General features: G+C 40.7%; 1 protein-coding gene across 3 annotated transcripts; it reads right to left on the bottom strand.

Annotated features, from left to right (window-relative positions):
• Positions 1 to 83,850: 83,850 nt before the first annotated feature.
• Positions 83,851 to 230,856, bottom strand: SKAP2 (src kinase associated phosphoprotein 2). 3 transcript variants are annotated; one of them, XM_084620992.1, is made up of 13 exons: positions 230,611 to 230,856; positions 211,258 to 211,363; positions 208,734 to 208,759; positions 198,251 to 198,358; positions 133,731 to 133,808; positions 132,403 to 132,486; positions 120,923 to 121,047; positions 119,947 to 120,010; positions 119,284 to 119,391; positions 102,872 to 102,946; positions 94,405 to 94,517; positions 84,805 to 84,906; positions 83,851 to 84,409 (listed from the first exon to the last, which is right to left on the bottom strand). In XM_084620992.1, the coding sequence occupies exons 1-12, from the start codon at positions 230,657 to 230,659 to the stop codon at positions 84,814 to 84,816; spliced, it is 1,029 nt and encodes a 342-aa protein (XP_084477118.1). In that variant the 5' UTR covers positions 230,660 to 230,856; the 3' UTR covers positions 83,851 to 84,409; positions 84,805 to 84,813. The 3 variants fall into 3 exon arrangements, with proteins under 3 accessions (XP_084477118.1, XP_084477119.1, XP_084477120.1); XM_084620993.1 differs by lacking the exon at positions 230,611 to 230,856 and adding an exon at positions 199,996 to 200,122 and having other exon boundaries at positions 83,853 to 84,409; positions 211,258 to 211,282; XM_084620994.1 differs by lacking the exons at positions 208,734 to 208,759; positions 211,258 to 211,363; positions 230,611 to 230,856 and adding an exon at positions 199,378 to 199,398 and having other exon boundaries at positions 83,854 to 84,409.
• Between the last annotated feature and the right edge of the window lie 57,502 nt (positions 230,857 to 288,358).

Genomic DNA, 288,358 nt, shown 5'->3' with positions numbered 1-288,358 from the left:
TCTAAAGTGAGAAAGGCCCACTCTATAAATATTATTATAACTATTACAGTACATAGGACGTGTGTGTGTGTGTGTGTGTGTACTATATCACATGTATCTCCCTTGCATATGGTATACGTTACATTTTACATTTGTTGTTATGAACATTCATTAAAAACACAATGCAATTTAAAATATATTTTGCATTATCTCCAAAGGAGGTGCAAAGTTCTCATGTCTCCAGAATTTCAGCACATTTAAATCACAGGATAAGTTTCTGTTCCTAAGCAAAATTCATGGATATTCTGTATGTTCAGAACAAAATGGCAAGATTTCCATCCTGACTTTCATTTCCCATGATGACCGAACTTCAAGGTTAAAAACAAACAGTGAAAGTACCTGGAGTAGATAAAGATACTTTCTGGCTTCTGCCCTTCCCTAATATCACCACACCCTTTAGAAAACAAGTCCCAGTAGGAGTGGCCACACAAACATTTATTAGAAGCAGCAGCAATGTGTTCTGTTGAAGTATTTGACTGTAATTTAAGTAGCTGGTGAACCATGGTATCAGTGGGTTTATAGAAGCCCTTGGCATCTTGCTATGAGCAGCATTGCTTCCCCGCTCCCCCCCATGGTTCAGATGTGGGAATCCAATAAGAAAATAAGACAGTTCGTTCGTGTTGCTGTGTGTCATAAACTGACACTAGCAAATATCATGTGACATGTCCTAAGTGACATAATGTGATGTGATGCATCAGAACTACATCATGTTCAAAACCCAACAAAAATGATTATCTGCAGGAGTTTGAATTAACTGTGGATAGATAGAATCTGTGAGTCATTTGCTAGTGCTGTGACTTTATTAGAAATGGTGCTGCTCCCATCCAAACTACTCAGCCCTGGGTGTGATTTAAAGGTGAATAGAATGTATGTGGTGCCTAGGGTTTCTGGGTTTAGGTTAAAACTAATAAAACCTAATAAAATGAAGCAAAAAATTGAGGATAGATTAAATATATACATTCAATACACTTCCCATTAACATTTTTTGCAGTGTTAAAAATTGTTTGTGGATGGAGCCTATAAAATATCTCTCTCATCCCCTGGGATTTTATTCTCAAAACCAGGGCGGTTCAGAGGAAAACCATATTTAACACCTTAAATTCAATTGCTCTAGACGTTGCTGGTTACAGTTCACTATTATATTACCAATCTTCATTGCATTATTTTGTGTAGATATCTCTTGTAAGTGTCCTTAAATTCCAGGAGCCCATCTGTTGCCTGTTCATAGAAAGTAGTTTATTTTGGGGGCAGGAAGAACTGACTAATTTTGGTTCCCATGCACCATATAAGAAATCTTACCAATGTGTAGATTTTGTGAAAATAAAATCATTCTCCTAGGCTTGTCTTCACTAAGAAATGTAATTGTGTTTAAACAGGGCTCTTAGGGGACATAACGCTGACCACAACTAACTGCTTAGTGTAGATAAGGGCAGAGTGTATTCTGCAACATGTCAGATGGTCATGGGAAAACAATGGTGCCGATAGCTTTATACAAGACTAGTTGATCCAAAGTTTAACAGGACTTGTCCTTGTCTACCCTGATGAGTAAGCATCGTATAAGCTAATTTTATTGTGAAATATAGAGTTTAAACCCGATTAAATCTCTTCGTTTAGATGAGGTCTTACAGGCCTTTTGGCTGAAGTAAGTCATAGAATTATTTTTAACTTAATTCCAGAATTTTCAATCTTTTTAGGTTTTATAAGATGTTTAAATATTGCTGAAAGACAGGCTCTGGAGGGCTGTGTAGGGACTCAAGTGGACCTCACAAGCAATGCAGTAATAGTCCCCATTCCTTCTGCCTCCACATTTGTTTTCCTCCCTCCTATTCACCTTATCATGTGGTTTTTCTTTGTCCATTGTTTCCAGACCTATGTTCTCAACCCAATGTGGTTTCAAGCTAGATATTGCAGCCATCGTCTGTGTACATTTTCCAAAGCATCCGTTGGGATGTGCACACTTTGCCAAACACTCATTGAACAAGGCACACTTTGCGAAGAAGGCATCAAGCTGAAATGTGTATATAAGGCATGCGTTGGTTTGATGTATGCATTATATACATTTCAAAAGATATACTTGTATATAACACCCATGTTATTTGAAGTGTATATCTGTGCTTTTGCATTACTGTGATAGCAACGCCTTTAAATATCTCCATAATTCCTTCATGAATCCTAAATCCCCAAAGTTATGAAAGGCATTTCTACTCATTAGGAACTTTAGGACTCTTACCAAAGAAATGGTTTAAGTTTCTCAAAGACTAATTTTTGGCAATCTAGTATGATGAGCCAAAAGGCATTAAGAAAATCTCTGAAGAGTAAATGACAAGTATTTTTAAACACCACCTTCCCCCACCCCCATTTCTGAGATTGCTTGTGTGACTTGCCCTTGAAATTTCCAGAAAAAAATGTTACCTTGGGATACAAAATTTCAGGTGGATTGGTTAGGTCTTCAGTGAACTCAGTAGTGGGGGGTGGGGGAGTTGAGAATTTCACTTGTGGGGCCAGGGTTTCAAGAAAGTTGAGCTCAGATCCCATTGAAAACCAAAATAAGGGTAAGATTTTTAAAGGTGCTCAGCACCCATCAGGTCCCTTTGTGACCCTTATAGCTGGATTTCCTTTTGATGCCTAATGGGAGCTGAGCTCTTCTGAACATATGGTCCCTTTGGGATGCTGAGCAGTTCTGCAAAACTGGTCCATCCAGGCAACCTTAACTCTAGTGAGACTAACACCCCTCCACACTGAATATAAGAAGAATGAACCCTGTTGCATTTAAATCTTGACTGGGCAGGTACAGTGCAAGGGATAAGACCTAACTATGGAAGAAGATATTATTCTAGAGATTCAATTTGCTAAAAACAAATGATGTGGCATTTAACGTGGAGACGTCTCTCTAAAGCAGCTGAACACCTCTAATCAGGTTCTCACTTTTATGTTTAAATGCAACAAAGGCTGCGGCACTGCATTTACAATGACAGTGGATGATTTCATCCCTTTGAAATGTCCTTAAAAGATTAGAATTCATAGATTATTTATTAACTCGTAGTGAATGTATTTCCAGGAATGGAAACAACATATTACATCAATGTCTAGTTTCCCAGTTTAACTATTTGAATTAACAGGAAAATGTACGCTGTAGACAATAAAGAGTTTAGCCCACATACCACTGTGTAAGGCTTTTTCTTTCGTGTTTCCTTTTTAGTACAAAGCCTTTCTTCCTTTTAAGCCCCATGTTAATAACGATGATCATAACACCGGAATCTGCTTGTGATAGGTTGTAAATAATAGTTATAGCTCAAATCAGGCTTTTGGCAAAGCCATCTAATGCAGGCAGTACAGCAGTTTAATTGAGTTGTTTTGATAGTGAACAACTCATTCAAAGGTTGGCAGAGATATTTGTGACAGAGTGGCACTGACTGTTTAACTCAAACACTCTTGCTGCTTAGATAACAAAATATGTTGTGTAAGTCTACGATGACAGCAATTGCAGCGCATCCCAGATTGTTTTCCTTAGGTGTGGGCTTTAATAGCAAATCTATCCTCCACTAAATCCTTCAGCTAACTCTTGGATAGTAAAACAGCATGCCTTAGAAGTGGTAAAAAAGAGGAGAAAAGTATAAACATTATGTTCCAGGCCTCCAAATCCGGGATCAGTGCAGATTAATTATAAAACTGGTATCTACAATTAAGTGGATCTAGTTCTCCAACAAAGGCTGGTGGAGGTCAAGTAAATTGGAACCCAGGCCTGTCTGCTTTTAGAAGAATGTTAGAACCTTCCAATAAAGTATGGAATGAGAAAGAGGTAAACAGCAGCCTGGAATGTCTGTGACTCGATATACAGTGCTAGGGAGTGATTGAACCAAGCTAGAGCCTTCTATGGAAAAAGGGGGAGATCAATGTCAGGAGGGAGTTGTAGATAAAGCAGATCCTACTGTACATTGCCAATGTGTTGTCCCAGTGGAAAATCCAAAACCCGAAACAAATATAATTTAAACACTATAAGTGTATAATATAACCTCTAAGGAAATTGTATTTGAATTCTGATTCAAGATATCATCCAGAAGTCTGGCAGGGAATAATTCACAGATGAGATGGGAAATGAAGCTTGAGAACGAGTCCCTTTTAAAAACTGCAAAAATGAATCTTTTCTTAGTGCTATCACATAAGATTTTCAGATAGCTAGATTAAATCAAGTTTAATTACTGAAAATTCAAAACAAATACCCTATATGTGTTCACAAGTTCAGTGTGAAGTTTTATTATATGAAAAGAGAGAGAGCAATCCCAAACTGTCTAACTTGGAAGTCATCAGAGGGCTATTCATCTCAGTTTGCTCCAGATCCTCAAAGGTATTTAGGCACCTAACTCTTGTTGAATCACTTGGAGATACTTTTGAGGATCTTATCTTTAGGTGCTTTTTTTGAATCCCACATTTCTTATAGTACCATAAGGCTGACAGGAACAAACATAAAATGATGAGATTAGGGATGGCTAAATTGGTTTAAGAACCGCCTGAAACCTCTCAACAAGCCAAACCTGAGCCTCTTTCATGCTCTGCATTTTTTTTTAACTTATTAAAAAAATCAAATTCCTTCTAAAAATCCTCTGCACTTTCAAGGTTCAGCCATGACCAGTGCTTAATTTGTGCCAAGGCTTACGCTTGGCAGTTTTTAGCCCCAGCACCTCTGGGCTTGCTGCATCAGTTATGAATGGAAAAAAATTGCTTGACTCCCGGCACCTAATTGCTTGAGCCCTGGCACCATTTTCACTACAAATTAAGCACCGGCCATGACCGAAAACACCAAACTATCTTGAGAATAACTGTTCAGTGGGGGTGTTGCTTGCATAGCTGCAGCTTTGGGTCTGATATATGAGAACTTGAGCTTGTATTTCCTGTCTGAAACAAGGAAATACAGGATATAGCTCCAAAAATCTGGTCATCCAAGATTTCCTGCTTGATCTTTCCAGAGCAAGGAAATATGCATGTGTTTGGGTCATACTTTGGAAAAGCAGCCAAACTTTTGGATACTTATCTGAACCAAACGGCTAAACAGCTTCCCAGGTTTATCCATTGCTCACTGTTATAATGAGGCTAATTACAATTATAAAAACGGTTAATTACCACTGGAGAGGCAAGCGTGGGTCCTGGTCCCACTTGCTTTAAACATGCGTCGTCCCATTGGGCCCAATCCTGAGAACCTTTTGTTCAGTCCTTCTTTCGGCATACTTACACTATCTCCAGGGTTTGCCTCATTGAATATAATGGGACCGGTTTGAGAGTAAGAGCTGCAGAACTAAAGCTACTGGGAATGTTATAAAAGAAACCCTTATCCGTTAGTGGTGTGCACTGATCAGCAGTGGGTCAGTCTAACCTGTAGAAAAATCCAGCCACGTGTGTTAATTCCCCATTGCAAAGAAATGAGAGTTAAAGCTCAAGCTGAACCATTCTTACTAGTACTGCTACTGAAACAATCACAGATTAAATAGGATGAACTGATCGGCCATACTTGTAAAGATATCCCTAGAGATAAATGTACAATGTTGTTATGGAGGCTATAGTGGTGTCTGCAGTGTAACTAAGGCTGACAGACTGCTTGCATGTGGGTGGCTGTCTTCTTTCCAGCTGTGACCAGCTGAATTATATCACCTGTCCCACTTGATATATTAGGATATGCCCAAGCTCAAGATGCATGTTGCTGCAATAGGGAAATTAATGTCCACCACTAGAGGCAATTAATAATGATTAGGAGCAAAACAGCAGGGTTAAATCTGTGCATTTAACAAAGTGTTCATACAGCTTTTTTATACTATACTTCAGCCTGGGAGTTGTCTAAAATTTCTGCTCCTTTTTGGGGGCTAGGACAATCGCATCTTAATTAATGTGTAAACTTACCTGAAATGTCAAAGTTGTTTCACAGAGACATGTTTATTCATTACTTACCTCTTGCTTCAGCGCTGGTACAGTAAAGCATCAAATGCACCTTGCACAGTATTCTGCAGAGGAATGTTAACATTCATTCTGTGGCCACTTTCATTCACAGCAGCAGAAACTTTGTGTACGCATTTTTGAAGTCATTGTATCTTCTATTTCTCTACTCTTCAACTAATGTACTAAAAAGTGGCAGCAAAATGGCACATGGAAAATTTGCAATGCTTACTGTAGTGTAAGCTCTTTAATTCTTGAATAAAATGGTCACTGATGGGTTATTAATTTCTCTTGTGCAACCCAAATGTAGGTGCAGAGCTGAATATTGGAAGCTTAATAAGAACAGGATGCTCTTGAATATATGAAACCTAAAAAAAAGAATAAAAAAGTTACATAGTAGGCAGTACTGTGAGACTATGTAAACATACATATGGTATTACCAGCCCCAAGAAATCTTGAGTCAGGCCCTCAAAATCACGAGACTGTTTTAAAAATCATGGGATTTTAAAGAGTGTATATATATTGAGATCTTTTTCCATAGATTATAAGCACCATGGTCCCCTTTGGCATCATTTAGTTTTATCTCCTACACAGGCCACAGGACGTCCCTGAATTAATTCCTGTTTGAACTAGAGCATGTCTTTTAGAAAACCATCCAATCTCGATTTAAAAATTGCCAGTGATGGAGAACCATCATAACTTGTGGTAAGTTGTCCCAGTGGTTAATTACCCTCATTCTGGAAAATTTACCATATTTCCAGTCTGAATTTGTCTAGCTTCAACTTCCAGCCATGGGATCTTGTTATACACCTTTGTCTGCTTAGAAGAGCCCTTTATTATAAAATTTCTGTTCCTCATATAGGTGATCGTCACCTCTTAGCCTTCTCTTTGATAGGTTAAATAGATTGAATTCCTTGAGTCTTTCACTATGTTTTCCAATCCTTTGTTTATCTTGGGGCTCTTCTATGAACCCTCTCCAATTTATCAATATTCTTTTTGAATTATGGACACCAGAATGCGACACAATATTCCAGCAGAGGGCTCATGAGTGCAAATACAGAGGTAATATAACCTCTCTACTTCTACTCAAGATTTCCCTGTTTATACATTCAAGGATTACATCAGGTCTTTGACCACAGCATCATACTGGGAGGTCATATTCAGTTGTTGGGGTCACGGTGGATAACCAAGTCCTTTTCAGTCACTGCTTTCCAGGATAGAGAGACCCATCCTGTAACCGTGACATACGTTCTTGGTTCCTAGATGTATGACTTTACATTTGGCTCTATGCAAATGCATATTGTTTGCTGGTGCCCAGTTTACCAAGAGATCCGGATCATTCGGTATCAGTGACCTGTCCCCTTCATTATTTACCATCCTTCAAATCTTCGTGTCTTCTGCAAACTTAATGTTTATCAGTAACGATTTTATGTTTTCTTCCAAGGTCACTGATAAAAATAGTAAATAGCACAGGTCCAAGAACTGATCCATGGGGAACTCTATTAAAAACATACACACTTGATGATGATTCCCCATTTAAAATTACATTTTGAGTCCTATCAGTTAGCCAGTTTTAATCCATTGAGTGTATACCATGTAGATTTTGAATAGTTCAGGTTTCTTAATCAAAATGTTATTTGGTACCAAGTCAAATGCCTTACAAAAGTTTTAAATATTTTACATCCACATTACTACCTTATCAAGCAAGCTCATAATCTTATCAAAAAAGATATCCAGTTAATTTGACAAGATCCTTTTTCCATAAACCCTTGTCGATTTGTACGAATTATATTACCCTCAGGCTGACAGCCCTATAATTACCTGGTTTGTCCATTTACCCTTCTTAAATATTGGCATAACATTAGCTTTCTTCCAGTCCTTTGGAACTTCCGCGCTGTTCCCAGATTTATTAAAAATCAACATAAATTGTCCAGATAGCTCCTCAGCCAGCTCTTTTTTATTTTCTTTCTGGTTTTGAACCTTTAGGGCACACTTGGTTCATGTTTTTCCACTTTTCTCTGCAACCATGTGGGTTACAAACTTGCTTTTTCAAAAAATGAAAGCTGAGATTCTCAGAAAATCCCCTGACTTCAGCAGCAGGAGCTTTCCAAATATTGTGAGACTCATGATAAAATAGTGAGACTTTGTAGCACTGTACATAACAGTGGATGAAGGACCTCATTTACCTCAGGCCCCAGCCATAAGCAACATCTTCCCTTTACTCTCTCATCATCTCAGCCACCACTGTGAATTTGGCTGTGGACTCCTGCAAAATGGAAATACCGCAACCATGGGTTTCATGGGTTTCACACAAACCTCTAATTTGTGGGAGCTCATAGCTGATTCTGTGTGTAAGCAGTGTCAGGATGAGCTCCACCCTGACATCTGGTGGTGAGGTGTGGCAAGTTGTGGAAAAGAACTTCAGGGGGCGATCTCATTTGCATAGGCACACCCACCAAGCCTAGAATGAGACCATAGCTGCCCAAATGGTCACTTTGGCTGTTGTGGGATCCCCAGTGTCTCTGTTATTGGGGCAGGAAGAATAAATTGTTATTACCCTGATTATGGGAACTGTGCTTTGAACTGTACGTGGCCTTTTGTTATGATGGAGGGATTCACCATCAACTAAATAGCACTCGCTAGGCAAGGGTCATGGGTTCCAAAACTGTGTGAATGGAGAGAGGCTGGGGACAAGTATTAATACTTGGTGGTATGGGCCCCTTGGTGAGGGCCTTACATGCTAATTGCACTTCCTCCTCTCTCCACTGTGGAATATCAGAGCTAATTTTGATTTCATTAGAAGTCTAGTTATAGGCTGCTGAGCTCACTTTGGGCTGACAGTGCACCAGCACTGGGGCTCCCCTATTAAAAGCTGAATTCACCTAAGAGCTGAAATCACTGAGTGTTGTGTTAAGTAGTGGGGGAGCCTGAAGATCTATTGTGGAGCAGTTTGCGGGACGGCTGGTGAAGCAGTTTGACGCGGCGCAGTGTGTGGATGGCAGGAGCTGCTTGTGGGCCGTGGAGCTGAGTGAAGGAGTTCGTGGGGCGGCTGGCGGGGCGGGGCGGAGCGGAGCGCAGCTGAGCGAAGGAGTTTGTGGGGCGGCTGGCGGAGTGGAGCGCCGCTATGGAGCTATGGGGCGGTCAGCTTCAGATCACATAAGGTGCCTCTTACCCCCGTCCCATTTCCACCCAGGTTAGGAGGTAAAGCTCCGGAGATAAACTTTCGAACTCTGGGGCTGCCCTGACCAGGGACAGAGACTTTTGGGTCATTGGACTTTTGGGACTTTGGGTGATTTGGGGTTGCTGGACTCAAGAACCAAAGGGAAAAGGGCATGCCCCAATTTGCCTGGGGTGGGTTTTTTTTTTGCTCATGGGTTGTGTTATGAATCCTGTTGGTGGTGTTTCCCCAACATAATGCCACATTGTTTCTCTCTGTTATTAAAAGACTTTTGCTACACTCAGACTATGTGCTTGCGAGAGGGGAAGTATTGCCTCTTGGAGGCGCCCAGCGGGGGTGGTATATATTTGTCCCAGGTCACTGGGTGGGGGCTCGAGCCAGTTTGCATTGTGTTATTGGAATGGAACCCCTAGATATTGAACCCGGCCCTTGTTGCTGCCAACTCTGACGGGCAGAAGGGTTACATGTGTAAATCTGGTGTGCAAGTGCACCTCAAAATAAAAGCATTAAGGACTCAGTAATAGCATTCGTCACAATCCAAGCCCTCTGCATACATCAAATCTACATTGCTCATCTCATTTGCTGCGTATGAATGAAAATATAGAAACACTTATTTATGGTAGGAAAATAATCACAAATGCACTCAGCTAGAAGTGTAGTAAAAGTCTTTAACAAGACTTAGCAATGTGCGTAAGCTACATATTTTCTGCTGCAGTCTAATGAGAAACAGTTGGACCTCCTCACCACAGGTGAGAAATTAGACGTTATGAGGGCTTTTGAATACTTTGGTAAATTTCACAGTGGATCAGCACAAAGTTATTTAACTTGGGTGTTGTTTTGTAATATTGGCTGTGCTTTATTTGCTGTATCTAATTGTATTCCTTCAGCCTTTATAGTGATAGAGCTGAGAAGAGGAGCAAATTCGGTTTTACTGAAAATGACCGAATATTTAAAAAGCAAAGAGAAGCGATCCGATTAGTTGGAATGTTTGCTGGTGGGAAGATGAGCAGGAACAAAACATCAACAGGCAATAAGGAATTGAACTCAGGACTGCTGCCTCGCAGGCTGGGACACCTACCCCATCAGGCTGGCCCTACAGAAACATTTAATGCTAGATATAGACTCTCTTCCATACAAGATGGCTGTAATGATCGTTCTGAAGGGGCTCCTGTTTGTGAGGCGGGAGTGGTATTGAGAGGATATGTGGGGCTATAAATATAGTTTCAACATAAAGAGGAAAGCCTCTAAAAGAATAAAATAGGGCACAAAGGCACTTCCTTGCATGTGAAATGGTGTGCCTTGAGAAAGGGTCTCTAGATTTGAATTGAGGTTGACTGAACCAAGAAGATATGTGCTGTAGTGGCTCCTGTAATTGCTCCAGTTATATTAATGTCAATAAAAGGAGCAAGCTATTGTAATTAGAAGTGTATAAAGGGAAATAAATTATAGGAAAGTAACCAATGACCAGAGTGAGGAGTTTTCAAAATGGATAGATATAAAAAATTGAGTAGAAAAAAACATATATTCTTGGACCATAAGGAATGAAATTCTGAATTGTTTCAGATATACCATCTAAATATCTGCAAGTCCAGGCTTCCATGCTGACATCCAGGACACAACAACCAGAAAGAAGCTATATAAATCTTAACATTATTCCATGATAACAATAATAATGAACAAAACTTTTGCTCAGTGCCCGTTGATCTCACAGAAGACCTGGCTTTTGTGACAGCTTTCACCATGAATTCATGTGCTGCCTGACTTTTAACAAGAATTGCATTGTTCATTTTCTGAATTAGTCTTCAGGGTACAAATGAAACCAGAAGAAGCTAGTTTTTCTAGCCTAAATTTAATTTTCTTTGCTATTATTATTTTGACTTATTTGTCTTTTAGCAGTTATTTATTCAACCTAATCAGTTTCAATAATTTTTTCTCCAACATTCAACCTTGGGTGGCAGGGCAAAAGCTATTATTTTAGATGTTACTTTATAGGATGACAATAACAATCCTATTGGGAATAATTGCTTTATCTGTTGCTGATTTTTAGATATGAACTCTACTGTGCTAGGCTGGACTGGGGAAGGAGCAGACATCTGTTCTGTTGGACCTCAGGCTGGATTTGCTTGATCTTCAGCACCACCAGGCCTTGATCTAAGCACAAGGAGTTCTGCTTGCATTTTGAGAATGAAAACAACATAGTATTTTTTTTTCCGTTGATTTATACAAGTTGTACAAATCTGAAGAATGCTGGAGTTCCTTAACGAAACCCACCAAAGTTTACTTTTGCTAAAAGAGTACCATTATTTTCAACAATTATGTTCTGTTTCTCTATGGGAGCTGTGGATCCATATTAACATTGTGAAAATACCTGGCTGTGTCACTGGACCAATAAATAGATGGAAAGACAGTGCCTCCATTTGAGTGATTTAAAAAAATGTTGCCAGGTGTTTATTTGAAAAGCCCATGAAACAGACTGAAAGCAATTCCAGTTTTTGAAACTGGAAATTGGAATTCATCATTGCTGGGCACTAAATGACCAGATGCTTTTCGGAGGTTCTTAAATCAGTTTCATCTCCAAGTTGACAGAGATATTAGACAACTGTTGGAAAATCTGTCCCTTCTTTCAGAGCTGCAAACAAGAAAGCTTTCCATTTAACTACAAAGAGTCAACAAAGCTCTTTAATGTACTAATCAGCGTAGAAATTAGTAGTGGCAGAGTACAAGAAAGAACTTTTTCACTTAGGTTTGGAATGAAGTTTAGCTGGCTTTTGCAACCTGTGATTTACACACATTGGGGTTTGCATTAGTAGTTATTATCTCATCGGTAATACAGACAATTGGAGGATTGATGGCATGGACCCCTTTTCTGAGCAGCTGCTCAAGGTGCTGGAACATGCCCTAACAAACAGTAGTTTGTGTAGAGGGGTGCAGTAATTGGTCTTCACTCCTCATATGAATGGAAAGGGAAACTACAATTTTCTGGAGGCTGGGAGGTCTTAGTTTGGTTACAAAACATGGTTCAGGTCTAGTCTGTACTACAAATTGGATGAATGTGTGTAACTGGGTTATGGTACAGGAGTGTTGTAGCCAGGTGATATGTAATGGAAACAAGACCTTAGTTGCTGAATGACAATTCTGCAAGCTTGCCTGACTGGTGCTGAAACCTCTGCCTGCTCTGACTATGTAGCACGCACATGTTCTACTCTCTTTTCATTGCCTACTCTCACTATTCCTGTTTCTTCAGAGATGTACTGTGGCCAGGGGACTATGGATTATGCAGTTAAGTTTTTTCTTTGTTACACAAAGGTTCTCAGACTTTTTCAGGGTGCAAATCACATCTTAATAGAGATTGTCTTATGGACCTCTCCCCTCTCATTTGCAATCGGGCAACATCACCATGGCAACTGCTTACATGGAAGAGCAATATTAGGGAAGTATGTATGCACTTTTGCTCTCTACTGTGATACATGTTTTAGCCTTTTCCCCAAGAGTTAAATCACTCTCTCCTTTTTGTGAGATCTCTCCCTCCTACCTGTTTTTGTTTTTTTCTCAAACCCCCTCTCCCCCCCACTTACCCAGCCCTTGCTGCCTTGCCACCTGGTCCTCCTCTCCCCTCCATAGGCTTCCTGCCTGTTTGATTCCTTGCTCCCTGGACATGCTACATGATTCCTTTCTCCATCTGATGTTCCTCTCCTTCTGGCAGTGCTGGTCCCACTCCTGGCTCCCTCTCCTGTTGGTGGCTCTTGCTCACAAGCTGTGCTGACAAGTTCCAGTCCCACTGGTGGCTCTGCTCTTAGTAAAAGCAGCTCTTATTCTCCCTCCTCTACCTACAATACATCAGTAGGCCCAAGTGGAGATGGCTGGGTTGTCTTCCCTTGTTTGTTCCCAGCTGCTTTACAGCTATCCAGACTCTTCTTTATGATGAAGTGACTGAAAACAGGAGGAAGCGCTGACCATGTGAGCTGTCAGGCCACCAGCAAGTGTTCTGCAGACCAGCAGTGATCATCAGTAGACTGTTTTAATATCTGCAGGGGTTTTCAATACCTGGCAGAATATTCATTGTTGTGAAAACTAGTAATTTTAAGTATGTGCTTGGTTATCATGATGCATTGATGAAATATATTTTATAGGACTCCAAAGTCTCATTTGTAGATACATCATTGAGCAAATACTGTTAGTCATCACACTAGTATCAAAGAGAGAGAGGGCTTCCTCCATCTCTTAGTACATTAGCTGACAATAACACGTATTTGTTACATTGCATTTGATGTTGAAAGTACAGTATTTAAATACTGCTCAATAGCTAGGTACAGAGAAGGTGCATTCTCTGACCATGTATTGTTTTTAACATGCCCCAATATTTAGAATAGGCAGATCTCTTAATTTCATAGTAAATGATCACTAACATAAATATATGTACATGTGGTACAACAGGTGACTGGGGATCAGGACTACTGGATTCTGTTCCCATCTCTGACGTTCAGCAATGCTATGAAACTGGGCAAATCACCTCCGACCCTCTCTCTGCTTCTGTTCACTGATTTGTAAAGTAGATCCAACACTTACTTCACAACGGTTCATCAGACTTAGCCCTGGTCTACACTGGAGGTGGGGATTGAGCTAAGTTACGCAACTTCAGCTACGTGAATAACGTAGTTGAAGTCGATGTACTTAGATCGACTTACCGTGATGTCTTCACTGTGGTGAGTCAACTGCTGCCGCTCCCCTGTCAACACCGCCTGCACCTCTCATGGCGCTGGAGAACAGGAGACGACGGAAGAGCGCTCTGGGATCGATTTATTGCGTCTTGACTAGATGCGATAAATCGATCCCAGCTGGATAGATCACTGCCCGCCGATCCGGTGGGTAGTGTAGACATACCCTTAGTCTCTCTTAGAGCTCCTTGGGTGAGAGGCTACATATTAATACAAATTATTATTGCAGCTAACAGACTTTAATTTATACAGTTTTGTTGACAATTGGTTTTGTGAATTCAGCTTTTGAGCAGACATGATATGTACTGTTATGATACATGACAAGGGGCTATCCAGCCTTAGAATGAGTAATCAAAAGCAGGAGGTACAAAAGATGTAAATACTTTCTGCTTGTGCATTGAATAAGTGCACTAGCGCTCTGACCTATGTCTAAATGCTTTGCAATTGTTAGGTCTTTAAGCTTTTAACTCGATTCCCCACTAGCTTTAAATACTTGGGGTAAAACCTTATAATGGGTTGGGTCATCATTTTAGCTTTTGTAACAGAATGTGAATTCAAACACATGGTTATGCTAAAATCTTTCCTACTTGCGTACCTCTTACATCGATTACAGAGGGAATGTGTTGTAGACAATAAAATCTGGGGAAAAGAACATCATCCCGTTTCAGCTATGCCATTAAGCATAGAAAGGATGACGCTGGCCATTGCTTTGTAAAGGAAAAACAAGAAGTTTGCTGTTCCTTATTTCCCATGGTAAACAGATTGCTTATTTTAATTTTGAAAATAAAGAGATGGAGGCTATCTGGGTCTGTAAATAAGAGTGTGCATCTCAATTTTCTGCAAATGCTTAAGTGGTTTACATCTGTTTCCTCCCAGTTGTAGTTCTCAAACATGAATTTCCATTTTAAAAAGAGTCGTAAAATCACTACTGTTTCTCTGTGGATCTATTAGAAATAAAATAGCCTACAGAGGTTTGCACAGCCATGGAAAATGTACAGTGATAATAGGCTGTCCTGCTGTTACATGGCTTATGCAAACTTTACATTTATCACTGCAGAACCATCTATCCGCAGGGTTGGAGCACAACAAACAACTGAATAAAAAAGACCAAAAGAAGGAAGATGATACAGAAAGCTGTATATACACATCATTAATCAGACATGATGAATTCTCGAACTTGAAAATGCGTTTACTCAGAGCCAACCGGGGGGGAAAAAATGCTGATCACAATCTGAAATGTAAAACTTTACATAAAATTAATCTCCTGCAAACTGGCTTTGCACTCTAAAAAGAGAGAACTTATTTTCATATTTGTCAATTCACTTTCATTGTTTCCCACTTCCACAAAATAAAGACTTGACTTTATGCACTAAACGTTTAGGCTGGCAGATATTGGAATTGCTCTAATGTTAGGGGAGATCACAGTAACAAAAATGTGAAACGATTTCTTTGCCAAACCCTGCCGATAGAAGCTCTAGGTTGCCCTAACTTGTGCCTGGATGCCTGTGGTCCGTATGAGCTCCTGTGGCAACTCGGAATAGTTGGAGCGCAGTGTAGGATGCTGGCCATACCTCCTTTTTCTCCAGCCACTCACCCTACATGCCCTCTATCCCAGGGAGCTTAATGGAGATAGCATAGAGCCATTAAACCAGCTCTATACCATGGTACGACTCCTCAAACAACCATCACTTTTGTATTGGGGCAGACTACCTTTCTGTGACCACTGACAATGAAACTGTGATCCCTTTGGTTTCTTGGATTGCGTCTTAAAATTTCTAAGAACTCACCTTTTGTCTATAAACAGCTACCATTTTGTTCTCAGATTTGCTGTGGCTTGTACAAAAGAAAGCCATGTACAGTTAACTCATGGAAGTTTTACTTTGGCTCTTTTTTGTTTCCCCACTCCCCTCAGTCTAAGGCTTGATCTCCCCTTAAAACTTAGCTCGATATAGATATGCCGATACATGTGAAAAACCCCACAGCCCTGTTTGACATAGCTAGGCCAATAAAATCCCCAGTGTAGACACAGCTGTGCCACCAGAAGAGCGCTTCTGTCGACACAGCAGTTGTCGTTGTGGGAGGTGGTGTTCAAACTGCGCCTGTTGCCATAAGCTGTGTCTACACTAAGGGGCTATGCCAACAGAGCTCTGCCAGCACACTCTCTGTAGTGTAGTCATCATTGACTGACATTTATATTGGGCTGACTGAAAGCATAATAGTGACTCTTCATGTATGGCAATATATGCAGTAGTGTCAGCCTGAACTGCTTGGCTAGGAGTGTAAGTGGACTCACTTACTGCAGAGGTGACAGCAAGTGGAGGAAAGAGGGGAAACACATGGGGATCCCTTGAGGAGTCTGGAGGAGCAGTGGGGAGAATACGATACATTATGGTTAAAATGGCAGGAAACCATATTAACTGCTAAATTCACAGCATGAAAAACACAAAATCCAAGCAGACAACATTAAAACTGAGTGAAAAGGTGAACGAAGAAAAATGTTTCATCAACACAAGTGCAATGCACGTGAGCTCTGAGTGACCAGTGACTACATTACTTTGGAATCAAAAGCCAGTTGACCAAGGTTTCATTATTCAGGCCTATGTTCTAGCTTCTTTTCCCTGTACACAAGTCTTACTTTCCCCTTCCACAGGTTTTGTGTGTGTCAGGATAGCAGCGTGAACTGCCTGATGCTCAGTTGTAAAATGAAAAATGGGCCAAATTCATGGTGTCATTCCAATTCAATGGAGTTAGACCATGGATGAATTTGGCCTTATAAGAGCATCTCAGTATGTTGGTGGCTTTCGGCTGAATGTCTGTGTAAGCACAAATTTTGGCTCTGGGCACAGGGACTCTCAGTTTATACCATGGTAGCTGAAATACACACATCTTGATGCTAGAACACGTTTGTCAGCACTAGTGAATCAGCCTCACTCAGTGCATTGTATGGAAGTTCTAGAAGACTGGAAGAAAGGGTATAACTCCACCCATTCAAATGATATACCTGATAATTTTGCTTTGATTAAGGTGGCCTAAAAGTTTGTTTCTTCAAACAGCGCTGCTATTGGTACCACCACATAATGTGGTGGATTATGGCTTATTCATGGACATAATTGAGTTGTAGAATGATTTTAAGGATGGATATCTTGTGGGCTACCTAGGCTGGAAGTATGTCCCAAACTGCAAAGCAGCACATCTCCCCTTTTCAACAATACAAAATCTTCTATTTCTGACCCTGCTGAGAAACACATTAGTGGACTTCAAATTTGTCACTGTTCCAGGACTGACTGACTGCAACTCCAACGAGTGTAATGTTTTTGGTGGTGGGGAAAGAAAAATACGTTTATGTGGCTGGGTGCTTTTAAAACAGATGATTCCTGAAGCTGTTCTGAGTTACACTGTAAAGCTTATAGCTTAAATAACAGAAGGAAAGTCTAATTGTTAAACTGTTACTTGAAGCTTGTGCTTTACAGGATACTTCCCACATTTGCAGGAACCTACAGGACTCCCCTTCCAGGAGTAGCATTCCCTGCTAGGAGACTAATCTTCTACTTAGAGGCCCTGTAATCATGGAACCTGTAGAAAAGTGGGATTTTGGTTATTGGTTCTTTCATTTTATGGGGCAGATGTTGTGAAGTCTGCAGAAAACTGTCTCCATGGGTATAATTTTTGAGCTATTGGGACTCCTCAGCTGAGTAAGGTGGTCCGGTGTGGGCTCTATGTGGACCTTGTAGATAGATATTTGTTGGTATCCTGAAGAATTTTAAAGCACCAATACTTGAAGCTCCTATTGGAATCCTGATTCGGAATGACCCTAGTGTGCATGATTTGGAGGATACTTTTGCCTTGGTGCAGGATTTTACAATGAAAACTGGTGTTGAGAGAGTTGGTCATGTCTGTAAATTCACTGGGGAAGCATGTCAAGTGCCTTTTGGATCCTTCAGGATGAAAGATTCTGTACATGTAAGAGCGTTATGCTGTCAAGGGCCCTGAAGGAACAGAACATTCAGCTGGGAGCAATGCTCTCTTTCACAGCAACCGAACCTGGAAGCAAATATGTAAGGGGCTGAGACAAACGAAAATATCTTTGGACTTTTGAGCAGCATAAGGCCGAGAAGACAGAGCAAACTGGGCACAAGGTGGGGCAATCTCTCCAGGGGAGGAGTCAGCACATTGCAGAAGACCACAGCAGAGGTTGAAGAGTTGCTCAAGTGGAGGAAAGTCCATTTCAGTGAGCTCCTCGCCTGCTTCCCACTCCAGCTCCCTATGCTGAACTTTTTGTAGCTGACTTGAGCACCTAAGGCTGGAGTAAAGCCTCTGTGGGAAGACCAATTCCTGGACCCAGATGGCTTTTAAAAAAAACAAAACAATACCAAATCATCCGTTGCTTGGGATGGTGTTCCCACCCCCTGATCATTGCAGAGGGCACCTGCATGCTTCCTGCTTTACAGAGGTGCCATGGAATCTAGCAGACCCTGCCCCCAATCCCTAGCATGAGGGGCTCCCTCACTCTGAATGCCAATTTGTGGGTAATAGTAGGGGAAACACCAGCCTGATGGGACTTTCTCTTTTCCCTGCCTAAGCTCAGCAACAGTGCTCTCGCTCGGATATAAATTGCCAACCAAAAACCCAACACGGATTATTCTCTAGCTGATTGCAGTCAGTCCAATAAAGAATCCTTAATAAGTGTTGCCAAGGCTCGTGATTTTATTGCAAGTCTCATAATATTTGGTGGCTTTCTTAAAGGCCAAAATGCTGGAATCAGCTTATTATTTGAGAATCTCAGCATAGATTTTTAAAAAAGGTTTCTAGCTTCACGGTTGCAGAGAAGAACTTGAAAACATGAACCCTACAAGCTCCAACACCAGGATGCAAGAAAAAGAACCTATCATTTATTATTTTTTAAAACCATGTGGTTTTTAAGGCAATCCCATGATTTCTGAGGCCTGAACTGAGGTTTTACTACACTTAGGTGGGTGGATGGGTAGGTGGTAGAGAACAGGGGTTCAGGATCAGTCAATTTGCCCTAAAAGGGGCTGGATTTGATGTTACAGTATAGCACAATCTCCATAATTATTTTAAATGACAAACAATATTTTACTGCCATTCACCCCAGTTAAAAAAGGTGTTGAGCTCCTGCAGGTCCCATTGATTTCCATGTAAGCTTCTCAGGGTGAGGACCTGAACCTGTCATTGTACCACCCTGGTGCACTGTAAATAATATTTGTACTCTACTCAATAAAATGTAGCTAAGAAAAACTAAGGAGGAAAATGTTATGTGCTTGAAAATAGCAAGAATGATCTGTCTGGCTCATACTCTTCACAAGGGCTACAGGCAATATCAAAAGGACACAGTATGTGAATTAAAGTAAGCTAGGATACTATCATTCCCCCCCCTCCCCGAGTATTTCCACTTTCTTCTCTGCCATCCAGTTACTATTGAAAGGAACAAGTTTAAAAAACAATTAGTGGGACATGTGGTGTCATTCTTGGCTGAAACTACCTATCCTCATCTGCCTGAAAATACTTAGCAGTCTTTCATGAAAAATGTTTTTGAACTAATGAGCTATATTTGCATTCCCCTTAGAATGGATTCTGAATTTTTCATCTACGCTGCACCATGAAAAATGGATATGTTTTTCACACAGGTAATTTGAACATAAACCTCTGCATCAATGGAAAGACAATCTTTGCAGAAACTTTTTAACTTAGCACATTCCATTTGTTTTCACTGGGGAAGGTCAGACTTACGTGAGGGATGTAAATTTCATGCACAAACCTAGATGTTGATGAGATTTGTTTTTGTAGATAATCTGCAGCAGAGAAATTTTTCATAATGTCACTGAAAAATAAATTAAAATGTTCATCTTCATATGGCTGGTTCCATTGCATTAAAATAAATGTTGCAAGCTCATTTAATTAGTATAGTTAGGAATGTCTCTTCCCTGCTTCACTGACTCCCAAAATCACAAGTTAATTTGTCAAAATCAGACCATTGTTTTTCCTTCATTCTTCATTACTGAAAAGACAGCCCCATTTAAATAAATGTTTATGCTACAGAGAGCAGAGCAGTGAACAACCCCAAATATTTTTATAAACCAATGTTGGAAAAGTTTAGAGTGCAGAGAGCTACGATGCTTTTGTGTGTGTGTGTGTGTGCTTATTGGATATTTGACTAGCTGGAAAGGTACAGAATTGAGCAGACTGCTGTAACTGATGATGTAGTATGCACCATCTCTCATGCTGGCGGCTACATGCACTTGGAAGCAGTTTTTTCCCTATGTTTTCAAAGACAAATGATGACAAAAGATACAATCGCTATAAATTACCCTAATCAAATCTTTCTCTTCAAGAACTCTTGGTTAATCAATTAGTCAGTGTTTGCAATTCTTATGAATGTACCTCCCGATCCAGCGGTAGTGTTGCCTACCCACACTAGCAAATATTTACATGCATTCAGTTTTTTTTTAAACCCAGCAAATAGGCTAACAACAGAAGCCCCTATATGGATTCCATTATGTGGGCAAAACTGTAATACACAATAAAAGCATTAGTTATACAGTGTTGATGAGGGAGCTGTTTATGCTCCAGAGAGCAGAGCCGTGAACAACCCCAAATATTTTTATAAGCCTGTGTGTGTGTGTACTGTGTGGCTGTGAACTGAGCTGTTAATGATAAAGCCTAAAGAGAATTTTGTTTTCTTGATTGTCTCAGGTATCATTTATACAAAGGTCTTGTTGGAAGGCATCTATCCGTAATGAATGGAAGAGATTATCAGATAATCATCAGAGCCCTACACTAATGTGATGTTACACTGCAGCTCGGCAGAGATCCTTTCTGTGGAGAAAGCTGCAGAGTTGTTCTGTAGCTTCCTCTGCAAGCTATAAACCTATGGACTTCAACCAGCAAAGCCTTCGTGTGTGAGCACAATGTCCCTTCTAATTCAGAGAAGATGAAACAAAGAAGTTAAAGACGCCTGTAATTTTCCTTCTTTTGAGTTTTCTTACCATTCACCTGTCTTCCCACTTATTTCTTTGTGTGGCTGGTCTTGGGAGTGGCAAACTGGGGGCAGTAACAGGTTCTATTCATTAGATTCCTTGGCACAGCTATACTTTTCTCAATCTATGACCAGTGTGAATCTGATGATTATGTGGTGAGGAATCAGTCCTGCTTCCCTTTTTGTCACAAAACGTTTGAGACCAGCCTTGCTTCATTAATAAATTAGCTAATTACCAGGAGACTTTAATTGCAGTGACACTTCATGAATTCACAATAAAAGCATGTTGGACATAAGGCGTGGCAGCTTGACGTTCAGAAATGGGGCAGTCTTGTGAACGGTGGAAAATTGACATGTGTAGCTGTTAGAAAGTCCCTCCAAGAACATCAGACTAAGCATCGAAGGCCGAGGACCAAAGAGGTTAAGGCAGATGAGGACCCTAGGCACCACCAAAGGGACCCATCTGATCCTGCTTCCTGATGTGGCCATGTCCCCTAAAGTGGCAGCGAGGCTCCTGCGTCACTTTGTGATTCTAGCTGTAAGTATGTGACAACAGATGGATACAGTGAGAGATGGGGAGTATGCCGAGTCAGCATAGTAGACTCTGGTCTCTGCAGTCCAGCACTGCAACCATTCTCAAGCTGTTTTGTAGGCATCATGACAAAGGAGAGTTTTGAGGAGGGATATGAAGGTGGAGAATGAGGTGGCTTTGCAGTTGTCTCTAGGGAGCTTCTCCCAAGCACCAGGGGTAGCTTAAATGAAAACATGAAGGTACTGGTTTGAAAGTGTACCAAGTGGGCAATGGAAGGCATCATGGGCCAATTGATGGCGCGATAGCAAAAGAGAAATGGTAGTTGGGTGGGGACTGACTATGCGGGGCCTTGAAAGTGAAGACAAACCACATATGTTTCATGCACTAGAGAAGGGGGAGGAATGCAAAGAGTGGGGTGACAGGGTTGAACTGAAGGGCAAGGAAAATTTTCTTTGTGACATCATACTGAAGGGAACAAGTCTGCATTTGTCAAGGCCAGAGAGGAGGATGTTGTAGTGATGGAGACACCAGCTGATGCGAGCCTGGAGGAGAGTTTTAGCTGTGTGAATGGGTAATAGGTCATATCACAGAGATGTTATGCAGAAAGCATTGGCAAGATTTAGACACAGTCGAGGACACCCTGGTTATGGCCTGCGTGATGGGCCCTACCTCTCTGTTTGCATTAGTAATGACAAGAAATATCCATGACAGTGGGCATATGTCATACGCTGCCAGCCTTCCGGCAGCCTGTGGGTTCTGTAGTTCCTGACGAGCTGTCACCTATGGGTAGCTTGGGCAGCAGGGATCTATTAGCCTGAAGCTGTTGCTCCTATTCAGGAGAGCTGGGAGCTCTCTTCCTCTAATCACCACGCCCTATCTTTGAGCAGGCTAGGGTTCTCTGTGGAAGGAAGGAGACTTCAGCACCCTCTGTCCCACCTCATTTCAAGCATAGAGCCTGTGTGAGGCTTTTCCTGCCAGGCCAGCACCGGGCTCTGAGTCAGCAACCGTGCCTGCCACCCAAGCAGAGGACTCTGTAGGGGACCCACCTGCCACCCCGGTGAAGAGCTTAGTCTGGGTAGGAAGGGACAGGACCATTCACTTGGGCAGAGTGGTGTCAGTGGGAGCCCCTATCTCACCGAAACTTCTGGCTCAGGGTCTGAGGTAGATCAGAGAGCAGCACCAATGGCCAGGGAGGAAGAACTCTCTTCCCTCATGATGCCTGGGGAGAAGCAATAGAAGCTTCCTCCCGCTTCCTCCCAGGTCTTTCAAAGAGGAGGAGCAGTGATACCTGTTAGGGAGGCGGAAGATTGAGCAAGAGAGCCAAAGAGGACACCAACAGCAGTTGGGATCCCCTGCTACCCTTGGCTGCTCCAGGAGGAGAGAGGCAATAGTTTTCTCCTCAGGTGTCCAGGTGCAAGGGAAAGGGGCCTGAACACTGCACTAGCAGCAATAGTGGAGGTCCCACCCCCCAACCCCTGGCTGCCCAAATCGGAATATAGCGGTGGTGAGAGGGGATTCCCTATATTTTTTTTCTCATTAGCATCCATTATGTTTCCTGTGCCAATTTTGTGTGGTTATATTTGCACACATGAACTTTAGAGAGAGAGAGTTTGTAAAAGGAAAACACTAAGGTTTTATTTTCCTTTCACTTACATTCTATGGGGAAATTTTTTTGAAAAGTAACCACTAGATTTGGACCCTCAAGGCCTGATTCACCTCAGAGCAGTCCAAGTCAAGTGTAACTACTATAGTCAACTCTACTCCATAGTTAGACTTGTGGGAAAGTAGACTAAATGAGAGGGGACTCTGCGCTATGGTCTTGCACATGCAAACTGAGGAGTCATACAGTGTAGTCAACTCTCACACTTGTAATTGTTTTTCTTAAAGCCACAGCTGTTGAAATCAAGAGATTGCATGAGAATCTCAACTTTCATTAAAAATAAGTAAACAAAAGCTTGAAAACATGAAGTGAGTGCACCCTAAAGGGTCAAAGATCAAAAGAGAAATTAAACACACCCCCAATTTTATTATTTTTTAAAATCTCATATTTTTAAGCCAATCCCAGGATTTTTTCAATGTTTGAGTTAGCAACACTATAGCCATCCAACCACTCAGTCTGCACACACAAATGGAGGGGTTGTGCATGCAGAATTGTACCTCTAGAGGCCAGCAAAGTCTCCTTTAAATTCTGCCCCCTTAAACGTTAGTGCCAATTAAATAAGAGCTCTATGTGATGTGCTTTCTCCTTAAATGAAGCAAGGCTAGAGCTCTGCTGGCCAAAATCTCCTAGGTAGCTCAGACCATGTTAAAGACAAACACATGGTGTTTGCTCCAAAGAGAGTGTGGGGAGCATGCTCAGATAAGAAAGTTAATTCTTTTTTCAAGAAAACTTTCAGCTATAGTAGAGAAAGAAACTGGGTTTGGACAAAATACAGACCTCCGTTCTGCCTCGAAATGGCCTGAGAGACAAGGTGGATGGGGTAATATCTTTTATTGGACCAACTTCTGTTGGTGAGAGGGACAAGTTTTTGAGCTGACACCGCGCTCTTCCTCAGGTCAAAACGGCCCAACAGATATTCACTGAGTCTACACGTAAAGCTCTAAACAGACCTTTTGGAGTTTCAGAAAAGTTGCATTAACCTTTATTTTCTTTAAATTTACCCCAAAACTTAGATGTGGGTTTGTAAACAGAACCTGTTCAGCATCAGTGCCAATGGACTTTGTGTACGTGACATATAGGGAGGGGCTGAACCTGACTTTGTTTGCACTGTTCTTAAAAACAGATTTGTACAATTAAAAAAAAAAAAAGGGTAGAAGAGAACACACAGTATGATCCTGATAGTATGGGAAACCATCTTTTCTTTTAAGATAGGGTGACCAGATGTCCCGTTTTTAAAGGGACAGTCCCGTTTTTTGGGACTTTTTCTTATATAGGCACCCATTACCCCCCACCCCTGTCCCATTTTTTCACAGTTGCTATCTGGTCACCATATTTTAGGAGCCTATCCATGGCTCTAGCTCTTTTCTCACATGTATAGTACACAGAATCAAACGACCAATATACTGAAGAAGTGATTCAAGAACAGTTTATCCTTTCATCAATATTATCCTCAAAATCTTGCTTCCCCACTGCCTCCAGGGTCATGCAGGGCCTCAAATCCACGCTACCCAGTTTGGTTCCACGGCCCACAGACAGGGTCAGGATGCAGGAAGGCCGTGCAAGGAGTTAGCATCCTTTGCATATGCCTCCATGCTAGTGTGTGCAGGTGGTAGATCTGTGACTGTGCTGATCCGTCAGCCTACCACTCCCAAGTTACTATGGGGAAGGTGTGGCCACAAAGCAGCTTCACAGCCAGGATTGCCGCAGACCCTCTCCCTTGTGTTCAGCCCATTTACTTGAGATTGGCAAAGGGATTAGGATTTGCTCCAAGATGCTGGAGAATCAGCAAGATTGTGGGCTATCTGGCAAGGAAAACTTGTGGCCAAGCTTTTCAAAGCTGGGTGCCTACATTTTCAGCTCCTACATTCCCATTTAGGCACCTACATAAGTATTCTGATTTTCCAATATGCTGAGCTGCCAGCAGCTCCCACCGAAAGCCTGCATGTTCTGTCATTTAGTTAATGCTAAAGCTACCGTTTAGCCCTGCCTGAGGCTCCCGTGCCACAAAAAGTGACCTTAGGGAACCAAAGCCTGGTCTACGCTAGAAAATTAGGTTGGCTTACCTAGGTTGTTCAGGGGTGTGAAAATCCACACCCCTAAGCAGCAGAGTTAAGCAGACCTAAGTCCCCATGTAGACAGGACTAGGTCAATGGGAGAATTCTTCCATTGACCTAGCTACTGCTTCTCCGTGAGGTGGATTACCTATGCTGATGGGAGAGCTCTGCCTGCTAGCATAGGTAGCGTCTTCACACAGCCGCAGCGTTTTAAGTGTAGACAAGCCCACAGCTGCAGTGCTTCCGCAGTATTGTTATAAGTGCAGACATCACCATAGAGAAAGGAAAAAAACCTGCAAACCCTGTTAAAAGGGAAGAGGGTTTGAAGGGAAAGCCACGGGCATCGACTTGTCATTGTGCTGTGGGGTGCTCGACCTCTGGCTCTGCCCCAGGTCCTGCCCCCACTCTACCCCTTCCCTTAATGCCAAATCCTGTCCCTGCCTCTTCCCACCCCCACTCCACCTCCGCCCCTGCTCTTCCTGCCCTGTTCCGCCCCCGAGTGTGCCGCGTCCTTGCTCCCCCACCCAGCCTCCTGCACACCGCAAAACAGCTGAGAGGCGTGGGGAGGGAGCGGGAGATGCTGCTTGGCGGGGCCCATTGGCGGCAGGAGGCACTGGGAGAAGGGGGAAGTGCTGATAAGGGGACTGCCGGTGGATGCTCAGCATGTGTCTTCATGTTTGTTTTCTGTGTAATTTGTATGTGCTTTCTCTCCCTTACTGTTTCACCTCTGAACCTGGGATTTTTCTATTAAATAAACTTTTTGTTTATTTTTACCCCAAGCAGGTCTCTGTTGTGCGACCTGTGTGGAGCCAAAGGGAACTGATAATTGGGGGCAGGTTTCACTCCCTTGGAGGTGATGAACCAGAGGGGGAAAGTCTGAGCGTCTGGTAGTTAAGAACTTGGGTTCGCCACAGCTGGGGGGAATTGGGACCAGAAAGGGTTGTTGAGGTTCAGACCTTTTATGCTTGTGGGCTGGCTACTGAATCATAGCAGCCAGGCACCCAAAGTTACAGGGGTGGTGACAGGTGGTGACAGGACCCTTTCCTGGTCTGGGTGATCCCCAAAACATCACAGTTATGAATTTGAATCTTACTATGAATGATGGCAACTCCTCCCCCAAATACCTTTTTGTTTAATTTTCTTTAGGTGAAAGCAAATATTCTTTCCCCCAAGATTCCTTTCAATTTACTACTAATCTCTTTCTTTTCCTTTGTGCAAATGAGTTCTTGCTACTGAACTCTGGCTCAGTGCTAAGTTAGAAAGACAAGACTCTACATAAGCACCTAAGGAAATTGCTTTACCAAGAAAACCTGATAAGCTGCCAGTAATAAATACATTAATGGTGTGACAGTAAAAAGTACTGAAGAGTTTAAAATAAATTCCAAGTTATTTAAACTTAATTTATGACCAGGAAAATAAACCCTCTTATAATATTAATTTTTTTTTCTGGGCCATAAAATGTCTTACACTACTGGTTTTGGATGTAAGGTCACTGGAAACAACATATCAGAAGTGTCAGCAACACAAATCAAGTGAAATTCCCCTCAAAATAAAAATGTCAGGAGTAAAATAATAGGCAATAGTTATTTCATGGCATGAAAGACTTGCAATATATCAAGAGTTCACCTTTTTCCATCTTTCTGACATATCACTGGGAACACTAAATATACCTCCATTGAACAGATTTTAAATAGTAACAATGATAATGGTGGGAAAAATTACAATAACATAATTATTTGGGTGCAGATAAACATTTCAGAATGTTTCCTAATTTGTATCAAATGACAAAGCAATAGCCCTGAGGACACTACGCAGAATAGCACATCAGCATTTGTAATGGGTGCTGTTTAGGATCGTTTTTATGTGCTGCTAGGAAACGGAAAAAGAGTTGGAAGAGGAAAGACGATAACCGCAGTTCCTTCCCTGGGATTCTCCTTGGGCGGCACTTACTATGGCCTGTGTTGGTGGGGCACAGTCTAGGCCAGAAGATTTTAACAGAGAAGTGGCAAATGCCACTATGAAGACAGTGGGCTAAGTAAATTTCTGACGTAATTCCTTTGAAGTCTATGGAGTTATACCTGGACAGACATGCCCTGGTCTGTTTCATTTGTCTCCTCTCCTTATTGCAAAGGTCTATTTCATCACACCATTTATGATTGTTTTCAAACAGCTACCAGAAAACAGGTCACTAATTTGGCATATATAAGATAATGCTTTATTATAACTATGCAGGCTAAACGTTGGGATGATATACACACTCTGAATTGTACTACACTTTGTGTCGGAGGAATGCAATGACAAATACTCCGTGATAAGCATGTGCTCTCAGTCCATATCGTAGTAGAACTCCACCAAAATGCAGGAGCCATTGTGCCTGCATTTTGTCTGGTAAGTGCAAGAATCTGTCAGTGTTTGGACCTGTGTGTGTGTGTGTAGGGCACTGTACCTGCTGTACCTAGTGCTAAAGGGAGTTGAGACCCCTAAGGTGAAGATTCTGATGGCAGAGGAAGGAGACAAAGAAAAGCTCTATCCTTACAAGGTAGTGATTAAAATCAAGGGGATCCAGGGATGGGATGAACAACTAGGGAGAACCCAGAGACACTCTCAAGAGCCTCAGCCCTGCCATTCAAGAGCAAATTCATAGCCCTGGAAGGAAAGGCCCTACAGATGTCTGTCTAATAGGGGGTCTGGGGAAAGAAACTGCCACTGGACAGCCGCCTTTTCTTTTAAAATGCAGACAAGATTCAGAGATTTCAACCAATGCCCCCTCCTAAAGAGGCTTATCTTTAAAGACCCTTCACTGAGGAGTTAACACAAAGAACAATCCCTCTCCAAAGGCAAGTATAGTAGCCATAGCTACAAGAAATTTCTTTTGGGTTTGCTTTTGGTTTTTCTTTGAGGGGGAGGAATGGTAGTGGTAGCTCTGAAATTTATGGAACTCATGTGTGATGTTACACCCCATATTCTTTATGGAAATATGCTTCTGATATGGATATGGCCTAACTGAGATATATTTTATGCAAGATGGGTCTTGTTAAGGTATCATTGGAAAGGTTAGGATTTACTGAATGTGATTATCCAGTTTTTATGCATATATCCTGTCTGTATCTAAAATTAGGAATATTGACTATGTAATAATTACAATTGTGTGTGTACCCACTGGACAACAGACCATCAGCCTTGAGGGGCCATTAGGAAGAAACAATAAGACTTTGAAGATACTCATCTCTCTCTTTCCTGAGAGGCATCCTGGGACATAGCTGTGACACAACTTGGTCAGATGGTCCTGTCACCTGGTACTAACTACCATTTTGGACTTCATGTGATTAAACTAAAAGGAGGGGAAGGTCAAGACTGGGAAACAAAAGATTCCCACCTTATACAAATCTTATTTAAGGCTGGGGAGTAAGGCAAACAAGACTCTCCTCTATTGCCTTCCTGCCCGAGAAGAAAGGCTGCTTAAAGTACCTGAGAAGACAAAGGGCTTGGCTATGCTTGCAAGTTAGAGCGCATTAAAGCAGCCTCAGGCACGACCTATCCACCCTGGCAAGGTACTTAGAGCGCCTGGACTCTGCAGCTGGAGCAGTCCTGGTAATCCACCTCCACGAGAAGCATAATGCTTCTTGCACCTCGGCTGAAATACCCCGGTGTCAGTTGAATGAGGTGTTGCATTACTGTGCTCTGATCGGCCTCCGGAAATGTCCCATAATCCCCTTAAGTCAAGTGGCCATTCTTGTCATCGTTGTTTTGGAATCAGCTGTAGGAATGCGGATATGCCCTTTCAAAGCTCCATTTCTGACAGCCAGCTGCTTATCTGCTCCGGGACAAAGCAAGCCATTACTGTGGAATGCTGCTGTTTTGAGTGTTTGTGAGAGAGAGGCAGGGAGAAGGGGTGTCTAATGCTGTCTGAACTTACAAGACAGCATGCTGACATGATCTCAGCCCCCCCAAAACCCCACTCTCTCTCCCCTCACATACACACAACACACTCCCTGTCACACTCCCCCTTCCCCCCCCATTTGAAAAGCACATCGCAGCCACTTGCATGCTGGGATAGCTACCACAATGCACTGCTCTCTGTGGTGTTGCAAGAGCTGCTAATGTGGCCATGCCAGTGCTCTTGAATCTGACAGTGAGGGCACACTGCAGTGCTTTCCCTACTGTGCTCTCCATGGGCTGGTTTAACTCACAGCACTCTCCCTCAGCTCAGTTCCTTTGGGCTTGGCTACACTTGCAGATGGAAAGGCAAGGAGTGAGTCCAGACCGAGACAGAGAAGTCTAGTCTGCAAAGAGAAATGCCTGGAACTTTGAGCTACAGAAACTCTGCAACTTGCCTAAAACAATGTTTAGGATGAGAAATTACTTCTTGAAACCAGTCTCTTTAAGATCTTAAGCTTAGTATGCGTGTTTTGTTTTATTTGCTTAGCAATCTGCCTTGTTCTGTTGGCTATCCCTTAAAATCTGCCTTTTATAGTTAATAAACTTTTGTTGATTATTAAACCCAGTTTGTGCAATTTATAACTTGCGGTGGGGGGGCAAGAAGTTGTGTCATATCTTCCTTCACATTGAGGGAGGGGGCGAATTTATGAGCTTATGTTGTATAGATTTCTCTACAGCACAAGACAATATTATTTTGGGTGTACGTCCCAGACGGGAGCTGCACTTGAGTGCTGGGTGATTTCCTAGCTGAGTCTTTTCATATAGAGCTGTTTGCAGACTGTGTGTGATTCTACAGCTGGTGCGCCCCTACGTGTGTGTGTGTGTGTGTGTGTGTGTGTGTGTGTGTGTGTGCGCGTGCTGCCAGAGGCTGAAGAGTCTAATTCAGCAAAACAGGGAGAGGGAGCCAGGCTAATGGAGCAGGCAGGCTCAGTGAAATCCCAGTACAGCAGGTGGCATTCCAGAAGGGGGCGGGTGTCCATCCCATTATATCATGTATAAGGAACTTAGTAATAAGTGAAGCGTCACTCTACTTTGCAATATAAGGGAAGACTTGATTTTCTTCAGGGAATGAGATACTCCGGATAGAAGGAACTTTTGAAAGTTGAAATTGCTGCCAGGACCTGGAGCTTGTAGAGCTCACAAGTTCTTTCTCCTGCAAAGCTTTGCAGGCACCCTCTTGGTAATTCCACTTGGAACGCAACTCTACTTAAAGGAAAGTCAAGCTGGGCAAAAAATAATTGCACTAGAAAGTTTCACCATTTTATTTTCTGGCAGGCAAAAGGAGCTCCCAAGTGATTCCAACCGTCATATGTTCGGCTGGCAGGGTTAATAGATTACCAGATCACATGCTGTCCAAGGCACTTTATTCCAGCTGAAGAATATGACTTGTGGGTTTTCCATATTCCAAGTATCTGGCCTGGGAGGAAAGAGGGAAGTCAGCATGCATAGATCAGAATTCTTTTTTCTCACTTTCTCCTCCTCTGCAGTGGGAGCCTCCACAACTATGTTCTATTCTATTCTGTTTCTTGTATCATGCCCACCACTGTGGTATCTGATTGCCTCCATGGTATCAAAGCTGATAATCTATTTTTCCTGATGGCTAAGACTCAAGCAAAACACCACAGCAATGTGGATCCTGAGATGTATTTCCTTTCAGGATATTTTAAACATTTCCTTTTCCTTTCCTATTGACATAAGGCTACTCAGAAATTTCCTCTGAAACAGTAAAAGGATTTAGATTTCATCTTTGTGACTCATCCTAATTTAGATTGTTGGGGCTTATCTTAAGCTCCCCAAAGTCCACCTTAAAATGAGATATTCTTGATCCATTTTTTTGTCATATATGCCAACCAAGGATTAAGATAGTGACTTTGATGAATTGTCTGCATCATCCTTTTCATTCCCTATTGCACTGTAAAAATATAGTCCTACATACCAAGAAAAGGTGAAATAGTATGTCTGATGAATGTGACTTTATTCTTCTATATGCTCAGAACTCTCAGCTGTTCCTTGTCATGATGGACTTCCACATTTTAGATTCATAATTTATTTCTCTCCTGTACTAAACAGCTATGATCTCCTCAGAAAATGTTGAATCATGAAACTGAGGTTATAGACAATGATACTTTGGCTAAATAATTGATCTCGTGTAATTTTCAGCTTCTTACACTCACACTTTAAGGAAGATATCTCTCCTTTGGGGGCTTTTCTCACACTGTGTCTTCCAGCTGGGTATTGGTAGGTGTAGAGGTATCCTTTTGTTTGTTTCTCTGTAATCTACAAATATGTCTAAACTCAGCAAGAATCTCTAAACCAGTTTATTGTTCTTAGATTTATCATCATTCTGACTGATCGACAAACAAACACCTTCCTCGTCACTTAAGTTGTGAGCTTAAGTTTTACAACCTATTTCTGGCATAGAACATAAATACTTTATTTTCCTGCTGTATGGTATTATTTAGGAACATTATTGGTAGACATAATTTAGGCTTTCCCACAAAGGTATGTTAACTTTGACCTGCAACCCCAATCCTGAGTGTATTGTGTTCTTTGCATAATACACACCCAATGTTTTCTGCAGTAGGAAGTAAGCCAAGGCCACTAAACTTACTTCATTTGATCATTCTTCCAGCAATCTGATCAGAATGATTTATGGTCATTCTGGTCAAGGCTGGATTTAATTCAGGGTCACACAAAGAAAGATAAAAGGTCACTTTGCTGGCCAACCCCCTATTTATCTAAGGATTTTTGTTATTAAAGGAATTAATCTGATAATGTTCCCATATCCAGTGCAGTAAATTATTTATACATTTGATTCAAATTGCGTCATATTAAGATTAAGCCTTAAATTGTCAACATGAGGCTCAGGGATTTAGTCCTATGATGATTCTCATCAAGATCAAAACCTAAATCCATGGGCATTGCTTTGAAAGTAGCCAGCTACATGTGTTCTGAAATTTTGTGCTTGCTTTTATATATTGCCAGACCTATTCACACACAATGTTACATTTTCTCTTTAAGCACAAAATCCAAAATAAATCTAGTTTTGAGGAAAATCTTCTCCACTCCTGTGAAATGTTTATTGAAGTGTCTGTTTTCAGAAATGATTCGACCTTTGTAGTTCATTTTGAGGTTCTGAGTGACAGATATTTGCGACGGAATATAATGATACACCATTTTATTCATTCTCCTGAAGTTTGAGTGGAGCTTTCTCTGCCTTGAGGCACTGAATTTCACTCTGAAGTAATTTCTAATATTGCTTTATCCTATTACTTGTAAATTCAATATAATTAGAGGCATATTCAGTTATTACCAATTTGAACTCTTGCCCAGCTTTTTTTCAGGCTATTGCTTTTTCAAAACACTTTATTAAAAACGTGTTTTACTGTCACATGTTTTAAAGGAAAATAATATCTTGCAACTAATCATTTATTAAGATAATGCAAACACACAAGGAAGAAAAACCAGCAATGGAATATCACTGGGAACAGATGGAAAGGTGGAAATAAACCTTGGCTTAGTTGCACTTGGATAGTTTGATTTTAAATTTGAACCCTATATTAGCCACATTTTCATCCCTGGCGTGATAAATACGTTAGATTGTCAAACAATTATTTCTTTTGCTTTTGAGTATACAAATGCAATATTACCTAGAATCCCTTACAGTTTAAAATATTGTATTCTGAATTCTGATGTGCTTTTGTTCTCATATGAGTCTATTTAATAAAATCTGAGCAACAAGTAAAAACTATTTCACCATAATTTCTGATTTTTATCTTGTTCTTTCTTTCTGCTTCCTCCTAGGTTGGCTACTAGCTCATGTCATGGAGAGTGAGAAATTCCATGTTTAGTGTCAGACAATGGGCCTGGGTATACATTTAGGACTGCAGATATCCTCAATACATAGTGAAACTCCCTGTAATGTCAATGGTTTGTTTGCACAGAGAACAAGGATAGAATATGACCTACATGTAATAAATTAACTTTGGTGATGATGATTTTTATTCAGTGCCTTTTTGTTGCATTCAACATCATTCAGTGGGGAATATATGCTCCTATATATATGATCACTGTTATCTTTACCCTTTGTTTCACTTCCTTTCCTATCCTCCTTTTGTTTTCTCTCCCTCTTCCTTGTCATTGCATCTACCCTCTCTTTTGTCCACTGCATTTCCTTCCCTCTACTGTGGGCTTCACTCCTACCTTCTGCTAAAATGATCAGCAATGCAATAGTTAGTGTTGATATGTGAAGTATCATCACAGGGATTTAGAATTAATATCCCAAGGAAATTAATAGGTGTGATGGGGATTACACCTCTCAGGGCCTTTTTTTTGGGGGGGGGGCTGTCTGCAGACTCAGGAAGACAACATTGCATTGATTACCCTCAGGTCATGCTTGGTGGGTTAATTTCAAAACCATGAAGGCTAGAAATTTCCTGTTCTGTTTTGAAATGAAAGCTGAGATTCCATAGAAGCCGAATAGGTCATGCAAGCCACATAAATGCATCAAATAGGCTGGATCTAGCCTGTGGAATGAGCACTTAATATCCTTGTCCTAGGATGAGAAAGGTAAAATTCAGGAATAAGGGATCGAAACACAAAGCACTAGCTGTCACGGGGAATGGCTAATGGGATATATACGATCTAGTCCTCTAAAAGGGCTGGATCCTGCTTTCTGTGTGTGCACTAATTTCACCCAGTAACCAACAGTGGGAGTTCTGGGTGTGCAAGGAATACAGGATCAGGCCATGATTGTGACCCATGCTGGTAATTTATAGTTTCTGGCTAGTGGTAACCCATGAAGAATTCATGCTTCTATAGCATCAGTAGGGCTTATGAGTGGGGTTTTCAAATGCCCCTAAGTAACTTTTTGGAGCACAAATCTGATTTTCAGTTGGACTTTTACTCCTGAGTCACTTAGGGGCTTTTAAGAATCCTACCCTTTATCCTTTGCAGGCTGCAATTACTAGAGGTAAGACAAGCTATACTTGAGCTGGTCTATGGCATTCCATATTCTTGAGGTCCTTCTGCACAAGCATAATGTGGAAGCACAGTCAGCCAAATGCAGCATATTTTTATTTGATACCCCACATTAATTGGGATACTGATCCCAGTGAAGTACTTAGTGGGCATGGGCCGCCTCACAGTTGCCAGGAAATGGAACCATCGTTTGCACGGCTAGTGAAGCAACCAAGGACTGAATGGGCTTGTTGGCTGACCTCTCTAGTCTCCCAGAATGGTCCCACTAGGTTAGAATTGAGCTACTGAGTGGGAAGCTGACCTGCTGTGTCTCCCCGGTGTATGGAGGACCACAGTCTCCAGGGTTATCAATCTGGCACCTCGTACAAGTATTCAATTCTCATGTAGCAGAATAAAAAGGTTGACAGCACAGGGCCCCATGCATTTGTGGCCTTTTTGGAAACCACAACATATAGCTAAATCAATTACAAATTAACCAGGTCTGGCAGTAGACACATTCACACCTTGTGAAGGGAAAGTTTCCTTGTCTTGTAATTCTGTTGTTTCGTCACCAGACCAGTGCGCCAGTTTGAATCAGAGCAGACGTCTGTAACTCAGCATTTCAACTCACAACTCAAGTGAAGCAACAACCTCCGTTTTCTTTGAACTTCTGGATTTTTTTGACCTTCATAACTTGTACCATGAATTTTTCAATTAACCAGCTTGTAATTAAATTAACTGATTAAATAAAGAAGTGTTAATTGATAAAGTGCCATTATAAATTTATACCTTACAGGGATTTTAATGATATATAGGTTATTCACAAATACAATCTGGACATGGGCTCCCTCCTCCTATATAACTTCAAACCTTACCTTCCTAAGTGCTACCTTCTCTTATTGCTGCCCAAAGGGTCCATCCTAAGAAAAGGCAGTGTGGCCCAGTGGACAGGAGTCCGGACATGTGGGTTCTATTCTTGGCCCTGCAGCAGGCCTGCTGGGCGATATCAAGCAGGTCATATCACCTTTTTGTGCCTCATTTTCCCAGCCTCTAAAATGGGGATATGTTACTTACCTCCTTTGCAAAGTGCTTTGAGAGCTGCAGATGGAACGCACTATGGAAGATGTAGGCATTATTAGCTCACCCATCCTTGACTCTTGGACTTCCTGGTCTCCCACTCTCCTTGTTTACCCCAAGGACTCCCGCTCTTCTTTCTGAATCCCTCAGCTTCTGCCCTCACACCAGTTCTCCTCTCACTGCCCTTGTCTTCATGGCTACCCCTCATAGGCCCCATCTCCTTCCTTGGTTTTTGCTCTTTTATGGTTCAGTGTCTGAGACATTTGCCATACCGTAGGAACAACGACCTGAGATAAGGCCTAAGGGAATGCAAGGAACAAGAAATAGAAGTGCAGGACGCAGCCTTGCCGTTTTTCTGGCTCAATGAAGAATGAACCGCAAACAGGTAATACATTGGTAATATGAATATTGGGCCCAATACAGAGTCTGGTTTTAAGACTGTGCAAAGAGCAGGTGGCCTTGTAGGCATCACATACCAAGCTTAGCCATGATCGCAATCTCAAAAGAACCTTGAGTGGCTTTTCTCCATATTCAGAGTCTACCTGGGTTTAGAATTCACCAGGAAACCCCACATTTCCCTATTTAAAGCAGAGCTTAAAAATACTTCCATGGAGGGCTTTGCCCCACCCAGCTGTTCAATTAGTTATCTGGAGCCTCAGAATCACTAAACTCTTCTGTTGGCCTAATGAAGTGGTACAGTACCAGGCCCTAAAAACAATAACTGGTGTGAGGCTCTCTCATAAGCACCCTCTTCAGGACATCCTTCCATTACATCATTCCTACCTCACCTCCATCCAGGCCAGCACCGTCATGGCTTGGGAGGTCAGGTAATACAATTCATTGTTTTACTTCTGTAATAGGTTTAAAACATGTTTTGGGTAACACTTAAAACATAATATTGTCATTGTCTTCAGCATGGGACAAGTGCCAGGGAGTCCAAAAAGTCCACCATGACCTTCACTATTGCTAATGATCTTATGTGGAAGGTGCTCAGATATTAGAGTAATGGGTGGCAGTATAAAACCCCAGGATGGCTGGAGAGTGAGCGAGCGAGAGAGCCTGCCACTCACAAACCTTTCCCAAAAGACAGTTTGCTGTCATCAGTGTAAAAATATGTAGAAAGGGAGGGATGCTATAATCCATGTGTGGATTGTAAATGGCAATCTTTACAAATTGCTCTGAAAACGTCCTCATGGTTAAAAGAATAGCGCCAACTTTATTCTCTCTTTTGCGTCTGGGAATGTATATCTCCTTTCTTCTGCAATCTGTGGGATCTCAGACTCTGCAGTGTCAGGCCTGCAGCTTCCTTTTTCAAACTGCACTGTGTGCCTTTAGATATTCAAGGAGTTGGTAAGTCATTTAGGATTCAAAATTCCTAATTAAACACTTTGAGCACTGAAATATTGAAGAGATGAATTACAAGGGTTGTGTCATCAACTTCATGCTGCCCTGCACAGGACAGGCTACTGTGTGCACCCACTCTCTTAACTACCCGTGGCTCCGCAAGGAAAAGGCTCAATTACTTTAAGCGTCATCAGCCTACAAAGAAGCCCATTTTTATCTTGCCACGTGAAAATGAGACTTTGCCCCGCTATGTCCAGGTCTCTATTGAATTTTATTCAAAGAATTAAAGAACATTAAATAAGAAACATACAAATCACTATCGATTCTCTTGGACACGTTACTACAAGCCATAACCCTCCCTTTCCTTTATCCATAAAAGAATGTACATTTGCGTTCTTTCCATACTGATTAAAGGACCGACTGATTCTGAGTGCAGATTCTACCCTCAGCATTGCAGGTGCACAGTGCTACAGTTTCTTGTAAAAACCACTACAGCCAATGTTGCACAACAAGGCAAGCACAACAGCTGAATGTAAAAATACATGCACGTGTGGGGTGGGGCCAGGAAGGCTCATGGGATACAAAAAGGGATATGGAGCCTTCTGCCGCTTGAATATGGGTCAGATCTGTGTGATTTAAATGTTAGTACAGTAGGGAGGCTGTTTGGTGGCTTATATAAGTTGATGGTCTCCATCCCATGTATGTTCTCCATATCAGACATACACACACCCAAATCTATCACTAGTGTGCACCTTTGTTGGCATTCTCTGCAGCAAAACTAAGGATTACATAGGCCTGGGGAATTGTGGTGATGGTCAGGGTTTGCCTCATGTGGGTCACACAAAAGCTATCTGTCAAAGTCCATTTGCAGGGATTGGCAACAAGTCAATCCCTGCAGTTTCTCTTGGAAGTCTGGGCTCTACAAAAGCATAACCCGCCAGAACCCACTCCAATCCTTTCCCCTAGTCAACCTCACACTTTGCTCATGGTCCTGCCCAAACATCTGCCTTTCTCCTCCCCCAAGAAGGCCTACCCAGTTATGATCTGACTGTGGAACACCCTAGAGGAGGTAGTAGATTGGGTCCATAGTGGACAGGGCACTGGACTGGGGCTCAGGAGACCTGGGTTTAGTTCCTGGCTCTGTCATTGTTTTGCTGGGTGACTTTTAGAAAGTCAGGTCCTTCCCTTTGCCTCAGTTTCCTCATCTGTAAGATGGGCATCATACTAACCTCCTTTGTAAAATGCTTTGAGATCTTTGGATGAAAAAGCACTATATAAAAGCTATGCGTTATTATTATTACTGTTACTGGGTTCACCAAGGAATGAATCATAGAATCATAGAATATCAGGATTGGAAGGGACCTCAGGAGGTCATCTAGTCCAATCCCCCGCTCAAAGCAGGACCAATCTCCAATAAGGAGGAGGCGTGCCTGCACTCTGGCCATCTTCAGTTGCTGGATAATGTCCTTGGTTCAACTGCCACAGGCTAGCGCCCCAAGAGCAGGGAATGTATCCGGGCCAGGGACTTGTGTGTTGTGGGCAGGAACGTATAGGGAGGAGTGCCTGGACTGATTCTCTCTACCATCAGCCGGTGCAGGGTTGCTTGGGACCTTTGCCAGCTGGCACAGTCTACAACAGCCCTTAGGTTGTTCTAACCTGCACTGGGGCTGGGCAGAGAATCGGGGAGCTGGTTGTCTCTCCAACCCAACACCTGCTTTTTGTAAAGTTGATGGAGAAGAGAATTTGACTGTGACTTTTCTCAGTGCTCAGCTCTTCCTTTCACTCTCACTACAGCCCTCCAATTCCTCACAGACTGAGCGCAGTGGTATATAATTATTAGGGTTATTCTGCATCCCAAGCCCTCAGTGAGCCAGTGGTGTGCTCAGGGTACAGTGTTTTGGAGGCTTCAGCAGCTAGGCCTTATAGGTGGGTCCAATAACCATGCAGACACATGACTATGACAAAGGTTTCTAGGGCTGGCAGGGAAACGGAAAGGTTGCAGATACCCTAGGTACAGAAGCTTAAACAGTTACAGTTCAAAAGTGAGCAACAGCAGTTCTTATGTGGGCCCTTGGGGCAGACCATTTGGGAGACAGGGTTCTTCAGGCTTAGTACCTGGGGTGCCATCTCCTTCAAGTCTCTATTCCAGCAAATAAGTATTTGTGGGTTTCCAAGCCAGGCTCAGTTCATGCCTTTCATTGGGGCTGCCCAGCCACTGCTGGTCCCCAAAAACCCACACAGACCTGCTCCCAGCTGTGATGGTGGGCAGTCCCAGCCTGTTTCACCTGTGGCTCTGTCCACAGGTCCTAGGGTGACAGCTGATCTGCAGCTTTGAAAGCATCGGTGGTGCCTAAATGATGGATAGGCACCTCAGTACCTTTGAGGAGCTGAGCCTGAGTGCCTTAAAAAGTTACATCAATCCTAATGAGTGATCTACTGAGTAGACCTGTGTTTTTTCCTTCTCTCCCTCTGTCAAGTAGCAATGGATTTAGCTGTGTAGACATTGGTTCAACATGAATGAGACAAGTGCATCAACTCAGTTCAAACAAGCCACCAAACCACCATCAGATAATGACTTTCAGTCACCATTAACTTGAGTCACATAGAGCCCCATGACCTGGAGGTGCAAGATTCTGTGTTATTTGCAGTCTCTTAAGATGTCCAGTGCTGCTGAAAAACCTCTTCCAATCTACAAAACCAAAACTCTCTTGATTTTGCTAGGAGCACTTCAGGCCACTTTCTTGCAGCAAACCTTTCTTTCAAATGTTTGACCTGATGTGCTGTGTGAAGGTACATACTCACTGCACACATACTAAATTTAGACTCTCTTCAGTACCTAAATTAAACCAGAGGAAAAGTGCTTAACAATGGCCTGTACTTAAATTGACATATCCCTTTTCAAATACATCTACTACAAAATCCTTTTGTGTTATTCTAAGTAGGACAGCTTCTTTCCTTTGTGTCATTTAAGTGTAGCACAAAGAGTTAGGAGCTACCCATTTTAAACACACACACAAGGAGAGATAAGAGCAACCCGGTCTTAAACAACGAAACTGCTTAACACTGCAAAAAAGAAATAAAGAACAGATGGAAAGTGCTGGGAGTTAAGCAACCTTTCCTTGTTTCTCCTCAGACTGGAAGGATTTAGATCATCTTCTATACTGCCAGTCTCCAACAGTCACTTAAACGTGTGGCTGGAACATGGCTATGCCATCTTATTGCTCAATAGATCTGCTCCCTTTATGTGCTCCCCCTTTATGTGCTCCTTTTGTCACCAGGGGACAAACCACATGGATCTTGTGATCTTACTACTTCACATGGTTCCGTGATCTGCTTTCTTAAAAAGCTCTTTCAGGCCCTCTGGTCAAAATAATGGTATCTAAAGGCAGTACTGCTTAGAAAGCTGTATTCTCTTCTCTCTTTTGATTCCTAGGGACAGACATTCATATGAAAATAGGAATTTAAGTTTTCCAAAATTAGCTTCTTTTATTGCTCATTCTCCACCTGAAGTCATAGCCCTGTGTTTGTATAAGTGGAGTGGGTGAGAAGTCTGCCAATCTGTCTGTTGGTGAGAAGCTGTTGGGGTTTAGTAACCAAGGGCGTGTTTTCTATACAATAACCATCTATGGTGAAATCCTGATTCCAGTAAAGTTAATGGCAAAAACTCAATAGGGCCAGGATTTCACTCCTATAATTGTATGGAGTGGATGCGTGTATTACACACATGAAACAATATTAAAACATCAGGGCATTTGCAAAGTCAAACACTTGCATTTCCTGAATGTCAGAAATGAAGCTTGCAGTTTCCAAGACAGCACTGATTTGAGGCAGGGCTCCTACAGAGCTAGTATAGTCATATGGATATTACAACTCAAACCCCTCTGCCCGCTAAGACAAGATGGCAAACGGTCTGATATCTGGCAACATGGATCTCTGCTTTTGTGTGTAGCACTTGCCCATGGTTCACAGAAAGCTGGTTGGTCATGTGGTGAAGGTGTTTCCAGCTGCTAATTCACATTAAAATAAACTGAAAATGCATCAAATATTTTCTTGATATGACTTTTCCATGTAAGCAATGGCTGCAGTTGGCACAGGGATGCTGATCACGAGGGGGGCACAGCTGCCAATGAAATAATCTCTCTAGTGAGTTTTGGTTCATAGTATGAAATGGCAGAAAATGGAAATTGATTTTTAAACACTTCCCCCCTCTCCTCCCCATCCTCCACCACCCCCGACTCCCACCTGCACTGATCTAAAATGGGTTTTATGCACCAGGATTGTTGATAGCTCACAAACCACCCTGGCTAAATACAAATGTGCTATCCATTGCTGGGAGGACAGGATTCACCACTCTGCAGTGGTTCGATTCATGGCTTGCTAGCCTTTTGGGTCCATCTGTGGGAGGTGGGGCTGCTGGGTGGCCCAAGGGTGGTGAAGTGAAGTATGAGCACTTAATGCTACCTCACAAGGCCTTCATTTGTTGATTTAGAATGCTGTAATTTTGGGAGGGAGGAAAGAACCATTTGTGTGGCAGGTTTTTGTGTTTAGTTCCTTGTGCTTAGGAGGCAGCTCTTTGAAAGCTGTGCGAAGGTTTGGACTGCTGGCAGCAATGTGGACAGAGACAGATCAGCAGGCCAAATTCAGGTGAGAGAGCTCAAGGCTTTAAAAATAATTAGCCCAATTTTTAAATGAATCTCGTTCTTGTGGAAGGTTGAGAGCCAAAGAGATTGAACTGGTCTCAACAGAATAAATACAGTGTTAGTGGCAGGTTGGCAGTGTGACCTTGCTGACACAGTGCCCCACCATTGTGCCTTGAGAGTGGTTGGGAGAAATCACCTCTGTCGGGGAGTGCTAGTTATTCTCTGTAAGCTCTTTGAATCAGACTCTCTTTTTGTCCTGTGTCTGTATAGCTCCTAGCACAATGGGGGTCTGGGTCTTAGGTACTACTGTAGTAAACATAACTGTAATAGCTTTGTGTAGGCCTTGGTTTCAGCTGCCATTGTCATCCAGGGGGCCCTCTCTCCTTTAGTAATTGGACTGAGATTACTAACCTCTTTCACATTACAACAGCGATTCTCAAACTATGGGTCAGGACCCCAAAGTGGGTCGCTACCTCAGGCCAGTGTTAGACTTGCTGGAGCCTCGGGCTGAAGCCCAAGCAGTCTCATTTGGTCGCCATTGATCAGACCACATTCACAGCAGTGATCAGGTGGTGAAATTCTTTGCAGCCCTTTATCAGTCCTCTAAGCTATCCAGTTCCATCTCCCAGCCGTACTTTAATGCTGATGTTTTAAACCAGCAGCCTCTCCTGCTATAAGGAAAAGTTACCTGGAAATGGCTGCCCAACAGCCATTCTTCCAAACCGAGTCTTACAACGATTTCATGTCTGCATCTCCCAGTTGTAGCCAGTCATTTTAGTTTATAGGCTACAAAAACTTTCTAAAACATTATGCCCCAGAGAGGACTTATTCACTGAAGTCTCCATCTGGGGAAAAATATTTTGTGTGGTTCTGCACCTGCAGGTTACTACTTGTACGTATGTCAGATGCATGATGAATTGCCCTGTCAGCCAGTGCTTTTCCCTTTCAAAAAGATAAAAAGTATGAGCCTGAATAAAAGTTACTTGTTTTGAGTTGTCAGCACGTGTGGATATGCAACTTGCTTATATGGGGCCTGATCACAGGGAGAGTCCTTCTGGCTTCGATAAGGCGACTCACTAAGTGGCTGCAGGATCGTTACCACAGGTAAGATCCTGGTCTTTTGTGTCACACCTGAGTAAAAGAGCTCAGTGTGAGGATCAATGAAAAGCTTGCAAGGGGAGAGCAGGTCAGAATCCTTTCCACCTCCAAACCCTGGAGGCAGATGCAAGCCAGCTGGCTACAGCCCACTGTTATAGCCTATGATATATAGGATCAGTCATGGGCCATAGCACATGAGGCTTGTAGCTAATGGATCCACACAGATAGCGAACTAATAGACCAGAGTGTACCCTGGTGGAATGACTCGGCAGAAATAAAATATCCAGATGCGGTCAGCAAGGGTTATTCTTTAAGGGCTAGTACTTCTAACCAGAAATCAAAACAAATTTAGGAAACACGGGTAATAGAAAACTCCTCTAGTCTGGGGTTCGGCCCAATCCTATGACTCAACACGTGGAGCTTTGACTTCTCATCAGCGTTCTCCCCACTGCCCCCCAGTCCTGAACATCTGTGAAAGGGGGGAAGCTGAGGTTAACCCTTTGTTTGTCGGGAACAAGCTAGCATTCCTTCTCTCTGTCACACAGCCTTCCTCTGGCTTGCCTGTAAATGCCTCTCTCCACAGACAGTGGGGAGAGAACTGCTGTGGAGATCAGTGGGATGCTGCTGAGCAGCATCTCTGCTTCCCACGTGCTCACTTCTGCAGTATACATACAGGAGGTTATGCTGCATTTTGGGCCTGACGGGTACAGGAAGATTTGGTCCGTACAGAAATACTTGTAGGTCATCCTGATCATAATATGATCTGCTTGTCCCCCTGTAAACCACCATTCCCAACATTTATTTATTTATAGCCTATGGCACCCTAGAAAGAACCGTGTGGAACTTGAAGAAAACCTACACCACTTATACTTTATTTTTCAACTGTACCGCCTAATGGATGCTCTGTCAAGTTATACATTTCTTGCTGTGACAAATTATTCTTCTTCTCATGACAGGGCCTCCAGCTGAGTCTGCTGTGCTCAATTAGGAGAAAAATGCATATTTTAATCCGCCTCATGGCACAGTAACATTTCACTCTGTGGCCTTGGCAAAGCAGCCATTTAACTGTTTCTGTATAGGTTTCATTTGCAGTGCATTGTTTTAATGTCAGCAACCTTTCCCTTTATTCTAGCTCTGCTGGCAGTGCTCCCCTAGGCATCAGAACACGGACAATTAAAGCCCCCTCTGTCATGCTGGGAACCAATGATTTCCTTCCCTTGATACAGTTCATCACCACATGCCAGCTGCTCTTACCATCATAACAACCTTCCTTTCTCCAAGAGAGTGTAGTCTCCTGGTAGGCTGCAATGACCGTAACTCCATTTGTTGGCTGGCAAGGGGTGTTCACACAGCACGGGGTTTTTTTACCTTCCTTCTTACTATGATGTATTAGGGCTCTGTCAACCTAAATAATGAAAATCCCATGGTCACTGCTAACCCTGAATCGCCTGTTATGCACAGCAATGAGTTGATATCAGAGCAGTGGCTGGGCATCCATGTTATTTGGAAAATCCTACAACTTTTCAATTACCTCTCAGAACTTCCAGCAGATATCTCGTAAATATGTAATAGTATTTGAAAACTACGCACACTTGCTGTGGCAGTAATTGAGAGCCAATAAACGTGGAGCCCCCAGAATGCCATTTTTACAGAGCAGAACTGTACTTGTAGTTGTCATAGTATTCAATGAAATCAAGCAGTTAAAGTTCATTAACAAAAGATGGTGAGAAAACTATTGTTAATATCAAAATATGAAAAGTTAAGTGCAAAATGAGTGCTCATAAAAATTCCACTTATTTTATCTAAACAATCAAACAGATGAATAAAAAAGCCCAGAGGATTCTGCACTGTCAACAATTTATTCTTTGGCTTCTGACTGCTTGAAGTCTATTCTTGAAACACTGAGTGTCTGAGCAGCCTTTAAAACCAGCAATCCTGTTTTTCAGCTTTTTATAAAGACTCTGTACATACACTGTTTTGTTTATATGTACAAGCAAACCTTGATTATTGAAAAGCTTTATTTACCCAAAACAAGTTCATGTCCTCTGACACATTCACTGGACTAAAACTCCCATTAAGTCTTTGAACCCAAGTTCATCTGAATTGATTCAATATTCCCCGTTCAATGTGGCTAATAAGGGTTTGACTGCCTTTCCTTTCCTTTTCTGTGAAGTGTGTTCTCTGGTATTATTTACGCTATTTAAAGATATATCTCGCCTTTTAATCAGCACAAGCAAAAGAAAGATAAACCTGGTTAAACAAGTCGTGCAAAACTCTTTAAGTGGCAGAGAAATTGTATGTAAGCCTGTGGAGTATCTTTATGGCTATGAAACTTTATAAAAAGCAATTCATTGGTGCCTGGGAAAGGTGCCAGCAACTGGATTGGGGGAGTTCTCCATCAAACAGTTCAGCAGGGCAGTAGCAGTAACAGTACCAGCCCTTTCAATATGCCTGACCTGGAGTGGCTACTGAGTCCTTGGTTCTCTGCTGAGATTGGCCAAGATTTTCAAAAGTGACTAGGGATTTAGGGCCCACAACTTGAGACACCTTAAGAGGGCCTGATTTTTGGAGGATGGAGGCTCAACGCACATTTTAGATGAAACATGCTGGGCACTCAACATCACCCATTACATTTGAAAATGTAGGCCATTGTCACCAAATGTGGTGGTGGGTTTTTTACGTACTAGGAAATTGTTAGACCAGCAACTCATTTCTGACCGGGCAATGATCGGCTGCTAAATTGTAACCTCAGCCAGGTCAGGTCGGCAGCAACAAGATACCTTCAATATCTAGGGGTTCCTCTTAACACTACAACACAGAACCAGCTCGAGCCCCAACCCAGTAATCTGGGAAAACCCCTGGGCGCCTCTAAGAGGCAATACTTCCCCACTCACAAGCACTGAGTCTGTGTATAAGAGAACTTTCATTAGAAGGGAAAGGAAAACCAAGCATTAATTTGAGAAAACATCATTCAGTCTGCCGCCATTGTGCACTCTGGCACTGCTGCTGCTTCTCTGCGCCACCTGCCACTCTCTGTGATGCCACGCTCTGAGGTTCCACCATTTAACCCAGCTCTTGGTGATTTCAGCAAGTAGTGGGGAACCTCACTGCTAGTGCAGTCTCCTTCACTGCCACACTGTCCCACATCCGGTCTGAGGCTCAGCAGCTAGACCTGGTTATCAGTGACTCCAGCTCTAGCGATCACTTAACAAAACAAAGACTCTCCATTGAGTCTAATCAGCTCTGTCTTTAAACAGTGGAGATAAGGAGGATTGAACGGTGTCTAGAACTCTTAGACAGAGCCCACACCACCAGGAAGGAACACCTGTCTCCATCTTCTCTGGCTTTTCGTAGAATTTGGCATTCCCTATCCTTGCTTAGAGAGTGCTGTTCAGCTGAGGGTGACGCCCCTCAATCAGGCTGTGCTAAGCACAGTTAGACTCAGAGACAGGAAGGCCAGAAGGGACGGTGGTGATAACCTAGTCTGATCTCCTGCACATTACAGGCCACAGAATGGCCTCACCCACTTCTGTACTAGACCCATAACCTCTGGCTGAATTACTGAAGACCTCAAATTATGTTTTAAAATTCTGCTGCCCTTCACTCAGAAAATAAGGATAACAACATTTTATAACCCCTGCATTCAATATTTTATTAAGATGATGTTTAAAAATAAAGGTGAACCGTACAGAGTTTAACGTACAGATTACCAAGGGGTGCAAAATTCAGTTTAAGATCGGATGGCATAAGGAATACATAATCTGCAATATCCCCGACTCGGGGTAAAGGTTAACGGGTCAAAGTACAGACATTGAGGTATGAGGGTATGTTGTTCATATAATGGCTATGTTCAGGTGTGGAGTATAATGAGTGGATATGATGATGAGGATGGATTGATGCTCTTTTGGTAAGATTTACTGTTCAGTGAGCTTATGGTTCCAGTTCATGTGGTCCAACAGAAAAAGTCTCTTGGTCCCTTTCTTGTAGTCGATGCATGATGTCGCTCCAGCTCACGCCTCCTGGTACTGTCGGTGACCGGTGATGTGTTCAGTGTAGATGTCCCTGGATCATCGGATGGTGTCTGAGACCATGAGGTGCCACATGAGCCGTGTGTAGCATTGACCGAACCCGCAGGTCCGCAGCACACACTCATTGCAGGGGTCCCAGGCACGCAGAGCTCCGACGGTCAGGGCATCCATCTGCACCTCATAGCCCTTCACTCTCCGGGTGTCGGCCAGGGGAGCGTACTTTTCCAGCTTACGAGCTTGGGCTTCACGAAAGGCCAGGGTCCTGTTCTCAAAGGAGACCGTGACGTCAACGAGGATGATCTTTTTCTGGACCTCATCGGTGATGAAGACGTCAGGTCGCAGCTGGCTGTCGTTACCAGGGATGGTTCACGGCGACCTCCCCCAGGCGCTGTGTGATGGCTTTCACCAGGTGGTTCTGGATGGCATTGTGGTGCAGCTGCCAGGCTCTGGAGTGGGGCTTGCAGCTGCACAGGATGTGGGGCAGGATCTCGTTGGAGTAGCCGTACTTCCTGCAATGCTTGTCTTGGTTCCTGTGGCAGATGGCTTCATTGAGTGGGACGCAATTGAGCCAGGCATGGTGGATTAAGCGCCAGTCGGCAAAATGGGTGAAGCTGCCCCCAGTGAGGAAGTGCTGGCTGGCGTCCCCCTTGCTGGTCAACTCAAAGGCTTTATTCTTGTCCGGTTTTCAGGGTTTCCACGTACAGTGAGTGGACGGTGGCCTTCAGGGTCCTCTCCAGCATGCCCCTGACTGTCGAGGTGATGATGCTGTTGTCGTTGGACCTGATCTGCAGCGCCAGGACTGCAGCGGCAGCCGATGCGCTTTCCCAGGCAACGCATGGTGTTGTGAGTGCTGGACCACAGTGAAGCGATGTCACCCCTCCCCAACCAAATTCGCCATCCAGGGAGCTGCTCAGGAAGGTGGCGATGTCTTGGTTGGAGAGGGCTCTGCTGATCCGCGTCTTTATCACATCACACAGAGCGTTGGCAGTGATGTTCCTTACCATGACGTCGGGACATGTCAGCAGGCAGAAGGCGTGGGTGATCACCGCGATGTCACACAGGTCGCCCATGCGGGGGACGACGGCACCGTCATGCCTATGGGTGATGTAGACCAGCTCGTTGCTGGCTCTCTGGGGAAGGAACAGCCACTTCTTCACCAACTGCTGGATGTTCTTGTCTGCCTTGTTGAGGGGCACCTTCGCCACAGCGGATCCCCTTAGGACAAACAAGATGCGGGGGATCAGGAAGGTGTTGAGTGCATTTATCTTCTGGCACAGTGCCAGCAGGGAGGCGTCAATCTTGGCGGCATCCTGAAAAATCTCCTGGATGGTGTCCTTGGGTGTCTGCCAGAAAACCACCGGCGTGCCGAGGTGCTGGTACGCTTGCCTTTCTGCCAGAGGGATGATGGGCTCGCCCTGAATCTGGAATCCCGTCACCTGCACCAAGTCCCTTTTTTTTCCATCAATGTGGAGAGTTGCTCGCTTCTTTGCATTGAAGCTGAGCCCTATCCAGTTGGCAGCTCGACTGGTGGTGTCTAGCATACCTTGGAGGCTCTCTGGGTCATCCGCGGTCAGGACCAGGTCATCCATGTAAGCCAGGATGCTCACCCTTTCACCGTGGAGGTTGAAGCCATCTGTGCTGTTGGAGATAGCTCGCAGCAATGGTTCCATGGCGAGGTTAAAGATGATGGGTCTGAGGGGACAGCCCTGCTTTACTCTGCTCTGGATCAGGATCTCGGCGGTCTCCCTTTCGACCGAGTGGATGGTGGTGCCGCATCCATCTTACAGCTCTTGGATCACACAAAGGAAGTTCTCTGGCATCCTGAACTCCTGAAGCGTAGCAAAGATGTGGTGGTGGGGCATGGACCCAAAGGCATTAGTTAGGTTGAGCCATGCTACCGCACACTGCCTCCATGCCCTTCTGGTCATTTGGATGGTGGTTTAGAGGATGAAGTTGTGTTTGTAGCAGCTCTCCCAGGACATGAAGCCTTTCTGGATAGAGCTAATGGCTCCCTCACTCACTGACCCCTTCGTGATCCTCGACGCCAGGCAGGTGGCATACAGCTTGTACATTGTGGAATAGAAGGAGATGGGCCTCCAGTTGCTAGGGTCATCCCGCTTGCCCTTCTTGTACACCAGCACTGTCATGGCCTTCTTTTAGGAGCTGGGAGTCCAGCAGAACTGGTTGAAGAGCGTGGTGAGGACCAGGCAGCCGGGGGTCTCACTTTTTCAGGAGGCTGTAGGGGATGCCGTCTTTCCTAGGAGCTGTATGTTTTGTTTTTGAGAGTCTGGCTATCACTTCCTTGGGCATAAAGTCAGTCTCCAGGATACCTGCGTCGTCGACACGGGGTAGGGGGTGGAGGCACTCTGGGCGCTGTGCGTCGTTCCGGACTATGCAGTTGAATACGTCATTGAAGTAGCTGTAGAGATGTTCAGACAGGATTGTGCAGTACAACGAGGGCCTGTCTAGGATTTCCCTCATGGCCTTGGAGGGCTTTGCCCTGTACAGTTTTTGGATCCTGGAAGCCGCTGCTGGATCATAGCGCCGGCGGGCGTTTCTACTTCTGGCTCCCCTGGTGATGACGTTGTGATTCAGAGCAAGCGTTCTGTGGGCAGGCGGGGCATTCTCCTGGTTCAAACTCCTCCTGGAAGCGATTTCCGCAGACAGTTCTCAGGTGAGCCTGTCTACGAGGAGGTTGAAGTCATCAAAGGAAGCTGCCACTTGTAGCTCCTCGGTCCAGGCGGTCTGCCACAGCGTGGCAGCCCTCACCATCAGCCGCTGGTCCTCAGGGTCCTCGACCTTGTCCGGTGCAGGCTTTGAGCCTGTTGTATGGTCAGCCTGCTGTCTCTCTCATGGGTCAGGATTCCCTTTGGTTGGGTGCTGGGACAGAATCTCTGGCGGGATGGTGGCGTTGCTGGTGGTCGGAGAGATGCAGTCCGGCTCGATCCTTCTACGAGTGGCTGCTGCCTGGGCGGTTACTGCTGGAGCATGAGATCTCCCGTAGGCAGTGTCCTGCAGGATGGACTTGGGGGCCATGCTGGCCTGTCTGGTGATGAAGGCCTGGTGCTTTGGTGTGGTGGCGGGGCTGGTTCCTCCAGTGACTGCTGGAGTTTGATGGGTGGTCTGGGGCATGACACTGGCTCCTCCGGTGGCTGGAGTTGGCAGGGCAGTCTGAGGCGTGGCACTGACTCCTCCGGCGCCTGGAGCTGGCAGGGTGGTCTGAGGGGCAGCACTGGCCCTTCCGGCGACAGGATCTCAATCAGCTATGCGCGGTGGGGCACTGATCCTTCTGGAGACCGGGACATGCTGGACAGGTGGCGAGGCAGCACTGAGTTGTCTCTGCATGGAGACCTTCTTGGCGATATGTGAGGGTGAGATGGGCCTCCTGCTGGCGAGGACCTGGGTGATGTTCCCCGAGACAGCAAGTACCTTCTCAATCACAGCATCCCATTCTGCTGGCTTGGTGAAGGGGCAGGTTTCTTGACGGCAGCTTGCGAGGTTGGCTTTCTTCGTTGAGGCTCAGGAGCAGCTGGCCGGCATGCAGCAGGAAGTGATTTGTAACCCAACACCAGTCAAAACTGATCATGTGGGCAATGCACCTCTGTCTGCTGGATACCTAGGCACAGAAGGTGTGTTTATGCAAATACAGCCTGATCCTGAAGTATTTCTCCTCCACATAGCTCATCACTAGGTGTCCGGGGAAAGCTTCTTCAGACCCTGCTTACAGAACTTATAACTCTTGTTTACTAGTGACCTGGGTTGGAGCTAACCTAGAAGTGAAAAGCTCCATATCCCATCAGCAAGTTAAAATTTTTCCAAAAAAAAGGTTTGTTTATTTATGCCACTTATTTAGACATAACTAAAGGGTGCATTTGAGCAGCCAGCTCTTCTTGCTATTTTAATGTAATTTGCCAAGACTTCTTTTTTTTTTTCCATTCATTCATATAAGATAGATCAGCACCCTTAGAAAGAGGCCATTGTGATATACTTGTCACACAAAGAGGAATACAAATGTAGACCTCAACTTTTTTGTGGGGGGTTGGTTTTTTTTTTTTTTGGCTTACCAGTATTATGATGCTTATTTCTGATTAATCAACCAGGTTAACATAACTCAGTTGTAGTTAGGCCTTTTTAATAATGTACATCACATGTTAAAAGATATGTTCAGAGGAGAGGTGTTTCGTGAGACCCTCATGATGGTGCAGACCACCTATCTTCCCATATGCAATCAACACGCACCACTTCACCTCTCTTTCAGGCTTAAATAACATCCCTGTGGCAACTTTAGTTGAAGCAGCACTACCAGGAAGCTAAGTCAGGGCATCTGCAGAATCACAGGGTGTCCACCTGGATCTTGCGGATCCACAGAATTTGTGAGCCAGACCCTAATTTCTTCCCCATGGAAGTTGAATTTACAGGAAGTTCTGCATGGGGAAACCTTATGACATTGCCTGCACCTGATGTGGGCCTGGACCTGGATCTCCATGGAGGGATATAATCTGGTCCCACGCTATTCCAGATATGCTAGGAAAAATCCTATTATTTATTTGTTTAGTAAAACTTGGTGACTGTTCCAGGAGAGATCCAGATGATCATGAAACTCAGACCCAAATCTTGGTCTGGCATGTGACACTTTGTTATATTATTTATTACATTATATTTATTTATTAGCCTATATCCAAAAATGCTGTGGGAACTGAATGAGCGCAGTGTTCATTCATCTATAAGGTGGGTAGAAAGTTGGCTAGATTGTCAGGCTCAACGGGTAGTGAGCAATGGCTTCATGTCTAGTTGGCAGCCGGTGTCAAGTGGAGTGCCCCAGGGGTCGGTCCTGGGGCCGGTTTTGTTCAATATCTTCATAAATGATCTGGAGGATGGTGTGGATTGCACTCTCAGCAAATTTGCGGATGATACTAAACTGGGAGGAGTGGTAGATACGCTGGAGGGCAGGGATAGGATACAGAGGGACCTAGACAAATTGGAGGATTGGGCCAAAAGAAATCTGATGAGGTTCAATAAGGATAAGTGCAGGGTCCTGCACTTAGGACGGAAGAACCCCATGCACAGCTACAGACTAGGGACCGAATGGCTAGGCAGCAGTTCTGCGGAAAAGGACCTAGGGGTGACAGTGGACGAGAAGCTGGATATGAGCCAGCAGTGTGCCCTTGTTGCCAAGAAGGCCAATGGCATTTTGGGATGTATAAGTAGGGGCATAGCGAGCAGATCGAGGGACGTGATTGTCCCCCTCTATTCGACATTGGTGAGGCCTCATCTGGAGTACTGTGTCCAGTTTTGGGCCCCACACTACAAGAAGGATGTGGATAAATTGGAGAGAGTCCAGTGGAGGGCAACAAAAATGATTAGGGGACTGGAACACATGAGTTATGAGGAGAGGCTGAGGGAGCTGGGATTGTTTAGTCTGCAGAAGAGAAGAATGAGGGGGGATTTGATAGCTGCTTTCAACTACCTGAGAGGTAGTTCCAGGGAGGATGGTTCTAGACTATTCTCAGTGGTAGAAGAGGACAGGACAAGGAGTAATGGTCTCAAGTTGCAGTGGGGGAGGTTTAGGTTGGATATTAGGAAAAACTTTTTCACTAGGAGGGTGGTGAAACAGTGGAATGCATTGCCTAGGGAGGTGGTGGAATCTCCTTCCTTAGAAGTTTTTAAGGTCAGGCTTGACAAAGCCCTGGCTGGGATGATTTAATTGGGTATGGGTCCTGCTGTTGAGCAGGGGGTTGAACTAGATGACCTCCTGAGGTCCCTTCCAACCCTGATATTCTGTGATTCTATGATTCTATGATTTAGAGGCTGAATATGAAAATTGGCCGCCTTCTGGACTTCATTTTCCTAATGACACAACCACAGTAATACCTAGCTCTTATATTCCACTTTACAAAAGAGGAGAAACCCCATGGTCAGCCAGCAAACCAATGGTATCCTGAGTCCCAATCTAGGGTCTTGGCCACTAGCCACACTGCCCCCCGCACTGTTTATACAGCATGCTACCATTGTAGATTTCTACACTGGCTCTGCTCAGTTATGTTGGAAAACATCACCGCAGGAAATGTGTGCTGGCTAATTATTAATGTGCTCTTCTCCCTGTCCAAAGCCCAGTGCCTAGGGCCCTCTCCTTGGATTCGGTTCAGGTTCAAGACCCTGCTCTGCATCAGGCGGGGGCGGGGGGCGTAATCTCTGACCACTGTGCTAAAAGTTATAAGGGCAGCAGCTTCCCCGCCTCCTCAGTTCTTCTTGTAAAAGGGCTGACCTGGTTTATGTGCTTAACTCCAGGAAAGGGTGTGTGGCAGTAAATCCTGAGTGAAGGGAGATGCCTAATTCCCTCTGGGAGGTGGGGCTTACGACCCACCCTTCTCCTCAGAATTTCCTACTGGCTAGTTTAAGCAGCTACTCCACTCAGCATGTTGATTTCTGTAAAGCCCATTCCTAGGCCCCGAACATTGTATAGGGAGCCTGGACCCTTTCCTCAGGATTGTGAATTCTCCTAGACAGCAGGCATCCAGAAGTTAGGGGTTGCAGCACCTAAGTCCCCCTTCGGAATCTCACCCCTAGTGTCATCAAGGAAGGATGGCAAAGCATGTAGTGAAATTTTTAAACATGTTCTTGACTCCGAGGAATGTCTAGATAAGCAGAGTGACAGTGAATACATAGATTTTGTATTTTAACAGGCAGGGACAGCAGGAAGTTGCTACAGACACACTTTCTGTGTAAATCTGTCTGTTGGTTTTAGAGTCTGAGTCATCTGTATCTTAGTATGCAATGCATTCCACCCACGTAATGAGATTTCTTTGCATTTCCACTGCATTAGATTTTTTTCTACACATCAAATATTTAATAAGAAGCAGCATCCAGCCGTACTCTCCTGCCCCCCTACAAAATTATGCATTTCTGCAGAAGACACCAACATTTTACTTTTCAAAGTCTATTTTTGAAGGTTAAGTAGAAAAGTTCTATGTGTATTTCCAAGCAGCTTGGCCTGGTCCTTTTCAGGTCCACTGTGATTAAGAAAAAGAAAGACAGATAGCAAAGACAATGTAAACTGAAGCTGGGAAAATAAGCCCATCTCATTAGTCACCATGTCAGTTACAGTATCTAAGGAACAATTTCATAGCAAGAGCATATTTATTTGATGCTGCACAAGCTACCTGGGCTCACTGTTACTGGTGGCATTTGCTCTTAATGTTCAAAGTACCTCTTTAACAAAATGGCACTCCATAAAAATTTAGTGTGTTCCTACTGTAATTAAAAATCCCTAGTCATTTTTGCATTTATGATATAAACTATAAGAGCTGTAAAATCCTGCAATTAATTTGCGCCAACATTTCATACTTGAGAAATTCTCATTACAAATTTCATTACTGATTCACTTATCTGTGATTTGTCCTATATAACCTAAAGAATATTAACAAATTTAGAGTCACTTTTGCTCTATTAAAAGCTAAATATCAAAGTCTTTCACCTCACAAGCCAATCATGATAACTTCCAAAATCTCCTCCAAAACGGTGAATACTATATTCACTTTGCACAAAAAGGGATCATCTGTGTGGAATAGATATTGCAAATGTAATGCGAAGCCATTTGGAAGCTAGGTGATGAATCCTGAGCTAATTCACCGTGGCCTTCTCACTTAAAAATCACTACAGGGGTTGAATGTCTCACAAAACAGCTGTGGGCGCTACATATGCCCATCTGCGGGCAGAATTTGGGCCTAAGACTATTTGAAAAATAAGGAGGTAATGTGTCAGTCTAAGTGCACTAGGCTGCAATTTTGTTTTTGCTCACTTCAGCTTTATTCCCTACTTCCAGTAGGCCCATCTTGTAGTATGTTGTACTTTCCCAATGTTTTTCTGGGCTATGGACCCTTTGGAGATGCTTGTTTCTGTGCCTCATTACACTGGCACAAATGCTATATTTTCCTCCAAACAAACTGCCCTATTACTAGTGCTTAAAGCAGAATGAAACAAGAGGAACAGCTCTCACTGCATCAGTCAATAGTGGAAGGGAGCTGCCTATCCAAGCCATGGAGAGAAGCGGGGAGCTATCCTTATTCTTTTAGCAGAGGAGGCAGAGTTCTGCTCCTCTCCACTATCCCTTTCTTTAGCCTTTGGCTATTACTCACTATTACAGTGTGACCATACAGATACTGCGAACTGCTGTTGAAATCGTCCCCCATGCCTTCATCTCCTCATGGTTTCACTTGCAAGTCCTTTTCTAGGATCTCCTCAAGGGCCAGCCCTCCAGGCTCCAGCCCATGTCAAGTATGCTAGAATGCAGCCACAAACTCTCTCGCAAGCACAAAACAATGCAACCGCATCGCCACGAAAGACCTCCAGCCACCCCCTGTTCATTTCAGAATCGCCCCAGTTTTAAAATCCACCATCATAGACTTATTAGAATCTACTTCACAGACCTGCTTCCATCTCTATTTCCTTTCCTGAACTGCCCCTTGTTTAGCACCGTACTAAGTGCTTGCGGGATCACGCTCCAAACTGTACTGGTGCTAAAGAGCAGCCACAGCCTTCCAGGTGATGGGGAGGTTGTATTGCAAATTTGTATGAATCAGAGGCACAGCAATTGGTGCAATGGCCAAGTTATTCAGAGAAGGAAGGAGCTGAAAACCAGGTTTGTCAAAAAAATAATATGCTTCTGCTATAAAGGACAAATCTCAGAGGTGCCAAAATTCCTCTATACATTGCTGCTGTGGGTAGGTGGTAGCACCATTGAGAGCTGAGCCTGTCCAAGGGACTGTATTCTGCCTTATGCAAATAGAGTTTGTGGGGAGAACAAGGTGTATTCTGGATCTACTAAGCCAAAACCTGTCTCTGTCCACTCCTCTGCTTCCAGCAGTGGCTGCAGTCTGCCCTGCCTGGGTGGGCATCCTAAGACGGACTTTCACGATAAGGTAAGGAATTTGGCCTCTTTCAGACCATGACCTGAGTATAACTGTTGCAGCCAATGAGTCTGCAGAGAGCCTTACACAATGGCTGTGAGGCATAAACAGCCCCACTCATTTCAGTAGGGACCAATGCAGCTGCTAATAGTACTGCAAGTATCAGCATATCACAGCTCATCAAAACATATATGAAAGGAGAAGAAATATATTATGGAGATCTGAAATCTGGGTAGGCTTTTAATCCCATAAGGCAGGGCATAACGGGTTTCATTTTACTGACTCAGCTGTCAGAAGTTTATAAAACACAGAATAAGTCCTGCTGCAAGGCCCACTGGAAATAGTGGAAAGACTTTAGTGGACTTTAGATCAAGCACATCTTGAGTGGTGTTATGAAGAACAAGGCTCACAGCCAGTGGCTTTCACGGTCTGTGATGGAACAATCACGTTGGAATGCATAATATGGGAATAATGTCAGTCATTGAGTTTCAACAGAACTATATTCACAATAAACAGTGATTCATACATACATGTGCTTCCCCATCCTCCACAACATACAACACTATATCAGCATTTTACTGGCATTTATAACCACATTCATTTTATTCTAATTTGTAATTAACTTTTACAAAATTAAATTGGGAGATAGAAAATTACTATTCTAACATAAGTAATCTTGCTGCTGGAAATGGCAGCTTTAACACAATCAACAATACAATTCATAAATGAAAGAAATGTTGTCATACTTATTACTTTTGTGTGCTCCATCTTTTATAGAATATTACAGTGTAAATTGAAATTTTATAGGATTTAATAAACCTCAGAAAGAGATTATAGTCAAGTAACCACATAACTATAACAAATTGTACTCCTATCTTATTACAAAGCTCTCAGTCTACACAGAGTTCTCTTTCATTAGCCAAACCTTGGCTTTTGACAAAACAGATCGTATTCAAGTACCTTGTGAAAAGTACATCCCCAGCACTGCAACGCTTCACAAACATAGTGCTTAATTCTGGAGGATAGTGCTGTAAAGTGGCATATAGGTTTTGCTTGTCTTCATCGATGAATTAACTTTGCAAACAAGTTATCCAGCAGAATTTCCTACAGCTGCATAATAAAACAGCAGCAACAGGAAAAAACACACAGATGTGGACATGTGTGAGGTTTTGTATCAAACTGACAGAGACTAAAAGGGAATATTAGAGAGGCAAGGTGGGTGAGGTAATATCTTTTATTGGATCAACTTCTGTTGGGGAGAGAGACAGGCTTTCGAGCCACACAGAGCTCTGTCTCGCTCCTCAACAGAAGTGGTCCAATCAAAGGTATTACCTCACCCATCTTGTCTCTCTAATATCTTGGGACTGACCCGGCTACAGCTACGCTGCATCCTAAAATGGAATAATAGACAGAAAAATACAAGCAAGAGAAAGGTTTATTGGCCCTCCAAATCTTTGGCTAGTTTTCAGGGATACTAGATTTAAACTTTCTTTGTTTTCAATGCTCTAGAGTCAATATTTGTAGCCACCTGCCATTTTTCAAAAGGTTTCTGGCTCACCTAAGTATTCATTAGGGGTGTAGAAGAAAGCATAGGTGATGCAGTTGGCTTCTGGTGTGATCCCCCCCGCTCAGAAAACACATAGAGAACATCTGTTTATACTGGATGCCTGGCACCTCAATTGCATTGTGATTGGTTACCAAGATACAGCATTGCCATCTCTTCTGTCAAGTGTTAGATTTCTTTAGCAGATTGGTGCAACTGCTTGAACTTCTTACAACATATCACATACCCCTTTTTTGCAGAATTGAAGGGCTTGCTGATTGTCTGACATCAATGCTTATCTACATTCACTGAAGGAAAGTATTGGATAGATCAGGTATCTGATCATTATATGTCTCATAAGCATGTTTTAAAACAAACATAATGAACTGGTTCTGATAAAATAATTGAATGTAACATTTTCAGTTGTTTTTCATTTTCTGTACAGAAAATGAAAACAGTGGATGTAAGTATGGTAACTTGGAGAGGTTAAGGAATTACGATTGGCTCTTCCCCTTTGCTTCTGAATTCTGAAATTGATCATCCACCTGATATTCTTGTGCTTTTTACTGGCCTTTGGAGTACAGAAGTTTACCCCCAAATTCAGATCTGAAATGCATTCTCTTCGCTTTCAGTCACTTTAGAAATTTTATTTATGGAATATCTTAGGGATAGAATGAACCCTTCATTGGTAATATGTCAACTCTATATTTTTAATAATAGAATTAGACTGTAACGTTCTGGGGTGCAATCCAGACCAGTGAAGAGTTATCACCTGTTACCCTATAACTCCGAGTGCCTCACAATGTCTTGCTACTGTAGATCGCTGCCTGGGACACCCACAGTCAGCAGCTAGCATGCATTCTGTGTCTATGTGTTGTGCAGCCCCAGTCCAATACTTTGGAGCCCAGAACTTGCAGGCAATACCACAGAGTTGCATGGATCTCCACCAGTCTTGGTTAACACTTGGTAAGGTGACTCCACACTCACCTGAGCCCTGAATTTTCCCCCAAAACGTGTGTTCTGAAATCTCCAGCCCTATCCTGGAACAGTCAGAGGAATGTTAGTGTTCCTTGCTCCTTGAAAGAGTCAGTAGTCAACAGTTTGTTACTTTAACTGGAGGTACCAAATAGTTCAGTTTAAATACTGCACCTGACTGGGTTAGGTTACAAATAAAACAAGTTTATTTAACTATAAAGCAATAAATTTTAAGTGACTACAAGTATAAGGATTAGTGTCAACATTATTACAAGAGAAATACCCCTTTCTTGTAGATAAAACACTTTTTAATAACTAAAATGTAACCAGCTAGACTTGTTTTAAGATAAAATCCTCACCACATGTTTCCATCAAGATGGCTGACCAAACTTCTGGGTCAGGATCTATCCCCCAAAATCACATTTATCTTCTCAGGTGAAAGATAGATAACTTGGGATTTCTTGGCCCCTCTCTTGTAGTCCAATGAATCTTTGAAATGGATTCTTCTGAAGGATACTCCCAGATAAGTCTATTTCCAGCTCTGAGGTAGTCCTCTTAAGCAATTTTCTTGCTGCTCCCTCCCCGCTGGAGTTGTCTGCCGAAATGCAAATATTTTAGTTCAATACCTGCCTCCTCTGGTGCAACTGACATATGAATGTCAATCTCCTCCCCCGCCCTGATAGTGTGAGGTTTGTCTCCACCCCTTTGTTAGCTTGATGGGTCTGGAAGACCATGAGAATATATTTATGTATCATGTAAAAAAAGTAGTAACTTTTTACTTTTGGAAGTAACTCCCCAGGTGGGGAAACCATATTCTTTTCCTAGGCTGGGGTCCACAAACACATCTTAAGAATTATAATATCAGTTAATGTCCATAACTTTGCATCAATTGCTTGCACCTACATTACACAATGAAATTAATATCCAGTAAGTCATGAGCTTTTCATTGACACCTTGCATGACACTTCTCAGATACATTTCATAACATTAAAGAATTGGGATACTCTTGAAATGGTTCAGCCAGCTGCAATTCATTACCAGATGTCTGGGTGCCCCTTGCCCTCTGCCGTTGCAGAAGTATAGACCTGGAAATAGGCAGAGTCTGCTAAATGAAGCGATAATTGCGGTTACCGCTACTGAAAGCACAAAGCCGCCTCTGCATTCTTTACATATGGCCTGGATTTATTTCCAGTCAGTAGAACTGGTTTGTTGTTGTCCTATAACTGATTAAATTTAATTAAAAATGGCATACACAAAAAATGTGTACAAAATCAAGTTGATATTTTCCCTTTATGGTAAATAAACAGTGCAAATAAGTTTAGCCTAAAAGAAAATTCATAGTTTAGCTATTCCTCAAGGCATGTATATTCCATCAGCACATGTGCCATGGTGCTGGGTGCTGTACAAACCCATAGGGCTAGGTGTTCAGTTGGTGTAAATTAGCATAGCTGCACTGACTTCAGGGGACCAACACTTATATACACCAACTTAAATTCTGGCTCCTAGGCTTCAATTAAGGAAAGCATCTCTACTCAAGAAAGCATTTAAGCACATGCATTAATGCTTTGCTGAGACAGGGCCATAATGTTTATCAGCACCTACCAGAATTGGGCTGTTATCCTGATTGGGGCTTCCGGATGCTATTATAATCTACATATTTAATAATAATCAACTGAAGGACATACGTGTAACTAGATTTTAGAACTTGTAAGAGACATACCTGACTATGAAATAGAAAAGACCTTTGCAAAGGTATTACAATGCCTTTCCGTCACTCTGCCTGAGCCTAATAGCATATAGGAGATGGCACTTCACAAAAAGTATAGAATTAAAAAGAAAGTCCATTTTCTTTGGACAGAGATAATCCAAACCAAAAATCTTCCCCCAATTTTCATAGGGTCTCACTGTGCAAGCATTACTCATGTTGAGTAATGCTTACTCACATGAGTCGCCTCACTGAAGCCAGTGTGACTACACAAAGGAGTAAGTGCTCCTCCACCTGAGCAAGGATTGTGGAATGAGGTGCACAGGGACAGAGTCAACGTGACCCTAGAGTATATTAGGGTTTTGAGTGAGGGATAACCTGAAATTTTTTGTTGAGTCTATGTACTTGAGAACAAGGTGATGTTTCTTTTCTTTGACAATGTTATTGATGATATTTCCACTGCAGGTTCTAACAGATCACCCCACGTTAAGAAAAGCAATTGAGTACCAAAGCGCTTCTAACCCTGAAGAAGGAAAGTATCTCTTGCTCTTCAGAATTATCAGGTACTCAAATGATAAAACTGTCAAAAGTGTTACTTAACATTGTTGTCTGTATCATAACCTGTTTCTTGGTAACGCCGGGTCTGAGTTGCAGTAATAGAATTAATTATACTTCATTTTTCTGTCTTTAACAGTATTGACCAAATTTAAGAACAAATGAGAAGCGCTTATCAAGCTTGAAGAAAATAATCCATCAGTGGCACAATTTAAATTCTCTGCAGTTCTCTTATTAATCAAAGTAACACTTACTATCCTATCTCCACTTCCCATTAACAGTCATTAAGCACTGTTGCTGATTGAAGCAATTTCTTTCGGGATCTCAACCTCATTTTTAAGAGAATCGTCTACAGTGGAAAACAATATCATACAGGAGCAGTGACTTCAAGAGCGGAAGAAGGTTCTTCAATCATGTTCTGACCTTGACATTTTTCTACAGCAGAAGTTCGGAACATCTTGACTGTGTATTCTGTGAACTTCTGCTGTCTTTACTGGTGCCCTCGTATTAACACTGAAGGGAAACACTGTTTTAAAAGACAGCATTAGACAATAGGTTAAGTGTCTCAGACAATCATACCAAACTGCCTTGGTGATTATTATTTTATAGATCGTCCATACGCGGCAAAAATTTCATGAGATAGCTCATTCCCCAGCCTTATGTCAATACTAGGAAAATTCAAAGCAGTGATAAATCTCTGAGGTCAAATGATAGAGAGAGGATTTTGGATATTCACTTTTTCCCTTTATAGACAGTGTCACAGATTGATATTTTTTGTCAGAATGAATGCAGCTTCTGTTTGTAAGTGTGTCCAGAGAGGAAGTATAATGTGTGGACCTAACATGAAGGGGCAGGAAATCATTGTGATATGAGCACTTGCAAAGGTAGTTTGAACTTTTGCATGTGTAGGGTTGAAGGTGCATTGTTTGACCACTGTGATGCCAACATATGGAATTGGCATCCAAGGTGGCAGACATAAGCATGCATGGTAACAATGACCATTTTTATTATGGTAATTACTGTGATTCTACACACTTTCAAAGTATTTGGTTTGTGGATGGGGCTTTTTACATCCCTTTCAGAGCACTGAGGCTCGCTGTTTGTACAAGTCTTCCCTCCTGAGGCCCTGAATCACGGTCACCCAATGAAGAAGCCTTCAACAGAGGACTGGACAGGACTCCTTTGGAGAAAACCAATTCTCTCTTCTTTAATCAGCAAGAAAGGGCAAAGATGAGTATGGGTTGAGGGACTCAGAAGTAGTTTGGGTTCTAGCTAGTGACAATCATGAACTCTAATATATGCTTAATAGATGTTTATATGAGAGAGACACTTCACTGCATCACAATGTCAGCCCAGCAAAATCCACGTGTCAAAGACGGGGCATAAATAATGATGGAAGGTTGGCTTTGCTGTTTCACATTCTTGTCTCATTCAAGGTCTGGTGTCCCCAACTCCAGAACTCTTTTGGACTGGCCACTTTCCCTATATGCCCACCTATCTTCTGACCTTTGTTTTCTGATGAAGACCTTCCAGAACATGGATTCTTCTTGCCTGCCGTAGTGATATAAATGTCATTTGCAAACATCACAAAGTAACCTACCCAAACCTGAAATGTTAAATATCTCAGAGCTGGATATTGCACAATGATTCATACTTTGTTCCAAAGCTCACCAGCCCTAATGTTGACTTCTGTTCTCCTCTTTCCAAAAGCAAGGTAGAATTGCTTGCACACCATGCCATGCCCCTTCCACTACAGGGCAGGAGAAATCATGAAGGAAATCCAGCTTGACTTATGGCAGTGCACCCAGCCAGCTTTACAAACAAATATTTTTATATTGAATGAAAACACAAACCAATCTTGGAATTTGATGGCCATGCTGTTTGCTGATTGTATTCTATAATGTAGACAGGAGATTGCAGTTTCAAGTTGGCAGAATTCAACTCAAAATGAATTTGATCCACTCAAAGAACAAAATACCACTTAGCTTCTTATATGGCTAAACATACAAATCCAGTCTCCACAAAATGAAATACTAAGCTAGATTTTGGATCAATGTAATACCTACTCCTGTTAAATCACTTAAAAAGGAAAACATCTACAAAGTGTCCCATTAGGCTGACAAATTTACAGTACTATGAATAGAAAAGCAGAACAAGGCATTGTGTTTAAGGAGTAGGAATGGATTTTAAGCCTGTAGCATTTCAGCTAGGTTAGACAGCCTATCACATCTCTTCCTGCTATTTATACAGTCGCTGCAGATGTGTACTAAGTGGCAAAATATGGCCATTATAGTACATTAGCAAAGAAGTTGTGGTGTGAATTATAGGAAATACTGTAGGACTGTATTAAAGCATTTGGGAGCATATTATGTTAATGCTTGGATTTGTACATATATAATTTGCATTAATGCTAATGATCATTATGAGAGAAATCCTGCCCCCTCTGTCTCATGCATTGGCACGTATGCCCTGAAAAACCAGAGCCATAGGCACTCTGCTGTGTGAAGTGGGCAGCCAGCTTGAAGGAGGCAGTCTAATGGAACTCTCCCCTGTGCGTTATTGAGCTCTGCTCATTGGTAGCTCCATGTGGCAACACAGAGGGAGCTTTCTGGGCTTTGGACTTGGCCAGTGGATTCATGAACTATGTAGATCCTCTCAATAACACCTCTAAGGCACTGGGTATGCTTCTAGTACTGCCCACACAGTAGCTGCTGTGTTATCAGGCTCTGGGGTGGGAGAGGATTGCAGTCTGCCAAACCACACTTAGGATCTTGACTCCAAGTCCATTCCTTGTGCTCTATGTGTGGGACAAAATTGTTGTCAAAGGGGCAGATCCTTAAGCTGGTCATTGTAAATTATTATTGTAAACTGTCAGTGTAAATAGCAAATTGTCATTGTCACTGAGTTCAAAGGTTTCTTGATGTAAATATGGCTGGACTCCATTTAAGAATGACCAAAATGTATGGGGAAGATACACAGGATTGTTCTATGCATAAAACTTTTGAAACCCTCTCTTTCCCCCAAGGAAGTTTTGTAATGGCTGTAACTACTGTAAACCAGACAAGCGGAAGATATAGAAAACAAAGTCACTAATTGCAATCTGGCTACTCAAGTAATCGATGCTATAGCACCCATAGTTTCCTGTCGTCTTTTAGGGTACTTGGATTGCAGCAGCTATGTATCCTAATAACTTAACTCATTGCATTAGATTGCCTGTTATTCAAAGATAATTATTGGGAATGATCTGTTCCTAGTCAAGCTGCTGGAGGGTGTTCGTTTAACTACAATGATATTTTACAAAAAGTAAGCACATTGAGAACCATGCCCATATAGCTATAGATATTTTCATCTTATTAAAATGGACAGATATATGACAGAACAAGGGGTGGGGAGGCCATTTTTATTCTTTGGCTTTCAATTTTTAATGTGAGCACTGCATGAGGATAAGCCGTTCTGCAGCATCTGACATAATAGAAAAAGCAAATACCTTTGCATAAAATCTCAAGTCATAGAACACTAAAGGTCACTTGCTTTACAACATTACAAACAGCTAATTTGTGCAATAAGAGACAAAAGAGACAACGGTAATTAAAACATACTAAAAAAATAAGAAGCTCGCGTGGCTTTCAATTACATTGGCACTAAGCAGCGACCGTATTATTTCTGCAAACTATTTTCACTTAGCACAGTTCAGATGGAATTATTGCCGTGACCTTTCAAAACTGTGAAAGAGTGAATCAATACCCTTTCAGGAGCAAGACTGCAGGAGCAGAACTGGCCAGGCTGTAACGGTGTGTATTTCTACATCAGAAGGCAGTTGAAACCTAATTATCGTCAATCACAGACAAGGTAGCCCCATGTACTGATGAGCACAGTGCAGGCTGTGTGTTACGCGCACGTGTGTGTATTTGTGCACATATCAGGCTAGTCTGATGCCAGTGGGGTAAGATTTAAAGGTGAGTTATAGGGATTGTCACTCACGTACAGTAACTAACACTGGTCTGTCAGAAACAGCAACCTGTAAATGATGTATGACTGGCTGGCAGACTGCCATCCTCCAACAGACCTTACAGCCAAGAATCACATTTGATTGTCGAGGTCATCTGAATGCTTACTTGGATACATGCCATATATTATTAAACAATAACAATCAGCCAATCAGCAATGTTTCTTCGGGCCCGAGGGCAACATAAGAAAACCCAGTTTTGGTGTGGAAGAAACAAACAAGTAATATAAATTTTAGCATGTAATTTTGTTCATTGCTTCTCTCTTTCAGCTCCCAGTGGAGTATTCCCTACAGTTCACCCTCAGCTGGTGTGAGCGCACGCAGCTCCAATTGATTTAGATGGAGCTTTGCTGATTTACACCAGCTGAGGATCTAGCCCAAGAGAGCTTAAGAATGGTATACACTTCATGGGGACAGGATTTGCATGGGAAACAAACCTTATTGGTTCAAGCCATTCCAACATCATTCCAGACCTCAAAAAGAGCTCTGTGTTAGCTCGAAAGCTTCTCTCTCTCACCAACAGAAGCTGGTCCAATAAACTATTGCCTCACCCACCTTGTCATTCCAACCTTATGATATATAAGATAGGGGGCTTGGGAAAGGTGCAGCACAAGAGTTGTCTAATAGTGGCAAAGTCTTAGAAACCAATTAGTATGGCAGAAAAATCAATTCCTTTTATTTAGGTTTCCAAATCAGTCCCATTGCTGGGTCGATTAAGAGACTTTTGAAATAATCAACAATCGCGTTACTAATGTTTTTGTCTAATTCATCTTTCCATATGTCAACAAACTGCTGAAACATTCAAGTGCTTAATTTTATTTAATATCCTAAGGATGGGAGCTCAATGGTTTATACTAATACACTTCAGCGCAAGAAACCAATGGTTATCAAATAATGTTAATAGTAATAACGTGGTTTCAGGTATTGCAGCTCTTTTAATATGCTATGCGGTGACTGTACAGATCATACAGTTTGCAAATGGCAAAATATGGTGGGTTTCAGTGGTGTTTTTAGGCTGATTGAAGCACTCACAAAACTAAAAGGTTTGGTATATTTGTTAACACAGCCATCAGGTCATCTTCTATTTAATAGCCTTAATCATCTCAGAAACATTACAAATATACTGAGAACCACAAATCCTCATTGCAGATGTTTGTCATATGATGTCTCCCAATAATGATGGTGGTTTTTTAAAAGATTCATTTTGAGGCAATGATTCTTTTCAGAGATGGGTGCCACCGTTTGAACTCTGCATTCTAAGGGCAGGTCTATAAAACCAGGGTGGTTCTCCAGCATAACAGATGGTCTTCCAATGCTTCAGCTAGAGAGACACATCTTCTGCCAGTCTTTCAAGGACTTCTAGTTCCATGATATCCCTGCCTTAGCAGTAAACCACAGTGCTTATCCTGGTCATACTGATGACAATTAATCCCATTCAACAGGGGATTCACAGTTGTTTCTCATCTAATTCCTTTTCAGTGGTCAGTCAATAGTAAAATATGACAGGAGTACGCCCTGTCATTATTTTATTATCTCCTGTTATATTCTCCCTCGGTATCCATAAAATGACCTTACAGCTACTGAAGGGAAGGGGCTCTGGAATTCATTGCAAGTTAGGAATTCCAAACATATCGCAGAGTATCTTAAAGCTATTACTTACAAGTGAGGTGGGAATAGTATGGTACTGCATGCATAGCTCACTTATGGGGTCAACAGAGTAAGTGACTCTCTCTTAAATGGGTCATGGCCTAATACAACTTTAACACTTATTCTGTACGGTAAGTTATTTGCTGTACCCCTGTTCACTGAATTTATATGACAACAATATCTACAATACAACCACCACTCAAGGCACCCATCAGTACTGTGCTTCACAATGTGCTGTATTTCTTACATCCCACAAGTGCTGTAAAGTGATTGTTGTTGTCCATTGTCTTGTTTCAAAGTCCCCTAAATAATAATAAACTGTAATACCGCAAACTCTTTTATTCTTCTCCTGGTAATATATTTCTTGGAGACTAACGTATGATGAAAAAATAAATTTCCTTTCTGGCAACTTAATTTGTAGATAACTGTGGTTGTTTTCAGATAGGATTTTCACATTATATTTGGAGTCTATGTGACTGTTTAACATCGTTAAGGGGATATTATATTGACTACTAAGGCTTAGTGAGGTAACTGGTTTCCATGTGGTTAGAGCAATCTATTTCTGTAACATTGTACACTAGTTTTTCCCCTAGCGTACTCCTTGTAATGCTGAGAAAGTGTCAGAAATAATGACTGTCTACCTATATCTGCAATAAAACGTAGAGCATGGATATTATAGTTGTAAGTATCAAAGATTTATTTCATGACTGCAGGTAATGATGAATCTTTTAGCACAACTAATGTCTGGAGGAAACCTCTCTTCTTCTCTGGGCTGTCACATGGAGACTATTTATAGGGCCCTTAGTGCTGGGGGGTTTTAGCATAAAGAGGCAATGTGTCTAAGGTGCCACTGGATGGAAATGTTAGCAAGGGCTTCCTCTCATTGAAGATCTTTTAGTAGATGGCATTAGATTCCCTCTTTGTGTGTTTACGTCCCCCAAAAGACAGGGGACAGATGTTTAACATCAGACCATTAATCCCTTAGCCTAGGTTCCTCTGACAGCGCAAACCCAACAGAACGAGCCCTTTGCCTTTGTTCAGTGTAAATGCCGCAATTTACTGCTGATTTACAGAACAGGGTCAGGCCATTAGAAACTTGGCAATCTTCAGTACAGCTGGAAAACAATATGCATGATAAGCTAAAATCCAATACCTTCTTGCACTAATTAAATGGGTTCCCACCAGGACCAAAACACAAATTACAAACACAGGGCCTTTCTGCATTCCTATGCATTTTTCCTGCAGATGTGACCATGCTTTATTTAGGCCCCTTTCTCCAGAACACACTCTAAAGATTTAGTATAAAGCTGCATTCTTATCATAACAGTTTCCATTTTCTATTTTTCGGTCATAGTGTTTTCGCATTGTCTGATTACTCCTCATCTGCTGGGCAAGGTTGGCAGGTGTACAAAAAAAAAATCAAAAGGATTCTCTGAAAGCTCTTCTTGATTTCATTATACAGATGGGCATTTAGATAGCAGATGTATTTCTTAAATTAAAGGCTCACAGATATTGTCATTATAGAAAACAAAAGAACTCATTTTAAGGCCAGGCCAATTAACCTTATTGCAGGGCAGTGCTATAAATATCTGACACAAACTGTCATCTAGTGATGTCAGGAATATCAGAAACTATTTAAATAAATTTGTTTGAATGCATGAAAGTGTATCCAATGACAGCGCTGGTAAATGGTATTTCAGGCAAAAAAAAAAAAAGGCAGCCATCTCCCACTTACGAAATTTGTCTGAAAAAACTGCAATTCGTGCATGTGAATGATAAACACCATAATTCATCACACAAAATAATAGTCTCTCTCTCTATTTATAACACAGAATTAAAATCTAAATCGAGCGTGTGTGTTCAGGTTGGACTCTGGAGATTTCCCACCAACATTTTGCTGAATTGTGAATAATATTTAGCTCTAATATGGTGTGCTTCCAGACTTATTCACGGAGACGCAACAGCAAGATACTGAACAGCTGGAGGGTTAAGTAAAAAACAAAAATAACTCCAGGCTTTAACTCAGATCCAAATGGTCTGAATAATAATCATAAAAAATACCTGGTAACTATAAATCTCATCAAGCAATGTAAAAGAACATTCTAAATCTATTAATATTTCCAGAGACATTATCTGTCTGCCACCCCACTGCTTTGTGACTTGTTGTATCAGCTATATTATTTGCCTTAAAGCACCATCTAAGTGTTTTTCTTCCCCTGTGAGGACAATCTTCCACAACCTTCACAAGATACAGCCCACTGCTCCCCTGCAGGAGGACTAGAGCATCATTAACAACCAAAGACACTTCAGCACAAGTTGAGGCTCCAGTGTCTCCAAACCCGTCCTGTCTCACATCAAAATTCATCTCCTGTCACTGTTCTAGGAGCAGAAAGGCTTCTCATTACAGCATCATTCCCCTCTTGCAAGAAACACTGATTGCTGCACTGGTGGCTTAGGAAGGCAAAGATGTAATTTAGCAAAATAATGTACCATGCTGATTAATTTAATGTAGCCCATGACTAATTATGGTAATTCATTACATCTACAATTAGGCTAAGTAATTTATTGCACTGCAGTCTCATAAAGCAGAGGATTTATATCGAGTTTTGAATGTCACCCAAAGGACATTTCTGTACCTTGTCTTTACTGAAGCGGAATAAGGCTGCCAGCTGAGATGAGCCCAAAAAAAAAAAAAAAGCGCCCCCCCCATACACACTTCCTCTGCCATACTTGATGTTTGTATTGCAGAGAGAATGCAGGCGTGATGAGGGGTTTTCTGGTAATATCCTCCTCTGCCAACTGCCTTGTAATTATCTGGCACTGAGTTTCCATTTTTTAACCACATACCAATTTCATCCAGTGTAACCCCTGGACACCTGATACGCTGAAAGTAAAGCCTGCTGGGCTGAAACTGAATATTATTTGGTGGTTTTTGAAGATGATCAGAGAAAGACAGGCATTTATTGGCTCTGGATTTCGCTGCTTATTTTGCAGAGTGTATTGCAGTCTATTTCAACAAAGGCTTTTGCTTGCCTTGGATAGATGAGCCGGGAACATCTCCCTTCACTTCGGAAAGACTCACACACAGCATTATTATGAAATACAGCCTCACTTGTACCCTGCAGCAGGGTTTGCTCCAGCAACGTTGTACGTCGGAGACCAATTTGTTTAGCTGATCACGATCTCTTTGACGTGGCTGCAAATGTTACCTTTCTTTTTCAATCAAAAACACAGCAGGGTGTGCCATCTGTTTGGCACAGCCTTCGCTCTCTTCCCCAATGCCTTTTTGTGCCGATGATTTTACATGGCAATTTGCACAAATCTTTTCTACTGGGCTTTTGGTAAATAGAACTTTAAAAAATAATAATAATAACGTGCAATTCCGCTGAGTATCCGAAAGGTTAAAAAATGAGGTTGAAAATAGCCAACAGAAAAAAATATTAGAACAAAAGTGTGTGTGTGTATAATATATATGAAGATTATTTTTGGAGCAAATGGCTGCCTGTTGTTACACTGATTATTTAAAATAGACGTGTTTACCAAGACTGCTAAGGCAGTTTACACTGCTGTGTTTCACATCGTTTTCCTCCTTATATTTTACCTGGCAGGCCCAGCTAATCAGAAGATTAATTTAACCACTTTAAAGACCTTTTTAAAGCAGGTTAACAAAAAAATAGCCACAATATTAAATTGTCATTCTATCACAAAAGCTAGCAGTAAAGTGGTTAACTATTTTTTCCCCAGCTCAGATGCTGCTCCAAGCAATGAAGCCGCTCTCAAATAGGAACAGATGATCAGCACCACAAGCTGAAGCCACAGGGATGCTCATGGAGTTCTGAACGCTTTGTAGCATACAAATGAATTATCCTCATTCTTCTTCTCCCGGAGCATATAGGCCAGACCTCATTAGAATTCAATATCATTCTGCTTTTCTAATGTTAATGTACCCGTTATATAAGAAAAGCAAAGGGGGTGGGGAGGATGGAGGAAGTTTATGCCACAATTATGGTCAACATGATATCATAATTCTGAAAAAAGGACTTAATTTTTTTAAAGGAAATGATTGCAATTTTGTGTTTTATCTCTTGGGCCTAATGCAACTTTCCTCCCTCTAATAAGCTGGTTTTAATTGTGTGTCTACCCTAGAATTGCAGCGACTACAATAATGGGTTTTATAGCCTTTTTTTTTTTTAGATGCCATGACTAAAGATCAGATTGTGAAAGCTTTGAGTTCATTTTACTGTGAAAGGAAACACAGCACATTATGTTAATAAACAACTGTAGGAGTTTTTGACATCCAGGAATTACTCAGAGCATTAGGGCTTGTGCTCTTTTGTCTTACGAGCAGCAAGAAATGCAATGAAAACAAAACCCACCCAGACATAAAAATACAATTTATACCTTTTTATCAAGAAAAGAAGAAGTTGGTTAATGTTTGAAAAGGGAGCCATAATGCATATTTATTGACAATTTTATTGTAATAATTAGCTGTTTACACAGTCTGGACATTGTGGGTAAATCACTTCCAGCATGTTTATTTGCAGAGGAATGTTTTCTGGGCAGTGTAGCAAGTTCATTAAGAAGACAAACTATTAGGATTCAAAGAAATTACCAGGTCCCATTCTTTGCTCCCCTGTTTTGGATTTTTTTTTTTTTTTTTTTTTTTTTTAAGACTAGAGATAATGAAGTAAAATAGGAGAGTATTTTCTCTCATAAGTAAAACTGACGCGTTTCTAAGATGTGGCCAGAAAACCTGGTACTGAAGTAACATACAGCATTGTGGATGCCACTTTTAAATGCTTATTTGTAGCTCTTAATATGCATAGCTTTAATACTTGTGTTTTTTGCACTGAGGCTAAATAGCAACATATTAGATTAAGATAAAGTCAATTTTATTTGTTGTGCCTTTGATTTATCTCAGGAAGTAATTTGACTTTAAGACAGTATTTGTTCTTCAGAAAAGAAGCATTTCCTTTTGCTACTTTTGAAGTTACATACTTAAGCCTCAGAACAACATATAAAACACTGAATATTATTTAACAAAAAGAAAAGGAGTATTTGTGGCACCTCAGAGACTAACAAATTTATTTGAGCATAAGCTTTCATGAGCTACAGCTCACTTCATCGGATCTGATGAAGTGAGCTGTAGCTCACGAAAGCTTATGCTCAAATAAATTTGTTAGTCTCTAAGGTGCCACAAGTACTCCTTTTCTTTTTGCGAATACAGACTAACACGGCTGCTACTCTGAAACCTGTTATTATTTAACAGTTTACTGTAAACCTTAAGCATTTTTTAAACTGGATAAACTTGCACACTCAGTCTGGAGAAATAGAAAACATTTACCTAACACTTTCTCTCCTCTCCCCACCCTCCTTACCTCCCCCGATGTGTGCTTCTTATCTCAAAATTTTTTCTTCTCGTTCTGATCTGGGTTTCACGTGTCCTAACTGAGCATAAACACAACTGACAGATTTTCTGTTTGTACAAAATGCCACAGAAAAGAAGAACCTAAACAGAATGATCTTTCAGTAAAACAGACACAGTGAGAAAGGTCTATTATATCATGTGGGGGGCATACACTTCATTTAAAACTATTTGAAAATTAAGGCAGTAAATAGGCTATAATGATGCTCCTGTCTAAATATGCTTCTCCTACAATTAAGTAATCAATATACAGTATATAGTGCTATAAACCAAAGCATAAAGAGAAACATAAAAGGACCTGTGTGTCTAACCCTTCCTGATTTTCCTTTTGCTGCTGTTTAGATAAAAAAAAAAAAAAGTACTCAATTTTCACCCAGAAGCAGATGTGTTAAGTCACACACAGTACTGAATGCATTCCCCACTCCCCCACTACACACAAATAAAAACAAATAAGATATCATATATTGATAAAGAGATGTCAGCTTGTATGGAAAATATTGGGTTATGTCTTCTGCATGCTGCATAAGCCAACTTACAAACGTGAAATATTATGGATTTTGTTTCACAAGTCAATCACAGCTATATTTTTGGACTTGTAATTACTGTCAGTTTTGACAGTAAAGGTAATTTTTTTCTGACATGTGTGTTTCAATAAAACCAGGTAGCCACATCACAGAGAACATTCTTAGGCACCAGAATTAAATACTTTCTGAAAAGGACTACTTAAAGAGCATTAGCAGAATTAAATGTAATGCACTTAATGAAAAGACAATGGGGGGGAGGGGAGAAAAAAATAAATGTATCCCTAAATATGGCCCCGATCCAAAGCACATTGAAGACAATGGAAGCTTTTCCACAAAGTTCAGTGGACTTTGGATCAGGCCATGTGTGCTCCTGGAATGCTAGAAAGAACCTGAGGAGAAAACTAAAGGTCCTTGGTGGCTATTTTGTAAGGCACTTAGATACCACACTGATAAGTACAATCTAAATATGTAAGATGGATAAACGGGTGCAGCTTCAAACTGTAACTGTTCTGCTCAAAAGTAAATGATTAAAATACTCTTCATGGCAACTGAAATCAATGTAATGTTCTATACATTCAAACTTGCTTGAACATCTGTACAGTTAAACATGCTGTGAAATAAAGTGAGGCAAGTGGTACTATTTGAAGAATCATGATGGAACACTTACTAGAGAAAGTCACATTGGGCCAGTTTTATTGCAGATGTAATTCTGTTAGTGTCAAGGGAAAGGGCTACTAGAATAGGCTCCAGGCCTGGAGTCAGTTAGGTCCATTGAAGCTAAATGCGGTTAATAGTTTAACCTGTAAAATACTGGTATTTTGTAGCCTGCCGATCAAATGAATGCTTAGGAAGATCTGCATTTACACCTACTTCCATCTCTCACATCTCCAAATGGTAACAATTCAGCACTGACAGGTGTCACTCAATCACTAACATTAGCCTAATCCAGCAAAGCACTTACGTATGCATTTAAGTGTCATTCAAGTCAGTGGGACTAATCATGTGTTTAAAGTTATGCAGGTACTTTGCTGGATGGGGCCACTGTGAGTTAGGGAACCTTTCTGGCAGTAAAGCTACAAAAATCTTCAACCTATTTTAGAGGAAAGCACCAACTTTTTCTTAAATCTTTCTTATATACATAGCAAGCAGAGGAACTTAAAGCTGCTTACCCATCTTTACTTCATTCTTCCCTCACATAGTGCATGAGAGCTACATTTCTAGTCATGTCTCTGGGGCAGAGACTATTCACTACTCTGTGTTTATGCAGTGCCTAGCACAATGGGGCCAAGATTCTCAGTTGGCTTTGATGCAGTACTGAGGTAAACAGGATTAATAATAATAATGTGTCAGGAAACACACCAAAAGTATGTGCTCTTAGCATTTCCCACTAATACATTTCTTGCTACAAGTCTAAAGGGAGAGACACAGCAATAAAACGTCTGCCCTCAGATATTCCTAATGCTAGATGGAGCAAAATGATAACACTGACCACTGCAGAGCTCCCCCGCTACCACAGCTTATCTGATGGTGTCACGTCTCATTTGAAATTATGGAGTGAAGGAAGTCTGGGATAGAATGAAATGCTCAGATTAGTCCGATCGGAAAAGGAAAACACTTAGGTGTTAATGGTTACACAAAACGGTCCAAATTCCCTGCTAGTTTTGGCAGGGGTAACTCCATTGAAGTCAACAGCGTTCTAGTGGATTATGAAAGAAATGAATTTGGCCCAGAGAAAATAGAATAGAGACATGGAGACTGACACTGTACCATATACAGATATAATACAGTATTGTGTAAACACACTTATAACAAGATAAATCCACACTAACATATGTCTTTTCTATTGTCGAAAGGACAGTAGCATAGCCAGAGTGCTCATCTCCCATCAATGGCTTTCTATTATGCAGGCTATTGAAGACAATGATAATGCTTGCTATTACTTGGATTAGCTTTAATAGAAGGAGGGAAGGGATAAATAGAGAGACTGGACCACATGTTACTTTTAATGACAGCAGTGTAAATCTGGGGTAGCCTCATTGTTTTCAATGGAATTACTCCGTTTTTACTTTGGTGTAACCAATGAGAATTCAGCCCTGAGTCTATAGACATGCATGAACTGGGAATTAGAAATGAGTCGTATATCCAATATTTCCATCAGGAGAGGAAAGGTAGTTTACACTAGGAGACCTAGTCTGGGCAGTTGGAGATCAGGACAGTGAAGTCATTAACCTCCTGTCCTTTAAAAAAATTCCTGTACCCTTTAAGTACTAGGCATGGGTGTTTTTGGATTGTAGCAAGAAATATTGCCCAGATAAATCAGACTCCTCTACTCACTTTCCTTCCTCATGTTCTTAGGCACTATTAAAATCCATTCATTCCAAGCTACATTTTGAAAACATCGAAGGCCACATTGTAAACCCCTTACTCATATTTGTCACACCAGTAGACCCATTTAAACCAATAGGATTATATGTTTGTGTAACTGCTCGCTAATGTGAGTAAGGGGTTAACAATCTGGTCCCTAGTAAAGATTTAGTGAGGAACCTTTCACTGAGGTTAAAGTGACCTTGCTAACTCCCCATGTACTGTATAAACCCTTAGAACTCACTGTGTTTTGAAGCAGAATACAATATAAAAGAAAGACAGGGAAGGTGTGTGTCATTGTTGGTTTTCCTGGTGCTCTGCAGTGACTGTTTGCACTGCAAATTCCCACTGTGGTACCAGGCCAGCAGCTAATGGGAAGGTCTGTATGAACAGAGAGCATTTCAACAACCTGCAGAGACAGGCAGATGTAACTTCAGGAATATTACCACAATAATGGGCTTGGTAAACATCCTAGCTTCATTGATTATGCTTACTGTACTGTACATCTATCAGCTGTCATCATTTACCGACACTGAAATCATTGTCTGATTATCAAACTAATGAATAAGCAACTCTGGTTATCGAACTACATAAATATCCCACAGAGTCATTTGAGAGTTAAGTCCTCAATACGGTTGTTAGCTATTGTCCCTTGAGTCTCAGTGTCACATAACATCACGGTCCTGCTGGATTCCCTTTACTTTTGGATTCCACTTTGGTCAAAAATGCCTTCTTCCTTCTATGGCTCCATCCTTTCCTCTCTAATGACCCATGTACCATCATCCATGCTTTGTCAGTGTCAGGGTGGACTACTCGAACACAGAAACTACAGCATGAAGCAGCCTGCCTACTAAGTCAGCCAGATCAACAAGAAAACACTATTTCTTTCATAGTGATCAGTCACACTAAGGCTTCATGCTCTGTACCAGTTGTCTATGCAGATCAAGCTCTAATTCAAGAGCCTAGTTCTCATCCACAACAAATGCCTAAATGGGATGAAGCCTGGTCTCCTCAGTGAAAGCTTCCTCTATGACTCAGCTGTGTTCAGTGGAGAGGCTGCCGCTGACTGAGCCCAGGGTAATGCCTGCAGGGGTTGTCAGTAGCATATTCGCAGCAGAGGGCCAACTTGCTTCCAACAGAGCTCAGGTTCAGACCTTCAGGAACGTGTTTTCCTAACAGACCGACAGATAGGACCTGACTCCCCTTCCAAACATCTTGGGGAGAGGAAGGTAAGAGAGAGAGGTTTCCATAAAGAGTTGTAAAATTTATGCCCACGTATTGAGGTGAGGGGACATCTTTTAGAAATGTGGAGCTCAAAAGCTTGTCCCATTCACCCCCAGAAGTTGGTCCAATACAAATAATAACCTCACCCAGCTTGTCTCAGTGATAACAATAACTTCTTATAAAGTATAGCATCTTTATTGACTGATATTACTGTGGATGATGACTCTCACCCCATTGAATGTTAGTGCAGGATCTGATATGTAGAATGTATATTTTAAGTGATGGGACATGTGAAAAGAAGCCTCCTTGTCAGTCAAGAAAAGAGAATAGCCAGGTAAAAAGTGTGGTCAGCAACCTGACCAGGTAAACAGCTTGGTCAGCAGTCCAATCAGATAAATAACTGAGTTAGCAAACCAGAAAAAGTGTTTATACAATCTATAATGACATGGTGTTTAAGGCAAGCACCTGAATGGGGGTGTGAGCTTGCATTTAACCCTGTACTGTGCCCTGTTTCGGTAGACTGATCATTCACTGATGCAGCAAATAAACAATGTACTTCTTCATCTCAAGGGTCTATCTGTGAACCTGTGCATTCTGGGTAGCAGGGGAAAGAACTGGTCAACAATTAGCAAAACCCATGAGATAAAAAGCTCATTCACTGAACACTGCATATGAAGTGGAACTAGAAGTGATGAAGAAAAGATTGTTTCAAATGTGACACAAACTATCTGCCTCTTCATCTACAAGCAGGTCTTGTTTTCAGGCTCCCTGCATTGTTGTACTCGGGTCTCTCCACTCCTAGTTCCCAGAGGTAGATGCTAGATAGATCATAGGACAGGCAACAGGATACAAGGCCTTTTATATGGGAGTCACATGTCAATAATGACTCAGAGTTGTCATCAGATGGATATCAGCTATTCTAAAGTGAATGGGCTGTCTCAGTCCAGTAAGTGGGCAAATGTCCACATCACAAAAACCCACCATCCAAGTGCTAACCTCAGAGGCACAAAGGACTGAATGGACAGAGGCTAATCATCTACTTGCTCCCAGAGATGGTGATCTCCTCCTAGAACGGGTAGACAGACATTGGCTCTGTGTGGGTAGTATGTCTGTGGAGGGGTTGTGGATATTATGTAAACAAACATGTACAATCTCCATGTAGGCTCTCCTGGCACCTTAAAAACCAACACTAAAGTTATCTTTAAAATGTAAAAAAAAAAATAAAAGGGTTTTGGAACTTCTTAAAATGGGGTCCTAATATTTGCACAGGACGTGGTTGAAATGAAGCTGATGATACAAAATAGCTGGGAGGTGTTCTCAGTGGTAGCTTCTTAACATGAAGCACCAAAAAGGATACGCTCCTTAGAAAAGTAGGCCCCAAGCCACAGGGAAGTGAACAGCTATGCAGTGTAGTAAATTAAATGAAGGCTTGAGAAACTGGTGATGAAGAGAATAGAAGAATACCAAGGAATTGTTTCCTCTTCTACATAAAAGATACCTAGAATAGTGCGTGTGTGCGTGCATATATGCATGCACCTCCCTGCCTTTAAGAGATAAGGAGCAATTAAAACAAAGCAGCTTCTGGGTGGAGGGGCACTGTTTTAGTGAAATGCCCCACCCCACATCCCCACTCCGCTTGGTCATCTCTAAATCCAACAAGATGCCTAGAATTCTCTTGTAAAAGGGCCACAGAAAGGAAGAAGGCTCCCCTGCTTCCCTTATATCACACACTTCTATGTGTTGTGGACTTCCAGTGGATACAGTGTACTTAGATTTCCAGAAAGCCTTTGACAAGGTCCCTCACCAAAGGCTCTTACGTAAATTAAGTAGTCATGAGATAAGCGGGAAGATCCTGTCATGGACTGAGAACTGGTTAAAAGACAGGGAACAATGGGTAGGAATAAATGGTAAATTTTCAGAATGGAGAGGGGTAACTAGTGGTGTTCCCCAAGGGTCAGTCCTAGGATCAATCCCAATTCAACAATGATCTGGAGAAAAGGGTAAACAATGAGGTGGCAAAGTTTGCAGACAATACTAAACTTCTCAAGATAGTTAAGACCAAAGCAGACTGCGAAGAACTTCAAAAAGATCTTACAAAACTAAGTGACTGGCAGGGCTGGATCCAGGCACCAGCGTTCCAAGCAGGTGCTTGGGGCAGCAATCTGCAAGGGCGTTTCCGCGGTGGTGGCAATTCTGCAGCAGCCTCTCTCTTCAGCCGCCCGCAGCTTCTATCTTCAGCTGCTCGCCGCGGTGGCAATTTGCTGCGCTGCTTGGGGCGGCAAAAACAGTAGAGCCAGCCCTGGTGATTGGGCAACAAAATGGCAAATGAAATTTAAAGTGGATAAACGTAAAGTAATGCACATTGGAAAACATAACCCCAACTATACATACAATATGATGCGGGCTAATTTAGCCACAACTAATCAGGAAAGTGATCTTGGAGTCATTGTGGATAGTTCTCTGACAACGTCCATGCAGTGTGCAGCAGCAGTTAAAAAAGCAAACGGGATGTTAGGAATCATTAAAAAAGGGATAGAGAATAAGACGGAGAATATCTTATTGACCTTATATAAATCCATGGTGCGCCCACATCTTGAATACCACGTATAGATGTGGTCTCCTCATCTCAAAAAAGATATACTGGCATTAGAAAAGGTTCAGAGAAGGGCAACTAAAATGATTAGGGGTTTGGAACAGGTCCCATATGAGGAGAGTTTATAGAGGCTGGGACTTTTCAGCTTGGAAAAGAGGAGACTAAGGGGGGGATATGATAGAGGTATATAAAATCATGAGTGGTGTGGAGAAAGTGAATAAGGAAAAGTTATTTACTTGTTCCCATAATATAAGAACTAGGGGCCACCAAATGAAATTAATGGGTGGCAGGTTTAAAACAAATAAAAGGAAGTTCTTCTTCACTCAGCACACAGTCAACCTGTGGAACTCCTTGCCTGAGGAGGTTGTGAAGGCTAGGACTATAACAGGGTTTAAAAGAGAACTGGTAAATTCATGGAGGTTAAGTCCATTAATGGCTATTAGCCAGGATGGTGAAGGAATGGTGTCCCTACCCTCTGTTTGTCAGAGGGTGGAGATGGAGGGCAGGAGAGAGATCACTTGATCATTACCTGTTCTGTTCACTCTCTCTGGGACACCTGGCATTGGCCACTTTCGGCAGACAGGATACTGGGCTGGATGGACCTTTGGTCTGACTCAGTATGGCTGTTCTTATGTGGCAGCCATCTTTTCCCACCCATTTTGAATTAGGTCTCGGAATTGCAAGACTGCCAGTGAACAACTCAGTAACCTCTTCCTCACAGGCTGTCTGCTCTCTTCCTTTTTCAGTATGACCTTATCAGATCTCACTACAAAGCAGCATTAGGCCATGTCAATTCTTGGATGGGAGACTGCCAAAGAACACCTAGTTACTGCTGGAAGATTGGAAGACTGCTGGTGATTCTGTACAATAGTTTTTCTTCTATCCCAAAGAGTCCTAGAAATGGGTGGGTATTGCCCTGCTGGAGGTGCTGTCTTGCAATGAGAGTTGTAAAACTAAGATCCTATTATTTGTGGCTATTAAAATTCTCATGTCTTTCACAAGAGTGGGAGCATTTCTATGAGCTGTACTTGGCCATAGTGGTAATTTTATTCTGTCAACATAAATCCTCACCTCCACAGCAACTGAATATGGCATTCTTTTTCATCTTCTGAAAGATGACCTCTATATTATGCTGTAAAATTGTTCATTGCCTATCACATGCCACTCAGTGGTTGCTTTTCAGTGGTGAGGGAAGGAGCCTCATGTTACAGTCTGTAAAGCACTTCAGGACACTCTGGGAGCAAAGAACCAATACACGGATTAGTTAAAAGCAGAAAAAAGAAGAGATTAACTGTGAGTAGCATTTGAAACTATCTGGCTCTTCATCTACAAGTAGCTCGCTTTCAGACTCTGCCTTGTTGTACTTGGTTCTCTCCACTCTTAGCCACCAGAGACAGATGCTGCCTTCTTGATTATTAAATCTTCCTTTATTGTGAAACTTTCTCTTCCCAAAAGGCTGGGATCAGTGCTAACTTTTTAATAAAGGAAGATGATATCTCACATTTCAGAGTGAACCAGTGTTTTCCATCTGGTTTATAGTGTCTCTCTCAGTTGCTGAGGTTCTTCCTGTGCCTGCTGTTGGACCAGAGCCCTGGCATTTTCTGTGGACTCCCTTACAGCTGTTTGACTAGGAAGATGACCTCTGACTGCAGAAAGTGTCTAATCCACTAGATCCTGCTCAAATAATCTCTCTAAATAAAGTCGTTTTATAGTTTTAGTTAATCATTATGGGGCAGATAGTTCTGCATGTCAGGGCAAAAGAGTAGAAGAGGCGTAAAGTGCCTCTTCCCCCCTGCACAAAACCACTGGTTCCTGTGAGCAGGGGGAAGCAGCCCTCCTGCACCACACAGATGGGAAGAGAGCGGTCAGGGTCCTGACTCCACCCCTTTCCCCTGCTGCTATCACCATCACTACGCCTGGCAGCAGCCTGCTGCTGTTTACTCACAACCACAGAATTAGAGAGACTCCCACCTCACAAGCTTGATCCAGGGGAAGTGCAGCAAAGTGCTGCCCCTGGGTCTGGCCTGGATCACAAACTGATGAGCTAGCCCACAATCTGAAGTATTCAGAGTAGCAGCCGTGTTAGTCGGTATCTGCAAAAAGAACAGGAGGACTTGTGGCACCTTAGAGACTAACACATTTTTTTGAGCATAAGCTTTCATGAGCTAAAGCCCACTTCATCAGATGCATCCAGTGGAAAATACAGTAGGAAGATATCTGAAGTATGTTAGTGTGAGCAGCAAGGGATTCAGCCCAAGGAGGATGAGGATGGAGAAAATAGCTCTAAAATGGGTGCTGAAGATGTGGCAGAGCTTTCTTAGCTCCAAACCAACTTGCTGATGTATTTTGCTAAATGGGGAGGCACCTAAACACGTGCACATGTGGTTGCCTGAATGAATCAGGTCTTTGAGGAACATGGAGTTTACAAACCATGCCAAATGAATGTCTTAAAGATGTGTTCCAATTGACATTTCTATCCTGATAGCCCATAATACATATCATACATAATACAGTGTTACATACAAACATCTTTCTAGAAGACTTTCCTATATCATCATGCTCTGTCACAACTTTACATACTCTGAATGGTTCCTTAAACTTGACATAAGAAACTATTCCAACCTAAAAATGGGAAGAGGGTAAAATCTAACAACACTTTATTTTATAACCATTCTGTATATTCTAATCCATGCCTAATGGACTGTTACTCCTTTTCCCTTTTATAGCTGAAGTTCTTGCAGTGTTCCTACAACCAGCTGGAGGAAAAATGTCTGAGTGGCTTTTCCAGTTGTCTGTGTAGGTTAGTGGTGTTCAACGATCAGGCACTTGGATATCTTTTCTTGTGTATGAACTCCGATATAGCTCAGCTGCAGTACCTGGTTAACTTGGTAGAGATCAGGCTCCCGTCCCTCATTGGTTTCTTCTTCAGTCCCTTTGCTTGTGGAACAAAATTGAGTTTCTATCTCGTGGCTATGTAGGATCCTGTGTGTGTCTGATTATTTAGTCAAAGGAAAAGAAGAGCTCATAGAAACAACAGCACCTCCCAAAGACAAAAGCCTGTCTGGCAGCAAATTCAGCCCAGGACATTTTGAAAATGATATGGCTTTTTTTTTTTTTTTTTGACTTGGTGTTCTCAGGGCCTGATCCAAAAGCCACTGAATTCAATAGGAGTCTTTCCACTGACTTCAATGGGCTTTGGATCAGGTCATAAGGGAGTTAAACTTTATACCCCGCCTAATGGAAATACAACCTAGATGGAGCTACTATAATATGGATAAAAAGAAAAGGAGGACTTGTGGCACCTTAGAGACTAACAAATTTATTAGAGCATAAGCTTTCGTGAGCTACAGCTCACTTCACGAAAGCTGATGCTCTAATAAATTTGTTAGTCTTTAAGTGCCACAAGTCCTCCTTTTCTTTTTGCGGATACAGACTAACACGGCTGCTACTCTGAAACCTATAATATGGGTGTTATGTATAGGTTGCAGAACAAAACTGAACACGGATTATGTATTTGGCTTTGAACACAGAGGGTGGGATTTTCTTTCATTAAATGTTCAAGTTTGGCCTACCTCTGGTTCCCTTAAAGTCAACAGAAGTTTTATAATTGCCTTTAAGGCCAATACTGAGCACTTTTATAAATCTCATCCTTAAACTTTGATTGAAGTAGCTGACATCTCAGGAGCATACACTGCTGTATATGTACTTAGTGGTAAAGGAAGTAAATCCCACCCACATGCAGGTAAAATTTGTGAGCCTGAAGCAAGTAATGCACAGTGAAATAATTTTGTACATGAAGTCACACTAGAGGTGGTACAGTTATGTCTGGGTGCTACAGCTATAGAAGACATTTATATTACCCTTATTTCTCTGAATAAATTCAGATGACAGCCCCATTTCATTTCTTCATTCAGTTTGGAGGCCAGATGGCATTAGAATCATTTACTTCACCTTGTTGTGCTTAATTACTACAATCAACACACTATTTTCCAAATTAATCATAACAAAGTAATTTCATTAGTAACACAGCAGGCTGTTGAATTATTAGCATCATAACAGTTTGCAAACAATTAAACTTTATTTGAACCTTAAAAATTTGCAGAGTGGAACATTACTGTAAGATCTAATGGCAATATAGTACAAATTCAGCACAGAGCAAATCATCAAATAAAAATGCTTTATAAAATATGACTTACAATCACCTTTGGAAAAAAATTAGCTGTCTTACTGTTCACAGAACAGCAAATGAAATCCAAGTCAACAACAAAAACACAGCAATTAAGCATATTTTCTAACACCCAATTTTGTTTAAGTTATATTAATGGGAACTTTCTCATCCAAAAAAGGTTATGGTATTTGCAAAGATTTAAAGTAAACATTTTTTCTGTTTTACATTGTTGGTTTATTCCAAGAAATTTCAGGTCAGGGTTTTGGGTCAGAGTTATGGGTCTCTGTTTCAAAATATCCTAGTTTTTGAATATTTATGTAGCTTGTTTGCTAACCTCTCACATTGTACGAAGTGAGAAAAAACAAAGGATCTAGGAACTATGGACAAAAGATGCTTTATTTCTATTTGTGCCACCAGCATCAGGAAAAGCAGCTCAAAGAGCCTTTTATTCATCATTTGGCTAAGGACTCCCTCTCCTGGATTAACAGGAAAAGAGAAAGAAGCCCTCCAAATGGTTTAAGTTGCAAATTATGTGCCTGTGCATAAAACACACATTGGTGGGGGGAAGGGCTTCCAACCAGTTCAACATGCTATGAAAATCTGCTGCCATCTACTGACAAACCATTGCAAAATCTTCTCTTTTTCTATTACGATACCAAAATATAACAGTGGTGCCCACTAGTGCTGCTGTAGTTCAGGGTTTGTCAGCACAAGACCACTAATTTCAGGGGGTTTAACTCAGCTGTAAAAATCTGCTGTGGGTTTAATCTTGGCATATAAAACTATCTCTTTTTTTTAAAAAAAATCAAATTTAGTATAACGCAGATGATTTTCCTTTTGTTAATTCAATTTTACAGGTGACTGGTGTGTACACTGTGTATTTGACAAAAGAGAGTTGTTACAAAAAGAAAAGCAGTTGTGGTGAATTTCTGAATTGTATAATAGGAGGACTTTTCAGCATGTGGATTTATTGTGCAGTCATGTTAATGAGATAAAAGCTCTTGCAATATTGACAGTTCACATTGTATATACAATCCAGAAATACACTTGAGAAAATAAAGATCTAAATTTACAATCTATCATTTTAATGCTTCACAGATTATCTGGTTTGGATGACCATTTCGTAACAATATAGGTTTATAAAATAACCATAAAATCTTGCCCTATTTTACTCCTCCTAGTAGTCTTGTGTAACAAAAGGTAAACTAAAGTAACGTTAGTGGTCTAAAGCACACACAGACAAAAACTACCTTTTAACTCATCCTGTTTTCAGGGCGAGCCTGATGCATAAACAGCACAAACAGCTTACTGAGGACCTGCATAGGCTCAGCAACTCGCAGACTGGCTTTACCTGCCTTTTTGGCAGCTTGAGGTCTCACAAATCACAAGGCTAACCTTGGTTGTTTCCAACTCTGCTGGAGACTCTAGATAGTTGGTGATCTTCCATACTAGAATACCCAGCACTTAAGTAGTACAGGGGATTTTAAGTATTGATTCCGAATTGTCCTGCTTTGTGTGTGTAAATGAAATGTTTGCTTGGTGTGTGTGTTTAATGACTTCAGATTCTGGATTTGATACTGTCAAGACTGCCAATAACCTGCATTCACATAAGCTGTTTTATATACTTCAGCGGCACTACTTATGCAAGCAAGGATCATTTACGTAAGTAAGGTTTGCAGAATTGACCCAATGACATCATCCAACTTCAACAATATCACAACAGGTATATAGACTCTTTCACTGACAAAGAATCATCCACAGATGTTTTTTTTTTTAATACATGTATTGTCAACCCAGAATATAATCATTTTCAATTCTATATCTGTTTTAGTCTCATGACCACATTTCTCACGATGCAAGTCTGACAATAAAGATAATATGGTGTAAATCAATATAGTTCTACTGACTTTAATGGAGCTGATTTACATGAATTGAGGATCTGGTCTTATATATTATTTTGTGACTATAAATCTTATTCTATATAAAAAATACTAAAATTATATGAAGAAATAAACCATGCAGAAATGTAAAATGTTTCTTTAGAAGCATGTTAGTTTTAAAACTTGCATTATTGCACAGGAATTTACCTGTTTTTTATATGGAATTATACATTGTAATCCTATTAAAGTGAATTTATCAAAAGGCTAATGCTATTAAAATCCACATGAGGAGAATGATAATTTGATACTGTCAAGGTGTTGCTAAATATTTAAAATTTACATAGAAAAAAATCTGATACCATTTAAACAGAACATATCTATAACTACAAAGTGCACTTAATGTTTCAGCAAAACAGCAACAGGTACAGCTTTGCTGCTTGTGCATCAAATGTTAACTAACATCTTCTACTGAGTGTCACAGTACTTTAGGTATACAACAAAGGATTGAACAGAGCACTTTTCCCAAAAAGATTAATGATAAAGTAGTACAGAAATGGAGAAAAATTAAAAAATGTTTTATGTTTAATATATTTGGTGTGGTGGTCTGATTACACCTATCAAACAACAAGTTCACACAGTTGAATCTTCGCATTTTGGAAATCAGGTCTGAAAGGTGCAGCTGTACGTCACTCTTGATTGTAATTGCAGAATTCTCCTGATTAGGAAGAATGACATTTACAGTACACGGTTAGCCAAAAAGCCAACAAACCCCAAATATCTATCCTTTCCATATATTTCTAACTGTACACACACACACACACACACTATTAAGCAGCCAACCTAACTAAAAAGCTTGCAAACTTGATTCTATGAAAGGACAAAGAAAAGGAAGCTAGTTATGGAATACATCTTATTCCGAGCACAATAGTTATTTTTCATTTCATATACAAACCCAGCAGAGCTTCTTTAATTGAACTTTAATATAAAGATTGTGGCAAAATATATTTGTCAACAGAACTCCTGAAAAGGTTCCAGGAAAGAAATACTTATAAAACAGAGAACAAGGGAACATATAAACCATCACAGAAGATTGGATTAAAATGTACTTACCCAGGGCTCTCAAATATCATACATCTCCATTATGTAGGCTCTAGGCACCAAGCCAATGGTTCCCTTCATTTCTCCTACCCACCAGCCAAATCTATCGTAGTCCTAATTGAAAACAATATGCAATATTAACCTTTAGTCTGATATATATGCAATAGAGTTTGTATGAAACTCCTTATGGATGTTTCCTCTTATATACAGTTATAAGAGCTTGAAATGAAAATTCAAAACATTAGATCCTTTTGTTTGAGGCATTCAAAATGCATGGTTAGGCAAAGTAATACATTAAATTTTAAAAGGACCAGCATATTTATTAGTGTTCTGAAAAAATTACCAATGTTTCTCTGCAACAGGTAAAAACCACACTTGATCTCCTCTTTCTCCAATGCTCTTCACCCCAAAACCTATATAAAATCCTATTGTTTGTCACAAATATCCAACAGTGGAATACTGAAGTATGGAAATTGACTGGAATTCTTTCAGTACCACAAGACTGAACTTAAAGGAACTTGCAATCAAATTATTTCAAATAATGTTTTGCTCAAATATGAAAGGAAGGCCATCATACATCTGATGCATATTCTCTTTTTATGGACAAAGTATACCATTGCTTTAGCCTTGCAGAAAATCCTACCACAGTTCTCATATGTCTGATGGATGACTAATGTATTTTTGTTTGAAATTTGTTAAGGCTTATTGAGATAAATATGAAACAAAATGAATTATAATAGTTTAAAGAGAGAATATTTTCCAAAAAGCAATACCGAGTTAGAGTATTGTGGGATCCAAATTTGATTTTTTTCCTATGAGGTAAATATTTTAAGATCAATTTTAACACGAGTTCAATAAATTGTAACTGCTGAAATTGCGCACGCACACACACAGAATTACACATGAGGCATTATTAAGACAGAGACCCTGTTCAAAATGGATTGATTAGTAAGATAATTACGGTGGAACAAACATGGAAAATATAAAATACACAGAGATATATAATAAGCAACATTTGCTTCCTGCTATAGTGCTCTTTTGAAAAGAAAGGCTGTAGGATTTCTGAACTGATGGTTCTGTTGAGATACCATGAGCTACAATTTTGCCTGTAGCTAAAATGTTTTATGACATAGCAGCCAAGTGGAGGCCAGAAGTTTAAGGGTTAGCAGATTTTTATTAGAACTCAATTATATCAACTTGCGGCTAACATACACGGCCTATTCTGGAGTTCTCTAAAGGTCCTGTAAAGTGCTTGGGGCTCTCAACTCTAATTGTGGCTAACGGAATAGGGCCCCAAACATGACCAATCACCCCACTCCTCCTACCCCTTAATTATCCCCTTTATTTATTTGGGTTGTGTGTGCAGGTAGATCCTATTCCCAGATTAAACAGATTCCCTTCTCCTCTCCTCCAAGATAAATAAAATACTGGTCATTTGAAAGTCCTATCCTCTGATACACAGAGTATTAAAATGAATAAGAGGTTAAAATAATCCAAGACAGACATGACATTTGTTTAAACTGGAGAACACATGACTGGGAGAAATTAGGGAAGGAATTCCATCTCCTTTTCCATTCTGCGGTAAGGGATTGTGGGGAGCTACCTGGTCTATAAAAGCCTAGGGCAATCTGAATGAGGCTGCCAGTCAGAGAATTATCCCCTGCGGCATTTTACGGAGAATTGGAGGAATTGTTATGAAGCACACATTACAGTCAAAACCCTTAAAGGTTAAGCAAGTGTTCTCACATCAATGGCACAAATGTTCCAGCTCAGCTTGTTTGTTTAATACATTTTATATTTTTCTGCATATATATGTGTGTGTGTGTGTGTATATATATATACACACACACACACACACATATATATATATATCACACTATGCTGCTTAAGTATACAAACTATCTCTAGACTGAAAAGTGGTAATTGCTCAAGATGCCAGCACTCACCTATGCTAAAGGATTTTCACCCATAAATCTTTCTAATGAAAAAGCAACAACATACTTTAAGCCGTTCCGTGTAACTCATGAAGTGAGCCCAAGAAAGATTGATTAAGCAAGTTTTACTAGACATCACCAAAAACAAACAATACATGAGATCAGGGAAGAGGCTTAGTTAAGTGGTCATTAAACCACTTATAACAAATGGCACAGAAAAAGGTTGTGGCTAAATTATTGCTTGAAAATGTTTCACTTAAAGACACTGTGTGAACTTTGATACCACATGAACTTTTAAAAAGCTATTCAGGTGGCTCAATTTAAATTACAAACATGTTGCTTTTTGAAAACTTTCCATTTCTTGCTATTTAGTAATATGCCATTTAATGCTCTTGTGTGAAGCTAAGTGATAAGATGAAATGGATGGTGATGTAACAGTCTAGTAAGCTAATTTATGGATTCATTGCAGCCATTAGACCATATAGACAAGACTGCAACACAGAAGCTTTTACTTTATCATTACTATTCTTTGCATGAGCCTCTAGAGCAACATGAATCCCAATTAAACCATCTGCAGTCCATAGAAGTTGGAATAAAAATATAATAAAGTTTCCTGGTTACCAAGAATATAATAATTTCAGCTCAGGTTTCAGATCATCACTACGTAGAAGTCTGTCTTTTAAACTGGTTAATGAATGTACGTCTCTCTCTAAATACTGCCAAAGCTCACTTTCCTGCACACCCATGTACAAAATCTAATTTGAGATATTGTTTCTCCTATTGTTATCAATGATAAATTACTTACAGTGACAAAATAATGCAATTGATTCAGTGTTGTCTTGAGATCCCATATGTCTGTTATTGCTGTATAAGACAGGCATGGAATAAAATAAAGACTAAAATCCACATTTGTGGGAAACAGAGAATAGTTTAAAAATGCAGAGGAAACTGAATCCGGTTAGAATAGATAATATGTACTCTTAAAAGTTAAGAACCATGGTATCCCGCAAGTAGGACCTCAGGTCTGAGAAAGCTTACCATCTGGTATCCCTCACTGCATTCAGCTTCTACCATCAACGCTAACAGAGGCAAGTGACTATACTTCAGAAGGACTGATAAAATAATGAAGAGTCCTTTAATCTACAGGAAACCATTCTAGTCAATTTATAAGAAATATTGTGTCCCTTTGTAGGACGTGTAATTATTTTCTATTAATCATGTGCTATAAAGCTATATTATGTAGTTATTCTGTTATCACTAGCAAGAGGCCTGCAGTCAGCTCCTGACAATGTTAGGTAATTACTAACACAAAGCTTCTTTCTCCTTACGTAGAAATCCAGATCCAGAGTTGCTGTGATGCTTACTGTATGAAAATAACACTCCGAAGAAATTCAATAACTGCAAAATGAATTGCTTCACAAGGCACATAGTATGCGTGGGGCGGGGCAGGTGGGGGGAGAGAAGGGGAAAAATCCTTTCCAAATACAACAAGAAGGTAACCGTAAGGAACAGTTAAACGTTTTCTAAACTGCTCTTATATTTTCATTGTTCATTCTGATATACAGTGGGTGATGGTTTTTGTTTTTTACAGATGTTGATTAAGCAACGAAGTGATTGCATCCTGTTGAAAGAAAGAAGGAAAGAAAGCTGCTAATTTAAAATTAAAACTATTTTTGCCTACACATTCATTCTCTATGTAGTGTATAAAGGTAACAACAAAACAAAGATCCTGATCCTACAAACGCCTATACTCTTAATTGTGTATGCTGTGTACAGATGCCCCTGCCTACTGCTCCCTACCCCCAACATCAATGTGTAAAGACAAGCATGTGCTTAAGACTTTAAGGGATCTAGGCCTACAAGGTTATTGCAGTTTGGTAGAGCACATTCAATGGAAACACGCTAGCCACTTTCATGTATATTTGTATATTTTTCTCCAATTATTTTTTAGTGTATGGAACATTCCCATAAAAAGAGATGTTTGAAATGCAACATTTTTGCAGGAAGTTCTCTCACTCTGCCTCTAAGGGCCAGATCCTGTGCAGACCTGAGAGCCTCCTAAGAGATGCTTAGTACTCTCTCAACTTCTATAGACTTCAACAAGGGATGAGGGCATTTGGCACCTCATGTGACTGGACCTGTATTGTTTAATACTGAAATAAAGTGTCAATTTTTAACAATGAGGTTAATTAACAGTTGGAACAATTTACCAAGCATCATGGTGGATTCTCCATCACTAGCAATTTTTAAATCAAGATTGGATGTTTTTCTAAAAGAGATGCCCTAGGAATCATTTTGGGGAAGTTCTCTGGCTGTGTTACAAAGGAGGTCAGACTAGAAAGATCACAATAGTCCCTGCCGGCCCTGGAATCTATGAATACTTGTAGTGCGTCTTCTCTTCTGAAGTGAAGATTTCTGAAAATCATCCTTGTATTTCAATACATGGAAAACAACAATGAACGTGTGGATTACAAATGATTCTGTTTTCCATACTACTAATAAAACTAACTTCTTAACAATTACAGATTTTAAACTTTAAATTGAGACGAAGAATTTATTTTTAACCGGGCTATGGTTAAATAAGTAGCCCCCATTAACAGACTGTAGAGGAGTTGGAGGTAGGGAGGACATTTTTAAAGAATGTCTTAGCGGCTAATTTTGGCAAGATAATATTTAAAATCACCTCTAATTTGCCCAGGAGATTCAGACTATCTGGAAAATTTTAGAACTTTCTTTGGTGTAATTGCTGAATGATATGTGATTGACTGGAGAGCATTTTTGGCAGAAAGCGACAAATGCTTTAGATAACTGAATGAGACTTCTTCACATATAGCAGAGTTGTTTTAAGGCAGAAAAAATAGTTTTTTTAAGGAATATAAACCTCAGATTTATTATATGGAAGCATTATTAGCTAATGACATGACATAATGAAATATAAATCAATTTAAAAGTTACAGTACAAATAAAAGTGAACAGAATTGAATTTAAAAATCAAAATTGGTATCTGAAAACATCTTCGGAGAAATGAAAATCTGTTTTATATGCATCTCAAACCATAATGTCAAAAATATTTCCTCCTGGGACAGATAATGTTAAGTGCTTATTAATAAAGGTAAGTGTACAGAACTAGAATCACTTTTGACCTGGTCAGGATTAGATAACCCCACGCTTCTAGGTCCTTACCCTTATCTTATTTTTTAACCATTATACAGCAGGTTTCCTTTTTTGTATAAGACATACACCTAGACAAATGGAAAAAGGATAATTTACATTGTAGTATGAGCACATGGAACTAAATTTTCAACAAATACAGCTTTCATTATGATAAGGTAATGGTCTAACAAAAATAATCCATATTTTACCACCATATACATAGTGTCTTCCATGTAACTATTAAAAAGTGTATTCTCCCTATACTTGATGCAGGGTACTTGTCTGGAAATATTCCACTATTGTGCTGTATTTATATTTTCATAGACAGTGATCTGAGCTCATAAGACTAATATGTTTCTTTGTATTTTGATTAAACAAAAACACAGGTTAAAAGGTTTCAGAGTAGAAGCCGTGTTAGTTTGTATCCGCAAAAAGAAAAGGAGGACTTGTGGCACCTTAGAGACTAACAAATTTATTTGAGCATAAGCTTTCGTGAGCTACAGCTCACTTCATCACGAAAGCTTATGCTCAAATAAATTTGTTAGTCTCTAAGGTGCCACAAGTCCTCCTTTCCTTTTTACAGGTTAAAAGGTGCACCCTGAGGTGGTTATTTTTGTTTAGTTTTGTTAACATCAACACTTTGTTAACAGCATTTGCAAATGTTAAACATGGCGTACAGAAATCTGAATACTGAATCCTTGCTCTACACTCAGCAAAAGTTCCAGGGTCCTCAAAGCAAAGGGTTAACTGGTGGATGAAATTCCTATGGACAATAAATACTTACATGAATAGCATCGGCATGCACTGAATTAACAACAGGAAATGGGTATAATTTCAGCAATTCTGGCTGAGATATGACACTTGTCTTTCTAGTTAATGTTATTTGTTGCTTTTAAAGATATAAATGTATAAATCTGGTTGGTATGAAAAGAGGTTAAAGGTCAGAAAGACGTACACAGTGTATGAGTCCAGAATACTGTTATATGGTAATGGACAACTAGAAGGATGTAGGGATCTGCTAATAAACTCAGCACAGCCTCGTAATCATTTGCATCTGGCTGATGAAATTATGAAGCTTTCCAGTATGAAACATTCTCGCTAGAAAATCATGCAACTGCCACAAATATGTTAACTGTGTACACATTCTGAATCCAAGGTATACCCAACTTAAAAAAAATATAGTTATTCAATCACCCATGCTTTGCTTTATATTTTAAACCAATTGTTATACACAAAATAAGATTTATGGTAAAGTATTTAAAAGAACTGACACATCATAGTTTGCTTTCCCATCTATCATAGGAATTCGAAACCAAATGAGAGCCCACAACTGAATGGAAGTTGAGGACGTTCAGTACTTAGCAGACTGGGCCACAAAAGTATTGCATTTCTAATGTAATATTTGCTTTTTACATGAGCCAATTTTTAATTGAAAAAAATCTCCATGAAGCTTTGACTGTAAATGTATCACTTTTTCGTGGGGCAGGAGGGGAAGGAAGTACAAATTTCTGAAGGTTGAATAAAACAGGATAAATATGACAAAAGACACACTCACACACACTCAAGAGAACTAATACAAATTTTAACATGATACCAGCATGAGTGTACATCTGGACAGATTCATTGTAATCAGCTAAAGGTAATCTTTTTAGCTAACTGACTACCTATCAAGATGTGTTATGAAGCATTTGTTCAAAAATTCTGTTATTTAAAAACTCTCAACATTTTAAAGAAATACTTAACAGTAAAAGTTTGCAGCAAAAAACTACATATTCTCCTTATATGCTAAGAACAGGTAGATGCATTATTACTTAGGTGCAAAGGTTAAAACTGCAAAAATGTGCCCGACTGGGAAGGTAGCTCAGTTAGATTTCAGGGCTCAATGTTAAAAAGAGGGAAATCTACTTTTGTTCAGGAATGTTACTGCTAACATGTGTGTTTGCAGGATCACGGTTGTAGTGGGCACCATTGATTTCAACAGGAGTACTCATAAGTACATCAAGCAGGATTTGGCCTTCTGTAGTGTTTAGCTACATTAGCAAATAAATTACAAATAATCAATGTTGTGTCACTGAAACCATAATTATTTTCCTTAGGTGCACTTAAACTAGAATCACCTCAGCTGTTATGTATTGTCATCTTATTTTCATTGTCTCTTTAACATGTAAAAATGCTACAATTTTCCAAGTCAGAACAAAATTGCTTCCATTACACTATATTAATACTGAACTGAGAGGAAAAAAAGTCTTGTTCAGACTTCTATTAGGCACCATAGAAAGTATGTGAAAAGAAATTTTTCGCAGAAGATGTAAAAGTCGTATTGGTGGAAGCTACAAATACATATTTTGTCAAGTTCATGAGATTTAAATTTCTCAATAAAACAAATATTCTGAGCTTACACAAATACCCTATGTTTTTCTTAATATTGCATTCTTCCCACAACATGTAACACTTGCATTTAATTCCTTATCAGCAAAACAAGACTGCTTCATGATTAACGTCAAAACCTAGCTGACATATGATAGGAAAGTAATACGCCATAGCTAGGATCAAGCTGGAGTTGAATTTATGACACCATTTTGGATCTACACACATTACCTACTGTCAGCAACTGCATCTCTCATTTTTAACCACTAGATGGTGTAAAAAAATTAAAAAATTGCCCAAGATTCATACCACTGCCGCAAAAGCCAAGTATTACTCTACTCAATTAAGAAATATTTGTTGCAGAAAAGCCTTTACCAATTTTAGGGTGCTCTAGATTACTTTTTACCTTGGCTGATTCTTAACAAACCCTTTGTCTGGATAGTAATGCTCAGACAGACCTTGAAATTGAATAAAGTAGAAGGCTAGATGGATAATTCCCTGGCACTTCACCTCCAAAGAGCCTAAATTCAGAGCTGACAGTAGTGTCCAAAACTCATTTTTCTGAAAAAGCTATAAACAGTCCCTAAGTGAAATGAGACTGAATTCTGTAGACTCTGTTTTGGTATAAAAATCACCCCTCCCCAGAAAGCTTCTACACATCTGGAGAAATTAGCCGGCCAGTCTCAAGGACTGAATATGCATTAATCAAGGCACAACCCGGAGAGGGTTGATAGGGATTGGATGGATTAAGCTACTGTTTCTCCCCCTCTGTTCTCATTTTTAAAATGAATTCATTCAGACTATCTGTAGGAGAGGGGTAAATAATTGTTAATTGTCAGGTGGGGAGGTTAAGCTTTAATTAGCCCCTTGCAGCATTAGACAATAGTAAAAGGAAGCTGATGTGTACAACTGAATTGCTTGCTTATAGTTTTCTATGTTTGTTAAGGAGTACTGATCTTCACAACTGAATGGAAGTCTGCCCTACCAGAAAGCCTTATCCTACCTCTAGTAATGTAATTCAGTTATTAGCTTAAGTGACAATGAAATACCTCAAAAGAAGCACATGGTCACATCATCATTAGCAATACATCGTCTATATTTTCATATATGACTATCTTTCCAACCGTAAATCTTAAAGTTATTTAAACAGAACAGATTCATTATCCAAAAACACTGCCGTTAAATGAATCAAAGAAGATTTAAAGCAATAGTGATGAAAGTTTCAAACTAACAGAAAGAGTACTGCAGCTTTCATGGGGTTACTTATGATTTCCATGCGCAAGTACAGAAAGGGTTTAAATGAGCCCCAATGTCTTCAGCATCGTACTAAATGGCAATTGTGGGCGAAGGAACATAACTGACAAGTGCTGCTACAAAAAAAAATTCAGCTTATTTACTGAGGATATTTATACATGAGAATCAGAGAACATTTCTTACTCTCAGACACACTCATATGTAAACTTCAGTGAGCTTTGTGTAAGTGCATACAAGGAAAGGATTTTGTCCCATTATTGTTTTTAAAAGGTAGGCAAATTAACCTACCTTATAATAAAACACGACTGCGAGCTTAATGCATGACATTATATTGGAACAGAAAACCTGCCTTTACCTCTGTGGGTTTTTTTAAGCAAACAGGAAAAAGCGGTGAATTAAAAATCGCCTGAATCTGTCAGAACAAACATACACAAAGCCTAAATCGTCAGAACAGCTGCAGTGTATACAAAAAGATGAAAGCCTAGTTCTAAAAACAAACTGTTTCCGGTAGCAAGATGCCCAGAAAACCAGAATCAGGACACACAAGAATATAAAGGAAGAGGAAGTAAAAACCATAACACACAACATAATATAGTTTACCCTACAAGGTTAACTTTTACCTAGAGTAAGCACATTGTCTTCTATTAAATTATCTAGGGGATGTCAGCCAAGATTAAATGAACAGATAAACGTACTTTTAAGTTGATTCCTGTTACATGGTTATGTTTTAAATGTGATTATATTTCATTTGACAAAATAATTCATTACTGTGAATGTAGGATTGCTAACAAAGGGTCTAAAGGGAGTGCCAGTCCCTCCTCCGCCCCCCCCCCCCCCCAAAACAGGATTGTAGGAATATATTACTCTTTTCTTACACCAATTTACTCTCAGTAGCATACTGTACCTTGCTGAGAATGTAGATAACATCACCACGTTTAAATGACAACTCATCAGAAACATCTCCTGTGCAGTCCCACAAACCTTGGTAGAAATTAGCATAATTGGTACTTTTATCCCCTGGGAAAGAAAAAAAAGTATACATTAAACCTTCCAGCATTTGTGATCTTTTATCATCAAAGGTAGTAATTAAATCTTCACACACCAAATGATGATGGGCTAGAACACATTTCTCCATGTTCACTGTAGGAATCCCCACCACACGCCCACAAAAAAAGCAAGTGGAAAACCAGTTTAACATGTGAACCCTACATTTGGTAACAGTTGTGTCATCCAAAACATGCAGCTACAGGTTCTCAAAGCATTCAGCAGCTGCATCTTACAGCACCCAGCTCTTCTTTACTGATATATTTCTAGCAAGCCATGTTTGCATCTTAACTTGAAAAGGGTACAATGCTGGAGTATAATTAATAAAATCTGTGAGAACAGGCCAATGGTAAGCATTTTGTGCTGCACATCTTTTTCTTTTCAACAAGATTTTCCCTTTTCTGAGAGTCTTTCATATAATCTTTGGTTGTTACTGCTGAAATATTATAGCAACTTTGAAAGAGTTTGCTGAAGCAGCATTTCTAAAATATTTTGTGTCAGCTTCAGCTTAGGACATTAAGCTCTGGCTAAACATGCAACATACACTATAGTCATAAGCTCATCCTTCTAACAGCATAAGCACAATGGATGTGCTGTGTTCAAACTGCCATACAGACCATTAACTGATTGATTATTTAGCACTCTTTGCTCCCTAATACTGCAATAACAGAGTAATAAATGCTTTGCCATACGCTTACCATACAGAGTACATCTGTTGGAACACAGAACTTAAACGTGGTTAAATACACTGGATACTTCTGTTACACTACAAACGATTTCCTGTTTTTAATTCAGTGAAAATGGAGTTTGATGAGTTAACCCACAAAGAATGTAAGCAATGCCAATAAGATGACCAGTTACATTGTGTATACACTAACCAGACAGAATATGTACTAACAATTTACAACACTGCAAAACTATTTTTTACTTCTGATAACATAAATATCACTGAACTGGCTGAATCAAGGCTGTCATCTTAGTTTTGTTATATGATCCTTGCACTGCAGGCTTGCTGGTTATTCCAACATGTACCAGTCACTTTTGCATATTATTAGCACTCTAGGCTATTATTGATAGGCCACAATTTAATCATGATTGGTTATGTTTATTACAAGAAAAAATCCCCCTAAAATATCAGGTAATAAATAGGAGAAATTGCCACACTCTATTTTCTAAAAGTATTTTGCTGTTGATGTTAGTGTTCTCTATTTTGCAAACATTTTGATTTTAGTTCCAGTGTTTCCTACAGCAGCAAGAAGAGCTGCTTTCCATTTATTTACTTCAGTCTGTGGGCTAGCACTTTCAGATGTCATTACTGACATAAGCAGGAATTTGGACAACTCTGACATAAATTAAAACTACTATGGATTGCCATTTGTTATTTATCCTTTACATAAAACAGTGCTTATTGGTTAACTTCTATTACATAGCACTAGAGGGCACTCAGGCTAGCAGCACACAAATTCTGCTATGATTGCACCAAAATATAGATACCATTTTAAAAAATCTTAGTAATAAAGTGGTTTATTCTTTAAATGTAGATGTTTAGACAGTATGGCATCTGGAGGAGATTGAATCAGTTTGAAAGTTTTTGCAAGGTCTAAGTTTTGGCCCTACCAAGCTTGTCTGTCAGTTTATTATTCACTGAATCTAAAACTCAGTGAATAGTGTAAGATGGTAAGATGGACAGTAGTACTTGTGGCACCTTAGAGACTAACCAATTTATTTGAGCATGAGCTTTCGTGAGCTCATGCTCAAATAAATTGGTTAGTCTCTAAGGTGCCACAAGTACTCCTTTTCTTTTTGCGAATACAGACTAACACGGCTGTTACTCTGAAAGATGAACAGTGTATCTCTGCTACCATATTTTAATACTGTAATTCTTTCAGTACTTGATTGAACATAATGCCCAGTACAATTTTTATTAAAGCAAACTGAAGCTCTGGCTGAGGAGGTTTGTTGCAACTTGGTTGCAGTCTTCGACCAACTGTCTTTTTTTAATATACCAAATAAAACTCTTAGTTCTTCAGAGTTACACAAATGTGAATTACGAGTTCTCACACATGACACTTATCCCTCTGGGGTTTCTTCTTCCCATTGAGGAGCCTGGTGGAATTCCTATTAACATTAATGGGAGTTACATGGGGCACATCGACAGGAGAAGAGATCCCACAGCGAGTGAGATACATCTCTCCCTCGATGAGCATCACGAGTATTTCATTAAGCCTTGGAGTGTAAATGCAACTGAACTAATGACTTGGCAACACTGGAAAAGATGCATTTTAAAATAAGCTAATCGCTACTCAATGATGTTACCCAAAGACCAACCATGGTTCTGTGCTCTCATATGTGAAATCTACATAAGAAGAGAGCTGTTTATCCCAGGGTAATTGGTAGGCCAGGCGGATGAAAAATTATAAATAAAAAAAAAAGGCAGTGTACGTTTGTTAAATTACTTTATTCTCCCAGGCTTAGTAGTGTGTAAATTCCAGATGGGAAATCTGGACGTGAAAAATTAACAACTGGAATCTCCTTGCTCCACTATGACCACAAGTGTGTCTGATTAAGTATGTGCATAGTCACACTTGTATAATGTTAAGTATGGACATATCCTTAGAAGCAATATGTTTCAAGCAAAGCAGGCTTCATTAAAAGATGGAGCTAGTATTGTTTACAGTGCCTACACCACACAGAAAGATACAGAGAGGGATGTTGTAATAAACTCACATTGCATTCTAAAATATATATAAAACCTTTTATTGCTCAGCCCCTAGTTTACAGACTTATGCTAAGTTCTGAGCTCTGACCTGATTTCAGAAATGAGAGAGGACCATCTTGCGTCTTTAGCCTTTATTTGGAGAAGTGGATAAAGGAAAGCCAGGTGACCCTGGTGAACAAAAATGTGGCAGAGAGATAGTAAGGAAACGATGCTGACTTTCTTTTCCCACTTTTTAAACACTTTAAAGACAGGAAAACAGATCAGTGACTTGCCATCAGGAGCCTATGTATCAATGGGGTTGGTGGTGCATATGTTCCTGATATCAGTAACATTACATTCCTGGATTACTGATATGCTCTCACATTTTCTCACATCTCAATTATGAAACCAGTGTTGTCACCATTGTACTGTGCCTTAAAGATGAGATATCTAATTCCTTTAAAATGCTATATATCCTGTCTATAAATATTGCTAAAATAAAGAGAATGTCTATCTTATGCAGAAGGCCTGATCCTGTAGCCTTTACTCATGTGAACAAGGGATGCAGGATCAGGTGTACATTTTGAATCTATCAGCTGCCTTTGATATTATTGATCATAAGGAGTGGCTGAGCTGCATTTGGCAAGGGTGGATCAGATTGTGGTGGGGAAATACAAAGTTAGGCAGCTCACATTCCAGGACAATTGTTTGATAAGCAACTGCCCAACAGTTTTGAAAACTCCCTTGTGAAGGGTTCCTCAAAGTTTCATAGTCATACCTGTTTTTCCAGGGTGTGAGAGGGGCTGATGGAGAACACAGACATTTTTGTCTTATGTGCTGATGAGAACCAACTCTTCATAAGATCCAAATAGCGCAGCCTCCCTACTTCCCTGATTTCAGACAGAGACAAGGCCTAAACGAAGGCGGTAGTGCTAGAGGGTAGGGGAAATGGCTTGAAGATGTATTTGCTCTTGCTAATGAAATATACTTTGTCAAGGGTGTCCACAATCCGGGGTTCTTTTGGGTCTCTATTTCCCCAGGTAGCAGCACTAAGCAAGAATGTTGTGGTTTTGGTCCTTTCCCCCACCACCACTTGCCAGATTTGCAATATATTCTCTCAGGTCTGCATCTGACCACTGTTATCCATGTCCTGCTCATGTCTAGATTGGATTACAGTAACGCTGTCTACTTGGAGCTTTCCTTGAAGACCACACAGGGGATTCATTGCAGCTCACTTTCTTGTGGTATTAGATATGTTGAGAGCATCGTACTAAGATGTCTAACATATTGTCCTGCTACATAGATTTCCTTTTTTCTTCCAAGTTCAAATTAATGCTTAGTTTTAACAGCCAAAGCCATAAATGGCTGTGGGTCCTGGCATTTTAGAGACTTCACCCTGCCCATAATGTTCTCATTAAGTAGCTGTGATCATCTGTGGTCAGCAGTGTTACCTATCCTCAGTGTCAGGACATATCTGATGGCTGGACCTTGCTGGTCCAGGACCTAAGTTTGCTAGCCTTCAGGATACATTGCAAGTTTGAGTAGTTTGTATTGGACATAGATTCTGGGATCTTTTAGATATGGTAGTTGTTGTGATTAACCTGGGGATTATCTGCATGCTGTAAGATACTGGCAATTTATTACTCATTTTTGTGTTAATGCTCATAATACCAAAAATATGAAAGGTGTCAGAAAAAAAACTAGGAAAAAATTATTGTTGTAAATGCATTCTGCAACGACAAATCAGCTCTTCTGGCTCAACATAGATTTTACTGATTATAGATGGGTTCAAACCTCTGATCTGCCTTCAAATAAACTAGAAAAGAGCTATTTGTGCCTTATGTCTGTGATGGAAGAAATAAAAGGTGGGTTGGCTTGGGCAAAAGTTTGGCAAATATATTACACACACACGATGCAAACACACACACATAACTTTAAACTTTGTTAAACGGGATTTAGGGTTGTAAATAACTAGATAGTTAAGGAAAAAACTTTATGAGCACGATATAATAGTCTCAAAGAGAAAGGTTAGAAAGTCTGGAAATTCAGAATAAGATTACACCTTTTAAAAACATTAACATTAGAAAGTATACAAATGCACACATCAGGTCATTAAAATAAATTTAACACTGCCCTTATCTCCACTGACCTCCCACTCTACATAAGATAGACATTTTTCATTCTGTTGTAAAGGGGGTTTTGAGTAAATCTTTAAGAAGTTAGCAGAGCCTGCAGTTGTGTATCTTAAATTTACTAATCCCACTTTATCTGGCTAGTTTCCCTGTGGGAAGAAGGAACACCAGCATTTTTTCTCATTTATAGTACCTTGGCTTTGTACATAAATGACTGATATATAGGTGTGATCCTCAGGCAGCCTGCAACTCTGGTGTATAAGTTACTTTATTCTGGCTCTTAAGAGGTTCACAGCACCAGATATAACTACTAGTACGTATGTTTAGGCTACATCTCATAGCATGACAGCACCATCAACTTTTGGGGAGTTGTCCCATTTTGGGAATGTGGTTTCTTTTGGTGAAGAGATGCAAAAATTCTGCCCTTTTTGGGACCACTGTTTATGGTATTTAGAAATAGCATGTGTACTGTAGTCAGCTCTAATGATGTAAAGACAGGTGAAGTTCAGAATAAATAGCACAGTAGTGTACAATTAGTCTTAACAAAAGTAAGATATGGTTATCCAGTTAGTTTCCTTCTCACTTTTCAGACTCTCTGCTGTGATGGTGTGTGGTGTCTGAGGACACAAACCATCTCTTGGTTTTCAGTTATTCTGATGTTCCTGCAGAATGTACAAGAATGCACATGGCTTCCTTCTTCCTGGGCCCTCTCTCTCACTCGTGCTATCATAGAATCATAGAATATCAGGGTTGGAATAGACCTCAGGAGGACCTCATAGAAATAGACCTCATCTAGTCCAACCCCCTTGCTCAAAGCAGGATCAATCCCCAATTTTTGCCCCAGATCCCTAAATGGCCCCCTCAAGGATTGAACTCACAACCCTGGGTTTAGCAGGCCAATGCTCAAACCACTGAGCTATCCACGTCAGGGAAAGAGAATGATAAGATAAAGAAGCATGGTAAAATAATTTTACCGGATTTATTTGGGGAGCAGGGGTTAACAACAAGATGGGTCCAGTTTCCTTTCTATATTCCCCCGCCCCCGCATTTCTCCCACCACAGCTCTGTCCTTTCAGCCCCCTCTCTTCAATCCAGCATCTGGTTGAATTCTCGCTCTGCCACTTCTTTTGGTCCCTACTACTCCACAATCACAGCTATCTACATCAAGGCAACACACAGTTTATTAAGTTTATGAAACCAATAATGGATGTGAAAACTGGTTTGGTAATTAAATCACTCTACCAATAATGCAAGACTAGTTAAAGGCACCAGTCTTCATCAAAACCAGCAGATTATACAAATTTAGAGTTTGTAGACAAACTGCTTGGGCATTAAGATGAGACAAAAAAAGCTAGGAAAGCTTTCAAGATAAGAGATTTCCAGTTTTTTGCCCTCATATCTCCAAAATGCTTTATCTGAGTTGCTTCAAATTTACTAGAAAAATTTTAGCCTGACAGAAGATCCCTTAGGTTCAATTATAGATTAAATGGTTTAGTTCTGGAAAAGTTAAGATGTATGCGTACCAAAGCTGAGTTCATAATGGAAGTCTAGCATCTCTCCATAATATATACCTACTCACTCGAACAGATAATTAGAGGAAAAATTAGTTAAGTGCAGAAGATGAGTTACTGATGGTAAGGAAAGTATCGTTTTTCTTGTAATGCTTGAGACTGATTGAGATTTAGGTACCATATTCTGTGTGTATTATTTGTTGGAAAAACATCAGACATTTTTGAATAAGTTAGAAGTTCATGTGATGTGATGCCTTGAAAGAGAGAAATACCCTTGTCAACTCACTGCCCTACATGGCAAACTTCTTGTATCATATATTTAATTGTTTAGGGAAGAACAGAGGTTAGTGCTATGCTCAAGTGTTAAAATTATTACTTGAAATGAATTTCATGTCTGGGGAGAATTATTATGGTGCTTTATTTCAAGGATATTGTACAAACCCTAGTTAAACTTATAGAGCTATTCTCATAAAAATGGGGATTGCTGTGTTCATAAACTAAGGTGCTAATATTTTGGTTATACTAGAGGATGTTATCAAAATAAAGTTTCTTTGAGCTGAAATATTTATGAGAACAACAAACGTCTGTTGCTCACTTTATAATTGGATTGACCCTATCCAGTATTATAATTATTGGCATGTCTAAATGACTGTTAACGCTAAGGTTTCATTGAGTCGTGTTGTTTTATGAGTGATTGTTAGTAGATCACAATGCCAACAACATCTGATGACCCAGTCCTCATTTCCTTTCCAAGAAAAGGAAACCAAAACATTTTACTGCAACCTGTTCCTGCTTTCCTGTATGGGTCAGGAAATCAGGCCCCTGTTTCCTTTCCACATGTTGCAATAGGAAGAGTACTGCAAAGCTACTTCCTGAACACACACTCCTTATCCACCCTTTCCCTGACAGCACTGGAAGAGTGATGTGCAGTATATTTGATGGAGGAAGGTGACCCCAGACTGCATTACACTGCAGGACACAGTTACGACATGGCAAATCTGGTGCTGGCCGACATTTAGCTGTGAAGAGGTGTAAAGGCCTGATAAGAAGCAAGTCTTCCTTACTTTCTGGTCAAAAAAGTGATGGTTTATCAAAAGGACCATGCCCTTGAGGCAGGGATATATCTTGTTTTTACCTTAGCTGGAAATGTCTTGCAGTCGAGAAAAGTTGTCCCTCCATGTGACTTTACGTAGTATATGCAGTTATTTTTCCAGTCCCAGTGACAATTAGCACAAGGGCAGTTTGCCAAGTGGAGGCAGAGACAATATCCTTCTTAGCCTTCCTGGGCATTTGTGTCCTTTTCCAATTTTTTTGCTGCTGTCACTGGACTCTGGCATTTCTTATCCAATTCATTTGCTTTCTGTGATAATCATATGCAATGAAGATATGCATGGCCAACATTTAAACAGGCTGCAGATCAATTAGTGGTCTTAAGTTTATCTGATTTTTATCAAAGAAGACAGAGCTCTGGGTCGATTGTCAGAGCCTGTGTCAAGTTGACCTTTTCAGAGATGTCTACATTGGCAGTCCCCTGGGCAACTTGTTGTCCCCTGTTAGTCTCTGAATGGCAGAAGTCTGTTCTGCTCAAGCACAAAGTATACACAGATGTCTATATTATATTCTTATAGGTTTGACAGCAACTGCATGTTGTATCTATAAACTGTCCTTTAGCAGTGACACTTCCTCAATGATGATAAGCTAATTTATGCAACTAAATCTCCTTTGTGCAGAAATGAAAGCTAATTGAGTCATTACAAAGTAATTCAGGAAGGAATACCTTGTATAAATTGGCTTACTTTATAAATCCTTCTCAAGTGGTTTTCATGCATCCTAAATGGTGCTAAGCAGTTTTACTGCCATAAAATACCCAGATGAAACAGATTACTTTTTGAAGCTGGGAAAACATTATTTACAACAGCAAAAGGCAAAGATTGGAAAAGAAAAGTAGAGAAATATTTGCAGAAGAAAGAAAAACATTTTAATTACCTGAAACATTGCTAGTGCTCCCTTGGCTCAGTTTCTTTGGCTCTTCAGTCTTTGGAGGAGCACTCTCTTCTTCCTCTGCAAATAGACAATTACAAATGAAATGCTGAAGGAACCCACTAACTGACAGTAATTACAGCCCACGTCAGTTCATCAATCACACTATCTATATTTCTAAAATGTAAATGCTGGGAGCCAAACTCTTCTGTTTTCATATTGCCACACAAGTTTGAGGGCTTGGTTGTTTTTTTGTTTTTAACCACTCTGATAGCTCTCTTTTTAAAAACTCAGTTAGGAACTGCTGAATTCATCTTTGACTCTGAAAAGTGACTCTGAAAGTGGCATTTTGGGGTTCCCCCTTTGTAGTCTCTCAATGGCTTCTAGAACAATCAGAACCTGGGTCCCATCCTCTCTGGCTACATCAATCATTCCAGGCTAGGGAAAATTCAGGCTTTCCTATTCATTCTTACATCAGAGGGGTGTGACTGTCGCTGCCCCATACCTCTGCAAAAAGTTGGGGGTTCCACAGGAGACATGGGGCTTCTTTGCCTCTGCTGTGCCATGCAACCACATTGGCTCCTGCCTGCTCAATGGGAGCATGGCTGCCCTGTTTTCAGTGGCTCCACCTACTGTGGCAGACTATGGGAACCACTAAAAGGGAGGGGGGGAAGGTTATATATAACCTGGGCATGGGTGGGGGAACAGTCCATGTTAATTCAATCTCAGACTGTACCAACTAATTGTGCTTTCCTCCATGGCTTGGGAGGGAGGAGAAGAGAGCTTGATGGAGCCCTGCTAGCCCTTCAACCCTGTTATTTTGCCAACACAGAGGTGGAACCCTCCCCGTCCCAGATACAAGCTCTGCTTCATATAAGGACAATAAACTCCTTAGTTTACAATTCTGTTGATGATTCATAAAAAGGAATGGACTTTAACTATCTCTATCATAGCTGTGTTCTTTTTGTAGGAGTAAAATGAATTAAAAATCAAAACCTTATCATAGTCACTATAGCAGCACAGCTGACAACAAAGATCCCCTCGCTAGGTATTATATTGACACAGCCACTTTTCAGAATAGAACTGCACTTCAGGCATGTCTAATTCCTTTGCTGCTATTTAACACATTGTGTACTAATATAATATGTATGTTTGCTTTTAAGTACCAGGGACCCATTACAGCTACTAATCTGATATTTTGTTAATAAACAATGGGTATAAAAGTCATAGCTTTTAAAATGTTCTTCACAAGCAGATTATGTAAGAATTTCATAACATTCTATGATGGAGAGGAGGGTGAGTTTCAGTTTGAACATGTGATCATGTCTGGTTTGGATGAATAACTGTGTAAACGTATAGGTTCATTCATACACATCACATTACGCATTCAGGCTTAAATTCTGCAAATACTTAATACACACATTTAACTTTAAGCACAAGAGTAGACCTGTTGATTTCTGTGGGACCACTCACACGCTTAAAGTTAAGCACATGCATAGCTACTTGCATGACTGGGGTTATAGGTTGCCAAACACAATATAATGGGAGACATGGTTATGTGATTTACTGTTCTAGGAGCTTTGTATCATTGCTCTGCTAGTTAATCAGTAGTTTTTCTTGTCTCATAACTACTGACTAGCTAGAAGTTTGGTTGAGAAAGACTCCAGTGACTTGGACCCAAAACAAGAAAACAATGTAAAGCGGTAAATCTGATGCTACAGCACATAAAAAGAGAGAGAGAGAGACACTATCTGCTATACTTAAACTTGTTCAACACTGAGTACATCATTACATCATGTGGGGCATGCTAAAAATGTAATAAAAGTATCTTTATATACTCTCAAGGGCACCAGGAGGCACTCATCCCATGGGTTACAACCATTTTAATGCCACTTACAAGCAATATTATCCCTTTGTCTGTCATCTTTTCTACCCATAATGCATAATCTCTTCCTATAAACACTCAATTCCAGGTAAGAGAAGCATATTATATACTGGTAGAAATAAGTTTTGATATTGAATATTGCAGAATTATTTTTATTAAGAATGTTCATACCATGCTGCTACTCTATCAGTTCTGTGACAATAAGAACTCCATTTTACTAAATATTTTTCTCTTCCCTCTCTCTGATTTAAAAAAGAAAAGGTAAAGCAGTGCAGGTTTGAGAAATTTTTCCACAGTAAGACTGAGTACCTATAAAAATAAACAGTATATTGTGGGTTCACAAACAAAGTTCAGAAATAAGTACAATTCTCCCTTTAAAAAAAGTGAAATCACATCGTTTAAAAATGGTGGTCATTTCCTAGACTTGTATTTGAAGTGTAAGAAGAGAGAGAGAAAAAAAAAAGCCTGAACCCAAGTTCCTTCAGAACCCCAGTGGTTCTCCATGTCAATTAAATATTGCGGTAGATCTAAAAGACTTGGGTCATGGGGCTTAAAGAGGACAGTTAGCTCCTAAATACAACTTCTTGCACTTTGGACTTGGAAGCAGTGTCAAACAGGGAGAGACTTCTTGTAACCAACAGGAGTCTCAAATGCAGAGAGACACAGGTCAGATACTATGGTGCAATGTTTGCAGCAATGCATGGCATAGATACTATACAATATCAATTATTGAAGAGAAACAGTACAAAAGTTACATTGCATTATCAAGATTGTGTGTCAGACGGAGCCACAACCATAATCATAGTTCAATCTTTTCTCTCTTCCCTCCCTTTCTACCCTTCTGGGAAGAGATGTCTCTCTCTAGTTTCTCTCTCCAGATCAATAGGAGCTCTGATCAAACCCAGGAGCTCTAGAAGAGCTGTGTATGTGTCCCAAAGAAATGCATCTGGGCCTACAGCCATAGGTTGAGGATTCCTAGAGACTAGAATACAGACACACTTACAGCATATCTCCTCTACTACAAAGTTAAAAGATTTTTTTTCTGGTAACAGATCAGGGAGGAACTGCAAATATTAAAAATGTTTTTCCCCAATAATTCCTGTAGATTTCACAGCTAAATTCTAAAATTTTGCACTGTGAGTTAGATATGTAAATTACTACCAGAAGATTGCCAGAGCTATTCCCCAAACACAGATGGCTCTACCTGCATATATGATTTAAAGCAAATACAACAAATACAACAGTATCTGACTTTTAGACATGAGTCTAATTGATTTTTCTTCCTTTTTGTTCTTCCAAAAGAGCGAGTCAGATGATATGAATATAAAAATGTACTAAAGTGTAGCTTGCATAATACATTTCTGCCACAGAATTGGTAATCTCCAAGATATATATGTATAAAGTCAGCAATTCCCCCCCCAAAACTGACAGTAGTCAACCACTTACTTACATTAGTTCTTATATTAATAGCAGTATTATTAACTAGTATTTGATTCTGTTGTGTTATTTGATATAGACACTGTCATTATACAATATTAATTAATACCCTGGATAATCACAGTTTGTGGGTTAATATATTCTATTCAACACTTTAATAACAGTAAACAAAAACAGCTCAGCTATGCAGCAAAATCCATCAAACCACACAGATGGTTATAAGGTTTTCATTATGTGGTTTCCATAGCAATCATATTGCAAATCTGGAAGCTTCTTGCAAATAAGCAGCTTGTATTTACATGCCTCTCAGCTGCAGCATGGAATTCTACAACATGTGAAGTTATTATTCCAATCACATATTGTTAAAAGAATTGTTGGGAGATGTTTTGATCAGTCCAGATTAAAAAAAATACTGCAGTGAACTAATCTTTAAAAATTATTCAAGCATTTATATGTCTGTAATGCATGCTAATAGATCCACGTTTGAAATTTCATTGTGGTGACAAAAGGCTACAAGCGTATAAGCTTGTCTTTTGGAACCCCCCCCACCAAGAATATATGTATTATCATATTAATAAAAATCAAAATGTCTTCACCAGGTACAGATGATCGAGACACACAGGAAGAACTCAGATGAAACTGAACAGCCGTTGCTTATCTGTTCAAAAGGAATGTAAAGATATAAGGGCCTATTTAGAGCCTATTTGAGAGAGAGACTGAATTATTTCTCCAGGATGTATCCTTTTCTTAAAATGACCCCATGTAACTGTCAATGGGAACTCTAAAAAGAGAGTAAATGCTTACTGTGGGGAAGAGACAAGTACTTTTCTCTCCCAGATTTATAAACTTAATTTTACAAATTGAGCCTGCTCTGTAACAGATGGATTAGCAACATAATAAGAAACACAAGTCTGTCCAGCTATGCAGTTTTACAGTAGGTAGATCTAGCTTTTACCAATATTTTGGTTTGGGGAGGATTTGAATAAACAAACAGAAGGAGCAATATGCAAACAAGTTAAATCCATATGCATCTTCTTAAGTTGAGGTCCATATCTCCAATTCCATTTTCCCCTCTCCTCCCCACTGCCCCCTGCACTAGCATAAGCAGTGAGGACTCAAAACCAGGGACCACTTAGTTTACAAGGAAGTAAGCAGAAATAGCTCTAACACACTGTATCCTTTCCCAGAGACCTGCAGACGTTATTACCCTTACATGCTGTGAGATTAGTGCTCTCCCTTTACGAAGGAATAAGGTCAGGAGGATGGATAATTTCTGTGGTATCCTCCCCCTCTCCTCCCAGATTTCCTTATAGAAGCTGATGCTTAGTCAGCACTACCTTGCATGGTTCTTCACCTGCACTGTAATAGCTCACCGTGGAAGGAAGAGGGCGGTGTGGATGCCGCAGCCAGAGAGGCTATGGGAAGAGTGCAAGAAGCAGTGTGGAGGTATTAAGCTTCTGCGTGAATACAACTGCTGGGAGATCTGCCAAAGTTTCCTGCATATCTTAGGATATCTGCAGCACGGTTAGTCTCAAACCTTTTGGGTGCTGCCGGGTTAGTCAGGACATCTCAGCACAGAAATCATTACCCAAAAGCTCAGGTGGCTTTACACGCCTTTTATCCTACCAATCCTGGCCTGCTTTGGGGACCAGAGAACCTGCTAGCCTAATTTAGATAGCTCTGGGGGCCTGTCTAAGTTCAGGTATCCTTCACAGACCACCATATTGGCCACATCCCTACACAGAATTGCTGCAGCATGGTGTGCTGTAGCCAGGACCGGCTCTAGGCACCAGCAAATCAAGCATGTGCCTGGGGCGACACAATGCCAGGGGCGGCGTTCCGGGTGGTGTTGGTTTTTTTTGCTTCTGCATTTGCGGTCTAGGAGATTTTTGTTTTTTGCTTGGGGTGGCAAAAAACCTAGAGCCGGCCCTGGCTGTAGCTCCACCCCACCGTGCCTTACACCAGGACTTTGAGGGGTCCTCACAAGGCAGCCTGATTCCTCTGCATTCAGGAAGCATCCCCCAGCTGGAATTAGGGTACGAAGGGGTCAGAGTTAGAGTGAGAATCTCATCCTTTGGATCCATAAAACTTCTCCATGGAACTAAGGATATCTGTAGGTTTGGTAGGTCCAACAGAATGATCTGCAAGAAATTCTACAAATTCAAACTAGCTAAGGTTCCTGGACCGTATTTGAATATGACTTATGCAGGGAGTTACTTAGTCCAAAGTCTACGTGACGGTTGGGCATAAAAAAAAAAAGATACATTCCCTACCTCACAGGGTATTTCAAGGATAAATTCACTTAGGTTTGTGAAGCACTTTGACTGTATGGTGATGGGGAGTGGGTAATATAAGTACAAAGGCAAACAGAAAATTAGTTACTTATTCAGTCAAAGATTGGGTTAAATTAAGAAAAAGAACCCCATTAAGCTCACATACAACACAGTCCTCACCGTAACACACTGTTAAGTATGGTTAAATCTGATGCCTGAAGCTGTCCACAATGAGACATTGTCAAACACCTATTTTTTTATTGCTTAGATGAGATAGTATGTTTATTGTTTAAAACAATACTTACGTTACCAGAAGAGTAACCACATAATATTGGGAGATGGGGTGGAAATGGGTGAAAAAAATCACGTTTTTTAATGAATTTGTAAAAGATGAAAGCATTTTCATGCACTTGCACGTGCTGTTTTTCACCTCCTTCAATCTGCCATTGTCTTCCTCCACAGGAGGGAGAGTAGGGAGATGTACTATAAGGACATGTTTATGAACAGATTGTTACTACATGACCATTCACTATTAGGGAATCTTCCCCATTTCAAAAAGGCAAGGTATAAAGCTCCTCTTATGAAAAGTATTTAATGTGTTTTTGTGGGCCCAGGGAATATGAAGCTCACAAGGCTCAGGCCTTAAATTTTTCTCTTTGGGCAAAGGAATAGGGAACAATGGGGGGAAAGGTGTACAGACACCTATTTTCTCAAATGTGAAAGTCAGAGAAATTTTAAAAAATCGATTTTACTACTTTTTTTGAGAAAAACTTTCACTGTTGCTTTGAGATGGTGACTGTTTCACTTGGTCTCTGCTGTGTCTTCTCAGTTACGCATAATTTTTAAATGTTTTCAGGAAATCCAGACACACACTACCATACATTTGCTTGAGATCTGAAGTCCCGTTTTCCCTCTTAGTTTTCCAACATCCCTTCCACCTCCTTTTCTATCAAGGCCCCATTTTGCAATGACAATCACATTGGCTGAAGAGTAAACTCTTCAAATCCCATCAACACCGTTCATTCATCATATGCTTTGAGCAAAGAAGTTTCACCCTTTGGATTGCCTCGAATTATTTGTTGAGAAAACTGAACAAAATATTCTAATTCATAATATAATGCACACAGTCTGGTCCTCATATAGGATAACATTTTCAAAAGTGTCTAAGTGATTTAGGGGCCTAAGTCACATTGCTGTTCCAATGTGATTTAGACTCTTCAATCACTGAGGCATGTTTGAAAATTTTGCCCATATGACTTTGTCCTCTGATTAGATGACTAAGCTTTTAAAATTGGATGGCAGCTTCTCCGAAGTTAAGGTTTTACCTCACTTTTCAATAAAAGCCTGATTTTGGCCCCAGCTCTAAAATCATCTTTCAGCTTCAAACTTGGTATGTAGTGTCTAGACAGTGGGCAAAATTACAGATATACCAGACAAGATTTTTTTAGCACAATGTTTACACAGTTAGAAAAATGTTCCAATTTTAGGCAGAACTCAGCTTAAATATGGAAATTTTTCCCCTTTCTATGGAAGTTATTAGGTTATTCCTCTAATTGAGATATAGAACTATTTCTATAAAGCACAGAAAGCCAAGATTTTATATCTGTTTGGTCTCAGATATTAAAATGGTTTAAGTGTTCAATGTGAGCTTTTATAAATCTTGATACTAAGTTGTTAAAATACATGATATTAAATACTATGTAATAAATATAAACAATTCACTAAATAAATAGATCTAGCAATCAAATATGCAAATAAACCATGCAGTGCAACTTATCACCAGAGTTCTTTGATACACAAATATAAGTTACATTTCTGTGGCTTAAATTTGTAAATTAGTAATACAGAGAAGAAAGTCTTCATATATCATGTAACGTTTATAAGCAGCAAGATCTTAGATTAAAAACCATTCCTTAAAACAAAATAACCCTAATTGTGACAAATGTGACTTGACATAATATTTACATACATGAAATCAGAATGAAAGCAGCTTGTTTAAACCACAGTATCAATTCTATAGTAATTTGTACGGTTAATTTATTCAAATTTATAGTCCGTCCCTTTTCTGAGCAACTTCATTTCTGGATTTAGAAGAAAACAAGGCAAGTCATTTCAGCAAAGTTCACTTTAGTGAAAGGAAACAATATAGTTGTTGGCATGTTTCTCTAGGATGAGTCTGGCTCTTGGATGCTATAACTGCTTTTAAAATGTTCAAGCAACTGACACTTTTGCATTCTCTGTATTGACCACTGACCTAAACACAGTGGGGGAAAAAATCAGCAGCATGCACCCTTTGGGTACCATTAATGGAGCTAACATCCTGTTTGGGTTGTTTAAAGCCAATGTTACCAAATTACTTTAAGCTAATTATACGAAAATCTTTTACCTGCCTTAAATGACAAAATAAACCCATCGTAATATTATGATACACTAGTAAAACAAAATCAAGCAACATGCAGAATAAGCAGAAAATTAATGAGCAGAAACCTTGGTTTTTTGTATGTGCTGTATAATAGTTCAATTATAGTGTCCCACAAATCAGTGTTGTGTTTTTCCCTGACCTCCCATACAAATTTCATGGACCTTACCACAACTATCTCTATAGAATGTAGCAAATCCTATAACAAAATGTTTATTATTTATCTATTGCCTATTGTAGCTGAAGGCATCCTTCTAAATTTTTCAACATGTTAAAAATGTGAAATTCAGCAATAAAGAATCTTAATTCACATTTCCAAATACACAAACACCAGTTTATAGGCTCCCCAACAAAAGAAAAACCAAAGACTTAACCAACCATAGCGGGAAATAACCTGATAATCCTTTAGTGTCCATTGCCTCTGGTAGAGAAATGGGACCGTTGTATAAATAGTGGAGGAAACCAAATTGTTATGTAATCATATAAACCCCTGATAGAGTGGTCTGTTGGCTGAACTTTATTCTCACTCAGAGCCATCTAGAAGTCTTAAGGTTCCATCAGCCTCTAAAGGACCACCAAAAAAGGCCTTTCTCCCCTGAGAAAAAACTGTGATCTGCCCTCAAATCAAAGGTTGCAAGGGTTAGTCCATGACAAAGGAGCAACCCATTCCCCCCATCTCCAATCTTTTTCCATACACCACAGCCAGAGTGCAATCAGCTGTGTGTGCATTAACTCAGAAACCACCTGGGATAGAATATCAGGGTTGGAAGGGACCTCAGGAGACCACCTAGTCCAACCCCCTGCTCAAAGCAGGAGCAGTCCCCAATTTTTGTCCCAGATCCCTAAATGGCCCCCTGAAGGATTGAACTCACAACCCTGGGTTTAACAGGGCAATGCTCAAACCACTGAGCTATCCCTCCCCCACCCCAGTCTCATGGGTATCATGGAAGCCATGAAATCCTGAGCAGATCCAGAAGAACAGTCATCTATTCAATTTGTCATGAGATATTCAGCCTTGGTGCCATGTCATAATCAGGTTCCTCACTGTGGGGTTTTTTTGTGGGGGAGGGTTTGGTTTGGTTTTTAACTTTCTAGGATTGGATCCCTCTACACTGGATTTTAGGGGAGAGGACAGGAATTCTCCTTATTTTGGGAGGATGAGTCCATGAATCGAGGATGGGCATCTATATACATTACATTGTTTGAAAGCTTAGATTTTGTCATTTCTTTTCTCGCTGTCTTTTTAGAGGTGAGAGTTCATGAGGACTGATAAGGAATAATATTCTAAAAATTGATGGAGTCAGGTAGGTGGGAGAGGCTCATGAGTATTGGCTTTGTTTTGGTAGATCTGACTTCTTCTTTCACCCCCATTAAAATCAATCCGGCATTGTGCCTTTTTACTCACTATCCCCTTAAATGTGAGAGTTTAAAAGGGACACGAGCTACACATTTTAATTATATTAAAGATGGATAGATATAATTGTTTGAAATGCTCCTGCTTATTGATTATGTTTTGCTTGGCTTAATTCCTTCAGTTTAGAGGAGGAAGGGAGAGAGAAGGCTGGTAGTAGTGATGGTCCCTGTGGCAATTAGAAGTTCAGAAGGGGATTTATGCTAATGAGTCATCAGGGTTGGGGAAATCTTGGGGTGGGGGGGAAATGGGATTTATATCTACAGTATCTGTGTGGGAAAGATGGACTTTGTGAGCCACCCTGTTGGTTCTTACTTGAGCACCCAGAGGGGTCAGCTATATCCCTTTAATGCCCACCTTCTGGAAGCCAGGAAAGCTGAACAAGGATACACCAAAGCAGCTATAGGAATGTATTGTTTCTCAACAACAGTATCCAGTGGCATTAACAATCTGATCTCGCACTCCTTAAATCAGAAATTAAAAAAATATGGGCTCCCAGATTTATCTAGATATGTATACCATGGTCATCACAGTATAAACAAGCATCAGAGTGGGCCCAGAATCTCTACTGTCATAAATATAGGTATAATAGACCTCAGACTATGACCTACCAACCTAAAACATTTCTCATTTTTTTGGATTAGAAAAATGTCTCCCGTACTGGGATACTTATTTGCAATGCTTTCCTTTAGCATTACTGCATTGCTTCTTAATTAGATATTGACAGTGATACAAAGAAAAAGACTTTGCTTTCATAAGAGGGAACTTTAGGTCCGTAACCCACTGAAGATGTTCATGCATAAACAAAGTGTTGTTAATATTTAACATGAAACCAGCTGTCAAAAATGTAGTCAACAGTGAAAGAGCTATGATACAAGTAAAATTACTTTGTGTGATTGTGTCTCTCCAAGATGACAAGCTCCTCTGAGATGGGATTCTATCTCTTAATAACAAACAACTTCTGTCACATAGTGTTCACATCATATTGGTTTTACAAATCAATAGCGTCAAAAGTGGTTTAATGTAGGTGCAGAGGAAATAGTAAAAAGAATGATTGATCAGTGCTGGAAATAAAGTATCTTATTTCAATAAAAAGTGAATGTGATGTGTGTTAATTTGTTTTTGAAAGATTTTCTTAAGCATCAAATTACAGGATTTGAAGTAGCTTCCTTTTCTGATATGCAAACATAAACCTTCAAATCAGATTTATGTAGTTTCCAGAAAATTATGGATTCCTAAACTAAACTTTAATACATTTCACACAAAAAAATCTTTACTATTTTCTGTTAAAACTGATGTTTTCTGTTAAAACTGATTTTTCTTCCAAGAAAGACTATTCTCTTTTTCTTATTACTCATATAAATGTAATGTTAATTTTACTGTTTGTGACCACATTAAAATATTTTGAAAAATTTGGTAAATTTAATTTACTCTTTAGCGAAGAAAGGGTGCAAATTTCCCATACACAAGACTAATGTAATAGCTACAAAACAAATAATAAGCATCTTAATTTCCTCACTGAGACCCATTTTAAAAGGATTGCTTTTACATGGTGAACTGTCCTCACTCATTTTTTTTCCAAGAAAGACTTCATTGTGCACACACACCTGTCATACATATCAACTGAAATTGCTCAGGATACTTCCTAGAAGCTCTTTTTCTAAAACTCACCTTCATTTCTAATCTCCAGAATGATAATGATCTTACATTTGCCCTTTTCACCTCTAAATATTCCACACACTTTACGAAGTGATGTACTATTTACATTCAAAAACCACTTCATCCATTGCTGAAATGCAGCCACTAATGGAAAGAATAACAGTTTAACAGTGCATCAGCACTGAAAACAACATGTGAGCATGAGAAGTGAAGAAGTATCCCATATCCACTTGTAACAGTACAAAGACAAGACCACTTTGTCTTCCTAATCTTAGGAGTTGATTGCCCTGATGCAGCCCATGATTGGGACTTCTTGACACTAACCTCTATGTTTTCAAAGCAGTGTGCAGGATTTTAGCCACACAACTCCCATCACAATCAGGGAACACAGAGCTGAACCCCAGTGCACTACCTTGAAAACTTAAAACTGAGGGAAAGACTTATGAGAAGGTTTCATTAACTGTTATTGTTGTGAAATCCTCAAGCATTAGTGCTTAGAGAAAGGAAATACATAATGACTGTAAGGGAGGAATCCTGGTTCATGAAGCAACAGATCAACCTTAGACACAGTCATCACTATGTAGTCATGACATGCTTCTCCTCAAATGTAGATAGAACACAGGCCATGTTTCAATTTTTGATTCCTCTGTGCTGACAGATCGTGGAATGCATCAGTAAAGCTCATTTACTTCTCTGAGACCCAAACAGCTCTACATCCAAAAAAGATTGCAGCAGGAGGTTATCAAGCTTTGCTACTTTCCTAGGCAGGATAAGTGGGAGTATCACCTTTTTATTAAATCACAGATGCTTCGAGTAATGAGTAAAAGCAATGGACAGGTTCAGCATTGCTTACACTCTTACAAAGACATGCTCTTAGTTATACATGCTAGAATAGTTCTCTGTGGGGCTGCGCTGTTGGCTGAGGACTACTGAAACAGTGGACCCCAGCTCTGCCCCCATTCCACGACTTCCGGCCTGCTCACAAAGAGCCCCTTTGCTTGGTGTGGGAAGTTTGGAATGGGTGGCGTAGGGCCAGCTATACCAGCTTTATACCAACTAGGGATTCTTCTGATGTTGGGGAAAGCTTGGCTATCCTGTTAGGGCAGTTCTTCATCTGGAGTTGTCCCATGCATGGAGGCAGCATAGAAGAAAACACAAAGCATTTTTAAAAAGCCTAATAACAAAATTCCAGTTTAATCAAAGTTTGATTGTATACCAGAAGGTGGGCTAGATTAGCAGAACCCTTTTAGAACTTCACTGCTCATTTCCTTCACTGCTCTTCAGGTTGGGAAGCTGAAAATATGGCCTGCCTAAAATAATGCAACTCTTCCCCCATCATTTAGAATTCCACTCATCCAAAGATCTTGGATGTCCTGGTATGTTAGGATGAATAGGTTTGCTCTATGTAATATTTATTCTTAAAGCTATTTTTTTCAGGTTTGCAATAAGTTTAAAATATTCAGTTGCAGGCTACAATACATACTTGTCATGTCAAAACTATAGAGAATTGATTAATTTATCAGGCTATTAATTACTTAACTTCAGCAAAGTATTTCAGTGTCAACTTTTGGGTTTATTTTTTTAAAACTGAGTTTTCCTTTAATTGTTCTCTCTTGGCAAACTAGCCTAGCTTAGCTTGCTGAAAGCAGCAAAAGTTGTCTTTTCCTGCAGAATCCTGCAGGGAAGGTTTGTAAATTAGCATGTCTTTGGTAGCGGCAATGATCTTGACTCTACCTGAATAATCACAGTATTTATTAAACATACTCTTACTAAAGTGAGCCAGAAAAATGATGCCTCTGTGGTAAATATGAATTTGTATATGCTATTAAAGTAAGAAGAAAATGGGTTAATAGATCAAGAGATTAGTTTTCCTCTTTTGTATCCCTCCCAACCAGCCCACACCACCAGCCAGCAGACATTACAAATTGAATTCCACAGAAAACCAAGTCTTCAGTGGGCTAATAGACTGTTACCATTCTGGTTACTGGTTTGAACTATTCAGCTGATTTCTGCTGCAGTTTTCTCAAGTGCTGAATTCCCAAGTTTCAAAACTATACTAATATTCCTATAATATCCTCTTCAGACAAGGAGGCACCTTTAAATACAGCCTTCACTCAAGTCCACTACTGAAATAAATGAATTGTATTATGAAAGGGTTTAATGTGCTTTGGTCAAAATTGCATGCTGTTTAAATCATCATTTCAAAAACCCCTGAGTGCCACAGAAATACCAGAATTCATTAGTGACTTTGGCATATGAATTGCCATTCCTTGATAAAGCAATAAGGCACAATAAGCTGTGAGTCTTAGTGAAATATCAACATTTGCAAGGCCCTGGGGGTGGGTGGAAAGGCAGAAGCCAGGGCATGTTGAGTGGAGGAGGATGTTGTTGTGAGGAACTCCTAAAGGAAGATGTAGTTCTTTTCTCGCCCCACTTCCTGGTTTGGCCAGGGGGTCTGGGATAATTTCTTCTATACCCTCCTGCTTAGAGTATCTTTTGGAAGTGTAGAATACATTCTTCTCTACTGTTTAGGTCAGATGAAAAGTTAAGGAATCCTTCTCTGCCCTCCCTGATTAGGACAGGTGGTGGCGGTGGTCATGGTGTTTTAGCCTGAGCGTCCAAGCAAGTTCCAGGAGACGTTTCATCTGTATTCCCCATTTCTTGCACTGAGCATGTTCACGTAGTCTAGAATGCAGAAAGGGAAGTGCCCAGATAGCTAGGTGGAACTCAGAACACCCAGCCAGAGATGGCAAATGAAGCTAAGCTAAAGGAGCACAAATTATGTTCTCCTAGCTCTGGTTTTAGTGAATAACTATACAACAACCAAATAGGCAATATTTCGGTGGCTGAATAGCTCCTGTACTCATGGTATTCAGAAAATGTATTGTTGAATTCATCTATACATACTGTTTATCTGAAGTATTCAAGGATGAGGGGTAGCACTAGTCAGGAGCGTTACAGCATTTAGTTTTCAATTCCTATAAAGAAACACCCTTTCTCACCAAGTACAGTTCCTACAATAGAAATAAGTTGAGATACGTAACATTAAATTCAATAAACAAATGTAAAAGTGACCATTGAAAATGCGTCTTTACAACTTTGATGGCCAAATACAATATAATTGACAAGACTGACATGAGGGATTAAAAATAGATAGCTGGTTACCTGTTCATGATTCCCAATCTAGCTGAAACAGGCTCACAGAACCTGACGTGAAAAAGCCTCACACAACACAATATAACTTTGATGCTACCGAATATTTACGAGTCATTAAACTTACTCCATAATTATTGCAGACAGATTTTGTCATTTATTCCTTGTAGTTGGGTAATACCAAGAGGCCACAAGAGAAATTATGGTCCCATTGTGCTGGGTACTGTTCAAGAACATCGTAGAGACAGTCCCTACCCTGACGAGCTTACAATTTAAATAGACCAGATGGACGAAGGGAAGTATTGAGATCCCTAGAAACTGAATTACAAGTTCCCAGGATCAGAGAGGAAGTATATGGTTGAGCTGGAAACTGAACACACACATCCTAAATTCCAGGGCACTAACAAAAAGACCATCCCATCCTTTCAGTTTTACTGCTTTCTAGTCTTGTCCACTGTAGGAGACAAAAATTGTTGGAAAAACCTATGTAAAAATGATATGAAAGTTAAAATATTTTGAGTACTCCAAGGGCCACAAGGATGCAGGTTAGCAATATTCTGAATACAAAACTATTATTAATGTGAACATACATTTGATAACTCCTGGCTCTCAACATGCTTTCCAGTTTCATTCATTCAAGCTGTGACCATTACTACTGCAGCTCTGCTTATTGGCTGAAATGGTCCCATGAAGATGTGAAATGAAGTTATCCTATAGTGACGTTTACTTTAGTAGTTACATATTTAGGGGAAAAATAAATGTATAAAAGGTATAAGCAAACTTGTAGGACCATCGCCTGCAAGGTGCTGAATATTCAAAGCACAGCACAAGTAGCACCCACCACATGGCAGGCCCAGGCCCAAACAGATTGATGTTTTTGACCTTGTGACTTTGGACATTAAACCCACTGAAGGTCAGTTCTTCATTTTTCAGGGTGTTCAGCGCACACAGATCCCCCCCTCTGCTTATTCGGAGTGTATTTATCCATATGATGAACTCTGCAATTTATTCCTGGTCACACATATGGAAGATTATGCCCTTTCAGCTACCCCAGCAGATCATCTCTAGATCCTTTCTAAACATGCAGAAGTCCTTCTACACTTTCACAAGTGTACAATAAACATTCTTATCAGTTTCCATAATTATCGACTCTAATAGTTCATTGAAATACAGTTAACACCTAAGTTCATAAGAAGAGCACAATTTCCACAGAGTGCCAGCAAACTTTATTTTTTCTAATGGATAAAATATTCAATGTGCAACAAATATAGGAAGTTAGGTCTATGTCCCATGCAATTTATTTTTTCCTCTAAGTTCCTGGTTGATAGTAGTGCTTTCTCTGAACAGCAAAAGAAACAGAATTCTATCTTGCATTATTGCATATCAAATGACTGAGTACTGTCATTTTTTGTTTTAAAATGTCATTTTTACACATAGCAATTGAATATCTCATTTTCAGACAGCTTACTAAAACATAAACAAGAATAAAACACACGTCTTCCTGCTATTTTACTATCTGTAATAAACTCCAAGGCCTATTGCCAAGAGAAAATTTTATGAGATTTACGTTTGATTATCAAGAGGAGTAAACGTTTGACCATGTCTGAAAAACCAGAGTAAGAAATCACTGTATAATCAGATTCATGCTGGATGATCAGAAAAAACAAAGTCAAGCTTCTCAGTGCCTTTATTTACAGTTCATCACTACACCTCTCCAACCCAACACACTGCACTGTTGCAAGGGATACTGAGATTATATATTAGACAGAAGCTGATGGCATATGGAGTGCGTGAAGAACCTCTAGTTAATACAAATGGTAAAATGAATAAAGAAAAAATGATAGGCAAGTTGGCAGAAAAAGCTGTAAGGCAAGTCAATTTTTTAATTAAAAAATTATGTAGCAGAGACAACGCTAATGAGCCAAAATTCCCACAAGACTATTTTTACTATTTGTCTGATTTTGATGTCCTGACTCACCAGGACGGAAGTGTCCTTGCTCAGACTTGGTTAAGGGAGTATATTCTTTTCATTACTACAGTACAATTCAAAACGCAAGGGCTTCTATATTAATCTGAGTACTTTAGCCACTCACTGTCACTCCTTCACAGTTACCAGACCAGAAACTGAGCTTCTCTCAAAACACATCAGATTTCTCTAGTCACATAAAACCTCAGAAATACCTGGAAGTTCTTCATAAATGTCATCATCTATTGGTGCAGTGCTGACTGGAGAAGAAGCTTGTCCAACATCATCATATTCTTCCTCAGGAATGATATTAGATCCCAAGTCTGTTTAATAACAGTTTAGATAATTAGCATTTATGAGAATAAACCAAGAGCCTAAATGGATGTTTGTGCAGCATACAGCACACTATTTGAAGAGGAATTTTACTGAATCTTAAGAACAAATGCTTCTGACAATGGAATTACTTCTGTGGGTCCTTGTAGAAGAAAAATATGTTAACTACTTTGGTTTTCAGGTCTCAGAAAAGATCTTTAAAATACCAGCTGAAGAAAATGAAAGTTGTTTAAGTTAAATTGTGCTTCTCTTCTACATACCATTGAAAATGCTTTATGGTCATCAGATTATCCAAGAGGTATAGGGATAGACCCATCTACAAAGAGTTTTAAGATATATAAAATATTTGGAAAAACAGAGTCCTGGAAAATAAAAAAAGTAATGCAAGAAACACAATGTAGCTGAGAGACAGCACATGCTGTCTGAAGCCTGGATTAAAAATGGTTATATTGTATTATGCACATATAATACATCTGTTAATAGATAAAGCTATTATTAATAAACATTATTAAAAACAAAGAATATTGTTTCACTGATTGACTTACCTTGCAATACAAATTTGATTTCCTGTAGCCATTCCTCTGCTTCTTTGGGAGTAGCTGCTGTAAACTACAATAAGCATAATATTAATAATAGTTATAATGGTAATATAAATACAACCAACACCACATTTGTAATGGAAGGAAATGTAGTATTCTTGTCACTTCTTCAAGGAACCATTAGTAATTCTCTTCATGTCTTCTGGTACTTTTCTTGCAAGGATGCTTCTTATAATGTACAGTTAATTTTGACAAATTTACGTAATTGAAGCAGAGGATGATGGATTTGAAACTCTGATCAGCAGCTGGCAGCTGTGCAGAAAAAAGCTGCTTCTCTTCATCAATGTCAAAGCCAGAACTGATGAACAAAATTTGCCCTTGACAATTAGAAGACACCCATGAATTTCTTTAGACTGCTGGATACAGTTTTCTTAAAAATGTTCTTGTCAGATTCCAACACACTACCTGACAACTTAATTAACTGGCTTTCAGCTGCAATCTCAGATATTTAAAACTTATTAAACTTACATTCCATATTGATGCCTAGCTGATAGATCTTTGAATTGCATAGCTGAGATGTGCTTCTACCTTGATGTTCCTTCCAAAGCCCTAAGCAATACAATATGTATTTAACTCAGATATTTCTTCTTTGATAACTCCATTTTTTTACTATATAATTCATCCAAAAAATCATGCAGACCAATTATATATAGATATTATAGATACAATGCTAACACTGAAATGACCCATAGATAAAAGTAATAGATTTGCTCGTTCTTGTTCAAAAAGATAGTATTTGAACTTAATCTGAATTTTTTTAAATGTATTTCCTATTATATGAATGTACAGTGTAAGCAAACCAGTGTTCCTTTTTTTCACTAATGTCTCAGGGAGAGTTGTTTTACTGAAATGTTAATGTCTCCATAACTGGAATCGTAACGGTTTTATCAATTTAATTTCAAGACGACATAAGAAGTCCAACCTGATAAATGCGTTTATCGGGAGCCGAGATTTCAAAACAGCAATCTTTCTTTCCATCCTTCCGAAGGGTATTATTCATTCTGACGGTGTATCCATCTATAGCAAATTCACCTTTCTGTTGTTTGTCTATTGCAGATAAAAACAAAGTTAGAATTTCATTTACAACAGTGAATGTAAGCGGTCCAGCAGGTTATCATTTATTCAGATTTTGTTTTGTGTTTCACTAATATTACAATGAATAGGGAGATTTTTAGCAAAATAATTAGGTGATGCTTTTGGAGATAAAGCTTTATTTTAAAAGAAGATATAAACTAAAGTATACTTTTTATGTAGGATGCCTAAGGAATCCCACAGGGAGATGCTTGCAGATGGTGGTCTGTTTAGTAAGAAGTGCATGCTATGACATTTGTATCTAGGGAAAGCCAAGAACTGGAACTTGGAACTCGCAAGACAAGTTTACCATAAATCAGTCTCTCTTTCAGTTTCAATGGGAAAACCTTTTTAGCTTATAACTTTGCTGAGTCCCTTGCTAAACTTAACACCCTCTTCCCACAAAACAGTAGATTTCAAATTAACTTTTAAGCAACTGTAAAAGCCTCTCTTCCTACCGAATCCTCTTCCAGATGCACCTTCTTTGTGCAAACTCTTGAAACAATTTAGAAGCTCATTTAATACCTGCAGTGTGTTCCAAGAGAATTCTCCACCTAACACTACAACTGTTGAATTACTAGCCAAGAAGAGGATAGAATTTGATCACAGTTCAACACTTTGGGCCATGTGTTTATATCACAGACAATTCCAGATCACAATTTTATGGATTCTCAAGATTCTTGTTTATAAGGGAATGACTTACAAACTGCTATTCTGAAGGTGAGACATGGCTTAAAAAAAGGCAAGGTTTAAATACACAAAATGTTTGGATCAAGATACCTCTATTTTTTTTTTTAGAGCCCGTACACTCTTCAAGGTAGGGCCTGCACCTTCTTTATATGTGGAAAGTGTCCAGTACAAACAAAACATGAATAAGTAACAACAATAACGTTGAGATCCATAATCTCCATATGCCATACTGCTATACTCAAGGTAAAGACTGCTGAAGTCTACACTGTAGATCTTTATCAGTGATACTTCGCCAACTCATAGTATGTTATTGTGCACGAGAGCTAAATAACAAAAGTAGCACTAAGGCCTTTTCTACACTAGAAAAATATTCATTGCTTATGAGTATTAGCAATGGGTGTACTTAAACCAGTGCTGAACATAGCGTAGCTGCAAGTGTGGCCAAGGACAAATAATTTTCAGCACCTCTTCAGAAACATCAGTATATCCATTGCTGACACCTGTTGTCAGCAAGGGATAAGTTTCTTGATAAGTGTAGGAATGGCTTAAGAGACTATGGCCTTCCACAGAGTTGTTGCACACCTAGAAAACTTGTAGAAAAGTTCATCTGTTCTCCAGTGAAATTAATTTCACCTGCACAAAGCCCAAGCAACTGGATTTTACTTGGAGGAAATGATACCATGCCGTGTGCACTGGACTTCGGGGGGTGAGGTGCAAAGGGAGTTGCATGATGGTGAAGGCCTATCCCCCTTGCCATCCTAGGGACAAAGCAGAGGGATGCAGCACTGCCTTGTCACATAAATACAAATCCTGTGGTTCCTTTCTTGACTTGCCCATATACCCATTTATGCAGAGTCAGTGTGGTGACGATGCCAGGGCATGCCAGGGGTGCACAGTCAGTCACTGTACAACTACTCTGTTGGCAGCTCCACATGCACACAGTCCCAAATCTATTTGTGCTGCCTCACTACAATAGAATGAGTTTTCCCCAGGCCAAGTAAACACTGAATAACAAATTTGCACAAATGAATTAAGAGCAGAAAATTGAGTTCTCTGCCTCCTTTTCCTATTCACTTCCTCCAATAACTTTTACTATGTCTACATTAACTACTCCGATATAATATTAATATTTTATGTCTGTTCACTCCTCCATCCTCACCACATGTGCAAAATTCATGGAATTATATATTATCATACTGAGGCAGACACTAGAAATAATAACTTGCAACAGGCTAAACAAGTCCCTTTTCAATGAAATTCATTTCAGTCTAGCAATTTTATTGTTCATTCACTGATGACCTCAGGGAGCCGATGAAGTAGACTATATTAATTTCTCACTCTCCATGCTGGAAGTTTATCAAAACCCAGAAAGACAGTAGCACGCAGATGGAATAAACAAATACCAGGTTCAAAAGGTAAAACTATTTTGTCAAGATAAAAATGAGGTAAGTTATTCAAATTTAGTATCTTAGAATATTTGTGAGAAATTCTCTCTCGTACTGATGACCACTTTATATGGTAATACAGTTTTTCAGTTATTCTAGAATGATCTCTATACCTGTAGAAGTTCCTTCAAAAAAACAATACAATTAGACTACAAAGAATGCAATACAGTCTGCAATATATGCGAGCACAGCATATGCTGTTCATATTGTCTTGGATTGTTTTATTGTTTATATTATCATTGGTTCATCTCTCAGAACACACAACTCCAGTGCTAATGATAATTACTTGTGTGCACCAGCAAGAAAATATATTCCCTTACTATTAAATTCTTCCAATCAACTTTACAAAATAGTCAACCTACAGTATTGCAGTTTTCCCTTCCTGGTCACGTGCAATAAAGCAGTGGTTCTCAAAGCCGGTCCGCCGCTTGTTCACGGAAAGCCCCTGGCTGGCCGGACCAGTTTGTTTACTGCCATGTCCGCAGGTTTGGCTGACAGCGGCTTCCACTGGACATGGTTTGCCGCTACAGGCCAATGGGGGCTGCTGGAAGCAGCACGGGCTGAGGGACGTATTGGCTGTCCTTCCTGCAGCCCCCATTGGCCTGGAGCAGCAAACTGCGGCCAGTGGGAGCTTTGATCGGCCGAACCTGTGGACACGGCAGGTAAGCAAACCGGACTGGCCCACCAGGGGCTCTCCCTGCACAAGCGGCGGCCCAGCTTTGAGAACCACTGCAATAAAGGACTCCCAACGAAGGCCCTCATCCTGTAAAGACTTTTGCACACACTTAACTCTACATGCTGTGAGTAGTCACACTCAAGACAATATGACTGCTCCCAGGCCCCCATTCAAAGCCCAGTGAAGTCAATGGAAAGACGCTCATTGACTTCAACGGGCTTTGGGTCACTCCCACAGTGTGTAAATTAAGTATGTGCATGAGTCTTTGCAGGATCAGGCCCACACTGAGCAAATTCCTTTCTTGTGTTTTTACAGAGGCGTTCATGCAGTGATCAGTTCACAACAGAAATATATTTCTTGATACTTTGAGCTCTACTGTGGTGAAAAGTTAAACGATTGTTACCATTTTAACTAAAATAGCTCAGACTTAAAGATTTTTACTTGAATTTGGAAGTTAGTTTCCTACTTTTTCTTAGTGTCAGCATATGTTAGGCATGCATGGATTCTTCTGCCTCCTGGGAGTAATTCTGCATTTTTCAACTAAATTCCACAACTAGGAGGATTTCATTTTCTGATTCCTGCATCTCCAACTCAAACCAGAGATTTTGCAAGGTCACAGTGTAAAAGTGATGGAGTGGCCAGGGGAAAAGAACTATGAACAAAATAAAATTTTCAGTGAAGGGGTAGCATTCTCATGGCCTCTCATTCTCCTGACAATAGACTTGCAATCTGATAACAGGAAACACGTGGGTTGTTACAGTAGGCCACACTACTGCAACAGTGTAATACTGATAATGCTACTCCAGAGGGACATGAACAGCATTAAGCGAACGTTATTCTAGTATCATCCCACTAACACGATTCTCCGAATGTCCATTTCAGAATGCAGCTTTATATTGCTCCTATCTCCTCTCTCAGGTGCATGTCTAAAGAAAGAGAAAACTCTGGGCCCCTGTGAGGAATTTTTGATCCACAGAGGTACACAAGTATAAAACTAGTATAAAGCAATGAAAATCAGGCCCCATGTGTTTGTGTCAAAGCTGCTACACAAAACAAACTATATAAAAAATATTTTACAAAGATCAATAGTAAAGTATGAGATAAACTTCTTATTTGGGAGGTACTGGTAGGAAAAGATAGAGATGTTTCTGACTGAGATTTGAGAGTCTGTCAAGTGGAGAAAAGCATTCTAGGCTCTCATACCAAAAGTGGTGAATTATTGTGATGGGATGGAGATGACATGAGTGCTTGATAGGCAGAGGGAATCCTGAGGGAACCCGAGAAAAACAAGGTTTTGAGGTAGCATTGGGCAACTGCGTCCATGAAGAATTTTGAAATAAAGGAGGGTGCACCTTGAACTAGACCTTGAAATGACTGGGCTGCCAGTTGGAAGATGAAGGAGGGGTGACCATACTTCTTAGCACATGTGAAAAGGAAGGCCGCAGCATTCCACAAATCCTGAACTGTGGAGGGAGCTAGGACTGTGGAGAAGGGAGTTGATAATAGAAAGGCAGGAGGAGATAAAGACACAGTGGGATTTCAGATAATGATAAAATATGTACAGTATTTTTATTTGCGAGGTTGTAATGGCTATGAATAACAGATGCATGCAGTATTTACTTCTATCTAGGTAAGAATTTTATTTACCCCAGAGACTGGAGCAATTCTAAGCTATTATGATGATACTTCTATAATCTGTTAGGTCAATGGGTATTTTGGCAAGCACACGAATATTGAAAATGTCAGCTATGTCTGACAGTCATAAAATGGATTTTGATCTGGTAAACAGTGTTAACTGCTTCTATAATGTAAGGCTTGTCCACACAATGGAGTAATGTGCACTAGGGGAGTGTAATTTCTAAAGTGAACTAGTGTGTTGTGTGTTAATTTGTCCATGTACATCCTGCTGGTGTGCCCAAAATGTTCCCTACTGTGCTTTAACCCAGTGCACCAGAAGGATCTATACAGACCATATTAGTGCTTTTTAGAAATCACATCCCTGTAGTGCACAACTGTGTAGACAAGCCCTAGGGTGACCAGATGTCCCGATTTTATAGGGACAGTCCCGATAGTCAGGGCTTTGTCTTATATAGGCACCTATTACCCGCCACACCCAGTCCTGATTGTACCTTGCTATCTGGTCACCCTAAAAAGCCATACTCTTAGAATATATTTAGCTCTTCCTTAGTTTTGAGATTAAGGTTCTCCCAGATCTTTGAGACTCTTTCCAATGTCCTACATTGTTTCGTATTAAAGTAGGTCTCATATATACAGTAAACATGCTTGCTAAATATTAAAGTGCTAGAACATCCCAAATGGTTTAAAACTTAAAATTTTGGAACAGTCCTTTCTAGACGTATGTGCAAGAATGCATTTCTTTTATAAGATCAAAAAAGTATGGAGCCATTTTTTTAATTACAAAAGGTGCCAAAGCAAGAGCAAAAATTTTACTGCCTTGTTACAAGTGTCTTTTAAAAAATTTAACATTCCCTGTCCCTAAAAAAAACAAAACACTACCCCAACCCAAATTAACAGTATCATGAAAATGCTGATAGAAAACTTAGTTATCAAATCATGTCTGTGGCACTTTAAAAATGTATCTGCTGTATATATATAGTACACTGACTAAATAATCATTTGAGGGAAATGAGCTATGGTACTTTTATGGCCAGATTTTCAAGAGAGCTCATTGAGAAAAATGGGAACTGCTGAGTACTTTTGAAAATCTGGACTAGATTGAACCGAGCTGGATTTATATTGCCTTAAATTTAATCTTCAAGAAAATGGAGTGAAATTCCAGTGGACGCAAATTTTGAAGACATACTATTTAGGATTCCAGTTTACATTTTATAGGTTGAAGTGAAAAGTAGGAAGTTACTGGGCCCGATGGTTGGCCCACTATGGGCCCTTTAAAGGCAGCATGATGACCTTGATGACATGACTGCTGGAATGGCTCCTCAGGGCCAAAGAAGCTGGGCACAAACTTAGAACAAGTTTACGACTGCTCTAAGTTGCACTGGGTGCTGATAAGGGAAGAGGAATTGTGCCATAAAGCCACCTTCTCTTACCTCTGGTGCTGCACAGAACATAGCTCAGCTGGACCAGAGACTCTGAGCCACTGTTTTACATTCTGCTTGATTAATATTTTCTTCCCTTTCATGTTTCTTTGGACTTCAAAAGTTTAATTATTACTATTATACAAATGTGTACATCTGGAGCTAAATTGTGTGTTTGGTTGTGCGTGCAACCCCCTCCCCCCCATATTAAAATCAACAGGAACTGCAAACATGTAGCTAAAGGCAAAACTATATGCCATGAGCTTTTAAGAAAGAAGAAATCTTTGACCAAGTTGTAAGTGAGCATGTATTCTCAGCAATCCAATCTCAAACTCATGTGCATCCAGCTGATAAGTAGGGAGAATGTGGGCTTATTGACTGGTCATTACACAATTGTGGTGTCTCTTCCTGGCCTGTCTGCTTTTGTTTGCAGTAGATTTCAATGGAATACTTAGACAGTGTTATCTGTGACCTAAATATAAAACTATAGCTAGAGGAAATCCTCCGAACACCAGAGTTGGTGCTTATTGTTTTGAACAGAGGACATGAATATACAGTAGTGGTTAAGAACATCTTGAAGACAAGGCTGGTGGATCTTTAGAGCTAACTTGACACACTTCTCAGTATTCAGAGGAATTTAAAATTAATGGATTAAAAACATATTTGATCTACACGATCATACACGATCTAGCCTTTATGGGTAGTCACAATGAAGGAAAGAGAAATAGATATATCTTGGGTATATCTATTCAGACTGCATTCAGTTGTATTCCTTTATTTTATATGGTTTGTTTCCTGCCAGAGCTAAGGCTGCTCATATAACTGCAAACTTGACCGACCTCGTGGCTAACATTGGTAAGAAGCCTATATTTTAGTCTGTGTTGAGAAACAAATGCAATAATAGTAGCAGACTAGAGGCTCTGCAAGGAAATTAAAAACCTCACACAATAGTCTTAGAGACTGCAAAAAATGTATTGACGTAAAAGGTTGCTGTTACTAATACATTCAATTATATATTCAACTCACAAAACGAAGCTATGGAGAACTGATACAAAAACCCCCAAGATCATTTTCTAGGGGAAGAAAATAGTAAAAGAAACAAGCCAGGATCACCTCAGGACATTCAAAAATGTTTTAAGAATGATCAAACTTCAGAAACAGAGACTCTCTCTCAGAATTCCAACGGAAGCAGCAAAGGAAATAAGGGAACATTTAACAGATACCTTTAAAATCTCTGGAAATGGGGAAAGCATCATAGTCAGAATAGGAAGAGGGAATTGTAGCAAGCGGAAAATTGTACACTTAAATCCTTTGGGCATTGAGATAAGACAAGACCCTCTACGTCTGTATTTTTTTAAAAAAGAAGAGATGAGATTAGGTGGATCAGCACAGTGAAGGAATGCAACACTTGAAATAAGACCAATGCTACCAGGCTATTCAAATAGTACCACAGAATCTCTACGGGTAAGTCCATGCTTAAATAATAGCAGTATAACAGCAGGAATATACTCTTGACCACCTGTCCAGGATGGTGATATTGATTGTAAAATGTTCAGGAAGAAAAGAGAGGCTACAAAAAACAGAAAACCCAGTAATAATGGGGATCTCAACTATCCCCATGTTGCCTAGGAACATGTCACCTCAGGACAGGATGCAGAGATAAAATTTCTAGACCCCCATTAATAACTGCTTCTTGGGGAAAGGCAATTCTTGATTTAGTCCTAAGTGGAGCACAGGATCTGGTCCAAAAGGTGAATATAACTGAACCATTCAGTAATAGCAACCATAATGAAATTAAATTTAACATCCTCGTAAAGGGAAAATGCCAAAGAAACCCACCACAGTAGCATTTAACTTCAAAAAGGGGAACTACACAAAAATGAGGAGGATAGTAAAATGGAAATTAAAAGCAACAGTCACCAGAGTGAAATGTCTGCAATACAGCATGGGAACTTTTTAAAAATACCATAATAGAGACTCAAACTATATAATATACCCCCAAATTAAAAAACAAAAAACAGTACGAGGACTAAAAAGATGTCACCAAGGCTAAATAGAATAAAAGAAGCAGTTAGAGACAAAAAAAAAAAACATTCTTTAAAAACTGGAAGTCAAATCCTACTCAGGAAAATACAAAGGAACATAAACTCTGGCAAATCAAGTGTAAAAGTTTAATTAGGCAGGCCCCCAAAAAATTGAAGGGCAACTAGAAAAAGACACAAACAAATAGCAAAAATAGGGGAAGAAGAAAGACTATATGAGAAGCAGAAAGCCTGCCAAACAATCAGTGGGGCAACTGGATAGAGGTGCTAAAGGAGCATTCAGGAAAGACAAGGCCATTGTGGAGAAGGCACAGGAGATTCCCACACCTAAGCCATTCTTTTTAGGTGACAAATCTAAAGAACTGTCCCAGATTGAGGTGTCAAATATTGGCAGTTTTGGAACAAATTGATGAATTAAACTGTAATAAGTCACCAGGACAAGATGGTATTCATTAAAGAGTTATGAAGGAACTCAAATATGAAATGCAGAAATATGATATGTGATCATATGATCAATATGATATGTGAATGTGATATGTAACCTACGGCTTACACAGCTTGTTTTCCTAACTCCACATTCCCTCCCACCGCCCTCAGACATTCTTGTTAAACTCTGTATTTGTGCTGGAAATGGCCCACCTTGATTATCATACACATTGTAAGGAGAGTGATCACTTTAGATAAGCTATTACCAACAGGAGAGTGGGTTTGTGTGTGGGGGGGGGCAGGGGGGAAACCTGGATTTGTGCTGGAAATGGCTCACCTAGATTATCATACACATTGTAAGGAGAGTGATCACTTTACATAAGCTATTACCAGCAGGAGAGTGGGGTGGGGGGAGAGAAAACCTTTTGTAGTGATTAACACCCATTTTTTCATGATTTGTGCGTATAAAAACATCTTCTGTATTTTCCACAGTATGCATCCGATGAAGTGAGCTGTAGCTCACGAAAGCTTATGCTCAAATAAATTGGTTAGTCTCTAAGATGCCACAAGTACTCCTTTCCTATTGCTTAAATCAGCCTCTGTACCAAATGACTGGCAGATAGCTAATGTATGCTGATTTTTTAAAAAGACTTCAGCAGTCATCCTGGCAATTACAGGCCAATCGGCCCAACTTCGGAACCAGGCAACTTGGTTGGAACTACAGAAAAACCCCTAGAACTATCACACATGTTGGGGAAGAGTCAACATGACTTTTGTAAAGGGAAATCACATCTCACCTATCTCTTAGAATTCTTCCAGGGCGTCAACAAACATGCAGACAAGGGTGACCCACTTGATACAATGTACTTCGACTTTTAGAAAGCCTTTGACAAGGTTCCTTACCAAAGGGTCTTAAGAAAAGTAAGGAGTCCTGGGATAAGGGGGAAGGTCCTCCCATGGATCGGTAACTGGTTAAAAGTCAGGAAACAGAGAGTAGGGATAAACTGTCCGTTTTCACAGCAGAGAGAGGTAAATAACGTGGACCCCCAAGGACCCATATTGGTACTAGTGCTGTTGAACATATTCGTACATTGTCCGGAAAAGGGGGTAAACAGTGAGGTGGCAAAGTTTGCGGATGATGCAACATTACTCAAGATAGTTAAGTCCAAAGCTGACTGTGAGGAGTTACAAAAAGATCTCGGTAAACTGGGTGCCTGGAGAACAAAATGGCAGATGAAATTTAATGTTGATAAATTCAAAACAATGCACACTGGAAAACATAATCCCAACTATACATACAAAATGATGGGGTATAAATTAGCTGTTACCACTCAAGGAAGATCTTGGAATCATCGTGAATAGTTCTCTGAAAACATCTGCTCAATGTGCAGCAGACATCAAAAAAGCTAACAATCTTAGGAACCATTCGGAAAGGAATAGATAATAAGAAAGAAAATATCATAATGCCACTATATAATCCATGGTATGCCCACACCTTGATGCAGTCCTGGTTGCCCATCTCAATAAAGATAGATCAGAATTGGAAAAACTACAGAGATGGGCAACAAAAATGCTTAAGGGTATGGAACAGCTTTCATATGAGGAGAGATTAAAAAAAACTTGGAAAAGAGATGATTGGGGGGGGAATATAACAGGGGTCTATAAAATCATGAATGGTATAGACAAATTGAATAAGGAAGTATTATTTACCCCTTCAAACAACACAAGAACTAGGGGTCACCTAATGAAATTAATAGGCAGCAGGTTTAAAACAAAAGTAAAAGTACTGCTTCACATAAATACACAGTCAACCCATGGAACTCATCGCCAGGGGATGTTGTGAAGGCCAAATGTGTAACTGAATTCAAAAAAAGACTTAAATAAGTTCATGGAGGATTGGGCCATCAATGGCTATTAGCCAAGATGATCAGGGATGCAACCCCATGCTCTAGGTGTCCCTAATCCTGTGACTGCTAGAAGCTGAGACTGGACAGCAGGGGATGGATCACTAGATAAACTGCCCTATTCTGTTCATTCCCTCTGAGGCATCTGGCACTAGCCACTGTCGGAAGACAGGATACGGATCTAGATGGACCACTGGTCTAACCCAGTATGGCTGTTCTTATTTGTACTCATGTCAAATAAGAATGAGGAAGGAGGCACAAAACCTTAAGCTAAGACAACATTGGGCACTCAAAGGACTTTAAGTGGAACTTTCATACAATATCCGGAAAGAAATTTAAGATATAGCTGTGCTCTGAATAACTGTTTTTGTGGAATTCTATATTTACTGTCATAAGCTTCCATATCAATTTTGTTCAGCAGACAAGTAAAAACATGTTTACTAAACTGCCAACCTTACGAATTCAAAATTGGGTCTTAAAGTCAAGCTTAATTCTTTCCTTTTTATGTATCTTCACAGAAGAAGCCAGTTTGACTTTAAGACCCCAGTTTGAGTGTGCAGGGTTGGCTTTTAGATAAGAAGTGTTACTTGTGTACTCAACAAGGTTGAGATGGAATATTTGAGACAGAAACATGGAACCCCAAAATGCAGTTGTTAGAGAATCATTTTTTAAGGGTAGAACCACACTGTAGAGAAAACAATTTTTTTTTAAATAAATTGGACAACGATTTGGACTAAAAAGAATTGTGATCTAATGAACTGAGAATGGGTGTACGAGCCAGACAACTATGAGATCTAATCCTGGCTCTGTTACTGGCTCACAGTGTAGCCTCACAAGTAATTTAACCTTTCTGCTTCAGTTTTCCCATCTGAGAAAAAATGAACACACTGCTTAGAGGTGTTGAGAGGGTTAATATTTGTACAATGCTTTCAATACGCAAAGCACTGTGAAAAAGCTAACTATTCTGGTAAAAGATTAATTTGCTATCTCAAGATGGACTTAGCTTCTCGGCGTCCTCTCCTAAAGCTTTCTTATTTTTCCACATATTAAAAGAAAGAGAATGATAAACTATTAAAATGTAGTTACTCATACCTTTATCACTTCCATAATAATAGAAGGCTGTTCTACTCAGAGCACACCAACGCTTCTGCCATTCAAAGCCAAGAAAACTGTGGTCTGCAATTAATATACAATTTATGTTAGATTGCTTTTACTACATATATTTAACAGAAATATATATACAATGTGTATTTTCTTCAAAAGGCGAGAAAAGGAAAAGAGGTAGCTGTATGCAGTCCAGAGGGAAAACTTGGAGTAAAAAGGAGAAGAGAACAAAAAAGAACTTGAAGATGGTAAACAGTACAGACAGGATAGTCTTGTGAGGTATTAAATATACAGGAACTATGAACAACTTTATAAATACCTTCTACAGTTGTAACGCAGCATTAAACAGGCGTTAAGGTGAAAACACAAGGATTTATTCAATCAAGGTAAATATTGACTGAACCAAAGCTAAGCTCAATATTTGCTTTCTTGAAGGAAAATAAATTTTGATGCTCCCCAAAACATGTAGTCAACATACACATTGTTACATACATTCTTCAAAAATACCCACAAATCTCTGAATTATGTGTCACACTAGAAACTCATTGACCCATCACAAGGCTCCTCAGTTGACAACGAACCATGATTATTTTCTTGTATGTCACAATACAAATTATTTGAAGTCTCCTCTTTTAGCTAATGGTGTTGTGACAGATATGTTAATTTCCTGCCATATCCTTGGGAGTCCTTATTGAATTAATTATGAATATATTTGGGATCCATTGTATTCAGTGAATGATTTATGTGTTATCATGGGCTAGGATTGTATCTAACCTCTGAAGGGGGAAGATGTGACAGATGTGAAACCTGGGGACTCAAAGGACTATATTGAACGATGTGCCAGACAAGAATGGACTTCTGGCACAAAAAGTGTTTAGTGGTTTTCCTGAGTAATATCCAGGAGGAGGTGAGTGCAAATTCTTCACTTCTGGTTATGCAAAAACCTAACTTTTTTAAGTTATGCCCTGAAGAGTAGGCCTTTGTCTGCTGATTACCCATGAAGCCACGATCAATGGTCCAAGCTGTATAAAGGAAAAGCTGAATGCTTTATGGTTGTTCTAGTTCTGAATCTGAGACAGTTATGTACTTGTAACCATAGGAAAACCTCTTTGTTGGTTTTGAAGACTGACATCTACCAGAGTTTCAGACTGGAGTTGAGGTGACCTCTGGTAAGCTTTTTAGCATGCGTCTAGGTTCTTCTATTGTTTGTTAGCGTTCTCTGTGATCTTTTTACCTTAAGAATAAATGTTTTTGCATAGAAAGGGCTGTGTGGTAACATTAATATGAACATTTTTCATAAAGCCAGCTTACTTTACCTTTTCTGCGTTTTTCAAGGTATCCAGCCTTTAGAACAAATTGAAGGTCTTGAGCAGCAACAGGAGGAAACTGGTTCCCTGAAAGAAAAGAAAAGTATTATAAACTGCTGTTTTTCAAGCTAAACACTACTCTATCCATATTAATAAGAGTTGGCTGATTTTACACTGGCAGTGCCAAGGAACTACTGGAAGAGCAGAATTCTATTAACTACTATTCCAGACAATTTTTGGCTAAACAGTCACAAGTATAATGACAAAGCAGTTGGCTGCATTGCTATGCCAATGCAGTGACAGGAAAATTATAGCTGTGAACCAGCCCCTCAAGTCTCCAAGTGTGAAAAAAAAATCTGTATCTACTTTCCAGACAAGATGAAAATTCAACACATTACATTAATCTAGAAGATGTTAGTTTGCATCTTAAAATACACAGTTTAAAGTGAGCTGTTTAGTAAAATCAGAGTGTTTTCAAATGCTTGTATAGAAGCAAAGGTCCTTAAATACCTTAGATACAATTATTAACTGTAATTAAATGCAGAATTTAGTTTTTAGCCATCATCACCTCCAAAAGCCTAACAAAAATCTACTGCAACAGTCTACAAAGCGTGCACCCACATGCCATGCTGTTTAGAAAGAAAGGAACCAGATGAAGGGATGATAAAGAGCAATGTCTTGTTATTGACAGATAATGTATAATTTGTGCTACATTAGGAAAGCACTGTTAAAACAAATAGACAGTACTTGGGGATATTGGACAGACAAGACAAACACACTGCTCACAAACTGCCCAAGCTGCTTCTCTTTCAGGAGTATTGTTATTTTCTGTAAAATGACCAATGTGTTCAGTTATATTTGTACTTCCCTCCCCCCACAATTGTTAGCTCACAGCTAGAAGTGTGAGATTCTAATATTCTAGATTAAACTGGAAACCTAGACACGAAGAACTTATTTAACAAATTAGTTTCAAATCTTCACAGATGTGGAATCAACTTTTTAAATTCTAAAATACTATAAAGAGCAGAAATACAGCTTTAGACGTGCCTGACCATTCATGTATACAAATGTCCAGTTTTTCCACAAGTACAGCAGCTATTCCTGTGAGGGGAGGGTTAATATATTTGAGCATCAAAATGTAGTTTTCCCATTACTTATTATCATTAAATAGTCATAATAAAGTCACTGTAGGTAGGTGGCAAATTTATATGGAAGCAATTTTTAATCAAAATTTTATACATAACCTTGTTAGTAATACAGTGAAAACCACACTAAGGATCACCATCAGAAGTCTGCTTTTTAAAGAAACCACTGTGAAATATCCCATCTGGAAACTAATTTGTCTAACCTTGAGCTAAACACTACCTCTGCTAGGTAACCAATGCCTGCTGGGCCCTTGGGTGGTCACTTAAAACAGGATTCTACTTTTACCTATTCTTTTTGGGTACTGGTTTTGTTAACAAAACATATTTGTGACAAGGCAAGAAAAATGTTATCGAGAACAAGAGCAAACAAGTTACTAAAGACTACAAAAGAAATGTACCGAAGAGAGGAATCTACTCCCCTGAGAAATCCAAAACTTTTCAAATAGTAAAAAAAAAAATATATGGTTAAGTTACAACCAATGTAGCAAAGTGTATTAAAATTCCAGTTATTACAAAATTGTGCTTTGACATTCAGTATTACACTATTACTTTTTTATTTCTAATTATTTCACCTTAAGATTATTACATTACATCAGGTTTCAGGGGGTCCCAAGCAGGACCAGCATTAGACTCACTGGGGCCCAGGACAGAAAGCCAAAGCCCTGGGCTCTGAGCCCCGCCCAAGCCTCAGAAACTTAGTTTTGCGGGGCACCCTGTGGCATCGGGCCCCAGGCAACTGCCCTGCTTGCTACCCCATAACGCTGGCACTGCCTTTTATATGCAGAAAACCAGTTGTTGTGGCACAGGTGGGCCGTGGAGTTTTTATAGCATGGGGGGCTCAGAAAGAAAAAGGTTGAGAACCCCTGCCTCCACCATTATTATTTCCACTCCTGTGGAATTTATGACCAACATATTAAAAACAAAAGAATTATGTACCACATGCATGAAAGTATGTGACCACAAGAACTGTGATTGGGAATTTTACTCAGGACACTCACTAGCGCATCAGTTAAGAGGCTGATCTAGTTATTAGATCAAATAATAACTGGTTTTTACTTGCTGAAGATATGCAAATGGTTTCTGGCTTAAGATCTACAGCTATTGGGCTGATGTACCTTAACTCAGTCACAGCTGTACTGAAAAATTATCCATTTCACGGATGGGGGAGGAGGCTTCAGAAACAGCCTGGATGTGCTGCTTTAAATTGGTCATTGGGAGGCATCAGCGTGCAACACTTCCAGCTTTACCTCCTCCATGAAGGCTTGTTAGACACTAGACCACTAGACACTGCAACAACAAATGTGGGGGAAGGGAAAAACCTAATCTGTCAAACACATTAACTATTGTTGCTTCATTTTTAAGCACAAGAGCTTCAAAACATTATCTGGACTCCAATTTTATGCAAGGTATTAGTTCAGGTTTGTTTTGTTTTTCTTTTCTGGGAGAGGAAGGGAAATCTGAATGGGGTTATAATATAGCCTCTATAAGAGGTATCAGATCAATAGCCATGGACAATGAAGACCTTTATCTACAGTCCAAGAAAAGCATCCACAGGGATTTCTCCACACTTTCCTGACCATAGCTGGAACTTGATCTGGACTGCCTGCCTTCAGTGGAATAGAGGAGTTCAGGCTCCAGAGCAATTCCATCCTTCTCTCTGCTGAGATTGTCAAGTTAGTGCCAGCTGTATGATGGTAGTTTTGGGGATACAGAGATTAGCCTGCAGAGAACTAAAGTGAAAACAAAGTTATTTCACACAGGGCACTGAACAGCCTACTGTGTGGAAAGCTACAAGTAACAGCAGAGGCAGGTACTCAATACCATACTTCTTCTGGGTTATGGTGTGAGGAGCAGTCTCTCTCCTCTTCCCTTACCCCCCACTAAGCAGTGCAGAACTGAGAACCCAACCCTGGTTCAGCTGCTCACTGCATTATGAACAGCAGATCCACCAAACAAGAAGCAGGTCAGTTTGACTAGTGCTCAAAATCTATGGAAGTGGGAACTGACCAGATACTTGTCAATTTCACGCTGCAGCCTGGAAAGTCTTAGAACAGAAGCAGGGTGGCAATGGTGGGAGAGAAAAAGACAACACACAGAGCAGAGATTTGGCAAAGTTTCCTTTTTCCTTCCCCTCTACAACAGAAAGAGTATTAAGAATCAAGAGGGCAAAGGAGAAAGAATAAGGAGCATGGCGGGGCAGCCCCACTCTACCCAGCCCAGTGCAAAGGCACTATTTACAAACCAGTAGTTGCCAGATGCACTATGGTCTGCCTGGCCCTGTGCTGCCAGCATGTCCCTTGCCCTCAGGGGCAGGCCCATGCCGCCACACAGCCCCCCTGCCCAACACTGGAACACCCCCAGACCACCTAAGGCCAGAGTCCCCTCCATCCCCCCTTAACCCTGCCACAAATGCCCAGCATCCTACATAACACCACCCCTCCCAGCGCCCCCCTGCCCATAAGCTCCACCACAACTGGCCAGCACCCCACACAGAACCCCCACTTCCTAGTGCCCCAACACATACAGATCTTCCCCGCCCCCTTACAGCCTAGGCCCCATCCCATAGACCCACTCACCCACACCCTGCCTCCTGGCCGCACTCACCGGCCCCGCTGGAAAGCAACTGTGTCTGCTGGGCTGAGCCGGCAGTGCAGCCAGGGCTGGTCCCGGGTCAGGGAATCGCTCCAGCCTCTGGAATGGTGTGATCAGCCCTCTGGAGTGGCGTGATCAGCCAGGCCAGGATCTGCCCTGCTGGGCTCCCTCAGGACCCACTTACCTGGAGGGGTGCAGCCAAGACTCCCACACTGTCTCTTCCCAAAACTGTCTGAGACTGACCAGGCTTCTGCACCAGTCACAGGTGGCTCAGTTCTGGGAAACAGAGACTGCCCGGAACTGGAGGTGGCCAGGTGGCAGAGAGAAGCTGGTGGGTGGGTCCAAGGGTGGAAAGGAGCTCTCGGATGGCCGAGAGAAGCAAGTGGTGGGTGTGTGTGGTGGGGAGAGCCAGCAGGCTGGCGGGGTCTCAGGGTGTAGTTCAAGTGGGGCAGGCTGGGGCCCCTTCTGCCAAGGGCCCAGCTCCATGGTGCTACTGATGCCATTGTAAACCAGGTACAGCAGAGAACTGCACCAGTGAAGGGAAGGTGGAAAGCTCACTGGAATGTAAAGCTGACTCCTAAACCAACCCCTTCCTTGCCCCATTATAGGGCACTTATAAGGGTATAAAGAAAAGGAGTACTTGTGGCACCTTAGGGACTAACAAATTTATTTGAGCATAAGCTTTCTGTGAGCTACAGCTCACTTCATCGGATGCATTCAGTGTAAAACACAGTGGGGAGATTTATATACACAGAGAACATGAAACAATGGGTGTTACCATACACACTGTAATGAGAGCGATCACTTAAGGTGAGCTATTACCAGCAGGAGAGTGGGGGGGACGGGACGACCTTTTGTAGTGATAATCAAGGTGGGCCATTTCCAGCAGTTGACAAGAATGTCTGAGGAACAGTGGGAGGTGGGGGGGGGAATAAATATGGGGAAATAGTTTTACTTTGTGTAATGACCCATCCACTCCCAGTCTCTATTCAAGCCTAAGTTAATTGCATCCAGTCTGCAAATTAATTCCAATTCAGCAGTCTCTCGTGGGAGTCTGTTTTTGAAGTTTTTTTGTTGAAGAATTGCAACTTTTAGGTCTGTAATCGAGTGACCAGAGAGATTGAAGTGTTCTCCAACTGGTTTTTGAATGTTATAATTCTTGACGTCTGATTTGTGTCCATTTATTCTTTTACATAGAGACAGTCCAGTTTGACAAATGTACATGGCAGAGGGCATAGTTTCACTAAGCAAATTCGCTGTGTACAGACCCTAGGCTGCTGCTCCTTCTGCCAGGGCCAGAGCTATTGAAATTTGACAATCTGGGAGCCAGTTCCTTGAATACCCTCTACCCATCCTGTGCCCAATAGAGCTTGGTGCAAGAGTGAATCTGACCCATTACTTTTAATAGTAAACACTTCACAGGGTGCCTTAACTTACGATTCAGGGTATGAGTCTGTCACGGAGGTAACGGATTCCATGACTTTAGGGGACCTCTGTACTTCTGCAGTGGCAGGGCTGGAGCAGGACTGAAGCCCCTGCTGGAGCCTGGAGCCCCAGGACTGAAGCAGCGGGGGAGGGAGGGGCTGGGTCAGCCCCAAGGCTGCCAGAGCAGTGGCCCGCAACACCCCTTCCCTGCAGCACTACCACTGTTAGTTCCCCCTGCTCCCCGCCCCACACACGTGCAGTATTTTTAGTAAAAGTTAGGGACAGTGCATGGGCTTCCGGGAATTTTTGTTTATTGCCTGTCCCTGACTTTTACTAAAAATACCCATGACTAAATGTTAACCTTACCTACATGAAATTTAAATATGTATTAGTTTTTGATTTCCAGTGAATGTGAAGTTGTTGTATTATCAATACAAAGTAAATTAAAGAACACTGGGTCATGTTATACTACAGTATGTGCCACTAGTAAGATATTTTATTTCTCCAATGTGTGCTCGCTAAGGGATACATAAAGCAAGAAATAATTAGAGGCCAATGCATTCTTAAGGGGTGCTTAGCATGTTTATGGGAAGTTAAGCAGGTGAAGTGGAGATAAGTGTGATTCAGTAACAACTAAGTGATCTATTATAACTTGTCTTCCCAGCAAAGCATTGTGGCTGTGATGATAATAATGGTAAAAAGAACTTTTCCTCTAGAAAGAGCGATTCAAGATCTATTGGTCATCCTGAAAGGAAAACTGTGAAACTGAAATATAATTTGTAAAGGAGAGTTTACAGTTGTTTCAGCTTCTCTCTCTTCCCCTGCAATTTTTTAACTTTTATTTTACAAATCACTGTTCTTTTAAAAAATATATGTTTTTATTCTCCCTTCTTACTGTTTGAAAGATCCACACACACAAAAGGGAAACTGCCTGACTATAAAAAGAAAAGGAGTACTTGTGGCACCTTAGAGACTAACAAATTTATTTGAGCATAAGCTTTCGTGAGCTACAGCTCACTTCAGCATCCGATGAAGTGAGCTGTAGCTCATGAAAGCTTATGCTCAAATATATTTGTTAGTCTCTAAGGTGCCACAAGTACTCCTTTTCTTTTTGCGGCTACAGACTAACACGGCTGCTACTCTGAAACCTGCCTTACTATGTCAATAACATTGAACCAGTTCCAGTTATCTTTAATCAAAACCGAAAGGTGTACTTAGCCCATGTTAGCAAATACAAAGGAAAAACGCTAATCATAAAAAAGCACGTCGTCAACTATTAAGAGAGAAAAGCATCACTAAATGGGCACAATATTTCCGTATTTCTTAATGGCAAATCTATCTACAAAATGACGAACAAAGTCACTTTCTCGGCCAAAGGCTACTTGGCTCCTGTCAGACTGAAAGCTGATGAAGTGTTTCTGGAAGTGTATGTCAAATTTCAGTGAGGAAGATGCATTGTCCCAGCAAGGAAGGTAGTGCATGCCTTCTCTTCCCCAAAACTTACTTTCTTCATATATTCCATTTCCCTTTAATCTTGAAATGAAACACTTGTTCATTGCTAACAACTTGCTGCAGAGAAATTCAACTGTCCTTGGCCTGTCCACTGTAATGCAATGTAATAATGCCTGTTACCCAAAATGGCTAACCTACACAGGTGTTTTGCATATATTTAAATATATTTCTTTTCCTTGGAAATGTTTTCAAGAACGCCAATTTTCATTCAATTAAAAAAATATTTTCCTCACTTTCAAAGGCTTTTTGTTAAGGGAAGGTGATTAGTAGGCAAGTCTCCAGTAGCCTCATCAATTGTTTTCAACATCTTTGGAAAGAATACATTAGTAACATGCAAATAGAAGTAGCCTACTAGCTGTCAGATAACACAGCACACAGAACACAATGTTAAAGCTGCAAGATTTCAACAGCAAATACATTACTGGTCACCAAGACATAAGCCATCATATGTTTTCAAAGAAAGAAGAAAAAAAGAATCTGTGTCATGTAGCTCTTCAAACTACTTCTTTCAAGGGTAGTTTGTGGAGCCCTCTGTTCTACAGCCCTCTGCTCTGTAATAATGTCTTATTCATAATTTCATTTGCATGCACTTGGCTCCCCAGAAAGGAATGTATTTGGGTGATAGGGTTTCTTATTCAGGAATATTTAAAAGCAGTGCCATCCATTTCTAGTTATTTAGCTCTTTCTGGTTTTGGAACTGGAGTTTTCGTTACCAACTTTAAGGCTACAGCTTTAGGGCCTAAATTCTGCAGGTTTCTTCTCTGCTTCTCCCCATGAAAGGAGACGGAGAGAGAGAAGGGGAGTTCTCTGCTTCCTTTCTTTATGTTCAAGAGAAGGCAGTGGACCAGGTGGCTCAAATGCTACTGCCGTGTATTATTTATAGAAAGAAATATTAGGTTCAGTTTCCATCCCTAAATATTATGCTGCTTTAAAGATTGCTTTTCATTTATTCCCTATTCATGTGATTATATCTTAAAGTGTAGTATGTACAATTTAGGTTAAAAACTATTAATATCTCTGGCTCTTTATATCTCTATAACCCTTACTTATTTGTTTGTGTTCAACCCCTCTCTTTCACTTAACATTCGTGTTTTCATTTGACACCTTCACTTCTTTCTTTGTCATCATTTGCTGGGTCAGAATATTAGGCCCCATCCACCTGTGACCAGTTTGGTGGAATTATTCTATAATCAGACACTCCTATTGATTATTCTGTTCTTAAATTTAAAATTTTACACTTTGATCTTACTTTTCTACACAGATTTTTCTTTTGGATATGTGCATACTTGCATTGTTTCTTTAATTGGTTCAAGGATGTCCTTTGTTGCTACATTTTGTTGTATAGCTCCTCAAAAGGTATTATATTAATTAAAAAATAATCACTTTACCCCTTGCTTCATAAAGGACTGAAACATAAGCAATTAGCTAACTGCAATGCACCAAAATAACTACCCATGGCATTAAGATGGTGATACTGTATATTGTAAATGGCGATGGTTTCTCATTTTGACAAAAGGAGCCATAAAGTTGGTCACAGGAGCATGTTCTGGCTTCTGCTGTTTATCAAAGACAAGCAAGACGGAAGGAATTAGAGAATCCGGATGAGCATTTGTATAGGCTAGCATGATCATTGGTGGAAAAGGAGGACATACAAGGTCAAAGCACCCTCTCTGAGGAGACTAGATCAAAAGTAGTATACAAAAATCCTCCTGTGCAAGTTTACTGACTGGCAACTCTGAAATACAAAGCACAGAAAGTTTAGTAGAATTTTGCTTAAATCCCTCCAAGAATCATTAAATCTAATTAATCATTCTGGATGGTGGAAATGGGAAATCTCAATCATCCACAGGCCCACACTGCAGCTGAAAGGAAGGCATATCAGATGTAGAGACATGAAAAACTAGTTCATGTTGTCAGTGTGACAGCGAAGCAGAAAACTGAACATTTTAAGAGATCCGTAAAGTGTCCTGAAAATGCACACCTCCATAAAAGCCATGTATCTGCCTCCCAGACATGAGCAAGTCAAAATAGGCTATAATTGAAAAATTAGATGTACAAGAAATTCCTATCATATGATATAGGCAGGTTAAATACTTTACTGCACAATCTCAGACAAGTATACATGTCCAAATTTAAACAGAAAGTAAAGATTCAGAGCACCCCCACAAAATATATGAATCATTCGCAGTGCTGTCAACCAACCGCTGAAAACTAAGGATATGTCCACACTGCGTTGTAAACCTGGGTTTACAATTGCTGGACTCAGGTCTCACAGATGTTCTAACTAGGGCAGTCAAGCACTTAAAAAAATTAATTGTGATTAATCTTGCTGTTAAACAACAATAGAATACCACTTATTTTAAATATTTTTGGATGTTTACTACATTTTAAAATATATTTATTTTGAATACAGAGTGTACAGTGCTCACTTTATATTTATTTTTATTACAAATATTTGCACTGTAAAAAAACAAAATTTTTTTTCAACTCAACTCATACAAGTACTGTAGTGCAATCTCTTTATCATGAAAGTTGAATTTACAAATGTAGAATTATGTACAAAAAACCCCCCTGCATTCATAAAAAGAACAATGTAAAACTTTTGAGCCTACAAGTCCACTCAGTCCTACTTCTTGGTCAGCCAATCACTCAGACAAACAAGGTTGGTTACGATTTGCAGGACATAATGGTGCCTGCTTCTTGTTTACAATGTCACCTGAAAGTGAGAACAGGCGTTCACATGGCACTATTATAGCTCGCATCGCAAGATATTTACGTGCCAGATGTGCTAAAGATTCATATGTCCCTTCATACTTCAATTACCATTCCAGAGGACATGCTTCCATGCTGATGATGGTTCTGCTCGATAACGATCCAAAGCAGCGCGGACTGATGCATGTTTGTTTTCCTCATCATGAGTCAGATGCCACCAGCAGGTTGATTTTCTTTTTTGGTGGTTTGGGTTCTGTAGTTTCCGCTTCAGAGTGTTGCTCTTTTAAGACTTCTAAAACATGCTCCACACCTCGTCCCACTCAGATTTTGGACGGCACTTCAGATTCTTAAACCTTGGGTCGAGTGCTGTAGCTACTTTTAGAAATCTCACCTTCTTTGCGTTCTATCAAATCTGCTGTGAAAGTGTTCTTAAAACGGACATGTGCTGGGTCATCATCCGATACTGATTTTACATGAAATATATACCGAATACGGGTAAAACCGAGCAGGAGACATACAATTTCCCCCCGCCAGAGTAGTGTCACAAATTTAATTGATTCATTATTTTTTTAAATGAGCATCATCAGCATGGAAGCATGTCCTCTGGAATGGTGGCCAAAGCATGTAAGGGGCACACGAATGTTTAGCATATCTGGCATGAAAATACCTTGCAATGCTGGCTACAAAAGTGCCATGCAAATGCCTGTTCTCACTTTCAGGTGACATTGTAAATAAGAAACAGGCAGCAGTATCTCCTGTCAATGTAAACAAACTTGTTTGTCTTAGAGATTGGCAGAATAATAAGTAGGACTGAGTGGGCTTGTAGACTCTAAAGTTGTACATTATTTTGTTTTGGAGTGCAGTTATAAAACAAACAAAAAAATCTACATTTGTAAGTTGCACTTTCACAATAAAACGTACTTGTTTACATCAGTACTTGTATGAGGTGAATTGAAAAATACTATTTCTTTTGTTTATCATTTTTACAGTGCATATATTTGTAATAAAAAATAATAATATAAAGTAGCACTGTGCACTTTGTACGCTGTGTTGTAACTGAAATAAATATTGAAAATGTAGAAAAACATCCAAAAATATTTAATAAAATTCAATTGGTATTCTATTGTTATAAGTGTGACTAATCACAATTAATTTTTTTAATCGCAATTAATTTTTTTTAGTTAATCGCGTGAGCTAACTGCTATTCATTGACAGCCCTAGTTCTAACATGTCCATACCACAGTACATAGACCTTCTGACTTGGGTCTGTGGCTTGAGCTGTGATCACAATGCAGAATGACAGGGCTTGCACCTGGGTCACAACAGGACTTGGTCTTTGACCCATTATTCTACCAAGGTCCTAGAACCTGGGCCCCGAATGCTTGCTGACCCAAGTGAGACTGATTTATGCTGGATGGAAGAAGGCTTTGGGTCAATCCTGAGTCAGAGCCCAGGATTCGTGTGCAGTGCAGACATACTGTAAGAGGCCATGAAAAATTAACCCACCGCAGGACTATGACCAGTATGGCATCAGAATACATATGGACAGTGTGTCTGGATCAGGTCACTGTGCCTATATTCCCAGATGAATGGAAGGATGAAGGTCCTCTGGTACATCAAGTAGCAGCTTAAAAGCAAATGAATCCCGACCCCTGCGTCAACAGACTGGTAAGGCTGAGACAGACTGCCTAGAAGCAAAGGGGGAGGCAAGAGCACATATAGGGGGAGGCAGGGGCTGACCCCTCCTTCTCCTTACATCCTCTGCCTCCCATTGGCCTAGGTGAGGGGAGCTCCCCTTAGTTGTAGTGCAGGAGCTGTGATTTTCAGGATGCCTCACATCTGACAGATGCTCTGTTTTGGGATTAGGAAAAAAGTTTTCTCATTGTGGCCAAATTAGACAAGTTCCAGTGGGTTTTTTCACTTTCCTCCCTGGCACAGTTGAATGGAATAGGAACTGTAAGTTTAATATTAGGAACGGTAAGACTGTTTAACTCATGATAATTGGAGGCTAGTGTCCAGTGAGGATAAAAACTAAAAGGGCAAGCTCCCAGAGGTAAATGAAACCTGGACATTTGCTAGTTGGCCTCATACCTATAGGAGAAGGGGAGACCTGAAGTCTTCATAGACTGAGGTCCCAACTTGCTACCCGCTTATCCACCCACACACAAAGGGGAGGGCAAGAGGATTCAGAAATGAGCTGAGTCATAAGGGTAGGCCAAGGAGGGTCTTCCCTGAATCACTGGCTATATGGCAGGAGCCCAATAACTCCGCACTGGACCCAATTAAAATGCCTGGTATGTAAGAGAGGGGTACATAGCACGCCTCCCCAGTACTAATTAATAAAGTTGAAGCCCGCCACTTAAAATCCATTCACGTATGTGTCATTCATTTCCTTGTGTGTCCTAGGGTTCTCAGCCCTCCAGGATTGTCTCCAGGAATTAAAGATTAATCCCGGAGTCTCCAGGAATTAAAAATTAATCTTTAATTAAAGTATCAGAGGGGTAGCTGTGTTAGTCTGGATCTGTAAAAGCGGCAAAGAGTCCTGTGGCACCTTGTAGACTAACAGACATATTGGAGCATAAGCTTTCACCGAAAGCTTCTGCTCCAACATGTCTGTTAGTCTATAAGGTGCCACAGGACTCTTTAATTAAAGGCTACCTCATGTGATGAAATCTCCAGGAATACACCCAACCCAAAATTGGTAACCCTAGTGTGTCCTGATCAACATTTCGGGCATCTCCAACTAATGATCAGCTCCTTTCCCTTTGATGTATGGTCACTAAAACATAAAAAAATTAACACTGCACTTTAGCTGTACAATCGCATTTACCATTTATTTGCCTATAACCACCCAGGGAATACAGGATTCCCAAAGAGATAGTCACATGTGCCTCAATACTTTGGGAACAACAACCAGACTAGTTAAAGTTAAGGTTTTTCTTTTTTCTTCTGTGGGTTTTTTATAGCTTTAATGTTAATCATACTTTTGGAGTGTTTAGTTTCCTCTTGGCATGACTGGCAGTTTTTGTTCGGCAAAGGCCAAACACTAAACTGGAATAGAGACTAAACAATAATGACAGATATTTGGCCCAACACAGGAAAGATCATTCAGTCTGGCAAAAAGTTTTCCTCTGGTATAAATGCTACTTTGCAAAAAGTGAATATATTGTGTAGCAAATAATATATAAAAAACACCAGTGTACATTTATTTTAGTTTCCACATGCTGGTAATTCGGGTGTTTATTATACAATAAAATATAGCTATTTCAAGCTATACACACACACACAACCTAATTTATTACTGTCAAGCTCTCTTAAGTGTAACTAAAACAGGTTCTATGATGGTTTTCTGTCATCTAAATGTTGGTTAGGGTAAGATGATATAAACTATATTTTTCAACAAGTTGCATGAAAGTCAAACCTAACTTGAAGCATGTTATATTTTCCCTTAATTGATTAGGAAAATCATCCAATGATCATTTGGATTTCTGGTGAATACATTCAAGCAGGGGATCGAGGGAGAACATTTTAACTGTAAATTTGAGGTCTATCCACCTATACCAAAGTAACGCCTGGGAAATGGGAAATTATCATACAACCTCAGAACACCATTCAAAAACCGCTAATATAAAATGTACAATGTTTTGTAATGTGATTGCATGAGGGGATGCCACTTGGAGTAGAGATCTGTATTCTGCTGAACAGTTCCAGCAGTTCTGACTTGTGGCCAGACTCTTGGCCTAGTAAACTTCTGAAAGGAAACATACAGATAAACTATCTGAGCATTTTAAGTGCTCCAACGGCTTTTATACTAGAACAAAAAGTTATAACATTGCTGGCTGCAGCTAAAAACTTTTCATCTGTAAAAAAGAAAAAATATGAGGTGTCCTACAGACAGCTAAAGAAGAGAAACAATTTTTGAAGGTGGAGTCAAGATTTTCACAACGAACAAACAGATTTTTGTAAGTTTCTATATATATCAAAATGCTTTGTTTGGGGTTTCTGTGTACCTCTCTATCTGCCAGGTGGGCACTAGTTTTTGTACATTTATTTTACTACTCTGATAATCTGAAGTGAAAAGTTAAATTGAGTTGCCAATGAAGGATCACACTGAGTAAATAAAACAAAACCAACAAAAGAAATTAGATCCCCATGAGCCTTTCAAGTTTTCCTATTATGGCACAACCTATACCTGGAAATACCTCAACAGCCAGCAATAAGAGGCTCTTTCCAGTGTAATTATAAATCCACCACAACAATGAAATTGCATTTACAAAACCAAACCACAATAGATGGTGTAATACTGTGATGAATTCAGCCATTCCTTTTGAACAGGGCGATAGAGGTCTCTTGAGAAGAGGCTGACCCTCATCCTTTAAAGTCCTAATGTGACCAAGTTCTTCCGGGGCCCATACTGTCTGAGGAGAGGTAGTGAAAGACCACTGGCTTCACTGTCAACAAAATGCAGGTGAACCCCTCTCTATATTTCCTTCTCAGTAGGCTCAATCACCACTATCACAAAGATGTCAAAATGGCTGTAGCAGATTGGCATCTAGATGAAAACCAGCCAGCTCAAATTGCACCAAATTTAATCTGACCAGATTAAAAAAGGAAGTGGGAAACACTGCAAGAGATTAAGATATTGCCCTTATTCTCCAAAGGCATCTTCCCTCCAGTTGCCAGATTTGCAGAAAATCTCAGGATTTTAAGAGAGTCTTCATTAATCTTGGATATCAGGTAGAAATGTGTCATAAATGGTCTTGTTCCAACTTCCAGTTCAGCCTGTCTCCTGCCATGGTACACCACCACTTCGTCTTGGATAAGGATCTAGCCACAATGATCCATTCAATTCATTAAAATTTCCAGAATAGATTATTATAAATCTCTATATCTGGGATGATGATGGAGGCAAGACGGAAGCCAACATGAGCAGAACACTGCTACACCATTAGCAGAGAAAAAAAATCAAATCAGTTATCTGCATCCACTGCGTCCCCTACCCCCTTTTGTTTTCTGTGCCAATTCAAGGCTCTGTCTTAACTTTTAGGGCCTTCAACAGGTGGAGGTTAGCCTACATCAAAGGTTGTCTATCCATTCATGTCCCTCATGGGAACACTGAATCTAATAACATCCATAGTGAAGCCTGAGAAAAGTCATTCGCAGTCAAAGGCCCTTGACCATGGAACATCCTACCAGAAGAGAAGACTCTGCCCTAGCCTCCTTATTTTCAGAGACTTGCTGTTTTGCAAAAACCTTCCTGCAATAACCAAATGACAAAGGACTGCAACCAAAAATAAGCAAAGCTACTGAACCTTGGAGAGGCAAAGCTCATTATCTTCCAAAGACAATTCTATGCAACTCTTAATTACTGTATTTGGTTCTATATACAGTGGGAACACAGTTTCTATCATTATAAAATATTCATGCAATTCCAGCAAATCTTGCAATTCTGAATACAGCAGAATCTTTCAAACTGACACAAATGTTTAAGGGTGCCATTGGATGTCCTATGAATACTATCAACGTTCAAATGAATCCAAACGAAGAAGAAAACAGTACTGCAAATACTACTATTCCTGTAGTATTAAATCATTCATAATGGTAAGCAACAATCATTCACCAGACCAGATTGCTATTCTCTCTGCTGAGCTCCAGGCTGGCTTCTCCTTTCAAATCTCATCTCAAATACCTTTAACGGGAATATCCGAGGCACATGAGAAAGAAATGGTCCCCAAGACCAGAAAAGAGAGTACTGATAGATACTGTGCTCTGCAGTGGAATCATAAATGGGGAGATGGGGAGTGGCAGGGGACAGGAAGACTGGTAAGATATTAAGTGGGGAAAAACCTGTATGGAGGTCATGTGGCCTGTAAAAAAGATTCATAGATTCCATGGACAGAAGGGACTATTGTGAGGTCCCAGAACTCCCTCAAAATAATTCCTAGAGCATATCTTTTAAAAAACATCCAATCTTGATTTAAAAATTGCTGGTCATGGAGAATCCACAACCCTTGAAAGTAATTAACCATTGCAACAGTTTTCCATCATTAATTTTTTTGCCTTATTTCCTGTCTGAATTTGTCTAGCTTCAACTTCCAGCTATTGGATAATGTTATACCTTTCTCTGCTGGATCGAAGAGCCTATTATCAAATAATTGTTCCCCATGTACGTACTTTAAGACTTTAATCAAGTCACACCTTAACCTGTTCTTTGTTCAGCTAAATAGATTGAGTTCCTTGAGTCTATCACTGTAAGACACGTTTTCTAATCCTTTAATCCTTCTTGTGGCTCTTCTCTGAACTCTTTCCAATTAATCATTATCCTTTGTGAACACCAGAACTGGACACAATATTCCAGCAGTGCTCACACCAGTTGAGAAACACTGGGGTCTTTATTTTAAACTTTTATTTAAAATGGCTGTTATTTTTTGCTGTACTAGTTCAGAACAATCCTGATCTCTGACCTTTTATTCTTTGTCCTTTTTATCTTCTTCTGAAATTTCTGGTCAACCTTTCGTTTCCCTTAATCCTTCTTACCCACACCAAACTCATTTGAAGAATTAGAATGGCAAACTACCTGGTGAATGAACTGCTGTTGAAACCTCAGCCGATTGTGGCATTATAGCAGTTTGAATATTAGAACACCTACTGAATCTGCAAAGTGTCACTTAGCCCTGGTCTACACTACGAGTTTAGGTCCAATTTAGCAGCGTTAGATCGATTTAATCCTGCACCTGTCCACACGACAAAGCCATTTTTGTCGACTTAAAGGGCTCTTAAAATCGATTTCTGTACTCCTTCCCGACAAGGGGATTAGTGCTGAAATCGACATCGTTGGGTCGAATTTGGAGTAGTGTGGACACAATTCAACGGTATTGGCCTCCGGGACCTATCCCAGAGTGCTCCATTGTGACCGCTCTGGACAGCACTTTCAACTCGATGCACTAGCCAGGTACACAGGAAAAGCACTGGGAACTTTTGATTTTCATTTCCTGTTTGGCCAGCGTGGCAAGCTCATCAGCAGAGGTGACCATGCAGAGCTCATCAGCACAGATGACCATGCAGTACCAGAATCGCAAAAGAGCTCCAGCATGGACCAAATGGGAGGTACTGGATCTGATTGCTGTATGGGGAGACGAATCCGTGCTATCAGAACTCCATTCCAAAAGACGAACTGCCAATATATTTGAAAAAATCTCCAAGGGCATGATGGACAGAGGCTATAACAGGGACCCGCAGCAGCGCTGCGTGAAAATTAAGGAACTCAGGCAAGCCTACCAAAAAACTAAAGAGGCAAATGGCCATTCTGGACATGCCGCTTCTATGATGGGCTGCATGCAATTCTAGGGGGTGCCCATAGCACTACCCCACCTCCCCGTGGACACCTGCAAGGGGGGAGTCTCACACAACAGGGATGAGGATTTTGGGGATGAGGAAGATGATGATGATGAAGAGGATAGTGCACAATAGGCAAGTGGAGAAACCGTTCTCCCCAACAGCCAGGAACTGTTTATCACCCTGGAGCCAATACCCTCCCAACCCGGGCTCCCGGACCATGAAGCCAGAGAAGGCACCTCTGATGAGTGTACCTTTGAAATATAATACATGGTTTAAAAGCAAACGTGTTTAATGATTAATTTGCCCTGAAGACTTTGGATGCATTCGCGGACAGTACAGCTACTGGAAAAGTCTGTTAACGTGTCTGGGGAGAGGAAATCTTCCAGGAACATTATTAAGGGACATTCAGAGGTGGCCGTTCCTGCTGGGCTGTTTGCCTGTGGCTAAAAAGAAATCATCCCCGCTTTTAGCCACGCGGGGGCAGGGGGCCTTCATGCTGAGCTGTTCGTGTTTGGCTGGCAGGGATCTTCCCTGATACTAGCCACGTGGTGGGGACAGGGGGGAGTGAAGCGATCATCCCAGAGAATTGGGTGGTGGTGGTGGTGGGGTAGTTGGGTTTGTGCTGCACGTTAACCTGAAAATCGCAGCCCCTCCTTTTAAATGGCCTACCCAACAGGTGCTTGGTATGGGAAAGGAGGGCACTGCTGTTTGAAACCATTCCCACATGTTATGAAGGTTGAAGAAGCCAAAAGACTGTGGCTTACCATGGCTGCCTGCAAGCCGAATTCTGTTGCCCAGCCCTGCGTGTGTGATCTCTCACACCAAACCGGCATACCCTCAATATAAGAAACAAAATGCGACCTTGTACCGAAAGCACATGTGCTATGTAATGTTAACAGCTTGGTTCACCGTGAAAGAGTGTACCCATTGTTCTCTAAAATGTGTCTTTTAAAATACTACTCTCCTTTTCTTCCTCCCGCTGCGGCAAATGTTTCAATGCTTCCCCTTATCATCTCTGTCCCAGAGGCTAGCGCAGATAAGAAGGCAAAAAAAAAGCACTTGCGATGAAATGCTCTCTGAGCTCATGCAGTCCTCCCGCACTGAAAGAGCTCAGCAGAATGCGTGAAGGCAAACAATGGCAGAGTCCAGGAAAGCAGAAAATGAACGCGAGGACAGGAGGAATGAGCAAGATGAGAGGTTGCGGGAGCAAGAGGAGAGGTGGTGGCAGCGTGATGAGAGGAGGCAGGATGCAATGCTGAGGCTACTGGGGGATCAAACTGATATGCTCCGGCGTCTGGTGGAACTGCAGAAAAGGCAGCAGAAGCACAGACTGCCACTGCAGCCCCTGTGTCACCACCCGCCCTCCTCCCCAAGTTCCATAGCCTCCTCACCCAGACACCCAAGAACGCGGGGGGGTGGGGGGGCCCTCCAGGCACCCAACCACTCCAGCCCAGAGGACTGCCCAAGCAACAGAAGGCTGGCATTCAATAAGTTTTGAAGTGCAGTGTGGCCTTGTCTTTCCCTCCTCCCCTCATCCACCATCCCACCCGGTGCCTCCCTCCTCCCTCACCCCTCCCGGGCTACGTTGGTAGTTATCCCCCTATTTGTGTGATGAATTAATAAACAATGCATGATTTTGAAACAACAATGACATCATTGCCTCTGCAAGCGTGATCGAAGTAGGGAGGGTGATTGGCTTACAGGGAAGTAGAGTGAACCAAGAGGGTGGGTTTTCATCAAGGAGAAACAAACAGAACTGTCACACCGTAGCCTTGCCAGTCATGAAACTGGTTTTCAAAGCTTCTCTGATGTGCAGCGCACCCTGCTGTGCTCTTCTAATTGCCCTGGTGTCTGGCTGCGTGTAATCAGCTGCCAGGCGATTTGCCTCAACCTCCCACCACGCCATAAACGTCCTCCCCTAACTCTCACAGATATTGTGGAGCACACAGCAAGCAGCAATAACAATGGGAATATTGGTTTCGCTGAGATCTAACCAAGTCAGTAAACTGTGCCAGCCCACTTTTAAACATCCAAATGCACATTCTACCACCATTCTGCACTTGCTCAGCCTATAGTTGAACAGCTCCTGACTACTGTCTAGGCTGCCTGTGTACGGCTTCATGAGCCACGGCATTAAGGGGTAGGCTAGGTCCCCAAGGATAACTATAGGCAATTCAACATCCCCAACAGTTATTTTCTGGTCTGGGAAGTAAGTCCCTTTCTGTAGCTCTTCAAACAGACCAGAGTTCCTGAAGATGCAAATGTCATGTACCTTTCCCGGCCATCCCACATTGATGTTGGTGAAACGTCCCTTGTGGTCCACCAGTGCTTGCAGCACCATTGAAAAGTACCCCTTGCGGTTTACGTACTGGCTGCCAAGGTGGTCCGGTCCCAAAATAGGGATATGTGTTGCATCTATCGCCCCACCACAGTTAGGGAATCCCATTGCAGCAAAGCCATCCACTATGACCTACACATTTCCCAGAGTCACTACCCTTGATAGCAGCAGCTCAGTGATTGCGTTGGCTACTTGGATCACAGCAGCCCCCCCAGTAGATTTGCCCACTCCAAATTGATTCCCGACTGACCAGTAGCTGTCTGGCATTGCAAGCTTCCAGAGGGCTATCGCCACTCTCTTGTGAACTGTGAGGGCTGCTCTCATCTTGGTATTGTTGTACTTCAGGGCAGGGGAAAGCAAGTCACAAAGTTCCATGGAAGTGCCCTTATGCATGCAAAAGTTTCGCAGCCACTGGGAATCATCCCAGACCTGCAACACTATGCAGTCCCACCAGTCTGTGCTTGTTTCCCAGGCCCAGAATCGGCGTTCCACAGCATGAGCCTGCCCCATTGCCACCAAGATGTCCAAATTGCCGGGGCCTGTACTTTGAGAGAAGTCTGTGTCCATGTCCTCATCACTCTCGTCACCGCGCTGCCGTCGCCTCCTCGCCTGCTTTTGCAGGTTCTGGTTCTGCACATACTGCCGGATAATGTCTGAGGTGTTTACAATGCTCATAACTGCTGTGGTGATCTGAGCGGGTTCCATGCTTGAGTTGCAGTGGAAGCAGTGGAGGCTGACGGTTAGCACCGCACACATTTCTCGAGGAGGAACACATGTACCCAGGAGCCCATGACAGACAACATGGAGAAATTCTCTATTGAGACAATAGCAGCAGAGCAGAGTTGCAGTGGAAGCAGTGGAGGACGACGGTTAGCAGTTCTACTGCACCGTCTGCTGAAAGTAGTACGGCGTTTGCATGGAAAAAAGGCGCGAAACGATTGTCTGCCGTTGCTTTCACGGAGGGAGGGGCGACGGACAACATGTACCCAAAACCACCCGCGACATTGTTTTTGCCCCATCAGGCATTGGGAGCTTAACCCAGAATTCCAATGGGCGGTGGAGACTGCGGGAAATGTGGGCTAGCTACCCACAGTGAACGGCTCTGTAAATCGATGCTAGCCACAGTAGTGAGGACGCACTCCGCTGACTTAATGCGCTTGTGTGGACATATGCAATCGACTGCATAATATCGATTTCTAAAAATCGACTTCTATAATAGCGACCTAATTTTGTAGTGTAGACATACCCTTAGTCAAAGAACTGCATTTAAAAATAAAACATGAAGTCCTGGTAAATCATAAATATTTTAGCCCTCCAACTTAAAAATGGTTGAGTGAATTCACTTTTAAAAAAGGCATAAAAGAATAACTGTGTCAAGGCTGTAAACTGGTATTTCTAAGTTTCATCTGGGAACAAATTTTACAACTGAACTATAAACTCCAAAGAAGAAAATGGGAGTTTTAATGAAAATGCTGACACAGCCTTAACTCTAGCAGTGCTAGTGGGTGGTGCTATAATAAATCTGTCAGTTGCTACAATGCCTATGACAAATCCATTAATATGAATGAAGTACACTTCACATAGCACACTACACAGGAACTGCATAAGTTATGTCATCTTCATTCTGAGTAGCAGATCAGTAATCAATATTTGTAAAAGCAGGCTAATCCTTTGTAAAATCAGTGGTTTAGTGATTGAAGAGTTTGCTCAATCTACACAGTTAATCCCTCTTCATCTGCTTGAGCCCTCTATTTATTCCAACCACTTACAGAGTGTAGCAATGGCAGATTAATACATCTTCACATGCTAAACATGTCTTGACAATTGACACAGCATACTGTCAGTATAATCTGTACAAACATTGGGCTTTTTCTTAGCAAGCTTGAAGCCAACATTCAGAAATCAAAAGTTTACAAATAGTCTCAGTGACATCCCCTCACACATACATACAATTATGTTGCAAGTGAACTATTTGCCTAGGCAAAGAATCTACCTCCCTATTTTCTAACTCTGAAAGGTATCCCAATAGGTTTCAGATTCATAAAGTTAAAAATAAACCTAATGAAGTCATGCAAAAGGAATTCTATTCACCTATGGAGAATTTTTGTTTGAGAAAAAAGTAACAAAGAATTTCTTTGTGCTATAGTATGTTCGCGCTGTAAGTGAAAAGTAAGCTTGCTGCCCCAGTGAAAAAACAGTAGTCAAAGTGCTACAGTCAACAATGTAGCTGAACAAACATCAGCAAGTTAACAGTCTACAAAAAAAAAGAGACATCACCAGGAAAGCCTACAGCATGCTAGAAGAAAGAGCTGTATGAAATTCAAAACAGTTAAAACTATAGCAAAACTAATAAAAAGAAAAGAAGGAGCACTTTTGGACCTTAGAGGCTAACCAATTTATCTGAGCATAAGCTTTTGTGATCTACAGCTCACTTCATCGGATGTTCCAATGAAGTGAGCTGTAGCTCACGAAAGCTTATGCTCAAATAAATTGGTTAGCCTCTAAGGTGACAAAATAAATTGGTTAGTTTCTAAAAGTGCCACAAGTACTCCTTTTCTTTTTGCGAATACAGACTAACACGGCTGCTACTCTGAAACCAGCAAAACTAATACGATTCCTGGAGATATTTTTCTATTTAAAGATTTTTGCCCCAGGAATGGTTAAATACTAATTAAAGGATGGTATAATTTCTTTACATTTTCTTAAAAATTCAGAAGTCGATTAATAATGCTACTTTGTTGCAAATCTGTGATCTGTAGATAGCTCTCAATCTTTCACCTCTATCAAGATACTTATTCTACACTCATGACACACCTCAATCCAAGTATTATGTTACAAAATATTCCAATTTATCAAGAGACTGAAAATACATTTTCACATGTAATGTGAAATTTAAGTTTTAGGATGAACAAGTAGAACATTTAAAATGTACATGATGTTTTTGAATGATTAACCCAATAAGATTTCATAGGGAACCGCACGTGCTATTTGGAGCCTTTTGGTAATACAATAGCTTTATACCCAACTGTTCATACTAGCCACTAAAAGCTTCAGTGACCAAGGAAAATTAACTAACTATCATTGTTGCCATATGATGAAACTGGTTAATTCTTGGGATTTACACAGCAGTATTTTCTTGAGCTACATGTAAATGACTTCAAGTAAAATGCGAAGTGGATCCAAGATTTTGTACTAGGAAAGAACTGGTAGGTTAAGAATCTGATCAGGCCAAGCAACAAGAGAAAACAGAAGGAGTGATGTTCAGCACAAAAATAAACCTCTTGTCCTGGCTGATGTATTAGTTACTGGAGGACAGACTCCAGCAGCTCCACATGGTCCTGGGTATTAAATTCAGAATCAGGAGTACACTTAAGGGGGAGCAAGGAATACAGACAGAATCACTTGCTGTGCTTGATACAATTGCACAGGTCAAAGACTTGATGTGCTTGATTTAATTGCACAGGTCTACTTACAGTACCTATATCCCAGACAGTCAATGTTAAGGTGCAATGGCTGCCTTAAAAATAAAAAGCAATTAAGGCAAAGAAAAGTGGAGTGACAGGAATAGGATAACCATTTATTTCTGGACACAGGTGCCATTTCTGCACATGGCAAACAGGAATGATAATAAAGTTGCAAGTTGACACTTTAACAAGTACCAGTGATGCTGTCAAGGAAATTACAGGTTCAGGCATTAACACTATGGATTTGGTAATTCATGCCCTGTGACAAGACATTTTAAATAGACAGTCAAACCAAGAATGGGTATGGACTTGTTCCATTTGTTTCACTGGTGTTTTTTTGGTCTCATCAGTAGCATACTTGATTGACAAAACAAATCTAAGTTGCCATTTGGTTGCACCAAAAATAAAAAAGCCCATGCAAAATGCACTGCTGAACAACACAAAAAGCATTCAAAATGTGATATGGGTGAGCCAAGGTGTAAACCAAGCCAGGATATTTCAAGAGGGATGCAAAGTGGAAAGAAAGAAAGATGTAGTGCTCTTCTAGCTGGTAAAATCCCAATAGAGGGAAAACATAGGTTTGTTGTATATTTTACCATCACTTGGATGTACTGTACGTGGCAGCTTGAAACGTCAAGTCTACCCAAGTTATGTAGTCTCCTGTGGTTTGAATGAAGTAAAGAAATTAGGGAAGGAAATGTCTTTCTACAACCATGCAGCAGTGGAGAGTGTAGTCAGTGTGATGAATCTAGACTAACTACAGGGTTCCTCCAAACAAGTTCTAGATGAGTTTAAGATTCTCATATAATCAAATTCAGAGCGCAAATCATTTAACTCAGCACTGGATTATTAGATATTCTTACGTCTTCATTTGGCCACGCCATCAAGAACATTCCTGAAGGTACAAACACCCTAATGCTAATAGCAGACATAGAATCTGAATGTTAGTTGTTACAACACACCTGATTAGTTTTTATAGACTAGGACTTAACCTTCTTTATCTGGGTTAAAATGTTTTGTGGATAAGTGAATAATTATAGTGTGATGGTGTACCCCATAAGGCTTTATGGAAATATGCTTATGAATGTATATATATGACATAACTGGAATATGTTTTATGCTACATATGCCATGTAACATATCTCTGTAAAGGTTATGATCTACTGAATTTATTCATCCTATTTGTATGCACGTGTCATTGTATTTGAAGTTATGAATATTGGCTGTATACTTGTTAGATTTTAAATAACCTTAGTAAGGCATTTGGATCTTCTTTAGAAAGGAATTTGCAAGTTAAGTGTCCAATCAAGAAGCACTTAATGCACAATGGATCTTGGAAGGCTCCAATTCACATAAGAAGTCTACATGAGGACGTTCAAGGTAGCAGGTGAGCAATGGCTGCTGCCTGTAAAAACTGAGTCATGCTTAGACATGTGACTTGCCCAGGTGACTCCAAAACTCCATCTTGGAGCTGCACTTTGCATAGCAGAGAGGAGGGGGTCTCCGCCCACAAGAGAAAGTCTATTTAAGCCCGTGGGAGACCCCTCCATTTTGTCTTCAGTTGGCTAAAGAGATAGCCTCTCCACCCCAAAGGATACCTGAAAGAAACTGGAACAAAGGACAGTGACTACAGGGGGTGTGAGTGATTGCTGGACCCAGACTAGAAGGAGACTAGTCTGTAAAAGGAAGCTTACTGGAATTCCTTTGGGGGTGAGGGTTTTATCTGTATTCAGTTTTCTTATTGTATTAGACAGACTTGCGTGTTCTATTTTATTTTACTTGGTAATTCACTTTGTTCTGTCTGTTACTACTTGGAACCTACTTTCCGTATTTAATAAAATCACTTTTTACTTACTAATTAATACCTGGGCGGGGGAAGGGGCAAACAGCTGTGCATACTTTTCTATCAGTGTTATAGAGGGCGAACAATTTATGAGTTTACCCTGTATAAGCCTTATACATTGGGAGTTGGGCATCTAAGTGTTAAAGACAGGCACACATCTTAAGTAAGCCTACAGCTGTTAGGGGACGTGGTTCAGACCTGGGTTTGCAGCAGGCTAGCGGGTCTGGCTCAAACCAGGCAGGGCACTGACGTCCCAAGCTGCCAGGCCAGGAAAGCAGGGGCAGAAGTAGTCTCGGCACATCAGCTGGCAGCCCCAAGGGGGTTTCTGTGATCCAACCTGTCACATATAGCTTGGGTGATTTCCTATCCATTTTTAAATCTTATTTCCTTTGTTATACTTAGTAGTGTTTAAGAAAATGGGAGCATACTCAACGCACCATTATTTGGAAGGTTTTTCATACATGTAAGAAACTGCTGTATATCTTTTTGACTCAGTGAGTTTGGAGTCCTGGTGGCAAAAGAAAGATACAGCAGGTTTCAGCCCAGTAATGATGTTAGAGCTCAGTTATGTGGATTCTGGGAAGAGTTTCACCACCCAGAATTTGCAGGATTTTAAAGCAGTTAGTGGAAGTGCCAAGAATGACAAACGTGGCTGTTACATTTCTGGGCAGCTGAAATGAGTATTCCCCCTTCATGGTCCAGCTAGCACACCCACTTTTAGGCTTTCAGCTCCCCAGCAACCACCTCACTTGGGTGGAAACCCACATCTCTCTCTCTCTCTCTCTCTCTCTCTCCTGAACAGGGTTTTTCCAGGCAGTACCATCTTCTGCCTACACTGTTATCACCAGCAAGTCAGATGGCCTAAATGGCCAGTGTCTGCATTTTGCTTTCTCCTCAGAGGCTATAAACAACGTAATTACCCATAATTACCAGATGCCACAGAGTCCTTCTAAGCAAAGACATTTATTCTTAAGGTGAAAGCATTATAGAGAAAACATTAAAACAAAGAACCTACATACAGGCTAGTACACATACCAGAGATCATCCACTCCCAACTCCAGAGGGGGTTCTGGCAAGCATCATAAGGGTTTTTTCCTGTGGTTACCAGTTCATAATAGCATTTGCCCAAAACAAGAGCGCAGATTAACCTGTTTCTTTATGCAGTTTGGTTCTTTAATATTCCGAGACTGTAAATAGGTAGTCAGTTCTCTCATCAAGGCATAGCTTCAAAAGGTTGGGTCCAGAGGTTGGAATTTGCATTTACCTCCCCTCAGATATTTCCTAGGAAACCCACTTAACTTTGTTTGTCCCAAAAGTTCCTCCTTGTCTGGCACATTGTATACAACAGTTCTTTGAAGCTCATAACACGTCCCAGGGTTTACATCGGCCACATCTCCCCCGCCCTCAGAGAAAGTTACATACAATCCCACAGTAATACATAAACTTTACATTTATAATACCATGGACTCCAAAGCTATTTAAACTTAATTCAACAAGATCTCCCAAAGATATGGCAGGAAATTGCTGTTATCTGTCACAACGGCCATTACAAATGATGAGACCACAATTAATGTCTTGGACTTCACCTATAAAGTTAACCTAATGGGCTGCACTTTTCCTCACTTTCAATTCTGATGGCAGATTGTGGCTGGAAAAGCCTCATAACTGTACTCAGTCTTAACTGACCAGTTAAATGGAGACTATCCTGCCACTCAGATGGTATTTCTGAAGAATCCTAGGGGCACTGCTATGTGACTGATACCCATAGTGCATATCTAACCACCTCTTGCAATTTTCATAGATACATAAAATAGAAACATTTTAGGGCCCCTGGTTTTCTTAGAATTAGCCTGATAACTTCAGTTAACCATTATGAAGTACATTTACTACTGACTGTTCCAGTATTCACTCTCAGCAATGCAGGCTGCTAGTTAGGGCTTTCAAACAATGTACGGGTGCTTAAGGAACAAATGAACAAACAGAATTCCACAGAAAAGTCTGCAACTGAAGTGAAATCGAAAATACATTAAAATTCCATGAACTCTATTCCACTGTCATTCACTGAAAGTGACAGAGATTCAGTAAGGAAATTGTTTGGGGAGCACTACAGAGCAAAGGCAGGCACAAGGCCAGCCTTGTGATTTGCTGGCCTCCACTGTGCCAAAAGGATGTGTGGTGTTTCTCCCTCTAAACTTACTGGGGATGGGTAAAAAGAAAAGGAGTACTTGTGGCACCTTAGAGACTGGGTAGCGTCAGGCTGGCCAATGAGTTGCAAGTCTGTACAGGGCCCATCAAGCAGCTGCTAGCATTGCTTGTGCTTAGGGCCATGCTGCAAAAATGGGAGAAAGAGGAAAAACAGATGGAACCATTATACTGCAGGTGGTGAAACAACAACAAGCAGACTGACAGGCTAAAATGTGGAAATCTTGAGGCAAGTTTTGCGCAGGAGGCAACAGCACCTGAAATACTGCCTAGGGTGCCTGTTAACCATTTCACTTGAGTCAGTCTCGGAACTTTTCCCCCATAGTCATAACTTTGGTCACTGTAGAACAATTAAGACATTATAGGGTTACCATTGGAGTAACACATTTCAAGCACCTGATAGGCACTTGGCAGTCTTCAGATCAGCATCTAAATATTTCTGTCTCTGACCCTCTAGCTGCATATACAAAGACATACCAATGAGCACATTCCTTATTGTAACTAGAATCTTAAAGTGTCTTTGGGGAATTTTCTAAATATGTATCTTTTAGAAAGATAATATACGAGATCTATGAATTGTGTTAGGTCACACATGGAATGAGACAGATTAATTTGGAACAAAGTCTTAAACATTTGTTTCCATGGATCTTGCTGTAGTGATGTATCTGCCCCTGTATTCTGAGGTTCTGATAGCTCTCTCTTGATAATTCTACACTGTCAGTGTTGTCTGAAATATTTTCTTCATTCGGTTTCCCAGCCCTCCCACAGATTTTACCTAGGAGGTATGGGTGATTTGGTCCTTAGAAGCCAAGGAAGAAGTAGGCATGATCAAGTAAGGATTTACTAGCCATTTACTGTATGAAGTGGCTCCCACGATGGAGAAGTCAGAGCCTAAGAAGATATACTTTAGAGGAGAGCTTTGCACTGAAGCAGAATCAGGGCTCACTATGTACAGAGCAAAAAATATATATGTGGAGGTTGTCAACACAACTGTCATGTATCACAATGGAGAATTAAGGACTCATTTGTTATTCTCAGTTGGGGAGGTCAACAACGTTATCTTGCACATGCTGATTTGATGCACTATGCATGATTAATGGTTGTTTAAAGGAACATTGCCAGGGTTTGTAGGTCAACATATGACCTACCATTTTTTTTCTGATATCTATATGCAAAATATTAGTAATTCTTTGTCTGTGTTTTTTCCTCTCTTAAGAAACAAGAAGAGAAAAGGAAAGAAGAGATATTTCAACACTTTTCTTCCAAAACCAAACACCCAGCAGTAGAATTTAACAAACGGTTGTGTATGTAGCAGGAAAAAAGTGTCAGCTTTCAAGCTTCAATTTTTTAATTTTAAAAGAGTGGCTGATCTCACTGTGGGACTATAGGCAAAACCACTTTCTATTATGACCTCATCCATTGTCATATGTTCGTGGGTTCTGAAATAGTCAACGTTGGGGCCAAAATTTCCTGTACTTAATTTCTTCACAAAGCTTTATTATTAATTATTATTTTATTTTAATATTATTTCCATTAAGTCTGGAGGTGAAAATCTAAGGACAGATGCAAAGTCAATTTATGTCCAGCTCAACTCAAAAGCATATTTTTCAACAATGATTAAGATGCTGCATTTGGGTAAAGCTCCTTAAACATGCTTTCAAATGCTGGCTAGACCCTTCGGTTCTGCCCTCCCCTAGCCAGGCTTGTTATCCCTCAAAATTGTATACTTTTTTTTTTTAGATTTATTTTTGCTATTTAAAATAATAATTGTAAAGCTTTAGATCATTTAAAACATAAGATGATCCAAGACCTTAGGTCAAATTGCACTGGAAAAAATGATTAAAATAACCAACCTTATGTGATCAGCCAGCTCTCCACAGACCACCAGCAAGTGTTTCATGGAGGGGTGTGATTCCCCTGCTTGTGTACACACACTCGTACTAGCTGTCATTGAGCTAGAACAGATATAAATAAATAGCAGGGCAGCCATGGTAGCACAGGCAGCAGGAGCTGAGGCACAGCTTAGCAATGCTGAGTACAAGCCCAGTACCGTAACCAGCATAGCTAAACTGGGCCTCATCTGCTTCTACCCACAGTACCACAGCTACTCTGCTATTCATAATCACAGTAGCTTGAGGAGAGCTGGCGTGAATGTGTACGTAAGTAGGGCAATCACACCTCTAGCTCATACTGTAGACATAGCCCTAGTTGTAATAAAAATGGCTATGTGAAAGGATGACTTCAAGTAAGAAATAAGTAGAAGGAACAGATGAACACCTAAGTAACAAAGTTCTTGTTTTTGAACAAATGTCCTTAGTAATAAAAATAAGGAAAAGAAAGAATAATCAAAATATGACAGGGCTTCAAGACGGTTTCCAACTGGAATGTTTTTCAGTTTTCCATAATATTTCAGCAAATCTAGGAATAGTGCCCTTTTGTGTGCCCTGTACACTAGATAGTCTTTGCCTCAGACTGAAGAGATTAATTGTTAAATTCTTCCATAATTTTTGGCTATTCCTTTAAACATTTAATAAGATACTTTCTGCAATTTCTACATGGTCAGTATCAGTGTATTCTTCTGCTTTTCCACAGGGTAACAGTGTACTTCAAAACAAGGCCATCACAGTGGGAATATCAATGAGTACATAAAAAGCCTGCTGAAAGCAGCTGTTCCCTCTTGTACATATGCAAATGTGAGAATGCTAAATGAGGGCAACTCTATGTCACAAAAGCCCAGAATACAGAGACTAAGTGGACTACAACAAAGTATTTGTAGGCAGCAGTGAGCTGAAATTTACGAAGAGGGCTATGAAGGCAATTTATAGTCTGCATCCAGAAGAATCAAGTTAGTAAGAAAAATAAAATATAGACTTTGTTTTTGTAATTTCTTTGGGCAGACAATTAAAAAGCATTGATTAATTAAAAGTGGTTTTATTCCAAGGATAATCATGTAGTTAAGACACAGGCATCAGAAAACTTGTGCTCTAAACTCAAGCTCTACCACCAGCTTTGTGTACGACCTGGGATAAGTCACTGAATCTAACTACACCTCAGTTTCCTGATCCATAAAATGGAGCTAATAACTACACCACAAGGCTATCCTGAAGCTAAATTTGAGGTAGTAAGATGGAAGAGGCTATTCCAAAGGTAAATGTGGTTGTATTTTTTGCCATTTTTAATAACCCTACTGAAGCCAAGTAGATTTTGAATGACAATGCTAAAAGCAGAATTTTTAGGCCACCCCTTTCTAGAAATAAAAGCCACTACACAGACCTCTTGGGATGACCCCAATCTGAGCTCTAACAACTAATGGCTGAGTCAGAACATTGCTATGTGGAGTGTTGCAAAGAGCCTTCCAGATGTCAGTTGTTCTAACAGGGGATCGTTTATTTGATAGTGGAGAAAGCAGTTGCCTCCATGACAGCAGGAGGAACTGGAAAAGGAAAGGAAGCAAAAAAATTTTTGCACTTCCCATTCGCTGTTTGTTGAGGAAGCAGCAGCATTAAAGTTTTAAGAGGCTTGTCATCTGAGTTCAGCGGTAAATTAATTATTGATCACTTCTTTTCTCACCAGCAGATATCACAGATAAAAAAGGATTTGTTTCTACAGACATGTAATTAATTTAGCTAACCAAAAATACATAGAAATCAGATGAGCAGCATAGATAATTTAGTACACTAGTGAACTACATTCCATTAGTATGATAATTGCCTCCATAACTGCATATTTTTGTACATAGGTTTGCAAGAGCCTGAATTCACAGGCTCATCATGTAAATACTCAGTAGCATGATTTTTTTTTTTAAACACACACAATAGAGTGGGTCTTGCAGGTCTCTTTCACCTAACCAATACAGGCTTAGGGCGATTACAGCTTCTGGTTTCTTTTCATTCCTTTGGGCCCTTCTAATCTTTCAGCTTGTTTCCTTTCAACCATATAACTAATAGACACAATGCATATTGTATTAACTGGCATGTTTCACCAGTATGCTTTAAAAATAAAGACATTACACATATAAAAAAAAAAAAAAAACCTGACCCAAAATACATTGTTTGCTATCTGATGTATATTATTACTATTTGACATTTTGATCCCTAAAATGTGTGCAGAGAACATGATTGTCATTAAGCAGGCTGTCAGCAGCAGACCATGCTAAGCATTATAAATCAGCACCTTTCTGCAAAAGTAAAATTATTGTTCAGCATTTGACAGTTATTCATTACAATTGTTCTGAAGAAAAAAGTTAGATAAGATTTGCCATTAGAGAGCAGTATAAACAAAAACTTCAACTCAACAATCAAATATTCCATTGAAATCCACTGCAACAGAAAGAACTGCATTTCTGAAGTAGTGTGAGAAACAATGCAAAAATTCAGACTTCCTTATATTATCTTATACCAGCAGTTTTAAACCACACACCACTCACACAGCTAGAGCGTCATTTTAACTGATTACAGTAATGTGGGCACTCCCATACGTCATAATGTGTTGATTTCTCTTCTAATCTTTGCACACTTTTCATACATCTGTATAGCTAGCTTTTATAGGAAACTAATTCCAAATTTTACTTGACCTGAGAGTTGACTAATTTGCAAGTGGTTTTGCAGTGATCTCAAGGGAAATGGGGGAAAGAAGAGAAGACGCTGTTCCTGAGAGATGAAGCGGTTTCTGACAACTGTAGAGGGAACGGAGCAATAGTGCAGGACTCTTGCTTTCTCCCTGGGTAGCCTGAACTTCTTTAATCCACCTCCTCAGTCCTGCCCCAGCCCTCAGGCTGGGAAGTAGCAGAGGGAGATATATCATGTTGTGAGAACAGACCAAGGTCAAGAGAAACTGGCAGAAAGCCCAAAGCTTGGGTCATCTGGAAGCTGGGGCTGGCACTATTATGAAGCAGTACACACCCAGGAGGGGAGGTGTTGCTAAGCTTGGCAGAGAGTGCGTGGGAATAGGAGTGGACTGGAAAGGTCTCTGTGACTTCAGGAGACAGAGGGGGAAGTGCGTTAGAGACTGATTAATTTCAGGATCTGTGTTAGATCCAGATAGATATTTAGATCTTAACCCACAAACCTCAAAACTCATCTCTTCCTCAAACACTAACTCCAAACTCACCAAATCAGGGCTACCCACTTACACCCAAATCTGAGAGAGGAATTCCAGACTGGTTTTTACTAGTTCAGAGCCCAAAAGTTTCACATACACATCATTCTTGAAACTCTATTCTAGACATGTTACAGCACCTGCTGGAATTAACCTCCATGTTCCCCACAAATTTTTTGTGCCACTGTGAATTTCTTATTAAAAAGGTAGGAGAAAAGGTCCTATTTCTTTTCTACCTTTCTCTTTATCATCCTTTCCCCATGGTAACTATGCCTTTAATATTATGCCACACAATAGGCGAGGTGTGTTAAAAACTAAAAACCTGTCCAAAATTTCTGGCGTCTTAGACTCTATTGGGCAAGAAATAATCACAAAGTCAACCTGAGCATGCAAACACACAAAAGCTTTCTTAAAAACCAAAACCAAAAGGCATTTCTAAGTCAGTTACAACTTTCTACAATACGGCGTGAAGGACTGAATGTAATAATTAGCCTATAAATATACAAATTAATTCACAGACTCATCCAGAAAGCTATTTCCATATTAAGCCTGAACAAGCACATTCTCAACATACTGACATTACTATTCTAACCTAAGCAATTTGTAGGTACTTCCACTTGGTATGTTACTAATACAAAACACTGGGAAATCAATGTGCCAAGGAAAGCAGGAAAAACTTCCCACCACCAACGCCACTGCCACGCCCTCTCCCCTCACTATCTCAGACTTCTAAGTGATTCAGAACCATCAAATTGTGCACAAAACCATCCTTTGTCTCAATGTGTCTTGACTGGTATATCTTCATCCTCCCTCCTCATTCCTATCTCAATGATTGTTACCCTCAGCTGGCATGTCACCTTAGAAAAGACTATGCTCTTTGGAGCAGGGTCTCGGTATTCTTATGTGTTTGCACAGCACCTAGGACAACAGGACCCTAATTCTGATTGGGATCTCTGAGCACTATTATAATAGGAACTATATACATAAGAAAAACTAGATAGTGTGCACTGTGAAAGAGAGAAAACTACAGACAGCTTATAGCAATGTCTGTATAAAGCGCTGTTCATAGAATCCCTACAACATAGAATCACATATCCTCCTGTCACAGTTATCCTCTCTTGGGACCAATAGTGATGTGAAAATATTTTATAACTAAGAGGGCTTCAGGCAGCCATAATAAACTTTCACATTTATTTATTCTAATACCCTCTGCTATTGGCATGGCGTACATTCTATCAGCATGCTTAGATAAAACAGTCCATTGCACAAAATCACGGTTGAAATATAGTGCAAAGAGCCCTTGTAATAAATGTCATTAGTTCAGTACCAGTAGTGTATTAAGCATTGTTTCACTACGTACGCTTACACAGATCACTGCAACATAAAAATGTCCATACAAATAATGTTAATTGTATTTACTGGTACTGTTATTTCATAAGGTAACTACAGCTGTTGCCTACTCTCCATTAACACAACAAAAGAAGAAGACATTTATCTAATTTCTCTGAAAATCCTGCCATCAGACACTGTTGATATCAAGAGAAGAGAAAGATGGAAGCTTAATCCTTCAGCAATGTAAGATCAATACATACCTAGTACTCCTGGAGCTTGAGGACCAGTATATCTTCTGTAAGTTTAGATGGAACTTGAAAGCAGGGGCATGTAGAGGGAGACTGAACACCACACTTTTCTTAACAAGAAAACTTACATCCATTTGGAACACTATGAAGTCATTTTGATTATTTTCTTCACTGAATATGCAGTGTTAAATTCATGTTAGAGAGTTTACATACACAGACTCACATCCCTCACATGAAGAACAGAGAAAAGATTTTAAAAACCGAGACACTCACAAATGCACACATCTAAGTTATGCAAATATCCAGTGCATTTAAGTGCCTCGATAACCATATAACTTGCCAGGTCCCTACCCAGTTTGTTCATGCACATCAAGTATTTTCCAGTAACCCACCTATGATAATTAAAACACGATATAATATAGGCCTTTTAAGAAGGGGACCTCTAGCTATTATACCTTGTTTTAGTTTTTAACGTATTCTGATGAAACAGAAGGCCCACACCTATTCTTCCATTCAGACAACCTAGAGCCATAGATGAGATGATCTTCTCCAGCTGTTAGCATTTTAATTGATGCATATGAAGTTCTTCCATTGCATGAAGCTATACATAGGTTCTCTAATACAAAATGTAACTATTACTTTAAACCGATGAATAATCACTCTAAATAAGACAAGGTGAGTACAGTGCCAATCGTGGGACCTGATTTATCTACAAAAGTCAGGTGTAAATCACTATCCCTGGCATATGGTTTTATTGGACACTCATCACATTAAAAGCTTTTTGAAGAAATCAGTAAAAATAATTTTGTTTTATTGTTAAAAGGGTCAAACTAGAAGACAATAAATAATGCATTTCAGTGATAACCTATACAGAACATGCATACAACGCAGCAAGCTGAACTGATGAGGGGGGATAAACTGAGACAACTGAATTAGAGTCTATTAAAAAGTTTAGTTTCCTAAAACCCCTCTTATGTACAGACTGTTTGGTTTTCTTAATAAACCTTGTTTAATGAGTTTAGCAGTCATGAAAGTGAGGTCCTATTAGCAGTGTCTTGAGCCAGGCAGATGCTGATATGGTTATTGAGGCACTGAAATACACTGGATATTTGCATAACTTAGATGTGTGCATTTGTGAGTGTCTCGGTTTTTAAAATCTTTTCTCTGTTCTTCATGTGAGGGATGTGAGTCTGTGTATGTAAACTCTCTAACATGAATTTAACACTGCATATTCAGTGAAGAAAATAATCAAAATGACTTCATAGTGTTCCAAATGGATGTAAGTTTTCTTGTTAAGAAAAGTGTGGTGTTCAGTCTCCCTCTACATGCCCCTGCTTTCAAGTTCCATCTAAACTTACAGAAGATATACTGGTCCTCAACTTCCTATTTACTCCAAGGGAATTGAAGGTGCCTCCCACATTCAGAAGCAGGGAGAGCTGATATTATATTAAACTTTACCACACGGTTTTACCAAAGCACCCAATTTCTGATTTAAGGGCCTCTCTTGGACAGAAACTGCTAATTCACATTGATTTTGTGATAATTTTATGACATGCACAAGCAGGAATTAAGATAATACGGATTGAAACCGTGTACAGTGATGAACAGCAATCAAAATATTTTAGCCAGCTAACCTTTACAGTAAGGGACTTTAAAACATGAAATTTCAGAATTAGGAATTAATCTTGAATTTTAACACCTTAGGCTCATCTGAACAGTGAAGTGAATTTCCCATTAGTGTCAACTGAAGTTATATATGGATTGTCATGGATCCACAAGATCAGTGCTATACCCTAGCTTTCAAACAGTGTCTTGTCTTTCAGTGTGCCAGACCCCCCCAATGGGTCCCACTCTTCCTTCAGGATAGGCCCTGTGGCCTCACCTCCAAGACCGAACCTCTGAACTCCAGAACTCCTGGTTTGCATTGAGCTCTGCCCAGCGAGTCCAATGAAGCTAGACTCCTAATCAGAGACTTTACACTCTTCAGGAACTAATGCACCTCAGCAAGTACTTGCAGTGACACCAGGCAGCCTTTTCAAAACAGAGTAGGGTTTACTGGTCAACTGAAACACAGCATCAGAAGTCCTTAGGTTACCATAGAGTAATAAAGATTAAGACGTAGTCCACCTGGCCAAGCCAGTACCATCTGCCACCCAAGCTGCTCAGGACGCCATTTCAGGCTCTGTCTCTTTCTGACCCTTTTTCCCAGGTGAGAGCAGCCAGCCTCTCTTCCAGAAGCCAGCTCTTTATCCCCTGCCTGTCACCTATCAGTCCTTTGTTCTTGAACTGGCCTCTCCTCAGCTCCTCGCTAAGAAATGGTTGGGAAAACCTCCTTCTTGGCCATTGTTTGCTAGGTGTGAACGTTCTGGTCATTGGGGCTTTCCATTGTCTTTCTCAAATTTTCCATTGATAGGGGGTCAGTTTTAGCAGGTTCCCAAACAACCATTCATTCTGCTCCAGGTGACACAGACACCTCATGTCTCCTGCACTGTCCCAAGAGCAGACTTAGCCCTTTTGCCCCTAGTGGCAAGTAATGCAAAGTGCAGAGGAAAACTGAGGCACACATATGATTCATAAAAATATTAGAGAAAATTTCCAGTGTCACATGGATAAGCAGAGAAAAGTCATTGCATACTTATTGCACTCTTTGACTTGTCTTAGGCGTCCCCTCCCTTCCAAAAGAAGTCTACTTTGTAGGACAGAAAGAGGTGGCTTGAGGATTTAGGGATTCAGCCATATTTCTGAATTGCTATATGACTGAGTTGCTCTTATGGGTTTAAATTGGGCACTTCTACTGTTTATTTCCCACCTGTATGGGAAACTAATAGAACTTGTGAAGATCCCTTCTCCAAAGCCTCTAATTATTCCCCACTCTTTAACCAATATTGGCCCACATACTCAAAGTTACAGATAGCAACTGCTGGCAATGGAAGACTGGATGGAGTTCCTCCACAGAAGCGGAGTTTAACTGTTCATTTTGTTGAGTGTGAGAAGGATCATGTTTCAGTGTCCTCAGAATCCCACACATGACCTCAGGCCAGCCCTCACCAACACATATTTTCTATTCCTTAGAAATCAGTCAAGACCACTGTTGAATTACAGAGGGCTGATTTCATGCCACTTTTGCAGGTATTCCAGAAAGCAAAAGGCCAGGTCCAGAAACAGAATTCCTGTTTCATGAAAAGGCCTACAGAATGATGTCCTGTCTCAAAATCAGCTCCTCACTTTTATTTTCATACAGATTTTTACAGTTTTCTTTTTATGATAAGGTAAAAATAAATACAAGTTGGTACAGCTGTGTTGTCTACCATAGAAATATATATTTAGTTACAAGCTAAATGAATCACAAATACTTCTTTAGAGCAATGACAGAGTCCTGCATCCTCATGTAAGTAGTCCTTACAATAACAATAGATGTGTAGTCAATGTATACCGCACATATGTAATTGACATTCAAACCTCAATAACTTATTCCTTTGGCAAAATATGGCAATGGTCTACTCCATAATATGGACTAATGGCATGAAAATGTGTTAAAAAGCAAAATATATTGTTCCATAAGTCTGTGTTCAAAAATTATAAGTCACACCCCAAATTATCATGACTGGTTTATAAATCATGACTTGTTAAAAATATTTTGGGGGGTTTACTTGCTTTCTGGTTTTTGAGCATTTCGGAGTCACGTTTTCAAGCTTTTCTCCACATGCATGAGAGCTAGAAACTCATTTTTTAAAAATGAAAGCTGAAAATCTCTTGTATTCATATGATGTCAGGAGCTGGAGCTTGAAGAAAAAATACACCAGATATTGCGAGACTCGATAAAAATCATGAGATCTGGCAACACTCCAACTGCTAAACTACGGTCGGTTTTTACTTCTGAATCAGGTAAAAAGATCAAATCAACACCAAAATTGACACACACTGTGTGTTTGTGCACACAACATATATATATATATTAGTGTGCTAAAAAGGAAACTACCCCTCAGGCTAAATTGCTACATGACAAAGTTTAACCAAAGGTATTAATAAACCTCTTCCAGGGTAAATAAAGGAAAGACTGACAAACCTTTAAGCTATATAGCATTTGTTTCAAGTGCCACTAAAAAAAAAAAAAAAATTGTATACTGCTACAAGTATTAGTCACACTATAATTTCCTTTCCCATCCATCTATAGTGCTGTCAGATTAGACACTGAAATGCCTTCTTTTTAAAATAGAAAATATTGACACGATTTTTTTTAAAGCATCCATTCTGTTTCCAGGCTTTTATTTTCTCAGCAAAAAAATAACTCTCAGCCCTTGTAGGCAGCCAAATATTGGGCCTTAACCATCTGTCAACTGGCTTGGATTCAGCAAGCATGCTCCTGTAGTTTTAGTTCTAATTGTGTTTAATGCTGCACTAATTATTTCAATGGGGAATAATTTTGTACAGTCAAAGTTGACTCATTTTATAAACTGGAAGCTCCTCAGCTATAAATTGGCAGGTCTCATCCTTCATTTCTCCTAAGCGTTGTGCCAAAGGGGAATAAGTATATGGTTGCTCTGTGACCAAATGTCATGCGCTGGGCAGAAACATTGATCCTGGCTATTAATCACTCTGCAAGCCCTCCCAGTAATCAAAGGGCACAGCTGCAATGATATATGACCAGTGTCAGAGCAGAAAGCCCTTTACAAGGCTGCATGCCTACCAGCTGATGGCCAGTATGTAGTACAGCATGCACACTAGCCAGCCCAAAACGCCCAGGCTAATTAATCATCACCTCTAACTGTTCATACTATCATTAAACACCTTTATTGGCTGAATTATCTGAGGATTCTTACCCCCTAATTACTTAGGTCTGGAAGCTAAGAACCTTCTCACCTGGATACAAAGAGCTGCCTATTACCTGCTCTGGACCAGTATACTCTTTCATTCTCTCCTTGGTACCAGGGTTTGCTGACCCAGCACTGAACCTGTGACTAGGAGAAAACTGGATACTGTTGTGACTGATCTTGGTGTGGTTCATATCAATTTATTGAGAGAACTAAATAATATCCCACTGTCAAAATCATTAGGTTGGCTTTTAAAGTATCGTGTTTGGATTTATACCCTCAGAGTTGTGATACCACCTGAGAAAGGAAATTACATAAAATGTATTGAATTAAAAACCAAACAGGTTTCATTTGTAGCTAACAAGCTTTTGTTTGTTCATTATATTACTGGGGTTTTACCCCCTCTTCTTTTATAGGCAGGGTTTTTTATTGCTACTTTTTCCAGCCAGTACAGAAAATTATGAATGGACTGTTTCTTAAAATTCAACCACTGTTTCTGTGATTAATATTATTTAAATGCTTATACATTTCCTAAAAACAAAATCCAAATGTTCCTTAAACCTAAAGAATCTATGTGCCTCAGAATTTGCTCAGAGAAAATTTACTTATTTATATAACATTTGGAAGTTTTTGCAATCTGTATATCTACACTGCAGCTGGGTGCGTGCTTCCCAACTCAACTAGACAGACTTGCCCTAGCTTTGCTTCAGTTAGCACTCTAAAAATAGCAGTTTAGCAGAGGGTAGCTGCCTGAGTACAAACCTGCCAGGACCCTCTGGCTACATACTCTGGCAGCTAGCTCAAACTGCCGCCCTTGCTACCCACAGCTACACAGCTATCTACTGTGCTAGCTCAAGCAGAGCTAGTGCATATCTGTCTACCTGAGAAGGGAAGCACAGTCCCAGTTTCAGTGGAGACATGCCCTCTATGGACCAAATCCTGATCCCCCTAAAGTTAACAACAAAATTCCCATTGAGTTCAATGTATCACCCTATACACCGAATTCTGCAACATTCATTTGCACTGAGTAGCACTTAGTGGAACTATCATGGTTAAGTGCTACTCATTGTGAATAAGGGCCATTGAATCAATCCCTTCCTTGCAACATAAGCACCAGCTTCCTCCCCACCATGCCACATGCTGATATGAATTAGAATTACGGACTGTCTACCAAATACTAGTATATAAAAGAATACCCCTGAAGGCCAGTAAATATATGTAATGGTCCCATAATAAAAAGCTCAAAGAATCTTAGTAGCCATAAGAGAAATATACAAAAAATGTTAAACATATGCTGTACTTTGGTAAACCTGTCACTTGTGGCATATTGCTGAAAAAAGGTATTTTTGTTCAAATAATGGAATTTTTAATACTGCAGAGCCCATATCTGCCCCCCAGTGAAGTCTGTGACAAAATGAATACAAAATAATGAACAGAATATAGAGAAAGTAGTACAGGGGCTCCTATTTACCTTCTCAATACCAAGAATTAAATGAAACTGAAAGGCAACACATTTAATACTCAGAAAAGACTTCCATATGCAATTAACCTGTAGAATTTACTATCAGAAGATGTCACTGAGGCCAAGAGTTTAGCAGGGTTAAAAAAAGGATTAGACATTTATACTGCTAATGAGAATCGTTACCCTGGCTAGCATAAAAAGCATAGAGGTTATAAATACACAGACACAAGAGCATAAACAAAATTAATGGAGATTAGGAAGAAGCTTCCTCTCTGGACCAGTTATTCCATAATTATCCCTTTTAGGGATTCCAACACTTATCTCAAAAGCTTTTGACATTGGCTCCTGTCAGGACGAGGAACTGGACTGGGAGTGGACTACTGGTGTCCACCTGATCTTGTACTTCTGTATACCACTGCCACTGATTTCAACAGGAGCAAGAAAAATGCCTTAAATGTTTATTCAGATAGAAAATTCACATGGAGATCTCCAGTTCCATTTACATAGATGTGTTTAAAATGCCACAAGAACAAACAAACCACTCTCTATTAGATTATAGAAAGTATTAATAGGGGGTGTGCAAAAAAAAATGAAAACAAACTTTCAAAATCTGAGCAGTCAAGGGTCTTATATGTCCAATCAAAAATGGTCCAATTGCTTGAAAATTTTGCAATTTTTCCTTAAAAGCATTATAACTGTGTGAAAAGATGCTCTTATAATTTAAACGGTCCTATGAAGAGAAAATGGAGGGGAGGGTCATTTAACATTAAAATGCCTTTTAAAATAGTTTTATTGTATTGTCTAATACATACAAATATAAAACAGTGATAAGTACAGAGGAAAGAAAGAATACAAAGGCAACAGTGGAAGGACATGCGGGAATACCATGTGGTATAACCAACCAAATCAAATGATGCAACTGAAATTTTGATGTAAGCCAGTTCATAATTGATAAGGTAAGAAACTGGCAAGTTTCTTTGGCTTGGAAAAAACAGGATCATCCTCTATATATGATTTAACACATCTGAAGCCACTTTTTGCATATTGTCATGTGAAAATGGACAGTATTTAGGGTAGAGGGGATACAAAAATCAATCAGATATTGGCCAAGAAACGTTGAAAAGTTTCCAACAGAATTTTCATTGTTACATTGAATCTGACCACAGAGTAGTAGTATATTATGGTTTTTTCCTCTTGCTTTGAAGCTTTTAAGATCAAATGGGTAATAATTTACAATGGAAATGAAATGCAATAGATTATAGAAAAAATGCACACATTTAGATACATTTCCAAACATGACATTTCCTAATGGAACTACCAGGTCATCAATAAACGTAAGTTTTATTTTTTGTTTTAAATGTTCATTCAATTAAAAATTCCCAGCTTCCCTGGCACACTGCTGTCATCTTGTTCATAACTACTGACTGAAAATCTGATCAGTCCAATGATAAAGATGTAAGAATTTTAAAATCACGGATTTACACTCAACTTCGTGTCTTCATTGAACATACTGACTGGAGTGTTTTTCAAAATGTTTGCATCCATCCCTAAACCAAACAACTTGATGGTTACACAAACCAGTGCTGATTCAGTTCCATAAGACATATGTAAAAAAGTGTAATTTGGTACCATAGAACAGTAAAAATTCAACAAGTCAATCAATATTTAAAAAAAAACATTCCATGACTTAGAATAATCACCTAGTCAAAAGAGGTTTGTTACCCAATTGCATTTCTAGAAATGCAATTTTGCAAGTCATCTGCCAGTAAAAGACAAAACTACAGACTCTTAGATTTCTTTACTGAAAGTGGAAATTACTTCTCACTATTTTGTCAGAGAATTAAAAAGAGAATTGTAGATAAACTATATGATCCAAAAATGGAAACGAGGGTGCTGCTTCAAGATCTACAGAAGAACACTTTAAGACAATTAAATGATTTCCCTGCAGGCAATGTCTTTTCAATCTGAGCTAATGATATCATTTAAGGAGGATGGTCCATTTAACTGAAAGAATCTTTTACCAGGCAGACAGACAGACAAGGCAATCTGTGAATGTTTGCAAGGACTTCCCATATTTCAGAATTATAATGGCAAAATGCCTCCATCAAATTCTTAAACTCAAACATTAATCAACCAAATTAAAGAGTAATTTTATAAGAAAAACATTATAAAGGTCTTTTAAAGAAGTTTTCCCTCCATTATTTTTTCCTTTAAAAGAATCAATTCCTTCCAAATGGCGATTATGCTACTTTGAAGTAATGGCGATACTGAGTTGACTCATTTTCAGGCTGCTGTCTCTAAAGTGAACCCAAATTACTTCTGTTACTTACCATTTCAAGGAGTAGCTCTTGGACTCTACCTACTCTACCACTTTACCTAAACTAGCTGAACTTCTGGATTGGAAGAAGGTATTCTACTAACTCCAATCACTGTTACTACCTCTTAGGATCTGACGGACAGAGCTCAAATTGCACATAGGAGTAGGGTGACCTGATGTCCAGATATTATTGAGACAGTCCCAATTTTAACCCGTTTGTCCCGTGTCCCGATCGCACATCAGTCGGGACGTCCTTTGTCCCGATATTGGGGACAGACCGCTCACCATCACGGCCAAAGTCCCAGAGCTGGCATGGTGGCGCTTCCTGGGGCAGCCCCTGGCGGTGCCCGTGCCCACCCGCCGGCAGGAGCCAGCAGAGTGGGCAGCCCCTGGGTACAGAGGCGGAGGAGGTCTCTGCATGCTGCACCAGCTCCCTCCTGCCCAATCAGAGCTGCAGGGGCTGGGCTTGCAGGCGCCGGCAGTGGGCAAAGAGCCACCCCAGGTAAGCACCTCTGGGACTCCCCATCTCAACCCCCGGCAGGTCCCTCTGGCTCTTAGGATTGTGGCGGGGGGGCAGGGGGCTCTCTGTCGGCACCTGCAAGCCCCACTCCGCAGCACTGGCAGCTCCCATTGGTGCTTTTTCTGGCCAATGGGAGCCACGGAGCTCACAGTTGTGGCGGGTGCAGCACGTGGAGACCCCTTGGCCGCCCCTGATCCTAGGAGCCAGAGGGACCTGCCAGATCCTTCCCGGGAGCCGCCCCAGGTAGGCACTGCCGGGACCCCCCAGCCCTGACAGGTACCTCTGATTCTTAGGGTTGGGGGCGGGTAGGGGGCTCTGTTGGCTGCTCCCGCCTGCAAGCCCCACTCCGCGGCTCTGGCAGCTCCCAGTGGTGCTTTTCCCGGCCAATGGGAGCCACGGAGCTCGTGCTTGTGGCGGGCGCAACACGTGGAGCATCTGGAGACCACCCTCGCCGCTCTGACCCTAGGAGCCAGAGACCTCCCAGCCAGGGAAGGGGGCAGGGTGTGATGGAGTGAGTGTCTGGGAGGTGTGTGGGGGGGTGCTGGGCTGTGAGGGTGTGGAGGCCGCTGGGCAGTGGGGGAGGTTTGTGTGTTTTGGGGTGCTAAGCTGTGGGGAGCCTGTTGGAGGGTGCTGGGCAGTGGGGGAGATCTTTGTGTGTCAGGGCACTGGGGGTCTGTGTGGGGCACTGTTCAGTTGTGGTGGTGGGGCTGTGGGGAAGGGCACTGGGAGGGAAGGAGGAGAAATCTGTGCCCATGGCTTGTGCTGGAGGCTGGAGCTGGGGCCATGAGTCCTTGCCCCATGGCTTGTGGTGCTGGCTGCAGCAGGGGCCATACACCCCTCTTGCAGCTTCCTAGGGCTGTGCACCCCCTCTCATGGCTCCAGTCAGGGCTGTGCATCTGTGACTCTCTTCCCCACCCCCTCACCCAATGTGTCCTGATATTTCACTCTTGTGATCTGGTCACCTTACAGAGGAGCCACCTTTAAAAACAAACTCCCAAATAATTTAAACAGGCTTTGGCTTTATCCTTCCTCATTTCAGCATCCCTACTGGCAGAAAAGTTCACTGCTATAGCATTTTGGAAAGAAATTTAAATTCTTCAAGTGCTATGCCTTGTGACATCTAAATATGCATCTTTTACATTCAAAAGCAGAAGCTGACAGTTCTTATAAAAATGAGTTAAAGGGATACTCTCATTAACCATACTTTTAAGTTTGAATATTCTTGCCAAAATTGATATTCAAATCAAGACATGTATATTTAGATTTTGGTCTTATGCAAACTGCAGAATAAGTATCTCTAGTACTTAGAGAATGTCACTGGCTTAAACTCAACCAGATGGGCTTAGTGCCATCCAAATTCCATTCTGAAACCACAATAGCTGTATGCAAGTTAGTGACATTTTGTTAGCACAATATATAATAAGATAAAAGGATGTCTAAAAATAGAGTTAGCTCTAGATTACTTCAGCATCTCTTAAAAAGGGTCAAAGCAATCTGAGCTCTAGAATGGGTGAGACACATTGTAATGGTCTGAGCATGTAAACAGGAGCTAGAGAATACTGAATTTTAATCCTGGCTGTTACCTAGATCCCTTTTCCAGTCTTGGATAAGTCAGAGCCTCCTTGCCTCAACCTCTCTTTTTATAAAATAGGAGTAATACTTCCCTTACAGGAATGTTACAAAGGTTACATAATGGTTTTTATAAAAACACTTGAGGAAAAGGTACTATATTATTAACTGACCTGCCTCATCTGATCTTTTCCGTGTACCTTTTTCAAACAGATGCAAGCTGCTGCTAGGGAAAAGGTTACAATATGCACAAGATTAGGATGCTGTATGAGCACTGATTGTATGTATCTCACAGAAAATTGCATGCTCTTTTCACTGGCGGTAGCAGCATAATATTAGCTCTGAAAATAAATATTGGGGGAAAGACCATGAAGTTAAGACAATAAAAATGAGACTCTTGTCAAGGTAGAGCAATTTTTTACTCTAATCAGGTTTTATTAATTATTATTAAGTCAGCTCCTTCCTCAGGTACAAATCTGCCCACTAGCACCTCTCAATGAAGTCAGTCATAGTTCAGTAGAAGTACAAATCAAGGGCAGAATCTTGCCCCTAGTTGGAACATTAACCTTACCTTTCCAGCTTATTAGCAACTCCTCATCTGGAGGATTGAGCATTATCCAGGAATTATTTTAATACTTAACTACTGATCACTTTACCTTTTGCCCACCAGAGGAACCTGGTTCTCTAGTGCAGTGCTTCTCAAGCTATCTGATGTGGGGGACCGGTAATTTTTTTTCCAATGTGTGTGCAGACCGGCAGCCGATGGCTCGCGGACCGGCATCAGTCCGCAGACCACCACTTAGACCACCTGCTCTAGTGGAGGTGAACTCTAAGTGCTTGTCTACACATGGAGGTGTTCCCGATTAACTCCATATGTGGACACTTCATTCCAGAATAAGAGTGCCCACACATGGAGCTAGTCAGGAACAACTTTATGTGTAGATGAGCCACGTTAGAAATAGAGGCTTAAATAATCATACCTTAGAACGTTACCAATGCACTTTCACAAAGAAGTGGGTTTTGCATTTAATTCTGCAGGCTATGCGTTTTGTGGTCATTCTAATTTCTGCTCAAGGGGGTCTTCACACTTGTGGGCCAACTACTGAAAAAGCTGTCTCCTGTGCCCACAAGTCTAACCCTTGAGGATGACAATTCCATCATGACAGTGGAACATAACGGTCATGGGAGGTCATGGCAAGGTGATTCTACGAATAGCTGGGGCCAATCCCACGGCGTACTTTGCATATCAATAGCAAAACCTTGAATTTTATGCTGTATTCAACAAGGAGACAATTCAGTAAGTAGAGCACTGTAATAATGTCCTGTCTGTGGCTGTGTTGCTGCATTCTAAATCAGCTGGAGCTTTTTCATGATTGGCAGCCTCCTTCCTACTGAAGGGGAAGGAGGATATAGAGAATGAGGGAGTTATGTGTAGTATCATATGCACCTCATTTTATCTGTTTGATATTATCCTGCCTGACTGCCAGGAGTAAAATCTAAGGAGGCTGTAAAGGGAGAAGCAAACAGGAAATGAAACAACAGCAAAGATAAAAGGCTCCTTAAGGGAACAACGTGGGGAGCTATTAATTAGGGAATGCCCCTGCCTGGCTCTCATCAGGCTGGCATGGTTTACACTTCACAAGGCTAAAAGCCTAAAAACAGAGGGGGATCCTAAACCTTAAGGCTACTGTCCTATCGCAGAAGGGGGGCTGAGCGAGCCGTCAGTAGCAGTGGCTAGAGATGAGCCTCTGGCAGACAGATGACGCAGGCTGCTTTCCCAAACCAAAGATGGAAATAAGCTGGACCTACCTGAGCTATGGATAGAGGTTAAGCTTATGTAAGAAAATATGCATATAGAACTCTGAGTTGTTCTAACCAGTTTTCCTAGATGCTCTGGCAAGCAAATGCTACTTTGTTCTGAAGATGCTGGTATTTGAGTCACTTCAATCAGCTGCAGCCACAGGTCCTTGGAGGAAAAAGGTTTATAGGTGCAAAATCCAGTTAGCAAACAGGCAGGCTTAAGCCCAGAGATCCAGGCTAAGAGTACTGGTTCCACCCAAAGAGGGGGAAGGTAGCAAAACATGTGTCTCAAGGGGTGCAATCAAGAGAGAAAAAGTTTACAGCATGGCTCGCCCAGTAACCATAACAAATGTTCTTGGGTAAGGCACTGAGTTTCAACTCAGGAGATCTGGGTTTAATTCCAAGCTCTGATGCTGTATGACACTGGACAGGTCACTTAAATCTCTGAGACTCAGTTTTCCCATCTGTAAAATGGGAATATTAGTTTCTTTCTCCCTTATTTTTTTATTTAGGCTCAGTTCTTTGTAAAGGGACCATCTTTTACTATGTTTATGTACAGTGTGGGACTAAGCACTGCCTTAATATAAAAAATGATGAAGTAAACATATTGATGAAAAAGATGTTAACATACTCACTTTATGTCATGCACTCAGCTATTTTTCTAGTAATGAGGAGAATTTTTTGGAAAAACTATAAAAAATTAAATCACAGTTTTATAGGAAAAGAAAACAAAATCTTTAAGAGTGGCCCATGGTTCTAAGTGTTAATTAATGAACAACTAGAGCTAAATAGTAAGCTTTAGTCATACTAAGTGTAAATTTTGAGAGTTGCAGTAATTTTCTTAAATATAACATATTTAGCATCTCTAGATAGCTATATACTAAAATAAATTATATACACTTACTGGAAATATAAAATAAGATTGGAAACAGGTGTATCAGCTTAGAAGTATATTGAAGTGATAAAACAAAATGATGTATATCACTGTTGTATTTGTCCTTATGAGCAGCGTTGTATCCATTAATCTAACGTTTTATTAACCACAATATATATTAAGTTATTTCTCTGAATGGCAGGAAAATATATTATACAAAGATAACTTTTGGAAAAAAACTATCATGCCAGGTTTGCAAGATACATAGCAACACAGTAAGAACAATTTTGCAAAACTATATTTACCTTGGCCTTGTGAAACATGTGGTATGGTATGAGGTGAATAGTTATCTGTTTATATAAAATCACATCTACACATACATAACTGGTAATGAATTTAATTTCAGTTTGCACAATATTTTGCTTAATTGATCATTCAGTCAGATGACTAAACAAAGAGACCTGCTATGGAGAAAAAGTCTATCATCTTTAAGACTTTCCCTGGATGGACGTTTGTTCAGACAACATGCATAAGGGCAGGTGCTTTTGAAAATTACAAAGGTCTTTGCAATACTTGGAATCATCTTATAGTTCAAGTACTGTAACAAAAAAAAAACAACAAGCTGACAAGAGAAGAGAAGGAAAAAGTATGAGAACTGGACAAGTGACTCATGGTCCCCAAGGAGCAATGAAATAAACTACAAGAGTACTGTCAACATGAATTCTGAGCCAAAAGAAAACAAGGGGCTTGTCTTCATGGACACTAGACCCAAAATAACTAAATCGGCTGCAGTTCACACTCTTAGCTATGACAATGCAAGTCTGTGCATGCACATTACCTAACAGTATTTGGCCATTTCAGTTCTAGTTTCCATGTAGACAAGTCCTTTGATTTGAGATTTTTAAATTTGCTTGAAGATCCCACTTCACTAGCTGTGGTTTTGCACAGTATTTTGTCTAGTCATGTTTTCATTTTGATTAGTTTTTATTTCCGATTGTCTGTTTCTCCAACAGAAGCCTGTTTTAAAAATGAGACAATCTGAACTGGAACTGGCCATTCATTTGTCAAAGAAGTTTACCTCTTGGACATTCCTGAGGAAAGCAAACTGACTGCAGAACTTCAGGAAGGCTAAGTCAGAAGAGAAGAACCAGGCTAGAGTCTCAGTCAGGGCACAGGCACTGCAGGGCCCTTTCCCAAATGGACTGAGGCTGGCTCCAGTCACAATATGGTTCAAATCAGTGCATTCCATTAGAAGCTTTTCTTTCTTGAAAAGAGCTGCTGTTTCCAAGGACAAAGGCAGTTTATGAAAAAAAAATAATCAGTATATTAGAGTGGCTAGAAAATTCAAAGAAGCTATAACCCATTATGTTTAGTGTGAAAGTTATATTTCCTAAATTAAGGCTTGAAGATAATGAGAGTTGTGGGGTTTTGGTACCTCTTTGATCAGGGTGTCATCTGATTGAAAGTGTTCTGGAAGCACAGGGAAGCTGTATTAATTTCCCCTCAATGTATGTATCTTTTATGATAGATAATGTAACTATTTACATAATGAATTAAAAACAACTGTTTATTATAATAGCAACTATATATTCTATACTATAGAAAGAACAAAATAAAATACTGAGGATATAATATGGCAAGGCCACAATTTGACTAAATTGTGTACCTAAATTAGGCAGTCTGCTACTCGCCTTGCTGACTTCTCTGCACACCACACCAAATGCATGTTTATCTCTGCCTATTCTGAGTAATTCAGAGTTTGTTATATAGAGCTGCCTTTATAACATGATACAAGAGATTATATTAAAGTAAAAAAAAATTTACATCTACACAGTGTAGGTTGCAGAGGTAAAGTGTAGCAAATCAGTCACCCAGTCTCTCAATGATTGTTAATCAAATTGAAAGCATAATTAGCAAGACTAGGGGATTAACCCAGTATCCTAACCAATCTCCAATTTGGATAATTGCATCTATCTATACAAAATGCCTTTTCACTTAAATTAGGAAGGATATTTTTCATATCCTGTCTAAACTGTTGTGTAGTGTTTAAAGTGCCATTTTAATGGCAGTTATATTCCACCCCAGAGGTAGCTGCATTTTTATCCTACCAAAAGTAAGGATCTCTATATACTTTGAATTGGTTATTTTGTAAACACATCAATGTTTACAAAAGACTCTATAAAAATCCATAAATAGTAACTTACCTCGCACACTGTTGAAAATATACAGTCATACATATTCCACATAACTACATCCTAATTGGTACCAAAGGATATATATGTTAGCCAGCTCAGTGTAGCCATTTCCTTGTGAATTAACAGTATACCCAGCAAGCTTCTTAACACACCACAAGAATCTCTTTTTAAAAATTGATGCTATATTTATGCCTTTTGTATATGTATATGTGTTTTGTATATGTCTATATAAAATCCTTCCAGTAAGTTACTTACAAAAATGTTTTAACATACGGTAACAGTACTACAATATAATACTATATAATTTAGCACCATGAAGGAGAATGCTCTGAGTTCTCCTCCCTTAACCCTGCATTTTCCAAGACTTCCACTCAAAAGCTTGTTTCTCTCACTAACAGAAGTTGGCCCAAGAAAAGATATTACCTCACCCACCTTGTCTCTCTAAACAGACCAGTTACGGAATACGGGTCCTATAATTTGGCCCTATAATCAAGTGAGGTATTCCCACTTCTAAAGACTTAACCATAAACATCTTATTCAGAGTATACATACTACACGTGTATAACCCAACTTGAATACTAATAATTTTCCTCCCCAATATATTTCAAAAAAGGTAAAGTTTTGAATCTATACTGAAAACATTTTTCACTTTTGCTAAAAACCCTATATGTTTAAAAATCATTAAGAAGTTGTTTTAGTGGGTTTAATGTTGACTGAAAGAAGGACATCCACTTCATACGATGGGATATATTCCTGCCTCTCCATATAAAATCACTGAACCTCTCCCCCTTTCCTGTTTTTGGCTCTGGGTTGCACTGAAGTGGCTATTAGTAAGTAAATACAGTAATGCTTATATTACCCATGCTAATATACCCCCTGGTCCCTTTATTGTGAAATGAAGATCTGACCATGCACATTCTAGGTCTGTGTTAATGCGCACACATGTTTTAATACTCCCTAAATCCCAAAATGTGCAATTTTAGAAATCTGTAAAATCTATTAGAGAGACAGGGTGGGTGAGGCAATGTCTTTTACTGGACCAACTTCTGTTGGTGAGAGAGAGAAACTTTTGAGCTTACAAAGAGCTCTTCTTTAGGTTGCATATGTAAAATTTATGTCACTGTAGCCACTATTTTCTTTAGTTAAAAAGCCTTTTTCAATTAGAAAACTGTGCTAGTACATAATTATTTTGGAGTTTAACGCTAATTCCATTGTAATCACAAATTTAGATAATTATGCTAATACTCTTAGATTTCAATTTTGAATAATTCAAATATATTTTGGATAAACTGTTTTTTAAAATAATCTTTATCGAATGTCCATAAATCAAAGTAGTATTTCTATCAGCTGTTCATACGTTCCTGTACAATAATTTAAACTACTGTATTTATTGTTATGCAACACTGCAGTAACCAAATCAGCAATGTATTTATGACTCCACTGTGTCATTCTGGAAACTTCTACCAGAGAAACACAGGCCAGGAATGAGAAAAGCCATTAAGCCATAAAAAAAAAGTTTGTTTTTTCCTGTCCTGGCCTCCTAAGACCATAAAACTCGATAATCTCCTTCACAAATAGTCTTTTTTCACTTGTTTCTTTACTACTGGGGTTATAAATACCTTTGTCTTCTTCTGAGTAGACACATTTTCTTCTGTAAACTCACTTCCTGTGAAGTGCTGTATTGCAATTTTTACATGCGCACATCCATTTTAACAGCATCCCAACTACTAATACACTTCTGTTAATTTTAAAAAAATCTCATGACAAATAGAACAGCTTTCACTTTATCATCATCATTTTAGTTAGATAAAATGAACCACGAGACTATCACTCTTGACTGGAAGAGGGCATATACATATCAGAATGTCTATTTCAAAATACAGTAAAACAAATTCTCTTCAGTAGACCTGAGTGTAAAAAAAAACCCAGCGCATACTATTGGCTAGGCAGTAGTAGTGTTTTTGTCATTTAAGTATGTGTATTGACAACGTTAGCAAGATTATCCATGATTTAAACTCTCACTTGTGTACACAAACTACATCAAACTTTTTCATGCAATAATGCACCTACTACAAGTTTACAAAAGACAAACATAAATTGGTGGTAGACTCTTCTGCATAGCTAAGATCTCTTTTGTAAGTCAATCAACAATAAAGTATTATTCTACCATCACAAAAGGAAAACCTTTGGAGGCAGTAGAGTTCTATGTGTTGTGCAAATGTGCAGTTGCTAAGAAGCAAATATGCCTCTCTTCTAATCAAATAGCCCAGCTCAGCAATGCTGCTGGCTTGGGGCAAGAAGTAAATTCCACCAGCCACAAACTTAGAAACAGTCTTGAATTATTTGTTGCTGACCGCTGGCTGAACCCTGTCCTGATGAGCACCATCACCATTAGCCACTTCTCTGTGTATTTCATCAACCAATAGCAATAGCAGCATGCTACAGCACAAGCTACAAGAAATTGATCAAACAGGGTAATGAGACTATTTCTTCATGGAGGTTATTTTAAATGAATATAAATATTTTCTTTCTATATAATTTGCCACAAAAGGTCACAGAACTCCCTGTGATTCTAAACAAAAATGCTATAGTATCCCCTTTACATATTTGAGTTAGTACACAGCCAACAAACAATTCTGGGCATTTCTGATGATAGCGTAAATCTTAATGAGCTGGCATCCCAGACAACTGATTAGTGGCCACTTTTTATCTACACTTTTAGTTACGGATGAAAAGTGGATATGATGCAATTTCTAAAACTCTTCATGGGAGAACATTTGCATGTAATAATATAACTAATCTATGGGATTATTTTATAACTCATAACATATGCCTTTGTACTTATAGGTATTAAAATCTGATACTACTGTAAATTACTTAGAGCTTAAAATTAAAATAAAAAATAGAAAATTAAATGTTTCTGTAGATTCTTCCTCCAACTAGACAGAGAGAAAATGAAAGTTAATTATTATAGTTTGCATCTGAATAATTTCACTGATTCAATTTAGATTCACAAATATCTGGGCAGTTATTCTTCTTCAAGGACTTCAAAAAAAGTCTTCGGGTTTGACCTTTGCAAACTGGAACAGAATTATGACATATTTCCTTCCTTTTGCCCAGTTTAAGATCTCTGCTCCGATCACCTTCAGTACAGGGCAATGTCTTCAGCAATGTTAATAACTACTTTCCACTAGTCCAGACAATTTCAAAATAACAGACGTATCAAGACAGCATATTAAAGATAATTTTTGAAAATTACCACTGCCACCTGGATGATTTTAAGAAAATGCATACAACATAGCCCACTAAAAGGAATAATTTAGACTTACGCCCAGAGACGAGAATAAGTTATTCATGTGAAACACAAAGCACTTCAATAAATGCTGATTAAAAAACAAGTGTATGCGGGACTCAAAATTAAGTTAATTTTTCCCGTTTAAAAAGAGCTTGTTCATCAAATCAGAAACAAACATAACTAGGAAAAATTTTAAACACAAATATTTAATAAGAATAAAACTAAGATTAATTTTTATTCTACTAAAAATTGTGATTAAAAGTTTTATTCTTTATTCTGTGTCTGGAACCTTTGTCATAAAAGCAGATTTCATGAAAATTTCTGAAACAGGTAATAAAGGAAAAAAAATTAAAGAATGAAGATGAGAGGCTACATTAGTACGTTTGTGCTTAGTATTTTTACCCCTCATTAAAATACACTCCACTAAACCTATCCTCTCTGTTTATTAACATTGTATATAGGTCTTGTATGACAATGAAACATATCCAGTACCAAGTCATATAAGTAACTCAGACGTTATGTTCAAATGAGCCACCAGTTTACAGAAATTTCTTTTTAATAGGAAAAAGCAAGTAACTGCTGCTCTGTAATGAAAAAGGTATCTCTGTTGCCTGGTTTATCCTAAAGTAGGAAACCTATCACAGCTGTATCACAGAAATTTAGAATTCTTGCAGTCTAGCCAAGAATTTCTTAACTAAAAATATTTCCACCAACATTTAAATGGGCAGACTGCATATTTAATTGAAGATTTAAAAAAAAATTGGAGAGAACAAGTTACTACTGTGCAGACTGCATAAAGATACTTCGACAGACTATTTTTTAACATGCAAAAAAGGAAATCCGTAACCAAACACTGTTTTTCTCAAATAAGACCCATGTTAAATCCTAACCACGTCAGGAATAAGGTAAAGGTGCATAAAATTACAATGAAAAACAAACAGTTAAAAGAAAATTAACATCCGGTAGTAGAAAACATCTCATCAACTGTCCATCATTTGACAAAAATCAGTAACAGCAGCAAAGAAGCCAGCATACAACTTCTAGTGCCAAGGAGCCAGATGGCACTGCTGAAAAAATTATATCTACAGACTGACAGCTTGATCCCGTGATTACTGCCCAAGGGAGGAGAAAGAGGAAAACAAGGAGTTGTTCAGTGTGATGGAGTAAATCAATTATTACCAGCTCTCAACAGGATTTTCACATTATTTTAATAATGTGTTCTAAATATAATTCAGGTGAATGTGGGAAATTTGGAAGATTCCAAATATTTTTGGGGAAAAGAATATTGAATGAAATAAATATTTTGTTTTTTGTAAAAAAAAAAAAAAAAAAATCCTACTCCTATGCTGCAGGACACGGCAGATACCATCTCCAATGAGACTTTGTAATTATGTGGTAGTTAACATGTAAACTACAGAAAATTAATTTTCCAAATTATTTATTGCCTTGAAAATCCATAAATATCCTAAAGACAATCATCTGATTGCCCCCCCCCCATAAAGTTATTTGGTACTATCTTAAGAACTGGAAATATACAAAATAATAAACTGATTATTTTAAATAAACCATGACTAAACAGTAATTACCATATTGCCAAAATATCGCAAAAACATTTTGAGCTAAGACATACATTTATAATCTTTGCAATAATAAACTGATTTTTTCAAGACTATGATTGAAAAAAGTAAACTCCTCCAAATCCCAGTATTAGAATTAACAGGCAAGGAAAAAGGTCATTCCATTTCTGACCTACTATAAAAAAACATGCCACTTAAAACTTAAGATAAAATAATTTTGCCTTTTTTTTTTTAACCTTGAATAAGCATATGGCAAAAGAAATCCTAAACCACTGGTCAGAATGTAAGAATTTTTGCTTGTTTTTTTCCCTCTTGAAAAGCAATAAGGGTGAAATTTTGCCTTGCTGAAGTCAATGGCAACACTCTCTTTCCTAAATAAAGGAATTGGTTAGTCTCTAAGGTGCCACAAGTACTCCTTTTCTCTTTCCTATGTAATTGTAATAGTGACATTAATTTCCTGTGCCCATGCTTAAGGAGCAAAGTGACTTATCTGTGATCAACAAGATAATGGACCATCCCATTTCACCTACTTTCTCCATCAGACTCTATTCCTATTCTTGGTCCCTTCTTCCTGTTAGTCTCTTCCTATCAGGTTTTTTCTCTTTTTCCACATTATTGTATACCTGGTTCACTCATTCCTCTGCCCTTATCTCAGCCCCCTCCACCAAACTCCTTCAACACCCCCTACCCTCATCCCTTGCTTCTTGGATGGATTAGTGGGTAGAGCACAGGTGGCAGTCAGAGGTACATAAATACAATTTATCACATGGCTCCAGAATTAATCACATTGCTATAACACCACAATATTGGTTATATTCTAGAAATCTGGTGTGTGTTCATACATGTGTTAACACATACACAGAAATTCAGAACTATACTGCGCCAGGTATCAAACAAAAAGTCATTTCTTATCCTAACTAGGACATCTCCTGAGAGTTATGTTCCCAGGCTATGATGCCCTTACCATGAAATATGGCTTTAAGCTTAGATGGACCGGGGAGCATCAGGGAGTGAACAGCAGGAGAATCTTCTTCACTTCCACATTTCTTCTCTAATTCCTCACTGGAAAAAAAGGCTGTATATTGACTACCTCAGCCAGGAGGACAGGAAAGGCTAGACTGGACTGGTGGAAGGGAGGATTAAAAGAGGTACAAGAGGAACTCCTTTTTTACCAGGGTCAAAATAACGGGCGTTTCCAGATACTGCCAGCTCAGAAGGCTAAGCTAAAATCCTCAAATGGTATTACAATGTGTTCTCTTAACAATGGACAACAGGCCTTAACCAAAATGACTTTTTAACCAAAAATACTATAGTAAATTAAGTAAACTAATTTTAAAACCCTGAAGGGAAAAAAAAGTGGTCTCAGAAGCCATTAAGTTCTACTTGGACACCCTCTCCTATCTGTAAATTATCTGATTGGTACCAACAAAGAATCCCACTAAAGAGGAAGTCAGTAAGGGAGAATGCACAGTGAAATCCCCAGGGAAAGTTGGCTTCCTGGTATAATTTCATAAATGGTAAATGGTGCATCCAACTCCACCTCTTGGATGGGTAATCAGTGTGGTGGAAGAATAAGGTTTGACTTCACTCCCCTTTAATAAACCATTCTGTGTCAGGGCTCCCCTGCTCTTCCATTCAAATTCCTTCTCAACACTCAAATGTTAACCTATTGTCAGTCAAATGCTGCCAACTTATTATTTAATTCAAAAAGATCAAATCACTAAGTTAACACCATCCATAAAGGTCGCTATGTGTTTGGGTCCAGTCTTTGTCTGTCTGCATTGCATGCTGCTCCAGGTGGTCCTTGATCTTTTACTTGTACAACATCAAATATTGTGTGCACTTATACAATAAGCAATAACAAAATTAGATACAAAAATAGGAATGTGGGAACATTCTGTTAATTAATGCTGACATCACAATATATACCAAGGTGTTAACCTCCAAATATACACATAATCATACATGCTTGGTAACCAACTCAGATAAGCACCCATCCAAACCTTTCTATAGTTTCTGAAATACAAGGGGTTTATACCAGGTTTTTTTAGTTGCATGTGCCCAGGTACTTCTAGACTTCAGACAGGGCATGAAGCAACAAAATACCATATGGAAAGTTATTTTATGTATTTCTGACCTAATCAGACGCAAGAAGCACTGAAATAATCATGAAAACCTTGTTTTCACAAGTTATTAGGCCAACTTTATAAACCCAAGATTCAGATAAGTTTTGGATATACACATCTACACTTTTGTGTGGTTATTCAATCCAAACCAAAACTCTAACTCAAATCTTCTTAATCACTATATAATACACACGTAAGTGCGCTGTTATGAAGTAAGGTATGTTAAGGGAAGAAGTGAAATGCACAGTATGTCCTCAAGTCTAACTCACATGCAGGAGCGCTCAGAAGGTCTGCCACATTACCTAAACAAAAATTATGGGCTTTCCACAATCAGTTGATTCCAGCTTTAATTGCCCTCCAAGCAGATGACTGATGTGACTCCTTCCCCAATGTCTGGTAAGGAGATGTCAATCTCTGACTATCTTGTTTCCTCTTTGATGGGTGTGAACCTGGAGAGGTCCAGGTATTGCTACTTCCCATCTTCCCCAGGCAACATTAGAAGGCTTAAGAAGTGACTATATAATCACTCCAATCAAAGCAGCAGAAGACAGACCTGCTTCCCTACACCGCCAGATGATAGTAAGGAGCAGCAGACTCCACTCCTCCAGTATCCCAGAATGCTAGGGGAGCAGTAAGCTATTGGACCAGCTCACCAACTGGAAAAGTACTAAACAATTCCCCACACCAGGATGCCACTGTGGGGAGTGGCAGTGCTTTATCATCAACTACCCCAACACCATCTCTGCTCAATTCCAGAAGGGAGAGAGGTCAGGAGCAGCATGGGAATTGACCTTCAATTACCGCTTGGTGGAGAGAAGAGGGAGCAAGAGGATGGACATTCATTCCACTGCAGAGGGCCTTCAGCTCCTATGCACCACTTAAGCACAGAATCTATAATGAACAAGCTTCCATGGCCCAATAAAAAGGCCACCACTAATTTAGAGGAAAAAACTTCTCTGGTTTATTTTACTTCAATTACTATAAAAAAAAAACAGATATACGAAAACATGAAGACAGAATGGTAAGCAGTAATACAATGTGATTAATTTCCACAAAGACTAAATCAAAAACATACACATTGCTGCATTTTATTCTTCAATGACATTGTTCTATATTTCAGAAAAAAAATATCCTAGGATTAAAAAAAGGACATAAGAAGTGCTACTACAACTAAAATGGGGTATGCAGTTATTTAAAATTTGAATATTATATTTGGACATTGGTGGAATCTGGCTGTCTTACTTGTGCTGAATACCTCAAACAATGTGGCAAATATCAAATAACCATAAGCAGCAAGCCCAGTGTCACTTTTTCCACAAAGGGAGGGTAAATGTTAAGGGACAGGGGGTTATATTTGATCAAGCATTTTAAAAATGATACATAAAAATGCAAATGATTTAGAACCATCAAACTATGCACATTGGTAGTAACCATATGGTATCACCACTAACCAGTAGAAAGGAAAAGACTGTTACATTCACTTTTTGCAGTTTGCCTTTAACTATATTGTAATCTCCTTATGACATGGACCATGTCTGCCCGGCTATTTGTAGAACACGTAGAACAATAGGGCCCTAATCATGACTGGGGCCTTTGAGCACTACCACAAAATAAATAAGAAATTATTACAGAAAATTCAAAGTAATGTATGTGATGACTTCTTTATTGGTCATCCCAATAAAGTCAATATAGCCCTAGGATGAGGTAGCATGACAGTTTAAAATAATGTATATAATTTAGCTTTGCAAGGCTACATTGGACCCTTTACTTATACTAGAATCTCCCTCCTTTAAGTCTTTTTTAATCCAACAGGTGGGTGATTTAACACTGAAATAATCATCTTTTTCATATATGTAAGTTTGGTGAGGGGCAAAAGACCCAATGCCACTTCTGCTTCTTCAACATCCGGGGTAAAATCTTAGCTTCACTGGAAGTTTTGCCACTGACTTCAATGGGGCCACCAGCACTTATTCCATGACCAGATTTATTTTTCTAACATCTCTCTCCAACAGGATGTTGCTTTAGTTAGGGATTTCAGTTTATGAAGTGTTTTCTTTTAGTATGTTAACCTCCTCTTCAGCATTTTGTACTTTCCAGTCTGTTTCATCCACCCACTTGTCAAAGATTTTTAATTTGGATAGACACCGTCTCAAATATTCCTTTCTAGGGAAAACACAGAGGGCCTTAGGTCCACAATCTGTTCACAAATGCCATAGCTTAACTAATTCCTTTCTGGCACAGCTCTGAAGCCCTTAGCATAGTGCAGGCAGCATGGGCCTGATTCAACTCCCACTGAAGTCAATGAGAGTCTGAGATTGATATTCTCCTGTTTAATTAGTATATTCATCTCAAAACTTCTTAGACTCACAGGGCATTGCAAGTAATACATTTGATAGTCCTATTAACTTTTTTGCCCGGAAGTCCTCAGAAATACAGAATCGCATAGCATTATACCTAGCAATACATAATCATTTCTCCAGAACACAGCGTCTGTGGCAGACATTGCAAAACGGTCTAATATCCTCTTCAACACAAGCATATAAATGCTACTATTTAATACCTACACATATCATGGATAATAAGCTAAAGATTTATATTTTAGTCACAATTCAGACAACAGCTCTCTCAGAAAACAAAATTATTGGATCATACTTAAGTGGTACCATCATTCGCCATTTCTGAAGAAGCTGGAGGGGGAACACCCTCTCCTACCCTATTTTTTCATCTCCCACAGTGAAGAGAAAGATGATCTTCCCAATTTATTCCCTCCTTTCAACGGACAAGAGTAATGGTATGGGTGGAGGGGATCATCCCCTCTTACTTGTCATACAAAGCAACAGAGAGCAACTTCTCCGAACTCACATACACACCAAAAGAAGGGAGTAGCCTCTCCGAGAAAACCCCTCCTGAAGAAAACAAGGCTATGTCTACACCACAGCTTATGTTGGCATAACTTATGTCACTCAGTGAGGTGAATAAATCAGCACCTGAACGACATAAATTCCCCGACATAAGCACCAGTGTGGACAGTGCTGTTGGCGGGAGAGCTTCTCCGGCCAACAAAGCTACCACCGCTTGCAGAGGCTGGCGTAATTAAGCAGATGGGAGAGGTGCACCACTGTAAACTCTCTAGTGTAGACATACCCTAATTAAGGGGTTGTTCAAAGCAAAATTTTCCCCCAATTGGAGTACAGAGTCAGGGGCAGACACACCCACACACCCTCTGCTCACTTGAGAAAAGAAGGCCTATCAGGCCCCGCTCATTTCCCTTTGCTTTTCTGAACTGTGATCTTTCAAATTGTGCCAATCAACCTGAAATAATCAAATGGGAAGAAGAACAAGAATATACTTTTTTTTTTCTTTGTAGGAGGACTACTCTGGGTAGGTGGAATAACAAGTTAAGGAGGAATGCTCCAAGCTAAGAGCATAACAATCATTCTGTCTCCACAATTGTAAACCTGATAACTAATCCATCAGAACAACAGCTGGTAAACTCCCACTGCTTTCCTTCCCCAGGAGGACCAATCATCATCTGAACACCAGTCTGATGAAGGTACTAAAATAGTGCCAATAAAGATCTTCTAAGGGAAAAGAGGATAGAAAAATCTTAACTGTATTTTCTATTCTCCAACCCTTGTTAAACCAGTTACTAATATTGTATTATTTAAAGCAGCCCTATTATGGAAGACAGTTTTCTGCTAAATAGAGTTCCCAGAAAACAAACTCAGTGGGAACAGAGTTAAAAGAAAAAAGGAAAATACATTAATGTACATCGTACATTTGAGTTCTCTACATTTATCATCTTCCATTGTGAAGGTATTATAAGTCTCTTTATCTAAAAATGCTCCCATAACTATGTTATGGGGGGGAAATTAAACAACTGTGACCTGTAAATCAGACCCTACCATTCAAAATAAAATATAAAAACATTAAAGGGTATCATTTTTCATTCTCACTTTCACAGTCTAAAAAGCCATATAATATCGAAATAGAGAAGCATTATACCACAAGTAAAATAGTCATCCCAAATCCAGAAAATTAGACTGACTCAAGTGTGGATTTTTAGAATTTTTACACTTAGCACCAAGAGTTTTATATTCTAGTAGGGGAGAAACTTGTTGGCTTTTTTCAGCAAAAATATTCAGTAAAGCACATTGGTTACTCTCCACTACCTTACCCTGTCTCCAACACTGTCAGAATCTATTCTGACAAAAAACAAAACAAAAAAACCCACAACACACCCATTCAGTTTATTCATCACCAGCCACACATTTCCTACTCTGTTCTTGTTTTCCAGCTCAAATTGATTTTTCTAGGACAGGACTATTGCACTATTTAAGGTTCTTCAATTAAAATGGCATATTTTATTCATGATTATATCCAAATACTACAATTATGAGGACCACGTAGAGTACTTAGATTAGACACATTTTCAATATTTCTTTCAGCCTCCTGCACTTCAAGGCAACATTTCTAGATTGTCATCCACAGAAATGACTATGGTCTAAATTGCTTCAAATGTTACCAAAATCCATTGAGATCTTTTTAAACCTAACATTGATTGAGAGATCAGGTTCATGCCCCCTGAAGATGTGAAGCTAAATGTAGACAGATCTGCTTCCAGGCTTGAAAGTGCATTTTCACACCTTTGCGCACCCCCTAATGTAATTTCAGGTAGTTTGAAGCATTACCACCTCCACCAGGGACAAACAAATGAAGGAAGTGTCCCAGAAGAACATTTACTTCATCTGAACTGAACAAGCAAGTCATCATGCAATAGAAAAAAGTGAAATCAGGGTTTTGTTTTAAAAAAATTGAACAGTTTATCTATAGATTCCCTTACCAAAAATATAAAAGATTAAAATTTTAAACAGCCTGAGGTACTTTAGTAGTTTTCAAATGGCGCTGAACTAATTTTTTTTTTAAATTAATTAAAAAAAAAAAAAAAACCCACACACCACCTTTGATATTGACTTTTCCCCCTTTGGTGACCCAGTACAAGGAACAAACCATTTCCTGTCAATTAAATGGTTTCCTTTTTTATTTTTTAAGGCACTATCATCTAAAGTTGGTGATAATTTTTTTTTAACCATAACCATAAATCACAGACTTACTATTTTGATTTGTAAGTATTTTAACATGTCTTGGTTTCCCCTTTTGTAACTCAGCTCGAGGTTTATTTCCTAACACAACCAAATTCCAAAACAGACGTAAGGAGAGTAAGAAATTACAAGCAATATTGTCATACAACATACTATAGAAAAACAGGTCATTTAAGTTACAAGAAACCTAGTCATCAATAAATGAAAAAAAAAAAATCCTACTCAAAAATCAATTATTTCGAGTCCTTTGTATAGAGTAGTAGTACACCTTTCAGGCAACTGGTATTAATGAGAAGACATGACTATAGAATCTCCATCTGTTTTTCTGACAAAGCTGTGACTACTCCAGTCTCTCATTGAAATTCCATTAATCTGGTGCACCAGGGTCCGATGCGAAAATCAAAACTCCATCTAACCCATTATCAGCTCACAATAACCTACAAGTGAACTCTGCCTGTTAGCACACAGCAAGTTATGATTTTGTTATCAGTCAGCCTGTGAGCCAATAAAAAAAAAAATCAGGTTAGGAACACAGTGCCTGGCAGGGATTTTTGTTTTGGTTTGGTTTTGGGGGTGCTTTTTTTTTTTGTTATTTTATTTTTTTAATCCTTTTTCAGTTTCTGTAGGGTGTCTGAACCATGTAAGCCTATGCATTATTCTCCTTCGTTGTGATTTAATTGCTGCCAGCAATCAAGTCAAAGCATCACTGAAGTGTGCTTGAATTTCATTAGAAGATATAACTTATGCTACTTTCCTACAGTACCTAATAAACCATAAAGAAACCAAAACACATATGGCTTGAGGGAATAACTGGAAAATTAGGTGGCCATTTGGGAACTGAGTGAACTTTTGAACCAGAGGAACAGAGAAAAAGAAATATTAAAAGGAAAGACAGACTTAGAATGCACACAGAGATGTGGGGATTTGACCTTTTCAGTACCTAGAAAATTACATTAGCATTATGAAAAATACATATCATGTTTAGAGTTTATAATCCATCAAAGTTTAGATACTTTGTTAGTGCCTACCATAAGGTAAAAGTCAAAAGGACAAAGAAACAATCAGATTTGACAAAAGGCCTTTTGGTGACCTGGACTAATTTAGTTATACCGTACTTATTGTTAAATGGATTATCTCTCCTGTAATTAATATAACATTAGATAAAGGTCTCTCACACAAAAAACAGGAGTTTAGAATGATTGCAGAGTACGTATGATAGCCCTCTAGACAGTTACAGACAATTATTAGTATAACTTCGCAATTATATTTTAGAGGAATACTGAGAAATCTGACCTTAGTATTTATAGAAAACATACAAGTCTTAAATTCTTTATTGTAAGGTTTAACCATATAAACCTAATAATTTTGCATTACATAATCATTTAAGTACAGTAGAAGAAGAATGACCCTTGAAGTTAAATGGAGAATATTTCTGAATTTCAGTTAGGCTCCTAATTCCATACTTAATAAGCCATGATCCTGCAACTGGATGAGTACAATGAGATTCTTACACCTGCATGGACCTCAGTTTAAGTAAACCGGGATCAGCACAGGATCATGCGATTAAGTTACAGGATTGCAGCTTTAGGGTCCTAAATATAAGTATAAGTAGGCTGGTTTCTGAAAGTACTGAGCACCCACAAATCTATTTGTGTCAATGAGACCTGAAGGCACTCAGCACCATTCAAAATCAGGCCACCTATTTAAGTACCTAAACACAATTTGGGAGCCTAAGTCTAGGCAACTAGATTTGAAAATATTGGTCTACATTTTGAAATTCAAATGTCTTTAAAATGACCGACTGCACACAAACTAAACAAAAATGACTCAAGGAAATCATCAATATTTATGGACCAATTCCACCATCTTTACTCACTTCTGACTCAGGATCTCCCATAGGATTTGGCCAAAAGGGACAACAGTACAAAGTTTCATCATTTTAGATTATATTATCTTGTACTAGTTGTATTTTTATCCTACGTTATATCTAATTATCTAAGGATTTTGTAAATTGGCTATTATAGTGGTATCTATGCGCTTAATCTAGTCATTACAACATCCAAAAGAGGCTAAATTAATTATCTGTATGTCCAAATAAATATGATACTTAATATATTTAGGCATCAGCATTGTTCAGTAATTAATTATTCAGTTTTGTCAACAAAACTGCTATCTTTTTCTTAATAATGCACAACTTCAGAAAAAAATATATAGCTTCATTTTCTCTAAAAATTATCTGAATATTTGAGACATATATCCTTTGTAGTAGCTTTAAGCTCAACATATCATAAGCTATAACCACAAAAAGGTATTTTAATAAAATCTGTAAGTACAAAAAATGGAAACTTTGTTCGTACTTTGGAAAACTAATTTAGATTTTATATAAGCCATGCCTTGTTTGGCTAATAATTATAATATGAACTGAAAACAAAGTTTATTTTTTCTCTTTTAATAAAATTTCTACATTTGCTAAAATGAAGAACAAGATCAACTTAAAAAGTATGTGATTATTGTTGTACATTTTAACAAAGTTGTGTGTATAAAGAAAATGTTGTTATTCAGAATCAGTGGTTAGAAGGTTTATCACTTATGCATGTACTTGACTTATCCCTGTTCTGCAATAGACATAATTTTATACCTCATAAAAGCAATTTATGTTTCCAAAGGGAATAATCTGGGTAACATAAAATGTGAAGTGCTATGTTGCGGGAAGCATATTTTCATTCAGCAATGGTATTCTGAGATGGAGCTGCACAGTTTGATCATCATATCATGGCAGAAAACATCATTCACTTCTAACTTTCAGTGCCACAAATTAATATACATAGTTAATTCATTTCTATATGTATTTAATTTATAACCATATATTACCCATACAAGATTTTTTATATTGTGTATAAAAATAAATGGACCTCAAAAAATGGAAGCTATGGTAAAGCAAGCTTAACTCTTGCAATATTCAGTTGTTCATATCTTCATTAAATGTAATGCCAAATTTGGTTGTTTATATACTTTTGAACACAGGATAAAACAATATGAAAACAACTATGGAACCAAGGGTTTTTTTTTAAAATGGGAAGTCAAACTAAACATTTATATAAAGAAAACAATCTACATAAGACAGTCTTAATGTGAGGAAGCATTGTAGGAATAATTAATTTAATATTTTATGAACTCGTTCTGCATTAAGTTTAAAGAAAAATATCAATCAATTAAACTGTTTCATTATTTATAAGATAAATAATACAGCAAGCCATTAAGTAGCACAATAAAATTAAGCAAGAATCTGATAATGTTGAATTAACAATTTGTTACTACGAATATTCACATACTGCTTTACCCACTGATCTATCTTTAAAAAAAATTCTACAAAAGAGTTTTCATTATGAAAAAATATGTGAGTAAAAACAGTGTGCACTTATGACAGGTTCACTGTGCTTTTAGCACCACTAGAGAGAGCTCTTCAGTTCCTTAAAGGTTCTTGTAAAGGTAAGAGAACTGTCCAGCTGTCTGCTGATGCCTGTTTATCTGCTTTCCAACCATAACATCACCCTAATCAAAAGGAATCAGACTGCATGGGTTTGTAGCAAACTGGCAAATCTAGTGCATTTTAAGATAAACAGAGTCACATACCATCAGAGGGAGCTTCATCCTCTTTATCATATCGGTCAGATGCTAATGAGAGATTATCAGGAGGTGAAGGGAAAGAGCCCTCAGACTCTTCCTCATCTTCCAATTCTCCTGCAAGAGTCAAACAGATACCATTTGTTAATAACTGTCTCCTTCTGACATAAACAGAATGCATTTTGAAAGCAGAGATGTAGCAATTCTTTGTTAATAAGAAAGAATGATGTCAAGTCATATTTTAAATTAAACTGAACAAATTCAGTGTCCTATTGTTCTCTTAATTTCACTTTATGTACTTCCAAATACTAGAGTATGGCTGTGCACACCGGTGCTCCAAAGCTACATTCTAATTGGCCAAGTGGGTCTTTTTAATGTCATATTAACGAACCCCCTCCCAACGGTGCACAGCTGGAACCTCATCAGTTAATAAATAAATAAATAAAACCATGCCACACACCAAAAGCGTGGGTGAGGGGAGAAACTAACAAGAAACGAAAGGCAGACAGCCTGAGGATAAAGGGAAAAGAGAACATATTTGGGGAAGAAAGGGAAATTCTTCGACTGTCTCCTTCGCAAAAAGTGCCAAACTGCATTTTCAGCAACATTTTGTGTACTTCAAGTTTTCAATTTGCTTTCTCCTCAACTACAAACTACTTTTCAAAGTGTAAGGATACATCCTTCCACTTAAAAGTATTTTTAAAGGTAGTGTTTCGTTTTCCTCTTGAAATAAAAAATGGAGTCACACATAAATAGCACTCAGTTACAACTGTGTGTGTATAGCACAGTAATCTATAGGTGTGCTTCTCGGGGAACTAAGGGCCTCAGATACACCTGAGGTATGCATCAATAGCTGACTAATGTACATGTCATGTTGGGTCTTACTGCTATAATGAGGGGAAATGGAAGCGGGAGGGGGAAGTATTACATGCAGCTTTCATTTTCATTATGCAAAATGAATTCTCCTTCTCAAAATGTGGTATATGTCTAAAAATATACCAACTATGCAAAGAAAAGGAGAAAAGTTACACATATCAGAGAACGTAGAAAAAGGAGAGCGCTTTTCTTTCAAAAACTGTTTATATCTTACAAAAATTGAGTGGTTAAAGTTGAAGCTGTCAGGCTTAAAAACTTACCCATGCAGAAAAGCAATCTGAGTACAAATAGAAACACGGTCACCCTGTGTGTGAGAACATGTATTTGTGTACCCATGCTTTGTGTTGAAAAGACAGTAATTGAAATACGTAACACTAAGAAAATATACCATAGACACTGAAATAGAGGGGGAACTAACTTGGAAGATATTTGAGACTATATTAAGCCAGATCTTTTGTTTTTGTGTTTAAACCAAGTGCTTTGTAGTTCACACTACAGGCTGAAATGCAGTCTTTAACCCACCCAATTGTGCCTGGGAATTGTAGCTTATTTTGGTATCATAGATCACGCAATACTCTGGAGCTCCAAAGAAAAACACATCTACAATGCTTAAGTTTATGCATGACAAAATGATTTAAGAGTAGAATCAGCCTTAATTCTCAGTTTCCTGGCTTTATGGGGTTGAGAGATTTAAGAGTCTGTGCTGTTAACATATAGGGATATTACTCCCTGAAGTTTTATACATCAAAAGTATAATAAGCCTTTTTGTTAATTCTGTGGGGTCTTCTGTATCTTTGGACAAGGCCTAGTAATCCTTTCCCTACTTTTAATCTTCTCACAGCCAGACCCTGATGTATCAAAGCCAATATTCTACTGACCGAGGAAGACTGGAACAGACTGCATTTGAAGCTATCAATGCTACTCCTTAACCAGTCAGAGGAGTCAGTGTCGAGCAGCACAAACCATTTTCTCCCCTCCGCAGGTGCTAAGTGCCTGCGAATACATCTGAAAAGCATAAATAAATTAAAGGAAAGTGTTCAACTTGTATTTACGTAATAGAAAGCTGCACTACCAAGCAACAATGGGCATCAGGTAAATGTATCCAATACAATTTGAAGACATAATTGAAAGCATTACAGCCTAATCAGACATCTAAACGCAAAGCATGCTCAAACGAATTGTCTACAGACTCATTAACTGGCAACCATTCCATTACAATCACACATAATGTCAGTAGTGCCTTGAGCCTATGCCAATGACAACAGCATAAATTTTGCATCTCATTTCTGTGGTCATAAAATTAATGATCAGTTTTAAAATACTTCTTTGTAAAAGTTATTGCACAAAGAAAAGACATGAATGTGCCCCTGTTATATAGTCATGAGGATAATTAAGGAGTTGATGTTCATTAATATGGTTTCTTGTTTCCCCAGAACAGCATTTGATTTATCCTGGAACTTTTTTTTTTTAAGTTTAATTAATGATATATCATTAACAGTTATATAAAAATAAGTCCTATTCTCTCATTTCTGCAGTTTAACTCACCACTTAGGTTTGACCACAGAATCAATATTTTGATTTGCCCACAATAAAAAGGTATTGTACCTGATCTTTTCTTATTAAACACCATCTCTTCAATTACAGTATATTAATTTATTGATGTTCCGAAAGAGCACATATTAAGGGGGTAAGTGTGCAGAATGGTAAGTGGGGAATTAGACACTTAACTGTTGTTATGTTAACAAGGGCTGCACTTTAATTCCCTGTATTCTGCACTGAACATTTCCAACAGGTTTAACTGATATCAACTAAATATTATGAACAAGACCATATTACTTTAAAGGAGGATCTGGTTCAAACAAAAAAACAAACAACGAACTCTTCTTTTTTTCACAGTTTGTTTTCCTCTGCTACTACTTGTTCATAGTAATCAGCTCAAACATTTAAGATATTACTTCAACCACTTAATCTGTAAAGGAGATCAGACATCAAAATATTTCAGCCTCTGCCCTTGAAATAGACTCTTGCTAGATCAGGGGTAGTCGATTATTTTTTGTCAAGGTCCAAATTTCTTGGTCAAGGTATAGTCAAGGTCCAGACTACAGAGAAAATAATAAACAGCAATAATAATGATAATAAACAAAAATAAATAATTATTAATAATAAATAAATAAGAAGGTAAACAAAAGGATTTTGGGGTCCATTCAAAAGTGGCTGGTGGTGCGGATTTGGCCCACTATCCACCTATTTACTATCTCTGGTCTAGACACTGTGTTAGTAAAACATCTAGGAAGGAGGAAGCAAAGAAATTGCTCAAATTTAAACTTAAAGCGTATAAAACACTTAAAGGAGGGCAAGCAAGCAGCTGCCTCCTGATTTTTTGCTAGAAGGCCCAAACGTGTCAAGCTGAAATGAGTTCCTTCTGCCCAGTATCCAGCCTCCACTACTGGAAAGAATATTACCCAGTAATTAATAAATGTAAGATTCCCAATCCAGGTTCATTAGCACAAATGAGTGGATAAAGGTACTTTCAAACTAAAGCTTGTACACTTTAGTCCCTTGGCTTTTTAGTTGATTTTCAATAGAACATTAATGAGGAAAATGACCCAATCCACCTATCACCCAAGTGGTTCCTTTGACAGCTATTCTCTCCATGCCCACTGTGACATGCAACAAACTGATAAATTATGTGCATTAAGGTGTGTGAATCCATCATCTAGGTTTTGGTATCAAGTAGTAATTTTAAACATCCAAAGAATTCCTACCTGAGCCTCACAAAACCAGAGAAAGACATCTACATATTAAGCACTACAGAAGCAGTATGAGGTTTGTAGGTGAATTTGTTTCAGAGATGTGAGGAGTCAAAACGCATAAGGAAAGTCTTTTGGGGAAAAAAATGAATGATAGAAACATTTAAGCAACTATCTCTGAAATTTCTCATGTAAAGTTCTCCCAGTGTTTCCAGAAGAGTTTTACCAGGAGATTGTATCTGGCATGTGAAATTTTTGGTGAATTGCTTAGGTTGGCAATGAGATAGGGAGATACTAAGAAGTGAGCTTAAAATGGAAAGCAGCCGCTAACTTTATTTAAAGGAGGACTAGCCATCTACAAAGCTCAGGGTACTAATGCTCTGCACACAAGTTGATTCTTTGGCCTTGTCTTCACTGCATGATAACCTCAAGTTCAACACCACCATCCTGCACTTGCTCAAGCTCAACATGTAGTTAAACTACCTTCTCCTGTTGGCACACATCAGGATCACAGATATTGCGATATTAGGGAGAGGAACAACATACCAGCTTGCCCATGTTGAAAGACGTCAGACCTCTAGAACACCCTGGCATCATGCACCTTCTCCAACTGCATTCAAAGGAGGGGAGCATGAATATGCCAGGATGGTCCACAAGAGCCTGCATAACAATGGAATAGTATCCTTTCCTGTTAATATACTCGCTTGCTCAGTACTGGTGGGGATGCATACTGTTCCCTCCCCCAGCTATCATGCCTGTGCAGTTTGGGAGCCCATCCATTCAAACCTTGCAATTATTTCAGGAATATTTCCAATTTTACAAGCCTGCGGAACTGTGACGTTGCACTCCTTACGTTTTATGGAAATATGCTAATGAATGTGAATATAATGTAACTGGAATATGCTTCATGCAAAGAGTCTCTTGTAAGGTATCATTACAAAGCTTATGATCTACTGAGTGTGTTCATCCCATTTGTTTGCATGTATTATTTCTATGTCTGAAGTTAGGAGAATAAGATATAAACTTGTATTACTGATATAAACATGTTAAATGGAAGCCATTAAGGGTGCTTCAGAATCCATGACCTGTAAATGGCTCTGTTTACTTGCAAACCTTCCTGGGAACTTGCCGGCCAGCCTTGGAAGAATGGAGACTAGGGGTCTCACAGGACATGTGACCATGTCACAGATACTGGAATCCATCTTAAACCTGGTGCTTTTCCATTTAGAAGGAAGGGTGGGAACCCAGAGAGAGACAAAGGATTCCCGCCTTGTGCCAACACTATAAAAGTGGGTAGACAGAACAAAGGGGTAGCCAGTCATGAGAAATCCACTAGTTACCACCTGAGCTGGAACTAACAAAGCTGTACCAGGGGAAAGGATTGGGCCCAGACTAGGAAGGCATCTAGTCTCTGAAAGAAGTTTATTGGAACATCGCTGAGGGTGAAATTTACGTGTATTCAGTTTCTTAATGTATTAGGCTTAGACTAGAGTGTTTTGTTTTATTTTGCTTGGAAAATTTTTGCTTGTTCTGTCTGTTATTACTTGAAACCACTTAAATCCTACTTTTTATACTTAATAAAATCACTTTTGTTTATTAATTAACTCAGAGTAAGTGGTTAATACCTGGGGGAGCAAACAGCTGTGCATATCTCCCTATCAGTGTTATAGAGGGTGGACAATTATGAGTTTACCCTGTATAAGCTTTATACAGAGTAAAATGGATTTATTTGGGGTTTCGATCCCATTGGGACCTGGGTGTCTGGGTGCTGGAGACAGGAGTACTTGCTGAGCTGCTTTCAATTAAGTCTGCAGCTTTGGGGGCATGGTTCAGACCCTGGGTCTGTGTTGAAGCAGGCTTCCGTGTCTGGCTCAACAAGACAGGGTTCTGGAGTCCCAAGCTGGCAAAAAAAAACAGGCTCAGAGATAGTTTCAGCAAATCAGGTGACAATCCCAAGAGGGTCTCTGTGACTGAAACCATCACAGGGACAGCACGTCATTAATTGTCTTGCCAACTTCAATGACCATTGCACCATCTGTAGATTTTCCAATCCCAGACTGATTGACGACTGATCTGTAGCAATCTGGGGGTGCCCGTTTCCATAGGCAACAATGGCATGCTTCTGGACCTTTAATGGGTCTCAGCTGGGTACTCTGCCATTCAAGGTCTGAGGCAGGGGTCAGCAACCTATAGCACACACGCCAAAGACGGCACACGAGCCGATTTTTAATGGCACGCTGTCGCCTGCCGAGTCCCAGCCACTGGCCCTGCTCAGCCCGGGACCCCGGCAGGCAGCAGCGTGCCCTTAAAAATCCTGCCGGCCCCGGCCCGCTCTTCTCCACCCCCACCACCCCCCGCCGGCTGCTGCTGCAGAGCAGGCAAGCTCCCCTGTCCCCCACCTCTTCCCCCAGCGTGCTGCGTTCTTGCCCCTCCTCCTCTCCCTCCCTGCCGCTGATCAGCTGATGGCCCTTGTGAGGTGGTGGGAGAAGCAGAGCCGCAGCGTGCTCGCTGCTCCGGGGAGGAGGTGGAGAAGAGGTGGGGATGGGGCCTTGGGGAAGGGGGTTGGAATCAGGGCATATCCCCTCCAGCCCCATGCCATGAGCTGCTCTGGACAGGGGGCTGGGAGCACCCCCATGACCCCAGCTGATACCCCCGGCCCTCTGCCCTGACCCTTACACCCCCCCACACACACACACCCCAGCCCCCTGCCCTGAGCCCTGCACCCCCCTCACATACACCCAGCCCCCTGCCCTGATCCTTGCACCCCCGCACACCCCAGTCTCCTGCCCTGACCCCTGCACCCCCCACGACCCCAGCCCTGACTCCAGTACCCCACACACATACCCCGCCCCCCCATACCCCATGCCCTGACTCCTGCACACCTCTCACATGCCCCCAGCCCCCTGCCCTGACTCCTGAACCCCCCCACATACCCAGCCCCCTCATATCCCATGTCCTGACTCTTGCACCCCCCACATTTCCACCCCCACCCTGAGCACCAAACAAGAGCTGCTGCACCCACCCTCCCACATTCCCACCTGCACCCCTCGCATCAAATGGGAGCTGCCCAGGTAAGCACTCCACACCCAAACCCCGACCCTGAACCCCCTCTCTCATTCTAGCTCCTGGGCAGACCCTACACCCCAACCCCCAGCCTGCTCCTTCACCCCCAGCCCTGTGCTCAGTGCACTCCGACCCTTAGCTCAGTGCAGAGAGAGAGGAAGAGAATGGGCTAGAACCAGGGAGAAAGTAGGTACCCACTCTATGTGGGCAGGGCCGGGATCCCAGACTGGCAGCGGGCTAAGTGGGGCCGGCAGCTGGAACCCTGGCTGGCAGCAACCGGCAGACTGAACCCCAGACTGGCAGCGGACTGAGCCACTCAGCTCACTGCCAGTCTGGGGTCCCAGCCGCTGGCCCCGCTCAGCCCGCTGCCGGTCTGGGGTTCTGGCTGCTAGCTCCTTGCCAGCCAGGATCCTGGCCGCAGGCCCCGCTCAGCCTGCTGCCGGCCTAGGTATACGGAACCCCAGGCCGGCAGCAGGCTGGCAGCATAAGATCAGCATTTTAATTTAATTTTAAATGAAGCTTCTTAAACATTTTGAGAACCTTTGTTTACTTTACATACAACAATAGTTTAGTTATATAATATATAAACTTATAGAGAGAGACCTTCTAAAAAACGTTAAAATGTATTACTGGCACGTGAAACCTTAAATTAAAGTGAATAAATGAAGACTCGGCACACCACTTCTGAAATGTTGCCGACCCCTGAGGCAAGCTCCTCACACAGCTCCATGAATGCATCTGTTTTAATGCAAAAGTTCTGAGCCCACTGCCAGTCACCCCATATTTCCAACATAATTTGCTACCACCACCGTGCATTTGCATTCCTGGCCCAGAAGTGGCGGTCTGCATAGACGTCATCTGCCATTAAAAACAGCATCAGCTAGGTCCATACTTCCACATCCACATGGTATCGTTCAATAGCTGTTCTTGTGCTACTCCTAACCATAAGCCACTGCCTCTGTCTTTTCCAGCCCCAGAAGCCCCTGCTACCATCTCCTGATGGCAGCTTATGCAGAAGCTCAAAAAAGAAACACTGCCTCAACAAAAAGAAGCAGCTCTCAGCCCGGTCATTACAGAGAGCAGGAACCATATATCAGCACATAACAGCACACCAAACTTCAAACACAAGTATGCTATCTAGGGTCCATAGTACTTTCAGTGGTGCTTCTGCCAACTTTAGCATTATTTTTAGCATGAGTTAAAAACAAAGCTCTTTTAGCTAAACATTTTGCCAGCCAAAATATGGATTCAATTAATCTCAAACATAGATAGAAATGCCAAAAACTGTAATAACTCTCAATCTTCAACAAAGACCAGGCTTCTATCTCCTTAGAACCAAAAACCAGTCTCTGTATAAGCTTCATTGAAAATTAATGTAATCACTGATCTTTCAGGAGATCTCTCTGTTGGAAAATTTAGGGCAGGTCAGACTGAGTGTGATTATACCCACTTTTGATGCATCTACAGTTCTAAAGGGCTGAAGCACAACAAGAGTCAATTAAAAAAAATACCTCAGAGGTCCTACAGGAAAACCCTAGGAACAAACAAAAAACTCAGCCTAAGCTCCCTCCTGATCTTATGGTTTATTAATAAATAAATAATAAAGAAAAATTTTAAGAAAGGGAGAGTGTTTTGGAAATTAATCCAGTATGTACGTGTTGTCTTGAGAGCAGGATAGGGATTCTACCTGTTCACAATTAGCATTATATCTTAACTGTAAGAGCCAATGTAAAATTAGGTAATAACTCATGGATGAGAATTAAGTGATATTTTCACTTTGTACATCCGTGCTCATGAATGCATCTGGATTTTCTATGTAGATAACATTTTCAAAGTTTGGTCCCGTTTATGGTACTCATCAACATATGTTTTCGTGTCCTTTCATTTTAGTTACATTGAAAGAAAACTAAACAATGTCAAAATGTACAAGCTATACCACATGCAGTTCTAGATGCTCCATGGGGATTGAGTGTGCTCAAGGCAATGCTGTTCTTCTTAAAGGTTGTATGAACTTTCAACAAACCATATCAAATACACTCATCACTGAAATCAGAGCAGGTTATAAGCATATGGCAATCACTGCACGCTGAATTCTTCAAGTTATATCTTCCTCTGGAGCTAAAGAAATCTCATCTCAAAATTAGTTGAGGAGAAAAAAAAAAATGCACTACCAACCAGATCAATGAAGTCTTTAACAGTTGGAAGGGCAGATATGCTATAAGAAGTTTTCTTCAACTTGGTTTTAAATAAATGCAGTAAATAGGAGCTCTGGTCTTTGTAACAAGCTCACATGTTTATCAGTGATCCTACCTAAAGAATTTTGAAACCTTCTGGTTGTTATATACAAATTTGGAAGTTACACATTACAGTATATACACTACAAAAAATACTTTAAAATGTAAAATATACTTTACAAAAATAAGATCAGTTTAAACTGAACAGTGACCCCATCTAATTTAAAAATAAAGCTAAGACATTTTCTTAATAAAAATACAAATTTTGCATTTATTTTCTTTATCCTTTTTCATTTACTTCTGATGAAGATGACCAAAATGTGATTTTAACTTGAGTGGAAGGACTAAGGTATAATATAAAGTGGGGTAATTTAGTTTAAACAAACTTTAAGTGCAAACTTTTGATTTTGCCAAACCCAACTGATTCCAGAAAGTTAGGAACCACCACTGTTAAAATGGAAAATTAAAGATATATATATATAGATATATAGATATATATATATAAATTCATTGAAATTATTTTTAAAAATCTATAGTCTGATTTTAACTGTATTTTGCTTTAGCTTTCCCTAGCTGAAAAGCTGGTTCATAGAAAGTGTCTGTACACTCTCACATTATCAGCTAGCACTAATATTAGTTATACATTAGTATCTCCTGTCTACAGATAGAAGATACCAGGGTTCTACTTTCTGCAAAGAGTGCAACTTTGCATAAGCTTTTTTGACCTCACACTGTGACCCTCATACCAGCATCCACAGGCTACAGGTCATGACCTCGTGAATTAGCATCATGAAAATAAGGGCCATTCCTGGTTTAGTTACAGAACAGAACACTGTAGCAATACACTCTTCAATTTTCTCTCTTTCTAGTTGCACTGTGCCACTTTGCTTACTCCTCAAGAAGACAATACAGAATACAAACTTCAGTTTTCATTACTAGCACTCTAAATCTTGTTCTCCTGTGCTAAAGGTCTGATTTCCTTGCTACACTATGAACATATTCATTAAGGGTGGATTAAAAGCCAATATCATATAGTCATTAAATCAACCTATTAAAAAGTAAAATAGGTTCACAAAAAAGGTCTCAAATAAATGATCACTATTAACGTTTGGTTACTGCCAAAGTAGACTGCTTTGCATACACTTTCTATGACAAAACATAAATTGTATAGTTTTAGACAATACTGAGTTTTTGTTCATCAAGTAATCTATATTTAAGACATTCAATGTATATTAAATATAAATTTCCAGCTACATTTCTAAACAAGACCCATTTATTAGCAAACTTTCTCCTATGGTGCATTCATGAATTAAATATAAGCAAGTTATTAAATGAGTGAGGTTTTAGCACACAAATTTTGAAGCAAACAGGAGATTTTTGCAGCTTTTAATTTTTTTGCTCAGTAGGGGGAGCTAGCATCCCCATCCTTAAGAGTCAATCAATGCACAAGCTGGACATTTTAATTTTATGCTTTTAAACACATGTACAGTATGTTTATTCAATTGAGAGTTTGTCAATGAGCAAAGTATTTAAGTCATACCACAGTGAAATAAAATATTTTACAATTACCTTTATCCTGGAAATCTTGAGGGTAACTGCAGAGGAGGGAGGAAAAAAAGACAACATAAAGCAATATGCATTTGGAAAGTCTCAAGATGTGACAAACACAAATACAGAAAAATTATTAGTTTCCAAATAACAGTTTTGTGCTATGAGTACTGCTGCAGCAAATTTATATTGCAAAATTTCACCTCTATTAAAACATTTAATCAGCTCTTCTTCCAGTGTTTTTGAATTTGTGAGCATGATTATCAGACATTTCAAAGAAATTTCATGGAATAGTGACAAATTAAAAATGCCACTTAAAAACAGATTCAGGTGTAACAATAAAAATACTTAAAAAAAGATTCTAACACATCTGCTCAAATAGCTTAATTAAAATGAACATATTACATAACATTTACTTTTCCATTACCTTCCCAAAAGTTAATACTATATTTTAAGATGTCTCTATATAAATGAAAGCCATTTATCAGAAGTTACATATCACAATATTTTACATGTTTTAGAATGAACACAATGTGACTGGTCAACAAAGAAACAAAATTTGGATTTGGCTTGAATACTTTAGCAGCATATAAAAAACAAAATGGATATACAGAAGATACTTGTTAATTAAGATATTGATATGCATTTAAATATAATAGTACTTTGAATACATATTCACATATTGTGAATTGTAAGCAAAGCTTAATAAAATTTACCCAACAACTCTTATACGGAATGATACTACTATACCTCTTATACTGAGGGATACTACTTGCTGTGGTGAAAACTACACGCATTGCCATGTCCCCCAAAGCTATGATCCTTGCAACATACATGAACAAAACAGTTGCAGGGTGCAGTGACACAATAAGATGCAAGATAAATAAGTAAGGAAAGGTCATTGTTATGTATGGCTTTAAGTGGAATCTCAGGAAGCTTGAATTTATTTGAGTAGGTGTAAAAAGGGGAGCTGATCAGAATGACTGGCAAGTAAGATGATCTTAACAGCTGCATTTTGTATGGACCAGAAGGGGTGGTGCAAGTGTCAGGAAACCCACTGAGGTGATGGTTAAAAGCAATGAAAATGAGAATCCAGGAGGCCTTGTGTGAGAGACTTAGAAATGCAAGCAGAGATAAAAGGCTCGATCTAAGAAACATTGTGTAGAAAATAGCAATGTTTGGACCCAGCCTGGATGAGTAGAACCGGTTGGAGAAATCAAAGGTGACTCTAGCAGACACACATTTTGGGGCATGGGTAATAAGAAGAACAGTGGCCTTAGCAGTGATAAAGGTGGAAATGCAAGAATTTGGAAATAAAGATAAGGGCTGAAATCTTGGCCCCACTGAAGTCAATGGCAAAGCTCCCGTTTACTGTAATTGGGGTCAGGATTTCACCAAAGAAGTTCAGTTTTAGCATGCTGAGTTTCAGTTTATGATAAGACATTCAGGAGAAGACAGAGAGGTAGAGATGTAGGATTGAATGGGAGGAAACAAGTCAGGAGTGGAGTGTCATATCTAGAAATGACAGCTAATGAAATCACCCAGGAATGAGTTGTAGAGAAAGAAGGACCAGAATATAGGACAGAGCCCTGGGGGACCCCCATGGAAAGTAGGAAAGAGGAAGAGGACCACCTACCAAAAGAAACATTAAATGAACAGAGAGGTAGGAGAACCCTTAGAGTATAAAGATTTGGGGGCCGGTTCCACCTCTGCCTCATTAGAACAGCACACTGAGTATACTGTCACCACTCAGTTACAGGATCACTGACATTTGTAAAGGAGTGTGACATGAGAGCCAAGGATGAATATCAAGCAGGACGGAGAAATCACCGTGAAAAACGCTGTGGAGAGGCTGAAGAGAAGAATAAGGAGTGCCAGAACATATCCTAATTTAAGATACAACATACTGCAGAACAGGGTTTTTTCCAGTATGTGTAAAACTAGGGCCAAATCCTCCTCACCCAGGTAGTCAGAGGGTGGAACTAAGTCTCTAAGCACACTCTCTGAAACAACATTAAGATGACAGCTTTTTCTGGTCTATGCTGCACTTAACAGTTTTCAATATCAGTTTAAAGGAACTTGTTGCTTAAAATTATTTTCAGGAATGGTTAAATTTCCTAGCATAGACAGGGCTAAGGAGAGAATAGGTTAAAACAAACAGATGTTGAAGTCAGTGGACAGAGTTATGCCAGCTTACATCAGCTGAGAATCTGGCCCAAAGAAAATAATCATGCAACTGCAGCAAGCATCCTGGACAAGTTCTTCCAATATTACTGTTTTTACGTTTTAAAGACCTCATTAGTCAGAGAAAGACAGGTCCTGGGCCAAGAACCAAAGCCCTGATCCCACAAAGGAATCCACACAGGCAGACACCTTCTGCCCCCATTCCCCACTGAGATAAACTGAATCCTGTGGGGATTCAATTCAATTCACCCATGTAGATCCCTTTGCAAAGTAGCCATATAAAATTCCTTGTTAAAACAGAGTAGTTATCAAGAGAGCAACAAGCAATTACTAATAAATTAAAACAGTAAAGATGACTTACTTAGCCTTGACTTCTTTTATCTTCTTAATAAGAGCATCCTTTTTTTCCTTTGCTCTCTTGGATAAATTTTCTCCTTTGAGGGTATCAGATACAAATGTGTCAACATCTAGAACATGAAAAAAAAAAAAAAAAGATTACACATTATAAGGGAAAAAGTGATAATCTTCTGAAGATAAATATCCCCATGTTGGATTGTTCTGATATCATCACTTATGAAGAAACCTATTTTATTGGTTCTATGCATAACATGGTTGAAATATTTCAAATTCTAAAACTGGATAAATTTGCTCTCTGCTCTCCTTATGCTTAGCACAGCAAATGCTGTTTTGACATTTGGCATCATTAAATGAGCAAGAATTACAGAAGACTAAATAAACCGTGGTGCTATGGCAAATACATTCTACCACTTATGGTATAAAGCTAAAAGAATAAACAGCTTTTGTGCATAGATTACAATCATGTTATTTTATAAGTTTAAATTTCAAAAAGTGGCTGAGTCATTTACAACATTATAGCAGAACCAGATGAAGGTACTACTGGTATGGATCAGTTGCTGGTTCCTTATAAATTCCATTTTCAGATGTCTATATGTTGCTATTGTACCCCATATTGGGCTAATAATGGATATCCAAGGCCCGCTCCTGCAAATGGTTACACATGCGCTTAATGTTACATAACTGAATAATCCTATTGAAGTCAACAGAACTACTCATGTGCTTACAGCATCTGTGCACTTGCAGAATCAGGGCCCAAGTTATGAGCTGCAAGATACCTTTTTTATTCTTAAAGCAAAAGATAAACTGATTATATTGGCATTTAGAAATGAACTGTTTAAAAACAATATTGTTTTGGTTGCGTGAGTATTTTCTCCCATTCCAACTAAAGAGGTTTGATCATTCAAAATTAATACCCATTTCCCTATTCTTTTTTGTTTTCAAAATGAGTATGTTATTGCATATTGAAAAAGGCATGAGAAAAACAGTAAGTTTACAATATTTTATTTGCATGCTGAATTAACTACAGCCTAATAGACCTAATCCTGCCATTCTTCCTTACGTTAAACTCCCATCCACTTCAGCGGGCATTCTGCAGTCCCTACTCCTTAATGATTGTGCTCAAAAGTTCCAGTAACATTGCACCAGGACTAGATAATCCGGACTTTCAATGCAACTTCACTGGAAGCATCTCAAACACCTACATGTAGTAAGAAACTACACTGTCGGGATAGCAAGGTCAACCAACATAAGGATTCAAACTGAAAAACACCCCACATGGTATTCCAACAGCCATAATATAAGTGGTTTGTGGATATAATAGAGCGTCAATGAAAAGGCTTAGCATTGTTTTAGTGTTTAGTATTTCACAGATTTCCATAATCACAGCTGCTATGGAAGAGTTATTTATATCACACCAAAACTTAACCTATATGTCTAACCTGAAAGTTACTACCATAAATTCAAACAGCACTTGCTATGTTAAATACTTACCACATTTCGGTATACGCAAAGAGGGCCAAGTTCTTCCCCACCACTTATACACATGCTACTGCACTTAAATGAACAGCACTGCATGCATATAAGTGAAGTAAAAAGAAAAGGAGTACTTGTGGCACTTTAGAGACTAACCAATTTATTTGAGCATAAGCTTTCGTGAGCTACAGCATCCGATGAAGTGAGCTGTAGCTCACGAAAGCTTATGCTCAAATAAATTGGTTAGTCTCTAAGGTGCCACAAGTACTCCTTTTCTTTTTGCGAATACAGACTAACACGGCTGTTACTCTGAAACCTGTAAGTGAAGTAAGAATTTAGCCCATAAGATGAAAGATCACTCATTATTTCAATCCCATTATATGGCTCACACAAAGCAGGGTTAAGGTTGGAGCATTTTTGGTATATAGGAGAGTTAGTTGCAGAATGTAAAGCAAAAATTCTACTTAAAGTTATTTTAAAATAAAACTTTATATTTAAATTCCCTAACTTGAGTATTCAATTGCCTATTTTAAGTTTTCATTATGAAGACAAGTTTAACTAAGCATGATCCACTTTGCATTTTGTGCTGCAACAGAACAAATTAAGCCAAAATATTCTTGCTTTCAAAAACTAGTTTAGCCGCTACTACAATGACAAATGTAGCCATGCAATTCTTTATTTAAAAAAAAAATTACCATTTTTAGGAAATTTGGATTAGATTCCTATCATCATGCAATATGTGGCAAAATCTTGAATCTGTAAGGTTTCTGGAGATCTGAACAAGTGCTTTTCACCGAGAAGTGAACAGGGTGCCCAGCCACCCCTCCAATCACATGCAGCAGAGCAGCCCTTAGAGTAGCTGAGTCTCACTCCTGAGGTGCTACCTTTTGCACAAGGGCAGAAACAAAAGGCCAGTGAGTTATTGTAGTTGTGAATCCTCCAGGCCCACTCACAGAAACTTGAGCAGCACTTTGCCCTAGAGTCTGTACCCTTTCACAAGCTCCAAGGATCCTGCCCCTCTTGCTCTGAAGTGCAGTTGGGATGCTGTCCTAAAGTAGAGTCCCATGAAGTCAATGGGCCTGATCCTGTTCCCACTGAAGACAGCAACAAAATAGCCAATAACTTCAAACAGGAGCAGCAAGTGTTCAGCAATTCTCAGGATCAAACCCCAAAGGTTCTACTGTGTGCAGGGGAGGGAAGAAATGAGCTTGGTGAACCCTTTGCCTTTTATATATTTACTCAACAAGTTAGCAGCTTTGAAGTGCTATTTAGATAGCAATATGCAAAAGTCCAGTGTCGCTGGTCACTTTTATAAACAGAAAGTGATGTTTACATTGTAATCTTTAAACCCTTCATCTAATTCACTAAAGCACGAGGCCTCTGCAGCCTCCAAGTAAACTCTGCAGGCCACCTTACTTCTCGTTGAATTCCAAACCTAAGCAAAAATACCATCATCCAAGTCACTGTCTGATAGATAAGAACATGTGCTGCAATTAGTGAGCAACAAACATCACTTACGGCTAGGGTTGCCAGGAGTCCAATTTTCGACAGGAAAGTCCAGTCGAAAGAGGACCTGTTCAGTGTCCAGTGAGATGTACTGACCGGACACTAAAAATCTGGTTACCGCATGTGGGTGGGAGACGCCGGGTCATCAGCCGGGGCTGCCTCCTACCTGCATCTTGTGGGAGCCAAGGAAGCCCATCTTGGAAGGTGGGGAGGGTGGAGAGGAAGGAGCAATGGGAGAAGGAGGAGAGCAATGAGCGATCGGGGTGGGGCCCCGAGGGAAGAGGTGAGCATGGGCAGGGCCTCAGGGAAGAGGCACGGCAGGAGGATGTTCCGGAGCTACTGTTGTAGTGTCCAGTTTTCAGAAATTAGAAAGTTGGCAACACTACTTATGGCTTAGGATATGCACCGTACTCAAACATGTTGGGGACCAATGTCTGTACTGTGGATCCAATGCATCCTTTTTCGACAAACTCTGAACGTGAAAGCAGAGATGAAAATAAAGCTTGCAACCTCCAAATAGTATAGAAGCAATGCAGAAATGGATGCACTATCTATTCTCATTGTGGGATTTTGCAAAAAGTCAATGAAATTGTGACAAATCTGTTGTTTATTGATAACAGCAGTGACATGGAAGAGAGATCTTTCCCAATGGGAATATAGATCTCTCCCTCCTGTGGGCTTTCGAGGTAAGCTAAGATACCACAGTAGATACTATTCACCTTACATCATTGTTCACCTTCTTATGCACAGAAGAAAAATCAAGTTGCATTCAGAAGAGCTTCAGAAGAGAGTCAACTCAAACCATATTATGGCACAAGTTCCTATAGTTTCTAACAAATACAACTCTTCCTTAGAATTGCTGTTAATATTTGCAACAGAGCTAACAAACAAATGCTCTGTCAAGTTCAAAACAAAAATTCCAACTCTCTCTTCTAGGATGCTAAGGCAGAAGCCTGATACAAGCTAAATTTCAATGCCAGTACCACAGTATAGCATATTAAAAAAGTGTAACGCACACTCAGACCTTTCAGCTGCCCACGATTATGTATGCCGTGTTGTAGCCGTGTTGATTCCAGGATATTAGAGAGGTAATATCTCTATTACCAACTTCTGTTGGCGAGAGAGACAAGCTTTCAGGCTAACACAGAGCTCTTTTTCAGGTCTGGGAAATGTACTCAGTGTCACAGCTAAATACAAGGTGGAACGGATTGTTTAGTATAAGTACTGTTATGAGTTAACTACTTATGCTAAACAATCTGTGCCACCTTGTATTTCACTCAGACACTCTGAGTACATTCCCCAGACCAGAAGACGAGCTCTGTGTAAGCTCACAGGCTTGTCTCTCTCACCAACAGAAGTTGGTCCAATAAAAGGTATTACCTCACCCACCTTGTCTCTCTCATGATTATGTAGAATGTTCTGCATTTTGGTCAAATCTTCCTTTGTTGCATAGCTCCACAGACAGACAATGCAATGCAGACACACAAGACACAGACTCCCCTGCAGAACACCTGTAGAGTGAAGTGCTCTGGGTTGGGATCCAGTAAGCCTTGAAATCTAAGCTCATCTCTTCTAGTCACTGCTGTTTGTATTTCTATGCACTTCATAGTCTTTATTACTGAACAGGGCCTCATACCCCTACATTTAAGAGGGAAGCAAGTATCATCCTCCCCAGAGGCCATTCAACACAATCTGCCACACTAGGCAAAGCTCCAATGTACCGCCCCTCTCCTCATAGGCCTAGGGCAGCAGATTAGGCCCAGCTAGCTAGAGCAGCCTCCGATTCCCCCATTCCATAAAAAACCTAACAGAGATGTTTTGCTCGAGATCATTTACGCTGGAACTGAGACTAGACCTCAGATCTCTAATATGACAGATACAAGTCTCACCCACTTAGCCATACTGCCTCTTGGGCTGAATGAGCCAATGCTTGTAACTGCTACTCTAACCACTAGTTCATTCTCCCTTCCCAAGGGCAGGAACAGATTCCTGAAATCCTGACCCCCAACATTCTACTGCTGTGTGGAAAACAGCTGTGTAATCCACTGGCAAAGTATACACCACACCCCTCAAAAATCTGGTCCACTCAAAGGATATCTTTAACTCAAGCATTAGAGATGGGGGTGACCAGGTGTCCGGTTTTCAACCGGAGCACCCGGTTGAAAAGGGACGCTGGGGGCTCCGGTCAGCACCACTGACTGGACCATTAAAAGTCTGGTCGGCGGTGCTGTGGAGCTAAGGCAGGCTAGTCCCTACCTATCCTGGCTCTGCGCTGCGCCCCGGAAGCGGACAGCAGGTCCGGCTCCTAGGTGTGGGGGCCACAGCTCTGCACGCTGCCCCCGCCCCGAGCACCGGCATCACACTGCAGGGACGGTGCCTGCAGGTGAGAGCAGTGCACAGAGCAACCTGCCGCATCTCCGCCTAGGAGCTGGACCTGATGGCCACTTCCGGGGCACAGCACAGAGCCAGGACCAGCAGGAAGCCTGCCTTAGCCCCCCTGCTGTACCACTGGTCAGGAGCTGCCAGAGGTAAGCCTGCACCCCAACGCCGAGCCCCAACCCACTGCCCCAGCCCTGAGCCCCCCCAAACCCAGAGCCCCTTCCTGCACCCCAAACCACTCATCCCCAGCCCCACGCCAGAGCCTGCACCCCCAGATGGAGCCCACATCCCCCTGCACTCCAACCCCCTACCCTAGCCCAGAGCCCCCCCCACACCTTGAACCCTCTGCCCCATCCCCCAGCCTACAGCCTCCTCCTGCACCCCAAACCCCTCATCCCTGGCCTCACTCCAGAGCCCGCACTCCCAGACAGAGCCCTCAGCTCCTCAACCCATAGCCTCCTCCCACACCCTGAACCCCTCATCCCCAGCCCCACCCCAGAGTCCATACCCTCAGACAGAGCCCTCACCCCCTCCTGCCCCAGCCCAGAGCCCCCTCCCACACCCTGAACACCTCTGCCCCACTCCCCAGCCTGCACCGCAAACCCCTCATCCCCGGTCCCACCCCAGAGCCTGTACCCCCATACAGAGCCCTCACTCCCCTCCCGCACCCCAAACCCTGCCCAGTGAGTGAGTGAGGGTGAGGACAGCAAGCCACCGAGGGAGGGGGAATGTAGTGAGTGGGGGCCAGGGCCTTGGGGAAATGACAGGGAGGGGGAATGGGGCCTCAGGGAAGGGGTGGGGCTAGGGTGTCATTGTTGTGCAATTAGAAAGTTGGCAACCCTAATTAGAGGTCCGTGGTGAGAATCTGAAGGTCCTGGATTCAAACCCTGCTGCTGACACATGTGGGAGTTCCTTATGGTTGCACATGATGGCATCTCTGTTTAAATGCTTTTTAAAACAACTAGTTTAATTCAAACAGTGAGAAAGCCTCTTAAAACAGGTTTTATAGTTAAACAATTATAATTTGTCAGTTACAGTGAGACATTGAACAAAAACACAGCTGTTGCCCTTTTCAGTCATTATTCTCACACATTTTGATTGCTTCTATCACACACTGACAGACCTGAGGGCAAGAAGTATGCACATGCTATATAATCCATATTTCTGCAACAAAAAGAGCCAGAGGTCCTCTGCTGACAGTTTATATTTAGCACTATAATTACAAAGATGAATAGACATGGAGAAACTATTCCACACCAACTTATCTAAAGAAAGTTAACATACAAACCCTGAAATAATTAATGTTAATAACAGTGTTTGTTTTGCTGCTGTTTATATTTAATTATCTTAACCTTGTCTGAAGTACTCTAGAGTGAAATGAACGCTAGATGCAGCACTGAAAGATCTAACTGATAAGATCTGACTCACAAATTGCTGTCAAAAAAGACTACAAACTGATAGAAAAGAGACAGGGGACTAAAATATGGTACTAACTCATTTGTAATTAATCAAATGGTTTATTTAGTTTAAAACTTGATTGCCAATAGGTATAACCAATCAAAATTTTAAAAGACATTTTTATTTTGTTTATAATTTATATTTATCCTTTGTGTAGAAATGTTTAAGTCAGAGTTATTTTTGTTTGCAATTATCAATATAAACATATAGTGAGGACTTGGGCATCACAGTATTTCAGTGGGTCTACACAGGCAAATTTGGGAATTTTCCAATTTCTGGAGGCAGAATACAAACAGAAGGCCCAATCCCTCAGAACCTCATTCATGCGAGTGGTCAATGTCTTATGCTGAGGAGTTTTATGAAGTCAACAATTATTCTTGTGCATGAAGTCTACTCACATAAGGTTTTTCAGGATTCTGCTAAGAAAACTATACAAATGGGAAAATATAAAAATCTACAAATCACAAAAAAATTGTGGCCGTCTGAACATGCTTCTGCAGCCTGGCTTTCAGCTCTGCAAGGATACAATCATTTCATACCTAACACAGCTGTTTGCATTGTATATTACTAAATCGAGTAAATATCTGCTCTACTTGAAGTAAACATATTATAGGAGATATACTTTGGAAGTATGGCCAGCCACAATATCTCTTAATAGCACTAGGTCTAATTTTAGGAAGCAATTAACCAAGCTGACTTCAGAATTTGCACAGAAATCTACTATAAATTGACTTTAGACCTATTCCCTATCAGACAACCACCTCTGAAGCTGCCTCTGCATTTGTGCTATAAATCACGATTTGCAATGCATGCAACATTTGCTCTTTTCCCTCACAAGGAAGACCATCGGATGGTTTGGAAAATTTCTTCCTAGAGTTTGCTAAATAAATATTGGATCACATTGAACATGCTACTTGTCATGTTTTGATTTACATTTGTATTTATACAGCAACAACATATCTGTTACAAAAGAAGAATGAAGACAGACTTGCCACTGTAAGACAGCTAGCCGAAAACAGTGCATTAGTATAGGCTGACAAGTATTTAGACCTTTCTTTTGCCACATAGAATCTTTTATGGGCAGTCCAGTTGTATCTTAAACCACCATAAGCAAGACCATCTTTCTATATTACTACCAACATAAAATGAATTTACTGATAAAATAAACAACCAGCAATTCCCTTCAATGATTTACAGAGCAAAAGCACACATAGATTGCTCAGATCCTCAATTGAAATCAAACAGCTAGGACATTTCAAATAAATTACATTCAGGACAAAGTTCTAATCTCACCATATGGTGATTGGAACATTTTCTTCTCTACACCCCATGCCCCTCAGAGATGACCGAAGATCAGGCTCTAAAATGTTAAGGAGTTCTTGAAAAGCAGCACACTAATACAAATCAAGATCAGTTTACAACATGATTCCAAATGAGCTACAGTAAACAATCTTAAGGATTAACCTAAGATTTACACAATATGCCACATTATACTGCATCTATTGTGGTTTGTTGACATGTGATTAGAAAAGAAACGTAAACTTAGTCAGATGAGAAAGATAGTTTGTCTTTTTCAATTAACGTGGCATGTAAGTGAGTAATGAGTGTATAAAAAATAGTCTATGCCATTTTTACCACTCACATGACACTTATTCTCAAATTTATGGCAGACACAACTGAACAATGTTTCAAATCACTGGAGGCTATTTCTTACTAGGAAGCTTGTGTAGGGCTCTTTACCTCACTGTTTCCAGTCCCATTCCAGTACTGTTCAAATGCATATTAACAGCTGCAAAGATATGTCTACTCAGATATGCACATAACCCTGGGATTCTTTTACAATGAACATTAATTTCAGCAATATCAGCCTGAAAATTATGCATTACAATAAATAATTGTATGGATGTTTATGTTTTAAAACTAATGTACAAAAATTATTCTGAGTTTTTTTATGATAGGGAAGGGAAGGCACATGTCCAGCAACAGCTGATGAGGAGGTAAGAGAAGGATGACTGGTTTCTGAGGACAGATGAAGAATATAACTGCTGCAGTGCCCAACAGCAAAAAGTAAATATGATAAATTAGACTTCCTTAATCCATGCACCTGATCCACCATCTTGTGCCTCATGCGTCTTCCATCCCTATGATGCCTAGTCTTAGGAAGCTGCTTTGGGATGCTGGATAAATTATCTTCATTTGAAGAAAAAAATAAGGGACTTGCGGTGAAATGTGGCAATCTGGAAAAGATCACTGGAAATTCAGAACATAAAGCTGAGTGATGAGCAGCTGCTCAGGAGAGAACCTGGGAGACAAAATCTTGTAGTAGATTTTGATGAGGAATTTTTGTTCAGTGGAAGAAATGCAGCAGGAAACGAGGGGGACGGGGGAAAAAAAATCAGTACTTGGCTTTCTTAACATCCTGAAAAGGATGAATCTTATTGTCAAGCTGTCTGGAGTGGCTCAGGAGCATAAGAACCAAACTCAGGGCAGACTGTGAAGAAGTGGAGCACAAATCCCAAATTGGCTGTGAGTTTTATACTTAGATGTCACCAACTATCAAATGCAAACTCCTCAAGCACTATAACTGCCTTACCATAGAGTCACAGACAGTCCCCTTGGGTACTCCAGTCCACCCTGCCACGCAGGTAAGCTTTCAATATATTCACATCTACTGTTTGCCCTCCTCCTTGCCATGGGGGTTTCCTTATAAGTGACTTCATTCCCTCTATCACCTCAAGATGTCCTTCCCAAAAATCTTGCATTTTGTTCTTCTCTGGAATCAACACCAAATCACCTGTGTCAAAGATCTTCCTTTAGCATGCCTGTCATATTTCTGAGACACCTGACTCCTTTCAAACTTCTGTATAGAGACTAATTGTATAAAACAGGGGTAGCCAAATTTACTGGCCCTCCAAGCCGCATATGACAATCTTCAGCCCAGAATGGGCTGAGCTGCTCCCTTTTTTATCCTGGTTCCAGCTGGAGCATGCCCAGCAGGGATAAGGGGGCCTGGCCTCCTCATCCCACAGAGTGTAATTAGCCCCTGCTGAACCAGTGCGGGGTAGGTACACACCATTACAGGGATATTCCCCTCTCCTTGCATAACTTTTCAAGGTCTTTTCTGTCAAGACCATCATATGACTGTGATTCACTCACTGAGTCTATTCTTTAGCCTTTAAAAACTCTCAATATCAAGCTAAAACTTCTAATAGCACTGGGGTACGAGCTATAAACCCAGCAGACCTGTGGCATGTGAATCCTGCCAAGACTATACTGGTGTCTAAGCTGCCTGGAGAGGCACAGGAGAGTGAGTACCAACCTCAGGGCAGACTGTTAAGAAGCAGGCCACAAACCCCAAACTGGTTGTGAATTCTATACTTAGATTTCACCATCCACGTATCAAGTATAAATTCCTCAAGCACTGTAACAGTTTTAACATGGAGTCACAGACAGTCCCCTTGGGTTCTCCTGTCTATCTTGCCACTAGGGTTGCCAACTTTCTATTTGCAGAAAGCCGAACAACCTTGCCCCACCCATTTCCCAGCAGCCACGCCACTTGCTTCTCAGAGGCCCTGCCCCCTACTCACTCTATCTCCCCCCAGTCACTCGCTCTCCCCCACCCTTGCTAACTCTCTCATTTTCACTGGGCTGGGGCAGGGGATGTGGTGCAGGCTCCGACTGGGGGTGCAGGCTCTGGGGTGTGGCCAGGAATGAGGGGTACATGAGGGGGCTCTGGGCTGGGGTCGAGGAGTTCAGAGTTTGGGAGGGGGCTCCAGGCTCTGGCAGGAGTGTGGGGGGGGTATAGGTTCTGGGCTGGGAGTGCGGGCTCAGAAGTGGGGCCAGAATTGAGGGGTTCAGGGTGCAGGAGGGGGCTCTGGGCTGGGGCAGGGGTGCGGGAGGGGATACATACTCTGGGCTGGGAGTACAAGCTCTGGGGTGGGGCCAGGGATGAGGGGGTTAGGGTGCAGGAGGGAGGCTCAGGGCTGGGGCAGGGGTGCGGAGTGCAGGAGAGGGTGCAGACTCCAAGAGGGAGTTTGTGTGCAGGAGGAGGCTCAGGGCTGGGACAGGGGAGCGGGAGGGGATTCAGGGTGCAGGCTCTGGTTGGCACTCACCTCAGGCAGCTCCTGGAAACAGCGACATGTCCCTCTGGCTCCTAGGCACGGCGCAGTCAAGTGGCTCTGCATGCTGCCCCCAGCTGCAGGCACTGCCCCTGCAGCTCCTCTTGGCCGCGTTCCCGGCCAATGGGAGCTGTGAAGCTGGCGCTCGGGGCGGTGGAGGGGCAGCACGCAGAGTCTCCCTGGCCGCCCCTGCAGCTAGGAGCCAGAGGGACATGTCGCCGCTTCCAGGAGCCATGCAGAGCTGGGTAGGGAGCCTGCCTGCACTGCAACCGGACTTTTAGCAGCCCAATCAGCGGTGCTGACTGGAGCCACCAGGGTCCCTTTTTGACCACCTGTTCCGGTCAAAAACCGGATGTCTACCAACCCTACTTGCCACCCAGGCAAGTTTGCCTTTTTGACAGACAGTCCCTTACACTTTAAAAAAAAAAAAATCACAACAGTATTCAGTTTACTCCCAGTCCCAAAGAACCAGTCACTTATCCCAGGTCAATTGCACCTTAGATCCTATACCAAACACCACCTGCAGCCAATCCTATTATAGATTTAAGTTTCAAAAGGTGATAGAAGCGGCTGTAATATGAAAGTTCTGTGTGTCCTCAAGGACTAACCTAAACGAAGCAGCTGGGGATCCCTTGCTTATGCATAGAAAACTTGCGCTTTCAAAGTCCAAGCAACATAGAGATCCAGTTTCTTCTTGTCAGGGATTTTTATTCCCTTCCCCCAGAGTTCATGCTGATGGGAGGAGTCCACAAGTATGTCTCCTCTTCATGGGTGTGGGGGGGAGCTATTAATAAAGCCTTTGTTTTTTTTATGTTTCACAATGGCTCATTTGATTTTGGTGGGCAGGACCTAACCCCTTCAGTAGAAAGCCAGAATTTTACATGAATTAATGCTCCTTTCCTGTTTGATGACTTATACAATTACAGAGGTTTACAGTGCAAACACTCAATATAACCTTATACCATGGGGTACAGATGTTACAAGTGAGATTACTATATGCAGCATCCTACAAGCACTTCATAAAGTCTAAACACTAAACACATTCTTAGAAACTTAACATCTATTTTAACAATGCTAACACACAAATGAGCCAGACTGGTTTCCAGCTATGCATTTGTCAATATTTTGTTGAGGCCTAGGGGCCTTGGCATGAGCTGGCACTTGGTCTGCCAGAGTCATACTTAACACATTAGTTACAAAAACTTCTTTAACTTTTTTAATATTAGAATAGAGAAGTTACCATTTCATAGGTACTTACAACACATGAAAAGCTGGCGGTACCCTTATTGTAACCCTGGACATCATGAGTTTGAGACACAGATCACTTATGCATTGCACAGGAGCAACAAGATCTCTTCAAAACAGAAACAGAATTCTTTTCTTCCCAGACTGAAATCCCCATTACCCCAAAACATCTAAAAAACTCAGTGAAATTCAGAAACTATTTGCAATCAAAACCATGGAGGTAGGCATTCTGTACACCATAATTTGTGGAGTAGGTAGTAGCAGAAAATGTACATTTGTTGGGAAGCAGACACCTCCAAAATAACTTCTGGATTAAGCAGAAGCCAAAATTTATGGAATGTGAATCAAAGAGTTATGAGAAAATAAAATCTCTTTCCACTAATATGGGTCAACAATGAAGCAAATGTCATTCTTTATGCAAAAGGTATTATAAAGTTCCATCATGCTTTCAAGGAGGACCATGACCCTAAATTATAAGGAATATGGTAGCAAGTTCTATATTTCAGTTGCCTAATAGTTTTCATTAGGAAACATTTGACTTCTTTAGGGATGGTTTAACACCTCCAACATTTGCAGATGTCTTTTGACATTCATCAGGAAGAAAAAGTCCTGGTGCTAGAGAAATGCCTTTTCTTTATCCTAGGGAATTCTCTTAAATTTGGCTGAAAAAATAAAAATTTTTAAACAGCAATTTCCCTTCTGCTGTTTGTATAGTGAACACGATTTTGGCAACATAGCAAAATAACAGTTTAACATGAATATTTCAGTATAAGGCCAGGCCCACATTGCCACAGAAGCAGCAGCACCAACTGATACTGCACTGGGAACCCCAGGAGCAGACAACTTCCTCAAGAGAGGGAAGAGGAGAGAGAGCACTATACTGGGCCCTGCCTCCCCTTATGGACACAGAGCATGGCCCCACCCATCTCTGCCCCCGTGGGGGCACCACATAGGTAAAGAGCTCATCACCACCACCCCCACACAAAGAAAAGAGAAAGAGATCTGGACTGGGCTTCCCCTGGCCACCCCTTGCAACAAGCACTTTGCCACAGTGGCCCTTCCTCCTACTTTACAGGAACAGCTTTCTCCTGCTTCCAACCAATGTATAGTCATTCCTGTAGCTCACGCTGTTCTGCAATGCTGAAGGTTCAGTGTTAAACCCTACCAATGATACACAATGGCACAGGTTGAACAGTTGCTCACAAGATAATTTTTTAAAACCTTTTTGCATTGAAAAAAGAGATAAGAATGTTATTTAGGTTGCAAAGTCAAGCATTCAAAAGTTAGGAAATAAAGTTGACGATGCAACTTAATTCATTCCTCTTGTGTGTATGCATTATCACAATCTTTAATTACATAATCACATACTATTTTTCCAAGGGACCCCTGACTTATTCAGTGTACAAGATAAATGTACACTGTACAGTGCACCAATCTGGGTTATGAAGTGAATGAGAAAGTTTGTAGGATCTCTTCCTTTGTTGCAGAAGTTGGAAGAAGTGGATAGAAAATGAGGCTAGAGACAACTGGGTAGAAAAGGAATGGTTCCATGGTTAAAGCAAATGAACGCCAGTCAGGAGAACTCAGTTCTATGCTGTCTCTGCAATAGGAACTCTATGTGCTTGTGAAGTAGAATGAATTATACTGAAATTATAATTCATTAAAGAAATGCTACTTGAAGGGTTTGTTGAAATATAGTTGTCAGGAAGAGAAACATTAAGGAGTGTGAGACAATGGGTCTTCAAACTAATTAACTTAGAGCTCCTACTGAGCTAGGAGATTGGTAAACTTTAGTATGCAAATAAGATATGTATGTATATTTGTCAGTTTCTGCTTCCTTTTGTCTCTTATGTTAAATTGGCTTTGGCTTAATTGTATAAATAAGTTAGAATGAGCCTCAGAGAGGGGCTCACATATCTGGGTGCATTGGCAAAGCGCTTTGCTAATAAACAGAGTAGTCTGACAAATTATGTGAGTCCTGAATATGACTTTGACATGCTGTTTTGCAATTTATATAGCCTGAACTGTTCATAGGTAGTAAGTCCCTGATTGTGTTTCTCTCCCTTGAGGTCTGATATACAGAAGTGCTGAGTAGTCACAACTACAACTGAAGTCAATGGAAGCACCTCTCTGACAGTAAGGCAGCATGGTCTGGAGAAACAAGTACATGGTTTGGAGACAGAGCGTTTTGCATTCTAACCCTGGCTCTCCACTGATTCAGTGTGTGGCCTCAGACATGTTTCTTTCTCAGTTTCCCCATGTGTAAAATGGGGATAATACAGAGATGAATTCATCAGTATTTGTGAGCCACTTGAACACTACATTAATAAGCACCATAGAAAAGGCCGAGACGAATAATGCATTGCAGACTTTGGATGGTGTGCAGTAAATAAGGTAGGAGTTACTAATTTAATGAAGATAAAGATACTGAACCGCTGCCTCTTCTCTCAACTACCGCCTAGACAGTGTAGAGAATGAGGCTAGTGTCCTGTGCAAAAAAAAAAAAGCATGTGATCATATAATTAAAGACAGTACCATAAAGCACACACTGGGGTGTATGGGGGGGGGGGGTGAATAGAGATTGCTTGTGCAACCTCAGCTCTAGTATTTCCTAATTTTCAAAGTGCTTAACTATCAACTTTGCAACTTAAATAACTTTTAACATAGCTTTTTTGTATATGACCTGTATGAAGTATCTGTTGGTATGGTGGGGCACTGGTACTGCCAGGGTTAACTCCACCCTTTGGGCCAAGGAGGCCACGCCCCTCGGCCCTGCTGGTCATGTTCCAGCTGGAGACCAGGTATAAAAGAGATCAGCCCAGCTCAGAGTAGACTGTTAAGAAGGGAGGATATATGTTGTATATGCCAGACTGGGAAATACTGAGGCCCTGGGTAGTAGAAGCCAGGGGTGCTGAGACCCAGGTGAATGCCCAAGCTCCTGCAGATGCCCAAGGAGTAATGGACCTGCTGGGAGCCACACAGGCTGAGGAGCCCAAGAACTTGGAGATGCCAGGACCACTGCACCAGGGACAGGGTAGGAAGTAGCACAGTACACTAGTCATTGTGCTGGGTGGTGTCAGTGTGTTTTGGATGGGTTTCCCTGCTGAACCACTGGTGAGCACACTTGCCACTACCAGGACCCTGAGCTGGGATCTGGTGGAGCAGGGAGGGCCTGGGTCCCCCTACCTGGCTGCCACCCACCCCCAGGTTGTGGCCAACTCCCCTGACTGGCCACTAGGCCACACAGCCCTGAGAGGGCAGTCCTATTGACTTACCCCTAGGCCACACTGTACCAAGACCCAGGAAGATTGCCAAGATTCAGCTGTGGGGGAAATAATCCTCACCCTGCCCCAAAAGGGGATGGGTGTGCTTGCCCTGTGACAGTTGGGTTGTTTAAATAAGCTATCCTATTTTTTCTAGGAAAAGCACACAGGAGTGAAGTTTTCAACTGAATAGCAATCTATGCCCTCAAGGCTTTTTCTCCCCACCACAATTCAAAGGACAGACATGTCTGTAATGGTTAATGAGACAATATCTGTTATTACTCACCCCCTTGTCCCTCAGAATTCTTAAGTATCATGTCTAACCAACTGAATAGTCTCTCAACTCTATACAAGTTTTATTATGCTCAGAAAGAGCTAGGAGATGAACAAGTGTTAAGTACGCTTTCCGTCAAGTACTCTGATTAAACCAGAGTGTGAACTTAAACCGTAAATATGTCTTCCACTGTAACTTAAAGATCTAGATATTGTTCTTGTTGTACTAAATTTTAAACTATTTTAAGAAAAGTTTAAAAACCCACATCACTTTGTCCTTAAACTTGTTTACTGAAGATAGTCCTTGTAAAAAGTACAGCTTCATTTCACCATAGAAGAACTGGTTTCAGAGTAGCAGCTGTGTTAGTCTGTATCCGCAAAAAGAAAAGGAGTACTTGTGGCACCTTAGAGACTAACATTTTTAAATATCTAAAAAACTGTAACCCAAGGGTATTTTACAGACTGACTAGGTATTTATTGACAGTCAACTTTGCATTTCAGTCACTATAATCAATGAGAGCCTCCATGTACAGCTGACCTCCCAGCCTGTACAGGAGAGGCATTAGCTGCCTCTGCAGCGCTGCCTCATTGAGCCTTATAGAGGCCTCTTCAAGCAGTCTGTGCTGGGGGAGAGAGTGGAGACTAAACAGGATGGGCGGGGAGGAAGAGGGTGCACATTATTAGAAGAAATAATACAAACTCAGACTGTATTGTCTCATCTGCATAGATCCCCTTAGATCTCATGGGCAGCCATGTCCAAGAGGAGTTCCCAGCAGCACTTCAGGAGGGTGGAAGCTGCAGGGTGTCCAGAAGCAAAACTTTCATGAGGATGCCCCTGGGTCCCCTCCTGTAGAACCTTGTGGATCCCTGGAAATTTTCCAGGTTTGGAGTCTGCAGCCTATTCCAGGGGGATGGGGGGGGGGGGAGGGATGTTAACAAACCTTCCCCTCCTGCCCCTAATATTACAAGGTAACTTCATAGAGATTTCCTTCCTCCAGATGATTTTACTGCAGAGCAAAGGGGTTCTAGGCCAATATTTTTTACAAAGATTAATTACACTCAGACACCACATAGCCTTAACCTTTCTGAATCTACTTTGCAAACCTGCCTCCTTAACATTAAGCACCTAAATAAGTAGCCTGATTTTAAGTGGTACTGAACTAAAACTAGTGGGAGATGTAAGTACTCTGTCCCTGTGAAATTCAGGCCATTTCTTCAGGTGCCCAAGTGTGGATTTAAAGCACTAGAATGTGAAGAATATGGTTTAAGTGTCTTTACCACGGTCATGTGGAAGTCTGTCATAACCAGGAATAGAAACAAAGTTCTCCAGTGCTTTAACCATTCAAACTGAAGTAGTTTTTTCCAAAGCGAATTAAAAAATCCTGAGTTTTGAGATGTATAACTTACCCCAAATCAGTAACAATAAGCTATTTAGTGCTGCGGGGAGAGGGGGGGAAAAGGAAATCAAGTACACTAGTGTAAATCTTACGCATAACAAAGTATACCTCAAACCATTCTAAAGCCTCTTTTATGTAGACTATTGCTGGTCATCTTCTGTGGTGAGAAAGTATTCCTTAGTAGTCAGTTCATCACACTTCATCATGTCCATATAAACACCTACATAGCCACACCATAATCTCTCACATTTTATTGAAACAATATGTGATGCACCAACACAGTAACATTTGAATTAAGCCAGGTGATCTAGGACTATATTGTTTTCCTATGAACTAATACATTTTTCTGTTTTATTGGTTTTGGGGCATGTTTAAACTGCCAAAAGGATCTCTAGACCAGGGGTGGGGAACCTTTTTTCTAACAGGGCCACTGACCCACAAAAAAACACAGTTGTAGGCCACACAGGGAGAGGTGCAGAGGCTTGGGGATCCCTGCCTGCCAAGGCTCCACGCTGCTCCCAGAAGCAGCCGCTATGTCTGGCCCCTAGGCAGAGTGGCCAGGGGTTTTCTGGCCAATAGGAGCTTCAGAGCTGGCAATGGGGTTTGGGGCAGCACGCTGGGCTTCCCTGATTGCCCCTGCTCATAGGGGCCACAGGGACATGCCGGTAGCTTCCGGAAGCCGCATGGAGCCAAATGGACTTTTAACAGCCTGGCAACCCTAGCTTCCCCCCACAGTGAAGCTTGGGGTTTCCGGCCTATGGCGGGGAGACCTGCCACGGGCCAGATCCGGCCTGCGGGCCGTAGGTTCCTCACCCCTGCTCTAGACCAACTATGTTTCTCAAAGATTTAGATGAGGTACCTTTCAACTCACTGGTTAGGATCCAGCCAAGGTCAGTAGTGACCAAATTTTGGTCACATGATGGCTGCTTCACTATCCATTCATTCCAATATAAGCCCCTAATTGGTGGACAGGTTTTTACATCACTGTTCATATCCTTAGAGAGAAAAGGAGGGTGAGGTAACATCTTTTATTGGACTGACTTCTGTTGGCGACAAAGGGCAAGTCTAACTTACAGCGCTACATCAACACAGTTGCGCTGCTATAGCATGTCTGGTGAAGATGCGCTATCCCTTAGTGAGAGTGCTCTGCCGCTGGCAAAAGTACTCCACCTCGGCGAGAATCATAAGCGATGTCAGTGGGAGAGCATCTCCTGCTGTCATAGGACCGCTGTGGACAGTGCAAAACCTGTGTGGCTCGGGGGCCGGAGGGGGTTTAACCCTCAGAGGGACATAAATTAAATGGTACTGTAGACCTGCCCAAAGACAAGATTTTTGAGCTTTCACAGATCTCTTCAGGTCCTGGGACCAACATGGCTACAACATTGTTAGTACCCTTGTCAGTTTCAGCAAAGGGGCCAGGCATCAAAACTGGCATGAAGACTGAAGAACCATCTCACCCCTAGTTTCTCTCTCCAAAATAAGTGAAAGCACATTATTGAGCAGTTGCAGGAAAGTGTGCAGAGACACATGCATGTACATGTTTGAATATTATTTGTAAATATAATCTAAGCAAACAATATGTAAAAATGGAAAATCAGGAATAAGTAGACAGAGTATATATTGTGTGTGAGAGACCGAGGAAGTAAGAAGCAGACCTGTCCTTCCTCATTTCAGCTGTACTGAAATAGAAGGCAGATATTTTATTTATTTTTTTTAAAAAAGAGCATAATCAAAGTAAACAGAGCCTGCGGGGGAACTTTAAATACAAAAAAAATAATTGGGAAGGAAAAGATTATAAAACCGCACAAATGAGGAGTGGCCTTTTCACCATTAAAGGAGAAACTACTTTCAGAAATACCACAAGCCCCTAAAATAAAGATTTTTTTTTTTAAATTTACAAATAAAAAAACCCCATTTTTTGGCATCACAGCTTCTTACCACCCTGCCACCTGCACCACTACTCTCCTCTCAGTCCTGTACTCTCCCCTTCCAATCACCAACACTCCCCGCTGCTGCAAGCACCACACTGGAAGCGTGTGATGACAAGCAAACACAGAAACGAATCAATCCACCTAATAAATGCAAAATAACCCACCATTCTTGGAGGTGCAGCTGCCACCCTTCCTTCCCACCCCTTCTGCCCCCACCACCCCTCCTTCCCACGCCAGCCCCCCATGTCTGCTCCTCTGCCCCAGCCCCCTCCCCTCCCCTCCCCCCACCTCCTGGGAGCCCCCTCCCGGGTTACCTGCCAGGAGGCTGACGACGTCCTCGGGAAGGGCGGGTGGGCTTCGCATGCTGAGTGAGGAGGGCAGGGAGGGCAGCTGCTGGCCTCGGACCCAGGAGGGAGGAAGTGACAGCCCCGCCCCCAGGCTCAGCAGGGGGAAGTCATTGAAACCTCAGGAGCAAGACGGGGCGGGGCTGCTCGCTACTCTCCTCTCTCCGCTTCAGTTCGGCCGCGCATGCGCTTCCGCCTCGGTCAGGCTCAGGGTTGTGGCGTTACACCCGCTGCTCGGCTCCCACTTAGCCCTGCCCCAAGCAGAGCCGGCGTGGTCCCCCTCACGTGACCACAACTGCCTCCATTTTTAATGTGGGCATAATGTTCAAAGAGGCCTGAGCGGAGGAGCCGTCCCGCTACCCTAATCAAAAATGGCGCCCAAGCCGATTCATTGGCCTGCCGCCCGCTGGGACGGGGCTTCCGTCGCTGATTGGTTCATTGTTTCCGCTCCCTCCCCCCCGCCCCGCCCATCGCGTTACTCGGGTCCCCCACTTTGCCTCTCTGTGCTCCGCCCCGGCTGTAAAGCGCATCCCGCCAGGCAGAGGCTGACCGCTCGCTTAGCCCCCCCCAGGGCCGGGAGCCGGGAGCCGGGGCGAGAAGGATAGAAACGGGGGGGCGGAGGAGAATGAGCGGGCAGAGGAAGAGGGAGGCGGGGAGGGAGGAACAGGTGCAATGGGGGAGGTAGGTGGGGGGCAGAGAGGCAGGAGAAGGGTGCAGTGCAGGAGAGGAGGCGGGGGTGGGGAGGGAAGGATGAGCAGGGTACAAGGGAGGAGGGACAGAGACTGACCCAAATTGTAATCTGCATTTCTTCACTCTCTGTGCTGGATTGGGGGATGCACAGGCATCTCTGCTGAGAAGGAGGAAGAGAACAACCATTCTGACCTTAGGTACAATCCTAGACCAATGGCTCTCAACCTTTCCAGACTACTGTACCCCTTTCTGGAGTCTGATTTCTCTTGCATACCCCCTCCTCAGTTAAAAACTACTTGCTTACAAAATCAGACATAAAAATACAAGTGTCACAGCTCACTATTACTGAAAAATATCTTACTTTGTGATTTTACCATATAATTACAAAATAAGTCAATTGGAATATTAAATATTCTACTTACATTTCAGTGTATAGTACATAAAATAGGGATTTAAAATGTTACCCAGTTAACCAGTAAGCATTAGTGTTACCGGTTAACCCGCCTTAACTGTTAACCCCCAGGGCGACTGCCCGCCACAATCCCAGCAGTCCTGTGCTGGCCAGCTGCCCCACCAAATCAGAGCCTTCCCTTGGGTTGGGCAAATCAGGGCGACTGCTCCAGGTCCTGTGCTTTGGGGGCCTCTGCAGGCCGATGCAATTGTCTGGTGCGGTTGGTCGCGGAATTCATAGGTACAGGAACTATGGGAACGTGTGACAGGGGTCCCAGCTGGCGGCCCCGTGCGACTGGGGCTCTGCCCAGCCACTGATGCACAGGGGGCCTCCAAGCCTGCAGGGGCTGATTTGTCCTGGGCCCCGCACCCGTATAGGGATGACCCTGCCACCGACCCCACCAGCCCCACGCCGGCCTGCGCTCCACCAACCTCAGCAGCCCTGCGCCGGCCAGGTGGATCAGCCATGCCAGCTAGACACAAAAGCCCCCGTCACGCCGGCCGGCCAGCCGAAACCAACCCCAGCCCCGGTCCCTTTAATCGGTTAATCGTTTAAACTATATAATCTTAAGCGGTAAACTTTTAAAACTATATTTACATCCCTAACATAGAACAGTCTGTGAAATAAGTCATTTTCTGTATGAAATTTTAGTTTGTACTGACTTTGCTAGTGCTTTTTATATAGCCTTTTGTAAAACTATGCAAATATCTAGATGAGTTGATACACCCCCTGGAAGACCTCTGTGTACCCCCAGGGGTATGTGTACACCCTTAGTTGAGAACCACTGTCCTATAGGTTCCCTCTTCCCCTCTTTCTTTCAGCCCCAGGTTCAGATGCTGCTCTCAACAGTTTGTGTGTTCCAAATTGGGCTAGATGTCTTGCAGGAGCAAGATCTTCCCATCACCACTACCATTTCAATGGGACTACACATTTACTTAAAGCCAAGCGTATGTGTGTATAAGACCTTGCAAGATCAAAGCCTGATTGCCAAAAATGTATTTCTCTGCACTTGGGGGATTGGACTCAGTATTGTTTCAGTGGTTCCCCCCACACTTTAATTACACAAGACAGCTCATTTCAGTTACATCTGGTTTTCAGAGCTGTACAGCTTTATAGCCAGCTTGACTGAAGCACAACCAGTTAAGTAATTGGCCTGTCTAATGTTGCACAGTGACTTTAATCTTCTAATTTCAAAATAAAATAATGTGTATATATGGATCTTACCTTTTATATATTTGTGCTGATGGTTAATAAATACCTATTACTCTTCTGCCATAGGCATATTTGTGTTTTGTTCATTTTTCTACAGTGGTGAGAATAACTATTTGTGCTTATGTTAGTGGATACATTTCAGATGTGCAGATTTGGGAAGTTGACATAAGGATATAAAGAACAGGAAAGGGGAATCCAGTCTAATGTGTTTGCCCTTCTTGGATTAATCTTAATCCCACTTTCTTTTGTTGACTTTACCACTCTGTTCCTTTCTTCTCCAGAAAGAAGCTGAGCATGGCACTTTAACTCCAATGTAGTTTGTTTTGAGTTCACTTTTCCTGGTAATTTATTCCATATGTTTTGCCATTGTACGAGTTTTGCCTAAATTTCAGGGAATAAAGTAGACAGAAATTAATTACCTTTTATTATTTTCTGTCCTTTGTGTCTCTCCCCTGAATTCGAGATACTCTTGTCCTTGCGCAGACTTTCTGCTTGCAATATATCTTTGCTGGTTGACACTGCACCTATGATCACTTTATGACAGAAGTGGCTTATTTTTTAATAATTATTTTTGGCAAGAATTGTGATGCAGGCTCATTTGTGTCTTGCTGATTTCCTGAATTATCCTTAGTTTACTAATTTTTAAATATTCCCCTGATAGGAAGCATGATGCAAAACAGATCCAGGCCTTCAGGAAAACGTATCTGGGTTCAGAGCCACTTCAACCCATTTTCTGAGGATTCCACAGCTTTGTGCATCAGGGAAGCTGGCCTTTGGCCAATAAGGGGTTCTTGACATATAGGTTGTGACCTCGTGGGGATCACAAACAAGTTTAAGTGGAGACCCTCCCTCTTGCCTTTTTGGTTTAAAAAAACAAAACAAAAAGGTTTCTAATCCTTATAATTGCAGAGAGATGCTCAAAAATGTGAAATCAGTGTAAACTAATACCGTAATACCTGCCTAAAGCTGCAGTCAGCCTGAAATAATCAGTCTAGGAAGTGTGAATATCCCCTTTCATCTCAATCAAGGCCCTGTGGATTCTGCAACCCTGGAATTTGCTATTTTCCAATGTGTCATGGCAGTCAGCATTTTTTCCATGGAATTTGCCATTTTTCTGCGGCCAGGCACCTAAATCTTTGTTTTTCAATAGTGCAGGCGATAAGCCCTGCCTGTAGCTGCCTCTTGCTTTACAGCTTACTCCTTAAGAGAAAGTTAATTGGATTATAGTACATGGTCCCAACACAGTTTCATAGAGGCTGGCAGCAGGGTGGTTGTGACCACTGTATTTTTTCCCTCTATGCATTCAGTGCTTGCAGCCTGTCTTTCTCCTCTGGTGGATTCAAACTAAAACAGCTTGTCAGCTACCTTGATACTTTAAAAGAGCTACCGTAAAAGTTGGCAAAGGATTCTGGGGAATGTGTACAGCCACTAAAAGGAAGGACCACTGAGCCATTTAGAGACCAAACCACATGCATCTATGCAGAAGAAGCCCATGAAAGCTCATGGGTTTACAAATTCAGAAAATTGTTTTAATAAAAGACAATACTGTAACCTGGAAAGCCCCCTGTACATTAGATGTGGGATCACTGCATATTGAAAAAGCTAACAACCCTCATATACTTGAGGACACATTGATTGCACCCAATGCCTCTGATACAAATAATGCTCTGTTAGAATCTGCCACTGCCAGTGAGGCACAGCAGTTCCACTCCAGTGTTGCAATCAGTTGACAAATTCATGATATCACTGCAGATGGTTGAGAATAGCCATGTAAAAGTATGCAGAAGAGTTGTTACTTCATACTACAACTGGTTGAAACTCTAGATGTCATCTTCTGCCTAATATTTTTCCAGTATAGTTGAGAACAATCCAAACAAAAGGATGACTTTGTATTTCATTGGCCCCTGATGGCCATACTACAGAGGAAAAACATTCCTGAAGTTTTGCAAGATGAGTTTGTGCAGCTGGGTTGCATTGGCATAGCCATATTGGTATTTGTACTGATAGTGCCTGAACGTGACAGGGAAACAGTGTGGGCTCGTGAATGGAATCCAGTCCATTGCATCCCAAGCCATTTGGACACACTATTCAATGGGTGCTTTGGTGGCAAAGAGGATGCTAATGGAACGGAAAAGTACTTGACGAGACTGCATAAAAGCTGAAAAGTTGAGTACTTTGCTAAAGGGACGACCACTTGGGGTTATCTTCTATGTTTGAACAGGGCCTAGCACAATGGGGTCCTGGTCCATGACTAGGACTCCTGGGTGTCATGCTTGTACTAATTAATAAGAATGCATGCATCTGCTATTTTATGTGAAGAAATGGGTGCTCAACATCACCAGCTTCTCCTCCACACCAAAGTTTATTGGCTTTCATGTGGCAATAGTTTAATTGCTTGTTTGAACTCACAGAAAATGCAAGGTCTTTTCTTGGTGAATGTGGCTCTGCCCTTACTGAATACTTCACTCACTGATCAGTATTGGCTTGCTCTGAATTCTTCTGTCAATGGACATGATTTGAGTTCTCAGCTTCAGGATCACAACTCCCAAAAGGATCCCTAACAGGAATCAGAGAGTTATTGTAGGAATATAAGCCCACATTAGGACTGAGTGAACTATGGTTTTAAATTGAGTTTGGATTTTTAGCATCAGTGATAGGTCCAAAGCATGTGATTAAAGAGAATGAAATCACAAGAAAGAAAAGTTGTTTGTGGTAAACTTGTAGTGATTCTGGAATTACCAGTGTTATTTAAGTTTGGGGCTAAATAATAGAAATAAAGAAAACGTTAATAAGTGGTTTGAAATATTTAGTCCGGTAATCAGGGGGAAAAGCTTGAAGACGGCAGACTGTAGCCCTAAATTGCTTCAGCTGACTTTATCTAAGGTCTAATAACCAGCAATGACATCACATGTTTGCTACAGTTTATAAAAAGGCGAAATTTTACAGGGTTTTTTTCCTTCAAGCTTTTCTCTACCCCTTTGGAGTCATGCCATGATGGGAGGGCATTTCCTGGGCCCAAATGTGTACTATGTATTTTGACCAGTACTTATAACTATATGTTTGCTAGGGTATCGAGTATAGATGTATGTATACTTGTTTTTGTAGTTTGAATGTAACCAACACCAGGTGGCCTTTGAACTAATAAGAGAATGGTTGTGTGGAAACTGAGTCATGGTAAATCTTAATAAACTTATCAGGGAAATTATTTCCAACTGTTATGACCACTCTGCCCTTCCCATATTGCTAAAAGGGATGGGGACTTCAGGGAGGTCCAGGTTAGAAAAAGGGCAAGACCTATATCTTAGATCACTTACTACAGGCTACATTTTAATAAATGACTGAGGCATTTGGGCTGGTTCTATATTCACTGTTGTTTTAACCTTTCCAAATAGGTCCATATTTCATCATTACTTACTTATGCCAAAACATTTCTGGAAAAGGATTGGTATTTATATGATCAAAAATATAGCGTGCTTGTGTTCAATAACTGTGAATGTTGTTCAGTGAACGTTGGATAACATATCTGAATCTGAATATTTCCTGCACCATCCGACATCACTTAGCGCATATGCAAAGCTCTTCCATCCCTGTTGATCATGTTGCTTGCTGGAATGGCTAGCTTGTTGTGTTTCTGTAACTAAAGTTGTTTATGAGGCTAGACTGTTGGCCTATCACTCAAACCGCAACCTGGGGGACCAGTGGACTGCTTTTCATCTGATTCCTACCATTTGACTTGTCTGGCGTAGGTGACCCTACCAGGAGTTAAAACACCTACTAGCATAGCTCTTGGAATTATTGGAACACTCAAGCTTTCTCACCACATCAAGGTGCAGTCTACAAGGAAAGGGGTATCATATGGGAACATGTGTCCCTTTGATTTTGATTTTTACCTGTACATCCATTTGTTTGAGCAGGTATTATGTTTATGCATGATTCAAAAAATCATTTCCCACTATGTCAGCAGGGATTAAGTACCCTATAAGTCAACACCAAGCTCAAGTATGGCCCCTTTTTAAATAAACTTCACGCAAGAATGCTTGTATGAGAGTTCCATTGTGATGCTGCCTTGAAAGAGTTTTCCAGCCTGGTTGATTCAAGGAGAAGGATGAAGTCCCAGTAGTTATGACAGGTTTCAGAGTAACAGCCGTGTTAGTCTGTATTCGCAAAAAGAAAAGGAGTACTTGTGGCACCTTAGAGACTAACCAATTTATTTGAGCATAAGCTTTCGTGAGCTACAGCTCACTTCATCGGATGCATACTGTGGAAAGTGTAGAAGATCTTTATATTTTTTCATGCTTTGTGTGTATATAAAAAGATCTTCTACACTTTCCACAGTATGCATCCGATGAAGTGAGCTGTCGCTCACGAAAGCTTATGCTCAAATAAATTGGTTAGTCTCTAAGATGCCACAAGTACTCCTTTTCTTTTTCCCAGTAGTTAGTTTCAGCACAGATAAAACACTTATAGGTGTCCATGGGCATTTTGTCTTATTAAATACTACACAATCAAGCCAAAGATAAACTTACCAGAAATCACATAGTGCCTTATCATCCTCATCTTACTCTTCCAAGTAATTCCACTGAAGTATGGGGTTAATTGTGTGATTAAAAGGTGCAAGATTCAGCCCATGAATCCAGTTGCTCCTGCTTTTATCTAGGCCTTTGCTCTTTGCCACTTTCAAAGTGACCCACCAGTGAAAGGAAAACTGTACTTATGCCCTTCTCTCATGATGTATAAAGTTGGGTTGAAAGAAAAAAACATATATATAAAGTAGGGGAATGGGTGGGAGAAGGTTCTGTTTGGTTCCTGCCTTGACCCCCAAATCAGAAATTCAGTGTCTCGTGTAACTTTTCTTTTAGCCCCTATATAAAATATCTAATGAATATTGTGGAGTAAGGAGATTTCCAACATCCTTGTGGTTTGTAAACCCACAGCACATCAGCAGATTCTCCAGAAAAAACAAGGAAGATTATCCTTAACATTCCTGTACTTCAAAAGTAAAATGAAGCATGCAGAAAATGTAGGCCATCTTTAATACCATTTTAAAGTGTTATTGTAATTTTTTCTATCTTTCTCACCTGTGATGCCCCAGAACATTTTAATTTTGTTTTAAAATGTATTTTGGAAACAAAGTATTTACACTTGTAACAAACCTCGTAACCAAAAGGGTATTGTCACGCTCTTAATTATGTATTCTTTTTTGCTAATCTCTTCTGTTTTACACAGTACAGAAGGGCAATCCCCTTTTAAAGTTGCCCAAGCCTCACCCACAAATTGCGCAAGAAGCAGTAGCTATGTATATGCTGGGGGGAGGGAAGGGAAAGAGGTTTCCAGAATTACAAAATATTTCCTGTGTAATGCTATATCTTTCTGTTTTCAGGGGGAAAGGGTATGTCACTTTGGTTTGGTTTAAAGTGGATGGTGCCAAATTCAAGGGCAAATAAACACTAAGCTTCCCTTCTTATTCCTGATGATTTTTCATCTATGTGTGCTCAATACTTGCGTTTTTCATTTCTGCATTTTCTAATTTTTTTATTTGCGATTGCTGTAAGCAGCAACAAATCAGGAAACCATCATAATATTCAAATGAAGCAGCTACTTTTGCTGTCTGAGTTCAACATTGTTATTGGGAAACATATAAATGAAAGCCTGCTTCAAACCCACCTAAACAGGATTCTGATCAAAGTGAGACAGATGTATACGTTAGTTTCTTTCAGTGCAGTCCTCTTCTCTTTACAACAGAAACATCATCAGTTACCTTCTTTTAAGTGGTACATGGATATATAAAATACCATGTAAAATAAGAGGCGTTGATTATCTCCAGAAGAAATTGTATTCATTTCTATTTTATTAAAATGCTATATAGTTAAACTTCATTTCAGATGGTTCAGTTTAAGCTGTGAATTATTACTGTGTAAAATAGGGAACCTTGGAAAATTCTTGATGCAAATACAGTTTATTTATAAAGTGTCTTCTGGGATGTCACATGGTTTATAGTGAGTCTACTCAATTAATAAAATAGCTTTTCTCAGCAAGTATTTCTAGTGTAATGTCCATAAACTATAGTGCACTCAAGGGTGCTAAAAGTATTCAAACTTAGTCATGGCAATATACTAAAGAGAGAGCAAACAGTTGCCAAAACCAACATAATGTTACCTTTTTGTATCTTTTCAATTTAATTAAAAGCTCTGAATACAGAGTAACTTTTATCTGTCTTGTAAAGGAAAATGCAAAAGCTTAAATAAACCATAACAGACAGGTTTTCTAGTTTTTCTTATATATGCTATTATATACATATACATTCCATGTATATGGCCCCCAGCTTTGTAGCATGTGAGCATCTCACAATCTTGAATGTATTTATCCTCAGAACATCCCTGTAAGATAGGAAATGCTATTATCTCCATTTTACAGATTGAGAACTGATGCCCAGGGAGTCTAAGTGATTTGCCAAGGTCACATAGGAAGTGTGTAGAGGAGCAGAAAATTGAACCTAGGTCTTCCATGTCCTGGACTAGTGCCCAAAACCTAAGGACCATCCTTCTTCACCAGTTTTATTATCTTTCTTGACGGCTTCCTTTTGCACGGTGTGACATACCTGGGTACAATCTTGGCTAATGAGTAGCTCTGCCCCCTTTGCCCTGCAGTCTTGGGTGTCTTATGATGCTTTGCTGAAGGAGTTCCCACCTGAGCCACTCACAAACACCCTTCCAGCACACAAACTCCACCCTGAATGTTTGTGTGTAACTGCAGTCTAGTAGTCACACTTAGGCCTTGTCTACACTGGCAAGTTACACCGCAGAAAGCTGCTTTACTGCGCAGTAACTCCTGAGGTGTACACACTGCCAAGCCACTTAGTGCGCAGAAACTCCTCAGTTGCAGTGTTGCAAAAAAACCACCTCAACGAGAGTCGTAAGCCTTACAGCGCAGAGGGTCCAATGCTGTATTGGCAGCATAAACACGTTACAGAGCAGAAAGCAATCAATTGGCCTACGGAAGTGTCCCATAATCCCTCAAGTGGCCACTCTGCTCATTGTTCTGAACTTGGCTGCCCTGGAAACTTGTGTCCCTCCCCTTTCAAAACTCCATTGCTGACAGCCCTTGCATGCTGTGCTGATCTGCTCCGGGACACAAAGCAAAACATTAATTTGGAATGCTTGTGCTGTTGAACACAGAGGCAGGGGTGTGTGTGTGTGTGTGTGTGTGTTAGAGAGAGAGAGAGAGAGTGAGAGAGAGAGATTGCTGTGCACAGAGCTGGGGAGGGAGGCAAAGGCTGATGTCGGGGTTCCCCCTCCCCTTGCCTTAGGACTGGTTGCTTCCTGCCACTGTCTGAACTTACAAGACAGCATGCTGACACACTCTCTGTTCCCCAAAATACACTCTCTCTCTCCCCCCTCTCCATACACACACACACTCCCCATCACACACTCTGCTCCCCCCCCCTTCATTTGAAAAGCAGCTGGCAATGTAGTATGATGCCCATGGAACAATGGAATTGGGAAACCTGCATCATGTGATGCTGTGCCTGCCCCATGAGGCATTGCAAACCCCTCCCAAAGCACCCTGCGACCAGTTGCACAGTGGGATAGCTACTACAATGCACTGCTCTCTTTGCCCTTGCAAGAGCTGCTAATGTGGATGCGCTCCACCATCCCAAGGCTCACAGTGTGGACACACAACAGCAGTCTAATTCCAGAGCTTTAATAAAAGTGTTATTACTTGTTGTGCAGAAACTTGCCAGTGTAGACATACCCTCAGGTTACGCTCTGGCTCTCACCAGCCTGGGTTATACTGCAGCGTGACCCCAATACACTCCCAGTCTTAGATTTCCCCCCAGAAATGTTTGTCCTGTACTGCCCAGCCCTCACATGGGCAATACAAGTTTATATAAAGTCTGCTATTTCTTTAATAGAAATAATATTCACACAACTTGCCACCCCAAATAGAGTTTCCCAAACACTTCAATTTAAACACAATATGGATTAGATAAAACAATCAAACAAGTTTATTATCCATAAAGAGAGAGATTTTAATTGAGTGCTGATAATGAGGCATAAAAGTCAGAAATGGTTGGAAGAAGAATAAAGATAAAACACAACTAATGATTAACTTAAACTATGTTAAATTCAAAGCAAAGTTTTCTCACCACATGCTTTCATTCATCTTATTGATTAAACTTCCTAGGTCAGGGTCCTTCTCCCAGAATCCAACAAATGTGTCCTTTGTTGCTTCAGGTGCAGTGAATGCGATGGGCGGGGAGACAGAGAGGAGGTGCCTTGGGGTGTTTGTTCCTATTTTTTTTAGTAGTTTCAGTCCCCCTCTTGAAACATATTTTCAGCAGGGTACCAGGAGACACAAAGTTTATAGGGAAGGATGGTTCCCTGCTGCTTTTTCTCATCTGTTAGAGCTTCTTTTGTTTCCCTTCCTGCTTGATGACTCTGTTTACTGCTTAAATCCAAATTAAGCAGAGCACACATTCCTTTGTTTGAGATAGACCTGTTTGCCAACCTCAGTTTGGAACATGTATTAATAACACCATACAGTGCAATCTTATAACTTTACATACAATGTTGCCACACATATTTTATCAGGACAGTAAACACCAGCAAATTATCAGTTTCCAAATGATACCTTACAAGGCATACTTTGTATGAACATTATTACAATAGTGTGTAGGGTGTGACTAGAGGTGGTAAGGGGTATCCAAAGCAATCATCTATTTACTCCATCAGACACCACTGCTTTTGGACCCTTCATCACAAAAGCCCTTGTTCCTGAAGAGGGCTGCATATGTTTCACATCAGAGCCTATCTGTGTTATTCTGAGCACCAGCCATTAGGGATTGCAGAGGAGAGAAATCTGGTGCTCCTTCTTCTGTAGGGTCAAGTATGTGCTGACTCTTTTGAGTTCTTAAGCCTCACTTTGTGAATTTTAGTAGCAACTTTTATCCGCACAGGCCAACACAATACACCGCTGCTAGATTGCCAGGATAGACTCTATTACCACTTCTGTGGCTTCTGTATTTTTAAATGTGAATTTTATGCCAACAAAATATAATGCCTGACACCCTGATTTCTTCTATCTAGTCACAAAGCAGTTTCCGTTCAAGCATCATCTGTACAGGTTTCCCCACATTGCCCTAATGGTGAATGTCAAGGTTCCTTCCCCACTCTGAACTCTAGGGTACAGATGTGGGGACCTGCATGAAAGACCCCCTAAGCTTATTCTTACTAGCTTAGGTTAAAAACTTCACCAAGGTACAAACTTTGCCTTGTCCTTGAACCCTATGCTGCCACCACCAAGCATGTTAAACAAAGAACAGGGAGAGAGCCCACTTGGAGACGTCTTCCCCCAAAATATCCCCCCAAGCCCTACACCCCCTTTCCAGGGGAAGGCTTGATAAAAATCCTCATCAATTTGCGGTGAATACAGGTGAACACAGATCCAAACCCTTGGGTCTTAAGAACAATGAAAAAGCAATCAGGTTTTTAAAAGAAGAATTTTAATTAAAGAAAAGGTAAAAGAATTACCTCTGTAAAATCAGGATGGTTAATACCTTACAAGGTAATCAGATTCAAAACATAGAGAATCCCTCTAGGCAAAACTTTAAGTTACAAAAAGACACAAAAATAGGAATATACATTCCACCCAGCACAGCGTATTTTACCAGCCATTAAACAAAAGGAAATCTAACGCAATTCTAGCTAGATTACTTAATAACTTAACAGAGTTTCTGAGACTGCATTCCTGATACTTACCTAGAGTAAGTCAGCAGTGTGCATGCTCAGAGCAGAAACTTAAGCACCAAGAGAACTTTAACCCTGAAAAACTTAGGTGTTGAGTGAATTTAAGTGCCTACCTGGTTTGGTGGGAGTTTTGTGGATTGCAGTGGAACAAAAACAGGGATTTAAGTAGCTAAAATAGGGACACAGGTGCCTCAATACTTTCATGGATCCTAGCCCAAATCCAGCCTCCTTATGTAATAGCAAGGTTTATTGGTATATACAGAAAATAGAGAGAAAATCACAAAATAAATGATAGCTAAACACTGGCAAAATGAAACTAATATTGTTATACATATCCCCAGGTAGGCAATATATTCAGATTACCTAATATGGATATATTACATATGGCACAGCAGAAAAATCTTTGACTAAAAGTTACTAATTCACCTAAATGATTTAGGAACCTAAATCCTATTGACTTGCAATTAGATTTAGGCTTTTAAGTGCCTACGTCACTTTTAAAAATGTGACATAGCTGTATAAATCACTAATGCTTTGCAATGCAGAGTGGAGAAATGCCTAAATACCTTTAAAAATCTGGGCCTGGGTTCATAGTAATTACATAAAGTTCAGATATTGGATACAATATTACCAGTATCTGGATATCTGGTTTTTAATCTACCAAAAGAATAAGTAAAGGAAAAGACTACCTCACCTATTATATTGTCAGCCTATTGAACTTGCTATGGAATTTTAAGCAAGAATGGAGATTTTGATAATCATTTGTAATTGTGCATGTGTGGGATAAGGTTAGTAAAATGCCATGCTTCAAAGCATCTGATGATCACAGCAACAAGGGTGACAAGATAGTAAGTTTGAAAAATCGGGATGGGGGTCGGGGGTAATAGTCACCTATATAAGAAAAAAGCCCCAAATATCGGGACTGTCCCTATAAAATTGGGACACCTGGTCACCCTAACAGCAACATCATCCAATTGACTGTGAATCACAGGGTTTATCTTCTTCCTCTGAAGCACAAAATATTTGCCACTGCCAGAGGAGATAGGATATTGGATTTGATTACTCAGTGTGGTCTGATCTAGGTTGGCCAATCCTATATTCCTACAGAAGTTTATGGAGATTATGTAAAAAGGACCAAACATGGAAAGAATGGTGTCATATAGTTTTTTATAAATAGAACAAATCACTTTAGGTGTATATTTTAAATAATAAATTACCATTCAGGTAGGTAATACAAATCCTGACAAAAGTAAAAAGTGAATTTAGGCAAAACATGGATGCCTATAGCTGAGTACCTATATTTATATTTTAGCACCAAAATGACGTGCTTGATTTTCAGAGGTGCAGAGTACCTACAGTTCCCACTCAAATCCAGGAGAAGGCCCTCTGAAAATCAGACCTTTGACCTAACTGAATTTATGAGAGGATAAGACTGTGTCATAAAGCTGAAGTTTTAAATTCCATTTGAGATTTTAATACATGTCCTATTTTCTCATAAAACTTTTTATCCATGAAGCACTGCTGCTATGGGGAGGGGGAAGGGAGGGAAATGGCTGAGTAATGTCATTTGGGTCTGAGCAACAGAACCACATTTAGAAGAGAGCATTTTGCTTGCATACATGCATTCTTAAATCTGTCAGGGGGGTCACATACTTCCCTCATAAATCTATAATGATAACACCATTACACATAATTGTTTGTGGTTTTCTTTGGTCAGCAAAGAGAAAAATGAAGTAAATGAACATATGTACAACAGCATCGTCCACCTTATATATCTTAAGATATCTTGCAAAAAGAAAAGGAGTACTTGTGGCACCTTAGAGACTAACCAATTTATTTGAGCATAAGCTTTCGTGAGCGACAGCTCACTTCATCGGATGCATACTGTGGAAAGTACAGAAGATCTTTTTATACACACAAACCATGAAAAAATGGGTGTTTACCATTTTTTCATGGTTTGTGTGTATAAAAAGATCTTCTGTACGTTCCGCAGTATGCATCCGATGAAGTGAGCTGTAGCTCACGAAAGCTTATGCTCAAATAAATTGGTTAGTCTCTAAGGTGCCACAAGTACTCCTTTTCTTTTTGCGAATACAGACTAACAGGGCTGTTACTCTGAAACTTAAGATATCTTGTAAGGGCATATCTAAATAGTTCTGTATATTAAAACCAGTCTTATTTGACAGGATGATTTCCCAGGTAATAATCAGAATTTTCTCTTTTATGTCGGGTCCAGAAGGCCAAAAGAAGAAGGAAGCTTCTATTTAAATTCAATTTGATAAAGAGATATTGGTGTATACTATGGGAGGCAACTGGGGAGGCGGGTGCGGAAAGAGAATTGTCAACTTCAGAAACTTAATGTGAACCCATAGAAATTCTTCCATTACCAAAATTATGGGCCTGACCCTTGGGTTCATGCTAGCTGCATTGCAACATTCCAGTGGTACGCTCTCCAGTGTTAGATGCATATTATGCTGGAACTAGTTACCTAGATCCTGACCTTCCTAGCCATATTCCACAAAGTGGCATAAACTATGAGGCAAAAATAACATTTCCCTCTATTATTTGCCATTGTTTATCCTCCTACAGTATTTAATTTAAATTCAAACTAGTTCTCCTCTGGGAACTGAACTAGAACATGGTTAGCTGGCCAGGTTAGATTGAGCCTGATTCAGAAGTGTATGCAAGACCTGCTTCTACCAAAGCCAATAGTCAAGCTTCACTGTTAACCTAGAGCTACCACTTATGTGTTAATTTTTTATTTTTCTCCCTTAAATATTCTTGAAGTGAGGCATGTTACCACATACTTAATCATATTTTCTATTAGTGGAGAGGTTCCAGGTTCAATACATCTCTTGTGTAGGTTGCCCCAGCTCAGCAGCATTGCATTTTCCCACCTGATCCAATGAAAGCCACTCCATAAGTGCCAATCAGGGAATATTCTCTGGGGGTTTTGTAGGGCAAGGCACCTGGGGGTGCTGAGGATGGGAGAAAAAGATGCTCTCATTGCAAATTATGCTACCACTTACACCCCTATTTACATCAGTGCTGAATGTGGCCCTCTGATTATTATTATTATTTTTAAGGAAAAGGGATTCTAATCAACTCTACTTTTGAAGAAAGCTTAGTCTCAGTAAGTTCTTGAAATTATGTCTCCTTTTCACTCTACCGAAATTCCAAGCCTGTTATTACCTCACTACTTTTTAAAGTAGTTCACTTTATTAAGCCCCATCTGTGAAGTGAAAGGGAATACAATTGTTGAAGTAAGCTTCTTCTCACTTGACAGGTTGCAGGTTACAAATTTAATTATAATGACATATACTGACAATTTCATAGGATAATCCTCCGATAGATACTGTGCTGCAGCCAACACATGTTAACACCTTTTCTTGGTATACTGATTAGAACAGAAACAATATCTTCAGTGCCGGGGGCACATTAGAATCAAGACAGACAGTGGTGGTAAGAGAAGGAGGTGGCAACTTTCTTAAAATTAAACAGAATAAACACAATTTACAGATGTAGGAAATGGGTAGCTGTTCCTTGCAGGCTACATGGTATCCAGTCTCTCCACAGGTCATACATTGTTTAGATAACACAGCAATAGGCACTATTTAAAAACATTATATAGGCCAAGTAAAATTAAAACACCTGCATAATGTCCCCACCCCCACAAGACCTATACCAGTTCCTAGACAAAAAGACAACAAAAAGACTTCAAAAACAGACTCCAACGAGAGACTGCTGAATTGGAATTAATTTGCAAACTGGATACAATTAACTTAGGCTTGAATAGAGACTGGGAGTGGATGGGTCATTACACAAAGTAAAACTATTTCCCCATGTTTATTCCCCCCCCCACCCCCAGCACTGTTCCTCAGACCTTCTTGTCAACTGCTGGAAATGGCCCACCTTGATTATCACTACAAAAGGTTCCCCCCCCTCCCCCTGCAGCTCTCCTGCTGGTAATAGCTCACCTTACCTGATCACTCTCCTTACAGTGTGTATGGTAACACCCATTGTTTCATGTTCTCTGTGTACATAAATCTCCCCACTGTGTTTTACACTGAATGCATCCGATGAAGTGAGCTGTAGCTCACGAAAGCTTATGCTCAAATAAATTTGTTAGTCTCTAAGGTGCCACAAGTACTCCTTTTCTTTTAGTTCCTAGGCTGTATTCTTACTAGACACCCGAGGCCACTCTGATACAGATCATCGTACCAGCAGGACCACCAGTTCTCCCTAGTAAATGTGTACTCATGCACAGGTTTGTACCTTGGGGCTGAGATGTCCTCTTGATGGTGAAAGATGATTGTTCCCTTGCCCCTTTAACTTTGTTCCTAGATTAAGGAAACCCAAAACTGAGTGCCCAATTTGACACCATTTTTATTCCCCTCCTCAAAAGGCTACCAACCACCATTTAAAGCTAATCACTCACTTAGCTGCAAGCTTTATTTGGATTGTGTTCCAGGTACCTATATGCAAGCACACAGAGGAGTTCTCGGTCCCAAAGAACAAGTGGACTTAACTCTCCTATCAAATTCTGTTCCAGCACTGTCACTGATTTGCTGTTTTACCATGAAGATGCCATGTAAATCACTCTGTGCTACAGTTCACCCTCCTGTGAAATGGTGATACTAATACATAGCTCCCAGTAGTGTGTGAGGCTTAATTACTTAATGCTTGTGAATACTCTGATATCTTTGGATCAAAGACGTCATATAGCATTGTGAAATATTATTACTGGTCAGCAAACACACCTACCAAGTAGCCTGGGAAAGCATCAAGTAGCTCACTTGTAGCCACATAGTACTCAAATATTTGTCTATTTTTATAGGAAGAGCAGAGTCCCATCAGAATAAGAATGTGACAATAAACTCATATGCTGTGATATTCATATTGTGCAAATAAACAATATTTTGACATATTTTTAAAGCGATGGAATAATTGCAAAATGTAGTGATTTCCAAGATACCATGGCATAGTTTAAGACTGCTGGATTATTTAGGCCCACCTGACCAAACTACACCCTTAAAACTAATGTCAAGAAAAGAAACACATCAGCTGTAGAATTTCTAAATCTTAATAGATCAGGGAAAGTGATGACTTTTGGATGGAGCTGCCTGTGGCTATGGGAGAGGAAAGAAGCCCCAAGAAGGACTGGCTTTTCGTAATCTTATATCCATAAGATGTTCAAACTGTTTGGATCAATATCCTATGGTAAATTGGCAGTCTTTCAGAGTAGGGAGCTCCGTTTTTCTGTTGCTCGTAGCTGCCATGAATTTACTGGAAGCACTGTATCAGACTCAATTAGTGGTGCCTTGGTTATTTTTTTATATTGTTTTATGCTTTTATAGTATTTCTTAGTTTTAAAGTACCTACTAGTCTTTCAAATATTTCATTACTATCTGGCACAATGATTTTTCTGTAAGGTATTTTAAATCCAAAGTGAATATCTCTTCAAATATATTTTGACTTAACGCCATATCAGACAAATGTATGGATAATAAACTTTCTTTATATAACTCAGTTAATCAGTTAATGGATTTGCCATTAGCTAGTACATGGAGTTGGCACTGCACCTAAACTCCCCAAAGATAATTAAATGATATCTATTATAATAATTGCACAATTCTTCAAATCAAATTAAAATTTACATTATTTCTACCAGCAGGAAACAGGAAAGTGTTAAATGTTTTAAATTAGTGTCAGCTCTCAGTGGAAAACATCTTTGCTTATAGTGTGTTTGTTCACCACATGGTGTAATGCCTCACAAGATGCTAGATCAGCAAAACTGAGGAATTTGAAATATATCATACATTCATCTGCCTCCGAGTTCAACTATGCCATGTGTAAAAATCCTGAATAGCATCAGTTAGTGTAACAGAAATTTAGAATTGGGTATTAAAAATACTTAACCTGCTATTAAAAACTCTAATTATGACCATCAGACTAACCCCCATGCTACTACTTGTCACACAACAAAAATAATTTTAATGGAAAAATATGGCATTTCTGATTGTCATTTAATGTACAATACAAGAAAGTTATGGGCCTGAACCTACTCCTACAGAGGTCAATGACAGTTTTGCCATTCCCTTCCATTAGAGCAGGATCTGGTTTTATGGTACTGGAGTTTCATTTGCATTAATTAATTAATATAATTAGTACCAGGGTTGGCCAGAAAATGAGAACTACATTGTCAAAACATTCTGAGGTTTTGGAATTTGTTTTTGTTCCAATGCAGAACAAAACCAAGATTTTTATCTTGCTTTTTCATTAAAAGAACAACTGACCCCAGAATAACCAATACTATGGTGGAAAGGGCACTCACCTGTGGGACATAGGAGAAACAGATTCAAATTCCTGAGCTGAATCAGGCAGAGCAAGGACTTAAAGTTGGGTCTCCATGTCCCAAGTGAGTGCCCTAACTATTGGACTATTAGCCATTATGGGATAAGGTGGTGGTTGTGATGTCTGTCTGTCTGTCTCCAGAAAATCCATCCTAGACCAATATGTTTCAATAAATTGGCATTTTCTGACAAAAGTTTTCATCAAGAAGTTCCTGAGTAGCTCCACTTAGTAGGTATTGAAAAACTTGAAGAAAAAAAGAATCAGCCCTCTGGCTCATGAGTTTGGCATTACATATAATACTTTTATTAGCAATAATTGCAATGATAAACTTTTGAGCAGAAATGTATGAAATGGATAAGTATGTTAGGCAAAATAGAGCTTTCAAATACTTGGTTATGAAGTCTCAACATTGCATTTCATGCCTTCCAAGTCATATAGCCCTTTGGTGTTGAAAGCTTACTGGTGAGGAGGAAAACAGTATTTTCTACCTAACGTTTATATGTTGCAGATAAGTTTTATGCAGAAGAAGCTATAGGAGTCACAGATGGCTACCTTATTAGCAGTATCCCCAGGAAGGCCAAAGACTGATGGGTAAGGAACCTGAGCTGTCTTCTTAATTCCATAGGTGGTTTCTCCAGGTAATTGTTGAGGTCCACTGTCATAAAAATAAAGGGAAGGGTAACCACCTTTCTGTATACAATGCTATAAAATCCCTCCTGGCCAGAGGCAAAACCCTCTCACCTGTAAAGGGTTAAGAAGCTAAGATAACCTCGCTGGCACCTGACCAAAATGACTAATGAGGGGACAAGATATTTTCAAATCAGGAGGGGACGGGGAAAACAAAGGGTCTGTCTGTCTGTGTTACCATACAGACTGTAACAAGAATGATCAGGTAAGGTGAGTTATTACCAGCAGGAGAGCGGGCGGGCTGTGGTGTGTGTGTGAAACCTTTTGTAGTGATAATCAAGGTGGGCCATTTCCAGCAGTTGACAAGAATGTGTGAGGAACAGTGGGGGGGTGGTGGTGGAATAAACATGGGGAAATAGTTTTACTTTGTGTAATGACACATCCACTCCCAGTCTTTATTCAAGCTTTATTCAAGCTTATAAAGACTGGAAGTGGATGTGTCATTACACAAAGTAAAATTATTTCCCCACCTTTATTTCTTCCCCCCTGCCTTCACCTCCCACTCCTCCCCTTCCCCCCCCCCCCCGCCCCGTCCTCACATGTTCTTGTCAACTACTGGAAATGGCCCACCTTGATTATCACTACAAAAGGTTTCACACACCCGCCCCTGCTCTCCTGCTGGTAATAGCTCACCTTACCTGATCACTCTTGTTACAGACTGTATGGTAACACCCATTGTTTCATGTTCTCATGTATATAAAATCTCCTCACTGTATTTTCCACTACATGCATCCGATGAAGTGACCTGTAGCTCACAGAAGCTTATGCTCAGATAAATTTGTCAGTCTCTAAGGTGCCACAAGTACTCCTTTTCTTTTTAAATAGATCTAGGTATCTTCCTACAGCCTGGTCTTAGGCACCTGTCTCCGAGAAGCGTCTTAGAAGACACCCCTCTGGTTGATATCTCCTGTTGGTTAGTTTGGACCGCTCCCCACCTAGCACACTGGCTTTTGTGGAGTGCATTCTTAGGCATCGATCTTTCCCCAGTCATAAAGGGAACCTAGGCAGCTATCGCAGCTTTGTGGATCACAGGGTGTTCCTGTGATTAGGTGCCTAAAGATTGGGCACTGTGACACTCAGAGCATGTCTGCACTACAAACTTAAGTCAACTTAAGTTGACATCCAGCCGCCATAGTAATTAAGTTGGTTGTGCATGTCCACACCACACTCCCTGTGTCGGTGGAGTGCATCCTCACTAGCAGTGCTGCAGAGAGCAGTGTACTGTGGGTAGCTATCACATAGTGCAACTCACTGCAGGGGTTTTTGGGAAGGGCTTGCAATGCCTCATGGGACCAAAACATTGTCACAGGGGTGACTGGGAATGTGGCTTCAATGTGCCATGATACAGTTTTCTCCCTCCCTTGACTTCATCTGCAACCCATAATATTTTTCGCTTTTTTTCAAAAGGCTGGCATAGCCACGTGTACACCATTTGCAGAGAGGCATGGACCCCTCTCAGCTGTGCACTATTATCGTTAGTTTTGCAAACACCACATGCCTTATGCTGTAGTATTTACAGAGCCACGAGAGGAACTACCGCATGGAACGTGGCAATGTCCTTCAAGTAGCCCTGCTGGAAGCCATGGAATGAAACAATTCCTGGTTGCCATTGACAGTTGCACACCAGCTGAACTCTGTGAAGTGCCGGTTCTGGTCCCAAGAAACAAACATTGACTGGTGGGATCACATCTTTATGCAAGTATGGGATGATGAACAGTGGCTGCAGAACTTTTGTAAGTGAGAGGCCACTTTCCAGAAACTGTGCACAGAGCTCTCCCCAGCTCTGCAGTGCAGAGACTCTAAAATGAGACCTGCTCTGAGCGTGGAGAAACAAGTGGCAATCACTGTGTGGAAGCTTGCAACGCCAAACTGTTACCACTCAGTGGGGAATCAATTTGGAGTTGGTAAATCCACCATGGGGGTTGCTGTGATCCAAGTACACAGGGCCATTAATTGCCTTCTTCTAAGAAGGGTAGTGACTCTGGGCAATGTGCAGGACATAGTGGATGGTTTTGCTGTGATGGTGTTTGCTAACTGCTGTGGGGCAATAAACAGAATGCATATCCCTATCTTGGCACCAGACCACCTTCCCAAACAGTACATAAACAGAAAGGAATCCTTTTCTATGGTGTTGCAAGTGCTGGTGGATCACCAAGAGTGTTTTACTGGTATCAGTGATGGACGGTCCAGGAAGGTGCATGACTCGTGCATCTTTAAGAACACTGGTCTGTTCAGAAAGCTGCAAGCAGGGACTTTCTTTCCAGATCGCAAAATCACCATTGGTGACTTTGAAATGCCACTTGTGATCCTGGGTGACCCAACCTACCCCTTACTCCCATGGGTCATGAAGCTGTACACAGACACCTGGATAGCAGTAAGGAGTGGTTCAACAATAGGCTCAGCAAGTGCAGAATGGTGGTTGAATGTGCCTTTGGCCATCTAAACAGTTGTTGATGCAGTTTGCACACTAGGTTAGGCCTCAGTGAAAAAAATATCCCCATGGTTATAGCTGCTTGCTGTGTGCTTCATAATATCTGTGAAGCAAAGGAAGAGAGGTTTCCATGTGGTGGGGCGTGGAGGTGAATAGGCTGCCTCCTAAGTTTGAGCAGCCAGATACCAGGGCTATAAGAAGAACTCAGCGTGGAACAATGTGTCTCATAACCCACAGTAATGTACGCTGCTTTTCTGTATTGTGCCTACCCATAGTCTTAACCTTGCTGTGACCACTGTGTTTCTTTCTTGTGCACATCTCCCTCCCACACATGCCTCAGTTTTACTATCCCTCTCCCTCCCATGCTTTGAATTAATAAAGATGGTTTCATTTTCAAGACATGGACTTTTATTACACACAGATATAGACACTGAAAGATCTGACAAAGAATTAAACCTTGGAAAGACAGTGGAATAAAATTGAGAGGAGGAACACTCATTCATCTTGTCTTTAAAAGGACAGCAGCCTTGTCTATGTGTGGCTGTTATTCTTGGCACCCTCCCCCGGGGATGAGTGGAAGGTATAGTGCAAAGCCACACCCCCCCCTTGCCTTGTGGAATGTGTACGTGTTGGGGGGTACAGTGATGTTGGAATGCCATTCTAAAGGGGCTGTTGAGGGAGTCGAGCATCAAGGTGTTTCTCCTGAAGGTCACTCAGATGCCTCAACATGTCTGTCTGTTCCTTCAGAATCCCTAGCATCTCCTGCTGTGTGCCACGCTCATTCTCCTGGGCTGCTCTCCTGCTCATATTGTCCATGTCCAGTTCTCAGAGAGAGCAACCCTCCACGTCCTCTGCCCGGTATCCACTGTCCTAAAGGCATTCATTATCTCATTAAACATGTCACCACTGGTTCTCTTTCACCTTTGTCTTATCTGGGAGAGCCTCTCCGCCAGTGTGAAGGAAGAGCTAAAGGCCACACTTTCAGCTGCAAACCATGCAAAGCAGAAAGGAACTATGGTCAGTACAACCAGGGGTCTAGTGCAGAGTTGTTATATAAAAATCACTCCCTTGAATCCACGCAAGTGTAAAGCAGAACATTTTCATTTCTACAAGGTATATATTGAACCAGTTTGATGTCACAGCCATAGTGAGTACGGCCCCAGGCCAGGGGCACTGGATCCTTTGTGGCATTGGGATGGAAACCCGTGGCGGAACCAGAGGTACCCAGGGGGTCACACCACCTCCCCTTTGTAACATGGAAGTTGTCTGGAGGTCAGGGACCAGCATTCCCCCTCCCAAACTGCAAGCCTTGGCAGAAGCGGTGCTGGGGAGGGGCATTAGGTAGCATGTGGACACCACAACATTTTCCTTCCCCCTTACCTCACCCCTTTTGCCACTGTTGCTCTCCAGCACCCAAGGCTTGTGGTTTCTGAGGCCAGTGCTGACCCCTGCCACCCAAACTATGCCCATATTTTGTAAAGGGGGTGAAGGGGCAGAAAATCACAAGGTGGGGGACCTACAGGCATTATTGTTTGTAGTTTGAGCAATTGAAATGAAAACTACCACCGTCTCCCATAGGTGGCCCTAGCTGATATCATGCTCATGAGGGTAACAGAGGCAGCAAGGGAACAGCTGCTGTAAGCATCCGGGTACAGACCAGGTCCTTATGCTGCTATGCTGTGTACTGCGATGATACTAGCTGAATGAATACTGGAGTGGCCTGGGAAAGTGTCCTACCATGATGGAAGAAATAAGTCAGCTCTCCCCAGAAACCTTCTGTAAAGGATTGCATAGTACCTCCATGAAAGTTTCCCGGAGATCTCTATGGAGGATTCCTGGGACATCCCTGTGTACATAAATAATCTTTTTTGCAGGGCACCCTCTGCCTAGCTGGTGTGGCTGCTGGGAAGCAGATAGCCACTCTACCACAACTGGATTTTTAAAATAAAAATAGCATATAAAAACATGTGACCCCAAAATATTAATTGGAATTGTATAGTCACCAGAGGTTCCTTCCCCAGCATCATGCTTGGCCATGCTGTCATGCTGCGACTTGCTGGACTGCTCCAGGGTTAAAAACAGCTCCTGGCTCTACTGGACAATAGCTCCCCCACTCGCCCATCTCCCATTCTCCTCCTCTTCCTCTTCGTTGTCCAAGACCTTCTCTTTAGTGTTGCCTGTGATGGCCCAGGACTCCAGCTTCTCAGAGATATCCACGCTGCTCTTGGGTGTTACGGTGGGATCGCTGCTGGGAATAGCATGTACCTTGTAAAAGTGGCATGTCTGGGGTGCTGAACCAGAGTGACTGTTTACCTCCCTTTCCTTATGGTACGCCTACCACAGTTCCTTGATTTTTCACACAGCACTGCTGCGTAGTACACCCTGCTGTAGCCCTTCTCCCCAAGCCATCTGCTTGTAGATATCTATGTTTCTATGGTTGGATTGGAGCTGTGCCTGCATAGGCTCTTCTCCCCACAGAGCCAGAAGATTCATCACCACCTGTGTACTCCAGGCAGGGGCACATTTGGAGCGTGAAACTGGCATGATCACAGGTGAGCTCTCCACGCTGAACAAACAGGAAATGGAAATTCAAAAGTTCCTAGTCCTTCATCAGGAGAGGGGCTGTTTCCTGTGTTCCTTCTGGGCATTGGAGTTGAGACTGGTGACCACAGCGGAGCATTGTGGGACACCTCCTGGAGGCCAGTTAAGTCAACGTAAGCAATGCAGTGTCTACACTGCCACTACGTCGACCTAACTATGTCAACTTAAGTGCTATTCCTCTCGCGGAGGTGGAGTAATTAAGTCTATGCAGTGGGCAAGTTACATCAGCAGAAGGGACCTGGTAGTGTAGACACAAACATTATTAGGTTGACGTAAGGCAGCTTACACTGACCTGTGTAGTGTAAACCAGGCCTCAGTACTGCAATACTTAGGTCCCTTCATAGTTTCCACCCATGGTGATTTAGGCAATCACTGTAGAGTGATTAGAGAAGGAAACTGTCTTCTGACTTTAAAGGAGACTGAAGAAGAAATGAGGGAAGAACTATAGCACTCATTCAAGGACTACAGGAATGGCAATCTCCTTCCAGAAGTGTTGGGAGGATACTCTAACATGGGCACATGGAGAGCAGCATGACATGAGATCTTGCTGCCTTATTGGTTGCACTTCTAAATTTATCAGACATTAATCTAATTAAATAACCACTTGATCTGATAGCTAGCAAACAAATAGTTAAGTATGTATAAATTCAGCCTAGAACAGTGGTTTTCAAACTTTTGTACTGGTGGCCCCTTTCATGTAGCACGCCTCTGAGTGTGACTCCCCCTCCTTTATAAATTAAAAACACTTTTTATATATTTAACGCCATTATAAATGCTGGAGGCAAAGCGGGGCTTGGGGTGGAGGCTGACAGCTCGTGACCCCCCATGTAGTAATCTCGCAACCCCTTAAGGGGTCCCGACCCCCAGTTTGAGACCCCATGGCCTAGAATAAGATGTGAAGAGAAGTAGTTTGAGCAATCTTGCAAAGTAATGTTTCCTTTCACACTCTAATGTATAAAACTATGTTATATCAAGTGATTAATTATTTCCCTTGAAGGTTTAACACCAAGATGTGTATAGAAGAAATTTTGGAATGGAAAGGAAACAGAAAAAGATGTATGGATATAATGTCAGACTCACAAATTGCAGTTAGTCAGCTTGAATTGCTTTAAATTGCCAGAGTCAGAGGTAACAAGATAAAGGAAAATTGATTCAATCAGTTTTAAAGCAGTTTTCCTGAGTTACTGTAACAAGCACTTGACTACTTTTATCCTTTTTGTTAGAAACAATTGAAAGAAGAAGGATTTGCACTTGACAGGGCTTTATTCTTAAAGTTAAAATTATCCACAAGAGCATACACAGTGTTTTCCGATGTAATTAGTGCAACGAATTAGTGCAGTGTGCGTGTGTGTGTATCAGTTTTCAAGTGTGCAGTCCATTTCACTGAAATGTATATGGTCAGCTAATAAGGGCCACTTTGCTGCATGCTGCAGGATTTGTCACATTAGCATACCTCAGCAGGATTAGGCTCCGGCAGAAAGCAGACCAGGAATTAGGCATTATGTTTGTTGGAAGACTGATTTTTGAAATATTCGTTCACCCTGGCTGGTGGAGGGAAATGCAAATAGCACCTGTTTGTGCTAGTGAGTCTTGCTGTGCCCGATGCATGAAGAGTTTGCATCATCAACTTTGCTTGTGGGTTACACCAGGAGAGGTTTCAGAGTAACAGCCGTGTTAGTCTGTATTCGCAAAAAGAAAAGAAGGACTTGGGGCACCTTAGAGACTAACCAATTTATTTGAGCATGAGCTTTCGTGAGCTACAGCTCACTTCATCGGATGCATACCGTGGAAACTGCAGCAGACTTTATATATACACAGAGAATATGAAACAATACCTCCTCCCACCCCACTGTCCTGCTGGTAATAGCTTATCTAAAGTGATCATCAGGTGGGCCATTTCCAGCACAGTGGAGGGTGAGAAAACCTGGATTTGTGCTGGAAATGGCCCACCTGATGATCACTTTAGATAAGCTATTACCAGCAGGACAGTGGGGTGGGAGGAGGTATTGTTTCATATTCTCTGTGTATATATAAAGTCTGCTGCAGTTTCCACGGTATGCATCTGATGAAGTGAGCTGTAGGCCAGGAGAGGGAAGCTTTAATTTCCGTCAATGGGTGCATCAGAGCCCTACTTAACAGTGGAGACGTTCTAAATCAAACATATTCCCAGCTATTGGCACAACGCTCCCTTTCCTCACCACTGAGAATGCTCAGCAAGTAGGATGGGGCTGGCTGTCTTGCAATGAGAGGGATTCGTGTGAAAGATTAAAACAAGCTGCTTTAAAGGACTAGCACAAATGGTGTCTCATGAGGGTTTAGAAATTCCGATAGCAGAACGTTCCTTCCTGCCTCTCAATGTTTCCCCCTTGTATTGTTCCTTACACTATTTTTATATCTTCCTCCCTGTCAGAATTAAGAAGCTGGATGAAGAACTCAGTATGAAGCAACCAAACTCCCCAGTTTTATCAGGCATATAATCCCCTTCAAATTGGTCACTATTTCTAGGCCTGAAATATCTGCAGGTACGTTTGGCTCCTGCTCTCCTCACAGTTCCATACCCTGTGGAGCTGTGCAAGATCTGAGCATAGTTGTCATTTCTACTTCCCCATCTCCACAACTATTCAATACTCCTTCTAGGATGCTTCGATCATCCTCTTTTTCCAAAATAGGCAAGAAGAGCCACAACATTTTGCACAAAAATATGTAAACCATGACTAGTAATAAAAATAATGTTATGTTATTCTCCTTTCCCTAGGCTTGATTTTGCTAACACTGCTGAGTGTAAATTGGGTCTTTGCTCACAATCACTCCCAGTTCTGAAATACATTTGCATCCGCCTCATTTTAAAAGTCCAATAGTGCTGATGAAATGTAATTAATATAAAAAGGACACACCGTTTTCTGCAAGTCTTCGAAGATACCTCTATGTTGTTCTTAGACATGAAAAACATTGTATTGAAGCATGCAGCATGTTATATACAGAGTATATTTATGGATTTCCTTCCATGAAATTAGGAATTGATGAATTGCAGTGTTACACCAGAAGCAAGGCTGCTATATAATATGGAGCCTAATAAGTAGAAAGAAAACACTTCAAAACATAAACATTTTACCATCCTCATTCTCAAAATACTGGACAGTCACAACCCACAAATGCCCAGATTATAAACTTGCAAGCTGCATTAATGTGGCAGTAAAACTTACTAGTCTGAAAGCTGCACTTGTAAAATATTTATGAATACACATAGTTGTCACAGGAAAAAAACTGCACTGTCAGCTCAACCTTCCTCCCTCTTCCCTCTTCCTCTCTGCCCTCCCTCTATGGATTGTATCTCATGAAATTCACAGTGTGAGCATTAGAAAATTATTTTGGAAATATCACAGTGAAAGATTTTGCATTACAATAGAAAATACAGCTGCTTCCACACTTTTTTTGGCACAATCATTTGGTTCACTGCCTTCTTGACTCATAAAGGTGGACTTGGTTTCTTTAATTTCGTCAGTTGTGTTTATATTTTATTTTTACATGTCCAGTTTTTCAAATTAGAAAGCAAAGTTGTACAGATTGAATTTAAGTATTTCCATATCATTTAAAATTCACTTTAAGTAATACAACATATGTTATAGCTAGCTAGATGCATGCATATGCTATGATTGTCTGAGGTGCTACCCCTGCAATTTTGATTGACTTGAGTGGGTTTGTGGGTGCTCAGCAATTTTGAAGATCAGGCCAAAAGTATCCAAAGATATGCTAGATGCTAAACATGTGTGCATCCATATGGTACCACAAGACAAGTCTCTGCCCAAAAGACCTTACAGTCTATGGTTCTGATCAGCAACCAGTTATGGAAGTGCTTAACTTTATACATATGAATTGTCCCAATATTATAGAGGTGTATGGGGGATATTAGGGAGGGATAGTACCTCTGTTGGAGGAATATGTCATGCTCCTTAGGACAGGTCTACACTACCGCTGCCAGTCTATCTAAGCTACGCAATTTGAGTTACGTTAGTAGCACAACTCAAGTTGACGTAGGTTAGATCTACTCTCCACGGGGTCCACACTACACTACGTCAATGGGAGATGCTGTCCCGCTGACACTGCTTCCGCCTCTCATTCAGGTGGAGTACACAAATCGATGGGAGAGCACTCTCCCATCGATTGAGCGTGTCTTCTCTAGACCCACTAATTTAATGCAATCAGTTGCTGCATTGCCGATTTATCTCCGTAGTGAAGACAAGCCCTCAGGGAGCAGTTCATCTGCTTTGGTCTACACCTACACTCAGCTCTCACCTGTGGCTCCAAGTAGCTGTTTGCATGTGACAGCGGCCACACCCCAGTAAATGGCTTCGACAAGCCGGCTAAACCAGATAGGACTACATGTGTAAATTTTGGCAGGATCATAGATTAGACAGACTATACAGAAACAAAAAAGCGAGGAAGGGATGAAATCCTCTGAATTCATTATTCAAGTCAATGGGAGTTGAAAGTCAATGGGAGTTTTGCCTGCGTGAAGACTTTAGTGTTGAATTAACAAAGGACTCAGCACTGAAGTTAGAAAAGTCAGGAAATAAAAATGTTAGTGTTGTTCTAGTAACAGTAACTTGCCCTGTTGCACATTTATAATATTACTGATTCTGAGTTAATCAGTTAAAAGTAAGCCTGGGCAGGTGTTCAGATACAATAGGAATGAGCGAGTTTAATTTAAGTACTTATATGGCTTCAATCACAGTAATATCCTAGTGGCACTGAAATGCCTATACATTAAAAAACCCACCTGCAGCACGTAAAATGTAAGTGAGTAACTGTTAGTATGAAAAGCTTTTATTTTTCATTTCCAGACATGCTTGCATTGCATTAACACAGTTCTTTGACACTTTTAGGGTCAAATTTTAGGGCTACGTTCAGTATGCACAATAAGGGTGAGACAGCTCTGCTCTTATTTAGACACCAGAATAAGTGGCTAGATTCATTTGCAGGGGAGCTCATCACAATGACTGCTGCATTTGTTTGAAAATCTGGGCAGAACCATCACAATGGGACATGTGAAAATCTGGCCCCAACTGTCGGTGCTGAACAGTTTAGAATCTGGCCTTTAGCATTCCTGTTTGTTCTTCCCTCCACTACCCCAGTAACTGGCAATTTTGCCTCTCTCCCATTGCAGCAACTTGGTGGGAGTGCTCAGCTCCCTCCCGGCACTCTGCCCCTTCTGCAAAGGGAGAGGGAAGGTTGGGGGATCCACAAAAAGGACTGCTCGGAAGGGAGGGTATTTATATAAGGTTTCATACCTGAGCTATCTCCATGAATCCTGGCTGTGAAACAAGCACCACTGAACACTTTAGTTCCCCTAGCTCCCTTTTGAACCAGGCACAGAATATTTAGGATTGATTGGGCCAGTGTGGTGCCAACTAATATGTGAATAAAGAGCTCAGGCACTTTGTACTCTTACATAGCTATGGGCAAGATCTGGCCCATTATAAACACTACTGTATGCTCTAGTGTCCCAGCCCCCTGCTGTATAGAAACTACATTTAATAAGACAGGTGTGAATGGGCTGATGTATGGGCAGCATAGTCAATAACTTACATTTCAAGGAGAGATTTTTTTTTAAATAACAACATATACTGTGCTCACATTTAAACACATCACATGTTTATGCCTGACAGAGGAAAAGTGTGATTGCAGATGTCTGTGACCCTTAAAGGATTGATACCTTTCAAATTAATGAGGGCACAGCTCACAAAAAATATATGAACAGTAGCCATTCCACAGCACTTGCTTTAAAGTGACATCTGGGCTGAATTAGGTTGCTTTCAGACTGTGGCACTCCTACAGATGTTGAGGTGTAAATGTGTTTTGCAGGAACGTTAGATTATGTGCTCATGATGTAGACTACTTTTATTAGGAGCTCCAACACCACATTTACCAAAATCTGAAGAATGACAGAAAAGAGAAGAAAATGCCTTTGGAGCTTAAATTACAACCACATCTAATGAACTCAGAGGTATTTTCACTTACTCTGGTATTACTTTTCAGCTCCTGCAGCCTAAATGAACCTAGTGATCATAACAGTAAATATGGGCTCAAAAGATATCCCAAGAGGTATCATTAGTCACATGTTACATCCTTTTCTAATTTGTACCCTTACCATGTTGCAGGATTTCACAGGACTGCTGAAACCTCCAGAATTTCATGTTTCCCTCAGCAGTCTCCCATAACCCTTAGTCTGAATGACATGTATTATTTCCTTGGTGAACATGTGATATAGAGGAGTTAGTAAAAGATTTATTGTAAGGAAAACTAGATGTTTTATTTCCAGCCAAATTGAATACATTATTGCACTGTGTTTAAAAAGCTGTGTTGATGTATTACACCTCAGTGCAACTACACACATGCCGTCTGCAGCAAGAGCGTTTATTAGACTACAAATAAGAATACAGATGTTGGTAGAAAAGCTAAGATACAGTAAGTTAGAATACAGTTTTAATATATAAGTCTTAGGGAAGAATAAAAGAAAAGCCTGATGGAAGAATAACACAATGTTGGTGTTTTAAACTGTTGAAAATGGGGGACAATGGTAGCACTGAAAAGGAAAATCCTCTTTTATTATATGGGTGAAAAGGGGGCTATAATATTATCCCCCTGTCGGTTAAGTGGGAAAGGGAGGTAAGGAGATAGATACCACTAGATCCAGCAAAGATTAAGTATAGGACAGAACCGCATCAAAGCTCACACTAGAGTAGAAGGAGAGCACAAAGCCATATGCATCATTTGAACCGCACATAAAGGGTGAAATTCTCTCCACCTGCCGAAGCCCAAATATTTGGACTAGGTGCAGGTGGAGTTCAGAGCAGTTGGAGGATGTGAAATCCACCCTCCCCTCAACCCACACCCTGCATACTGGGCTGCCATGCAACCCAACCCCTGCAGCTTCTATTACAGCCTTTCCATGCAGCTGCACAGAGTATTGGGTCCATTAGATCTATACAAATTAATATGGAGCTGTGGCCCATTCTCTCTCCTGCCCTCACTGTGGTTTTCTACACTAGTATACATGGGGCCAGCACTGACAACTCTTTTTACAGCACATAAAGAGGTGAAGGGGGACTACTGTTGGTTGGTCCACCAGCAGAACACCTGCACAGCCACTTCTTGGGGCTTAATTGGTACATAGGAGCTCATGCTAGCTCAATGCATCACAGATGAATTTCACTCCAGGGTCCTTGATCTGAGGCTTAAGTGGTGCCTAAACCATTCTGCAGGCTTTTTGCCCTGGGGTGGATTTCACCCTACATGATTTCTAGCAATTGCCTATATGTTTTTAAACAGATCTGCACATTTTTGTTTATTAATAGTCACATCAATATATTAAATTATACTGCTAAATAACAGATGATCTTCATGGTGTTATATGTTCTGAGGCCAAGTCAAACCACAGCTGGCTCAGTATGCTCATGACTCCGAAGGTGTTCATCTCTCATCTTTCTCTGTACATGAGCTACCAGTTCAATTCCAATGTGCAGCAAATTAAAATTCCCTAAGTGAGATGGGTCTGTGACAGACATAAAGCAGATATGTAATGATGTTATGAATACTGAGCTGCAGTAATGTTATTAACATTGTGTGTGATTGGGTCAGTGAGGGCAAGTTAATTGTATATTGAATTACTAGAATTTCCTGTATTTATCTAACGTATATTGCGGGTGAGTGGAATGTTTATTACACACCTATAATGCTTGAATTCAATGGGGTCTGTGCATGAAGGTGACACAACGGCTCCCCAGTTAAGAATATACATTTGAAAGACAATGGGGCAAGCTGTTAGCTTCAAGGATCCTGTCTCCAACTAGTCTCAAACTTTATTTTGCCAAAGCAAGGAGCCTAGAGATCTAAAGAACACTAAAGAAGTAAAAAGCCCTTCTCAGTGGAAGGAGAGGTAGGTCAGTTGTCAGAAAGTGTCTAGGGAGACAGGCTGACACAGAAGAGAGAGAATCTACAGAGGGAGACTTTGGGTATGTCTACACTTTGAGTTGAAGGTGTAATTCTAACTTGAGGAGACATACCCTTGCTAGCTCTGTTTGGGCTAGTCTGCTAAAAATAGAGTCTTGCCACAGTGGCGTGAGCGCTCAGAGGGGCTAGCCGCCCCGATTATGTACCCATCCAAGATGCTAGGTTCAGCTCAGAGTGGATACATGCCCTAAGAAGGTGATCCTTGCCAGAGTTAGGGAACAGGACTCTGGTTTATTGTTTTGAAGATATGTTTTTCTCTTAAATGTTTTTGTTCTAAATAATATTTTGCATTAAAGAGGCTGTATGGTCGCTGATCATTAATATCATTTCCTTGGAGAGAACAGAATTTCAGGGTCCTGGACATAAATCAGATCTGTTAAGGTAAATAATAGTTGATTACAGCTAGGGCCTGGTCTGAGAGTGGGAGAATTTTATTATTCCACCTTCAGAGGCCCATGATGGCTAGAGGCCTTAGAGGTATGCTCACATACACCAGGAGGGGTCAGAGGTGAAGTTAACCTGGTAATTGTGATAGGGTCCTCAGAATTTTTTTAGAGACTGGCCAGGTAAATTAAAAATAATAAAGATGGTTGTTTTGTTGTGGAGAAATGTTTCTGTACCTGTACACTATTGGAAACTAACACATTTTCCTTTAGATCTTCTGGTCTTTCCTCAAACCTTCTAACTAATTAACGTAGACAGTCCTTGGTTTTTATTCTTTCCATTCCAATGCAGACATGCAAGAGCCAAAAGCAAACTCCTGCACTGGCATGTTTCTATTTCACAGAGAGGGAGATGGGGGACAAACAGTGGAGAATCCACATGCCTCTGCATTCTGTGAAGCCAAACTTCATAGTGTCTCCTTCCAGTAGAAGAATGGCATGTGGATAGTGGATGGGCTGTGGAAGATTGGCCTGTGTGTGCCTACACGCAACACGGAAATCACTGAGCCAAAACACTGGATAGAAACCGAGCAGCAGCTCAAGTAGTAATGGCCACAGCTTAGGATGGGGTTGAAGATTCCATGTGGATCTCCATTTGTACCTTGCAAGTATATTTTGATGGGTACATAACCAATTTATGCAGAATGAACACTCTTTCCCAGAATTTCACCCTGACCTTGCTTTTAGGCTATTGTGTATTTGTAACCATTTCCTAAGCTAAAATATAACTCCTTTTCTTGCTCTTCTCTATCCCAGTGTCTCTTTTTTTGATTAAATCTGGTTATTGCTACTGGATTTATTTTCATTTTGTTTGAGTAAATCCTGTTTCATTGGCTTTTTCTCTGCCTGAGCAATGGAGGTTTATTTTCAAAAGGACCAAGAAGATAGCCATTGCCTTTTCCTCCTGCTGCACTATCTTTCCAAACTACTCTCCATCTATTTTTTAAACACCCCTTGGGCTAAAAGGGGGGGGGGAGAGAAACAGGATAATCTTCCATTTTAAATTATCAATAGAATGGAACTACTACCAAAAACAAGTAGCTAGTCATTGCTACAGCCATATCATTCAGAGTGTTTAAGTGCAATTCGGATTGGAGCAGAGGAGAGAGACTTACAACATGAGGAACATCATGCAAGGGTGTCTGTCTATAAGGCATTGTTCCTGTATAGATTTGGAATGCTTTTGTGCACTCATGACTTAGCAATGAAATTTACAAAGCATTGCTAAGTAGCAGTTATCACTGTAAACTCTGCAAATGTTGGAGATTCTCCTACAAATCCAGAGACTTTTTTTTTATTGCTTCTCACATTTCAACAGGAAAAAAATCACCAGCAGAAGACTCTTCTTTGTGCAGACCACTTATTTGAAATGGGAAGTATTTTGGTGAGAGCCAGGGGATCTCTGAGCAGATACAGTGAGACTCGGCAACTTAAAGAGGGCTTTGCAGTGGGGCAAAAAGGTAGAACAAAACAGCTACCTAGATCTAAATTACACAGCATTTGTCTCGAGTTGTTTGGCAATGAATTACTTTAATGTATACATATAATTTTCCCCTTGGAACAAAAACTGCCTTTTAAATTCTTCTCAGTCAAGTTTCCCTGACAAACTTGTTTGATGGGCTTCAGGGACCTGAAGCAAGCTTCCATGGAAAAAGTAACCATCACTCATGCTTCATTGGATTTCTATGACAGAATGATCAAATTCTGTAGAACTTGGCATAAGCACATCATTATCAGGCCCTGCTTTAGCATTTCTTAACTGATCACGGATGCTGAGGTCCTTGGTGACTCCTGCGTTCTGGCACTGTTTGTAGTTATTTGACCTTTTCTCTGTGGATAATCCACACAAAAAGCCCTAATTACTTCCCCAGCTTTGAGCAGTCCAGCAGTGTGAATAATCAATGACACTGATTTAGGTATTGCACAATCAGATGCTTATGGTGTTTAAAGAACATTTTTCTATTGACCTGCCACAGCTGTAGGACAACACCAAGCACTAAAGCTGCTGCTGTAATCACAAGTTGACCAGATGACCTTGGGGGTCTGTATTTCACTATTTGGGTGTTGGTATACAAGATTTTGATATTGGAAGCCTTGTCATGATAGACAACATTTTTAATAAGACAGCTCCTCAGGTGTTGACATAGCAAGTGTATTGTACAAAGCACAAGGTCCTAGTGTTTATATGATAATAGCTGAGCACAATATTCACTTAGATGCTATGATTCTCTTAATTTTTATTTTAGTTGCAGGGAGAACACAGAAGCAGGAGGCTTCTTCTCAGTTTGATTTTGACAAAATGTAACGGAGACAACTAAAATGGTTTGGCACTTGACTGTACACAGTCACACTTTTAAAGATGAAGACAGAGTAGGAAAGGAGATAGCAATTGCCAAGGTGCTTTTATAGACTAAAATATCTGAGAGAAACAAAGGCCAAGTCTTCCGATAAACTGCACAGAATCAGAGTTGTTATGTTCCTCCCTCATTCATTTTACTTGAAAATGCAATTCATCAGTATGAATTAATGTTACCACTTGCCCATCTTTCAGACATTTTTTAAAAAGCAGGCCCATTCTATTGTGGTTTGGTTTTGAATGAAAGTTTTGCAAAGTTTTCTATAAGGAACCATTTCCAGGAATGAATAATATAGCAGAACGACTGAGCATTTACCTTGGAAGTGGCTTTGAAACAAACAATTCCCCCTCCTCACACACACACACATACAAACAACATGTGAGAAAAAACAGATGCGGGGGGGGAGGAGAGAATAGGTATGATGAGAGACATGAATAAGGCCTTGTTTTCACTGCTAAAAAAGGTATATGTTTTTACATTAAGGTAACTAGTGTGTGCCAGTTATCCTGAGGTAAACACGCAGTGAAGACCAGGCACTTTAGTTGTACCACAAGGTAAAGTAGACACCTTTATACCCAACCCCTGCCTGGAGTTGACCTTAGCTAGCTTACCTCTCAATAAAATTAAAGTGCCTCGTCTTTGCTGTGTTTTTACTTTGGCATAGCTCATGTGAATTAAGAAAAGGAGTACTTGTGGCACCTTAGAGACTAACCAATTTATTTGAGCATAAGCTTGCATCTGATGAAGTGAGCTGTAGCTCACGAAAGCTTATGCTCAAATAAATTGGTTAGTCTCTAAGGTGCCACAAGTACTCCTTTTCTTTTTGCGAATACAGACTAACATGGCTGTTACTCTGAAACCTTTCATGTGAATTAGTTACCCAGCAGTAAGAAATTGTCTCTCTCTCTCTCACACACACACAAACTCACCCTACCAGCTGCACCCTTGTATAAGCAGTGAAGGCATGGCCTAAGAGGTGGTGAGGAGGATAAGCAGAGAAGTAGGGTCAAATGCCGTGGTTATAGTAAGGCAGAGCACAGCATCACCATCTTCTGCTAAAACCAAAGGGAGAGCTCCCTCCATGTTCTCCCTTCCTGGCTTGAAGGAGTTCTGCTCTGCTTCCTCAGTGGTTGAGGAAAGCATCAGGCAGGGAAGCTGAAGCAGGAGCAACAGGACGAGACAGTGTCTAACCAGAAAGTGTCTTGCACTGCCATACTTCCTGCCAGTAGGAGGATAAACAGCAGTGCCTGACAGGAGAAGAGGAAGTTTCTCAAGCAAGAGTCTCCATCTGTCTCTTCTGCAGGAGAATACATGTGATTTTCTCCAGACACACTGTAACCTTTATGTTAATATGTTTCCAATTAGTATTCAGTTGGTAAAGACAAGGGTGCAATCGAACCCAACTTTGTTTTAAGGTTCAAGCCTCTAGGTCAGTTTATTTAGTAGAGGACGACTAGGCAACACTTTGAATAATACAACCAAACTTTATTAAAAATGAAAATGATTAGCTAAGCAAACAGGCATGCAATTACTACTCATACAACACTACAATGATACTCACACTCAAAGATGAAATAGCATATCAATAGGTAATCAGTCCACTGACAGCAGAGTGAAGTACAGCCTTAAAATCCTGGACCCTAATGGTACCCTTTTGATGTTAATTAGCACTCCTCTGCAATTTAGCAAGGCTACTCCTTTTATACTCCATTATAATACTAATTAACATTCAATTGCATTTTACCATACTTATATTTCTACCACCTTATTGGCTTTCCACATTACACAGTATTTAAATTAATATCTGCACCAATGTCCTTCCCAAGCTATCAATATAGATAGCATTTTAATAAAACATCCACAGTTCTCAAAAACACTCATTAAAACCTTGCTCAAACCAGCTATAACCAAAATATAATGGTAATATAACCCTGGTTTATGTCCTTGCTAACTTTTAATTTCCCTTAACACACTGCCTCCAATTTACTTCTAACTTTCTCACACTACAAACTTCAATTTCCCATACTCTTCTACACTTAGACTAACTTAGGCCCAAAACCTAACTTCTACTTATTTCTTAACACAAACCTTCCTATCGGCTACAACACACATTTTTATTTTCATACCTATGCTGGTCAAGTCAAAATTATGACATCTGATGGATGCGTGGGGATGTGCCCATCATTATGGGGCAATGTTTACACTGCAGAAGTGCCTTATAACTGCAACCAGGTTGAGACCCATTGTAGTAGTTATTGTCCAAACATTGCAGTCTTTGCACTAAAGCACTTGCAGTTTAAAAGACCAGAGGTGATAGGTGGATGAGGCAGGTTGGATTGGAAGAGACTGAAAAACAAATATAAGATGTGCATGATTCTGATCTTTGCCTGTTGAGCCATTATCAGGTTGTGCTTTACTGTATGCATTCCAGAAGAGAAGAGTTTTGTGGAGGAACTTTCAGGGTAGGGTGAATGGCTTTATGGATTTTGACTGGGAGTTTTCCCCACTAGTAAAAGGCAGCATGGGAGAAAGGACTTGTCAGAGAAATGTAGAATTGTGAGATCATGCTGGCTGGTATCATTGGTAGAATGAAGGCAAGAGTCAACCTTTCAATAAGATAACACGTTAGATAGGTAGGGTGGAGCTGAGATGTGGAGAACTTTATAGGTAAGGACAATAAATCCTTATTCTGCTGCACACATATCCTTTTTTATGCCTGGCTATAGGCAAGCTTAGGGATACTAACTCATTTTGGATACATTTCTTCTCTCATCCCCATTTTCTTCCCTTTGCTGTGTTCTGTCACCATAAGATGATATAACACCCCATCGACCTGTGACCGTGAGACTTGCTCTGACAGATACCAAAATTGACAAGCTCCCTCTACTTTGATTTAACTTTAACCACTGGTCAGAAGTAAACTCTTAAATTCAATCTCCGTTCTGTTTACAATAAATAAGGGACAAACCTATCCTGCCTGCAGTTGCAGATTTATCCAATCTATGGTACTGTCAGGGAGTGTACAAACTGAAGAGGTAGTGCAGAACGAGGAAAAAGGAACCGAACAGCACAATTCAAGCAAAGAAGTCAGCTCCTGGCAGGGGCACTGGAACAATTTATATAGTTGGGGGGGGGGGAGACTGAGAGCCATTGAACCAAACTGTAAACCCTGTATATGATGGAAACCACTTCAAGCCAGGGGGTGCAGGAGCACCCCCAGTATCCATAGTTCCAGCACGTATGGTTCCTGGAAAAAAACATTTAGAAAGTATTCTGAAGAGCTCAGTGTGCAGATTTATAAGTCTCCAAGCAGCCTAGTTTGTATGCCCAGCACTCATAAGGCAAATAATCCAGCCTTTCTCTGATCGTGGCAGCACCACATAGGTAATATTTTGAGAAGGATGAGCTGTTTCTGAACAATGTCTCCAATGTTTTGGGCACATCTACACTTTTCTCTAAGTATGAGTCTTTGTTTCACAACTATTGTCCCATGAAGCATATTTATTGTCAACAGTGCAAAGTGAAATATCATTCTCTAATGCCTGAGTGCTTCTGTGTCCTTCCACTTTGTCTGGGATATTGACAGAGTTGGTTTTATCTCTCATTTTGCATGTCTAAAGACTAACATCATAGAAATAGAGCAGCTGGCCAGTGACCTTGTGCAGGAGCGTTGGAATATTTTGGCGGTTGAGTTCACAATACAAGTGAGTAAAGTTAAGTTTCAAAAGTTGCAATTTGATTTATCACCCAAGAGACCTGCACCCTACTGTCATTGAACTTAATGGAAGCTTTACCATTAATTTCAATGACAGCCAGAGCAAGGCCACAAGTGGCAGGCCTGGGACCAGAGTGCTCAGCAACTTGCAGAACCAAGTCCTTAGCATTGATGTAAAACATAGCTTTGAACTGGTATATATTGTTCAATCAAACAACAAAATGTGCTCAACACTTTTCATAATGAGGATTCCTTGTGGCACCTTAGAGACTAACACATTTATTTGGGCATAAGCTTTCTGGGCTATAACCCACTTCATCAGATGCATTTGATGAACTGGGTTATAGCCCATGAAAGCTTATGCCCAAATAAATGTGTTAGTCTCTAAGGTGCCACAAGGACTCCTCATTGTTTTTGCTGATACAGACTAAAACGGCTACCCCTCTGAAACTTTTCCTAATGTAGGCTCCAGCCCTGCAATTGATTGTGCACACACACACACCCCATGCTCATACAGAACCCCACCATTCAAACCAAAGGACTCCATGTGACTGCTGAGGTGTACCGCATAGTCAAATGCAGAACTGGACTCTTACAAGAGACCTATTTATTTGCTTTTTCTGCTGTGACTCAGTTTGTTTGCACCATATAGTTGTTTACATGCTGAATTGACTGTGGGTTATTACTAGAGTTTAAAGCTCTAAAGTTTTTTGCTATCAAAAAATTAAAAGGCTTTCTAGTCTAATATGGATCAGAACCTAAATAATGAAGAAATGGCTTTGTTTCTAGGGTGCTACTTCCAGTGTTTAAAATTAAATAAAAAAAAAACTATTTAAAAAGCTACAGGTATAGTAGATTCAAGATGGGTATTGTTCACATAAAATCTTTGTGGTTAATCAACAGACAAAACTGCCTTTCATCTAGGCTAGTATTAATTGAGTGGAGTTGACACTACACTGAAGCAAACATTTTTCCCCTCTCCCCAATTTTTTTCTAACTCTCCCACATTGCCTAAAATGTGAAGAAGGTAGTTAGTGTTATTTTCCAAAAAGTCAGAAAATCTCCAGTAGATTCAGGTATTTTGAATCGCTGACAGTTGCGTACATCTTTGAGATTCAGCAACAACTTACCAGCAGTTTCAAAGGCATTTTTACAGATGTTCAGCTAAACATCTGCATAGCTGAACAGGGTATGGCTGTTAGCAGATTTCGTGTGGAAAGGCTTTTCCAAAAGCAGTGTGGATATTAAAAATCAAAACCATACTAACAAACAATAAATTGGATTTATTTTTCTTACATCAGTGGAGAGAGGCTAGAAGTGGGTAGTCCTGTCTTGGTATATCACCATTGGCAAAATGGTATCTAAATACTAGATACTTCACTATCAGATACAGAGTAACTACTTAAGAGATAGGGGAAGGATGTTTACATAATGGTTCAAATGCTTATAAGACAGTTGATATAAGAATCAACAAATCATGTTAAGTAGTATATCACACAAATAGCATGTTTTCACTTTATGGATTCTAGTTAAATACAGTACAGGACGTATGGCTCATAATGGAAATACAAGTATAGCAGCCCATCATGTGAATTCAGTTGGGGTCTGATTCAACTTCTATTCAAGTCAATAGGAGTCTTTAGGGTTGATCTGGGCCCTAGCTTAGCATATACAATGAATATTGCATCATACTGTACAAAACTATGGTATATGTGAAATATACTTACAGCTTCTGGTTTGGGAGCTTAAACCTGTGTTCAGTGGCCTGAATTAAAAACAGACTACATGCAAATCTATGATATGTCTCCTAGTGTCCGCATCCCTGGTCCTCAGCTTTATTGTGCTCTATCAGTAGGAAGCAGTGCATGACTTATGTCTGGTGACATATCTGCAGCAGCGGGATTATTTTAACTGCTGAACAATGCCTTCAAATGGCACTTCTTTGTTTTATTTTTACTTTATTTGTTGACAAAATGCCACTGAGCCCTTTTAGAAAATAAATTCTAAAAAAATGAAGTATAATTCCTAAATATAAAGGTTTTCTAAGCATGAGATTCATGGCACCAGCAGATCTGACTGAAGTGTACAGAATTATTTATGAAATTACTTTCATATACACCTCTAGCCCGATATAAGGCTGTCCTTGGGAGCCAAAAAATCTTACCACGTTATAGGTGAAATGGCATTATATCGAACTTGCTTTGATCCACCAGAGCGCGCAGCCCCCCCCCCCCCCGGAGCGCTGCTTTACTGCATTATATCTGAATTTGTGTTAAATCGGGTCGCGTTATATCGGGGTAGAGGTGTATATGTTGTACTGTAACATGGAATAGCAATTCTGATTACTATATTGGCCTATGGATATTTTGTATGAATTTTTTTCTATCACATAAAGGAAAGAGTTCTCTTATATTTTGACTTGTCTCTCCCAATAATTATTGGGAATATACGTTTTCCCCCAGACAAGTCTCTCCTTCAGTCCTCATTCACCTGCTACCAATTTGGAAAAGTCAGCTCTAAAACTCACTTCATGATATTATAATCAGGATTATGATCCAATATCCATCAGTATAATTTTTAGTATAGAAACAAAAAGAATATGTTGAAGGTAAATGATTTCACTACTTTTTTAAAAGGGCAAGGTGTAGTGAGCTAGTACATTGACTCAGTTTAGTTTTCTTCAAGTTTGAGTTTGAGTTTTCAGGTTTTCTTGGCAGGCTAGGAATCACTGTATTCAGGAGAGCTGTCTGGTTTTGAGTTTTTAGAATGTTAGGCAAAGGGCTTTTGGAGCATTTACCCCTCCCTAAAGGGGAAAAGCCTGGAGAAGGGAATTTAAGCTGGCTTGCTTAAATCAGACTTATTGTCACTGTTCATATTGTGGAACATCATTACTGAAGGAGTTGCATTGTTTCCTGCTACCACCAATGGGCATCAGTTGGGATGCACAGAAACGTATCAGAGATATTTTAAATCAGGATAGGACTCTATGTTTACTAAGAGTGCAGTACAAAATAGAGTGATCACATGGTGGGGGAAGAAACTATTAGAAATTGGGAGCCTGATTCTGCAACCTTTACTCACATTGAGTGGTACCTTATTCCACAGGCAGTCTCACTGAAATCAATGGGAGTATTTGCATAGTGAGGTACAGTGTTATTCATTATGTGAAATGTATTCCTTCACCTAAGTCCTTGTGCTAACCTTCTGCAAAGCAGTGAATGCCACCCAACATAAAAAAAGGGTGATAAAATTGGGCCGCATGTTAGCAATATATTTGAAGCAATCACTTATTTGGGGGAGTGGGGAGAGCACTTATCCCAGGAAGAAAGGGCAAAAATATTAACATTTATCAGTAACACTGTTCTAGTCACACACATCAGTCAAAGTTGTAAACGTCCCCTGCTTCCTTAGTGTCTGATGACTAAGTAGATGTGATATTTTCATGACAAACACAAAATGTCATCCTTTTCAGCTGGGGCCTTGTTTAGCGGGCATTTAAAGAATAGTTTGTACTCAGAGTTAGGAAAGAGGTGGAAATAGTAATGCAAGTTAAAACTGGGCCATTCAATTTACAAGCAGTTCAGATCTTGGGGGAAACTTCCTTAGCTGTGAGCAAGAATGGGGAAGTTATGGCTTTATAATAGCTATGCCAGCACGATTTTTTGGTGAGGAAGTCAGTTTGCAATATTTCAACATCACAAGCTGCCTTTCTGCTATTTAGTTACTCATAATTATACCTTATTATGCAGAGTGCCGCACATTTTACTCCAATTTTCCATCATGAAATTTTATTCCAAAATTTTAGTGTATTTTTAAGAATTATCAAAAGCATATTTTAAGGAGAATAGTAAGAGTTTTATGCAAACCACTAACCTATCACATAATGTCTGTTTTACCTTCATCTTGCTTTGCTCCACAATTTCCAGGTATCTAGCCACTATGGCCAGAGTTAGCTTGGCATCCCAGAAAACCCTTTTCATTAGAGGCAAGGTAATTTGTAGTATCTAGTTAGTTCTGAAACCTGGTGGTAGACTCGATCTATTTTCTTATATAGTAACAGTGTAAGCGAGAGAGAGAGAGAGAGAGAGAGACAGCAGAATGGCAGGATCAAGAAAAATAATTGTTTTAGAAGTGAAGGGAAAAATATAACAATATTTTGTACATATAAGTGATCTTTACTATGTTACCATGTTTGCTATATATTATAGGCTCAGATTCTCATTTACACTTCACCCTTTACACAGCTGACAGTGCAAAGGGATCTTAGAGTAAGTTATTAATTTACTCCTACAGTGGTGTAAATGGGCCTTAGTGTGAATGAGATTCTGGTCTTATGTTCTTCATTCACCCTGTGTGCATCAAGAAAGGACTAGATCAGGGGTGGGCAAACTTTTTGGCCTGAGGGCCGTACTGGGGTTGCAAAACTGAGTGGAGAGCAGGGTAGGGAAGGCTGTGCCTCCCCAAACAGCCTGGGCCCTGCCCCCTATCTGCCCCTTCCCACTTCCCACCCCCCTTAGAACCACTGACCCATCCAACCCCACCCCCTGCTCCTTGTTCCCTGACCGCCCCCTCCCAGGACCCCACCCTCTATCCAACCCCCACTGCTCCCTGTCCCCTGACTGCCCCCACCCCTATCCACCTGAGAGGCCCCCTGGGACTCCCACACCTATCCAATCCCCCCTGTTCCCAGTCCCCTGACCGCCCCCCGAATCTCCGCCCCTGCTCCCTGTCCGCTGACTGCCCCCAAGAACCCCCTGCCCCTTATCCAACCCTCCCGCCCCCTTACCATGCCGCTCAGAGCAGCAGGAGCTCACAGCCACACCACCGAACTGCCCGGCAGAAGCGGTGGACCAGAGCACTGGCAGTGTGGCGATCTGAGGCTGTGGGGGAGGAGAGACAGCAGGGGAGGAGCCGGGGGCTGGCGTCCCCAGCCGGGGGCTCAGGGGCTGGGCAGAATGGTCCCGTAGGCCAGATGTGGCCCATGGGCTGTAGTTTGCCCACCTCTGTTTTAACATGTTCTTTCCCTAGTTTGGCTTGCTTTCCTTCCCCCTTGTTAGTATTAATTGTGTTAAGCATCTGGTCACCATTAACCTTTTTAGTGAAGACTGAAGCAAAACAGGCATTAAACACCTCAGTCCTTCTGATGTCATCAGCAGGGAAGGAGAGCTAACAACTAAATAGGGGACCTATACTTTCCTTCTTCTTTCTCCTGCTCCTACTATAGTTAAAGAACCTCTTATTATTATCTTATGTCCCTTGTAGGTATAACTCAGTTTGTGCCTTAGCTTTTCTGATTTTGTCCCTTCCTGCTTGTGCTATTCTTTTGAACTCCTCCTTAGCAATTTGTTCATACTTCCATTTTTTGTAGGATTTTTTTTTTAATTTCAGGTCACTAACGAGCTCCTGAGGTAGCCATACTAAGGTCTTACTATTCTTCCTATCTTTCCTTTGCATTGGCATGGTTGGCAGCTGTGCTTTTAATATTGTCTCCCTGAGAAACTGCCAGCTATCTGAACTTCTTTATCCCAGAGATTTGCTTCCCATGGAACATTACCTACCAGTTCTGAGCTTAAGGTCTGCTTTTTTGAAATGTAGTGTCCTGTCATAGGGTTTACTCACCCTATGAGCACCTCCTGTGGGAAATCAGCTCTTGTCTTGTCTAGGGCCCCCTTCCATTGTTTGGTCTCCCTGTAATCCCTCTCTCTGTTTGTGTCTCAGCCCTCTGGCAGGGTCACTAAATAGTCCCCTTTTCCAGAGTGTCAAAGTCCCTCCAGACAAGCTGTCTGGCTGGCATCTCCCACAATCCTGTGCCACTTCCCAATAGCTGGTAGGGGAGTTCAAATTGCTGACCAGAGCAGTCACGATGGGCATTATGGGACACCTCCTGGAGGCCAATTGAAGCAATAAAATTAAGCATGGTTTTGTACACTGGCACTTTGTCGACACAAATTTTATGCAAAAAGCCTTATGTCTCTAGTTGGGGTGGTTTTATTATGTTGCCAAAACAGGGCATTTTTGCCTCCAAAAGTCTCATTACAGTGTCTATGCATCCGCTGTTTTGTCGACAAAAGATGCCGTTTGTCCACAAAACTTTGTAGTGTAGACAATGCCTAATTCTCCATCAGATATGGCCTATCTGAAGAACCATAAGCCCTTCAGGGCTGGTGTGGGCTGAACACATCTATCACATATCCTTAATCTGCTGTTCTCACTCCTTCCTTTCCTTAGAATCATGAAATCTATTATTTTATCCAAATTGTATTCAGTCTTCAGACTCTCAGCCGATTCCTCCCTGTTGGTCAGAATCATGTCTAAAATGGCTGTTCCTCTGGTTACTTCCTCCACTTTCTGAAACAAAAATGTGTCCCTAATACAGTCCAAGAAGTTATTAGAAATGTTGTGTTTTGCCAGCTGTCTGGGCAATTAAAGTTCCTCATTACCATCAGGTCTTGTATTTTGGACATTTCCGTTGTTTGTTCTAGAAATGACTCATCCACCTCCTCTTCCTGATTTGGTGGTCTATACTAAACTCCTACCATGACATCACCCCTATTTTTCCCCCTTTTATCTTTACCCAGACACTTGCAACTGACAGTTGCCTTGCGCCTCCTTCTGGACCTCAGAACAAGTGTATATATTCTTGATGTATAATGCAACACCTCCTCCCTTTTTTCCTTGCCAGCACCCTACACCTCCCTCTTTGGGTGTGGTGGCCTTGGAGGCACATAGGGCCTCCTCCTTGTCAGGAACCAGAACATGGGTGATCAGGTCCAGTGGTTAGAACCGTAAGTGGCCAGGCCTGAGAGGTCAAGCCAGAGTTGGTAGCCAGGGTCTGGAACCAAGGGTCACACCAAGGTTAATAGTCAGGGGCTACAGCCATGGGTCAAGCTAGAGTCAATAGCCAATAACCAGAGAACAGGATAAGGCAGAGTCTGTCTCAGCAGCAGGTCAGGGATCTGCCTTGTTGCACAGACAGCTTCATTGTACTCCCTCCAGGCTTAAATAGTCAGTCTGGGCCAATCAGAGATCATGGGAAGGGCTGCCAGTCATCCCTACCATGGGCAGCACTTCCTGCAGTAATTGGTCTCCCAGCATGTGTGGTGCATTGAACATGGCTCTGCCAAGCCTACCTACTGGCAGCATGGAAATGCCACCTAGGCAGAGCCCTGCAGACACAGGTTCAAGTCCCATGAATCCTCATGCTCTGCAACTATTGGGGTTGCCCCTCACCTCCTGTTGCCAGTGTAGCATACTGGTTCTTGACCAGGATGAACAGGGGACCTGGGGGGATGTGGAGCACTGTCTATTGCCCAAGGCGGCCCAACCAGTAGTTCTCCTTCCTCCTCTCATGCTGCTGTAGTCAGCTAGCATCCTTCATCCCAGATGTTTCTACATGCATCCTGTTGATGAAGTCCTCATGTTCCTGGATGCTGTACAGATAAGTCAACTCCTCCTGCTACTCTTTTACCTGCTTCCTGGGGGACTCTACCAACAGACACATCTCACACATGGTGGTTCCCCTTGCCTGGTTTTCTTCAGCAGGGCCACGCAGACCATGTTCCCAGCAAGTCAAGACCAAGACCTGGGTAGAAGCTTCTAGGGTCATGTTCACCTATGGCACTGTATAAATATTAATACTAATTATTATAATTGGGGATGATAGCACATGGCAGGGTTAATATTAGTGGTAAGATCAATGGGGAAGGAGCAGTGGCTAAGTGTGCTTCACCCTTGATATTTGAACTAGCCTAGCATGATGACGTTCCAGATAAACTTGTCTTCTTGATGGCATTAGCAGCACTGAAAAAGCCTTTGCACTCCAAGAGACTTAGAATAGCTGATATGTGTGGATACAAGGCATCTTTTGATAAAAGAATGTATACCACTTCCTGTGATTTCTCCATACCCAAGTCAGAGTCAGCTTGAAACTCTCTCTTTCACTCATTAAATAGGGCTGGTCTTCCCACAGTTTCTGATGTAACCCCAGAGTGGTGACACAATTATACCAATATAAACACTAGTTTTGAAGGTGTTATTTTTTACTGACATAGTTATACTGGTATTTCCCCTATTGTGGACACATTTAAACCAGCATAAAGATGCCTTATGTATAGCTTATTTCTCTTATCTTATACTGGTATAAGGGCTGGTCTTCGCTATGGGGAGATTGATGCTGCTGCAATCATGCAGCAGGGGCTGATTTAGTGGGCCTAGTGAAGACCTGCTCAATTGATGGCAGAGTGCTGTCCAGTCAACCCCGGTACTCTACCTCTCTCAGAAGAGTACGGAAAGACCAGTGAAGACACCAGGGTAAGTTGACCTAAGCTACATCGACTCCAGCTCTATTATTCATGTAGCTGGAGTAGTGTAACTTAGGCTGACTTACCCCCGTAGTGAAGACAAGCCCTTAGTTACACTGGTATAACAGCAGCCACTCTAGGTGGGGTTGCACTGCTTTAGTGATACTGGTATAGTTAAGTGGCACATCTTTTGTACTGCATAAGCCCTACATTTAAGAAAATATGCTATACTGTTATAAACACTTATACTGGAATTACTGCTTCACGCTAGGGATTGCACTGATTTTGCTATACGAATCCATATGAAACCTGTGTTTAGACAGGCCCTTAATCTATTCTCTTGAAACAGCAATAGAAATTCTAGCAGTGGAAAGCTTTAACCTATGAATTTCTAAGACTTCCATTTAATGAGACACTCCTACGCCGACGCAGATTCCTAGTCCTGTCCATAAATCCGCATGCAATGTAGCTGCGTGCGTATTCTGTTTTGTGACCTATTTGGTAGTCACCTATTTTAATATTACTTTAGATTGCATACATTAGTATTTATATAACTCTTTGAAAGGAGCCTTATAATGGAGCTCACCAGAGGTTGTTTGATTGATTTTACTTTTTACCTAATTTTGTAATAATAGTGGAGCACTTTCTGAGTTTCTGAACAGAACCATTCCTACTGGCGTGATAAGCTGGCCGGCAGTGTTGGAAGCGAGAGGCTTCTGAGTTAACTTTCCAGTCCTTTTCTTTTGAAGTTCTTAATTACATTGGTTTTAGTGTTTCAGTACCTGTTGTGGCTCAGCCAACGTATTTAATAGTTGTGGAATGTAAAAACTATAGGGCTGTTCTTTATTCCCTGTGTGTTACTACCAGATGCAAACACAGTGATATGTCCATGCACGCCACTGTTGCTAAACTGTAAGCAATGTGAGAGAAAAGGTTGATTTAGAAAATAAACCTAAGGTGCTTGATGAGTGAAATGTCAAGTAGATTCATGTCTGGCAAAGGACTCTTCCTTGTCCATCATCATCCAATCAATGACACTTGAACCTGGGTTGACCAGGTCATCACTCCACCTCTGCTCAAAGCTGGGAGAAATTAATAGGTCACATTTTTGAATGACAATTAGTACAAGAAGATATGGTAATCCTGCAAAATCCTTTCAAAGTGGTTTTGTCTTACCATGCAAAGCTCTCCACGTAGTACACATAGCAGCAGCAAACCTGCTCTCTTTTCTTTACATGACAAGAAACAAAAGACCTTTAGGAAACTATCTCCCTGGTGGCTCTTGTCTGATTAGAAAGTCCGGGGGATTAGCAGTATGAATTTCACAGCTTCCCCATCAAGGTTTAAAGGATGTGCCTAGATCAAGTCAAAAGGAAATTAAAGGAAAAGCAGCCCCAGAGCAGTGTTCTTTTGCATATGAATATTTTTAGTCAATGGTCTTTTGCCATTTATCTTAAATATTCTGCAAGTTTTGGTGAAACAAAAGGTTAGTTCAAATGTTGTCATAGGGCAGTAATTTCTTATACTCCTATTTTAGATTAATGATAGCATTTGCTGTTAATTTGTTATACTTGTACATATTTGTTGTTGCATGTAATCCTTCAGTTTCCCCAGGAGATTTCATCAAGTACCCAAGAAGATCAAAAGCTGTAAAGGTTTTGTTTGCATTTCCATGTAAGACTTACTACTTTCTCACTGCAAAACAGCCTAGAGAGCATTCTTTAAACCCATGTTAACTTTCAACTGCCAAAGCCTGCAGGGGAAGACTTTGAGGAGTGTATGATCAAACAGCAGTAAAATGTAACCTTTTGTGCAACAAAATGAGGGAAAAAAACCAACTTCATATTGTGACCTCTCCATATTGCCTATTAAATGTAGATTTTATAATGGATATTCTTTAAAGGAGTAAGTGTTGCCACTTGGTTTCCCTAGCAAGGAGTTGTAAAGAGTGCTTCAAGGATCAAAAGTGCCATTTGAAAGTATGTTATTTTAAATAGGCATCTGTTCCAGAATCTTTGCAATAACAGCTGTTTCTGTACTTGGATCATTTTACTATTGTTGATGAATACTGTGGGCCAAACCCTGCACTCTTCACAAGAGGGGAAAACATTCCACTGAATTCAACAGTATAACTGTTGGTTTCAGACTAATAGCCGTGTTAGTCTGTATTTGCAAAAAGAAAAGGAGTACTTGTGGCACCTTAGAGACTAACCAATGTATTTGAGCATAAGCTTTCGTGAGCTACAGCTCACTTCATCGGATGCATAAAGTGGAATATAGTGAGGATGTTTTTATACACACAGACCATGAAAAAAAGTGAGGATGTTTTTATATACACAGACCATGAAAAAATGGGTGTTTATCACTACAAAAGGTTTTCTTTCCCCCACCCCACTCTCCTGCTGGTACTAGCTTATCTAAAGTGATCACTCTCCTTACACGAAAGCTTATGCTCAAATAAATTGGTTAGTCTCTAAGGTGCCACAAGTACTCCTTTTCTTTCTCCTTACAATGTGTATGATAATCAAGGTGGGCCATTTCCAGCACAAATCCAGGGTTTAACAAGAACGTCTGAGGAACAGTGCGGGGGAAGGAATAAACAAGGGGAAATAGGTTACTTGGACTGCAGGACTGGTTGGTGTGTAACCACCTCACTGGACAAAATTCTGCTGTCATTTACACCCATGTAATTCTTTTCCAATGACTGGGAGCAACCAAGAACAGAACATGGACCAATCTGCTTATAGCTACTATTGACAGTGATTGAAAGGCAGAAGGAAATACAGATCATGGACCAGACTTTCGTAAGTGGGCTAAGTTTCAGAGTGGTAGCCGTGTTAGTCTATATCAGCAAAAACAACGAGGAGTCCTTGTGGCACGAGCATGCCCAAATAAATTTGTTAGTCTCTAAGGTGCCACAAGGACTCTTCATTATAAGTGGACAAGACACTCACAGCTGGGGCCAGATTTTCAGAAGGGCAGCGTTCCCATTCAAGCATGTAAGGGTATGTGTATACTACAGTCAGAGCATGTGAGTGCAGCTCAGGTAGATGTACCCAAGCTAGCTTTAATCTAGCTGGTTTGGATAAAGCTGTGGCAACATGGGCTTCAGCATGGGCTAGCCCATGAATAATTACCCAGGGCTTGGGCAGGCTTGTACAGCCCACACTGAAGCGCATGGTGCTGCAGCTTCACTGCTCCGGGACCCAAGCTAGCGAGATTAAAGCTAGCTCAGGTATGTTTGCTTGAGATGCAAAGTCTGTTGTTGCAGAATAGACATACCCTGAATGAAGGGGATAGCTTTCACTGGGAACTGCTAGGTGCTGAGAGCACTTTAGCTCCATGACTCTTATTGTGTATTTCAATACAGAGTGAATCCATTAACAAAGGAAGCAATCTTTAAATGATTATGGGTGGACTCCTCCTGAAGGTCGAAACAACAGACTGGACTTCTACATAGAGTGCTTCCGCTGACATGCACGGGCTGAAATTGTGGAAAAGCAGCATCACTTGCCCCATAACTTCAGCCTTGCAGAACACAATGCCATCCACAGCCTCAGAAACAACTCTGACATCATAATCAAAAAGGCTGACAAAGGAGGTGCTGTCGTCATCATGAATAGGTCGGAATATGAACAAGAGGCTGCTAGGCAGCTCTCCAACACCACTTTCTACAAGCCATTACCCTCTGATCCCACTGAGGGTTACCAAAAGAAACTACACCATTTGCTCAAGAAACTCCCTGAAAAAGCACAAGAACAAATCCAGACACACCCCTGGAACCCCGACCTGAGGTATTCTATCTGCTACCCAAGATCCATAAACCTGGAAATCCTGGATGCCCCATCATCTCAGGCATTGGCACCCTGACAGCAGGATTGTCTGGCTATGTAGACTCCCTCCTCAGGCCCTACGCTACCAGCACTCCCAGCGATCTTCAAGACATGACTGACTTCCTGAGGAAACTACAATCCATCGGTGATCTTCCTGAAAACACCATCCTGGCCACTATGGATGTAGAAGCCCTCTACATCAACATTCCACACAAAGATGGACTACAAGCCGTTAGGAACATTATCCCCAATAATGTCATGGCAAACCTGGTGGCTGAACTTTGTGACTTTGTCCTCACCGATAACTATTTCACATTTGGGTACAATGTATACCTTCAAATCAGCAGCACTGCTATGGGTACCCGCATGGCCCCACAGTATGCCAACATTTTTATGGCTGACTTAGAACAACGCTTCCTCAGCTCTTGTCCCCTAATGCCCCTGCTCTACTTGCGCTACATTGACGACAGCTTCATCATCTGAACCCATGGAAAAGAAGCCTTTGAGGAATTCCACCAAGATTTCAACAATTTCCATCCCACCATCAACCTCAACCTGGACCAGTCCACACAAGAGATCCACTTCCTGGACACTACGCTGCTAATAAGCGATGGTCACATAAACACCACCCTATACTGGAAACCTACTGACCGCTATGCCTACTTACATGCCTCCAGCTTTCATCCAGACCACACCACACGATCCATTGTCTACAGCCAAGCTCTATGATACAACCACATTTGCTCCAACCCCTCAGACAGAGACAAACACCTACAAGATCTCTATCAAGCATTCTTACAACTAAAATACCCACCTGCTAAAGTGAAGAAACAGATTGACAGAGCCAGAAGAGTACCCAGAAGTCACCTACTACAGGACAGGCCCAACAAAGAAAATAACAGAACGCCACTGGCCATCACCTTCAGCCCCCAACCAAAACCTCTCCAACGCATCATCAAGGATCTACAACCTATCCTGAAGGATGACCCATCACTCTCACAGATCTTGGGAGACAGGCCAGTCCTTGCTTACAGACAGCCCCCCAACCTGAAGCAAATACTCACCAGCAACCACACACCACACAACAGAACCACTAACCCAGGAACCTATCCTTGCAACAAAGCCCATTGCCAACTGTATCCACATATCTATTCAGGGGACACCATCATAGGGCCTAATCACATCAGCCATACTATCAGAGGCTCGTTCACCTGCACATCTACCAATGTGATATATGCCATCAATTGCCAGCAATGCCCCTCTGCCATGTACATTGGTCAAACTGGACAGTCTCTACGTAAAAGAATAAATGGACAAAAATCAGACGTCAAGAATTATAACATTCAAAAACCAGTCGGAGAACACTTCAACCTCTTTGGTCACTCGATTACAGACCTAAAAGTTGCAATTCTTCAACAAAAAGACCTCAAAAACAGACTCCAACAAGAGACTGCTGAATTGGAATTAATTTGCAAACTGGATACAATTAACTTAGGCTTAAATAAAGCCTGGGAGTGGATGGGTCATTACACAAAGTAAAACTATTTCCCCATGTTTATTCCCCCCCACCCCACCCCCCACTGTTCCTCAGACGTTCTTGTCAACTGCTGGAAATGGCCCACCTTGATTATCACTACAAAAGGTCCCCCTCCCCCCCCCACTCCTGCTGGTAATAGCTCACCTTAAGTGATCACTCTCATTACAGTGTGTATGGTAACACACATTGTTTCATGTTCTCTATGTATATAAATCTCCCCACTGTATTTTCCACTGAATGCATCCGATGAAGTGAGCTGTAGCTCACGAAAGCTTATGCTCAAATAAATTTGTTAGTCTCTAAGGTGCCACAAGTCCTCCTTTTTTTTTTTTAAAACGATATGTGCAACTGATAATACAGTTATTTGCTACAACCTTTTCAATCTTGGGTGCCTAAAATAAGGACCTAAATAAGTGATTTTCAGAGGTGCTATGCACTCACAGTCCAATAAATTACTAAAGAGTGTTGAGTGCAGTGTTTAAAATACCAGCTTCCTTTGTGTAGATCATATGCACATTTAAGATCCTGAAGATATGTTACACTTAACAAGCATGTTAACAATATGGCTTACAGATGGCATTCAGGCCAAATCGGAAGTACTGCAAACTGTGTAAGTACAATCAATGCTGATTAATTGATGCTTGCTTTAGCTACATGTCTAGGTATTTCAAAGATGTAGATTGGATACAATCTTTCTTCCTTGTATTTTTATGCAAGGCACATTTATTTGGTTTAGCTTATGGTTGATTGATTTTGTCCTTTTTTGTTTGTTTGGATTTTGTTAGGGTTATTTCATGTCTTGACAATATGGCTGATTTATTTCTGACTTGATTTGCCCCTGTCGGATGCAAGTTCCCCAATAGTACTCAATGCAAGGTGCTTTCAATAGTATGTATGCCACAAGGACAGGTCAGCATGAAGTGCTATGTGCAAGGTTAACAATCAGGAGGAGAGGGGGCATTACAGTGAAACAGAGCACCAGGAGAATCCCTTCTAGCAAAGATGATTAAAGAGGACCTAGAGAAAAAAAGAGAACACAGAGAAGGGAGGAGCAGGAGCATGTCATATGGAGATGTTAGATCCAGAGTCCAGCTCTCCTTTCCCCAGGACTATTCCTGCTCTACTGTCTGTTCTATATAGGTTCTTATACTGCACTCATCACATTTGTATCTGAGCACCTTCCAGGAGTGCAGTAAGCAATGGAACTAACATCTGTCACAAGTTCGTTCACTTAACCCGAGGGGAGATGTATGTGCAATGGAATGTTCATTCTGGTAGGTTTGGGTGTTTTTTGCTATACATGTTGCTCTGTATTTATATTAGAGAAGGAAAGGTCAAAGAAATAAGCCTGGCACATAGCACAGAGGGTAGTTAGGTTTGTGATGGTCATTAGGTCCTCAAGGAGTCTTGGAACAGCCCCTAAGAAAGCTCTGTCTCCCACACAGACACACTTTACCCTTATTGTAGTGAGTTCCATTGTATAAGCTGTCCCCATAGCCTTCTATTTTATTTGCCTTTTTACTGGTAATAAGCACTTTGCCAGTTGCCAGAGAGACTCTTCTTTGCCACAGGACTGATCCAACATCTACTGAAGGCATGAGAGTCTTTCCATTGACTTCAATGATTCAAGCCTGTAAGTTCAGACCCTTCTTCTGCTCCTTTGTTTTTAAACTATATAGCCAAATACGACAGTGAATATTTTCTTTCTTTTTTCCCGTGTATGTGTCCTTAGCTTTGTCACTTTGTTTCTTTGAATTCAGTTGCTTAACCTGCTAATGGCACATACTTTATGCAAATTGTTATTCTGAATTTTATTGTCCCGCTTCCTTTCCCTAAATTTGCTTTATCTGTGAATTTCCTCACTTTACTGGTAAATTCTCTAATTTATGACACAAATAAAATTTTATCTTTATGGTTCTTTACTAGTCCTCTTCCTTTATTTTGAACTGTTAATAGTCAACAAGAATTCTGGGACTTTCATTATCCAAGTAATTTCTTTATCTACCTAGTACAGTACTATTTTCCATTTTTGCAAATTAGTCATTCTGTGTTACTTAGAAAGAATCCTAAAGTTTGGGCATTTTATGCCCAATCAAATAGCATATTTCATCACACAGCTCTCCAAAACTGAAATGTGAGTGTCCTTAGCTTTTACTAACACATGAGAGAGATCTAAAATGAAGGACCCATCAACAAAAATAGAGAACGAAGCTTCTAACGATGTGAGGAGTCTCTTCTTTAAGAGAACATTTTATACATTTTGGTTTCAAGATTTTGTATTTTTAGTATTTATAATTTATTGAAATAAACAATGAGGTAACAGTGGATTTGTATTGGGCAGAAGGAAGTTCAAATCTAAAATGAGTGATGTGATGTGTTATTGGGAATAAAGTACTTTTGAAACTGCCACTTTCTTAGCAGAGTCTCAAAATACAAACTGGCACTGGATGGGTTGTGAAATATACCTTGGATAAAAGTCAGCCTCTATCTACGTCTTTGATGTTAACCTTTTATAGCTTCTTCTGTGGTTAGTAACAAGCTCAATTTGCATTCCAAGGCAATCAGATCCATCGCTGGTGTCTTTAATAGGAGTTCAAGCCCCATTGAAGGAATCTCACTAACCCATCAATGTGAGCTTTAACATGCATTCCTTTTTCCTGTTGACCTCCTCTTCTGAGGTTAGAGTTGAGTAGCTAGGCTTCAGCTGCTGCTTAGAGATGTGTTGAGTGTCTGATATGTATTGTCATCATAAGCCCATGAGTAACAATTGTACCTGCTGTCCTTGGGCATTTCTGTGCATGGTTTCTGATAAATTATTTATGATGCAAATGCTTTTTAAAATTCCTTTTGCAGATAATAGGTTTGAGAATATGTACTACTTAAAAAAATTGGGCTCTTTTCTGGAAAGTTCAGTATCCTAAAGATTTAAAGAAAAACAGACACGCTTTTACATTTTTAAAATTTCTTTATAAGAAAAAAAAACAGGGCTTAATTTTAGGTTTCCCAAAAAACCTATATAGCACTCTCTTACATTGAACCTTGATGCTATTTTGATGACAACGGGCAAGTCAGAAATACTTCCTACTTCATTATAGGTGTGGAAATGACTCATTTTCTTTAGTATGCAGTGTAGCATATTGGGAGTTGTATGCAGTGGCAGAGGGTTATAGATGATGAGCCCTGTGGGGATGATGTTTAGTTTCTCGCTATAACCCACTAACAGCAACCCCGAGCAAAAAACCTAACTGGCTTCAAGTCTGAACTTGATAAGTTTATGGAGTGGATGGTATGAAGACTGCCTACAATGGCGATCTGCGACTGCTAGCAGCAAATGTCTCCAACAGCCAGTGATGGGCCACTAGATGGGGAGGTTTCTAAGTTACTACAGAGAATTCTTTCCCAGGTGTCTGGCTGGTAGATCTTGCCCACATGTTCAGGGTCTACCAGTGGTTCTCAACCTATTTACCATTGTGGGCTGCATATGCAGCTCTATATGTGTTATGTGAGTCGCATCCACACACTATATATACTACTTCTATGGCCCTGAGGATGTCACATGGGCATCAGCTGTGTCCTGATTGGGCTGCAAGCAGCCCGAGGGCCGCATGTTGAGAACCACTGGACTAGATGATCATGATGGTCCCTTCTGACCTTGAAATCTATGAGTCTATGAGCTACCTTCCCCCCACCACTTCCTTTACCCCCTATGATGGAGGGGTGTTAATGGGCCACTTCACTTTGAATGGTCCAGGGAAATGTGTGTTAACTACGCATAATAAACAATCTGTTTCACCCGGTATTTAGCTGTGACTTTTCCCAGCCCTGGTCTACACTAGGACTTTAGGTCGAATTTAGCAGCGTTAAATCGATGTAAACCTGCACCCGTCCACACAATGAAGCCCTTTATTTCGACTTAAAGGGCTCTTAAAATCGATTTCCTTACTCCACCCCGACAAGTGGATTAGCACTTAAATCGACGTTGCCGGCTCGAATTTGGGGTACTGTGGACACAATTCGATGGTATTGGCCTCCGGGAGCCATCCCAGAGTGCTCCATTATGACCGCTCTGGACAGCACTCTCAACTCAGATGCACTGGCCAGGTAGACAGGAAAAGAACCGCGAACTTTTGAATCTCATTTCCTGTTTGGCCAGCGTGGCAAGCTGCAGGTGACCATGCAGAGCTCATCAGCACAGGTGACCATGATGGAGTCCCAGAATCGCAAAAGAGCTCCAGCATGGACCGAACGGGAGGTACGGGATCTGATCGCTGTTTGGGGAGAGGAATCCGTGCTATCAGAACTCCGTTCCAGTTTTCGAAATGCCGAAACCTTTGTCAAAATCTCCCAGGGCATGAAGGACAGAGGCCATAACAGGGACCCGAAGCAGTGCCGCGTGAAACTGAAGGAGCTGAGGCAAGCCTACCAGAAAACCAGAGAGGCGAACAGCCGCTCCGGGTCAGAGCCCCAAACATGCCGCTTCCATGATGAGCTGCATGCCATTTTAGGGGGTTCAGCCACCACTACCCCAGCCGTGTTGTTTGACTCCTTCAATGGAGATGGAGGCAATACGGAAGCAGGTTTTGGGGACGAAGAAGATGATGATGAGGAGGAGGTTGTAGATAGCTCACAGCAAGCAAGCGGAGAAACCGGTTTTCTCGACAGCCAGGAACTGTTTCTCACCCTAGACCTGGAGCCAGTACCCCCCAAACCCACCCAAGGCTGCCTCCTGGATCCAGCAGGCGGAGAAGGGACCTCTGGTGAGTGTACCTTTTAAAATACTATACATGGTTTAAAAGCAAGCATGTGAAAGGATTACTTTGCCCTGGCATTTGCGGTTCTCCTAGATGTAGTCCTAAAGCCTTTGCAAAAGGTTTCTGGGGAGGGCAGCCTTATTGCGACCTTCATGGTAGGACACTTTACCACTCCAGGCCAGTAACACGTACTTGGGAAACATTGTAGAACACAGCATTGCAGTGTATGTTTGCTGGCATTCAAACAACATCCGTTCTTTATCTCTCTGTGTTATCCTCAGGAGAGTGAGATATCATTCATGGTCACCTGGTTGAAATAGAGTGCTTTTCTTCAGGGGACACTCAGAGGAGCCCATTCCTGCTGGGCTGTTTGCCTGTGGCTAAACAGAAATGTTCCCCGCTGTTAGTCACAGGAAGGGGGGAAGGTTGAGGGGGTAGTCACGCGGTGGGAGGAGGCAAAATGCGACCTTGTAACGAAAGCACATGTGCTATGTATGTAATGTTAACAGCAAGGTTTACCCTGAAAGACTGTAGCCACTGTTTTATAAAATGTGTCTTTTTAAATACCGCTGTCCCTTTTTTTTTCTCCACCAGCTGCAT

The sequence above is a fragment of the Lepidochelys olivacea genome (genome assembly GCF_965140295.1).
Source record: "Lepidochelys olivacea isolate rLepOli2 genome assembly, chromosome: 2".
In the NCBI taxonomy this organism is placed as follows: domain Eukaryota; kingdom Metazoa; phylum Chordata; order Testudines; family Cheloniidae; genus Lepidochelys; species Lepidochelys olivacea.
This window is presented reverse-complemented; position numbering and strand designations above follow the sequence as displayed.

Bases quoted from the DNA above. Each gene is read 5' to 3' on its own strand.
- SKAP2 (XM_084620992.1), bottom strand. From the start codon at position 230,659: ATGCGAAGCCCACCCGCCCTTCCCGAGGACGTCGTCAGCCTCCTGGCA. The intron at 133,809-198,250 runs GTATGTGACTCT...CTTTTCTTTCAG, and splicing joins GGATGAAGCTCCCTCTGATG to GGAACCAGTTTCCTCCTGTT. The intron at 132,487-133,730 runs GTAAAGTAAGCT...TATTAATTGCAG, and splicing joins CCTTGAAAAACGCAGAAAAG to ACCACAGTTTTCTTGGCTTT.